Raw genomic sequence first — 273,280 nt, forward strand, 5'->3', positions numbered from 1 at the left:
GAGGTTTGGGTGCATACACACATTAAGCTATAAAAACCCTCACTGGCATCATATAATATGCTAAATCACAATCCAACCAACCATATTTTGGCCTAGCAAAATATTGGCATGGTTGGGTTTCAAGTGTTCAGGGTGCTTAATGCACCTTGTATTGATCTTTACAACAAGCCTGCAAGGTAGACTTATTCTTCCCTGGCTTTAAAAAAAATGAGAAAGAACTTGAGAAATTAAAGTTGGTATCTAAAGGAGGGGCTTAAGCAAAATTTCAATTTTCCAACTTATTCCCCTGTCTATCAGTCACTAACATCCATCTAAACAGTTAATTCATTAATTTATATAGTTGCCCTCTCAAAAATGATGCTGGGTGGTATACAATTAAATAAACAGCTAAAAGTAGACCATCATAAAAATATAATAAAACATGTAGAACAAATTCTGCCAAGGCAATTCAGCAATTGAAAGAATCATATCGGATGGGAACACAAATCCTCCTGACCCAATGCCATGCCTTTAAGGCCTTCTGAAAGGCAGGCAGGATTGAGGCCATACAGATCTTGAGGGGAATGGTTTTCCATAGGGCAGTCACAGTGACAGAGAAGTCATGTCTCCTGAGTCCCATAAGATAACATTGCTTAAGAGATGGGACCTAGAGCACACCAACCCTGTCAGATCTTATTGGATAGGCAAAAATGATCGGAAACAGGCAGTTCTGCAAATAACCTGGTCTTATAACACTAGCTCCGTCAATATAATTCTAATTTATCTAATCCTTTGCATCCTTACTTATGTTATTTAAAATATTTATAGTCTGCCCACTATCCGGCAGATCTCTTCTGTAAACACTTTGAGTTATTCAACATACACTAGGGAAATCCTATCATAATCCTCTCTTACATGGGAGAAAGTACAACTGAAATCAACAGAGGAAACTTCAAAATAAACAAACCATTATGCTAATGTGGCTGCCAGCCTGCAAAAGGTTGGTCAGTATCTCCAAAAAATAATATCAATTACTGTACATTTAGAGAAAGGGGGAGTCCTTAGTCTTCTGGGGAGACTGAACATTTTTCTGGAAAATTAAAATGATGGTGAAAATTCAGGAGCAGCAAACTTTTTTTAAAACCACATACACACACTCACAAAGATATAAAGGAGCTTTTCCCAATCTTTTCCTCAGAGATCTGTATGTATCCCTGAGGATGTTCCACAAGGCACTGAAAACCTGGAGTAAGGTGGTTGGTGAGCGGCTGCAAAATTTTGTTCTGTTTGTATGTTTTTTTCTTCTTTTTCTAGATGCATCTCCCTTTGTTGTTTTTATTGTATTATTCAACATTTTCAGAACCTAAAACATCCAGAGTCACTGGGAATTAGGTGATCTTTAAATTTATGTAAATAAATAAATGAAATCTGGAGCCCTCCTTCAGATATTTTGGGACATAGCGTGACCATACTGGATGGGAATTATGGGAGTCAAAGCCCAACATCTCTGGAGGGCACTGGGTGGGGAAGGCTGTTATATATGGTTAAAACTTACAGAATGTGTTTTGCCTGTGTCTCTTTTATTAATTTATTGATTATAGTTTGATTGATTGTACCTATAATTTACTGAACTCTTCCTTGGAACGTTTCCTTATACATCAAAGACTAATTGCTAGTACATTTGTGTGTGCCCAGCTGGATTGCAAATATATTTGTGTATGGGTGTATTGCTCCTAATGTGTTAAAATAAGAATACACGTTAGAACTGTCTCATGATTGCACTTCCTGAGAAGAGTCAGCTGCACGTGCAGTTTTATACAGCACACCACCAACTAGAGGCCCTCCAGATATGCAGGGTTACAACTCACATCATTTATAGCCAGCAAGGAAGGCAACCCCTTGGAAGAGGTTGGTAGAGCATATTTATGCCACTTCTAATGATACCCTGGGGACACTATGTCATCAGTGATACCTTGGGGGCGCTAAGTCTGATATGTCAATCATTTGTCAGATTATAAACTAAAACATTTCAGCTGGTTGCTGGAGCTGTATGATTGTATGTGTGTTTTTATGAAAATATCTTTGTGCCACAGGTTTTTATGAGTCTGTAGACTGGCTCATATAGATATGTGTACTGTTTGCTTTTCCTATTTTTGTATGCTGTTTGCTCTTGTCTTATCCATATATGCCTATTACTGGAATGTCATAAAATTATAGGGTTGGAAGGGAGGTCTTCTAATCCAATCCTGCCCAGGGTAGGAATCCTCATATCATCCCAAATGGCTATCCAATCTTTGGTTGAAAACCTCCAGTGTTGGAGCCCCCATAACTCCAGGAGGAAGGCTGTTTCATTGTTTGGTGGTTCTCACAGTCAGGAAAGTCCTCCTTATTTTGAGTTTGGATCTCCCTCTTAAAACTTCCACCCACTGTCCTACCTTTCTTATCCTACCCTTAGGCAGTATAGAGAATAAATCCATACTCTGTTTCCTGTGACAGCCCTTCAAATATTGGGAAACTGTTTTTATGTTTCCCCTTATCTTTCTCTTCTTTAGGCTAAACATCAACAGGAAAAAGCTCCCGCAAACAGACCATCTACATGCCACAGCCAGAACTTGTTAAAAAGCTTAAACCTTGCGGGAAATCAGACATGCTGGCTTGAATTCACACCATACATGAAACCCCAAATCTAGATTAACAAACCATAAATATTGTACTCACATAAAATACTACAGGTAGTCCCTGGATTAAGAACACCCAGTTTAAGGATGACCCATAGTTAACAACGGAGCCTATTGTAGCAAAATTCAAATTAAATACACAATAGTTCAAGTTAATTACACAATACTACTTATACAATAATACTGTTCTGGCTTGCATACAAATTTGACTTAAGGACAGATCTTGGGAACAGAACTCATTCTTAAACTGGGGACCACCAGTATTTCAAAACAAATTAAAATGATGCCCTGATTCACATACAACATTCTAGGATAATGGCTGGATCCCTACGATTTGCAGAACTACAAACGATAACCCTCTTCTGCAGATGGAAAAATGTCAGATGCTGCTCTCATGTGGAACAAAAGCCAAGATTTTTAAGCTATGGTATGATAAGGTATCATGGCATGGTTCACACATAACTGTAATGGTATGTGGGAATGACCTTGGGGGATGGGGGAAGAGACGCTGCCTAGGGAATGACCAGATAAGTGGGGGCATAGCCCGCAGCTGCATCACAGGCAGAGAAAGAAACTCAGAAAGGAACCTCCCTAACTTATCAGACTGTAAAAAAGACAGTGGGAGAATTGTACTTTCAGACTTGCAAGATTCTGTTAATGTAGCCTTACAATAAAGTAGAATTAGTTCATCTGGTCGTGTTTCCTGTCTGGTCTACCTGGGAAGGCTGACAGTAACAAAACTGGGAGCCAGTTTAGTGTAGTGGCTAAGGTGCTGGTCTAGAAACCAGGAGACAGTGAGTTCTAGGCCTCCCTTAGGCATGAAAGCCGGCTGGGTGGCTTTGGGCTGGTCCCTCTCTCTCGGCCTAACCCTTCTCACAGGGTTGTTCTTGAGGGGAAATAGGAGGCAGGAATATTAGGTATATTCACCACCTAGAGTTGAGATAGATAGATAGATAGATAGATAGATAGATAGATAGATAGATAGATAGATAGATAGATAGATAGATAATAACATTCACTTACCAACCAAGGTAAGCTATGATAAATAAATCCCATTGTGGCTTAGCACACATCTGTGAACCGAGGGAAGAGTGGCTTGTCCATACAGTGAAAGAAATTTTGAAGGCACATTGTCTCTCAGATCCATGAAACTCTCAAGGCTAAAGATACACAGTGAAGGAAGTCTCCTTCCCTCACTGTCAAGACTGATTTGTTCAGGTTGTACCCTCCTTCTTGTGATCACAGCTTCTTACTAACCAAACAGGTTATCAAGAGCTGGTTGCCAATACATTTAGGTCAAAGATTGGTCAATAGCAAGGTTGACCACACTTTCCCAGTTACCCAAGATACAACTCTGGTCACACCTAATGATGGGTCACCTGCCCTCTCCTCCCATCTTGTCTTTGTGGCAGGACTCTGTTGGCTTAAGGAGGAAAAACTAGTTGCCTTCAGGAAGATAAAGGACTGGCCAAAAAAAGCTTAAATTGGTGGCTGGGGACAAGGGCAGTGCTGTGTGAATAAAAGGGTTGGCAAGAGGTCTGGCGCAGACAGACACTGCATTGGAGAAAAGAGCCACAGACTTTCCAGATAAAACTGCCTAAGGAGCAGATTTCTACAAATATTTAATAATGATTGGATTGTGTCCCTTTTAAAAACAACGGCGACAGTTCCCAGCGTGGTCGAAACTAAAGGGAGAGTGCCTCTGAGCATATGCAGTATGCCCGCTTTTCTCCTCCGCTTGTCCTCTCCGGTTCCACCCGCGCTTATGTGAGACGAAGACGACGGCGTCTTCCAGGTGAAAGACGGCGCGTGGAGCCTTCCAAGGAGGAGGACGGAGTCTCGACACTTCGCTCCTCTTTCCCAAACGCGCTTCCTTTGAAAGAAAGGAGCCCCCTCCGCCACGCACACCCGGCACAGCACGGATGTATGCGGATCTCCTTCCAGCCGCCGAAGGGTTAAGGCAGACCTCGGGGAGAATAACGCGCGCGCGCTCACACACTCACACACCGAGACACCACACCATACGCTGGAGGTGTGCAGCCGACAGCCACACTACGCTACCGCCGGCCTCTGCGCGTATGTGTTTGTGTGAAAGCGGGAGACATAACACAGACAGACACGCACCACGGCGAGGGGATGAGGACCCATCAGGGGCAGGACGCGAGGAGGTAAACAAACAATAACCGCACCCCAACCCCCGCCGCCTTCAGTCTCCGTCCGCCTGTGTCCTCGCCTCCCCGGTCCCCCGCCTCATTTCGGTTGCCTGATCGAAACCCGGGAAGGGTGGATTTTCCGCGGCCGGCGACCACCCAGCTCTCTCAAGATGAGGTCGAAGAAAGCTCCCTTCTCCGCTTGGAGATGGGGTCGGTGCTGGGAGTGAAGACCCTCGGCCGCCCTCGCGCAGCCCCAGCTACACACCTCTCCTCCTCGCCTGCCCAGCCGATAGCGGGTTTGTGTGCATGGCAGAAAAATAAAACTCAACTCGGTTATCAAGAGGAAATCAGGACCGCCTTGTGGAAAAGAAAATGGTAAGGATCCTGCCCGGGATTTGGGTAGAGAGAACCAGGACTCTGACAGTGGAAGGGTGACTGCTTCTATTGTAGTTTCCAGCCCTCCCACCTTAAAAGTTTGCAGGGGGGAGGCAAAACCACTTATCATCCCTTGAGCCCAGGGAGGGGGGGGGTGCCTTTTAGCACTGGGCCGGTCCTACATCAGTGCTTTGGGGGCTGGGAAGAGGGGGAGGAGACTGAAACTACACAAAGGGGCAGAAGTGGGCTGGGAAACCTTTGGCCTCCATGGGAATTTGCCGGCTTTGAGCCAAGCTATGAAGGAGTGGGGTGGGGGGAAGGTCAGGGCACAGGAAATGGTTTGGATTAAGAGCCTCTCCTTAATTTTAAAAGAAGGTAATCACGGTTTGCATGGCTTATTTCTGTAAAGCACCTTTTGCCAACGTTGTTCCCATTTTACAGATGAGACATGGGCAAAGAAAGACAGGAACTTGCTCTGGGATCCACAGCAAGATTGTGGGCCTCACAGCGGCCTATGTCAACGCAGCCCTGAGCATAAGAGAAAGTCCAGGGGGTGGGAAAGGGGCAGGATGTAGACTCTGATGGAGTGGAGTATTTATCTTTTCCTTCCTCTGCAAGGCAGCCCTTCCAAATTGTGCTCCAGCACTTTCCAGTCTTTTGCGGGGCAGACCAGCAGGCCTGTCTGGATCCCATTTCCCAATGACCTGTGTGGGAGATATTTGTGAGCTTCTGAATGAATATGATTGGAGGACAGGTTGGCTGTGTCTTCCCACAGGGAAGGACCTGCAAAGAACAGAGGATTTACCCCTTGGAATCCACAGAGGCTTCATTAGAGAGACAGATGACATTTGAGTGACTTTGAGGGATCTCTAGGTAGATTAACCTCCTTCCTGCCTCCTCCCACACTGAGTCCAGAGGTGGGTATGACTTGGTTTAGGCTAACGGCTCTCTGGCATGAGCCATCCCTGAGTCCCGGAGCTTGAGTGAAGGAGCATGCCATAAATAGCTTTCCACTACTGTATCACTCAGAAACAATTGTATTTCCATGCTGGGGCAAGAAACCCCATCAATAAACAAATGCTCACGTTTCCTTTATCCAAGATGTGTCTGCCTCACTCCGGCAAAGGCAGAATGGGAATGTCTACTTTTTGGGTGCTATTTAGAAGAGGAAATCCCTTTAGGAACGAAGTTTGATGATCAATGCAGTTTGTTCATTGGAGACATTGAATCTAAATGTGTTCCTGTCTTTGTGGCCTTGTGTGAGAGACTGTTTAGATCCGTGTTTCTCAACCTTGGCAGCTTGAAGATGTGTGGACTTCAGTTCCCAGAATTCTCCAGCTAGCCTTGCTGGCTGGGGAATTCTGGGAACTGAAGTCCACACATCTTCAAGTCGCCAAGGTTGAGAAACACTGGTTTAGATGATAATGCATATTATTTTACTTCAAATTATCCTAGGAGGAAGCTCTTTCGATTATTACAGGTATTCACTTTATTCAGTTCAAAATAAGAACCATGTGCTGTGTCTGGGAGACTGTTCTACCCATTTCGCTGAAAAGGCCCTGAACATCTGTCCCAAAGGAAGTGCCGCTGACCCTGATGCCAAATCTGTGACACATGCATACACAGAGAGACAAAACCCATCTCCTATTGCAGTATAAACAGGAACCAATTAAATACTGAATGATTGAAATGGAACAGAAAAAAGAAGGAAAGGTATTCCAGCCTAATCAGGGGGGAAACAGTGGGACGCTATGGGTCCAAAGCTTACATACCAGAAGGGTGACAAGCCTGGGTGAGAACTAGGTCTCCTTGTCTTTGCTTCCTGCTAGTTTGATGACTGGCAAGATTAATGCTGTCACTGCTGGAAATTCAAACTTCTGAGATTTCTTCCTAATCGCAAAGCAATAGCTGGCGTAGTGCAGGCAAACAAGGAATAGTTCTTGCCAGACTGACCTAGTTTGGTGTATCCTACCCACTCTTCCTTATACCTCCCCCCCAAGTGACTTAATCAGAAAAGCAATGGGAACTGGAAAGCAAACATCAGAGCAATTGTTGTTTCAACCTGTTCTGTCAAATCAAACAAGGATTCTTGTGCGTTTTGTAGAAAGACGAATATATCATAGCACAACTTGAGTCCTCAGCTGAGAGCGGCCTCCATGCCAAACTAGGTTCTCCAACATCCAAAGGAGATTAGAAGCAGTGATGTTCTCAGGGTAACTCTTTGAGTAGAAGTATAGGTTCTGCTCAGTGTAATGAGTAAGTGAGGCCCCAGCAGGGCTGCCTGATCACTTGGCAGCAACACACACCACTGTGTTAAAAAAAAAGTGGAGGGATGGATGGAGAATCCATAAGATCATTCTTAAAATTATTAATTGTCCCACCGAATGGAAGAGACTTCAAAATAGGAGTTCCAGATTGAAACAAAGCAGGTGGCCTGTTTTTGCTAGTATAGCCAATTCCGTACAGGACTGCTCTGTTCCTCTAAAGAAGTCAGAGGAGGAGGAAGTAATTTGTGATAGCTTAGTAACTACTGTATCTGATATTTATATGCTTGGAGGAGGGGGCTGTGAGATTGGGATAGGGTTCAAATCAAAGGATGCTGCAGTCAACCTGCCATCTGGCACCTTAAACTTTTTGGTTGAAAGTATATTAACAGGGAGTTTAAAAAGTGTACCCCCCCCCCCAAATAAAAGCAAGGAGAGGAATTGAACAGAGAATATCCCCTACAATCACAGAGGTGATTTTTGTTTCTTGCACGGGGGGAAGTGTGTTACAGGAATCAGGCATTTGACAGTCTCTGAGTTTTCAGGGGCAGTCCTGATCCGTGTAGGAGCACTGCATCCCACAGCGTACTTATTGTGCAAAGTGGACATTTCTCTACTCTAGATCCACATTCCTTCACCCACCCTTCCCTTCCCTTCCCTTCCCTTCCCTTCCCTTCCCTTCCCTTCCCTTCCCTTCCCTTCCCTTCCCTTCCCAAGATCTCCTGAGTTACAGCAGGGCTGGGTGGGGTTGGGAGCCAGGAATCCTGGGCTCTTGAAAGAGGAAGGAGACCTGGTTGTTGAGTAGAGGAGAACTGGAAGCTGCAAGGCTGGACTTTTGCCTTGCTGTGAGAAAGGATTTAAAGAGTTAAGCCCTCCAACTCTGTCAGCAGGAGCTTAGCCCCGCTCAGTCCAGCTCTTGGGAGGGCCCAAGGCAGATTATCCTGGGAGGGTCAGGTGCTGCTCTTTCTCTTGCCAACTTTCTAATCCCACCTTTGGGGGAGGGATGAGTGGGAAGCAGGCCCATGGCAAGGAGGTGGAGGAGCCTTCAACTGTTTCATCTCTTCTCCCCTCCAGGAACAGAGAGGGCAGAAATCTAATATCCCAAATGTTCTGCTGCAAGAATCCTCAGACCCACACGCAGGTGTGGGGAGAGATGGGCTCCCTTTTTTGGCACTGTTCCTTACTCTCCTGCATAATTGCTAATAATTAAATCAGGCCTGGGCATCCCAAAGGGGAGGGAGGGCCGATGTTGGCTTTATCTGCCAATGGTTGGGCGGACGATATAGCTGGGGTGGGGGCTGTTAATGGGGCTCTATATCTCTGCAGACTAGATTCTGGTAGGTCTTTATTTTGGTCAGTGTAGTCCACTTTCCCTTAAGAGATATGGATGTTACATGATGTCATATCCTCACGTACAAGGTTTTATATGACTTCCACCCCTTTGGGAGGGAAAGGGGAGATTTCTGTTTTTATACAGGGTATATATCCTGTGTGGTGTTTTTACTTAGATGTTTACAATAAAGCTAAATATAATTTATATATTTATAAATTTTATAAACAATATGTGATATATTATGTATGTATATGTATTATGTATTATGTATGTATATATAATATATAATATTAATATATTATGACACACATAATATACATTTTTGCCATATAAGTATATTCCAGTATAAGGAATAGGAAAAGGGCCTTTGCTTTTAGATTCTGCTAGGAAGCTTTCATTTGATAGACAGTGATTGGGTTAAAAAAGCTAGATGATCTGGCAAGCTTTTTTTCTTAACTTCTCTAGTCAAGATAGTGTTAATTTCTTACAATAGCACAGGTATTTTACTTTTCTTGGGCCCTAAGTATATGGCCAACTTTATTAGTGCAATTAAGTGTTTTTGGAGTAGAGTGATCAACATTTTTTACTCTTCATTGGGAAAGTTTGGATTGGTTGAAGGACAGAATGGAATTTGTATACATGTTTAGCAAGACTTACGGGATTTATTTCATTCCTTAAAAACAACCAGCCCGCTGAAAAATGGGGCCAGTGTTCAAGTTAAATTATAATAACGTCATTGAATACCTTGAAAAAAATATTTTTTCTACTTTTGGGAAGAACGTAAGGGGCTCATGGCAAACATTTTGCTCCTTTAAACCTCCTGAAACATTGCTCCTTTCCATTCCTGTTATTCATTCATTTGGTTTCTGAGGGCCAAAAATGAGGCATCCTGTGACTCTTGGAAACAACTGAGAGCATGGCCCAAGCTGCAAGAATTTGCCAAATTGCAAGGTAGGCACATTTGTTTTGCCTGTACTTTGCTTTGAACAGCGAAGTTTGACTGATAATCTTACAGGTGTACAGATTGAGACTTATCAATATTGGTATACCACCATGTTCAGGATAGGGCAAATGATCAGTTTTGGGTTCATACATTTTTCACACCTTAAATTTATTTCATCCTGCTTCTGCATTGATTTTCATTTTTTTCTTAAAAAGTCATTACCCAAATTTAAACATGTAATTCTAATATATGGCTTTTTGTATGCAATTTTGTTTGATAATGTATTTTTGCGTGCAATTTCCCTGGAATGAATTTTGACCACAATCGCCACTGTGATACATCCTCTTCCATATTATAGGCATATTTGGAAATACTGTTTTATTGGAGAATAATAGAATTCAGAATGGTGCAAATGTCGAAGTGTAGCTGGGATATGGCCTGCATTATTTATTTCGAAGTATTGAATCAGCTATGTTCACCAAACTAAGTTTTTTACAAGGTGACAGCATTTTTATAAAAAATAAAGCATAGGGAAATTAAAATAAAATAAAACATAGTGAAATAAGATTAGAACAGTTAACTATATCCATAATTACCTCATCTGTGTAGCTAATTCCTTTTTTGTGATGGGCATATGTCTTTGAACATGGATGAAATGCAAAGCCTTAATTAATGAAGTTTCCTACTGGCAAAAAGACATAACCTTGTGGACTTCCTAATTAATTATCTACAAATTTTCCTGGGGTGCTTTTGCCTTTAGACAAAAGCCTCCTGATTACAGTTGTTGATATAAGACTATAATGGCAGAAGGTATGTAGAAGGCTCTAAGATGACAACTGACCAGTTTGCAAGAGGAATTAGCTCAAAAAGTACATGTAATTTTTTGGTAGATATTTTCCTTTTGAGTGAGGTTGAAATGTGAATGAAAATCCATCCTGTACTACTGGAAGAGAAAGCTGATGGTCTGGAGGTGCAATAGCATGTTGAGCTAGGTAGGAGGAAAGATAGAGATAGTCTTCATTTAGTGACTGCAGTTTTGTTGGTGATAAAAAAGTAACTATGACCAATCCTCGCATTTATGACCTTCACAGATCTGTAAACCAAGCTGAATTAGGATCATAAGCACAGTCGTGGTTTCACTTAGTGACTGCCTCGCTTAACAACTGAGTTGCCAGTCCCAATTATTGTAGCTTGGGTTATGATGGCAATTGGGATCGGAATTTCTGTCACTAAGCAATGCGGTCATAGAGTGTGACATCACGTGACTGCATCACTTAGCGACAGCAATCTCAGCAGTCCTGGTTGGCATTGTAACCCTAGAATTGCACTGGTCATTAAATGGGAAGAGGTGGGAGTCTCAGGCAAGGAGTGTGGGGATGGGTATTGCAGGCAGGCACTATGGAGTGTGGGAAGGTCAGCAGGGGCCACGGGTGGGCCAGTGGGGGCTGTGGGTGAGCTGGCGGGGCTGTGGGTGGATGCTACAGAGCATGGGTGGGCTAGCAGGAGCCATGGATGGGTGGCGAGTGCACTGGGTAGGTGCGTGCTACGGAGCATGGGTGAGTAGGAGGTGCTGCGGTCTGGTGCGCCCTGGAGAGTGCAGAAGGCTGGGGGTGCTACAGAGTATGAGATCCATGGGATCTCGTACTTCGTAGCAAGCTCCTTGGGAGAAAAAGCGTCAGGAGCAACTTACACGAGTGACTTGCAACTTTCCCTGCCAGCTTCCCCATTGACTTTGCTTGTGGGAAGCCAGCAGGGAAGGTCACAAATGGTGATCCGATGACTGCGAGACACTGCAACCATTGTTAGTGCAAGCTGGTTGCCAAGCGCCTGATTGCGATCATGTGACTGCGGGGGTGCTGGCATGGCTGTAACTTCGAGGACCAATCATAAGTACCACTCTTTCAGTGCGGTCATAAATCTGAACGGTCACCGAATGAATGGTCGTAACCCAAGGACTACCTGTGTGTAGACTTTAGATTGGTGGGCATCAGATGAGGCAGTCAGACATCAGCTTCGGTTCAGTTCGAAGGATCATGATCCAGAGTGTGCAGCTTTATAGGAGGGTTGGGTGAGCATTCTGAAGCTTTAGGCCCTCTGCCTATTTTGAAAATTCTCTTCAGGAGATTAACGTAGATCTCCTTTTAGTGGTACCCATTCCTTCCCTGCCACCTGTTGCTTACAAAAGAGGTAAGATGATGTTAAAAAAAAAAAAAGAAAAAAGTGGAAGAATAAAAAAGGGGTGTATCACAAGGAAAACAGAATGTCTGTCCCAATTACTTTGGCTCTGGCCCCGCTGCATCAGTTCTATTTAATATGAAGTACCCCTGTGGGATTCTAGTCCTCAACAGAAAACAAAGATTCTTGGCTTAAGAAGAAGAGATCCTGAAACCATTCTGCCCTTTGTTCCCCCTAGATAGCTACTGAGTCAGCAGCTGTAGTGTAGTCTTCTTGTATTGGCCGCCTGCGAGTTCCTTGCCTTGCTTTGACTTTACACAATGCTTGTCTTTGTACCCAAGACATGTAAGTGCACTGGGCCTGTATATCTGAAATTACGAAGCAGTGAATGTATAGAAGCATCGTTGAGTTGCAGCTGTTTCTGAGATGGGTGGACAAAGTTGATATTATTATTATTATTCCTCACCTAGACGAGATGATTCAAGATTAGAGAAATTTGAAATAGTACAATTTTTTTTTGTTTTGGTCTCTTCAGTGAGATCAGGGTAACATTAATGATCTTCCTGTCTCTAGAGAGAGAGTAACTGGTACAATGTCACTGGTGAGATTTATGATTAGGCATTTGTATCTGGATCTCCCCGGTCAGATCCAACAATATGACCCAGAGATTGACATCACAACTGCTGTGGGTGGCAGGGAGTCCACTGTAGCCCAAAATGGCATTCAAATCTCCCCCCCGGCCCGTGAATAAAATGGCTAAAATCTCACATCTCTACAAATCTTGTGAAAGTTGACATTCGTGCATGAGGTCTGCATGATTTGGACATTCTTGTATGATCTCCTGAGATTTTGGCCACTGTTTAATTAAAAAGAATACTGTATTGTGAGAGGATCCTCAGGCCATCATGTGATGGTATCCAAGACTTGAAAAGGTTATGAACCCCTGATCTGTTTCAGCTTTCCCAGCGTAATGTCTCTCCAGATGTGTTGGACGGGAAGCCCTAGCCCTCCCCCCCCATTCTGATTGGAGAGGGCCACTTTATGTACTGTGCTATAGGCATAGGAATGCATTCTCCAAAGGAGAGAGATGGCTGCTTCTGGAAGTTGTTTATACTCCAAGTGACCACCTCTGCATGTAGGAGATTGCTATTTATAACTCTGATCTCTCAATGGCTGCTGCGCTACCTCTCAAACAGGAGAACTAGGGAGCAGTGGCAAAAGAGCCACGTTCCCATTACTGACCGTGAAGGAAGAAGGTAGCATGGAGGATCCAGGATAGCTCTGTTTCTTTGCCTGCAGACAACGAAGCAAGTTTCCTGTGGCAGGAAACTCCAGGCACTGCACTGCAGTATTGTATAAAGAAAATTAGCCAGGAGAGACTTATTTTACATCAATACTTTTCCGGCTTTTTCTTTTCTTTTTGTTCGGAGTTGAAAGAGTTTCAAATGTGACTTTCTCACTCGTCTGGCATTAGTGTGGCTTCTGCACTGGGATTCTGTGTGATTCCATGTCATATATAGAATTCTGGGCCAGGATCTTTTTTCTTAGTCAGCTGGTGCTGATGACAGAACAACACATACTTCTGATTTACTCAGAGCTCTTAGTGTTGTGCTGTGGGAGTTCTGCGCAGCTGGAAAGTTTGCAAACTTTAGTCCATCCCCGTCATAAAACTGGCCATTTGGGTTTAGTGAGACCTACAAGGCAACAGCTTTCTGTGTTGGACAGTTACAGGACATGCTGGATTTATGTTATGTACAGTATGTGTTCTGAATATAGGGCCCAACAAAGGTGATCAGTGTGCTAACAGTCTCCCCCTTTCCACCTCTTTTCCAATTTGCCTAGCAATATAGTGGAATGCCAGATCTGTTATTAAGGAGCTGTATGTAATTATTTTCTGTATTCTGCCCCTGATAATGCCTGTGTGGTATTCACACAGGCTCTCCTTGCAAATTTGAGCCATCGCTTTGCTTTCTTATTGCTTGTCACTGTTCCATTTCAAAAACCACAGCAGTAATGGGCAGCAGTAAAGTGCATCTGAGATCACAACGTGGTTATCCTTCCGAATGGTGCAGTCCTAGACAAATCTCAGATTTGTCAGAAGTAGGAATGCTTCCAATATTTGAGCTCAGACCCTCCAGATGTCAAATAGATTCATCCTTCCCAGAAGTGTAAGTCCTTTCCATCCTGTTACCTTGTATGCTGGCTAGGAATTCTGGGACTTGTAGTTCCAACCCATCTGCAGAATGTCAGTGGGAAAGGCTGACGTAAAGGGGTCTGAATTCAATCCAGCAAACTTTAGTGCTTTTGTAACTCACACCAATAATGATTGCGCATGAATTTTAATTTCTGTGCTGTGTGGCCTGTGTGGCTGGGATGATTAAGCAACCAGCCTTCACTGTCTTCCCCTTGACAATAGCCGCCAAGCACTAAGTCTTCCAACTGGCAGGCATTTTTGTTGGTTCATCTGCTTGCAGCCAGTGTGGCTGTGACTCCACGTTGATCTACTGTTATAAAGTCTGAAACTGAACATATTGATTTGACTTACAAAGACTGAATATATTGATTTGATGCTAAGCTGTGGTTTCTTTAATCTGATTTACACCTGGGGCTAATCCATGGTTTCTTTAATCATGATTTACTGAATAAAGCACAGTTGGGTGGATTTGTGCAACACGTGATATCATAAACCCTGTTTTACAAACCAAAGTGGTTAAGTTCATACAATCCACTGAACTATGACTAGACAAAGCAAACTGTGGCCTAACGTGATATGTGAACCCACTATTTCTGATCTTGTAACATGCAGGACAGCTAAGAACGGCATGTCACGCACGCCATGTTCCTAAGGTGCATTGTGGTGATATGCGTGGGCAAAAAAAAGAGGTAACAGTAGAGAACCTTTATCTATTTTGAGCTATAACTCAGGAATCAAGTTACAAAATCTGAGAGGGCAAGTTCATTGTCCCAAAGTCCCCCAGTGTATTAGTAGGTGGAGCTCTCACTTTGTGGCAACAAACATTTTGAATAAAGGACCTGCAGGATTGGACAGCTTGATCGTGAGTACATCTGATGTCTTTATAGTAATTGTTTTATTGAGTTTTCAGAAACAGAAATCTAGTTTCCTACCTAAGGAGTTTACATCTGAGGTTTGAAAATGGAAGAGGCAACAGGGGAGTTCCCGGGGGAGGGGAGGCGGAGAGAAATCGAAGGGAGAGGAATGTAAGCAATTGCAGATCCACACAGGAAGCCTTGTCTAGTGCTGTTAAGAGGTAGACTCTTGGCGTGAAAAGTTTGCAGGTTTGCTGTTTTATGGGCATGCCAGGGAGTGCAAGGAAGTGTTTCGCTAAACATGTCACATTGCAGGTGAAGATCGGCCTGATTTATAAGCACTCAATATTATTAGGTGGGTTTTCTCCCTGCAAGAAGTACATTAGCCAGTAGGGGGCGCTGTGCTGCAAGTGCTGCTCCTCTTTTCCAACATCTGAGCCTACGTCCCTTTCTAGAAGCTGGGTTTGGTAAACATGTCCGGGGTGGGTAGGAATTCTGTATGTTTCAGAGTTACTTTCTTCTGCAGGCAAACTGCAGGTGCAAAGAAAACAGAGCCTTATCTATAGATTAAAGACTGTGAATTGTATATTCCAAATAAGATTCTTTATTTACTTCTCCATTCTGAATACATCAACTTAATTCAGGGATTATAATTTGCGCTCTGCAAAGCTGGAAGTGCGGTCCCTGGAGCCCCTCCAAAAGTTACTGCATTTAGGGCTTCCTAAACTCCAGACCCCCGTTAGACGGCAGCAAAGAGACACAGAAAACAAAGGCTTTGCCGCTGTCTAGCGGTCCAGATATTCGAAGCCCAAATCTGCTGGCCTAACTGCTGCATCTTAATTCTTAATGTGACAAAGATTAGAAATAATTAATGAGGAATAATATTAATTGCATGTAATTAGTTTGAATCACATTTGCATTTCATTAAAAATAATTTTTATCCTTGTCTTAACCACTTTCAGAACATGCCTCTCCCTCAAGTCTCAGCCCAGAAAAGGTGACGCAGCCAAGAACTAACTCATGATCTTTTGCACCAGACAGAGCGCTAACCCCAAGTAGTGCTAAAGAACAGCTTCCTTGTAAACTGAAACCGTTTCTTCTCCCAGAAACAAATTTAGAATGGCTTTCCAGAATAACTCTGTATTGAAATTTGCTGGCTGAGGGACCGATAAGATTCAGCATAAGCTCGACCGCACTAGCAGAAGATGAGATATTTCCTTCCATAATAGATTCACCAAGAAAGTACCCCAGATATACTAGAGATGGAATCTCTAAAGTGGGCAGAATTGTGGTTGGAGCAAAAGCCCACTCGTTTACTGTATTCAGTTTCTTCCAATCTTCAGTTGATAGGGATGCTGGGATATAGCTGCTGTTTTTACTGGTTTGGTCCTTTTCTGTTTATTTATGTGCCATTCCACTGATATAGCAGGAGCATGTATCTTCTCCCTGCTCCTAGCATAACTAGAATACAGAAGAATCTTTTTACAACCCAGGATGAAAAAGTGTGGATCGAAAGCTGGGTTGCTGCATTTGACAATCTTGTTCCTAACCAGGGCACTGTTTTGCAGCCATGCAAGCGAAGGATCCGACTATCCCATTTCTAGAGATCAGGAGTAACAAACTTGCCCATCCTGTGGTCGTCTTTGATGTAAATGACCTCAAGGCCACGCTGGGCAAAACATTCTGTTCCTCCAAACTGGGGAGTATCCTGTGGGAGTACATGGATTCTAATGGTATCCCTGCTCCAACCCAGCAAATGTGCTGGTATGTGAAATGTGCAGTGCAGCAAGAATCACAGATGTTTTCTATTTAACCTCTCCCCAGTGCTCCATATCAAGAACCACTCTGAGGATGCATTATTTGGAGGGAGAAGGGGAAAGAAGAACATTGCAGGAAATGAATTTCATAAAACCCACAAACAATTTGCTTGCTTGTGTCTGCTCATCCTATTATCTCCTCAGAGTAGCACAGTAGCAGCACTTTACCTTCAGAAGTTTTGCTCCTGGCAGGTTTTCATTGCATAGTTCTGCTGAGCCCTTAGTCATCCTGGGAGCTCCACTGAAAGGAACAAGGGCGAGGAAAGGAGGAGGAGGAGGAACGTAGCTGGTAGTTTAATAATCAAGGTGATGATTAAGACAGGATGCATTTGAGCCATGAACAGATGACAGAAATTGGGATAACATACAGAGGAAGAGGCTGTGTAGACAAACATCTGCCCTGTCACTGCAATTCAGTCTATGACGGCTGACAGTCCTGGACAGCTGTGATTCTGCTTTGGGGCATTTTCTCCTCTGGTTTTGCTTCATTCTTCATCCAACCTTCTTTTCCTGCCATCATTCTTTTGGATCACTCCATGTTCTAACGCTCCACTTGTGTGCTCCTGCTCTTGTTTCAAGCCCCTTCTTCTCCGTCTTTCCCCAGAAGAACCTTCCATTGTGGCGCTCACCTTGGTCCTCCTAGGGCTCAGCACTAGGAAGTTCAGTGACTCAGCCATTAGGAATTCACTTGACCCAAACCACTCAGTGTATCTTCCCCACCTCTGTGGCCTCCACATACCTTCATCTCCCGTTGGCCTTAAAAGTTGGCTTTGCTGTTTGAGGCTGCTGGGAGTTATAATCTAGAATAACAACATTTTCTAAAAGATTGCAAGAAGCCCTGTTGACTAAGAAGCAGGTTGGTATACGTAATCCAGAACTGAGGAATGAATCCTTATGCCAGATTCAGATTAGTAGACTAAATTCTTCCTTTTTGTCTTACCTACAAGAATGTGTGGGATTTCTAAATTACTTGATCTGAGAGTATATTCACATCAGTGAGTGCTGCTGAGTTTAAAACAAAACTCTTATCAGTTTTAAGTGCATTCAAGGCCAAGCCATTTTTTTTTGCCAGTGCTGAGAAAATTGACTGCATATGTTTGTGTCTGTATCACATATTTCTTCTGCATTCACACAACAGAGCCCTAAGTAGTTAGACAGGCTGGTTTGGACAACATGCGAGACTAAAATGTGGTTAGAGAAAACCAGAGACCAGCATGATAAGCAACATTTTTATGTATTACATTTCTTACCCTTAACTTCCTTGCAAGATGCTCAAGCTGGACTTCGTGGATTTCCTAGCTTGCATTTTATTCTCACCTGGGTGGCAGGTTGGGCAAAGGGGGACTGGCCCAGGTGTTGCTGGTAAATTTCATTTCCAAGTGGAGGATTGGAAGCTAAACCCCTCCCATCCCCATAATGCAACTCTGTGTTTTTTGGGTAATACTTCAGCCCTCTGAAGCATTATAGAGCCCAATAAGCTGAACCTGTGAACGGAGAGCAGAGTGAGAGGATAATCTCCAACTTTGTATGTTATAGGACAACTACCTGCAAACAGGATCCTGTGTGAACAGAAGTCCAGATTCTCTCTCTTCCCTCCCTCCCTCCCTCCCTCCCTCCCTCCCTCCCTCCCTCACACACACACACACACACACACTGACATTTTCCCTGTATGTTTGAACCCCAGGAGATGGGTATGCTACTGCATGTTCAATTTATTAGCAAACACAAGGCCCACGTTTGGCTTTTGTTTGTTTGTAAGACTGTGTGCTCATGACTCTTGTTACCACAAGTCTTCCCCAATGTGGTACCATCTGGTACACTGAACTACGTCTTCCAAAATCCCTGAGTTGGGAAATTCTAGAAGTGGTACTCCATCATGCCGTATTTGGGAAGGACCAGGTGGGGAAAGCTCCATGGCACTGTCTGCAAGGAACTTCCCTGTTCTTCTTCCTGCTAGGATGCCATTAGGTAGAGCCCGAGGCTGAAAGGGTAGGATGGTTGCTCTGGAGAGCTTCCAGGGCCACTTTTCCAACATGGGCTCTTTTCACTGTCGCTCTTGCTTTTTTTTTTTACCTGCAGGGCAGAAAGCCAAGAATGCATGGAATCTGATCTCATCCCAGGCTGAGGCAAACACACAGCATAGCAGTACCTTGTGCTGGGCCATACCATTGGCTTAGGATGGAGGGGGGTGAGGTTCGTGCATGGCAGGAAGCAGAGTGGAGCCTAATGGAATAAGCCACTTGGGGGGGTTTTGTAGAAAGAGAACGTAGTTGAATTTGTAAAGGAATTGCACCCTCGCTTTGTAAGTTACATGTTTGTATGGAGTAGCTATAGATATTTGAAAGATTTGTTCACACTCAATGCACTGATTTTGGCTTTGGTGTGGAAAGGTTTTTTATTTTTGTTATACTATGAAAGGATCCCCCTTCCCAGTTCTGTTGTTGGTGTTGCGAGCTGTACAACAGACAAGCATCCATTGTCCTGGTTTCTCTCTCTGCCTTCCCACAAATTCACTAGGAAATGTCTTGTCAGTTAAGTAATTTACTGTTACCTTTTACATATTTCCTAACGTGCTTGTTTTGTACTGTAGTTTGAAGGAATATCAGTGGGCAGGGAGAAGTTTATAGAGAGCTGCCCAGTGGAAGGGGAAATATGGCCTTGTCCTTGGTCTCCCCAGAGTTCCACCAATTTCTGATGGACTTCTGAGATTAATCTACCTTCTCCGGTCCCCTCCCCCCCCCCCCGCAAAGCATCTTGTCCATGAGCTGCAAGGTCTTTCGCCTGCTGATCTGCATCAAAGGACTTGGTGGCTTTCTGCCTCTGCAACTTGATGCCTTTGGCTCTGAGGGTGGGCCTCTAAAACAAGCCTTTCTGTCGGTTTGAGTCTCAGCGCCACTGATGTACGTGCCACATCTGCAGCAGAAACAAATGGTAGCATCCTAAACTGGCTGAATAGATTGTGTCACACCAGGAATGTGCAAAGCTAATAAACATCATTGTACAAGTCACATAATCAATAAACAGGGTGGAGGCCTGGCTGGAACAGTTGCTTATTTCTGCAAGATTTTTTTTTTTTTTTTAATGGAAGGCAGCATTCGGACAGGCATGCTTGTAACCCAAAGTTAATTCTTTGGCTTTAGAAGTCTGCCATTTTGATCAGTTGCCTCTGTGGCTTAGCCCATGTAATACAGAATAAACTGGTAGAATCCTGGATTGTAGGCTATAGTATCAGTGCATATTAAAAAACCTAAAATCAGTTCCGTGCATGTAGCAAATTCTTACAGCAGCCAAGCCTTCTCCAATAGATAGCTTTATTCAGTACAGGAATAGTAACTACATTATTTATTTCATCAACTTTTGTGTTCAGGGTTAGGGTTAGGGTTAGGGTTCAGTCGTGACTCCTGACAACTGCCTGGACTAGTCCCAACAGTTTTCTTGGCAAAATTTCAGAAGTGGCTTGCCCTTGCCTCCTTCCTAGGGATGATGGAGAATGACTGGCCCAGGGTCACCCAGCTGATTTTGTGCCTAAGGCAGGACTAGAACTCAGCGTCTCCTGGTCTCTAGCCTAGTGCCTTAACCACTACTACAGACTGGCTCTCCACTCAACCTATTAGCTGCCTCAATCACTGAAGCAACTCTAGACAGCATACAATAAAAGAACAATTTGAAAAACAGGCTAAACATAGTCAACAACAAGCAAATAAAAATCACCCATGTTGGCAAACAGCGATGCACATAACATAGACCAATGGAGTCATAAATTGCCTGCTCCAGGCCTGTTGAAAAAGCTAGGTTTTCTGGATTTGCAAAGGACCACTGGGTCCGGGCCATACAGACTTTGGCAGAATGCTGTTCCAAAGGACAGGGTTGGCCAGCAAGGAAGCATGGCTCTGGGCTTCCACAGGATGCATTGTTTTGTTAATGGGACCTGGAGCGTACCAACTCTGTCAAATCTTACTGGACGGGCAGACTCAACCGGAGAGAGGTGACTGTAGCCAGTCTTTAATTTGAACTAATCGAGGCATTCATAAGAATATTCACTGAAATCTCTTACCTCCAAGGTTCCATATTCATACATACATATATGATAGGAGAGAGTCAGCTCTTCAAAACCATTTGTTTTGTTTTGCTTTTCTCATTGCAGGAGATTTCAGATGCTTTAAAATGGGTATCTAAACACACGCGCACGCGCACCCTAAAAGCACCATCATCATAAAGCAGTAAGTTGGAGAAGCAATTAAAATGATGAAAATAGCCCTCAGACAGCCAAAATATGATTGCTTATAAGCTAATTGCAGCATAAATCAAGGGCCTGGAAAAATAGACTTCTGCCTCGTGTTGAAAAGTAGCCACCAGGCACGTGTCTCTGGGGTAGGTATTCCAGAGCTGGAGGGCCTCCACTAAGCAGTCCTGTGTCCAGGCACCTTAAAGCTTGTCTTAGGGCACAGGTAGGAAGACGCATTTGTGCCAGAAAGTAGCATGTGAACCTTCGGCTGGGCAGGGAGTTTAAATGTGTCAATCGAGAATTCTTGTTGGAAACTATTTTCAAGCTCATGGTTGCAGCAACTTCCCTGAACTAGTGATATACTAGATTTTTATCTATCCCTGCCCTCACCCAATCTCTGTGTTGGACACAGCTGGAGGGCACCAGGTTGGGAAAGGCAGGTGAAACCACTGGGAGGGGCAGGGAGTTGTCTTGGTCTTTGAGTACTGCAAGGGATTATAAGTGCGTTCCTGAATCTGGATCTGTGTGCCTGGGAACAAAGATGATATCTGATCAGGTTTCTGCCCTAATAAATATGCTGGCATTTAAGGAACCATCGCGCTTGTTGGTCTTAAACCTGTTATGCTTTTAGCGTGTGGCACGTTGGCATGTATTAATACAGAATAGCATTGCGTTTTACTGCCGTGCAGAACGATTTCATGGTTTCCCCATCCTTTGACCAGCCCCCCCTGTTAATAAGATGGGGATCCCTTCCCTGTGGGATGGTAGGTCGCTTAATTAGCTTCCTAGGCTCTGAGGCAGATCATTTTTTTTTTTTAATGGCTGAGGCTCTAGATCTGAAACAAATCAGTGGCAAGAGGCGCTCTCTGGGCATGTGAAGAGTGCTTTCCGGCACTCCAAGAGATCCCAGGCGTCCCTCCCTCCTGGAAGTAGCGAAGGGAGGTTTCCACGCCAAAGGGAGCCGCAGTAGCCGCTCCCGGCCTTTCGGGAACTCGGCCTCCGCTGGCGGGAGCCTCCGGGCAGCTCGTGGCAAGGCGAGGGTTAAAAGGTGCGGCCCCTCCCCCCTCGCTTGTTGCTCTGGAGGTTGGTTCGCCGCCTCCTCCGCAGCCACTTCGGTTTTGCCCAGTGCTGGAGCTGGGCAGTTTCGGGGAGCCGGTCTCCTCGTGATTTTCCGTCGTTTTACCGCCCGCCCCCTTCTCCCGATCCCATCGGCGGCTCTCGGCTCAAGAGCGACGGAGGTAAGTGGCCGTTCAGCTGCCCCAGGTGTCCGCTCGCGGGGGGCGCGATTTCTCTCGCCGGAGTTCGGCCAAGTTTGCCCGAAGTCGCTTACGTCTTCCTGGCGGGGCCGGCCAGCGGGGAGAGGGGCGGCCCGATCCCGTTCGGGAAGAAGAAGAGGAGCGTCTTAGTTTGAAACTTCCCGGAGTTTCCCCCTGGCGATGGCGGCAAACTCCCAGGGCGAAGAATCCGCAGTCCTCCTCGCCTCTTTCGCTGTTTCCTGGTGGAGGCGAGCCCGCCTGCCAGGGAGGCAGGTGGGTGGGTGGGAGGGAGGGGAGGCTGAGCCCCAGCGCGCTCGGGAGGCTTTGGTCCGGAGTCGCTCCCTCCTCCCGTTCCCGGAAGGCCAGTATTACTATTATCATTATCATTATTAAGTGGGCGCACTTGCAAACTTTTGAAGACGGGGGGGATGTTCTCGCCCGAGGCTGCTGAAGATGAAATGAAGTTCTCCGAGTTCGCGGGCCGCCCGTCCGTCCCTGAGCCCGCATGCCGCGTGAAGCTTGCCGTCCCCCGTGCTGATGGCTATCGGCTCTGTTTCAAGTCTCGGCGGTCACCTGACCCTCCTATGAGGGTTGTGGGTGACCAAACCCTAGAGAAGTTATGCACCTTGAGGCTGCCCTTGGGCGGTGTTACAATCAGTGGGAAATACTGCTTTAAAACCGATACAGCTAACAACGGCTTGAGCCTTTCCAGGGCTGGGACGCAAGGAAGGCAAGGTCACAGGAAGGCAGTAGAAAGGGGGTCATATTTATGCCCTGGTTGGTGCAGTGGGGTGGGGTGGGGTGAAGAGATTCACTGGAAAGGAAAATTGCATTTGATTTACTTCAAAAGTTGTCATCTCGAACAGGGGTGGGGGGAGTCCTGTATGCTTTGCCTTAGTTGTGATTTGGCCCAACCCTAGAGAATCTTGCAGGAAAATTGGGGAAAGGGGCCAGTATTTCAGCCTCTTTTATGGCAGAGGAAATATTCACATATACGTATTAAAGTTTATTTGTTCTTAGCTAAAGCCAACTAGAAGTAGACTCAAATGCCAGATTGCTGTAGATTAATTTTATATGTTCATTTTATATAAAGTGTACTTTGCCAGACATTAAACTATGAATCAGAGTCCCCAGTTTGAATCTAATCGTGTTTAGGCAAATCTTTCCTTCTCAGCTTTTGCCCCTTTACCTCATCTGTAGTGTAATTAGGCCTACTTAACAAGCAAAGATGGAAACTCCAAATGTTACTATACTTCAACTCCAGTTGCTCCTGGCCATTGGTCAAGTTAACTGGAGCTGATAAGACTCCCCTGGTGAAGCCACAATTATGCTGATCATGCAGAAACATTATGGTTGGAATCACATCTCAGGCTAAATATAGTTTAGTAGTGGATTGTTGTATACATCAAAATTACCTGGGTTCATAGAACATGTTAAGCAATGAAACCCTGATTTGCAGATCACGATAGTTGGATTCACCCAATACACTGTCAAAATCAATCAAATCCTGTTATGATTTAGTGCAATATGTGAATCCACACTTAGTACATGCTGGATATAACTACAGATGTGAGAAATGCATTCTGTTGTGCATCTCTCTCCCTCCCTAATTCTCCCAGAGTTGCCTGAAACAAGATTCAAGCCTTCCTATTTTAGCGGGGGGGGGGGGGGAACTGAAGACAAGGAAGAGTCCATTCTTCCAGACAGAGTCAATAGCATGTTTAACTCAGGGGCTGTGTACACAATACATTGAACTCAGCACTCTGGGCTTACCCAACCCACTAAATGACATGCACCCACAAAAATCCAAGCAAGCCACCAAACTAAACACATTTATCTATGCAGCCTTTGTGTTTTTCACCTGAGTTAAGTGGGTTATGTGAACGTACCAACCAAATTTGTTGCTAAAAAGGAGCATAAACTACAGATTTATCAAACTGCACTGGGCTGGCAAAGTTCATGACAGGAAGCCTGTGATTTGTTCTTTGTGCAGTATGAAAATCGGTATGAAGTGATGCAGCAGGCAAAGGAAAAGTGGGTTGCAATTCCCCTTGGTCATTAACTACACAGGGTCATCTTTGGCTGGGTGTAATCTCTTGGGCTCCCCAACCTTGCAGGGTTGAGATGAAAATAAGTGCAGTGAGGAAGAATTTCTGAGTTCCTTGCAGGAAAAGCAAGGATGAGAACATCATAAATCAAGAGGTTACCAGGCTCCTGATGGGAAGGTACTCAGAATATCTTTGGAAACTTTAGCTCTGTAGCATTTGCTACAAATCAAGGTCGAAAGAGTTCTTTTGAGCTACTCAGAGAATTGGGATGCCTATAATTGATCTTCGGCCTTCAAGAGGGTCAATCCCAGAGAGCTTAATTTCTAGTGTAAGTAATGCTGGGGCCTAAACCTGCTTGGATCTCTCTCCCTCCTTACCTTTTCAGTTCCCTTCTGCGTGTAATGCATAGAATCTGACTCCCGGGGCATAGGTGATGCCTCCACAATTGGATGCAATCTGGACAGCGACCACTGGATGGCAGTAAAGAGTGCATGATTTCTGTAAGTCACCAAAGGACTGTTTCACATTTCACTTTTCACATTCAGGGAGGAGCTGAAGTCTTGAAAATAGGCTCTGGGGCTCAAATGAAGGCCTGAGGGGAAATGAGGGCTTCTGTGAATTGTGTCTAGCACTCTGAGCTGGAAATTAATGGTTGCGGAGGCAGAACAGAGGGTGGGTGGAGGGGTTGAGGAAATGCTATCTTGCTGACTCTAAGAGGATATGTTCCTGCCTGCTCTGCTTGACTCTTGTCTGGGGATTAGGTGAACCTTCGCCGCAGGCTGCCAGCCAAGATGACGTGACCAGGTGTTGTAAGGGTTTCCGGGGAAGTACTCCACCTACTGAACTCTACGCCAGTGTTGTAGTTGTCATGCAGGAAATTCCTTCTCTTTGGCTGGGTCTCACATCACACACTGTCCTTTGTTGCTTTTGCCTTCAGGGGCTGTGAGAACCCAGCTGACTCTAGCTTATTCAGCAGACTGCGTTTAATTCAGTAAACTGGTTTAATGCAGAGTACAGATAAGTAAACTATGGCTTAATGCAGGCCTGTATTCAGATTCCACAGTGCTTATCTTAGTTCTCCCCACCCCCACTCTGTATGCACAATGGGGAGAAGAGCAATACTTCATGGGATGCTAAATAGGAATTAATTGGAAAGGGGGGATGATAACATGGGAGTGATAACCCATGTCTGGCTGATTAAATTCCACACGCCTAGATCATGTAAACAGAAGCTGGATTCAGGCATCACATTAAGCCACAATATAGTTTACTTGGTTTGGGATTAGGGGATTGTGTAAACCCAGGCAGTCATGGTTTGTTAAGCCAAAGTTAAGCTGTAGTTTAGAGCAATATATGAACTCAGCCGTGGGATCTGATCTTTCAGCTTATCAGCTCTTAAGAATCCTACTTGCGAGGTCAGAGTCCTTAAAATAAAGCTTGTCAAGGGTCCTCTGAAGGATGGGAAGACACGATAAGTGCTGGGCCAGGCATGGTGAATGCTTTCTAATTGTCTTGCGTGCTTGCCCTCCAGATGTGTTCAGCTCCCATCATCCTGAGCTAGCATGGTGGTAAAAAGAGTAGCCCAAGCTCCTGTTCATGGCAGGCAGATGTCTGTGCTGTTTGATTTTTCTTGGCTCAGCTTCTACTTCTGTTTATTTCTTTCTTAATAGAAGTGGAGCGTTATTTAATAGAGCAGCACTAACTTCTGTCCTGGCTCCCAGTAGCTACCTTCCTTATCCACTCCCTGAAAACAATCACTGGGAGGGGTAAGGAGGAAGGTGTTGACACTAAACAGTCATGGAAAAGGAATGGACTGTGCTAATCTCAAGGGCCTTGGAAGGAAGAAAAAAGCAAGTGGCAAGGCTGTTTCCCCCTTCCCTTTCTGTCCCATATAGTTTTGTGGAGGCACAGTAGGATGATCTGTTCACTAACATGTAGAAATAGCAAAGGTATGCTTATGTGTGTCTGCAACAGAGAGGGAGGTTTATGGCTGGCTGGATTTGTATTTGCTACACCTTGTTTTTAAGCCTTTTCTAGCCTGGCATCACAAGGAGTGCTGGATTACAGCTCCCACCCTCCATAGCAATTGTGGGTTGTGCTTGCAGTGGGTGATGGGAGTTGTGGCTGAGCACACTTGGGCAACTTGGTAGGGTGGAGAATGCTGGAACTTTAATGCTTCAGATATAAGGGCAAAATCTTGGCCTGAAAGATGGCATGTTCTACAGGTAGTCCTTGACTTATGATGGCATGACTTATGACCTAAAGCACAACTGCACTGCTTAGTGACGGCAATCCCTGCAGTCCAGGTCGCCATCGTTAATCAAATCCCATGGTCGTTAGTCGAGGCAACTTCCCTCCAGCTTCCTACAGCCAATGTTAGTGGAGAAGCCAGCAGGAAGTTGCAAGTCCCAGGTGGCTTGCAAGCAGGCCAGCAGGCAGGTAAGTGGCTGCTGCCAGGTGGGGGAGAACGCGAGGGATGGGTGCAAGGGAGGCATGGCAAGGCTCGGGGAGGGTGCAAGCGGATGCGCGAGGGTGTGAGGGAGGCACAGCAAGGGTCGGATATGGTGCAAGGGGGTGTGTGAGGGTGCAAGGGAGGTGCAGCGAGGCTCAGGGAGGGTGTGAGGGAGGCACGGAGAGGCTCAGGGAAGGTGTGTGAGGGAGGTGCAGTGAGGCTCGGGGAGAGCTACGGCCATTCATCCAGCGACTGTTCAAAGTTATGATGGCGCTGAACAAATGGTACTTATGATGGGTCCTTGTAGTTCCGGCCATTGCAGCGTCCCTGCAATTACAACGTTGCAGCAAGCTGTGGTCACATGATCGCGATTTCCAGTGTTCCCTGCCATCTTTCCACAAGCAAAGTCAATGGGGAAATGGGCAGGAAGTTGCGATCACATGAGATCCTTGCTTAACAACCCACATGGTCCTCACTTAATGAGGGCAACCAGGGCTGCCGGAATTGCTGTCTGTAAGCAATGAGGTCACGTGACATCATGCTTTACAACTGTCATTTAGCAATGGCAATTCCAGTCCCAGTTGCTGAGGGCTACTTGGCCATGCAAAAGCTCTCTTTAGGTCTCTCTTCCCCTGCAATTACCAGGGCTGTCCCCATCAAGGAAACTCATCAACGGGCTTGATGTATTGTTGATCACCTACAGTTTCTCTCTCTCCTTTTTCTGTAATGATTTGAATAGTGTTGAGCAAGTACCTTTAGTTTAAAGTTTAATAGGGATGTTTTACTTGGACAATGGATATGAAATGGCTTGTAGTATCATAAGCTATAATAATGTATTAGAATATATTTCAGATTTGTTGGCTATCCACCCATATTTCACTGCTTATACTTGTTCTTTATCTGTATTAACTATCCTTTATCTTCTTTTAAATTTGTACTCATATTTGAATTATCTATTATCTATTTAAAAACATATAATAAAGAAAGAGATGGCAATGGTAGGGCCGGGCTGTGCTGGATGGACACTTCCCACAACAGTTCTACCTGACTTGGATGTCGTTCTTGGTGTGCTTCACACCAAGAGCTGTGCTTGGCCTCAGCGGTGACTGGAATTAGTTATGTAACTTGGGTGGTTTCCTGGCCCTGCTCTTGCCCTGGACTCCCAGCTGGCTTGGCCTCAATCGGGTCTCATGGAAAAGCAGCTGCAGCCTTTATCCCTGTGTAAGGCAGGGGACCAGCTGTCTCACTGCCCCCAGACTTCCCATCATGCTTGTTTGTGGGTTGAGTTGGTGGCAAAGAGGCTCACTTGCCTTTTCTTCCTGTTGGGGGCTGCCCTCGGCTGGGAAGACAGGACAAGAGTGCCTCCCCGACTGGCCATGCAAAATCTCTCTTTAGGTCTCTCTTCCCCTGCAATTACCAGGGCTGTCCCCATCAAGGAAACTCATCAACGTAATAATATCAAAGAATATAATGCGTGCAAATGCCTATTTAAATTGAGAGCACTGCCCTGGGAGGGCTTGAGACTGGTGCGTTGTGCATTTGAAAGCGTCCCTGGCCGAGGGGAAGGGAATTAAAACGTGGATAATGTGTAGCTGCTGCGTGGAACCTCTTATTCAAGAGGCCCTGGGTCTGTGAGTTCTAGGTGCTGGAGGGTTGGGGCAAGTAAGAGAGAGGGAGCAACAGTGGACACCTTTTTTTCCTTTGCTCCTGGCCCCCTGCTGCTAAGATGCAAGACCAGTTTTATTATGCTGGCATCTGAGGTAGGACACCTCTTGTGCTCTTCTCCTTGGCAGGAAAAAGCATTCATGGCCATTTAAACTTTTCACAACACCCCAAATCTAAGAGGAACAACTCATTGCTCCCTGCACGTATGATTTCTGGGATGACTCACTGTGTTTAACATGTGGCGCATTATTTTGTACAGCCCCATCATGCTTGTTGGTTGTGTGGAACTGTTGGGAACAGGATCAATATCTCTGGAAGGACCCAAGTTGGGACAAGATGCATCCCTTCCTCCCTCTACAATTATAGGCATAACACCAGTGCCAATTAAAGTTAGTTAAAATGCTGCCTACAGTGCAGCCTTTCTTATTTAGTAATAAACGAACATTCTCCGGATGCCTGAGGCCTACAACTCCCAGAATTCCTAGGTTGGTTAAAGCTTCTACAGAATGTTCTCCTGCAGGCAGCTGCCCCCTCACACACCCCACAAAGGCCGCATGTCAGTGATTGTGTCCTTCTCCAGGCTCTTGAGTGCAAGAGTTTTGGGTGACTTGTTGTGGTAGTTGAACACCACCACTAACAGAAATCTCAGTTTGACAGATTTTGTTGTTGAGGGGAGTGTTAGCCCAAATTAAAGAGAATGTTACGATTCTACCATTGACACTATGGCTTGGAGAACAAATAGGCCCTGAGGCAACAGAACGCAGGTTTGGTGTTGCAGTTTTCCACCATTCACCCGGCACTTTGTGCTCCTGGGTGAAACAATGGAAACTGCAAGTCGTCTTAGGCTAGAGACTCTTCCCTAACCTTGCGCTCTCCAGTCTTCTGTGTTGGCTATGAGAGGTGAAGTCCAACATGTCTGGATGGTATCAGGTACTCTTAAGAAAACCTCTCCAGAGAAGCAGGGATCTTCCGTGGCCCGCTTGTTTTATCTGTAATCTCTGCTGCTTCCTCCTTGGGAAGCGAGCTCTTATGGGCACAAAATGCCTCTTCAGTCCCTGCCTATCTGCATGCCCGCTGCCAAAGTCTGGCAGACTTTCTTTTTTTGCAGCATCATGCTCTCCGCTGATGACTCACCTTGCCTGGACCGGCAGAAGCAGGCCCCTTTCTTACTCTTCCTTTTTCTCCTTTTGACAGTGACCGGCTGCAATCCTCCATCTAGGAATTCTCCATGGGTCTCAGAGCCAAGTGATTCCCCTTGGAGGCAAGAGACAAGGCAAAGTTTCCCAGACATGGAGGTGAAGGGGCAGCTGATAAACTCATCCAGCTACAGCTCTTCAGGTAACTCCCTTCCTCCCACCACCTGTTCAGCACCATTCCTCCCTGATGGCCGTCCTGTGACCTCGAGTGGATCTCAAGCCCCCCCTCATCCTTTGTTCTGTGCTCTGCCTTCACTTCTGCAGAAGCTTTGCAGCGAGAGCTCTGTCCCCGAATTCGGCTAGAGCGGGTGCAAGAACTCCTGGAAAAGCAGAAGTCCCTCCAGCAGGTGCTCAGCCTGCGCCTGAAGGAGCTGCGTCGGGTTTGCCTGCAGGAAGCGGTGCGTAATCATTGCAGGAGGAGGATGAGAAGCCACTTGGAGGGACTGAGGCAGTGGGTCTGCTGCTTTGAGAAGCTAGCCTTTCCCAACCTGGGGACCACCATATTTGTTAGACCACCATTCCCATCCCTGTCACTGATCACTGGCTAAACAGGATTTGTAGTCCAGGACATCTGGAAAACAGGTGGGGTAAGGCTGACGTGCACAGCCAACCCTGAATTTCAAAAGTTGTCTGGTCTTTGTCGGGGCTCAAACCCTTGAGGGTTTTAGTTTTAATCAGATAAATTGTGAGCAAATGCTCCCAGAAAGTAACAAGGAATGGGCAGCTGAAAGCTTAAGCTATGGAAGGCTTGGAACCCAATCTTCTGCTGAAACACAAGCAGGAAAAAAGCTGGCTGAGTTTCTTCAAGAAGAAATAACCTAGGGAGATACTGTATTTCAGAAAGGTGTAAATCAGGCCAACTCATGTAGAATAGTCTTCTCCTGCTTTCTGCTCTCCAAGTGTGTTGGAGTACAACTCACGTCATCCTCATTGGCCAGGCTGGCTGGATGTTAAGAATGGTTCCACATGGCTTAAGGACATCAGGTTCAGGAAGGCAAATGTATATTAGCCCATGGCTTCCACTGAGCCCAAAGTGGCTTCTCTTGGGCCGAGCTATGTTCTGCAGAGTTGAAGAGTTTCATATAAATAGTGTGAAGTTTGTCTCCTTGGGCAAAATTTAATGTCAAGTTCCAATGAGATTGACACACCCTCGTTTAAGCTCTGGATCTCGTACCTGTTTCATGCTGCTTGCTTCTCCTCTCAATGCCAGGAACTGACAGGAAAATTGCCACCGGAATATCCCCTGGAACCTGGAGAAAGGCTGTGGCCAGTGCGGAGGAGAACGACGGTGGCCTCCCGAATTGCCCCTGCCTTGAAGAATGAGGTGAGCAATCAGCCTTGCGCGTGAGAGAATGAGACAGCACACGTATCTCCGTTGGAGGAGGCCTGTGGGCTTTGGGGACGGCCCTGATGTCCATTCGTCCATCTTTTAGGAAGCCCCTTCACTGGAGGAGCTGACCCACGAGCTGTCACTGCAGCAGCAAGTGGCTGAGGCTGCCCGACGGCTAGCGGTTGCCCCCGACTTAACAGCTGAGCAGCGTCGTCGCCGGCGGCAGGTCCAGGCAGATGCTGCCCAGCGCCTGCGAGAGCTGGAGGTGCAGGTAGCAGAATGCCGGGCGCGGCTGGGCAAAGGACCTCTCCAGAGGGCTGGACCTGGTGAGTTACGGCTGATTCCTTAATCAATTTCTCAGCTGCCTCATTTGCCACAGCAATGCTAGGCGATGTACCGGAGTATAATAGGCATGGCTTAAGAACAAAAGCGGGGGGGGGGGAAAGGATCAGTAAGAATGATAGCGAACGATAAGCACCAAAAAACATTGGTCAGTCTCAAAAGCAGGCTCACCATCCAGGAAACAGGTCCTCGTGGCTTTCTTAAAATGCAGCAGGGCTGGGGCTGAGTGGACTTGAGGGGATGCTGTTCCACAGGGCTGAGGCAGCCCCCCGAGAAGGGCTGTCTCTCAGGCCCCATAAGATGGCATTGTTTTAACTATGGGACTTTTTAATCCCCCCTTGGTCCTTCATTCCTACCTCTCTGAACACCCCATGTGTTCCTAACTTTCCCCCTAGATACCTCATTACAAAGACTGGCCATTATTTTAGCTCAACAGGTAGAGTTGCTGCAGAGGGACTCCCAATTCTTTGGGGGAAAGTGGGGGGGGCAGTTCTCCAAGAAGGAGTCTGTGGGAGGTTGCATGACAGCAATTAGAGGCCTACAGCCCAATGCAGATGAGAATGGGACTGCTCCCTGGCGCCACGTGGGGAATTCCTTCAAACTGACAGCCACTATGGTGTCCCGTTCCAAAACCTTTAGGGACCTTTTTTGAAGTGTCTGAACATAAACACATTAGAAGGTGTTAGATTAGGGTTTGCCTGCAGGAAGCGGTGCATAATCTTTACAGGAGGAGTTAGACTAGGAGTCGGGAGACGCAGCCATTCAGTCTCTTGCTGCCTATCTCAAAGGGGTGTTGTTTAGAGGAGGGAGTGCTACGTATGCCACCTTGAACTCTTGACTGAAAGGTGGGATATAAAACAAATCAATCAAAAAGATCAACACACTCTACACATTAAAAGTCTTTAAAAGTCTAATGGCAACACAGAGAACAATTTGGAGGGGCACTGAGTATGCTGTGGAAGCATCATAAGGTGATATCCCCCTCATTTTTGGGATATAAAGATACTTGCTGAAGCCCTGATGCTTCCTCTTGTGCTGGAAAAGATATCGTCATTATCATCATCATCAGTTATATATGAATCACGTTGAATGGGTGGCATAGGATCCACCCCTGCTTAGCTGATATGTGACATCAGTGTTTCTCAACCTTGGCAACTTTATGATGTGTGAACCTTGGCTGGCTGGGGAATTCTGGGAGTTGAAGTCCACACAGCTTAAAGCGGCCAAGGCTGAGAAACACTGTATTATCTGATTCAATCATCACTTCCCACTTTCTCATTCATTTCTTTTTTATTCTCTCTTTTGAAGAAGAGTCATTTCACTCAGAGAGCAGCTCCCTCTCAGAATCAGCCAGCCATGAGAATGGTAAGCACGTCCTAGTTGTCATTCTCAGGTCAAGGAAGGGTGCTCGATGGTCTGAGTTGAGCAGACACAAACAACATATCTGACAAATAAAAAGGTCTAAAGGTTTAACATTCCCTAGAAATTCTTACCATCGAATTCTTGATGGGGATGGGATGATGAGGCAAAGATGCTCTGCATATCAGCAGAAAATGACTCTTACCAACCAACAGGCTGATATAAAAGCACACGGGCTCTGTGTGTGTGTGTGTGTGTGTGTGTGTGTGTGTGTGTGTATGGGGACGACTCATTTAATGCATGATTTGATATAAGGCTAGTATTTTGCCTTACCGTATAGTTACGACTGTACCTGGAGGGGAGACTTTGGAGACGGTTACTCATGCCCTTAGCACTAGCATGGATTACTGCAATGCGTTGCGTGTGGGGCTGCTTTTGAAGACTACCTGGACGCTACCATTGATACAAAATGCAGCAGCCCTCCTATTGGCAGCTGAAAACTACTGTAATTACATAGCACTGTTGCAGGCCCTGTATTGCCAGTGGTCTTCTGAATACCGTTCAAGGGGCTGGTTTTGAATGTTAAAGCCTGGTTTTGAATGTTAAAACTATACCGCTCAGTACCTAGGTAATTCTGGGACCATCTTTTCCAAGTGGAACCAACTGCTCAGTGTGTACATCTTTTTTTTAATAGTAATTTTACTAAATATTACAATTAAAAAGATAAGAGCTAATATAAACTAAAAGAAAAAGAAAAATAGAAAGTGCAGAAAAGGGAAAAATAGAAAAGAAAGAATAAATAAATACAGTAAAAAAAAGAAAAGAAATATACAAAGAAATTACTTTTCCCTTTATAACAACAAGTATAAACAATTTTAGTAACTTGTCTTAAAATACAGCAGATGATCTCTTCCTCCCATATCCCATCTCTTATCTATAATCAAATCCTTAAAGCCTCGTTGCTCAGTCCTGGTCAGCAAAGATCCATTAAGGGTTACCAGAGATAACAGCATATCTATTTTAACCTTGATCAAATAAACCAACTTTATATTCCTTCTTTTTACTTTTAGCAATCTTGATCTTTAATCCCTTCAAATATTGTATAATTTCTTTTCATTTTTTCTTTGTCCCTTCTCACAAAATCCTTCAAAACTGCTCTTTTGTAAATCCAATATAGAAAAGTTGTCCAGGCCACTCTTTCAGTTATTGAGACATCAGCCAGTTTCATTTGTATATCCAGCGTAGCATCTTTTTCCATATCGTTCTTGTAGACCGTCATTTTTTAATCCACTTTCAAATCAGTCTCAGTCTTGTCCAGTAAAACTTATTCCTCTTCCATAACATATTTTAAACACTGTCAGTCTATAATGGCAGATATTTTTAAAATTAATTTCTGGGTCCATTGTTCACAAATATTCTTCAATACGTCCGATGTTAAAGTATTTTGCTCCATTCTGTATTAGTAAGTCAAATTTGAGTGTTGTTCTCCTTTAATTGTAATCTTTAGTTCCCTCTGATTCCCTCTAGTGTCCAGTCTTCAAAGTCCCATCCTATCATGTTTTTTTTTTTAAGAATTCAAAACAACAGCATTTTCCCACAGGACAGATTCTTATAATTAATTTCAAAATCTTATTTCAAATCCATCTGGACCCTTAGTCGATTCGTAACTTTCCAAAATCAACGTTCTGATTACCCTTTTGCTGTTTGTTCCAAAAGAAAATATATATTTTTTAAATCCTTAAACCTGTTTTTAAAACTTCTTTTGTGATGGATTGAAGGAGGCTTACCCGGTGCTCTAAAATTGCCATTGCGAAGGTTCCTAATAGCTAAAAAGCAGTTAAAAAGCAATTTCTGAAAGTGATTAAGAAATGAGGCTCAGTGAACCTTATGTACATATAGGCTACATTATGGCTGTGAGCTTGGTTGAAAACCCTCAACTCCCAGCCACTTGACTCACAAGTCGACCACAAAAACTTCAATTCTTGCAGTCTACTTATGAGAAGCAGCTGTCCAGAGTACCTGTGCTCAATCTCATAATCTTTCCTTTTTCTGGAGAGAGTTCAGCAGCCAGAATTCACTGTCTGGCCATCGATCGCCGCCGCAATGCCATCTCCGTTCCTTCAGGGACATCTAGTTCTCCATGAATTCTCCCCAGAAATCTATTCAGTGCGTACATCTCAAGTTGAGATGTTGAAGTCCCCCCACCCACCCACATGAAGTTGTGGGTGGCAGGAGACAATATTTCTCAGTCTTTACTCAACCGCTTTTAATCTATAATGTTTCTGGGAGTTTGGATGCAAAGGAAGGATTGATGAATTTTTAATGGTTTTAATTGTCTGCTTTATATGAACATACTATAAACTGCCAGGTGTTTGGGTAGAAGTGCCAGGTCAGCAGGATATAAATATTGTAATAAGCATTCAAAACAGGATCTAGGAGTTAATTTAACCATCACATGGAGCCAGGATTCTTGAGCTTCATGATGGCTTAAGCATGGGAGACAAGAATTATCCTCAAAACTGGGAGGCAAGATCATGAGTCTGTAGAAGATAGATAGTTTAGAAACTCTCATACGTAACTTGGACAAAGCAGCTACTTACTTCCTATACAATGCTAAGTTGATAATTTAACTAGCACCATAGCTGTTTCTCCCATAATTTAGTTTTGTATATGCGTGTTGCATAGACATGTTTATGTCTAGGAGCCATTTCACCAGGTGATAGTTGGGCATCTAGAAAAAAAATCTAGAGTCTTGAGACTAATGGACTTTTTGTGGTGGTGGTTGTATTTTGGCCGAGGTAGGGATGTCCAGATGCTTCTATCCTATGTACTGTGCTCTGTCCTCAGATGACCCTCGCAGCTTCCATCCCTCCAAAATCTCCAACCATCAGGGAACTTTCCCAGACCGGTCCTCACCTCCCAAGGCCCGAGATCACCTACGTGCCATCTCCAGCAGTCCCGACCGCCGACCCGGCTGGCGAATTTTGCAGCCAGATCTGTACAGTGAGGCCAAGGACCGCAGGAACTCTGTCGCCAGCCCTACCAGGTTAGCAGAAGATGCCGCGAAGCTGGGCTGAGCAAGGAGGGGAAGCAGCTAGTGCTGAGCGGTTAACGTTGATTGAGCCTTGTGTGGCCTTAAGAGGCCTGATTCACATACACGGCAAAATGAGCTGATGGAACCAGCCCGACCCCTTCAGCTGAAATTGCGGGATGTACTTTTTTATTACTTCATTTATAAAATAATTCCTGCCCAGGTTTGCAGGTAATGGAGAAAAGAAGTGAAATAAGCTAGAATCTAAGTGCCTGTGGTCTATTTTGTTTGGGAGGGAGAGTTCTTTTTTTCTTTTCTTTTTTTTGACATAGGGAAGAATTCAGACATTTGCTACACAGCAGGACCGTCTGAAATAGCACTGTCTCAAGAATTTTCTGGCTTGCCCAGCTGCCTGTGTAAGCTTGGCCTGTTGTGTCTCGATTTCACTTGGGGTTAGGAACAAGAGTGGAAACGAGTGACTACAGATAACAAGGGAAGGAGTAGAAAATCCCATCCAGCTGATACCTCTTCGTCTCTCACTAGATCTTGCTTTGCGAGGATAAATGTGATTGAATCCTTCCTTCCCAGGAAAACAAAGAGAAAAAAAGGCAGCTTAGAGAGGGCATCTTTTAAGCTGCTTCTGCAAACCGAGCTGAGCTACTTGTCTTTGAGTGACCCGGCTCTTGGAGCACATTTCTTTGAAGCGGGGATCATCCTCTTGGTCTAAGGCGCAGTGTCCGTGCACGTGTGCGTGTGCAGTGTGGCTCTTGAAACATGAAGAGCTGAACTCACTCATTTGAAAGAACCCTTGTCTGTTTATACAGCCCCAGTCGCACCCTCCCCAGAAGCATGTCTAGCTTTGAGGGCCGGAGCGTCCCAGCAACTCCAGTGTTGGCAAGAAATGCTTGCAGTGGAAATCACCAGTTAAGGTAGCGTAATCCCCTTTCTTTCCTTTTCTCCTTAGTGGGTTGCTTGTAGATTTGTAGTCTGCAGGCCTACTGACAGGGCTTTGTTTTTGTTTTTACTATTTTTTGTCTGCAGTAACTAGCAATTTGAAGTACAGAAAATTGTTGCTATACTTTATGTCGAATTGTGCTAAGCCGAGGCTTTAAATTCAGGGGTGGGGTGGACAAGGAACCCAAAGGGATATTTGAGGGAACTGGCTGTGGGTAGCAAGAAAAGGACACGATCAGTTTTCAAAGAACTAGTCATCAAGACAGCAGTGCCTGTACTGTTTTAGTCAGCCTGTCTTATCCAGAATTTTGCAAACTTTTGATAGCTTTGCAATCTTTTTAACGTACGTACATTGAGGGAACACTTCGGTATTACTCCCCCAAAGAGGAATGTTTCTGCTTGAACTTCCTACTTTGGGCATTCCTCAAGTTTGGAAGGAGAAGACTTCACATAATAATTCATGCAGAGAATTGAGATATACCATCCTCTTCTTCAGAGGGTGGGTAATCTTGAATTGCCCCAGTCATACTTGATGCAGATTAACAGCAGAGTTCCTTAACTCAGTCCCACCCACCCACCCACCCAAAGAAAGTAAACTGAAAAGGAAGCAAGGCCACACCAGCTGATTTGCACACTGAGATGCAACAGGCAGACTCCTCTAAAGATGGATATTTGGATATACAGAAGACTCTTACCCCCGCCCCCCAAAATAATGCATATGATTGCAATCTTATTTCACAGATATCCAGTGTAACATTGAAAGCAGTAATTTATCCTCTGCTCTCTCCCAGGTCAGAGGCCCCATCTCTCCACTCCCGCCAGTGGTCAGGCAGCCACGATTCCCAGCTTGGCCCCCCGAGCCGGGACACCAGTGCTGATAGGGCTTCTCTCTTTGCTGCTCGGACCCGTCGAAGCAACAGCTCCGAGGCCTTGATTGAACGGGCCCCTTCGGAGGACCCCCTCCTGCCCTCTGCCCCCCCTTTTAAGAGTGCCGAGGCCCTGACCCCTTCCATCTCTGGCCGGAGCCCTCGCCCGCCTTACAACGATCTCCTGTTCGACTACTACCTGGAACGTCGGTGCGGTGGGGGTGGCGAGCATCTGTCTCGCAGGGATGGGCCCCCCCAGCTGGAGTGGGGAGCCTTTTCTGAAAGCCCGCTTCAGCGCCGAGCCCGGCCCGCCGCGCGCACTAAATCCTGTGGGCCGTTGCTGCCTCCACAGTCCCGTGAGGTTGGTTACGGACCCCCCTTACCCCCTCACCGTAACTTCCACAAAGCGCTTGCCCTGGAGGGGCTCCGGGACTGGTACTTACGCAACGCTGGAGTCACCCAACGAGGGGCACCCGAGAGACGGGGAACATCTCAGTCTGTACATCAGCACCTGCGTGGCTACTGTGATCCGGGACCCTCCAACCCCGATATGGGATATTACGGGGGGCCAGGGGGACTGCCTCACTCTATGAGCTATGCGGGGCAACCTCTCTATGGCAGGTATGGGGCCCGATTCCTTCCTTTGCCCTGACAGTCTCAGCACCCCCCACTTCCCATCCCTTCCCTTCCCTTGCTTGACTCAAGCCAACCCTGTGCCTCTTCCTTCCGCTCCCCCTCTTTCCCTGGCTCCACTCCTCCTTTTTCAGAACGACCTTGCGGTTCTCTGGCTGCAAATTTCACGCTGTTTGAAAGACCTGGGTGGGGAAGAGAAGGAAAGGAGGCGGGCATCCTTTTATAGCAGCCTTCCCTAACTCACCACCCCTTTGCTGGCTAGGAACAATGGGAATTGAGGTCTAAAGCCTCTGGAAGGCAGACGGTTGCAAGGCTGGTTCTTTTTGGCCCTTTGCGATGGCTGGAAAAGATTAATTTAATGAACCGAAGAGGGGAGAGGGGCTGGGATTGTGATTGCTGTGGGGTAAAAAGATCCAGAACTGGAGATAAACGCTTTCATTTATCGCATGATTCCTTTCTGCCCTTTTGTCTAATTCTTTCTTTCTCTTTCTCTCTCCCCTTTCTTTTTCTGCTCTGCTCTGCTCTGCTCTGCCCTGTCCAGACCTTTTGGGGACCTGCTTTATCTGGAAGATTCTTCTGGTCCTTACAGCTTGGATTCCACAGAGCACCCAACCCCAGGGACGTTGGTGTGACCCCCTCCCCTCTTTCCCCCAAGGGGATCTGGAGTGCTGTTTCTTTTTGTTCTCCTTTTTCGCACTGGTGCCTCTCTTTTGGGTGTGATGCACCATTGTGGGGATGGGGGCTCCCTGCTGGCAGGGTAGGTTTCCGCGTGTGTGAGGGTGGGCTATTGCATGTCACACACTGGACACACGACTCGGGCGGAGGAGTGTGTCCATAGTTCTTCCTACACATTGTTAATCTCCCCCATTTTAGACTTTGGGGGGGTGGGGGGATCCGTGTTTCCTGTACTGCTTCTCCATGATAGGGTTTTTCTGCTGTGGGTGGTGCCCTCTTGTGTTCGCTGGAGAGCGGTGCACTGTTAGTGCCCTGGTGCTCTGCGTTGGGGTATGGCATTATAAGCCCCAGACCCTGGAATGTATAAATGGAGAGGTGTGTGCAATGTGTGTTTCTTGTGAAATGTTATATAGCACAGACCTGTCATCTTGCTAACGAACATCAGTCCTGTAAGAAGTAGGGAAAAAACCCCCAGATCTACAGCACTCCTGTTGCCCCCACTGTGAGAAACTTTGCTTACCCTTCAATGTATTCTCCCTTCCTACTCACATCCTGCCCTTGCAAAGCCATGAGTGAGGAAAGGACATGTACTGCAGAAGGAACCAGGTCTGGGAAATGTTTGCAGGATCCGTTGGATGAGCCTATTTCATGGCCCAACCTTTCTCCTAGCAGGGGAACCTCACCAGAGGGCTGGACATAGGAATTACACTCATTCAATTCAATAATTGTCTCCCACAGGGGGAGGGGGGCAGGAGCTTCCAGCTGAAAGTGCAGAACAATCTGCCCCACGGGATTGGCTGTGGTAAATGCCAGCCATTTCCATGTGGTCCTCCCTGAAACTGCTGTGGGCGTACCTGCATGTATCAAAACCCAGCTCTCACAGGAAATGGGTTGCGACAGCTGTAATGAGCAGTGCAACCCTTCACTCTTCTAAAAGTATGGCTGCAAACCCTTTCCCACTCTCTTTGCTGGACAGTTTATTTTCTCCTGCATCCTTCATCTGACATGCTTTCTGCCCTCTCCCCCAATTTTACAGAAACGAAAGGAACGTCCTGCCGTTTTTTCTTTCGCTGTAATAATCCTCATCCTCATCCTCACTGTAATTGCAAAATGTGTGATGGTTTTCCCCTGCTCTCACAATTGCACATAAAAGGAATAGTCACTTTGTTTAAACTCTGTGCCAATGGAATCCAGGTCATTTTGGAGCAGAGGGAAGGAGGGAGGAGGGGAGAAACCAAGAGGGCTCCAGTTTCCTCCCTCTCCCATCCCTGGCTGAAGGAACAAGGGCCATATTGGAGTCACTGTCTTGTGTGTCTTTTTAATATACACTAATGTATAGATTATATATGGGGATCTAAATGTAAAACGAAGCACTGTGCATAAGGAGAAAAGGTTTCTATAATAAAGATTGTAAACGAGGCCGTGATGTGTGAAAGCTTCATGTCACCATCAGGATCTTGATGTAGACAGTGCAGGATAGCACTTAGACAACATCTGACCAAGGCTGGGAGTCTGTGTCCTAAAGCTTCACTTAGTAACAGGAACACTTTGTGGCTATTTTACTGTGACTTGCCTTGAGTAGATAAGAGAATAAAACAGATGGAAATGTGCCACAAATGCCTCAGACTTCCTCATGGAGGAAAAATGGGGTAAAAGAATCTATGCCTATTTCATTTGGTTAGGGTCATCAAGGGGTAATATTGAGGAGGGAGAACCTACACTGATTATAATTAGAAATGAGTAGAGATAGTCCTCACTTAACAACTGTTCATTTAGTGACCATTTGAAGTTATAACAGCACTAAAAGCTACTTATGACCAGCCCTCACACTTATGACCATCACAGTGCCCCTGCGATCACATGATCGCAATCTGGGAACTTGGCAACCAGCTTGCACTTATGATGGCTGCAATGTCCCAGGGTCACATGGTCACTATTTGCGACCTTCCCAGCCAGCTTCCAGCAAGCAAAATCAATGGGTAACTGTGATTCATTTAATGACCATGTGATTCGCTTAACAACCACTGCAAAAAATGTCATAAAATTGGGTGCAGTCATTTGATGTTTTGCTTAATGACCGCCCAACTTAACTGAATTTTCCAGTCCCTGTTGTGGTTGTTAAGCGAGGACTTTCTGTAATGCACACAACATCTGAAAGGAACGTGTTTTTAAGTTTCCAGCTCACAGAGCAGAGTATTGGGTATATTTGTGTAATCGTCTTATCTAAATGTCAGAGCTTTGCAAATCCTTTGACTGGTACTTTGGAACATGCAGGACTGTGTATGAAGCATCTTTCTTGAATCATTAAAGCAGCCCCCATCTTGTGCAGCTGCTTTGGAAGTTTGAAATTCTCCCTAATTGTCTCTGTTTCAGCAAAGGCACTACACCTGCAAAGTGCTTGTAGAGCAAAACAGACAAAATTTAAGGCTACATGTAAAACAGTGCCGTGAAAATCACAAGACTTTATTTCACATATGCAGAGAGTTAAAAATGGTACACTAAGTTGTAGAATACTTTTTGTTTTGTTCTGAGATAAATGTAACTCATGCTGTTCTTTGTCTCATATGCATCTGGATCTGAGCGTTCACTGTATACACTGGGGCAAATCAAAGATCTATGTACATTTTTGGAAAGCTTTAATCAAATTTGTTTGTGGATTTCCACATGAGGAGCAGTTTCCAAAACTTGACTCTTTTCCATAGTAAATCTGCATTTACATAAAAGTAAGACACAACACCATGAAAAGCTAAAGTAACATCTTAAACCCTTAATCTAAAATCAATTATCATGATTACAAACAACTGAAATCCATTCTGCAATTCTTTTGCTAGTTGCAAAGATGTCCCAGTGACTTTAGTAAGCATAAAAGCAGAACGAGCCTGCAGTTCAGCTCTGTAATGTCCAAGCTTAAAGCTTCAGAGACCTTTGGTTCTGCTGCTATGAAACCCACATTCCCCATCCTTCGACATACTGTTTGATGGAGGGACACTCTTCGCACAAGATTCATGGCTTCTTCCTGGCAAGCTTCTCAGGCCACCTCCAAGAGCTGAGCAAATGGAGAGGAAGTCACTTCCAGTATCAGATGTTTCCCTTCCAAGCCTGGACCTCTTTCACTAACATGGGAAGAAATCCCAAAATGAAAAGCAACAATTCCTTCAAACTGCAGTTGTACACATTTAACTCTGCACTTAGTTCCTTCAACTCCAATTAGATGGTTGGGTTTGCACATATATGTTCTACATGTGAGGAAGGCAGCCTCTAAAATGTAATTGAGAGAGAGTTCATAATCTACCAGTGAGGTTTTTGGATGCTGTTGGTATTTTGTAAATAGGCATTATAGCCTGTATGGCTTACAGAACCAAAAAAACAATACTTGCTACATAATTCTACTGGATTGTATGTGATGATAAAACCTTTCAGAAAAACTCAGAAAGTACAATTTCCTACTCGGGAATTGTGAATCTCTTCCCCCCTGTCCCCCACCAATCATCCAGTATAGCATGCAGGCCTACAAATGCTGGCGTGCAAGCTTTGCATCTTCTAGTAAGATTGTAAGAGGCTTGCCTCAGACCTCAACTGATTAATCTTAAGTATGACTTTGGGGAAAAAGCCTTTTCCATAATGGCCCATGACACTCAGAAGGATGTGGTGCTTATATTTTCTTACCTACTGCAAAGCAACTGTGTGGGCGGGAAGACAAGTGTACATATTTATGTCCTGAACAGAATATGTGTAACTTAATGACTAGTTTAAGAGTGGCAAACTATGTACCAGGAAGACCTCTGCTATGAGCTTGCTCAAGGGTGGTGCCTGTAGCAAACAAAGTGCAAACCAGGAAGTATAGAAGGACCCTTTTCTTGCTAAATTATCTTCTTAAAAGCCTTAGACAGAAAGTTCTTTTTAAGCAAAAGGATGTATTTAATTACTGCTTTGTCCCATCATTTTCAAAACAACACTTTATATAAAGAAAGGAATATGATCAGTATTAGAACACCTCAACTATACATTTGTATATATTGTATACTAATTAGAACTATGCACAATATCAGGTTTGGTCTGTTCTATTCAGTTTTGGATAAGAACCATCTGAATTTCAAATGACTTGAATATGGGGAACTGTTGTGGAATAAAATAGCTGCATTCACACATAACGCAAAGCCAGACTTAGCATTATGGTTTGTTAACAAATCATAATAGCCTGCTTTACACATCCTATCCTACTAAGTCATAATGGGTAGCTTTGCATGTCAAGCTAATCTAAAAGCAAACAAATTGCATTGCAGTTTATTGCTATGCACGAGCCAGGACAAGGTTTTGAAGTTGCTAACTGGAAAGAGACAAAAGTTCTTTTCTTGTTTAAATAAATTTAAAAGCGGGGACAGTTCCACACCTCTGAACCTGAATGTATAGTCTGCAATATCTCGTTAGGGCTACCAGATCTGGGCTGCAAAAATGCAGACAACCTCCAGATGCTAGTATAGAGATTAAAATAAACAAATTGCCATTTGATGACATTTTGTGATTGTCCAAATTTTTTGCATCGTAATATTGTACTTTTCCAGCACTTGGGAGTTAGCCTTCCCCTCTGCCCAAAAGCCTTCATGAAAAGAATCTTTACAAGATTAATGATTAGCCTCCATCATTCATTCGAAGGTTTAGCTAGATCTTCTTCAAACTGGCTTCCTCCCTTCTACTGCCAAACCCCATCCAAATTGCTTTACTTGGTGCCTCCATCTAAGCATCAAGAGCCCAGAAATTCTGCAGAAGAAGTGATGCAGTCCAAGACTAAGCAAGATGAAGAACCATCCAGAACTCCCCCATTTCAATCTCAGCTCTGCTGTGCACATATTGGGGGCCGGGGCAGTCTGCTCTCCAAACCCCCAGCCCTCCAGGTGTGATATAGTGATACATGATACTGACCTAAGCAATGGGGTTGCTACATAGATTAGTTTTAATACTGTTTCCGAAGCTCTTAGAGCAGTGGGGTTAGGTAAATATTGAATAATACTGTGTCTTAACAAGCCAGCCTCCCTGGAATAGCCGCCTGCAACCCAGGAAATTCCCAGCGAACTGGAGCATTTTGGAAGTTGCAGTCCCAACACATCTGGACCATACCTGGTTGGAGAAAATCGAATGAGAACAACACCGATTTCATTTGCTTCTGATCTCGATTCTTGTTCTTCTCTCAACCAGCAACTATGTAGTCCAGACCAGCATTTTACTATAAGGTTTTTTTAACTATAGCTTTCTTCCATTGTTATCCCTTCCTTTCTAGAGCAAAACAGGTACGGATTCCAATGGGGAATACTTAATGTTAAACTGTTAGGCTGTTTGTTAGGCTGATTTCAGTCCATTTCCTCTCCCTTTTTATTTTGCTGTTACCCGGTGGCTGGGAGTTCTGCTGATAGTTTGCGGTATGCTAGAAGCTACTGTATCTTCCACAGGAACTCACAGCCAGGTTGCTAGACAGGGGCAAGCAGAAAGATACGCACGTGGGCATCAGTTGGAAGGGAAACCGATGCTGAAGGTCTAGGATCCAGCTTCTTGCTCCTGTCCGACAGCTTCCAGTAGCAGCCCCATCGGCGTGCGCTTGAGTCCAATGTTCTCAATTTTGTTCTCAATCTTGTTTTTAAGGTTCCGCAGGCGCAGGGAGGCATGGATGAGGCTCACTGCAAGGGAATGGGGTGCTCATTGGTAACAGTGGAATAGGCAGAACGACCTTCTCCTGCTATGCGTCGGATCCTCATATTCCCTATTCTGCTAAAGGCAAGAGATCAGTCCTCCCAGGGGAAGTTTGGTCTGTGCAAATTCCACAGCTAGGAGATAATGCAGGATTGGGAATCTGTGCCTCTTCAGATCTCACTGAACTTCATTTTCCGGCTGAGAGCGTGGTGTACAGTAATTAGTTCAGTAACATCTGAAGCGCCACAGTTTCTTCACTCCTGCAGATCATGCAAGTTGTTTTAATGCTTGGAGCCTGAACAAAACATTGTCTTCTCTCTACCCAAACCTATGTGCAGCATATGGGTTGCAGCATCATAAGATGGGAGAACTAGAGCTGCTCCAGTATTCATCTCCTGAGTGCAGGAGTCTTTGGCAGCAACTGCCTCTGCGTTTTCATATTGATCCTTAGCCCACGAAAACTGAAATTTGCTCTTTCATGCTGAGTGAAATCTAATTCTCTTTGCCTGCATGTCATGACAAAGTCCACACTTGCAAAATTCTGCCCGCCATGTTCTGGGAATAAAGCATATGCTAAACAGAATGGGAGAGACACAAAAGAGGCAGGGAGCACTGGATGCACCCCTGCTGCGCACAGCTGGGAACTCACACATTATGGGCAGGGCGATGAAAATCAAGAAGGTGGCAGAGCCCTCAAAAAGAGACACCAGGAAGTACGCAGCGCTGAGGATGGCAAAGAAACACGTGCCAGGGTAATTCCGCCGGAAGCGTCGCACGGGAGCTTTGTTCTCAGCTGCCCAGATGAAGCCTCCAAACAGCAGACTGATAAGCAGGCAGCTTAGCAGAATCAGCATGGGTTGGAAGTACCTACAGGATGAGACCCAAAAGTCAATCTTCACTTCGGCTCAAATGGGAGTACAATATACAGTCAGGATGTGCATTCAATCCAGAAGACGTTTTGTGTGGCCCGCTCTGAGACCTTTCTGTAGTTGCTGATGGTTTGGGATCTCCTAAATGCCCGGAGTGAGGGAGATCGGTGAGAAACATAGTTAGGGCCTGAATATCTCTGAGATTGACTTCTCTGAGCTGAACTTGTCCCTCTAGTGCAATCTATTAGAGAGCAATTGCTGAGGATCTCCAATCTGAAGGAATGGCATCTATAGAGACCTCCCAATGGGAGGCCATTCCAAAGGGATAGCCCTACTACAGAAAAAATGCTCCCAGGCTTCGCCTCCCTTGACCACCTGAAAACAGGGAATAACCAGCTGCTTCTCCTGGCACAATCAAATCTGCAGGCCAACTCCAACAAAGAGAAGTGGTGCTGCAATTAACTTGGAGCCAAGCCATAAAGGGCTTTTATACATTAAAACCAGCAGTTTAAATTGCACTTGGAAGCTACTAGGAAGCCTATGCAGGGCCCCCAATACAGGGGTAATGACCCTACAACTGCTGTGAGCACCTGGGCCACTGCATTTGGTACCTATTGAAACTTCCGGATGGTCTTGAAAGGCAGCCCCATGTACAGCATGTTGCAGCAGTCTAAACAGGGTGATGAGGGCAATGAGGCACTGCAGCAAGGTTCTTACATCCCAGGAAGCTGGTACACAAGCTAAAGCTGTGCAAAGCCCCCCCAAGCCACAGCTTCCGCCGGCTGATCCAGTAGGAGCCACAAGTCCAGGAGGATCCCCCAGTTGCAGACCTGCTCCTTCCAGATTAATGCAACCCCATCCAGAATCAAAACTGGAACCACAGGAGAACCTTGATGTATAAACAGTAGCTCCATCTTGCTAGGGTTCAATTTACCTTATGTACTCACGGATAAACACATCTGCAGATAAGCCAACCTTACAATTTTTAACCCAAATACCTTGAAAAATGTGCCACCCACGGATAAGCCGATCTTCAGAATTTTCATGTTTTAATTTTCACAATTGGCTTACCCACAGTGGCGCATTTTTCATGGTATTTGGGTTAAAAATTTGAGGGTCGGCTTATCTGCGGATGCGATTATCCATGAGTATGTATGGGTACTTAAAAAAGTATTACCATATATACTCATGGGTAAGCCCATCTACAGATAAGCTGAACCCAATTTTTTAGGTGTATTGTGGCACCTAAAATTCTCGGCTTATCCATGAGTATATACAGTAAGTCTGTTTTCTCCAACCTCCGGACACCAAGACAAGACTTCAACATCTCCACTGCAGCCCAGGGTCGCAATATAGACCTAGGTGGGTACATCATCACACTGATGACAACGGACTCCAAACTACTGGATGACCTCCTTGATGGCTTCACATAGATATCAAATAACAGGGGAGAGAGAACTGAACCCTGTGGTACCACAAGGGAGCCACTACTATGCAATCTCCCCATCCCTACCACTACTGACTAGAAGCGCTGCTAAGGAAGGAGCAGAACCACCATAAAAATGCCTCCAATCCACTGCAGTTGGTCCAAAAGATATCAAAAGCCACTGAGAGGTCCAAAAGGGTCATGACAGATGCACTAGCCCTGTCTAGGGGACAGTGAGCAAAGCTGTTTCAGTTGTGTGCCTGGGCCGAAATTCTGACTGATAAGGGTCCACACAATTACATTTTTGATGAGCTGTGAAAACATGGCTTTTCAGAGGGGCATTTATGGATGCTTGAAGATTCTGCTGCCTGGGGACACAAAGATTTTCTTGTTATTATAGTTACGGTATTGATTTTCTGTGTTTTAATTTTAAATTAAGTGTAAGCCAAAGCTAAAGCAGTCAAAGAAAGAAAGGAAGAAATCTACCTGGGCTTGGTCCTACCACCAAGGAACACCTGCTATTAAATGCCCAGGGACAAAGTCCAAGGACAGAAAAGGAAGCAGCTGAATACAGCTAAATCGGATCAGTTCTTTATACATCACAGTAGTGAAAAAGGCAACAGAGCCTTTATAAAATGAAATGCTTAGAAAAACAAGCCACAGACCACCCACAATTACTTTACACGGGGACTAACAGTTGCTCCTAGATGTGCAAGAAAAGATTATGGACTTTTTACCATAATCTAATTAGTTTTACCAGAACTGAAGGGCATCCTAGTGTGGTGTCACCAGGCCTAGCCAGCACAGGCTACCTGGTTGGCCACATGGTCTAAATGTCTTAATCAGGTGGTGGCGGCTGCTCATTTAGGCAGGTTTTCTCTCTTTTTAATGGAATTGCACTAATCACAGAACACACCAACTCTCAGTTTAACAGCAGGGAAATTCAAGGTCCCCCAACACTTTGGGCAGAGGGATTTGTGATCCCGCTCACTGATATTAGGATTTTATCCTTGGTAGTCATAGGGTTTCCTTCCCCAATATCACACACACACACACACACACACACAATATATTTGATTACCGTGTTCTTATTTATTTGTTTTAACATGTTGTACATCACCTAACATTGCTTGGACTACTGAAGCAGCTTGCCTACACACACACACAGACACACACACACACACAGTCTATATAATATTTACACATGGAAATGCAATTCAGATGAAAATCATCCTCTAACTCCTGCCTGTCACACAAAAAATAGGAATACAAATGGGCAGGAAAAACCCAACAACCGTAGACTCAACTTAAGCACAAAACCTTCTGAGACTGAGCCGCAGTTTGCCCTCTTCCAGATGCGCTCTGACTACAACTCCCAGAACCCCCACTTGTTGGCCATGCCGGTTCCAGCGCCCGCATTTTTCTTTTTTTCCAGGGCCATTAAAGGCACAGACGCCCGATTCTCTTTCGCATTTGCCCATCGCTTGGGCGTTCAAAGTCGCAGGAGCAACTAAAAAAAAAAGTGTCATCTTTTCCCCCGCCCAAGTCTGAAGCGGAGATTGTCCTTGGCTTCCTTGGAAGACGAAATGTTGTCTCCTAAGGAGCTCAGATTTCAATAGTAATAAGGAAAATAATTCTTAAAAAACCCTTCCCCGTTTTACTTCCGCTCGTCGCCCGCACCGACTGAGCCTGCACGTCGTTCGATGACCGAATGTCCGCCGCGCGTTTCGCGCCTCGCGCCGACTTGGCATGACCGGACTCTCTTCTCAGCCGTGCCCTGCCAGCCGCCGTGGCACTCACCCGCCCAGCAGCAGCCCCGCGCCCAGCAGCAGCAGATAATTGCTCTGGTAGTACAGGAGGTTGTTAATCACGCGATTGTGCCAGCGCTGCAGGTCTCGCACGTCGGGGGCAGCCAAGCGAGTGGAGCCCAGAAGAAAATCATCCAGCGCCCGAACGGGGGGCAGCCGCACCTCGGACATCTTCGCTCGCTTGGGGCGGGAAGAACTACCGTCCCCATAATGCATCGCAGCGGTAGACCTGCCAGCAGGAAGATGTGGAAACTGGAGTCCGGCGGCCGCGGCGGCGGCGGAGGAGGAGGGTGTCGCCTTTAGCGGCCTCTGGAGTTGCTTTCTTTTCCTCGGCTTCTGTAACCCAGAAGTTTTATTGCTTCATAGTAACAAAAAGGATACGGCTCCTCTAAGGAAACCGTGGGACTTCTGCAAAGGCCTATAGGCAACGACAGGGGCTACTTATTGACACAATAGACTAAGCTACCTAAAAAGTCCGGAGTTGCTTTTGAAAGAAATTGGGATCCTTTTAATAGAAATGAAAGAAAAATGAGATGGCTTCTGTTGCTTCCTCTGCTATATTATCTTAAATATTAGGTATTGTAGAATGTATGGATTGGAAGAGATTTTGGAAATTGGTGACTCCAACCCCTTGCCAGATGCAAAATCCATTATTACCGCATCCCCATGAGGTGGCCATCCAGCTTCTATTTCAGTGCCTCCAGTAAAGCAAAGTCCGCCATTTCCTGATGGTCTGTTCCACTATTGGGTGCCATTAGGATTTTTCTGATTTTAAATCAAAACCTACTTGTTATTTAAACACACAGTTTCTTGTCCTGTTTTTTGGAACAAGTCTAAAAACCTCGCCTTTTCTACTTGACAGCGTTTCAGATACACGGAGACAGCCATTGTTTCTCTCCTCTCCATTGTCTTCTCTTTTCCAGCTAAGTGCCTCCAGTTGTCCTTCACAGGTTTTTCCTTCCAGGCCTCATATCATCTTGATTGCTTTCGTCTGGACATGCTTCAGTTTGTCAATCTTCTTCCTAAAATGCAGGGTCCAGAACTGGACATAAGTTTCTAGGTGTGCTCTGACCAATGCACAATAGAAAAGATGGCGGCTTGTTTCTCTTGATCCTGACGCTGTTCTTCGGTTGATGAAGCCTAGAACTGGATTTGCTGGGGGTTTTTGCCCCAGCTGCACCACAGCTACCTCTAGCTGAACTTGTGATCCACCAAGACCCCCCAGATCCTTTTTTGCATGTGCTGCTGCCCAGTATGGTCCTCCATCTTATACTCATACCTTTGATTTTTGCTATTCCAAATGTAAGCCTTTGCATTTGTCCCTGTTGAAATTCACCTTGTTGGTTTCCGCCTAATGTTCCAGCTTTTCGAGATTCTCCTGAATCTTGATGCTGTCTGCTAAGGTGTTGGTTCTCCTCTCTTTATGCCATCCACAGACCCTTGAGGGAAGGGAACAGGCATGAGAGAGAAACAACAGGCCAGGAACTAAATAGATGACAATGCTGGAATTGGAAGCACGTGTTTTCCCATTTCATCACTGCAGTCCCATTCCTGCCTGGTCCCTCTCCTCCCAGAAACATCATGCCATTTGTAAGGGGCTCAAGTTTAGCTTATATTGGAACCTGATCATGTCAACAATCACTCTCAGCTCCCATTATTTCTTACAGAGATTCTTGTTCTTTCCCCCCCCCCCCCCACAATTACTCTCCTACAGGTATGGCATCAAACCATAGGACAGTTTTAATGTAGCGTGATGTGCAAATGCATCCGAAGTTCTACGTCCCTCCAGTGCTAGGTCTTTACCTCTTTAGCCAGCGACCCTTTGAGACAATGAACAATGCGGTAAGATTTCTAGCGATGTAACAGAAATGAATTTTAAAAATATACAAATAAAATGCTAGGTTTTTTTGTAAAAAATGAAAAAGTCCGAAATCTCACCAGATCTCATTGGTTCTTACTCTTACAAAAATTCTCATAAGACAACATAGAACTCAGGAGATTTGGTGATCTCAAGAGATTCTGGCCACTATTTAGCAATGAGAATGGGGGGGCATCCTCAATGGTAGTTATGGGTACTATACTGTCTTCGGATAAATAAATACAACAGTATTTTTATATAGAAAGATCAGAAAGAAGGCAGCACTGAAAACAATTAGTAGAAAAGGGAAATAATTTAAAGCCACACAATTCACATGATGTATGAATGTTACCAGATTGTACGGTTCTGGTACTACAGAACTACAGGAAGAGAAGGAGCAAAAAATCTGTGGAATTGACTTTTCTGCTCTTGATCTTCCTGCTCTTACAGAAGTAGTAAGGAAGGAGTCTAGTCCACTCTAGCCATTTTTCTCCATGAGGATGGGTTGCTATCTGTCCTTCCCCAATGGATTACATAAAGAATGACACTTTCCACATACGCATAGACAAACAATTATTATGATTTCACATCAGAATTTCAGTTCTTCAGACTGTCCTCCACCCTTTATCGATCACAGAATGTCAATTAAACAACATAAACATCTGTTCTTGATTTTTAATGATAATTCTGCCGTTCCCTACTCCCCAGATGCTCATCAACATCGGGCAGCATCCAGACATGTACCTCCTGAGGTTCCAAGATATAGGAGGGACAGAGTTCTGACAAGTTCTTGCTCCCAAAATTCAACCGTCTGTGTGTATTTCTCAGTCCCACACGAATAGGACAGTTGAACTAAAGCAGCAGTAAGAACAGCACTTCTGGAAAGGTGGCATCAAGAAATAAAGAATCCAGCTGTTCTCAAGAATTCACCCCATCCTACACCAACATCCTGCAGGGTTTTTTCAGCCTTTCCCATCTCAACACTCATTCTTGGCTAAAAACCTTCATATTATATCTAATGATGGTCTTCTGCCAGCAGAATACCCACCCCCTGCAGCTTCCCCCCACACCTCCAAATTTGTTACGGAATATCAGGGAACCTTCTGGAGCATATGGGGGCACAGATGGAGGGGAAAGGAAACTCCTGTTGCTGCTTGCATAACGCTCGATTTCAATGCTTCAGCCTCACACGCTTTTGCCTGAACAAAGGGAGCAAAGCTACATTCAAAAGTCATCATCGTCGCATATATCCAAGTAGACATCAAAGGCCTCACGGTTGCAGTTTCCATCAGGAGTGAAGACATACTTATGGAAAGTACCATCCACACAGATAGCTGTAAGATTAGGAAACAGAACTGAATGTGGGTGAGAGACCAAGAATGGGATTCATGAGAATTCAATACATGAAGAGATCCTATGGCAGAAAATTTAAAATGATGCCACCAATGAATATAAGGAAAAACCAAAACAGGAAAGTGGGGAGGGGGTCTTTAACAGCATCTGGCATGTACCACCTAAAGCAGATTGCTTCATCATACTCAATGGCAGCACTGGCCCTGGGTCATGTATCTGACCCATGGATATACTTCAAGAGGCCCAACACATCTACTGCCTGTCATCAACACCACTCACCAATGACTGAGTTGACGTTCTTGGAAGTGTTCCTCCCAAATGCGCAGATGCAGGCAGACTCTGCTGGCACAGTAAAGCTGGCCAAGCTCCACTGAGAATCCACATACTGACCTATCATAGGCCCAACCTTTCCCACACGGGCCAATCTGCAACAGAACAGAAGAAAGAATGGGATTAAGGCATTACCAATTACCATCTTTTCCCATTCATAGCACCATCCTCCCTGCCCCCACTACATACGCTGAACGGCGGTTTAATCGGGTATCTTTCAGGGCAAAGATATGGACAGTTCCTTTGTCACTGGATGCACAGAGAAATGAAGAGTCATGGCTGAAGTTAATGCTGTAGGGAAGAAAGGAGTTTCATCTGACAATTCAAAGTTTGGAATGATTGTGTCTCTGTAATAGTAAATGCCCTGTATTCAGCAGTCTGTATGCTACTCCTAAATAGGAGTAAAATATCCCTTGACTCTGAGCCACCCTTTTCCAGAAATGTTGGGAATGCAACTCCCATAATTCCTAGCCTGCGTGGTTAGGGACTAGGAGTTATGGGCATTATTTATTACAGTAATACCCCACCACAATCAATTCAACCCTTGGTAGCTTACATAGTAGAAAACAAAACATCCACAAAACATAAAACAAATCTTTGTAACAGTGAAATAAGAACAAAACAAATGAAACAAAAGTTGGCCCCAAACAGTTTAAAATGATCTTGTGAACAGTTCTGTCTTCAACATCTTCCAGAACGTACTTGTAGTCCCAATCCAGGCTGAGCTAAATTGATCCGTATTAGGAATTCAGCAATTTCTAAGACTGTTAGGTTATTGCAGACTCCGCATCGTTGGGCCTCTGAGAGCACAACCAAGCCTTGAATAGGACCATCTCACTGACACCCAGAAACCGTAAGAAAAGGCCTACTGCAATGGGCCAAGAGCATGCTCATTTTACCAGCATCCAGGAAGAAACCTCTGAGTACACATTAACAAGAAATGGGAATGACACCTGTTTTGTAGGGTTGTTAAATTTGGAACAAGCCCCTTAGATGCTATCCTAGCAGATTATACACTCCATGCTTTGCTTGCTTGCTTGCTTGCTTGACTTGCTACACCATGTTACTGGTATAGGAGCAGCCCAGGTTCCCTCATATCTTTGCAAACTACTGGAGATCCACTGCTTTTCAGCTAGCAGAACAAACCAGTCTCTGTAACAAAGACTTTGTGATCCTGTAGTATTTGCACTTCCAGTAATAGTGCATTGATTGATTGATTGATTGGCTTTGATCTGCATGGCCCTTCCACATGACAAATGACTCTGGGTGGTAAGCTTAAAACAATGGCAAAAACAGCAAAACTGAAACACAACATGCCTGGGGCAGCACACATATCCACATAATAAACTTCTAAAAAGAGGCTCACCTAACTTCCTGCCCAGTACCCAGGGAAAAGACACATTTTGAAGTTTAAGAAGCAGGAAAGGTTTGTAACTTGAGTTGGAAGCTTTTTGTTTATTTCTCAAGGTACAAAATCAAACCAACCAGAACAGTGATTTCTATAAGAGTGGGGTTTGATCTGATCTCACCGTCTCAATTCAGAACTACCCTCAGATGTTAACAAGATTCATCCTAATTGTTTGGTGCCATTATCTGCCTCCGCTACAATCCGCTTGCGAGGTTTGCCTCTGTTAGGAATCTCACCATAGTACCTCATGAATCAGGGCCTGGCTTTTCCCCAGGAAGTGGCATTAACAAGACTATCAGCTTCTCACCCCAAGACCTGTAAATAATTCAACAATGCAGTTCATTCCTCTATCTATCCTCTCATTCACTTATCTCCAGCAGCTGTGACCAACAGAATACTATTTATTTCTCTACAGCAGGCCTGAACCACATGCCTGCCAATGTTTTTTTAAAAAGTAGTAAATTTACAGCTGCTGCCACTGCCCCCAAAAACATGCCGCTGAGTGCTTCCAAGCCTCACCACTTCAGTGCTTCAGCTTCAGTGCTTCTGCCGCTCCACTAGCAGCGGAATAGCTGATCAGCACTCCAGGTATTTCTTTGCGGTCCACAAGGATTTTTAATTTATCAATGTGGCCCTTTCCTCTTGATGAGTGGTACAAGCCTGCTCTACCAAGGGAAGGGTGGGGAGTTTAAGCAAGAGTTCAATGGAGGAATGGAATCTGATGGGCAATGCAGCCTTCCTCATGAGGGAGGACCTGTGTGAAGTGGGGACGGAGGGAATTCTCACCAATACAAAGTTGCTGGATCAGTCCCTCTCCTGAGCTCCACTAGCTTCTCCTTGGTCTGTGTGTCAAAGAGGCGGATCAGGGTCCCTTTCTTGGAGGCAGAGGCCACAACAGTGCCCTGCTGGTTGAGGGAGATACAGGCAATCTCGCTCTGATGGGCATTGATGGTGAATGGGGCAGATGAGGTCCCAGGCTTGGTGCTGGAAAGATCCTAAGGTGAGGAACAATCATAATTAAGAATAAACAAGATTTGATTCTGACTCCAACAGAATGTTTCCTGTTCATGGATTGCAAAAACACACTACATGCTTGCATATTCAGTCCAATGCAGTCCATTACCTCCCTTCACCAGCCATAATTCATGCGCAAGCCAGAATTAGAAAAGCAAGCTTTGAAGGTGGGTCTGATTCTGGTTTGCAGCAAATCACTGCTTACCAATTTAGGAATTTAAAGTCAAACTACATGAAAAGAGTCGTTTCAACGAGATAGGCGGTGACAAATTTGATATATAAAATATATATAAACAAAAGAAGGAGGAGGAGGCCCAAGCAAGACAGAGACTTAGGCATAAACACCTGAATTATAGTTTGCTTATTATTTGTAACTGTATGTCTAAGGCACCAATGGAATAAATTATATATTAGAAACATAAAATAATACAATATCAGAATCTAAAAGCACAACAGTAAAAACAATATAAAAAACTTAAAAACAAAGCTGGTAAAATACAAGCAAATGTGGAAGGAAGTAAAAAGTAAAGAATCCCCTGAGTTGAGCTTAGCTCTTGGTGCCTACATAGGCATATCCATGTTTCTTTCTTGCTAGTATGGGAATTAAATCCGTACTAAAATCAGAACTAATACCACCAACATACAAAAAGAATTGAAATAACAAACATTTCAAAAGCCTGGAAGAACAATCAAGTCTTAACCTGGCAATGGGATGAAAACAAAGTATGATCCAAATCTTTGGCAAGTTCTAACCTTTCTCACGCAGAATGAGAAAGACCTGTCTTATACTCAAGGTGATCGGCAAGCTGAGACTAGCCATTAAACGTATGGGAAAGGCTACCTCCTGGGCGACTCAAGCTTCTTTTTGTTTTTACCGAAAGCTACAAGAATACTGCAAGGACAGGCCTAATAATGAAGGACAGGCTTAGGGGAGCTGCAGAACCTTGTCTGAGTGTGTGTACTACAATCCTGGCTCTGGAATAAACAAGACTGAGCCATTCCCCAACACTAAGAGATGTTAGTGTTATATACAATAAATTAACAAAGAGGACTCGTTTGATTGGTATATGCAGGTTACTTTTTATGATAGCACAAGATTCTGAAGTATTTTAGAATCAAATGTGCACAACCCTGTTTATGACCTGCCTATGAAGAAATATTGTCATTCTCACTATCTTACATGAGATGAAATTGATTTGAAATTGAAAATATTCCCTTTGATACTGGGTGTGGTAAGATTTGTTTATAGGTACCATAACATACTGGCATTCCTTTAGTGGTCCTGACCAAGGAAGGAATTTACTAGGATTTGCTCATGTCTATCCCCTCATCCCACCATATAACACTCACCACAAGCTGTAAGCTGCCACATTTATGCCCAGGGAAAACCAGGAGTTGCTTTTCTAAACTGGGACAGAGATCACAAAGCCCTGAGGTGAGAGATAGACAAAAAAAGAGAGAGGCATCTGTCAGAGTTGATTCTTGTGATGGAGTTGTAGTTCCTTCATTTATATATGTGAAGGAAAACAGGAGTGAAATGAGGGAGTCACTGCATGAGCAAGCAGAGGTTCATTTTACCTTTGGGGTTATCCCTGGTGTCAAACTCAAAGAGCTTAGTGGGGTTGTCGGGGAAGGAATACACATAGATTCGATTCCGCAGCACAATTATTATTCTGCAAAGATAATACAGGGACATACAGTTATAATACAAGAATAGTAAGAAATATTGCTGCATTGACTAGGTTGCAGCATAGGCCACTGTATATGTTCTATATGTTTACAAACTTATATTTGTTTCCAGCTACTGGACCAATATGAAAATCCTTGATCCAAGAGTATAAACTGATACACGTTCTGCCAGATATAATTTCAAAAATCTAAAATTTCTAATTACTTTTTTCTAATATAGTATAAAACAGCTTTCACATCTTTAACTAGCAGGGAGAAAATCATTTAAACAAGCCACATTCCTACTCTCCACGGTTGCAATGAAAATAATGAACAAGTTTCAGGCAATCTTCAGGAATTAAATATCTGTGCTTCAAGTACCTACATTCTCATTAACTTACTTGGTCAGGATCTTCTGCCCATGCACTACTGCTACCCCTCATTTCCTATTTTTAAACAAAAGCTGACACCGTTTTAAAATTTTAACCAAAAATTAAACTATTACTGTATGGGAAAAGATGCCATGAAATTGATCTTTCTATTTCAATTGCTATCCAAAAAAGGGGAAATACTTATTGTGACAAGAGATATATATTGTGACAATCAAATTCAGATAAGCAGAAGGATATAGCACCCCACCCATGTTCTGGACCCAGGAGAAACAGAATGAACGCCAAACATACTTGTCATGCCTCATGCGAACAGCCAATGCTGGTTTGGTGAAGGTGAACTCCAACACCAGTTTGTCTTTGCCTTCCTTCCCTTCACGGGAATCATCCCAGATCAAGACTACAATGGAAGCATTAGGATACAGAAGTCACAGATCAACAAGGTCATAGAGAAACAGGGAGAAGATGACCTGTCCCTGTTAAGAGATAATGAGCGATCATATTTGCTTCTGTCTGTATCACTGATATAGCTGAAGTTTACAACTCATGACTTCTTTGCTTTGATCCCACTTCTTCCCTGGAGAATACCCACCTGAGATCTCAGAGAATTTGGGGTTGCCACCTCCTCCTACAATAGCAAGGAGATTAGATCTGTGTAGCATTTCAACCAGTCCCACGCTGCCCACCTGTTCGTGATCTAGTAAAAGGAGATTAACAAGAAGTGCTATTATAGGACTCACTAGACAGAAGTACTGTAGAGATATTCTACAGTCCTACATTTTCAGCCCTCTTTGCTCCTTACCGAGGTGCCCCTTCTCCATTAGAGGTTCCACATTATAGATCCGAACACCCGTCTCCATAGCACAGCAGAAGCAGCCTATTATGAGAGAGCGTAGAACAAATGTGTGGTATATAGGGAACATCATGACCCACTTGAGCCAAAATAAAGATTGTAATCTACTACTGACATTAGCCCGGCAGCCTAATAATATCTGAAATAAAAAGTACATTCCTAGCAATTAGGAAGCCTATTTCCATCAACAAGAAGGCTACCTTCAGATGTAGAGGTTACAGATCACCTTATGATCTGAAAATATCTCAAAGTTTTGTTTTTGAAGGACCTATGACTCTCAGGTCACAACTCCTTAATAAGAGTGCTAGATCTCCTGAGGAGCATATTCAGTAGAATTAGGTAACTTACTCTGATCTTGATTGAAGCGCAAGCTATTGACCCCACGTTGCTGTGCCATATGAGCTTGATGGGACCGCCTCAGCTGAGGCAGGCACACCGTGTTCTTGGTTCTTTTCTCTGTTACCCAATAAGGTAGCCATCACGGTGCAGAAAGACAAAATCAACACACAGATATGATGCCAGCGGAAGACCAAACAGCCCTGATGACATTTTTCAGCAGGTCCTGAGAACATGCTAGCTTTCCTATATATTTTGTCATGTTGGCTGAAGAGACCACACCGTGTGGGCACTGGGTTGCCAAAGGCTGCTTCTGTCACTCCTATCTGTCTCCGCTTAAGAACTTCTATCTCTGTTCAGTTGTTTCAGACTATCCTCAATTCCTTCACTTACCAACCCATTTGCCACTCTTTCTTCTTGGGTTGACTCCGGTGTTTGTTCTCAGGACCTCCTCTTACTCTCTGCAGCCCACCCGCTCTAAAAGGATCCACTTTCCTAACAGGGACCTGGTCATATCAATCCCATAGTTACAACCGCTGGGTTCCTCCCATCCTTTCTCTTCCCATACAAGCGCTCATACTCGCACGGTCTTTTCGAACAAGATGCCCCCGCTTCCCACCTCGGCAAGGCTGCAGCCACCCCGTCCTCCCCTCCCCAAATCCTTCACACCCCTCAACTCAGTCTGCCTTAATAACAGAGATCCAGGAACCTGCCACTTTGGTGTCTTTCCTAACCATCTGAAAAGGCCCCCCCACCCGTTTGCTCCCCCACTTTTCCTCCCTCTGCTTCACCTGCAAGACTCCTCGCCTTTCCCCACTTTATTTACATCGGCATCAGCACTCCGAGTGGTAAACAACAGCAAACACCCAAACTACTTCCGTCAGACCACAGAGACAAGGCACAGAGCGCTCACGTAATCTAGGAAGCACTAAAGTCTCGACGGCCATGTCGGAAACTGGCAGGGAGCCGTGAGCTGTGAACACCCAGGATTCTCCTCCTTGCTGCGGGGGAAACGGCCGGGCCTGTTTCCAAGGCGGCCATTTTTGAAACTGGTAAGGCAAGCCCTTTAGTCGTTCTATTGTGGGAGTTGAGCGGGACTAATGATAAAATATGATGACGTTTGTAAAGAGCCTAAACGTTTAAGCAGTTAAAACACAAAGCAGCAGCGCTGGTCCCAAGAATCATAACATAAAATAAAATAAAAAAAAAAGGCATGGATAAGGAAGAGGAAAGCAGCTGCTGCTTCACTGGCTAATGAAAAGATCTGATTTGTCTTCCCTTGCCCTGACGGATTTAGGAAAGTTCTCTGGGCCAGGGACAAAGGCCAAACTGCACCCTCCTTCTACCTCTCCAGTCCTAGAACAACTGGCGGTTGGAGCCAGTTTGTCACCCAGGCTAGATACTTTGGGACCCGTGATCTTAATCATCCTTGAACTGCTCAAAACTTAGGAGAATCCCACACACACATTAATTCAGTGGAACCCCTGCATTCAGGAATAAATACTGCTGGAGGCCCCAAATAAATATAACTTCCCTTTAGGCTTATTTGCATTTTTTTAAGAGCAGAGAACCTATAGTCCTCCGAAGATGTGGGCAAGGAGAGAGAAGCATTTCTTCCATTTCTACACCAGAGTAAAGAACTAAGGTTCTTCGACAATATTGGAGACCTTTTTCCTTCTCAATGGCTTCCTCCTATTCTTCAATTGTTTGCATATGTTTTTGTAAGTTTCAAGATAAGACAGTAGAAGACAGTAAAACCCAAGAGTGTTAAGTTGCTACAATACTGTCAAGTAAATTGAATTAAAACCATATGCTTTGGAAATTAAAGATCATCCTAGACACAGCAGCTTACTGATCGTAGTGGTAGTAACAAACATACAAAGAATAGGAAAAATATGGGCTTTACTTACTATCAGTGAAATCCAAGAAAGTTAAGTTACACACAGTAATTGGGGCTGTATTCATTTTTACAGAGGCAGCAGGAAAAATAGACAGTAACTTTACATGCCACTTTGAGAGGGAAATTTACACAAGATCTTACTCATTGTTAGCATAATCAGACACCCCCAAAAGATGACTCATCTGTGTTCACTTCTGATGCTTATTTACGTTTAGGTCTATCATGAAAACACACACCCCGGGACGATTTAAGATGAGTGTTATGGCCTTCTTTCAAGAATGTCTTGTGATTTTGTCTGTTTCTTCCGACAAAAGAACTTTTGCACAAACTTCTGTATAGTGTGGCAATTCTCTTTTCTGCCCACTAACTGCTTCAAGATTTTGTCCCGAGCACACAGAAGTGAACATAAGTTCATTTAAAAAAAAAAAAGACCATCCTGAAAAAAATCAGGAAAAATACATTGGTTCTAGGTTCCATCCTTGAATGCTTACAGAATTTTAGTTTATGAGAAAGTTATTTTTTACATACATTTTACCAGACTTCATCCCAAATTTTTAACAGGTGACACAAATTGCAATAGCTATTCTCTAGCACAGAACCCAGAGATTAAAACTCCACACCTCAAAGAATAATTTATAATGGAAGCCCATGGACTATTAGTTCTAAATCAGAAAGATACAGACTCTTTTTGTACTAGGGGTGGCTTAATTTTTACTCCTCTAGATCCAGAGTTGACCAGCAACTGGTTGATTATGCCACATAGTGCCTTTACTAGACAGCTCTTGCCTTTGGCAGTTCTGGAGCACCATCATTGGTTCAGAGATCTGTACATGTCCCTAGCAGAAAGTAACTGCACATCTAACTTTCATTAGAAAAAAAAACAGCCGAATAATTCTGAATTTGAATCATGGATTGCTGTGCATATGGAGGTCGCCAGCAGTGTCCTGTGTCATGCTTAATACTTCCAACACCACTCCACTAAGATGTCACATTATGGGCTGGACTCTTTTATCTTGAGCCTCAGAAGAGATTTCCTCTGTTCTGCAGATGTTCTCTCCTGAGGAGCTGCGGACCTCAATCATCCTCCAAGCTACCAACGTAGTGACAGATAGCATCATAATCCAGGGTCAGAAGCTTTTCTTCATCCTGCTGCAGTTGCACCACTGCACGACTCTGTTCCTTGTCTCGACGCAGAATGCGGCCCATCTAATTTAAGAGAGAAAGAGTATTAATGAGACTGCATTTCTTTCCCTGAAGAAAATAATGCATCTGAGAATACCAAGAGTAAGCAAGCTGTGGAGCTCCAGATATTGCGGTATTCCAGCAATCAACAACCATTACAAGTAGTGGGCACCACTACTCAATTTCAAAATTTGCCAAAAGAAAATAAAAATGTCCAAAACCTTATAAAATCTGTATTCTCACATGAAGTTCTGGGCATTTTAATTTGTAATTTTTTTAAAAAAAATACCATATAGTGGAAGTAAATGGGGTTTTTTATGGTATTGTGAGCAATATGTGCCTGTAGCCATTGCACTGTTGAGCTTCACTATTTTCCAACTACTAGCTGCCTAAATCTGCATGATAAATATTATAGGATGATGTAAGACGTAATTCAACATCTTGACCACAGCGAGAGCGAGACTAACTGCACCTTGGATCACCTGCATCTGAAATAACGATTTGTTCTCATATCTGCAACTAACCACTGGGAGTCAGGTGGCATACAAGTTTAATAATGAATATAAATAAACAAACAAACAAACAAACAAATAATCCCATGCCTCTGTAGCATGAAATTCAACAGTCTTAGAGAAATGAACCAGGTTCCATCTTATTGGATTAGTGACTTACCTTTCCAACATGCTCCCCTAGCACCACCATAACCCAGTCTGAATCATTCCGAGGAATCACAGTCTCCAGCATAGATTCATGGATTCCTGTAAAAGAGGTCAAAGCAAGAACCTGCAATCATCTACACCATTACCTGAAATATCACTCTTTTGACATCTACCTGAAAAACCATGTAAAAGAGAATTTCTCAAACATAGTTTCTCTAATTTCCAGTGAAACTGGAAATCTGCCATCATATGGGGATCCTCTTATCCTCCTATGGAGGGGTCCTTATGCAGCACTTTGCATCTCACTTCATTTTCTTCCCAATTATCCAGCTAGTAGATAGATTGGAAGCTTTGGGCCAATTCTTGATAGATGCTCCAATCCAGAACCAGGCTTCCAGAGGAGTGATGTAAAGTATTTTGTGCTAAAAAAATAATTTATACATGTTCTATCTTTACCTACCATGTTTTTTAAAAAGCATTCAGGATTATTCAAAATCAGCTGTCTAAGAATAGAACCAATACAATTATAACTGTAGTACCTAATTTGACTATCAACTGAAATTTGGGTGGGGGAGAATTTTAGTTCCATAACAGAAACATTTAAACAGGGGAAACTGTAAAATAATTGCTTATATTCATTACCACAGCTGGAACTGAAAAACTAGGTATTAAAGTAATTCTGTTACCAAAGAATAGCAAGCATTATAGAAATAGAAACATTGCAAATGCTCACATTCCTATCAATATCTCAAAAAAGCAGATATACTGAAGTTCTGGTAATAACAGTATATTTCATTAATTAACTTGTTGCTTAATTAGGCAAAATGCAGATGATCAATCAGTTCGCTGCCCTACTAAATAAAAAATATTTTGCTAAAAAAGTAAAAATATTATGCATTGAAGGTCTCTTTAAAAAAGCGGTACTATTTAATTATTAATACCTGTATCTGCATATGTCAATACACACAGCATTCTTTATTGTAAGATTTCAAAATGGCTTTAGGATTACAAACACATACTCAAAGAGTAACATTTATCCATAAAAGTATTAAAACAAACTGTTAAAAGCAGAAGAACCCTTAAGTATCCTGAGATCATGGGCAGAGCAGCAAAAGTAAGAGACAAATGCCTTCGCATCCCTCCACCTCTGAAAATAAGGAAGTCCACAGAAGAGTAGACAAACTTAGCATTTGGGCAGGTTGACCTGGGTGCAAATCTTCCTTCAGAAACCTGAGTTCCCACATCATGCATGACCTCCTAAGAAGCACTAGATCCTGCACTGAAGTTGGATGCTTCCCTTCCTAACCAGCAGCCCAAAAATGTTGTTCCCTAACTATCAAAGGACAAGTCTTGAGCTTCGTGAAACACCAGAGTTAAGCAGCAGCTCTAACACACTCACCATCCAGAATCTGTCCCTCTTCTATTTGGCAAACGCATGTGTCTGGCTTGAGGACATCTTCAATTACCATCTGGGGACAAAAACCAACACAGGATGTCATACCTACTGTGTCCAAAGAGCAGGGTCTGATGAGTATTTATACACAGTCTTGGCCTGGAATTGGTGCTCAGTTGCAAATACTCACAGCCTGAAAGGACATAGGCTTCTCCCTGAAAAAACAGGCCTTCAGCTTCTAATAGGGAGAGTCATTAGTTATTCATCTGAAAAATATTCTACCTTCTTATTCTGGCTAGTATTCAAATTTGGTGCCTCTTCCCCATTACCACATTACAATTAGGCTCCAAGAAAAAAAATGCAGCTCTTCAGAGATGGCTCCCTCTTCTCTGAGGGAAAAGGCTTTGGTGAATTCCCCCATTTCTATTGCTTTCAAACTTCCCAAGCAAAATACTGCAAAAGTACGACCTTGAGAGGGATCTTTACCACTGCAGGACAAAGCACTTTTGAGACCATTGCCAGTACATTCTGCACAGATTGTTATTCAGGATATGATGATGCCATGAGGCAAACTGAATGCAAACTGAATGCTGCTGTTCTGGCAAAGATGCAAAGTAACCCGCCATTTTTGCTGCTGCCTTATGAGAATTAGACTGAACAGACTTGACTTCATGGCTCCATCAATTGTCTACATAATAACTTCACTTCTCCTTCACAGCTAAGAAAAGCAGATTATTTTTTTAAAGGCATTTATGGTACAGTTTCAGAAAGTTTTTGAACGACAGAGTTTAAGAGTTGCTATATGTGGTCCTTCCTTATCTTCCCCCACCGGTCTAGATCTGCCTTCACCAATCTGGTGCTCTCCAGATGCAATGGGATTACAACACCCACAATTCCTAGGAAACAGCCATGCTGGATGGAAATTCTAGGAAGCCAGCATATCTGGAATAGGCCAGTTGAGACAGCTGGCTTACTGGCACAGCAATTTATCCTTGTCTTCACTTACACTGTAAAAAATAATTGCATTGCTATAAAATTAGATGTATAGCCTGTACGGTCTAGGTTATTTTCAGATAGTAATACTGTATTAATAGATGCTGAGAAGCAGACTTCTGCAATTACCTTAGTATTATAATATTTGCCCCCTTTGTAGAGCTTATCTATAAAACGGACTCGCAGATCTTGGCGCAACCAGTGAGAAGCTCTGGAAGAAGAACCATCAGCACACTTACTCTGCTTCCCAGTATGGTTGTCTCTGTGGGTACAAGAGAAATTATTTAAAAATTATTAGTTGGAAAGTCATTTAGGCAATCACCTAACTCCTACTCAGTGCAAAGAATTCAGATTAAAGCAACCTGAATGTACACAATCAGATAGTTGCCTATCCTCTGCTTGCCTATATCCAGTGAAGGGAAGCCCAGCACCCCTTTAGGTCAATGATTCTACTGTCAAACTGTCTCCATTGTCATGACGTTTCTTCTAATGTTCAACCAGAAACTGCCTCCTTGTAACTTAAATCCATTATTTCATGTCCTACTCTCTAGAGGGAGAAAAAATAGGTTTTATAATGTCCTTCCAGGGATTTGAAGAGGGCTACCTTATTTCCCAAGTCTAAAGAGACCCAGATCCTTCAAAATCAGTTTATACAGCTCAGTTTCTACTCCCCAATCATTGTTATCTTTTTCTGAAATTCTTCTCATTTTTCTGAATCCTTTTTAAAGTATGATGCCCAGAACTGTCTCTCATTCTACAATGTCTTCCTCCCTCCCTCCTTTTCCATGAACACTCAGAGGCTGTTTCATCTGCAGAGCCTGAAAATGGTTTCTGAGCTCCAATGATGTGATGCAAAGTATCTTCCGTGTCTCCTACTTGCAGCTGTTACTCTCATCCACTGGACTTCTCCATTTAACTGTCTTCCTTAGGGACCATTGCTTCCAATGTCAGTTATTGCAGTAGCACTTCCTTTCTTTGAATTGATAGATCCTGGTCCCTTCTCATTAGCTGAAGTGGGACTGTTTGCTTCTCCAACCCTATGGCTTTTTCTTCAAGGACTGCTATGAGGTTTCATCTGAAGCAAATATATGCCATGTTGTTTCCGGGCAGGAAGACTAATATGTCCTAAGCACTATAACTCACAATTGCAGATTTTTGTCCATTTACTTTCACATTTGCTTCTTAGGGCACCACCGGTTGAAAGGCTTTAATTTTTTTTACTGTTCCCTTTTTATGCTCTCAAGTTAATCAAGCACAAACTCTAGACTTAGAGGGAAACTAGGTTAAGGCTCCTCAACTGAACTGATTTCCTGATAATTCTCCCAGTTTGCTCACTCACTTGCAAGATCTCTCCTCTAAGCTACACCAGCTTACACTGAATCTAAAACAGAAACAAGTAGTGGGATGAGAAGAAATCAAATGGGATTTGCTTAAGAAATGGCAAATATATCTTTTGGAATCAGCATTCTGATCCCCAAAGAATAGGTACTCTTGCATTAATATATACTATATTTTAAATACAGTGATACCTCGGGATACGAACGCCTCTGCTTGCGAATTTTTCGGGTTACGACCAGCTCTGGCCCCAAAATTTTACCTCGGTTTGCGAACTCCGCCTCGGGGTACGAGCCATTTTCCGCCCGTGCCACGTGGTCCGCGGCCATTTTCTGCCCGTGCCATGTGGTCCGCGGCCATTTTTCCGCCCGTGCCACGAGGTCCGCGGCTGTTTTTCCGGCCCTGCCGCGTGGTCCGCAGCCGTTTTCGCGCCGCGCCGGGCTGTTTTCGCGCCGCGCCGGGCCGTTTTCGCGCCGCGCCGGGCCGTTTTCACGCCGCGCCGCGCTGCACCCGGCCATTTTCGCGCCGCACCACGCCGCGCCCGGCCGCTTTCCGTGTGGTCCGTGGACGCCAGAACGGATTAACGGTAATTACATTGAACCTTATGGGAAATTGCCTCGGGTTGCGACCAAATTCGGGCGGAGGGCGGAACGGATTAACCGGATTTACATTGAACCCTATGGGGAAATTTGCCTCGGGGTGCGACCAAATTCAGAGGGCGGAACGGATTAACCGGATTTACATTGAACCCTATGGGGAAATTTCCTTTGGGTTACGACCAACTCGGGATACGCCCAGAGTCACGGAACGAATTAAGTTCGTATCCCGAGGTACCACTGTAATTGTATACGAAGCCAAATGAAGTCTTTTCTCATTTTTCCCTTTACTACCATTAGAACTTGTATTCTGGCAGCAAACGCATAGCTATAGACTTTAAAATGTCACCAGCATTTGCCACAGCAGGACACATTACCTGTCCACACCTGCTGGGTGCTTCCTTTTTTTGTCCCAGCTCTCATTTTTGCCTTTGGAGGCCCTGTTATCAGAGCTGTCCTTGGTCCCATTCCTCTGTTCCTCCTCCTTTTCTTTGTGGGCCTTGCTGAGGCGACCTGTACTGGGGAGAAGCAAATAGTTAAAAGGATTCTCCAACTCATGAGGGGAGCAGACATTTACTGCAGATTTTCACCCCAAGTTCTGAAATCAAGATGACTTTGTTTTATTACCCCTTAACATTCCCCAAAGCAGAACAGATCTAGTGCCCATGTGGGAGCACTGGGGAAGTCTACTTTAACTTACTTAAGTCTTTAGCCAGCTTATCGTATTCTTTCTGGGTAACAGGCCGAACTCCATGCTGACTCACAGTGACCACTTTGCTGCCGATTGCCAGTTTCACCATGATGCGAGCATTATCTCCATCAACACCTTCAATCTACGGAAGACACAAGGCCAGGCCCAGTAATTAAGTGAGTGTGGTATAATCCTTCTGGTGCTGGACTGAGACTAGGAAGCCTTAATTTCAAGTCCCCAGTTGACCCTGGTATTCACTGGGAAAATCTGAGGTGTTAATTTCTTTCTCAATTCAGTCTATCTCACAGGGTCACCATTGGGAGGATAAAATAAGAGTAAAACTCCCCACGTTAACTACTGTGAACCCTTACCAGAAAAGTAAATGTAATAATACATGAATAAGAAGTGCTATGAGATATGGATGGCTGATAAAAGACAGATCGTATCCAGGGAAAATAAAGGCTATGTCTGCGTTGAAACTGATTCAAGCCCTGTTTTATCAGGGCTTCCTCATTTTTTTTTAATTAAAGTTCTCAGTAGTTTGCAAAGCAAAGACCCTACATTTACACAGCGATTTCACAAGGAAATGAGTCGTAATGAAATTGGTGGCACCCAAATTTGATAAATAAAAACATTTCTCCAGTATTGTCACAGCAAAATTCATCAACAGGACACAAACAGGCTGAGCCTGTCTACCTAAGGCAAAGGTCGAGAGGTTGCAGAGAAATGCTGAGCTCCTGTTCCAAGAGAAGAGCAAAGGATTTCATTTATGCGCTACTAGATGACAAAGAAAAAGACTTCAAGGAAGCAATAAAATATTGGAAATCTGGCTCTGCCAGCCCTCTTCAGCAGTGCAGGATGGGTCTGCGGGCAGGAGCCACTTTCTGTTTTCCCATTCAGTCAAACACAAACATTGGCTTAAGTGGAAGGAAAAGGGGGTGGCTGGTGCTTGCCAGTTGTTCATCTGCAACTTCTGCTCACTCCCCTTCTCAGGTGGGTGTTTCCACTCATCTCAGTTCAGAGTCAAAAAACGGAATAGCTCAAGAAAAGCGACAGTTCACCTTTCCATACAGCTCTTTATGAGGCCCACTTTCAATGAAGACGGTACCTCCTGGAACCAACCCCAAAGGCTCATCTTTACTCTTTGAAGGTTCCTCGCCTGGCTTTGGGGGTCGCCGGGATCTCGAGGGCTGCAAGTCCTGGGCTGCTGAGCGGTCTGCTCCAAGGCCCAAGCCCTTGGGGCGAAGACGGTTCTCTGGTGGCTTCACGTCCCTAATGCAGGCAACCAAGGCAGAACAATGGGATGGAAGGGAAGAAGCTGGGCTCAGTATTTGTACCTACAAGAATGCAAAATTATGTTGTCTAACAGAAAAAGCCCAGGACAGAGGTGGAAGCACCTGGTTCGAAGCTTAGCGCAGACCTGATGATACCTTGGAAGGAAGTTCTTATAGAGGAAATATGGGATTTATAAAAGTTGTCATGCTCCTCCTACAATGTTAACAGCTCAAAGGCTTATATGACATAATTTAATTGTAAGACTTTAAAATTGGTGGCAACAAACCCTGTATTGCTATACAATTTCATGTGGGGTAGAAAGGAAAGAATCCATGCATGCATCCAGGAACATGGCCCAACCACTTTTTTCCATGCCCAAAGCTTGCCCATTCTGTCAAATAACTTTTTTACAATCAAATGCTTTAAGTCCTCTACAATGACATGTTTGTTTTTTTCTCTTGCTTCTGCTACAACCTCATAGGAGTTCTTGTGGAATTCTTTGCTGAAATCAAGGTGCACTGTGGCTACCATTTTCCTGTGGTTAAATAAATTGGCTGCTCACTCTATCAAATAAGGAGAACAGACTGGTTTGGCATGATTCATTACAGGTAGTCCTTGCTTAATGACCACTCATTCGCAACTGTTCAAAGTTACGATGGTGCTGAACGAGTGGGACTTACGACCAGTCCTTGTACTTATAACCATTGCAATGTCCCGTGGTCATGTGATCGCCATTTGTGACCTTCACTGACAGCTTCCCATTAGCAAAGTCAATGGGGAAGCCAGCAGGAGGTTGCAAATAGAGACCACATGATATCGCACTTAATGACCATGCAGGATTCACTTAATGACAGCAACTGGAAGTGCTGGAACTGCCGTCATAAGACAGAGTGGTCATGTGATGTCGCACTTTATGACCGCATCACTTAGTGATGGAGTTGCTGGTCCCAATTACCATCATTAAGCAAGGACTACCTGTACTGATAAATCCATGCCAACTTCTGCCAAGCAATGCATTCTTTTCTAAATGTTCACAAACCAGCTGCCTAATATGTAACACCAGACTGACCAGTCTGTAGTTATCCAAGTACTCTTTTACCCCTTTCTGAAGACAGGAACACATTTGGTCTTCTCCAATCCTCTGACCTTCATGATTCCTCTTTTTCATTTTGAAAAGTTTCTTTGTATGTAAGTGGTGGCAAATATTATTGCTACAATTATATCTAATAATACTGCTTCCAACACTTCAGGACACTTACTATTTTTAAATTAGTTTTAATTGAGTTTTTAAAGTATTTCAATTAGATTTCCTTAAAAAAATATTACACATTAATAATGTAACAATAATGAGCATACATGTAAAGAACACTTACTGCTTGAATGTGCGCCCAATACCCTCTCCTGCCTTCCAGCCCATGCCCTTCAACATGGCGAGACCATAAGCTTCTACTGGTACCTCTTCATAATCTGCCTCAGTTGACTACCAATGATACGTGAGGGAGAGGGAGAGGGAGAGGGAGAGGGAGAGAGGGGGAGGGGGGGAGAGAGAGAGAGAGAGAGAATAGGAATTAAACTATCTGAACTGGGAATTCTTAGAATAATATGCTTTTATTTTATTATTATATTTTTATTAATTAAATTTATATGCTACCCATCTCCCCCAGAGATTCTTTTATTCTTACCGATTCTGGGCGAAGGCTGACATCCACTTTGTCCCCATCTTCAAAGCCATCAGGCACACGGTTCACCATGAAGAGGGGAATTACAAAGTTGGGATCTACCTTGCTTCCACTTTCCCATTGCTCCTGTGATTTCTTGGATTCTAAACAGCAAGACCGGTTAACCAAAGCAGAAGAGCTAAGTCCAGAAAACTCAGAGTCCAGTATTTGTTTCCTAGGTCCAGTGGGGAGAAACTAGAGCTACTCAAATCCAAGGTGACCTGGATGTTCATTACAAGAGATTTTCCAGGAAAGTAGCAGTGAAGTATCTATTTTAGCAAGTTGCATATCTCACAGCCCCTACAGTATCTAACAGATTTCCTGTTTGTGGTCTTGAAGCATTGGTAATAACTTAAAGGCATAATCAGCAATGGTACTCAGGAAAGTTAGCATCAAATGCAAGCACAAACTAAGGTATACAGTGCTATAGTTCAACTGCATACTTACAAGGAATACCTCTAAGCACAGTCAACTCTCTCGAAGCTTAATGTTTAAGTTATCTAAGCATTAGAGTGTTAATAATCTCTAGTCAATACTGTATAAATACCACTGTACCCAAATAATATAATGCACTACTTACGTTTTATAATAATGCAATAAAACAATAAAAACCTACCCCCAATTTGGGCATGCTCATAAAAGAAAAAAAAAGATGTGGAGTAAGAGAGGGATGTACAATGATATTACTATTAATGGGAGTTACTGCAAAGAAAAAGATGGCTGATCTGAGCTTTGGGGTTTTCAGAGGGGCTGGGATGCAAAAAAGGAACTAGAATAACAATGAAATGGAATGAAAAGGAAAGGAAAGGAAACGAAAACACATCTCAATAGAGATTTTTTTTTTTAAGTGAACAATTGTAAGAGAAAAAGAAAATAAAGCAGGAGACACTATGAGAACTTTTGAGCACAGGTCAACAAAAAACCAGTATGGTGTAGTGCTTAAGGTGATGAACTGAAAGCAGGGAAACTAATCAGCTCCATTCATGGAAGCTCAGTAGGTGACTTTGAGACAGACATTCTCTTTCTCTCTCTCTCTCTCTCTCTCTCTCTCCCTAACCTACCTCACAGATTTGTTGTGGAGAAAAACAGAAAGAGGGAGTGCTACGTGTGCTGTCTTGAGCTCCTGAAAAGCAGGATATAAGCTAATAAATAACAAACAGGTCGTGTGATGGCCTGGAATAAAATACCTTCATCAGATGATGGCCAGTGGTATTAATCTTAACTTCACCAAGTGGAGAGTCTCAGAACCTCCATGCTATGGATATACTGATCCTAGCAAGAAAACTGTAAATCATCACTTCCTCCCAATTATGGTAATTCATATTTGTAGTGGATGGGGGTGTGGAACACGTGCATGGAGAGGAAGCTCAGGTTAAAATTCTAAGATACTAGTGACCATTATGGTATCCCTGCTCCATGTTGTAACAGAGGTTAGGATTATTTTCCATCAACATCACTGACAAACATTCTATTGATTTGTATTGTCGAAGGCTTTCGATTGATTTCTATTGATTTCTCCATAACTTCAGAATTAGCCAATTAGAAGTTGCCATACCAGGTTCCTGAGATTATAAATTGAAAACAGAGCATCTCATGTTCTGGCTTTTACAGGAGGACAAAGTTGCAGTTCTACCATGAATGGAACAATTAGCAAATGTTCACCTTCAATGAGCTCTTTGACTGCTTGTGCATCAACACCATTAATCTCATCCTGCTCCTGATGAGTTGCAGAGACCTCTGGCTTCTTCCATTGGTTCTTCTGGATCAAGGGAATGACAAGCTCTTTTGGCTGAGGGGCTGGTCGAACACTGCAGAGAAAGAAAGAAGATCAATAAGAATTGTGGCTGGGGCTTTTCTGTTCACAACATTGGTGGAGAAGTTTCACAAGGGCAAAACTAGTCAAGCACTATCCTCTCATAGAACTACAGCCCTTCTTTATGCTGGCAGGAAAAAAAAATCAGATTTTAAAGAAACTACATCAAACAGAGTGTCAATATTCCATAACACTTAAAATATACATATTGTCATTTTGGGCATACAGTAAAAACTTTACAAATCTGCACCCTTTTTCATTGCTTCACACTGCAAGGAAGCCTAGGCATCAGACTTGGGAAGAAAGTAGTGATTACTTAATGTGCAAGAATGAATTACTAAAAGAATTGATGGAGAGGAGCTTCTATGGCTCTTGTTCCTTTTTTGCCCACCACTACACTTAAAATCTCATACCCAAAAAAATTTTGCCTGGCCACAGACATAACTGATTGGTGCAATATCCTTGTTGTGAATACAGCATGGGGTACATAAACTTGCAGAGGTGACTGTCAAGCATCAATTGATAACCCTAACCTGTTTGGCAGGAAAAAGAATGCAAGATGGCCAAAATAAGCAGACATTGATTAGCGTGTGAAATTCACTGGCTGGAAAAACTTTTTGGTAGGCAAAAAAGAAACAAGTACCACTTCTATTGGATTTGCTGAAATGACAAGGAGCTAATACCACTGCATTTACAGTAAAGTTCTTTTCCCACAGAAGACAAAAGATAACTTTTATCCGTGTTATGATCCTTTCCCTGTCCTGCACATTATTAAAGACGGCTATGGGCCTATCCCAGATTATTTGTGACCCAACTCGGGGCAGTGGCCTCACGCCGGACTTGGTTTTCTTGTCAGAGCAGTGGCAATGTGATCTGAAGGAGGAATTACATATGTCCCCCTTGTCATGGTCAGATCATGCTCTGGAGGCCTTGAGGTTCTCCTACACTACCCCCCTCCACAGGGAGGCAGGACCTATTCAACTGGTCCGCCCACAGTGACTGATGGACCCAACTGGGTTCCAAAGGGAGCTGGGGGTTATATCTGAGGGTCTGCTGCACAGTCCAGCGGAGGCCTTGGCTGCTGCCTGGAATAGGAAAGGGGCCGAGGCCTTGGACAAGATCACGTCCGAGTGACCTCTCCTAACCCATCAAGCCTGACATTCCCTGTGGTTCACGGAGGAGTTGAGGGTCTTGAAAAGGATTAAGAGTCACCCTCTGGGGGAGATGGGTGGCATATTAAATAAATAAATAAATAAATAAATAAATAAATAAATAAATAAATAAAAGGCATCTAGAGTGCCGCTGGAGGAAAATGAGAACTGAACACATGTTAGAGCCACAATTAAGGCCTACCCTGTGGCAGTAAGAGCAGCAAAACACCAACATTTCTCCACTCTTATTGCATCCGCAGAATGCCACCCAGCCGGCCCTGTTTAAGATCACCGGATCCCTTTTGGGAAAGGGGCCTGGTGGCTCATTTACAGGGCCGTGCAAAGGAGTTTTCTGGGATCTGGAGGATAAAATCACTCGCATCTGGTCCCAGTTGGATACCAAGCGTGCAACATGGTCTACAGAGATGCCCAGGGTACAGACTTTCCGTTATCTGAGAACAGTTTGATCCTGTTGAACCCAAGGAAGTGGACAGGGTCCTCCGAATGGTCAATGCCACCACTTGCCAACTAGACTCATGTCTCTCCTGGCTGGTTAAGGCTGCTTGGGAGGTGACATGTGGGTGGGTCCAGGTGATGGTGAATTCATCCTTGAGGGAGGGAGTGTTTCCAGCTGCCTTTAAAGAAGCATTGGTGCACCCCCTCCTCAAAAAGCCATCACTGGATCCCAACATACTGGACAATTTTCGTCCAGTCTCCCACTTCCCCTTTTTAGGGAAGGTGGTTGAGAAGGTGGTAGCGTTGCAGCTCCAGAGGATCCTGGAGGAATTGGATTATCTGGAGCCCTTCCAGTCAGGTTTCAGGCCTGGATTCGGGACGGAAACGGCATTGGTCGCACTCATTGATGATCTCTAGTGGGAGCGGGATGGAGGTAGTGTATCCATCCTTGCTCTTCTTGACCTCTCAGTGGCTTTCAATACCATCAACCATGGTATCCTTTTGGGTCAACTTAGGGAGTTGGGAGTGGGTGGTGCAGTTTTGTGCTGGTTCTTTTCCTTCCTCCAGGGTAGATCCCAATTGGTGTTGATTGGGAATGAGAGATCCAGTCCACGCCCCCTTCATTGTGGGGTGCCACAAGGTTCGGTACTCTCTCCACTCCTTTTTAACATCTACATGAAACCACTGTGTGAGATCATCTGCCACCATGGATGAGGTATCATCAATATGCCGATGATACCCAGTTATACATCTTCATCCCAGGTGACTTGAGTGATGCTGTGACCACCCTTTCGCAGTGCCTGGAGGCTGTGCGGGTCTGGATGGGGAACAACAGGCTTCAGCTGAACCCTGGTAAGATGGAGTGGCTGTGGATTGGAGGCCCTTCTGTACCCAAGAATTTACCATCTTTGATTTTGGATGGGGTGGCACTGCCCCAGACAGACCCGGTGCATAATCTGGGGGTCCTCTTGGACTCATGACTCCTGCTTGAGGAACAGCTGGCAGTCATGGGCAGGAAGGCCTTTGCCCACCTTCATGTGGTGTGCCAATTATCCCCCTTCTTCGATCAGGAGGCTCTCCGGTCAGTCACTCACGCCCTGGTCATCTCTCGGCTAGACTATTGCAATGTGCTCTACAAGGGGCTATCCTTGAAGAGTATCCAGAAGCTACAGCTGGTTCAAAATGCAGCCGTGCAGATATTAGGTGCCCCTAGGATGGCACGTGTAACACCTTTGCTGCGGGAGCTGCATTGGGTGCCAGTTTGCTTCTGGGTTCAATTCAAGGTGTTGGTTATCACCTTTAAAGCCCTACATGGCATGGGCCCAGGTTACCTGAGGGACCGTCTCATCCCCATTACATCAACTTGTCCCACCCCGTCAGGCAGAGAGGGCATGTTGCAGACCCCGTCAGTGAGAGAATGTTGGCTGGCTGGCAGGGCCCAGATGGAGAGCCTTCTCTGCTGTTGCCCCACCCTTTTGGAATATTCTCCCCTCAGAGGTGCGGCAGGCCCCTACCTCCCGGCCTTCTGGAAAGGATTAAAGACCTGGCTCTGCCAGTGTGCATGAGACAATATGGGCCCTAACCATCCTTGGGGGGTGGTTAGTGTCCTGACTTGGATTATCTGCCAATTCCCTATCTTTCTTGGAAGCTATTTATTTATTATTAGGACTGTTTTATATTGTGTTTTAATGAATTTTATCTTTGCTGTAAACCGCCCAGAGTCATTTCAATGAGATGGGCAGTGACAAATTTGATAAATAAAAATTTTAAAAAATAGATTGGAGGTTTATCTGAGCAACAGATAATAACAGATGTTTGGGCAGCTCAATCTGGCAGGAAGAAGTCCAGGCTATACAACGGGATGCAATTAAACCTATAGGATCTCTTAGGCAGCAGCTAAGTGATGCTCACTACAATAGTGACATCATATCTGGCCTACCTTCTCCCAACAGGAGCTCACACGATTGAATACTCTTTTCTAACATAAAACTGAAACAGTCCTCCACAACAGAGTGCCACTCCGGGAAGAATCCATCTTCTTGAGATGGCAGCTAACTATGTGCAGGGATTTCCGTACGAGGGGACATTCAACCCCACCAGCTTGCAAAAGAGTTAAGACACAGAGATCGCCAAGCCAGGACACGAAGCCGCCTCCACACCACAGATCTGTCTGTCTAATCCGAATCGAACAGCCCCCCGATGCTCTCGCCTCACCTTCGCAATTCTCTCCCTTCAATAGCGGAGAGGAAATCAGGTTCCTGTTTCGCTTCGCTGCCATCCTGCCCAGTTACATGGAGAAGCCGCTTCCGTCCGCTTAATCGAGAAAAACTGAACGACACCGGAACTGCTGGCACACCCGCTGGCTTCTCGGTCCCCTCCGCCATCTTCCATTCACTAACTTTAGTCCCGTCCCCGCTTCCGTCCACGTGGTTCTATAGCATCTTGGGAGACGAAGTCCTTTGGAACGTCTCCTTCTCATTGAGCGCTCGAAACCGAGAGGGTAATAAATTACAACTCCCAGAATGCAGCGCGATACAGTAACCCGTTACCGGGCAATGAAGCTGTAACGATTACGACTCTCATGGAGCTTTGCGGCATAGCGCGGGATGGAATGATTTCCGTGACGCCTGTTGTCTAAACTGCGCATATAGGAAATAGATTCAGAACGTTCGGACCGGTGTCCTTTTATAAGCGCGCGGCGCGAAGCATCCGGGTGCGCCCCGCGATCCTTCTTTGCTCCCCCTCCTTGCCAGTATTCGCAGTCCGAAGGTAATTTAAGAGTAAGCGCGGGCATCACGTTCACAAGTGAAGATGGGACGCTCCTCCAAAGACAAACGTGACATTTACTACCGTTTGGCCAAGGAAGAAGGGTGGCGAGCTCGTAGTGCATTCAAACTTCTGCAGCTGGATGAGGAATATCACTTGTTTCAAGGTAGGTGAGAAAATATGCTTGCAAATTACACCATGAGTTGGTCACCGACATATATTTATTGCTTTGTTAAAGCAGCATATTGTCCAGATGTATCGTACTATAATTGCTATCCACGACCGGAGTTTTGAAGGGGCTGCACCGGAAGATCTGCAGGAGCACTGAGGCCACAGACACATTTTTAGAGCCATGGTGTATCCCAGGAACCTGTGAAAGAGTTTTATTTACTTTTAGCTCTTACCTTCCTTCCAAGAACGTAAGGGATGTACATTATCTCTTCCATATTATCTTCACAATAGTCCTGGAGGTAGGCTGGACTGAGAGATAGTAACTGACCCAAAGTCATCCAGGAATGGTCAGGTGGGGATTTGAACCTGGATTTCCACACTTTTACCTAACACTATAATCGTTAGTGTTTTGCTTTGATACCTTCCATTAAAGGATGAATGTCTTTCCCCCATGTTGATCCTAATTTCATGGAGTGAAGATTGGTACAGAGGACAGAATATATATAGCTGATCAATCAGTCCTTCTGTTTCAAGGTTTAGGAGCTTGTGCCTCCAATCTCATATATTAGCTGTGATGATTGCCTTGAAATAAGCAAGCTAGCTAGGAAAGAAATATTACCACTGAACCTGTGCAGAATGCTGCTTGTTCACAGAAAAATTAATGATATTTGGGAGGCAGAGGTAAGATCTATGGAATGGACCCTTTTGACAAAGCTTACTTTGTGTCACTTTTAAGAGTAAACACCAGAAGCTCTGTTTTATGGTTCTCCTCCTGTCGGTTATATTGCAATAATGCAATTATTTCTTCTTCTTTTACCCTTTCCAGGTGTCTCCCGGGCTGTGGATCTCTGCGCAGCACCTGGGAGTTGGAGTCAGGTTCTGAGCCGAAAGCTCAAGTAAGCAAACAACTTGCCTCCAGTGTGGTGGTGGGTTATGGCCTCTGGAGAAAGCAACATCCTCCTACTTTCTCCTCTTTCTTTCCCTCCAGAGGAGAAGATCCTAAAAATGCAGATATCAAAATAGTGGCTGTAGATTTGCAAGCCATGGCTCCATTGCCAGGAGTCATTCAGATCCAAGGGGACATCACCAAGGTATGTGTTGTCTAATGAAACCATAGAGGAAGTAACCTCCATGTTCTCCCATCCTAGTCCAGGGCAGAATATGAGCGCTATTTTTTTAAAAAAAACCTCCCCATTGTTCCTCTTGCCCTCCTCTTCTCTTTCCAGGTTTCAACAGCTCAGGAAATCATTCGCCATTTTGAGGGGCAGCCAGCTGACTTGGTTGTGTGTGATGGAGCCCCTGATGGTAGGCCTGAACCCAATCTGATCAGGGATTGGTAACTTTGGCAGGCTGACATTAGTTTTCTTGGCGGGAAAACTGTATTTGTTAGCCTTAATGAATGTTTCCTTTGTTCTTGCAGTGACCGGACTCCATGATATAGATGAGTACATTCAGGCCCAGCTGTTGCTTGCTGTAGGTGTCTTCTACTGTACTTTTATTCCCATGTCTGATGACCAAAGTAAACCTCATGAGATGCTATGGGGGGGTTATCTGGTGGCTCCTCTCTGTGGCAAGTTGCCCAGACTGAGTGAAGACAGTAGATTAGGGAGTCTTACCTCAGAGATTGTGTGCACCTACTAGGGAGAGAGAGAGGGCTCGCAAGCAGTGCCACAAATGTCATGATAGCGTTGTGCAAATTTTATATAGTATATACTGTATGTCCTTTTCATCATGATGTGACTGGTGTAAATTACATAATCCATCTCATTTATGTAATGATATCACTATCTGTGTGACTTAATCATGGTTTTTACTCACTGTGTGAATCATAGAGATCCAGCTCCAATGTTGAGGGAAGAATGAGAGCAGGCAAGCAGGCTATGCCCAATAGTGAACTGGCCCCACATTACTGATTAAACTATTACCACCATCCCAGTGCCTACCTGGGCTTCTGGGATTGAGGGAGAAATACGCCTTATTTCCCACCAATTAAAAAAAAGGTTTCAGCAAAGTGGTAAACCAGCATCTCCAATACAGTATGCCATTTTACACTGAAGTTGAAGACTCAACCAATCGTATACAAAAACTTAAAATGCCTTGCATAGAAAGCTTGAGGCTAGGAAGATAGTTCTAGCTTGGTCTTCTCAGAGATATGCTATTTTCTTTGTGAAAGGATGTTTTTATAGATAGATGGATGGAGATGGAGATAGCCAGGGAAGCCCCCATCTGCAGAATTTGGTCTCCATAGGGATGGTAAGCAGTGCTTATTGTGAAGGAGAATGGGTACTCTAGGCAATCCCTTTCCATTTCCTTGACAAGTAATTTCTTGTTAATAGGAGGGAAAAAATAGAGGATAATAAGACCTTTTTTCCTAAATCCTTCCTCTTCCTTTCCGAAGCACTGCGGGGTAGTGTTGGTTCTATATTTCATTTGTCTTGCCACAGTAACACCAGCAGATCTTAGTTCTTAAAAATACTTCATCTTAATTAGCCACCCCACTGATGTTCTTTTTTCCTCTTTTTTCCAGGCCTTGAACATCACTACGCATGTCCTAAAGAAGGGGGGGACTTTTGTAGCTAAGGTGAGTTGTGCAGATGATCAGTGAAGAATCAATGGGTACAGCAAAGCACTTCTAAGTATCACCTATTCAAGGCTGCTTGTACCCAGCAGCACACCAACGTGATCACCTTACAGAAGTTTTCCAACACCAGTTCTCGCCTTAAGCTATTAATTTGCAGATAGTCCTCGACTTACGACCATTCGTTCAGCGACTGTTTGAAGTTATGGCAATGCTGAACAAAGGGACTTATGACTGGTCCCTGTAGTTATAGCCATTGCAATGCCCCTGAGGTCATGTAATCAAAATTTGGGCATTTGGCAGCCCACCTGCACTTATGACAGCAGGAGTGCTTCAACTCCCCCCACCCCATATCTCCTCCCGTGTCTATGCCCTTTTGGCCCCCTGCTGCCCTGCGCTCTGTTGCCCCAGCTTACCTTCACCATCTTGCTCCCGCTGCTGACCAAGTGAAGCCTTCTTCCCCAAGTCGCACACAGCAATTTCCTTGCAAGACCTGGGGAAGATGGCCTCACATGGGCAGCAGCTGCCTCACAAAGAACCAGGGTGGGCACACCTCGTCAGCAGCAGGAGCAAGAAGATGGTGAAGGTCAGCCGGGATGGCAGAGTGCAGGGTGGCAGGGGCCTTGGAGTGCAGGGCGATGAGGGCAACTGGGACTGGGCAGGGGCAGCTGCAGCTTCCCAGGGTGTGTCAAGCAGCTCCAGAGCCGCGTGGTTCTGGAGCTGATTGCTGCCCTGCAAGGCAGAATGCAAGGCAGCCAAAAGGGCAGAAAGGGGAGGAGATAGGTGAGTGGGGGGCGGGTTGGAGGCAGTACCTTACTTTACTGAGGCTCGGGGCTGGGAAGGACAAATCTGGAATGACTTGGATTGGGCTGGGTCCTTGGCTAATGACTGGTGGAATTTGCTTATTGACAGCAGTGGGGAGTACTGGGATTGCTGTCACTAAATGATGCAGTCACATGATGTCTCACTTTTCGACCGCGTGACTTCGCAACAGAAATTCTGGTCCCAATTGTGGTCATAAGTCGAGGACTACCTATATTCAGTGCTGGAGCAAATGTGGTGGGATTCAGTGGGCAAATGCGGGTCATGAATCTGATAAGATGTCAATCTAATCAAGGTGGATTTCACCTATTTCAGCAATGGTCTGGGAAACAGCAGGTGCTTCAAAACCTTGGCCAGTAAAGTAACTTTGTTAGGACTTCAGATCGTGCGCAAACTCAGTTGACCATGCTGGCTGGGGCTGCTGGGAGCTGTTGGTCAGCAGTATCCAGAGGGCTGCATCTGTATCACTTCTAAGTTCTGCCCCACAGTTGTTGGATGAAGATCTCTGAAAGTGTCAGTACTGTGTTTTGTAGCCTCCATTGTCAGTAATGGGTTGGTGATCTTGGACTCATAGGTCTCCAGATTGGGATTACTGCTAGTAGTAACTAAGTTACTGCACCCAGGTGAGAAGTTGAGTTTCTTCTGGGGTGTCCTGGATTTCTCCCTGTGCCTGTGATGCTTCTGGATTCATTGAGAACTCCTTGCTTCTCATTCAGTTTCTGCAGCTTCAGTGAGAGTGTAACAATGCAGCTAATCCAGGCATGATTTAGCATTTTGTTCCCCCACCTCAGATATTCCGAGGAAAGGATGTCACTCTCCTCTATTCCCAGTTGAGGATATTCTTCCCTGATGTGACATGTGCCAAACCCCGAAGTAGCCGCAACTCTAGCATTGGTGAGTAGGCAGTTTCTTGCATGCCTGTTATTGGGCATTTTTGGTTTTTTTCTTTAATTAAGAGCTTTATTACATTTCAACAAAAGATATAAGGAAACAGAAAAAAAGAATAGAAGGAAAAAAAGATCAGAGAAAGAACAAAATTTAAAGTGCAGAAAGGAAAAAAATAAAAGAAAAAGAAAGAAAGAAAAAGGTCACTTCTGACTTTCTTCGGTACAGGTACAAATATATAATACATTCACCTCTTACTCTACAATTTAAACTAATACAGAGTGTTTCTATAATCATAAACAGTATTAATCATTAAATCCCAAAATTAAAGTTTCATTTCTTTCAGTTTCAAGCAAAAAGTCCAAAAGCAGTTTCAAGTAGAAACAAAGTTAGTCGAAGTCTTTTCTTTAATTAAAATAGTCAGTTTCACCATCTCTGCCAACTCCATCAACTTCACCATCCATTCTTCAATTGTATGTATTTGTGGGTCCTTCCATTTCTGCACATGTAAGAGTCTCACTGGTGTTATCATATAAAGGAACAAAGTCCCATGTTTTCTTTCTATCTGTATCAACCATACCTAAAAGGAAGACCTCTGGTTTCAATTGTATATCCATTTTTAAAATTCTCTGAATTGAAGTACATATCAAATCCCAATATTTCTTAGAGTTCTTACAAGTCCACCAAAGATGATAAAAAGTACCTTCACATTGATTACATTTCCAACATACATTTGACATTCCCTTATACAGTACATCTTAGACAATTTATCAGGTGTTAAATATCAACGATACATCATCATATAAAAATTCTTTTAAATTATAATTAAGTGTAAACTTCAGTTCTTTATTCCACTTGTTCTCCCATTGATCCTACATTATATTATATCCAAAAAATTTTTGCCCAATTAATCATACAGTCTTTAAAATAATAATCTTCCATGTTCATTTTCAACAAAAATGTTATTGGCCATTTTCTGTTCATGGGGAATCATGCATCAAATCTGACCGAGTTGGAAAGCTTTAATAGAATCACTAAAATCCTTGTTTTCATCTAAAAATAAACAAAAATCCACCTATTTCCAGGCAAATAGTTGAAAGACTGAGCAATTCTAGAAAGCTTCCATTGCCTGGAGGATGTCAACTTGGTGCTGTGAATAATTTGTGAATTTTCTCGTAATCACATATTCATAGTACCCATAAGATGGCCATATTTTTGATGCCTCTTTGTTCTTATAAAATAAAAAAAGCAAAGTATTTTGTGGGTGTTGAATAAAGCATACATACTGAGAACTTAGATGCAAAAAAATTATATTGGCATTCAATTCTGAATGCGAAATATATAATTATTCTTTTGAGGCCTAATTGGTATATGTATTCCTTCTTTTCTGAATAGCTTTTTCTGGATTTAGTTTAGTGACTTTGGTGCAAGTTTTGTCTGGTTCAGTGCAACAAAACCCCACAAAACTTTACTTGTGATAGCTCCAGTATATTTCTCAGATGTATAATGTTTTAAATTAACTTTTACATATAAGTATAGAGTCACCATTTAGTGTTACCATCACATCTGTAGTCTCCCAGGTCTACTGTAAATAGTCTCACTGTAGTCTCACTCCTTGGCTAATTCCCAAGTGCCAAAGGATCTGAATTAAGAGGATAACCCATAGAAATGAAGGGGGTTGCCTATGGATGGGCTACTATTAGTGAGCCTCATATGCATTGCAACAGCAGCCAGATTCTCTGTTCTGCTGTACCTCCAGTCAGCCTATTCATTCTGAAAAATTCGACAGGAACAATTTCCAACAGAGCCCAATTTGCTTTGTACTCTTTCTTGGCCACTGTACTATCCAATGAGAGTTGGGTCTTTGAATGTACATGTACTGCTTCAATGCAGAGTGAATGAAGCCTTATTTTCAGCGGGTAGAGGTAGGGCGTTTGCCCTCTTTTGTGACTTAATTGAGGGAATTGCAGAGGACTGAGGCAGAGGTGTCCAAAGCTTTAACTTCCTTTTCATTTTCAGAAGCCTTTGTTGTTTGCCAAAACTACAGTCCCCCTGAAGGCTATGTGCCAAACATGTCCAATCCCCTGTTGGATCATTGTTATGGTAAGAAACCTTGAAGGGAAGAGGGTATTGATGATGATACGCTGTGAAATGTTGGAGAAGGATGCTCAAAAAAAAGGGGTGAATGGTTCAAGTTACTTGTAGGAACATTGTCAATGATGGGATTCTGGGAGAGATCAACACTATTGCCCTGAAAATGGCAGATTCTTGTTCTCTAAAGGCTTCTAAGCAGAAGTCAGATGGCCATCTATCTGACATGCTGTAATAATTGGTTTCCTACGTTGGCAAGAGGTTGGCCTAGATGACCTTGGGTGTGTGGAAATTAAGCAGGGGCTTGGACTTCATGCTTAGGCCACCATTTTTTTCCTCAGGGATCTGAGCAGCAGCTGCAGACAGAACTTGTTTGGTGCCTGCTGTTGAGATCAGTTGAAACATCTTGAGAAGCCAAGTGGGCCAAGGAGTGGGAGGAAAGAATCTTTGGTGATGGAAAGAACTTCCTGGGCTGTCTGTAATAAGCCTGGAGGAACCAGAAGGCGAATTATAATGGCTCCATTTTGCTGTTTCCAACTAAATAAGCTCTCCCAGCCTGGAGATCAACCTGGGCAATTGTTGCTTCCCAGACCTTAATTGTGAGCCTGGATTGTAACGCAATTTAATCTAAACTGACCTCAACTTTTAGGAAAAATGGTAAAGAGTTGAGGAGGAGGAAGAGGAGGAGAAGGAAGATTTGCTTACTGTTTCTTTGAACAAATATCAGAACATGAATAGCCACAAAAAGTAGTTTACTAGGCATCTAGAAGAGCAGAGTGTATGGCAGACCACAGCACATACCTCAGATGCTGCATATATGATCTGAATGGAGTCATAAAGATCAGTGTTCCAGTTCTGAATCTTCAGTGATGTCTGTTTAAAGATATATCCACATTATATAATCACAGGCATTTTGGGTAGTAAAGAAAACCTAACAAAATGTTTCATGGGCACTTGAATTGACTTTGTTATCAATGTTCATGGAGTCTACTTTCATAGATGTATTGAGTGTTGTCCTCATTAGACATGGAGGTAGACTCACTTTCCCCCATCTGGTACCTTTCAGTTAGGCCTGATTTCATCTTCCCAGCCAACTTCAAGGGTCAGTGACAATTAAATGTCCAAACCAGAGCTGCTGGCAATTAAGTCAAAGATTAAATGTATACAAAATAAGTATATTCATAATACAATTTTCAACCAGCTTAAATACAGATAGATATGTTCTGTCCAAAGAAAATAGATTTCTGTGGGTACTGGGAATTCTCTGCTATATTGGTGATGGCCAATGTTTTGGTACATATGCCAAAAATTAAATCTAAGATACAGTTGTGCCACTGGTATATCTAATAAAGCTAATGGCTAAGAATGGGAGTTGAACCTCAGGTACAATTTCTCTAACAATGCAAGAAAGCGTAGAGTCCTTAGTGCTCTCTGAGCTTGGTTGTTTGCTTGCAGACATTTCATTACTCGTCTAGGTAACATCATCAGTGCTAGTGAGTGTGGGTTTGCTCCCTGTTTATATACAGTAGCTTGCCTTGCCAGTGTTGATGGGGGTGTGGTTTTCTCCTTGGTAGTTCCTTGATTAGGATATTGTTTTCTGCTTGTTTGTCTGGTGTTAATCCCTGCTTATCTGGGTGTAGGCTGCTGGAGAGGATGTGTTCTGATCTTTTTGTTTCCTTCTTAGCTTTTTGATTGTCTCTTTTGAATGGTGTGTAAATGTGGTTTATCTCTTTGCGTCTATTGATGGCTGATTTGTCTGAATGTCAAGTTTCCAGGAATTCTATAGCATTTTTGGATTTAGCTTGGCCTAGGATGCTCACAGTCTCCCAGTTGAAACTATCGTTGAGTCTGTCCATGTGTTGTGAGATTAAGGAGTTTTCATCATTTCTTCTGACTGCTAGTTGGTGTTCATGGATGCTCCTGTCTGTCCTACATAATGGCTGTTATAGTCCTTACACTGTATGTTGTAGATGACTCCTGTTTTTTCTTCTTGGGCTACTGGGTCTTCTGGTTTACTTAAGATGTTTTGGAGGGCTTTAGTTGATTTGTGTGCTACGGTGATGCAGTGTGGTTGTAATAGTCTGTTGGTTGTTTCTGAGATGACAAATCAGCAATCAAGAGACAATAAAAAAGCTAAGAAGGAAACAAAAAGACTAGAACGCATCCTCTCCAGCAGCCTACATCCAGATAAGCAGGGATTAATACCAGACAAACAATCAAGCAGAGAACAATACCCTAATCAAGGAACTCCCAAGGAGAAAATTGGGTCACCAACACTGGCAGGGCAAACTACTGTATATAAACAGGGATTAAACCCCACACTCACTAGCATTGATGATGTTAAAAGTAATTTACATTAAATTTGATAGGCCTAGGTAAAATGTGGCTAGACTTGCTAATCTGGGTGTAAGCTCCACTGAACTTAAAGCTATTTAGCTTCTGCAGACATGTATAGGATTTTTTTTTATTAGTGCCCTGGGTGCTTATACATGCAAATCTTTTAGAGGTGTAGAAAACATTTTGAAGCTGAAATATCCCAAAACATCCCACACTGATCTCCCCAAAAGTTTTCTGATGCAGGAGGAGCCTGTTCTGGCCTTATCAAAAGCAGGCTGAATGGCCCATTTCCAGATTGAAATGTTTAAGGAAAATCATAACACTTCTGGTGAGGTTGGAACATCTTGGAACGAGAAGTTTCTTGAATGGGACTTTTCACTCTTAGCTTTATACAATTTCTGCTTTCTGCCCTTTTTTCCCTTACCAGTTCAGTCACCTCATTTGTTACCCTTAGTTTAAACCCTACATTTGTTCATCTATTTCCACCTCTTTGGTTCTGAATTTGTGAAATTGTTTTCTATTTCATAGCACCACACTGTTCTTGCTTTAAGAAGCACCAGAGACTGGACTTTGTTACTGAAACACCATTATAACTAGATAGGAAAATACCTGTGCCCTAAAAATGAAGCCTCCTAGGAATATTTTTGGATTGCAAGAAACTTCTTGAATTGTGGAAGAGAAGCACAAGTAAAACAAATCTGGGAGTATTTAGGCGGGGACAGCAATTAGAGGGAGGTCCTGTGGCAGGCAAGTGTGCAAGACAGCAGGAATTGTCTTCCTCTTGCCCTTATGAAATCTCTCCACTACAGATGTGGATTTTAATCAGCTGGAGGGTCCCAATCGGGTCATTGTTCCTTTCCTGGCTTGTGGAGATCTGAGTGCTTATGATTCTGATCGGACCTACCCGCTACAGGTAAGCTTGGTGATCTGGAAATAAAGAGAGACGGGTCATCCAAAAGTGTTTTAATATGTACCAGACTGGCTGGACTCTTAACTGGGAAAAATGTGAAGCCAGCAACTAAGCAGAAGGCTTGCTCTATTGTCTGAATAAGTACATGCAGTCCCATTCTTTGGTCAGAAGTAGTAGCATTGGCAACCCTTTCCTCCAGCAAGTGGCTGCACTTGGTGCAAAGTGTTGGAGTCCACTGGGAACTCCTAGGACAAGAGCCCTGGTGTCTTAGAACTGTTGGCAAGGAAACCTGACAGTAGGCAAAGAGAAAGTTGAAAAAGAAGAAGAGTTGGGGACCTGGTGTTCCAACTGGGGGCAGGTCTCTAGATAAGCTAATGTAAGCCTTTCTCTTTCTCCCATTGGGTCAGCTGGATCCTGAGAAGGAATATACCTACGTGCCTCCAACCCAGCCGCCCATCCGTCCTGCCTACGAAGAAGCCTGCTTCTTAAAGAAACACAACCTCCTTACCAAGGAACAAGTCCCCCACCCTCAGCTGTCAGAGCAGGGGGCCCAAAATTTTCCTCTACAGACTGAGGTTGTAAATGCCCTGGAGGAACTGTCAGTGTAACATGACCAGAGGACTGGGGAGAGAGAAATACGCATGTGCATTGCCCCCTGCCGGGTTGAAAGACTTTACATTGTATCTTCTGCAGAAGCAAAGGCGGGGATGATGGGCTTGTCTCCAGAGTTGGAACTTGTGGGGTGGGTCTCAGGGCCTATTGGTACCATAACAGGCCTTTGGAAGCACATCAAAATGCAAAAGAACTCCACTCCCCAATAGACACAATCGCAGGTTGCAGTCATAGGATACAGACAATCTGGCTATCTGTTCTTCCAGAGCAGACTCAGACTTCAGAAGCAGGCAGCACATGGCAGAGATTAGCCAGGGCTGACATGCAGGGCTGCTGTTTTAGTCCTCCTGGCTGTTATGAAGCAGCTGGAGAGGCTGTCTTTTCCTTCCCCACTTCCTGCCTTCTTTTCCCTTCCAAGGGGGAGAATTTGTGGTGGTTGAAACCAGGGTCATCACCTTACTCCCACCCTTCTCTGTCCCTTTTTCAGTTCTCCCCACCCCCAGATCTGCAAGAGGGTGAAAGCTGAAGCAGCCACAAAGATGGAGTATTTTTGCAGGGCTCCTCATCATAATCACAGATATTGAAAGTGAGATAGGGAAGGGGGTACAGTTTTGCCCTAGACCATATTAGGCCTGTTTGGGGTAAATGAAACATTGCTGGCTTAGGATTTAAGTGTGTTGTACACACAGAGCCATAGCATCCTCATCAGGTCTGTTCTGAAGTGAGATAACAGATAACCTGGATGTTCATATAATGTCAGTTCTAGGATAAAAACTGCATAGCTTGCTTCTGTTAGTTTAAAAGACATTTAACTTAATTCCTGGTTAGTTTGCAGCTTTTCCTATTTTATTGCTCAAAAAGCCTAGGAAAGTCCTCTGTGCTTAAACTGCAGCACTTATTTTAATAAAATCTTATCATTTTTTCAATGCTTTCTGCAGTACAGAACTGCCTAGATTTCTCCCCTCCCTCCCCCGCTCCCGAAAGTCTTGCATAGCTGTAAAGGGGACTTTCTTAGACTAACTAACTTAACAGGTTCCAAGAAGATATTTGGAGCGTCTTGTGGTGGAAACCTTTTAAGTCAGCAACATTCTTCATGAATTTATCAGATGTTCCTAATTTCTCTTGCTTAGCCTGTTTTAAGCACTCCCAGCTTAATTATACTGACCATGGACTGTTTGCTAATTTTTTTCTTAAACAAAGCAGATACAAAAGTACAGTTTTCAGATTAAATCTGAATTCCTGGGTTTTCCCATTGTGGGTTTGTACAGTGCATGAAGCCATGAAGTGCCAACCATTTTAGTCTGGTGAGTTCTGCAGAGTTGTAAAATTGAACAGGGGTGGTTTTCACCCTAATGTCCTGTGCCACCTGAAAGGTTCTCCACAAGAAAACAGGTTAGGCTTCCAGAAAGAGTAAGAGAAAAAGGAGAAGAATAAAGATGGGAGGGTGTTACAGGAAGAAGAAGAATGGTTCTGTTTTCCCCACATGTCCAACCTGCCTACCAGTAGTTCCTCAGTCTACCCCTGAGGCAGTTTAGCCATGGCTAGAACAAAGGTTCCCCACCTAATACAGAACCACTGAAATCTTCCACAAGATTATTTTTCTGGGCAGATCTTCACACAGGTGCACATTCTAGTCTAGTCATACCTGGAGTTCAGTGCCCCCCAGTCTATATGCCTTGATATCATGCATCCTTCTGAATCCAGCTGTTGCTGTGTTCTCCATTCTCTAAAGATGGTGGCTATACAGCAGAGGCTCCATTTGCATCCATTTTGCCAACCTGGGAATGAATTTGGATTTCACTTGATGCTTCAGTTCCAGTTTGTTGTAGGCTTAACTTAAGTTCCCCTGCCTTCAGGGCTCCCACTCTCTGGCAGCCAAGTCCCCAACTTTGCTGCTTTCTGTTCACAGGCTCCTTGACAGTGAAATCAAAGTGGTCCAGGGGAGAATGCTCAATTGTACAGAAAGCCTCATCACAGATGTAGCTGGGGTTTGTTCCCTCCACAGATATACCATCAGCAGGGCTACAACGACCAGATGGGCTCTCCTGGGTCTGGGAGGCTTGATGGTGGATGACCTGTTGAGCCTCCAAACAAGGTTCAACTCTTCGGAAAGAATGATGGGCAAATACACCAATAAAGAACATCTCAATGGCCAAAGCATAGTAGTAGATCACTGGAAAGGCAAAAGAGAAGTTTGAAAATAGGGTAGCCTACAGAAATGATGTTACATGTTGATCTTCCAGGTCCCTAGCAGTATAATCACAGCACTGGAGGAAACCAGGTTGAGGAAAACTGGTCTATATGTTTTGATTTTGCACAAATGCTGAAAATGGAGCAACAGGTGCAAAAGTCAGCTTCCTTTTTGTAAAATAGCTGCAAAAATACTTTTGAAAATGTGTGGGCAGTGCCTAAGGAAAACAGAAAAGACCAAGAGGGGCCCTATTGTCTTGCAGAACTTCTCTATTTGTAGAACAAATAAAACTAGAACAAATTCAGCAAAAAAGGTGATATACACAGTGTAACTTTGAAAGATTGAAGGCTTCAGCTGCACTCTTGAACTGTTAATCACGGGGCAGGCACCTACACAGTCTTTGGAATGAAACAGAATTGAACCTCCAGAGTCCTCTTCTGCAACTCCAGGTTACGAGGCAAGCTAACACAGAAGCTTGCACAAAGCAAAGTGGCTGAGAGAGTGCGCCTCCGTTTAGGCAAGGAAGTCATGCTTCACGGTTCCTGTGCTAACAAGCCAGACTCAACTATTGTTCACAAGCTCTTTTTCTTGCTCATGTGTCATGTCTAGGCTCCCCGTTTTGCAACTACTAAGAAAAAAAATAACCCTACACTGCAACCAGCCGTGCACAGAACACTCTGGCCGAAAGTCTGAATTGGCCAGTTGCAAAAGTCTCTGCAGGTTGTTTGCTGCGGTATTATGAGAAAGACATCTCTGTGTCCACCCGTTCCACTTCTAAAGCACGTGCCTTGTAAAGATGACTTACTTTGGGAGCGGGTGACAGGTGAAAGAGGTGGGCTGCAAGGAATGGCACCGACGGCCCCCATCGCTTCCAGGATTCCGCTCTGCAGCCCACAAAGGACTAGAACCAAAATGATGCAGACAAACTTGGAGCGCAGGCTGTAGCCCTCGAGGGATGGCTTGGTGGCCTTGTAAAAGAGCAAATAGCCATAGAAGGAGAGGAAGGTGGAGATGCCTATAATGGCATTGATGTATGAATTGGGATAGGTGTAGCCCACCTGGAAGAGAAAAAGTCATGAGATGCTAAGGCTCTTCTCAGACACGGCCCGCAGAAATGGGTAGGTTGGTTTCAACCCTCCTGAATTTGAAAGGCATGCTGAAAATCTCTTGGCTTAAGAAAGATCAAGTTCCTGAATGTTATCTCTCCAGAGCAACCCTAGGATATTGTGCGCAGTGATTCTGTAAGAAAAGACTTCTGCTTTTCCAACATTAGCCTGCTAAGACTATTAAAAGCATTGGTTATACAGAACTGTTTAATATATCTAAGCAGAAAATCGATCCTAAGGTTGGATTTGTTTTGTTTAGCTTTCTACTGGAGCTAAATACTGTTTGAACAATTGCAAAATCAGCCACTTGAGCCCGCGTGGGTCCGTCCTTCTTCACCGTCTTTGGATTGCTCTTTGGACTGCTCAACGTTTTTTATTGAAAAAGTTCAATAAGGGCTGAACATCCTTGGGATGACCTTAGGATGCAGATTTACTAATACAGGAAGGGATGCAATGGAGTAACTTGAAGAGGAGCTTTCGACACTGCAACATTTTGTTGCAATCCATACTTCTCAATTGTATACATTACTTTCAAAATGAGATATACATTACGCATAATATCAATAATATATATTTCCATTGCATAGAAGCGTAGCTGATCTCAGGTTGATTTGTTTAGCCAAGTTCATGCAGCCCTGGTGATAACCAAGATGAGCTTCATTGCTCCAGAAGAGGTACAGTGGTACCTCGGTTTACGAACTTAATTCGTTCCTTGACTCTGGTCGCACCCTGAATTGGTTGCAACCTGAAGCAAATTTTCCCATAAGGTTCACTGTAATTACCATTAATCCATTCTGGCGTGGAGGACAGGGAGGCGGCTATTGCTTGGAGGGAGAGTCCCTCTCCCTATGGCCATGTGTCAGGGCCGGAAAATGGCCACGGACCACGTGTCAGGAGCGGAAAAATGGCCGCGGACCACGTGTCAGGGGCGGAAAAATGGCCGCGGATCACGTGTTGGGTGGAAAATGGCCGTGGACCACATGTCAGGGGTGGAAAAATGGCCGCAGACCACGTGTCAGGGGCGGAAAATGGCCGTGGACCATGTGTCAGGGGCGGAAAAATGGCCGCGGACCATGTCACGGGAGGGAAAATGGCCGCGGATCCGGTTTGTAACCTGAGGCGGAGTTTGCAAACCGAGGTAAATTTTTGCGGCTGGAGCTGGTCATAACCCGAAAAGTTCGTTAACAGAGGCGTTCGTAACCCGAGGTACCACCATAATACCACATCCTTTCCAGTCACCTCAGTCCAATGGAAATGCCTATCGTCAGCCAAACATCTAAGATGAAGAAATGATTTCCAAGAAAACTATCCATGGAAATGCCGCTTGATCATTCTGTACTTAACGGGAATATATATTTTGTTCACTGACTATGAATTTCAGGGGCCCAATTACTCACATCGCCGTAGTCATATTCATCGTCAGTCCAGAGAATAAGGGTGATGAAGAAGAGGATGCTGCGGATGAGAGAGAGCTGGTACACTGCCACAGTCATACATCGTAAGCTTGCTCTGCCAGGGAGGGTGAGGGAGACAGTGAGAAGAAGGTCAAAGAGGGTTTGCTACACTATAAAGAGCAGAAAAACTAAAGAAGGTTAAAGTTGGCGCTTACCGGTTGACAGCAATCTCAGGAAGGCAGCAACAGCAGCAGCACGGAAAAGGATTTGGAGAAACCCGCTGCCCGGCCAGTTGCTGGACCATGCGTTCTGAGCCACCAAAGAAGTCTCGGATCAACGCGAGGAACTTCCAGAGGGTGATGGAGTGGTAGCTACAGCAACAGGAAGCGGAGATTACATAAAAACTACACTAGATAGGAGGGGGAGAAAAGCTGATCTGAGTGGCCTGTTTGGCTTCCCAGGGATACCAGCCGGAAATGTGGACTGCTTATTTCCAACACTTACTTCAATACACTGCTGCCCGTTTTGAAAGCAGAAAATATGATACCATTGACAAGCAGTATTTGTCACGAAGGTTGACATGGCAGGCTGAGGGTTGGAATGGAACTCTACAACTTCTGCTGCTGTGCCTATTTTCAAGGCTAAGAGAGACCCCACCCTATAATACACAGTTTCCAATGAAGACTAAAATACTGGGATGACTGACTGGTGGTGGGTCCATTTGAGACCCAATTACTAATTTCAAGTGAATATTGATCCACATGCACCTTTTTTCAGATAAAGTAAGAAAGACATTAATATGGAGAAGGGATTGGACTCTATCATCTAAATGGCCACTTCCAGCCATAAACTTTATTGTTATGTATGTTAAATAAAAATCAAAAGGATTGTTGTTCAGTTAGAGAGCAGATGCTTTCCATGCAGAACGTCTCAAGCTTCTTCAGCAAAATCAGCAGTAAACAACCTGTTTTGGCCGCAATGGGCTACATGTAAGCAGGGTTCATATTTACATGCACACAAGTTGGATGACTGCAGAGATATTAATGCATGGATAGCCACCTTTCCCACCCTGAGTGACCTTAACACAGCTGAGGTTGCTAGGGATAGAAAATTAAGCCCCATATCCCTTCTTCACTTGGAAAGGTAGCCTTTGCAGGTTCCTTGAAAGCCTCTTATCCCAAGACTCAGGGATCAGAGACTTCCCAGTAGATGCAGAGTCCCTCTGGAGACCCTGGCTTTTGCACTCAAAAGATTTGACAATTACTGAGTTTCAAATAGGGACTTGCAGAGAATCAGTTGCTGCAGCTGTAATGTCAGTAAATCAGCTGTCTGTCTTTTTGGAGACCCCGAAGAGCCCCTGTCAGTTAAAAGATACAAAATTTGTCCAAAATTGTGGACAAACAGTTGCCCTTCTCATAAAGCAGCTAGCTTTTCTTTCTGTTCTTGAGAGCAGTGGTTTTCAGCCTTCTCAGAGGCAGAACCACCTTTAACGCAAGCACGCAGTTGGAGGTGTTCTGTTGTGGGATAGAAACACACACAAGGCTTAGCCCAGATAAGCAATATCATGGTGAGTCACAACCCTCCAGTTGAAGGCCAATAGACAAGGGCAGCCCTTCTCAACATGGCACTCTCCAGATCTGATGAGCAATAACTATCAGGAGTAATATAGTTAAGGGTGATAGGAGCTGTAGTCCAACACATTAGGAAGGGCTAAGGTTGGGAAAGGGTACTCTTGACTAGGGTTGGAGAACCATTGGTTTCCAAGCCTAATCTGACCTGCCAGGTTGGCCAGGGGACTCATACCAAGCAAGTTTCCTCTTGCAGAAATCTGCTGCTTCCACCCCACGCCTCAAAGAAAGGCAAAGGATGAGTGGAGCCACTGAGAGACAATGATTGCAAGCATTGCACAGAGGTCAGCCTTTGAAAAACTGAGTACCTTCCAGAATTCTCACCAATAGTTTCTGGCTAGGGAATTCTAAGAGTTGAACCACACTTCTAGAGGGTGCCCAAGATAAGGGAGGGTGGCCTAAGAGCATTGACAAATGTTGGTTGTGCTTCAGTTGCCTGCATTGAAGGAGGCGGCATGGGACTCATGGAAGCTAGTTTGACTCTCAGAGTCAGAGTCTTTCTTATGGAGATGGCAGCTTCTATGTGCTGGACAATGGATGGGGCTTCAGGGAGAGGAAGAGGTCTTTCCATCCACATTTTCCAGTGTACAAAGGGTGCAGGGGAAATGAGTGGGAATCTAAGGCTTTGTTTGGATTCAGTTCCCTGCTCTTATTGTAAAGGATCGAGAGTGAAATTTGGAGCACACCATCACAAGGTCTAGCCCAGAAGCAACACAGCACAATTCAATGCCTGCAGTTAGAACGTCAGCGTTCTTTGCATCTGTTTTCAAGGGTGAAAGCTGTTAATACAGCATCTCCTTTGAGGAGTTGGAGCAGAAGTTGTGGCATAGCTCAAGTTTGTTGCATCATTTCTCCCCCTCCCCCTTCATTGTCCCCTGCAGAGAAACTCACATGGAGGCCACAAAGTTGCAGACAAAGGAAGCTCGAGGGATGAACAAGCTGATGAGGGAGGTGAGGCTGAATGCCTGTTGGAAGAGAAGATAGATAAGGACAGATTTGTACCTTGCTGAAACTGTAACTTGTCTCCAGCCAGCAAGACAACCTAATCTCCCACTCCCAAGATTACTCCTAAATATTAGATTCCACTCTTCTTTTACGATTGCCACTCTACCTAGCAAAAGAGATGAGCATCTAGGCTGAATTCACACATTCTGTTATGCCACAATGTGATATTTTCACCCTCCAGCTTGAGCAACTGGTATTCAGAGATATATTGCCCCAAGTCGAGGACTGTTACATTTAGCACTGAAAGAAAAGTCTGCCATGACGACTTTGTCACTATAAGCAAAGGCCATTATCCTATCTTCCGGCAGCAACTGGCGTAAGTTTGTAAAGAAGTGGCTGTTGATGAATGATCTTTCGCAAGAAGAGCTGGATCGTGGCCTGTATGTAAGGAAGTGCGTATGACATAGCAGTAATTTTTCTTGATTAAATTATGTGGAGTGATCTTGAGTTATGCTCTGGTGCAACCCTACCAAAAAGGAGCTTGCTTGTGACAGCTGCTGTCACAGATTTACTAAACCAACCTTTCCTGACTTTTAATCTCCAGATGTGCTGAGTTTAGAACTCTCAGGAGTCCTATTTTGGGAGCCAAGCTAACTTGGAATGCTGGGAGCTGTAGTCCTAACATATCTAAACAGCAGCAGGTTAGAAAAAGCTCAGCTAAACAGTATGATAGATTATAATTGGTTTAACTGCTTTTATTTAGCAATCATTTTTTTGTTTATGCATTATGCTCTCTCTACACTGATGATTGTGGATAGTGAAATGGGTTAAAGATGATGGAAAATTACAAGTAGCTTTGGGGATTTTAATAGCACTAATTTAAAAGGGTAAATTTTCCCCAACTTGATGCCCTCCACATAGGTTGGATTTCAATTCCTATAAGTCACAACCAGCATGTAGTTATTGGAGTTCCCACATCTCTGGAAAGAGCCAGAATGACTTAGCAGACACAGTAGATTTAATCAGGGCTTAAAGTGTTAACTTTCACTCTGTATACATACTTTAAGAGTAGAGATCTAGAGGAAAAAATACAATAAAATGTGAAAGTACAGTATGTGGCAAGTCAAGTTTATTTAGAGCAGTGTTTTTCAAATTAAGCAACTTTAAGATGTGTGGACTTCATGTTGGTTGGGGAATTCTGGGAGTTGAAGTCCACACATCTTAAAGTTGCCAAGGTTGAGAAACACTGATTTATAGGAAAAGATCTATGGTGAATTTCACAGCATTGTGATGTGTCCCAGTTGTATTAGAAGCCACTGCTGTTCTGTTAATGATCATAGTGCTTACTTTGCCTCCATTTAAGCTTGAACTGAATGGTCACAGTAAGAAAAAAAAGAAAAATACCAACCTCTTCATTGCCATTGAACCTCAGCATTTCTCATATATCCGTATATAAAATTAGGATCTCACTTTGTCTCTAATTAAATGAATTCTAGTGTGTGAAAATTAGATGCCATACTAAAGCTGCCTTCAAGATGTTATGTGACATTTTACTGCAACACATTGTGGAAACAGCTATAATAAGGCACTTTGTTACCAGAACAAAGGGACCTGTATGGTGAGTGCTTTGAATATGAACCAGAAACACGCTGCTGGCGTGGGGTGGGTGACACTGTGGTGCCCTCCGGATTTTCAAATGTAGGTACCAACAATTCTTGGATTGGCTCTCATGAAAGATTGTGGTGAGATTGGGAAAGTAATAGAAGGATTGTTAGACACAAATAGTCATGAGATAGAAGTGGAGTCTATTGGTAGCTTATCCCATAAATGGGGACTAAGTCCAGGTGGCAAGAAACATAGAAAGAAATTGTTCAAAAGGTCCTAAGAATCTCCACCTTAATGAAGTCAAGAGGATTGGAAATTCCTCTTGTAGTTTCCAAGATTCTGGGTTTATTCCTAATTCTAGCTTTAAAAACATCTTATGAAAGTCTGTGTCATTCTTGCTTTTTGATCTTAGCCAGCTGGGTGAGGCTTGATGGCCCTGAATATATTGAACATCTCAACTTAACGGCCTAATTCTAATCATACTTTTATGGAGTTCAGTGGGTTTTGTAAGCCTTACGTTCAAGGCTGCATGCTTAGTGGGGGAAGTTAAACCTAAGAGATTAAAATCACAGGATTTCTTCTCCTCATTCTTACCGGATAAACTCCCAAGATCCAAAGTAAGACGCTGTTGCGATGGGAACTCTTGCCATGACGCAAGAAGAAGCCTGTTTGTTCCAGAAAGAGGCCAACTTGCACAAGACCCAGGAACACTGGGATTAAGAAAATCCAGATCTGAGCATTGATAACTGTGGGAGACAGGCAGATGTAGTTCAGAGAGATAACGAGGGCAATTTCGAATCTCTGTTTCTAATTCCTGTTGTAAATCATATTGTCCTGAAGCCCTTCCTTCTAATCCAAAATAGAGCAGGCTTACTTGGGCATAACAAAAAGAGACTTTGCATTGATCAGAACTCTATTACTTGGCCATGATGGGCAAAACTGTATTTATGAGGCTAAACTGTGGGGAACTTTGGATGGTGTCTTTATTCTGCCTTCTGGCCATCTTTCACCATTCATTACCAGAACCTCAACTTGTCCAGGCTACAGCTTTCCACAAATTCCCCATCCTCACCTTGGAAGATCTCGGATGACAAAGGTAATTGATCGCTGACAAGGGAGCAGTTTGGGTCACGCGCCATTTTCTTCTCACTGGGACAGGTACCATCCCGCCCAGCCAATAACTTCCTCCTTTCCCATCATTAGTCACTGCATTAATCATTGACACAGGCTAAGATGGGTGTCTTGGCAACAGGGCCAAGTCCAACTTTCTTCACCTGCCACGAATTCCTGAATGCATCCGATAGATAAAAGAAATGGTTAGAGTCCCAATATTTCAACAGTATGGATCTGCTCTCAGGCTTGGGGTTTTCCTCTAGAGGGTGGACAGGTCTCATCTGTAGAGCAGATTTTTCCAGACAGGATTAAGCTATACACAATCCTAAAGAGCCTATTCCACAAACAGAATCCTAGATTGGTGTCAGCCCAACCAAGAGGACTTTGGGAAAGATGTGTTTTCCAGCACAGAGAATGACTTTTTGTGAGTATCAACCACAATAGTTGAATCTTGACTCATGGACTAATTTTTAAAAATGACACTTACGATGTCTAAACCTTGGGTTTGTTGCCCCCTTCTCCTTGTCTGCAAATAAACTAATGAATAGTTGGAATAGCCCTAAATTGAAACATAACAGCTAATAATAGCAGAAGAAATTACCTCCATTACACTGGTGGGGAGTGAGCTTGTTTGTGGGGTGGCCTTCTGGGGCTGCTAGAGTTGCCCTCTAGGATAGGGCTTGCCTTGTGATACCCCTAAATGCAGGAAAACTTCCTTGCGGAAGAAAGGGCCATCGAGAGGAGAGTTGGTTTAAAGTTCCTGCTCAGCCCTGGCGCTCACTTGGGGATGTTGGGCCTGTCTCAGAAACATCAGACCTCAAATGCAGCTAAGGAGGCCCACCCTGTCCCTTCCCAGCTAAGGCGGCAAACATCTGGGGAAACAGACGAGTGAAATGGAAGCAAGGGAGGAAAAGGGAAGATTTCGTTCTTTATCCCTACCTCCTCTTTTGCTCTGAAAACCAGAAGTCCAGCCTATTTGACACCTGGTTATACAACAGCATGGATTCAAACAAATAGCATCTGCCATAATCATGTCTAACTTCAGCTTATTCTAGCTTTTTACATCTCAGCAGGTATTGGCACTTGATTGTTCTTCTCTGTACTCAGAAACCAAGCAGCAGGAATTTTTTTAAAGGCTGACTATAAAAATACATACCTTTCCTAGCTTTTCAAGGAAATCAGGCTGCTTATAACCAACAGCACAATTTGGGCAGTCATGCTAGCATAATGGTTCTAGGCATGCCTATAACTGACATCTGTTATGAGAAAAATAAATATAGATCCTGTATTAATTTTCTTCAAGCCTAGTGGCAGAGTGCCGATAGCAACCTCTTTCAGTGATTGTTGTTCTTCTCGGCTGCTGTGTATCTTAATTTTTGTATTTAATTTTTGCATTCAGGATGTAATTGATTTTATTCTACTTGCTATTGTTCGCCGCCCAGAGTCACTTGTTGAGATGGGTGGCTTTACAAATTGATCAAATAAATAAATAAATAAATAAATAAATAAATAAATAAATAAGCATTGCATAACCTGGTGCAAAATAATGCTTTTTGAAGAGAAATTACTCGTTATTCATTGCTGGAATGGGGAAGCTATGTCCCGTAAAGCTGTACTTCCTGACCACCATTTATCTGAATATAATTGTTCTATTCCACTCACCCTTCTTTAATATCCACGCTCCATACCAACCCTTCTCAAAAGGAAAACATACAAATCTATAAACACATAAGGCACCAGAAAACTGCCCTTGTGTTTCCACAGAATATTTATTTCATAAACAAATCAAAGGCATTTTAAAAAGAACACCCTTTTTTTATACTCTACATACGGTACATGGCATCTTCTACCTCACCAAGGCAAGGGGCAGAAGATATATCCTGGGATTTAACAGTGTCATACTTTAGTCCATGGGGAGACTTGGAATGGAGCTAGATGATATTTCCACAGTCTTGATTCCTCCAAAACCAAAGGAGAATGAGCAGATAAACAAAAGCTACAAGGAATCTGGATCCAGGGCTTCTGGCAGCTGGATGGAAGAGAGAGGCTCAACATGAACCGATATTTAATGTCACACAAAACAAGCATGATCTGCTGAAATGTTCTCTTGGACTTTTTTTTTTTTTTTTGCATCTGGTTGCAAATTTACTCTGCTCCCTTACAAAGGCAAGGAAAAAGAGTAAGGTAAAGAGAAAGGAAAGAGGAAGATGGTCTAAACCCAGACCACAATACAAGCTTCCCTATTGTTGTATTGTATTTCGGCCAGGAGATTAATGTTGTGGGAGGAGATCTTTAGTCCAATGCTTCTGGGGGACATCCGGATAGGGAGGAAAAACTAATACTTCCATTTGTAGGTGGTGTGTGGATCAGTTGTTTTCATTCTAACCCCCCCCCTTTAAAAATGGCAACGCACATAATAAACTAGCACATTAGGGAAAAGTTGATAGTCAGCTTCTCACGAAACTCTTTACTTTCAATATGCCAGAACATATATTGTTGCCCAGTAATGAGTCAGATGCCTTAAGTGTCTCACCTGTCCTATCTGAACTCATTCTGCTGGTGACTCTACAAGACCTCCAGAACACGGCCCTCCAAACATACAAAAACTCAATAATTACTTTTTAAACTGGAGAAAACTCCACGTGGCGCCTTCTGTAGCACGTCTTCTCCATCTGGCTGGTCAGCATCAAGCCTTCCTAAGCCATCCGAAATCACGCAGCACCAGAAACCTATCTCCACCCGCTCGTTCTGCAGGCTAGATCTGCCTTATCGATGCCCCATGAGGTAGAAGAAGAAATTGCACTGCTCCAGGTTGCATTGGACGTGTACCCCACCACTTTAAAAGTACAGCTTATTCCCCCCTGGGCTCATTGCTATTTGCAGGTTTTAAAAAGTACACGCAGCTTAAAAAAGAAGAGTGGCATTTTCAAAAAGGACCCCTTTCCTCACCCCTGGAATGGTCCAGTGCCTTCTACCTCCTCCTTCTGCTGGGCCTGCAAACTGGGATAAGTGAATTCCATAGTACCACATTAAAGGCTTGTCTGTATTTAGCTTTCCTTTCCAGGAGAAGTGAGTTAGAGAATTGTTCCAATGTTCCAACTTTCCATTATTAGGCACTGACCATGTTGAATGTTCTGATCCTATTGTTCCCAGTCTTGATCTTGCCTCCTCTTGACAAAAGCAGGTGAAAGGCTAATGCTTTGCTGCAATGATGGGTGGTATTTCTAACAGGAAGTGTATCACCTAAACAGCTCATATGCGTTTCAGGGCAGATCCTGCCACGGGATTATTGGTGAGTTAGTGAAAGAGGAAACAATGCAATCCTTAGCTTGTAACTGCATGACAGAGATGGGGGGACCCCAACCCACTCAAATAACCTTTTGATCTATTCACAAAGAAGGGAAGGTAACATATGGCAAGAAGGCACAATGGTTCTCCTCTCCCTGCCCTCTTTGTTTTAAAAACACCTAGTGGGAGCTTTATCCACGATATATGCATGGAACCATGGAGCAAGGATTATTCCAGATTAATCAATCCAAAATAATTGTATGCTACAACTGGTGTAGTTTACGCTTCTGCGCAGAATTTGGCACTGAATTAAGTATCCTGAGCAGCTACACTCCGATTAAGAAAATGCCACCAGTTTCTGGTCCATATCATAGTGGAAAAGAATTGGAATGAACAGGAATTCCATAGATTCTGATCGTGAAAATTTCAGAAGGTTCAGCCCATTTAGAATTGCTTGCCCCCTTCCCAGTCTTTCCAGCCCTCTTCTCCATGGCCTCAACAACACTTCTGCTATGATTGTCTGAAAAATCCAAGGGCTTTAGAAGCAAAACAGAAAAAGCTACTACATCTACACAAACTGCCCTACTTTTAAAGATAATCAACTGGATCTTCAATGCAGTTTAAAGAATCGTGATTCCCGTCGGCTAATCATCAGACTTTACAGAAAAGACAGAACCCCATAAGGAGGAATAAGGGGTACCGCGGGAGCAGTGGGTGCAGCTCCCACCTGCAGCCACAAGAGAGCAAAAAGAGGCAAAACATGCACTGAGTGAGGCAATAAAAATCATTCAGAGGGGAGGGGAAAGCTGGTGCAGGTCCTTCAAATGGCCACTAGAGGGAGCACTAAAAAGGACCTGGCAGGAGCCGGCTATTTCTCAGAGAGCCAGGGACAGAGGTATTGTTACTGTACAAGATCTGAACTGGCAATCTGGTGCCCTCTGGATAACACCTCCCACAAGCCCCAGGCAGCCAATGGAAGAGTATTATGAATGCTGCAGTCCAGACCATGTGGGAAAAGGAAGAAGAGGTTTTTTTATAGGTATTCCGGAGACTATCTTGGCTCTCAACCATGGGATGTTGTACTGCATGTTCCTCCCCCCTCAGGGCAAAGTGGATCAGGACATGCCCACAGTATGGGGCACAACTGAACTGCTGGGGAGCCCCTTCCCTCCATCAGCATCCCAGAAGAAAAAGTAATCAGTCAGCGTCCAGGGCACTCAAGGCGATGGTGGGCATCCAATGTTCTTGAAGGTGAGGAGGCCCTCAGTTCTGCCTCTCCACCCATTCCCTGCTCCATCTCCTCAAGTCCACATGCAGGTCCTGCTTCAGCTGATGAGGCGGTAGAAGACCCAGCACCCGAAGGTCACCCAGTGGCTGGCCCAGCTCAGTTCAGACCATTTGTGGATGGTGTAAGACATGCCATAGCCCTGGAGGGAAAAGCAGCACATCAAGCCAAGTCAGACATCAAGTATAGACAACTCCTGATGGTGGAGAGGATTTCATTCAGGCAGGGAAGTGTTTAGGCAATCTCCTTCCAAATAAATAAGCAGGTCTATTCTTCTGACACAGGCAAGCTCCCCTAAGTCGGTTGTCAACCTGGTAATTTCCAGGCGTAACTGGGGATGATGGGCACTGAAGTCCAACCCACTGACGTTCAGAAAGGCTGAGCCTTTCTCAAGGGATTTTTTCTCTATTTCCATGATTGTGCTGTGGGATTTCCTTTTTCTGCCACTGCTATCGCTATTACTGTTCTTTAGTTTCTATCCCTCAGGACAATGAAGATAAACTTCAACAGGTACCAGCAATGCCCAGTGAGATCTTAAACAAGTAATAAACAAGGATCTGATTATCTCATTAACAGCAGCATCCTTGGTAGATGCTTGTTTCCCCATCGCTGGCTGCCACAAGCAAAATTAGGCAAAACAAGGGCATTACCTTATTCTAGCCTTCCATGAAAGAGAGTTGGCCTTGGGGGTGGGGGCTGCAGAACATTGACTTAATTTTACATAACTTATTTACATCTGAATAACAAACACTGTTCTTGGCTAAAGAGTGAGCAGTTGGAAAGTAAAAGGAGAAAGTGTCAGGAGGGAATAGTCTAAGCATGTAAAAGGAAACTAAGCATTAAGCACTGGGAATGAAATACACAATTGTTCATATAGATGGGACATTGGGGGAAGCAAGCTATCTAGTTTGCTTGCTTGCTTTATATGTGAACCATACAGAAAGGGAGCAACACTCAGCCCAAGTGGCTGTAATTTGTGCTCCAGTGTGGAGCATAAACAATGCTCTAAAATGAAAAGTTTTAACTCAGACAGGTGGCCTGGGTGGCAACAGAAAGCTTCACAAAAGCACTCCACTTCCTCCCCCCCACTTTTTTAATTACAGGTAGTCCTCATTGAACAACCACTCATTCAGCGACCATTTGAAGTTACAACGGCACTGAATGAGGGGGACTTAATGACGGGTCCTCATAGTTGTGGCCATTACAGCATCCCCACAGTCATATGATTGTGATTTGGGTGCTTGGCGCCCAGCTTGCAATTACAATGTTGCAGCATCCCGCAGTCAAAGGTTCGCCATTTGGAACCTTCACTGCAGGCTTCCAACAAGCAGTCAATGGGGAAGCCAGCAGGAGGTTGCAAATGGCAATCCCATGACTGCAGGATGGTGTGACCATGTGGGATTCGCCTAACAGCAACTGGGACTACTGGAACTGCCAATGTGAGTCAGTGTGGTCATGTGACATTGCACCTTACAGCTGTGTCGCTTAGCAATGGAGTTCCTGGTTCCAATTACCGTTGGTAAATGAGGACTACCTGTACCTGTCTGTGGTCTGGATCATGGTGATGATGCCCACCATAATTCAATACTGTCATTGTCTGTTCTACCAGAGCATGGCAAGGACGTATTGCCTTAGCTTTGATCTGGCTTCAGACGTCATGAGAAAGGCAGATCAGAGTTGATTCTGTTTTCCTCTGAATTTGCAGGGAAAGACCTGTTTCATTAAGCCCTGGTGGACAGTCCCTAAATCTGCTGTCATCCTCATGCAGATAGGAGATGAGATTAGCTGTTATATACCACATCCAAACAGTATTACATCAGGGACAGTTAGATTAAAATAAAGGAGTATGGGGTTTCTCAGGTAATACAGGTAGTCCTTGTTTAGCGACCACAATTGGGACCAGCAACTTGCTCGTTAAGCAAAGCAGCCGCTAAGTGAAACCAGGACTGTTCTTATGATCTTACTTCAGCTTTCCTTTGCTTTACAGACCTGCAAAGGTCATAAATGTGAGGATAGGCCGCAAAATTACTTTTTCATCACTGTATTACTCCATGAGGCAGTCGTTAAACAAAGACTACCTGTACTTTTTTTTTTTTTAGGACCGCTCCTAAAAATATGGCCAGCACAGGTATCACATAAAACTGCTATTCTGCCATTCACCCCCATCCTGGATACCTCACCTGTTCTTCCACAGAGTCATCTGCATCCATGTCAAACAATGAGCCTAGGTAGGCCAAGTGGAAGATGGCAAGAGCCCCAAAAAGCAGGTTGAGGAGACGAACCCCGAGATTCTGTAGCAGCAGAAGAAGCATCAGAAGTTCAGTCCACACAAGCAGGATTCTGCCCCCCCACACACACACATACACACAAACAGCCTAGTTGGGAGGCTTCACTGTAAGAAGCCACAAGTCGTCTTGTTGCATCAGGCTTCCATGGTCTCCAGACCTGAGAGTTAAAAGGGATTTTGGGAACAGGAAGGCCGAGTATTGTTGCTAGACCCAAAGGATGGCAGAAGGCAAACCTTGGCACAATCGGTTGAAGGCTGCGGGGCACAGGGCTGAAGCAGGGAGTGGGCGGGGCCAGAGTTGAACAGGGGTGGGAATATTTACTCTTACACTGCTTTTCCTCTCTGCTGGATTGGAAGGAGAGACAACGAGCAATCGAAGTCTGAATGGATCTCTTGCAGACGAGTTGTAAAATGAAGCCAAGGGCCATAGGCAGCCCTATAACCCAAAGATTCCCACCTCATCCTAGAACAATGTTTCTCAACCTTGGCAACTTTAAGATGGGTGGACTTCAACCCCCATGGCTGGCTGGGGAATTCTGGGAGCTGAAGTCCACCCATCTTCAAGTTGCCAAGGTTGAGAAACAGGGTGCTAGAACATTGCTCTGGAGGTAAAAAAAGGGGACTTTGCCCCCTTGGGGTTTAAGCACAAACTTACCGTGCTGTGGCGATGTGAACATCCTGGCTGGCACTTCTTGGAGAGTATGCAGGCATCGAAGATGATAGACAACCTCTTTCTGAGAACTAGATGGAAACCAGCATGTATAAGGCAAGCAAAGTTGTGCTCAGAGCTGTCCAAGATTTGGCTCTTATATCTTGGTTTGATTAACTAAGGAATGTTTGTACCAAACAGCTTTCCTACATTAGGATTCAATGCAGCGTTCCAATTTGTTACTTGCTGCGACAGGAGCAGTGAATATCCTTTCCCTCCCAAATGGAGGGAAAAATGCAGAAACCCAAGGTTTGCCACAGATTGTACACAGAACTGCAAAGTGACATTTGTCATTCATGTCATTTCAGGATAGTTAGGTATAGACCCGGTTGGTCAATGAGCCAGTTTGGTGTAGTGGTGAAGGTGCTGGTCTAGAAAGAAGGAGATGGTGAGTCTAGGCCTCCCTTAGGCATGAAAGCCGGCTGGGTGACTTTGGGCCATTCCCTCTCTCTCAGCCCATCCCAACTCAGTGTTGTCGTTGTGGGGAAAATAGGAGGAGGACGGAGTATTAGATGATAAAGATACAGATATGTGTGTGTGTGTGTGTGTGTGTGTGTGAGAGAGAGAGAGAGAGAGAGAGAAGGGTGGGATAAAAATCTAATAATAATCAAAGGGAGGTCCTGCTACAGACACCAAAAGGTGCTACATTAAATCTGGTAACTACCCACAGACAAGTTTTTGTGGTGGTGGTGCCCACACTCTGGAATGCTCTTCCCACTGAAATTGTGGGGAAGGGGAGGAGTGGGGCATTATCATCACATCTTTTAGGTGCTGGTTGAAAACTCACCTATTGACCCAAGCCTTGCTAGTATGAATATTAGAAGAATGCTTTTCCCCATCTTTTTAAGGAATATGTTTCATTGGATGCTATCTTAATTCTTTTTTAAGAATGAAGAATTTTTCTTTCTTAGCAGCAGTAATTAAAGATATAAAATAGTATTTGATTTGACTTGCTTTGGCACAGAAATCAGAATATGGGCAGGGCAGGGCAGGGCAGGGCAGGGGAACATCTCAGCAGGAGAGAAGCAGCTGTGAATTACTCACCATGTTCAATGTAAGTGATGAAGCCGAGTGACAACAGCACAGCAGCCAAATGGAAGCTCAGCCCCTAGAAGAAATGGATATGTAGTCAGAACAGCCACATCTAACCCTCTTTGCGCCAGGTCACCTTTAAAGGTAGAATGCACAGAACAGCCACCAAGAAGACTATTCCTAAACATACTGCTTTTCAAGGATGCCCCATGGAAACTGGACAGCAACTCTTCATATACGAGCAGGTCTCCCCACGAGGAAATTGCCAGGAAAAACAGGATGGAAGAACAAGTTGAGGCCAGCCAGACTATACAAGCAGTAGCCTATTTCGCTCCTTTGGCTTGTTACAATCTGCCATTCCTTTGGTTTATTGTTTTTGTTTTCTCCATCTGGTTGATTAATAAATGATACAAAAAGATGCAAAGGCAACTGGAGCCACTCTGAGCACCCAATGTGGTATCAGGGAGGTGGGGCAGAATTGCTTTTAAATCAATCAAAGCACCAATAAAGAAAGGAGACCCGCTGAACAGAATCCATACAGAGAGCTCCTCACTTTTGGTGGGCAGGACTAGTTTAGGTCTAGTTTCCAAACAACCTATGCAATGTTTCTCTGGGAGTTTCCCCTAGAAGAAGCTTTAAAATGCAAGGGGAGGCCATAATTTTCCTAATTAGCATCCCCCCTCCACCAATTCTTGCTAATCGCAGGAAGTTTTACTTCACCGCACAGAACTGAATAGGAATCCTATGAATGAAAGCCATTCATATCTAGGTAGATCCAGACTTTTAGCTTCCCCCTGTCAAGCTCCCCCCTCCAAAAAACCCAAACCAAACCAAAACAGTCCTATCTCACTAAGTCTACAAGTGACAGCAATCTGTTCCCAGGCAGTCAATCTTTGGTTATTTTCACCACACCACTAACTAACTCAGTTAATGAATACGTGTGCATCACCATGCTATACCCCTATTATGCATAAGTATAAATCTTTTTTTTTTTATAATGTTTTTTTTTATTTTTACAACAAACACAAAACAAACATGAACAAACAAAAACATAAAAAGGCATAAAAAAGCATCTTCCATTTTATACCGTGTGTCAACCAGTTAAACTCGTTGGTGCCCCTTTCATAATCTTAAATTCTCATATCATCTATTCAAAATATACTTGTATACTTATCAATTAACAATTATTAATCATTCATAGCTAATCTATAAAATCATATATTACAAAAAATTTTAACTTTCAATAGGATTAGTAATACATTTCCATCTATCTATTATATGTGTATATATATAATAATTAATATCAAATTTCTATTATAAAATTTCCTAATCTATTAGATTACTATATTTTCTCATCTAATCATTAATAAAAGCAAATCCCGTGTCAAATAAAATTACTTATCTTCTTACTCTAGTTTCAAATCTCAGTTTAACTCATCTCTGCACATTCCATAATTTTCAATAACTTCCTCCTGCATAGGTACTTTTTAATTTTTCCAGTTCTTAAAAGTTACAGTTCTAACCAATATCAGTTACAGTATCAATTACAGTTCTAACCAGGTTACAGTTCTAACCAGATTCTTCACTACATGTTATACAATTTTTAACTATATATCTCAGATTTATACTTTATTCTAGCGCTTGCATAATTTTGAGTTCACCCTTTTCATTCAATATGCCAAGATATCTAACTGTTCATTCCTTTTTCTATATTATTGGATAAGAGAAAGCAATAATAAATGTCCTTTTGAACATTCTGCTTTTGGAAGCTTCTATCAGTTCCATCATTGTTGTATTCCCCTGATTTTTTCTTTAAACATCTCCAGTAGTTTCTTTCAATATTGTTTTACTTCTTCTTTTTGTGCATTCTCTTAGTACAATTTTCCATTATGATCTTGTATAATCTTTTTCTCACCCTCAGTGCCAAGAACAAATCTGTCTCTCTTCATTTATCAATTGATTAACCCTTTTAATTCTCAGATTATAGGCCTCACAATAATTCTGTTTAATGTTTCTGATTTCTTGTACTATTTCTTCCTTTTCCAATGATCCCGGTTTATATTTAATTAAGTCCATTTTAGCTTTAATATCTTTTTTTCTTTTTCTTTTTTTTTTTTTTTGAGAATTTCTGCAGCTCTTCTTCCAATTTTTTATAGTCATCCTCAATAGTTTAAAGATCTTTTTCTGCATTGTGTTTCTCGTATAGTCTGTTATCTTGATAAACCTTCATTGAGTCAAAGGATTCTTTATCTTTGTTCTTGCCAAAAATAAGAGAAAAAAAGAAGCAAAAGGAGAAAAAAAAAAAAAGAAAAATAAAAAGAAAAGGAAAAGAAGGGAAAGGCTAAGCCTCTTTAAAAAAAAAAAAATCCATCTGGGGGGGGAATAGAGAGCAAAGCAGAGCTTCTAGCAGAAAAAAGAGCTACTGCCACTAATCAAGGCTCTTGTGACTAGCTCAAACTTTCCATCTTAATATTTTCAAAATCGCTTTCAACTCACTTTCTTGTTTATAGTTACGGATGGCACCTGTATAAACATGCACATCCCACTATCTTTTTAGAAAGCACAGAGTCCTTGAGCGTGCGTCACAATGAAAAAAGAAAGCACTAAATCGAGCCTCTAGATGGCAGTGCAACTTTCTTTCATTTACTTTCTCTTAACTCCACTTTCCCCATTTCAAAGTCAAAAAAAAAAATATAAATTTCTTATAACAATAAAGAAATCTTAGTAAAAAAAAAAAGGCTTAAAATAAAGAGTTATTGAATATTAAAAAGAGAAAGCCAATCCAGTTAAAAATATTTTTTTTTTAAAAGAAAAACATCTTATCAATTCCACTAAAAAGGGAAAGTTGAAAAGAAAAATTTTCTCCCCCTTCTTTTTTTTTAATAGGGCTCAATCTCGCCGCTTAATCCACTTTTCTTCACTTTTAAAAATCTCTTTAAGTTACTTAAGGTGTTCTCTAAGAATAGTTGCATAGTAAAAGTCCATCTCACCCAGTTGACACCCCTCTCTTCCATCTTCCTTTGGAGCTGTCCCGGCTTTCGCAGCCATTTTTGGCTGCCTCTCCTCCGTCGGCTTCAAGAGCTTCTCCTGGGATCGATCTGGGACTTGCGGCGTCCCTGAGATCCGCGGGACGCGCCCTTTGCATTCGCCATCTCTACGGGACGGCTTAGGTCCGTCGGGACCGTCCGGGGGAGGAGATATCAGCTGCGATCCTGGGAGCCCAGGATCGCCCGCCGTATCGCCGCGACGCCAGCTCCGCCCTCCCGCATAAGTATAAATCTTGATGTCAGCAATAAATCTTGATGTCAGCAATAAGTATAAATCTTGATGTCAGCAATTCATTGTGTTTTGTGAATCCAAAACAGCAACCATCTCGGATATCTGGAAGCCAGACTTCCTAAACTCTGGCAATTTGGGTTACGCAATCCAGTTTACGGACAGCCAACACAGCAGCACAGGAGATGTTTCAGGAAAGCAAGGCTATGTGGACAATGGTATCTTGGTCAACTGGAATGGCCATCCTCAGAAGCAGTTAAATAGCTGAATCCAGAGTTGTGTCACCAATCAGCATGGAGTTGGGTTTGCTGAGAAAACTGAAATATAAGGGCCAGCATCTGATGGGGCTTCAAGGAGTAGATCACCAGGGAGATTTACTCAGTAGACTTGGAGAAAGAAGAAACAGGCAGGAAGTGGAGGTCCTGGGAGAACTGTTAGAGGTGAAATCCATGCTGATACCAAGAGCCCAGTGCAAAGCAATATGGTCTGAGGAAAGGTGAAGACCCACCACAGTGAGCCAGGCCAGAACACTGAGGAGATGGTGCAGAGAGACCTCCTCTGGCAATTGTGAGGCAGGGAGGAAATTTTAGTGGACTTACACTATTGTTCCTCTGAGGAAATAAATCTGTTGTGCCCAGAAGCTCCCATAAATCCAGCCTTCACATAGTTGGCATGTACAAATGGGGTGAAGGCTAGGTTAGAAGGAAACAATTTGCCTTTAAGGAAATAATTTGGTTAAAAATTCCAGAGAGTAAAAGAAATAGTGGTTTCATTTTAAAAAGGGATTTGCATATTTCTAATCATTCTGTCTTGCTCAATTTCTCCTAAATACTGTAACACCTGACCTTATTTCTTACTGCATGTACGAGGAGATGGGATGAGTAACTAGATGATGGAATAGAACAAATTGAATTAATTAAATAAATAAAACAGGGATCTCTATCATCCCCAGAATGTGTAGGTCATTATATACATGGTGCACTGAGATCTCTTCACAGTACTAATTGGCAACATTTAAGGATTGGCACTCAGAAGTTGAGTTTAAAGATTTGTTCATGCTACAAAAGATGCAGAGATGGAACCTGGGAATGGGTTTATAAAAGGTATACTCACATGTAAGAGGGCACTAGCTGCATAGGTTACAATGATTGCTGAGAAGGTCCCCAATTTCAGGGAGTTCTTAAAGACATCTGAAACAGATGGAATTTGTCAGTTGAGTAGTTTCTCTTGTTCTCTTCAAAAACTCCTGGCCACCATTCCAACCATGTAAGAAATTATATATCCAGCTCCTATATGAGAGTGAACTAGCCAGCATCTTTCTGGAAGCTACTGCTATCTCAAACCACCAGGTATTCATAAAAATACTACCTCTGAATATAGAGTTCTAATAGTTGTTTGTAGACATGGCCTTCATGACCTTGTTCAAGCTGTTTAAAAGCATCTATGCTGATGGCCATCACATTTCATGGTAATGAATCCTCAAGGTTAATTATGCCTTGTAAGAATTATTGCCTGTCTCTGGCCTGAAGCTGTTGCTATCAAAGACCAGACTTAACAGGAGGCCCTGTGTCTCTTGACACAAATTAGTAAGACAGGCAATATTACTTGGGATTTGTCAACAATTATTACTTTTAGGCTGTATGTTATTTACCAGCTATGTGGTTAGAATCACATAACCAGGGATGTGTGTGTGGGGGGGTGCTCTGTCATGCAATTTCATGGCTCCACACGCTGGAACAGAGACACTGCCCTACAGAAGCAGGCTTCCCAGAAGCAATTCTAAATCACGTGTGACATCTAGGAAAAGCAGCCCCATAGCTTCAAACCATGTGAGGGAGGGCAAATCCAATGACCACAACACATCAGTAGGGGCAGGGCTAGCAAGCCCAGCCCACTTTCCCTCTTCTGTTAGACAAATCAAGATTTTTTATCCATTCCATAATTCACAACTCCAAAATTGTCACTGCTCAAAGACAGGGCTCTCCTGTTGCACTGAGATACAATGTCCTTTGTTTAGTTTTGGTTTAACGTGTTATTAACTCAGCCATTTATAAACCATAGTGATAGCAGAGAGTATATGATCCTGGCCAAACCATGGGTGAGCAAACCATCATAGTGCAATTCACTTAGAAGCATGTGAAAATCTAGACCTTTAAGTTAAAACAACCCGCAGTCTACCTCTGTGCCTACAAAAAGACACATAAAGAATAGTAAGCATCTAGCTTAGCTTTTCTCCATCTTGGTTTTTTTTAGGTGTATTCCCACTACCCTCAGCCAATGTAACCAGTTATGGGTACATATCTGGGGAACAACTGGGAAAAGACTGATCTGAAATCTTCTCTTAGTAATAAGAGGGGGGATAAAAATAAAGAAGAGCCAGAAATTTCAAGGGAAATAGGACACCCTTCTTGAGGAGTCATTGATGGGCATTTAGGCACAAGCACTTAAAGCTAAGAGCTCCACCCAGAACACCTTGAGGGTTCTACAGAGTGTTCTAAAGACAAGACAGATCTCAGTATTCTCACAGGAGTTTAGCCATCGTGACATGGGCAGGTTCCAGCTGGTTACCACCTCCACCATAGAACGTGGCAGCTCCACCCTCAGAGGATGAGACACTGTCAGGTCCCTGGAAAGGAAAAATGAATACATATTTACTTGGGGCAGGATGCAGGAAGGGTCTCTCTGATATCAAGGATCCATTGAGCTAGAAGTGTAGAATTGTCCAGCTGGCAAATTTGGAAACACTTGAAGCCCCTGGGGTCTTTTCTACCTCAGCAGGAACTCCAGAAATTGTCTGACGATAGCCATCCCAGGAAAGTGGGTTCAATATAAAAAGTAATATGCTACCGAATCTGGAGCAATAAGACGTTTATCTTAAAAATAGGAGTGAAAGAACCCAGCTTTCTGGTCCCCATGGAGATTGCCCCCAAACTTCATCAAGAACAGACGGCAGATAGGGGTGGACAGCCTTTTTCAGGTCATGGACTATGGTCAGTCTTCTGAAACCACTGAGTAGCAATGCTTATATAAGCGAGTGCACCGGGGTCAATTCAGTGCTGTTTCTCCCACTATATTGCAGTTAACTTTATATTCAATTCATTTACAATTTATGAAATACCACTAATGTATTATTCATAATTAATTACATATGCATTAAAGAACAATAATATTTTTATAACTAACCAGGCAATATTATTTATATTATTATAATACTTCTTCCCTCTCTCTCTTAAAATTAAGTTTTTACTGTCAGTCATTGCCTGGCTGATTTTCCCAATTTAATTAACATGGCAGAACTTTTCAGTAGCTTCCTGGAGAGTAATGATGCTGGTGGGAGCAGGTGTTCTCGGTAGTTTCACTTTTGCTGGTAAGATCAAAAGGGAAGAGATGAAGGTACACGTATTCTCTTAGAAGGTTTTAAATTTACTTCACTGGGCTTTCAACCCCAGCAAGGTTTTGCTGGTGTCCATGCTGGGGGAGGGTTGATTTATTATTGTTCATTTATTACTGCTGTTTTGTTTGATAGTTTTGATTTATTCTATTGTTGCACTTATCATTTTAACTCGCTGTAATCCCCTTGTCCCCCAGTCTTTTGAGTTGGGCAGACTGTAAAATAAATACAGTAAACCACAGTGGAGATAAAGGGAGGCGGGGCTCTATCAGGTGGCCTTTCCAAGCGCATGGTAGCAGAATGCCAGCCGCACATTCCCAGTGCCACCCCAAATTGGCAGAAGTTTCTCCTGAAGTGCACAAATGCCTTCTGAAGGGGCATCACAAATGTCTGCAGGGGTTCAAGAGTCTTCACCTCTGCAGACATCTGTGATGCCCCTTCAGAAGGCATTTGTGAACTTCAGGAGAAACTTCTGCCAATTTGGGGTGGCACAGGATCCTTTACATCCACTGTAAAGGATGAGGCTGCTCTCCTTGTCCAATTCCAAGACGCCCACTGTGACCTCAAAATTCTCACCATTTGGATATGATGCACCACTTTTGCTGCTCTAACTTCTGCTGTTACATAGGTGCCACTTTTCTCCCTTCATAACCAATCTTTTACGAAGGTTTTGGCTTTACCTCAGCAGTTCTCTCTGTCCAGCCAAAAGCAACAAGAATGCATTGTATTTCATTCCTGTTTATCTCTGCTTCTTCCATCCTTCCCAATGTCTTATCCCTGCCATAATATAGATAAGTCCGTGCCACAGCACGCTTGCTTATCTGTGAAAATGTTTTATTGAATTTATGTGATTTACTTCTGAGGGGACATGTAAAGAATTGCTCTGTTTCTCCATAAAATACCATGCACATTGATCACGTGCTCTTTTTAATCTAGCTTACAATATTATTTTGCATATAGAATGGTGCCCAGAGGAGCCATGCACACCACCCTGAGCTCCTTGGAGAACAGCTGAGAGAGATATCAAAACAAAGACTAGGAATAATAACAGTAACAAATGTAAGAGGAATATTGAAATCTGAAGGAAAAATGATCCTTTACTTCATCCCTAAAATATATAATATTAAAAGCCTCTGCAGGAGACCAGGTTATGCACATACATTTTAATAATATGTTTCCAATTTGCCTAGTTTGTTCCCAACTGGGCTTTGGGAATTTAAAAAATTTAAGCAAAGGATTCCAGGCACCATCTTCCACACCACTCACCATTTCAAATTCTCCTTTTCCTCTGTAAAACCTGATCCTGCCAAGGTGGCTGTAGTCTCAGACAGAAAGCCCACAAAGAAATTGCTGAAATGGAAGGAGCTGGCACTCTCGTAAGCCCGGAGCCACCTGCACGCAACAAGAGACGAGAATTGAGAAAGCAGTGAAACATTTGCACACCCACTTTTCCAAGAGAAGACGTTTAAAGCCCCATGTAGACTTACCTCATCAAAGTACTTCTGGCATGCACAAGAAAGGAAAGAAAAGGAGAGTGTCAAACAGAAAATAACAGAAATAAATCAATACACTGGGTAGACTCTTCCACATAATTACAGTAGGCTAATATGCCTAAGTGCAGAATTTAGAAAGGAAGAAAAGCAAGGTTCTGGTTGCAACCTCCCCCCCCAAAATACTGTATTTTGAAATAATGGATGATGCAATTTCTCAGGAAAAACAGGTGGATTTGAGCATAAGTTTGAGAGCCCCAGATTTTCCCTTCGTATGCAACATAGCATGAAAGATTAGAACAAATTTGCACACTGATGCTCATTTTGTCTAAGTCATATAGGTCTCTAAAAATGTAGCCCTATTCTATAAATAGGCCAATTCTTCAACATGCAGAATTGCTTGCAAAAGTTTAGTTACCCCTGGTCAAATGGTATGTTTTAACAAATCTCTCAGTGAACAGAAACTGCGCACCCTCTACATGGAACAAAGTTAAAGATAACAGCTTTCTCCAAATTTGAATGCAAACTTACTATTTATATGCCATTGTTTACAGGTACAAAATAAGAAAAAAGCAAACATGGTAGGTGCAAAAATTGCATTCAGAATTTGTAATATCTCCTTTGGCTGAAATAACAGTTTCCAAATATTCCCTATAGCCAGCTAAGAATCTTTCCATTCTTGCTACTGGAATTTTCCCCACTGTTTCTTGCAGAACTCTTCTAGCCCAGAAATATTCCTACATGTCCTTTCATTCATTGCATGTTTGAGATCTCCCCGCAGAGTCTCTCTGTAAATGGTTAATGATTCGCGTATACTTGTTTCTGGTAGCTCTGCCTTTATAGATTTCACTCAGGAATGCCACACTGATAGACAGTGAAGCATTGCTGTTGTTGTGGGAGGCTGAAGTTCAGTTGGTGGGAAAGGTGGTTCAAGGCACTTAAAGCAAGAGGATCTTGGGAGGCTTGCAACTGACTTAATCCAGAAGAGCTTGTGCAATGTTCTCAGCCAATCAGGGCTCTGAACTTCAACTTTTCTCAAATTTCTCCTCTGACTGAATAGTTCAAATACTTCAGAAATGTAGAACTGAGTCCTCTGGGATAATCTCACCTTCCCTAGCAACTCATCCTATGCAGCTTGAGATATGCTAGAAATTCCCTGGTCTGAGTTTCTATTACACTTTTCAAGGATTGTTTAGACCCAAGACTCATCTCCTGATTCACTGCAAGCCTGGTAAAAACCTCCTGCTCTCACCTAAACTAGGATTTTTCTGGTGATCAGGTAACACGATCCTTCCTGTTTAACTCACCTTCCATTTTTTGTTTTCATTCTGATTACCCTTGCCTTTCTTTCCTACGCTTCCTTAACCAAAAAGCAACTGCTTTTTCTCCCTCCTGGTAAGCTATCCTTCGATTAAATCCTGTAGAAAACACTGCATTTGAGGCACTTCCTCCTATCTCTGCTACGCCTGATGGATTTGGGGGTTCTCTGCTAATTTTAAAAGAATAAATCCTGCCAGGAAGAAAATCAAAAGGCTCATTCCAGGCTTTCCGAATGCTTTGCACTGCACCTCCAACAGTTTCTCAGCCAGCATGGGGCATGATGGCTATTGCAGCCAAATGCACCTGGAGGTACAAAGTTGAGGAATACAACTTAGATTTTTCTATATGCGATTGCCCTTTTCACTATAATATAATGTTCTTCGCTGTGACTGTTTTCTCAATAACTCAAATTGTACAGATTTTTCCAGTTATTCAGATATGAATATGAGCAGAGATGGACTAACACTACATGCTAATCCACTAGTGCAAACTATCGAAGTAATGACTCCTAACTAATGTTTGGAGAAAGCAGAATGCCCCTGTGGCATGGAAAGTCACCTGGGTTTAAAATGATGTTATTATGTATCTTCACAGCAAAGTAGTTGCTGTTAAAGCACTGACCTCTTAAATATAAAGCAACACACATCTTGCCCTACAGATCCCAAAGTTAGGTTCCAATATCTTATCTCCAGCACTCGTGAAGTGGCATTTCCTGCTCAGGAGACTAGGGAACCAATGAAGTTCCATCTGGATCTAGAAAAAGTCCATTCTGGAGTGTGTGCTTCCAGTTGATTTCTAGTGAGGAAGCCTCCTGGCCAGACTGACCATCTGCTTTTCTGCTTTCTAACAATAGCTGCTGCATTAAGAATATGCCTATTTCTTTCGTTAAGGGCTGACCTTACCATTAGGTGGATGAAGCATAAAGTCACCTGAGTATCCTGTCTGCTGCTGAAACCTGTTGCCCTTTCATAGCCCTTCTTCTCTAAAACTAGTGGTGTTCCAAAAATTTGTCTAACAACTTCTCAGCAGTTTTCTTCTGCTAAAGAGACATCTGTTTTTTCAGCCATCTTCTCTGTAAGAAAGTCTTTCAAATTTCTCTAATGTCAGAGGAAGTGTGATAACACACTAAGAGTAATTTTTTGTGTCCACTGATTGTACCTCAGATCTTTGTCACCCCACTATCCAACATGACAAATTGTCAAAATTGGCTGTTGTGTAATTTAGATAACACCTCTGCAATGGAGAAATAGAGCCCCCATATGACTCCAAGGTAATAAGGCAGAACTATACATGCTGATGGAGCAAAGCTACCACAGGAGGTGCTAATGCAGCAATACATGACTACAGGCCACAAGGCAAGTTTAGAGACCTCTGCAGACGTATTGTGTCATATGATGAGCCATAATGGGTTGATGCCAATGAGCTACACGATTGCAGTTGCTGGGCCACAAACAGCTCTGACATAAGGCTGAAGGCTTGAAAGAAATCCCGTATCACAATGTGCCCAATACAGTGACATGTGGACAAATGGTCTGGCAGTGAGATGTAGACAACTGTCATGTAGATGTAAGGAACTGTGAATGAGATGTCTGACTGGAGCAACAAGAACCCAAATGCGATCACCTAAGTCATATTACCTGCTTCTGCGCTTCCTGTCGGGAGGGATGTGATCCCAATGAGAGAAAGCAAGGGAGAAGAGAGGAAGGATTAAAGGAAGTAGAAGTTGGCAGAGAAAGAGAAAAAAGAAGTTCATTAAATTATGGTACATTCTGAATTGTGTTTTAAAATACCTGTTCTGAAAAAGCACCTCCTGAGAAAGTTAAGTACGTGAGAGAAAAGTATGACATGCACAACATCTCCCAGTGCTGTTGGAAGATGCCACAACTGTTGAGCTTCTCTTGACCTCTCAGCTGTTAAATTCAAAATGTGAAGTCACCAAACCAGAGGCCTATGGCGGTGGATGAGCTACAACTTCCAGAATCTCTCCCTGTTGCTGGCCAGCACTGATGGGAGTTGAAGTTCAGCCACTTCTGAACAGCCACAGATTCGTTACTCCTGCATTAAAATGTTTTGGTATTTCTTGGATTTTCTGCTCTGTGCACTATATGATTACACAACATTCAAGTAATAAAATCTAAGCCCTACAATTTAATTGGAGGAAATTCCAGGTGGATTTGCTGCAGTCCAGGTGTTAACACAGACAAATGCTCAGCTCTCTACTACAGAACTATATTCAGTCTGATGACAAAAGTACAATATAAGCTGTTTAGTGTAAGGACCCACAGCAGGAGACAAAGATTTTCTCTGTCCTAATCAACTTAATGTCTTTTTTTGCCCGAGAAAGAGCAATGGTAAATGGTGTTTCCCTCAAGTCATTTTTGACTTCTGAGACACAAAATCCTGCAAGGACCTCTACCTGATGGCAAAGAGAAATGGTAAATGAAACAGCTAACAATTGCTGTTTTCTTTTTTCAGACCCAACATCAGCTGCCTAAGGCACCACCCCAATGTGTCTAATGACAGGTTTTGCAATCATCTTCAAGTCCATGACAGACACCCTATTAAAAACATTCTGACAGTCAGATGTCTTTCAGAACATACTTGGATAACCACAATACTTGTTAAACAGTACTTTTTAGAATGGAAGACTGAAACAGGGATCAAAGGTGTCATTGCCTCCAAACTAGCCATGTATGGATACTGATCTGCATTAAAAAAAAGCTGAAGTTTGTTTCCATAGTTGTAAGTTCATTCTACTCTACTTCCTTTTACCCTGTGCTGATGGCATTGTAAGGCAAACCCAAAGGTAAGTCAAGGGAATACTAAAAGTCCTTTTAAAAATATTAAACCCAAGATGTTTCTTGCAATAGCTAAAGATCCAGAGGTATGGCCAGAAGAGGACTGATGGAGGCGTTAGCTTAGGCAAAGAACAAGGAACTTTAAAACATCTCATTTTTATATTTCTCAATTTCTTCTTAAACTTCTACTTGAGTTTTAATTCAGCTTGTGTTAGAAAACTCCTTTAGCTCTGCCTTAACAAACTCATTTCCAGCTGTGGGAATGTTTGGGAATTTGAGCCTTAGAGCATCAATTCAAAGCAAAGCACTTACTTTCTCAGTAGCTTGTAGCTGTAGAGGGGTATGAAGTAAGAGAAGAGATAGGGAGCCACGCAAGTGGACATGATGAGGCACACCAGGCAGAGGAAGAAGCTCAGACAGACCTTCTGAAACCAGGAGAAACTCTATATGGAAAGAAAGAGTCAAAACCAAGCATTATGTTAGGAGCGTCCTCTGCATGGATTCCAGTCACAATCCAAATAGAAAGCCAGGAGAAGGGTTCTTCATTCACACACATCTCCATCAGCTGTAAAGCAGGCCCCACGGTTGTATGTACAACCCCACACCCATGCACCCATACAAAAATCTTGATCTGATTCATAGAATCCCTCCCAAAATTAAGCTTTGGCAGAAGGGGGATATGACTGAACACATGGGAGGACCATATTAATTGTTTTCAAGTTAAACTTAAATATAATTGCAAAATTATATAAACCAGTTATATACATTAAATTAAAATTGAGTACTGCCTAGAGCTACTGTAGTGGTGGAGGCGGCATATAAATAAATATGTAAATAAGATTTAATTACATTTTAATTAAGTTGCTTACATTTGCGCATGTCCCTACTTTGCCCAGCCTACCTGGTTTTTGGAACGGGTCCTTAGCATGTCACTCAAAGGCCAAGTGATCCCTTATCCCTCCCCACCCCTCAAAGGTGGCACAATCCTGTCTTAAAGGAACGGGGGACATCAAGTTAGTAGAGGATAAGTTAGAGCAGGGTTCATCAACCTCAGCAACTTTAAGATGGGTGTACTTCAACTCCCAGAATTCGCCAGCCAGCCATGCTGGCTGGGGAATTCTGGGAGTTGAAGTCCACCCATCTTAAAGCTGCTGAGGTTGAGGAACCCTGAGTTAGAGGATGGTTGCGTTGTAGAGAGATACTTAATGAATGTAGCTTTGGAGTTTGGAATATTGCTCAACATTCCACTTTACTTTAGGTAAAAAAGAGCGTCTCTCCCCTACATCTCTGTAACAAAGGCTGAAATATGTAGGCAGAATGCTATCCAACCTACTTCCTGTATTCTGGCCAGTGAAAGAAAACAAATGATCAATTCATTCATAATAATTATTTTAAAATGCTTTAATGTAAACATAAATGTAGTATGATTTTGGAAAGAAGTAGAGGGCCTTCATTCTCCATGGCTCCAGAGCTTTCCGGCTATGAGTCTGAGTGGAAAAAACTCTGCTATGGCTTGATCATTTGCAACTGTAGGAAGCCTGGAGAAAAATTCCCAAGTTCCATTAAAGGTGTCATTTTTAATGGATCATTGAAATCCCTATCCCTTCCCCACCAACCAGAACTTGCCTGCCAAGCTTTGCCAATAATAGACATTAGAGGGCACTCACTATTTTCCTGCTCTCTACAGCCTGCAGATAGGTACGAAAGCGGAACCAGGGTCCAAATATAACCGTTCCAACGAAGTAGATATACCCCATGAATTCAACTGGGGATGGAATGGTTGGCACCTCACCCCTGTCCAGATCAAAGCCCAATGACACAGCCTTCATTGCCACAATCATCTGGGCACCTAGTGATAGTAGACAGAAATGTGAGAGAGGATCAGTGCTTACGTTCTTAACAAGTAACTTTAGCTGCCTCAAAGTAGGTTTACTGACACAGATTACTTTTCTTTGGTCCAGCAAAGATATTCAGATCCAAGGGGATTTATGAATGGAACCTCCATATATAGGAAGAGTATCATTCCTTCTAATAGCAACTCAGTTTATAAGCCTTGATAGAATGTCAGGCAAAGCAGAATCCCTCAGAAACAAGGGAAAAGGATGGGGGAATCCCAACATTTGCAGAAGACAAATTTGTTAAGAGGCGTATCTTAAAAAGTTCCACGCACCACGGATCAGCAGATTTGCTCTATAGGTACAGAAGGCTGAGTGATGGGAGGAAAGGGAAAGTGACCACGAGGAGGAAAGGGGGGCCTGTCTGGAGGTTATGGCTGGCCAGTGTCTGTGCCTCTTTAGAAAGAAAAAGAGGGAGAAGAAATACTGCAACATGTTGTTACAGTTCCCCTGTAAATTTGAATTGCAGAGGATTGAGGCAAATGCCAGGAGAAAGATGCCAATTGAATGCCCTGTTTGAGACTTCCCCTAAGGCATCTGGTAAATAATTATTGAAAAAAAGAAATGGAGGGGCACCTGGACCTGGTCTTTTATTTATTTAATGCACACAGTTAACAAAACAATCTTTAAACTTTTTAAAAAATAGAAAAGAGATAATTCCAAACAAACTAAAAATGCAAACTAAAAAAGAGAAAAATAAATCTACCTTATATTTTATATTATCAATAGTCACCAATGTCTTCCATAATACAAACAATACAAAATATTAGTGTAAAATTTCACAAAATCTCTGCCATAGTAACACATTATTGCTGCATCCTTTGATTAGTAGAAAATATTGCCTTTCCAAAACAGATAGATCACAATGTTTCCACAACCATTCCTTGACATCTGGAATAATACCACATTTCCAATTTCTCAGTACAATTCTTTTAGCTATTCCCCATGCTCAATACAACCACAGGACCTGGGCTTTTCATATGTCCTGAGGTCTAGACTTAGTGGCCCCGACATTTAGCTTAGCCCACCGTTCCTCAACCGTGGCAACTTTAAGAGGTGTGTTTTTTTGCCTTTCACTTAATTTGTAACATGAACCTAGCCAATTGGGATTTATTTAATAAAACACAGCTAAGAAACCATTGTTTAGTCTGATGTATAAATCCAGTCGTAGGCATCCTGGATCCAAACTCCGTAGGTCTGTCTTGCTTCCTAGCAGCAAAGCAGTGAATGCTGCACCCTCTAAGTAGTAGTACGTTCTCCTTTTGGAAAGGCAGTGCTTTCTTCCAAGCATAGATTTTCTGATACATCTTGCCACACTAAAACCAGGAGACCTGTGCAGAAGGAGATTTGTGACTTACCTCTCATCTTATGCCAACTCACAGTGTCTACCATATGCATCTCTCTATAATCCAGGAGGGGGAAGCAGAAAACAAAAATAACCATTATCTTTGTGTATCGGTTCTTTGTTTGCTATCTTTCTCCTTCCTTGGATCCAGACATGTTTCAAGATCCCCTTCTTGCTGGGCTTTCCAATAAAAAGGAACACATTTATGTCAAAAGGTTGGGTGGCTAGAAATGCACCTAACCCCAGGCATTCTGCCATTACATCCTGTTAGTCTGCTTTCCCTGATCTCTGGCTGTTCTTCCTAGTGATATAACTGCTCCACTCCAAAATTTATGGAATCTTCCAGTGATCCATTCTTGTCTCCAAATGTTGACCCAGATGCCCTCCTTCCTGCACTTCTCACTGGCCTACTCCTTCGTAGCAATTTGTCAGATTTCTTAGCCCATAGGTTTAACCTCTCCCTGGCTCCATTTCCACAATACAAGCCAAAAACCTTCAGCAACAAGGGCACAAGTACACATATACTGACATATTTTGAATTATAATTCCGTAATTCCCAGAGAGCATAAGTTTAACACATCTGGAGGACACTAGCTGGCACAGGGACAGACAACTTAACCTACAATTCTCATCAGCCTGACCATCAAAGGAATGATAAACCTAAATATCTGAAAAGCAACATATTCAGCTCTGCCCCACCTCTGGAAATCACCATTTTGGGGACTGATTTGAGACCATTTTGTGATTTGGATAAATTAAATTTGCAAATGTGACTCTCAGTTTTGAATTTAAAAAAATTAAAATATGTTGTTAAAACCTAAGGATTTTTCAACTTATTTTTATTGGGACAAACTTGGGTGGCTTGGGGAGGCTTCCACCCATGAACTAAGCCTCAGACAATGGTTGCAGGGCTGGCTAGAACAGGATTAATACAGCATAGCAACATATGCATTCTTGTAACCAGCCTCCAATGTATCTATACTGTACACCTGCTTCTTTACTTTTATGCTCCCTTATGAAAGGTGTCCCCCTCATTGACTTGGCTTTCTGTTGGGGCAACATGCTATTAACTGATCCTTTCCCTATAAGATTACTCATGGCTGTAGCAGCCCCTTAATTAAGCCTCCCACATTCCTCACTTACCCCATGAGCAAATAGATGAGGATGGTGATGGAGAGCAGAACTCCACGCTGGGTTGAGTGGCGACACAAGAACAAAACCAGGTAGCACAAGAGGCTGAGGAGCACAACCCACACCATCTGCAGCTGGAAAAAGTGGTAGAGGGCATAGAAGCCACTAGCGACGGTGCTCAGGTGCTTAGCATAGGATGGCAGAGCTGAAAAGAAGAGGCAGGGGGTTTAGACGACAGAAAGAGAAGTTAGCCATGGCTGGGCTCACTCAACACACCTAGCCATAATATGGATTGTGCGTGGGTGGGTATTAGCATGCCATACAGTCTCAGCCATTGTAGTTTGTAAACCGTAGCTTATGGCAGGGGTGGGCAACTTCTCCAGGGTTGGAGGCTCTCCAACCGGCTGGAGGCCACAGAAGGTCTTCTGATGGTGGCAAAATGCTGTCACTGGAAATGTTTGTTCATCTCTCTTTGTGCTGTTTTGGGAAGGGTGGAAAGAGGAGGTGAAGGGTCTTTGAGAGGCAAACAACTTATGTTTCCACCTTAAATGATCCCTCAGATCTTGGAAAAAAGCCTCCCAATTATGCCACTGAAATTCAGCAATTTCAAGTCACTAGGGCAATTAGAAATGGAAATGGAAGTATCTTCTCCGTGAGGCCTCTTGCTGTCATTCCCACTCCTGCTGGGAAAGGGTGGGGGTTGGAAAAATAGTTCAGTTGAAAATCAGTCAATTGGATTTCAGCGGGGGGGGGAACAGAACCCAGTTTATCATTTAATGTGTTATGTGAACCCAGCCAATTATAACTTATTCAATAAACCAGTTTATTGTGACACCCAGACCCCTCCTGAGAGAGTGGACGTTAAGCCAAGCAAATGAGGCCGTAGAACCTTCTCTTTCCCCACTCACTCTCTGCCCTCATTTTATCCCTAATTTATCAAGAACCTCTTCAGCCTCACTGGATTGTGGGAAAGCCACCATAACTTCACAGCAGAAGGCAAGACAGGCTGAGGGAACAAGAACACCAGGAATAAACTGGAAATTGACAACTGCCCCAAGTCCCTGGGAGCATTTCTGAAGTATTGCAAATGGTAGCTTTTTTTAGCTTGGATTATTTCCTTCATATCATCTACAACAAGGACCGCAAGAGCCACTATGTAGGACAGGCAGGCAGAAACTAGCAGGGTGTATCCCCAAACACTAACTAGTAGTCAGAAAACTTGATGAAAAGTCCTGGAAAATTATTAGCATTTTAGATCAAGTGAAATCCAAAAATGCTAGGGAATTACTGGAAGCTTGGCATTCAGGTGAATCAGCTATCAGCAGACACACCAAGATAAATCACATTTACACACCATTCAAAAGAGACAATAAAAAACCTAGGGAGGAAACAAAAGACTAGAACACATCCCCTCTAGCAGCCAACATTCAGATAAGCAGGGATCTGAATCAGATAACACCAGACAAACAATCAAGCAGAAAATAATCTAATCAAGGAACCACCAAAGAGGAAACCACATTCCCACCAAAGCTCGCGGAGCAAACTACTGTATATAAACAGGCAGCAAACCCCCACACTCACTTGCACTGATGATGTTACCTAGTTGGGTAATGAAACATCTGCAAGCAAACAACACTGTGACTGGAAACTAGCTAATTTACTTTTACCTCACATGTGTGCAAACTCAGTCTCTACTTACCTAACCTCCATAGGAGACGACAAGCTAGGCACAAGAGCAGCAGAGTCCAAACCTGTTCAAAACCCTGCTGAGCAGTTGGCAACACACAGCTGCTCAAGAGCTGCTGGTAGAACTCCTCCCGTGTAAAGGTGGCCATGGCCCCAGCCTGGAAGAGGAGAGAAAGAGATGTGAAGCAAGCCCACAAGGTTAGCTCTGGAGGCAAGGCAGGATCCTTCTGTATTCTGAATCATATATAAACCCAGAGAATTCAATAAACTCTGGAATCATAAGCTACACCCAGCCCTGCTCTGAAGCTGGGGTTATTCTAGTTGAAAGAACCTCCTCCAACTAGGAGAAAGACTGTAGTTCCAGGGCATGCTTACCCAAAGATATTAGTTGTGTTTATACAACACTTATTCATGTTTTATTTAACCATAATTTCCTTAAACCCCCACTTTCCTGGGCTCATAAAACACAATGAATTGTAAATCAACCAACCACACAAGCTAGATTGACACAACTTACTACCTACAGCATGGTGAGCCCAGTTATAGCTGGGCATGCCAAAGTCAGCCAGTCCACAGGCCCAGTAGCCATTGACATAGATCCCATGTCCATATTCATCATCTCACAGACACACCTACCACCCCAGTATTCCCTTTTGTAATTATTACTTCCCTTTGGTTTTAGAGCTATAGATTTGAAATAGCAGCATGGAAAGCCAGTCTAAGCATTATCTTGGTCTGAAAGCATCTAGTGTAGCTTAGCAGATATGAGTCTGGAAACCATATAAGTACAGCAGGATTGTGCTTCTCATGATTAACTTAACTATGGTTTGTTCAATCAGCCCCATTTTGTGGGTACATAAAACATGCTGAACCATTACTATGCAAGTATGAAATTGCAGAACATACTGGGCTAAAATGTGATTGGCAAGTTCAGGGTATTGCAGGAATACAGTCCATCCATACTGCCTCAAGTCCTATGGAGGAAGAGACGCAAGTATAAATCTTCTAAATAAATCCACAAACATTACTGTATGGAAGTGAATTCTGCTAAAACCCACAGAATTTGATTGTTTCTACAGTACAGCTGAGCAAACCAAAGCTTCTACCTTGACACAACTCTTTCTTTACCTTGTTACCTGGAAGTAATTCTCAATTACTATTTGCAGGGCAGATTTAGGAATAAAAATAACACTATATCTTATTCTAAAACAGCTCCTTCAAGAAAAAAAATTAACTGAAGACCAGTTACCAGTCCCACAATTATAGCATAAATTCTGATTCTACTTTAGTTTTCTGAGAATGAACGAACACTAAGCCATCTGAAAAGATGGAGGGGCACTGACAGAAGACTAGGTAAATGTTTGGTTACATATAATGGTAGAGAAACGGCTGGGGGTGAGTAATACACAGCTGATGAATTGATGAAGTATTGCACAGGGAGGAAGACATGGCTGGAACAGCACGCTGCACTAAACCAGTTTATTTCGCCATGATTTGGTACACCATAGTAGTCCAGGGTCACCCAATACAGGAAGCCAAACCCAATCACAGCATATTATGGCTTAACACGAAGTGGGAACCGTTTAGGTGCCTGCGGATTTGCTGGTCTGTGGCATAACAGGCAGGAAACGCTGGAGACAGAGTGGAGGAGGGGAACCTGGCTTTAGACAAAAGGATCCGAAAGGAAAATCAAACCAGCGCCGTTCTGCAGAGCCAAGTAACCTCCGCTTCTCGTTTCCTGTCTGGAATAACCGCCGCCCCCCCAAGCTAATTTCTCTTCCTCACTGCACCCCACGGGAGACTAGCCCGTTTTCCTGGCAGCGCTATTCTTAAAAGGGAAAGAGCTAATGATGGGAATCCCACGGAAACGGCGGTGACCGCGTCATTCCGGAGAAAGAAAAGGGAAATCCCGCCATTCGGAGACGTGGATCTAAGAGAGCCTTTCCCTCACGCTGCATTGCGGGAGAGGCGAGAACTCGGCGCCCCCTTGCTCTGCTCTGCTTCTCCCCCGCCGAACTTGCCTTAATGCCTCTTATCCATCCCCAACACCGGCCCTCTAGCTCCGTTTAGGCCAGCTGTTCCAGCGGCATGCCTTAAAGAGACAGGCGCAGCGTTATTGCTAACTCACCGATGCGTCTGTATTCGCGCCACCCTATTTTCCCCAGCTCTCCGGGGCTGCGTGGGTACCGGTCTTCTCCGTCCCCTCCCCCCCTCCAACAGCTGGATAACTGAGAAAGAAAGGAGAGGTAGGCGGGGGGGAAGGGGTGCAATAATCTTGTTTAAAGTTGGAGGTGGATCGACTGGAAATACCAATGAGAAGGCCGGAGAGGAATAGTTAAAACTGCTGAACGGCCAATCGGATGGAAAAGATTGGGGGGTAGGCGCAGAAGGGCAGCCAATGAGAAAGGGCGGGGCGAGAGAAGAACGAAATCGGGTCGAGTCTCCCCTTTTGTGCAACCGGCGGCTCCTTTTGTCCCCCAGGAAAAGCTTCAGTTACAGAGGTCATGACGCGCAAAAATCCGTGGAAAAGGCAACCGCGAGAGCGGCCAGCAAAAAAAGCTGCTATTTCCAGACTTTTATTCTGAAAACATTCTTCGCTAGAAGGAGGGTGAGCGTTACAGAAAATTGCCATGTAGCATCCTCTGGAGAAACCTTGACGGGTAGACTTTTTCCCCCCAGAAATATGGATGCTGTGGTGTGAGAGAGCAGTTTGGCAGAGATTGGGTAGGGAAACTCCAGTCAGTTCTTCCAGTTAGGACAGTGTTCCTCAACCTTGGCCACTTTAAGACAGGTGGACTTCAACTCCCAGAATTCCCCAGCCAGCATGGCTGGCTGGGGAATTCTGGGAGTTGAAGTCCACCTATCTTAAAGTGGCCACGGTTGAGGAGCACCGAGGTAAGGGGTAGCACATAGATAGGCCTGTGTTGTTGGCAGAGAGTCTCCAGTACTTTAGATTGGCAAGGGGTCTGATTCCTAGTTGCTTAATAAGAGCAAGCTGGTCAGTCACTTTGTGCACATTTATTTAGCACTTTTTCATTTCTGATCCTGTCTCTTCTTGTTTTACTGTGGTGCGCACGCTTAAGTCATCTGTTCTCCTGACATTCCTCATCTTTTTCAATTTCTCTTGACGTACCCAGCTCTCTCTCTTCCCCATAAACAAATTGAACAGCCTGCTGCTATACAGCCATTTTTGGTTTTTTCAATTTTCATCCCTCATAACAGATCATCTACTGTTGCCTTCCAACATTTGTATGTCTTAAAATTTCTCTAGCTCTTTTTCCATCTCTATTCAATGACCAGTATATGTGCATTCATCTATTTACTCTACTTTTAATCATTTATGTAGAACTTGCAGTTATTTGCCCAAATGTCCCTAACAGATACAACTACCTTAGTCTTTGATACATTAATTTTCAGATCCATACGCCTTGATGCATCATACACTGAGCCTATTACTTGCGGCAAACCATTCAGGTTTTGTGCATACAAAATTATGCATACATTCGCATCGCCAACCAACAAACCTTTAATATCACTGCAAACATTTCTTATACATATATCAAAAATATGTTAAAAAACCAAAGGGAAAGACATCACTTGTCTGCTACCTGTTCAATGCTGAACCATTCACAAAACGTTCTCATACATGTTTTGCTTCCATCATACGCTACTTTTACTGCATTTAGCAGTTAACCTCCATGTTTATGCAAAGCCTTCCATAATTTGAGCCTATTCAGTTTATCATACACTTCCTCTAAACAAACATACAATAAATTGTTTCACATTCGCACATTTCTCAGTGGCCTGCTGAAAACTAAAAAAAATCTGCTTTCCCCCACCCCTGGAATAAAGGGACACCCAAATTTTGCTCATTATCACTTGCATCAAGAGCCCTGCTCGGTTACAGGGAGCGTCCACCTCTCGGGCAACACTGTCTACTTCCGCCTGAGTCATCATCCAAGCCAACAATAAACCTTCCATCGTTCTCGCCTTTTTCTATCCGTGGCTTTGCGCTTGCGCCTCCACCCAACCCAGCCGAGGGCCACTGTCGTGACCCGGGCGATAATGGTATAAAATGACAAAAGTTGGGTGTGATTAGCACCCACGTAGATCTCTAGTGCCTCGCCTCTAATTTGCTAGCTAGGTCAGGATGTAAGAAGTGGAAGGTTTTGCTCAATTGGACAGAGGCAACACTCAGCTTCCCCAGAGCAGCTGGCTTATATTTATCCTCTACTGTATTCTTTAAAATGAGCCTACTGTACACAGGAGAGGAAGAGAAAGGAGGAGAAGCAAAGCAGACCTATCTATCAACTTCCAAGCAGAGGCCCATATGATCTCTTTTCAGTAAGCCTCTCTGAAATGCCTTGTGTTTTGGGCACAAGCTTTGTTAAATTTTGTCATTCAAGTCCTGGAGAGGAAAATCTAAAGCATCTTCTTTTCTATTTTTTTCCAGAATTGGGCTGAAGGGAGAAGTCCTTAGCAGAAGGGTTAAAAACTCCAGATGGACAGAAAGATTGCCATCATTCAAGACACCAACCTGACTGATGTCATAAATATGTCTATCATAAATATCTTTTACCAGAGAATCCTTGGGAGAAAGGGTTAGCCAATGCGATTTAAAGTACCCTCCCCTCTCCTCCACCCCCTAATTTCTAAGAAGCAGTTAACCTAAAATCCTGAGGTAGCTACATGGTAAAATGTGGAACTATTTGAGAAGGGTGGTTTGGTTTTTTTCCTTCCAGTTTTAGGTCACTGAGGGTTTTTTGTTGTTGTTGTTGTTGACCTCAGCTTTCTTTCTGCTTTTTGCCAGGTGGGACGGACATTGTCCTCCATATATAGGAAGAGTATCATTCCTTCTAATAGCAACTCAAGTTTATAAGCCTTGATAGAATGACAGGCAAAGCAGTATCCTTCAGAAACAAGGATGGGGGAATCCCAACATTTGCAGAAGACAAATTTGTTAAGAGGCGTTATCTTAAAAAGTTCCACACACCAAGGATCAACAGATTTGCTCTATAGGTACAGGAGGAAAGGGGTTGTTTCACATTCACCCATTTCTCAGTGGCCTGCTGAAAAATAAAAAAAATCTGGTTTCCCCCACCCCTGGAATAAAGTGACATGTCTTGTACCCATTTAGAATTTGGCCCAACCCCTTTTCTATTCGTTTTTAGATTAAAAAACTCATCCCTCTGTTTTTTTCTGCATTCACTGTTGCTACCCTTTCCCCTAATCATCGAGCACAGATATATTCCTCACACACGTTAAACAAGTTACACCATTCCCATCCCATTTTTAACATTTCTCCAGTTATACTGTCTAATCCTTGAGCCTTGCTATTTTTTAACATTTTCACAGGATTTTTTACTTCCTTTTCATCATTTTTTTCTTGGACACTAACATTTACAACATTTCAGTTCTACTGATTGACATATCACTGTAATTCCCGTACAAATCTCTGAACTATCCTTTCCAGCATTCCTTTCCTTTAGTTTCATTCCAAATCCTTTCCTCGCTTTCATTTTAGATTCTGTTCACTCTGGCAGGAGCTCTTTGTTTAGATCTCTTCCCCACTTTGATTTTTTTTTATTTCAATCAAAACTGCTTGCATTTTTTCTGCCTCCTATATGCCTAACTATTCTTGCTCTTTACATTCTTTGCAAGTATCTTTTTCCTCTCTGTTCACATTATAGAAGTTATTTCTCTGATCCTTGTTTTTCAGTAATCATTCTTGAACGTGCCTTTTTTTTCTTACCCACAGTCTATTTCCCATCATTCTACCAAGCATCTTTTTTCATACTTCTCATTGGCATAACTCCACACGCTTATGGGCATTCCCTACCATAATCTGTTTTTGCTCTGTTCCAAGCAATTTCTACGTCCTCTTTCTCTACATCTATTTGTCATTCAGTCTGCTGGGATATTACTTTATCATCTAATACTTTTCACACAGGGCACATAATTTGTCTTTGTGATTTACTTTCACAAATGATAGCAGCCACTAATCATGGTTTAAACTATAAATCTTATCTTAGGTTCTATTTGCCCAGGCAAACATTTGCGCAGTTTCCCTCTTCCCTCATCTTCTCCCCAAATCCCCAGATGCTATCCCAAATTGTGCTTTGGTTCTTTTTTTTTTTTGGTAAGGGGAATAATGTCCCAACCAGTTTTGGGGTTGGATATTACATAACCCGTGGCTGGCCAACTGACTTAATGATAGTAATCCATACCTTGCTTATGTTCCATCTTGACTGCTGCCGCACGCTTTCCATGGGGCCTGCCCTTGCAGAATAATTGGAAATTGCAGTTGGTGCAAAATATGGCAGCTAGGTACATATAGCAATCGCCTGCACTGAAAACTCCCTGTTGGGCACAGTTTAAGGTGCTGGCTTTAGCCTTTAAAACCCTGAATGGCTTTGGGTTTGGCTGTCTCTCCTGCTGTGATCCTGTCTAGTGATTTAGATCGGCAATCGTTTGGACATGGGTCCTGCTACTGCAAGCTTGCCTTTTGAATATGTTAGAGAGGATCTTTTCTTGTAAGCTCTCACGCCATGGAATACACTCCTCAGGGAGGGGCACTGTGCCCCCGCTTTTCCAGTATTTTGGAAAACAGCAAAATCCATTGCTTCGACACAGGTGTGAATTGTTAGTTAAAGTGGCTTTGGATTTTAATGCTATTGATTTAAATTTCTCATTATTTTGATTGTTTTGTGTGTGTGGGGGTGTTGTGTGCATGTTTTGTATCTTGTATTTTGAATTGCTGTGTCAGATGGCCAGGAAGGAAGAAAATAAATTTAATAAATAATATATCTAAAACATCACACACTGCTCAGCTCCAGGAGGCAGGGCAGCCCAGTACTGCAAGTCCTGAGATGTTCATTATGTGACTGTATTCACATTCTATTCCCACTTCAGACTCAGGCATGATAGGGTTTGTGGGCTTTGGCAAGGATGAATCCAACCAATGGTTAACCAAATTGTGGTTTAGAAAATAGTCTTAATTTGTAGGACATGTCTTGCAGGTGGAACTCAGAAGCAGTCTAGATGGGCCTAGGGAAAAACCTTGACACTTGAAATATTTAAAACCTGCTGTAAATGAAAATATGCCTTGATATACAGAATTATAAGTACCCTTCATGAGGGTTTTCTTTCTTTCATGGTGAGGCTTGAGTTCTTTGATAGACTGTTAAGAGTTAAGATATAAAAAGTTGAGATCTACAGCCTTACTGGAATGTGTGAACCTGGCCACTGTGCAAATGACACCAGGATAACTATGGGTTCTTCAAATCTTCATTATTTGAATGTTCATGCAAATTTGATGGCACTTTGTCAGGCTTTGCTGACAACAGAAAAAGCTAAGGAAGGTTGAACTCCTAAGACGAGGGTTTGCCAAAAAGTGCTAGGGCTGTAGACTCCACTGAGAAGTTGAACGGAGAAACCATTTTTTTTTTTTTTTTTACTGTTGCCAAGAAAGCAGCACAGATGTATCCATTTATTTCCCAGAGTCAAGCTTGACTTGAGGGAGATCTTACATTTAATATTCAGATCACCCCAATTCATCATCAATTCACTACAGTACTTTTATCTTCATCCATAGACCGTGCTGTTAAAAATAATAAATGCAGTACAGTACTTGATAACTTTCCCCCTCCTTTTAAAGATGTGATACACCAGTTACCTTTTAGGAAACTAAAATAAATATTGAATGAGCTCTGGGGACACAAATAGCTCTTATCTCTTTGCTCTCCTTTGCTGAGTGCCAACTATTTATATAAGCTTGAGCTAGCTCTGTGCGGCTGCTAGTCCTGGATTATCCCCTGGCCTGGGGAACCCCACACCTCTTCCTAGTGATCTCAGGACTACCGAGTCTCTTGAAGAAGGTGATTTAACACCCCATCTGCCCCACCTCAGCCTCTTAGAGTAAAGGTTAGCTGCTAAATCACTGTTTTTCAAACTTGGCAACTTGAAGCTGTGGACTTCATGCTGGCTGGGGAATTCTGGGAGTTGAAGTCCACCCATCTTCAAGTTGCCAAGTTTGAAAAACACTGCTAAATGAATGATGAAACCATTATGAGCAGAGAAGTACTTTCTGCTTGAAGCTACTAAATATGAAGAAGTGCTTGAAAAAGATCTCCTGAGCTGCACAAGGATTTTCCTCTCATCTTTTCTTTTTTAATTGCTTCTTCCAGTCCTAAACTGTTAAGCTCTAATGATTACAACTGTGTAAGAAGTGGTCTGATTCTCTGCTTGCCGGGGGGTAGAGTGGAGACTACTCTATCACACTGGCTGGAGGCACGCAAGATGCTAAGCCATGGTTTAGTTAGACCCAACGTTTATATATGCTGCAACAAAATTTGTTGTGATTCAGCACGTTGTGTAAATGCAGGCGGGTGATGATTTAATGTATTTTGTACCTGGTCCCGGTGGCTTATTTAATAAACCATAGCTACTCAAACCATGACTTATTATAATTCCTTGGGTAGATGGCCGATTACATAAAATTGTTGGATAAAAAATAAGTAAATGACGTACAAAAATAAGAAGGCGGTGGAGGTTACGGGTGAACCCACATCGCCTCAGCCACCTTCCACCAATCGGTTTGCCAGAATACTTTGTGACGTCAGATTTTATTTTCCCATTAGTTGTGCTGGTAAAGCAAAAGCTCCTATGAGAGCCCCGCCTTTATCTTAGCGAACGTTGATTGGCTGACGTATCTGTCCGTTTTCTATACTGGCCGAGGGCTGCGCGAGATTTGCTAGGATTTACGGAACAGGTGAGGGGCTTTTGGTGAGAACCTTTTGCAAGTGAAACGCTGAGTAAGGCTCGAGGTAAGTGTAAGATTTCTTTTAGAGGCACGGATCTGTTATAGTGCATTTCTCATGACAGCGCAGGATGTTAGGGATTTCTGCGCAAGGTCCTGGTAACCCCGTCCCGCTGATTTGCTTTTGTGTCCAAAATCCAGGGCGCTCTCCCGTACGGGGAGTAATGGGTGCAATTTGAGTCTCTGAGTTTCGGAGCGGAGAAAGCGGCAGCAAGAATCTTCCGCAGACCATTGCATTTGTTTTATTAGTTGAGGAAAAAAACGTTCAAATTGCGGGCAGCGAGGACGGAAGATTGGCGAAGTGAAAGTTACTCACCATTTTCCTTCTTCAAATTGGAACAGAAGGATAACTCCGAAAAAATTGTTTGTCGGTTGATAAGGGATAAGTAACAAAAAGTAACTTCCAGCTTGTAGTAGTAACTGCTAGGTTTCTAACAGTGAGAGAGAGAACTCATTGTGAATTGTCTGTGGATGTCAACAGGCAGGTTGCTCCCAGCTCTGAATAAGAGTTATGAAGGCCCTCAGAAAAGGTCCACTTTGGGTGCACGGATGGTACTGAATATTGGGAGGCATTGCTTCGAAGCTCTTTGGAGGCTGGAAGTCAGGTAACCCTCCCTCGGAGCTGAACTGTGGCATTTTATGATGGTAGACATGAGAAGCCTCTGCTCGGAGCCCATTCCTTGCTTTCTTAAGGAACATGCTTGTTCTAGGAATCAATGATGCGCCGGAATCAGCTCATCCATCGTAGTCATTTGTGTGCAAGGAGCAGCTGTATAGGTTATATAAACAAATGAGCAAAAAAACTTTGAAGGGGAAAATACTCTGATGTAAGAAAATAGAGTCTAGGTGCAAATGTATTTAAAACCAGTGGGAAGCAAGCTTTTATAAGGATACTTATAAAAGCTTAAAACCACACTAAATCTTTGGGATGCTCTCTATATATGTTTGGATTTTAGGATAAGTTCTGTTTTTATTTTGTGGGCTGCCAGGCCAAATGAATCTGACAACAGGTTGTGTTTAACCAGTTCTCTGTCTTTAATGCAGGTGGATCATTTTCTTCCACAAGAAGCCCTTGCCTTTTTCAGTGGCTCAGCTCACACTTTCTCAACCGCTATGGGTCTGGAAGCAAAGCCCGTTGTTGTCCACCACCCATACTGGCCTCGGGATTTGGAGCTCCAAAACTATGTCCCAAATGATCGACCCTTATGGCAGATCCTGGCATTCTTATTCTCTGCTTCAGGAATTCTCCTGATATTGGCTTGGTTCGTGGCAGGCTGGCAGAGCAAGACATCGGGCCCTCTTGGAACCTGGCGCTCCTTGATCATTGGCTGGTTTACTGTCTGTGGTTTTATTCATATTGTCATCGAAGGCTGGTTTAGCCTCTACTACATGGAAATCCCAGGGGATCTATCCTTTCTCTCACAGCTCTGTAAGATGTCTGTCTATCTGGGTTCTGTCTCTGAGTTTGGAAAAAACGATGCAGCAGGTTGATATGGGGGAAAATGGGGCAGGAGCATCTGCAGGAGGCCCAAATAGGGGCAAACGACACAGTCTGTCAATACTGTCAAGGCCTTTATTACGTACTTGGGTCAGACTTCAGGACACAAGTATGTGATAGTGGTGTTTGCATGACAGCATCCTTGCACAGGTAGTCTTTGCTTATGTATTTAGAAAGTTTTATTGGTATGACAGCATTCATGTCTTCACTTAATTATTTGTTCTGTCTTCTGGGATAGGAAGTACTTGGAAGAAAAGATGTATGTGGTTTAGGGAATTGCAGACAGGTGTCATTTTTGCACCTTTGGGTGCTCCAAAGCACCCATTTGGCTTTGTATCTAAAGTGCTGGGCAACCCTGTTAGTTTATATCCAGTATAATTAATGAATATCTAAGAAAAATACAGGGAAATACACAAACCCTCCCCACCACAGTTCCTATGGAATTCTTCATTTCTCTACTCAGTAATGTTTCTCCTTTTTTTTTATGTCTTCTTGCTGCTTTCCAGGGAAGGAATATGGCAAAGGTGACAGCAGATATGTCATGTAAGTATCAGCTTTGAAATGACAGACAAGGGTCATTGGTCTTTGTCATATGGACGAGTAAGGACATATTTCTGCAAAGGTCCAGCATTAAGCAATTTTGAACACAAGTACCTGGCCTGAGTGTGGGGGGAGGGAAGGGATGACTTAATTAATATAAGCATAAATATAGCTGAGATGTTCAAAATCTTTGCATGAGTTCTCTATACAGCACAACAAAATTATAGGAATCCCTGCATTTCTTTTTAAGGATTCTAGTCTTTTGGGGGGAAAAATGGTTTGAATTCTACTCATGCACTAAAAGAGGGATGAAATTTGTTTTTAAATGTTTGAGATGAATATTATCAGTGGGGTTCCCCCATCACAGTGGAAGATCTGGTTGGAGAGCATAGCTATACTATTGGCAAGGCTGACTAAATCCTGCATTTTTTTCCTTCCCCCCCCCCTTTTTTTTCACTCATTTTTTTTCTCCTTCCTGCTCAGCCATAGTAAATGAGCCTGGGGAAATAAAATGGCCAAGGCTTGAACAGGAAAAACTTGCATCAGCTCACTTTCCTATCCCGAGCAGATTCTGCGGTTTGGCCTGGGATGTCTTTATTGCCTTTGTGTAGTTTCATGCATCAGGGTAACCAGAATGTCACTCACTTGGTTTAGCTCAGCATGATGTACCATTTGTAAGCTTTGATTCATGGCTTAACATAATGTGCATTCCATTGCCTACTTCGTCAAATAAAATGAAGTATTCTCCTAAATTGGCCAGTAGTGCTCTCTCTCTCTCTCCCCTGGTGCTCCCTCCCTCCAGGTTTGAAGACAATTGGGATGTTTTGGGACTTCCAAGTGACTTTTGTTTCATTTTTGTGTCTGCAGAGCAGATAATTTCACAGTTTGCATGGAGACCATCACTGCCTATTTTTGCGGTCCCCTCAGTCTTTGGACTGCAGTAGCGTTTCTTTCAGGCCAGTCCCATCGATATGTGCTGCAGCTAGTGGTGTCAGTAGGTAGGTATGCAAGGCAAATGCAAGTCCAAATGCTCAAGTATTCTGACTCTTAGTTACCTCTCGGTATGCTCTAGTGATAAGCCTGTGGTTCTCTTGGGTGTCTGTGAGGAGGCGAGGAGAAGCAAAGGAAGATGCATGTGATGGAAGTCATCATGCAAATGCTGCTTCTTGTGTCACAGTTTGGTGTAAGAAGAGCATGGATGACAATCAGTTCTATGATTATATTGTTTTTCCTGCTAAGACGCTCTCTTTTGTGGGAGAATATGTCAGGGTATGTAAATGTTCATGCAATCTTTCAAAAGCAATGAATTTAATATGTTTATCCTCTGTTAACTTTCCATGCATGTGACTGCATTTGCTATTTGGCTTGGTTAATTCTGATGTTTTCTTTTCATCCTACTTTAATCAGTCATCTTGTCTCTCTATCTTTAACCACAGGTCATCTATATGGAGACATTCTGTACTTCTACACTGAATACCGCGATGGCTTTAGCCATAGTGAGATGTGGCACCCAATGTACTTCTGGTTTTATTTTGTCTTCATGAATAGTCTGTGGGTTATCATTCCCTCTATTCTCATCTGGGATGCCTGGAAGCACCTCAGCACTTGCCAAAGAGTGGTGGATGCTAGCAAATCTAAGCAACATTGATCTCTTGCAGAGGAGGTCATACTGGACGGTACTTCCAGCCATTCGGAGATTGATCTCCTACTTTATGCTCCTCCTCCTGTCCCTCTGCACTTGTTTAAATATTTTCTGTGGTTTCTCTCCCTTTTCAGATTTTATGTTGAATTGATGGACAAACACCACCATTGATGGTGGCCATTCTCTTCCCCTTCTTTAAGTGTTCGTAGGTCTAAGGTTAAGACTGCAATTTTATCTTCGTATGACTAAGCTCCTTTGTGGTCAGGAGGCTTTACTTCTAAATAAATGTCATTCGGGTTAGGTGACTCAGCTAATGCTGCCTTCGTAGTACAAATCAGTGTTGAAGAGAGCACTGCTACAGACCACATAGGTAACTTTGTGTCCCTTGATACCTGGAGCTATAATCACATAAGTCTGCAGGGAGAGCCCCACATTTAGTATTCATAAAACTGGAATATGGAGGCTATGCAGGAAACGTTCAGTCTCTTCCCTATTCTCGGTTTAGGGCCAAGCAGAAGGTAGCTTTATAGGAGTTCACAATTTGTTTCTGTCCATATAAAGAGATTCCACAGCTTGCCTTGAAGCTTTTTTTCTTCCCATGTGGAATAAATAGCCGGTGACTGGCTTGAACTGGGAAATATTATCTGGCAGCTGCCACCCAAGAATTATAAATGCTTTGAGGTAGAGCAAAGAAGAAGCTATCAGATCTCCATACCTAAGCTCTATTCCTAAGGAACTGCTGGAGTAGGTTCTTAAGAGTGTAGTGGAAGCATAGGAGAAAATACTTTGACATCACCGCTTATTTTTATTCATTCTTTTCTTAACTCAACTGCTTTGACATGTTCAGACATCAGCGTGTGTCTGCAGCAGAAAATCCAGCCTCAAGATTGATATAGAAGTAGACCTGTTGCTGTAGGGGCAAATATTTGCTAAACAATGTTCCAGTTTATCACTGTATCCCAAACTCCACCTCCTTGAGTACCTCTGTACAGTGCTCAACTCTTATTTGTAAACTGAGGCGTGACATTTGAATAAACAATCTCTATACTGTATGGGTTGGGTGAGGCTTCAAAGAAGACAAGAACATCTTGATGGAAATTTTCTCTCCAGATATATTGTGTTTCCTCTGAACTGTTTAAAAGATATGTTAAATGGGTAAATATCTTTTGAAAAATGTAATCAAACTGTAATACTAGGATGTGATTTTAACCATAGAGTTTAATCGTATTATCATACAAAGAACTTTCAATCTTCTTGTGAAAGAGAAGCAGTGACGTATGAGCCACAGTAGACCAATTAGGGAACTCCTTTTTGGCTGGAGTAGAGATGTCTAAAGAACTAAATTTTGGGTTTGCATTTTGCTGTAGTGACTGTAATATTTCAGGGTCTTCCTTGTGTTATGCCTGTTGGCACTGGCTTGCCAGAATAGAAGGCAACTCTGCAGATGCTGAAAGTATTAGAAGACAAATTTATAGTATCTGAGACTATAACGTAGGCTGAGTAGATGTCGTTGGAATGATCAGGAGAAGAGTGCTTCCTTTCTAAAAATGTAATTATACGTACTGTACAAAACAACTGGGCTTAAGTAAAAGCCTTGGATTTTTAAAATTTCCTTTATCCTTCTGGAAAAGAGCACTGAAGAGGTGATAAGGTCACTTTGTCTAAGCTCTAAGAATTAAAAGATGTACTTTATGAAAAAAAAAAAATCCACACTTTCTAAATTAATGTTAAATTGTTCCTTCTGGAAAAGGAAAGAACGACCCTAAACTTGTTTTTATGTATTGCTGAATACCTAGGCATGACAAGCATGCTTCTCAGAAGAGACCTGGCCATCAGTCTTTTCAGTTATCCTGACCGTGTGCTAATCCATGAGCTTTATAGCTGTGATGTGGGGTGCCTCAGGGCTCTCCCACTGTCAGGATCTACGCAAGCTAGAAATCTTAATTGTTTTTCACTTAGTATAGCGATGCATATTAAATGGTTAATGGTAAAAATGTTAATTGCAGGCAGCTTGCTTGACCTGCCATTGAAGTTAGGAGAAAGGGAGGGAGAGGATGCCAGGTGCTGTTATCTCTACAGAGGTGTCTACAAGATCAAGCACTGTGAAAGCCAGTGAAGAATTTCAAGCAGGAAAAGAAAGGAGAAGGGGGGGGAAATTGGGCTTAAAAAGGTTTTGCTTTGTAGAATTAAGACTCAACAAACTATAGCTGCTGTGCATTTCTCCCAATAAAGAAATCTTTTTAGACTCCAGCGGATTTACTGAACTTTGGGAACGAGTGTGCAGACTCTGACACCCACTCCTCTTTAATGTCTACATGAAACCGCTGGGTGAGGTCATTTGACAGCACATGGTGCGGCAACATCAATACTGACTAGGCAGGCGATGCTTTTTTGATGCTGACCCAATGCCTGGAAGCTGTGAGGGTCTGGATGGGGAGGAACAGGCTCCAACTCCGTAGCTACCTTCTGCTCCAAAACACACTGTCTCTTGTCTGAAGGACCAAGCAGGGCTGCTGGGACAGAACAGAGGGGAAGTTTCTGAAGGGCTACACTGTACACACGCTACATGCATGTTCTAGTGAGGTCCTAGCCAAGGGAGGGCAGGACAAGGATCCCAGAGCTTCAGTCATCTTTTGAGCCCTCTATTACTTCGAGGCCTGTGGTCCACCCATCTTAAAGTTGCTGAGGTTGAGGAACCCTGATCTAGATAGTTGCACTGAACCCTGATCTAGATAGTTGAGCCCACTATTACTTTGAGGCCTGTGCTCCCTAGCTATTCTCTAGATCAGAATTCCTCAGCAACTTTAAGATGGGTGGACTTCAACTCCCAGAAGTCCCCTCCAGCATGAGGAACCTTGATCTAGATAGTTGCAAGAGGACCTTTAGAAAAGGTTAAAAGGCAATCTGAACCCTCTGGGAAGGATGGCAACAGAGCAGCATCTCCTCTGCAAGTATGAGAAACAGAATAAGAAATAGCCCAGATGATAATACGCATTTGAGATCAAATAATATATGTATGCCACCCAATTCTCAACGACTATGGGGGCTCACAACAGTCAAATTACAATAAAATGTTTTTTTAAAAAAAGATGGCAAGCCCAACGAAGAGAGGGATTTCACTCTCCCTTGCTGAAGGCTTCCAAAAAGAAAAAAGGAAAGGAAAAAAAAAGCTTCCAGTGCAACCCAAGATTGACAAGTACATTCACTTCAATGTTCTTGGAGTGCGTGCGTCTGCTTGTTTTTTCTGCTTTTAATTTTGCATGCTACTCTTACTTTGACTCATTACATTCCCAGAGCTAATGTGATTAAAATGTGTTGTATTTTTGTTATTCCCTAAATAAATAATTTCAATACTCTGTGTGTCAGTAAAAATTACTAATTGGGAAAGATTGTTATATGTGTGGTGTCCAGTTTGCTCAAACACGTTTTTGGCTGTTGTTTAAAGAATTCTGCAGATCGGTGGTATTAAGTGGTTTGTCCCACGCTCTTGGGTATGGCGATAGCGTGTTGAAGACAGGGATGTTGTTTATCATTTGCAAATAACCTGTATGCCAGTCTTCCCCATCCAGATTTGCTGAGCCTTCAATTCCAAGAGTTCACAGCCACTAGTGATCCCAAAGACCTGGAGGGTGCCAGGCTGGAGAAGGCCTCTCAGAAGCAAACGCTTCCGGATCCGACCTGACCCGTCAGCGAGAGCCTTGCCGCAGAAAACGGATGCGCTGTCATCGCTACTGCTCGTGAGGACCGCATAATTTGGCATCGTGACATCAGGAAAAAAAGGCTTGGCTTGGTAAAGGGTCTGTTAGCCCAAACACCTTGTTATCATATGATTGTGATGGCCCGAAAACATAACCTGTCTCTCTTCCCCTTCCCGCCGCGACGGGGATGGATCAAGAGCCCCGCTCGGTTACAGGGAGCGTCCACCTCTCGGGCAACACTGTCTACTTCCGCCTGAGTCATCATCCAAGCCAACAATAAACCTTCCATCGTTCTCGCCCTTTTCTATCCGTGGCTTTGCGTTCGCGCCTCCGCCCAACCCAGCCGAGGGCCACTGTCGTGACCCGGGCGATAATGGTATAAAACGACAAAAGCTGGGCGTGATTAGCACCCACGTATAGCTCTAGTGCCTCGCCTCGTAAGCAACTGGTTCTCCCACTGACCACTTAAGATGCCTCTGAGAAGCCTGGAAGAGCACTCATCTCCCCCGGCAGGTGGTGTTCAGAAGGAAGGCTACCAGATCTGGGCTGCAAATACCCGGGCTTCCGCTAGAGAGCAACACAGTTTTCTGCCCCTTTTTGTGACCATTTGATTGTCTGCCCCCCCCCCCCCGGATAATCCGGTTACAAATTTCCGCTTTTTTCCCATTGTGACTATATTATGGCAATATAGGGAGGTCGTGACGTCAAAGGGAATACTACCTCTCATGTTTAGGTATCATGGAGGGGCAACACCCGATCACCCTTTTACTGGGCTCAATTCTCGTTATTTTGCCGATTATTTCCGACTAAGTCGGAAGTGTTTTTTTTTTTTAAAGACTGCTGATCGTCACTTTCCCCGCCCTTTATGCCATCCTACAAAGCCTGCCGCTTAACCCATGAGCTGCCGGGAGCTTTGGCTTGCACTCTAGGCACCATACAGCGCTTCCACTTTTCTGCTCTGCGCCTTTAAGATTAAGTTGATGAGCTCAGCGCAGAGGCGACACGCCGGCGAAAGCGGAAGTCGTGGGCGGGGGAACGTGATGGAAACGGTGCTCTCTCCCCCCTCCTTCCCCTTGCGCGAGAGCACCCGCGAACTGGGTGGGTGACGGCACGAGAGGCGCCCCCGGGCTGGGTGACGTAACGGGGGCGGGGGCTGTAACTGCCCCGGCGCGCGGTGCCTCCGCCCCAGAGCGAAGGTGGAGGGGTCGGGATGGCAGGGGTGGCGGCCCCGGGGGGAGCAGAGGCATCCCCGCTGCCAGCTCCCGGAGGGGGTGGGGCCGGCGCCGGACCAGGGCCACGGCTGCAGCCCCAAGAAGAGGAAGAACACGAAGTGGTTCGCGTGCGGGTCAAGGTGAGTGGCCCGGAGGCGAAGAGGCCAGAGATGGCGGGGTTCTGGCTGGGGAAGGAGGGAAAAAGCCACAGGTGGAGGTGCGTCCCAGGTGTCTCCCAAGGAGGGTGGGTCTAGTCACCTTTCCTCGTGGTGATGTCACAGGGCATCCTTCCCTAACCTGGGCTCTCCAGCTTGCTGAGGCTAGGATGCTGCCTGGAAAATGGGCTTGATGGGTAACCGTATGATGGTTGGAGCTGAACTTTTAGCAGGATGGAATGTGGATGGATGATAATTTGGTAAGAAATTACTGAATGATGGAACAACGGAGGAAAGCAGAGCAAGGAAGCATGCTTCAAAAATTAGTCTTCAGCAGCTTGTGCACAGTAGATTTGATTGTACAGAGTAGTGGACTGTGAAATTGGCCATGAAGAATCTGTTTATTCCCAAGGTAACCTTGCAAAATATCTAGCTTATTGTGGTGGCTGGGGCATTGCTCTTTTATTCAGGAAAGCACAGACTTAAATTCTCACTGCCCTATAAATGTGCTAACAAGGCACTGTCTGTTCAGACATCATGCTAAACTTTGGCTTGTATTAACTGTAGCTTGGAATCAAGACTATATTTGAACTTCTAGTTTAGTATGATGTGCTTTTGTTTTCCAATTCTAAATTTTTCTAAATGTAACTAATCCTCAATTTAGAGTTGTTATTCTGGCATTCTGATTTTAAATAATTTAGAAATAAGTCCAGCTATGTTGTGGTTGTTGTTATTATTTATTAGATTTAATATAGCTGCCCATTCCAGTAGATTCTTCCATGTTATATGGAACTGTTTAAAAAAATATGGACTGGCAATACAATCTTCCTTATTTAGAAATGTGTGTATTGAGTTGGTGGGATTTGTGTGCTTGGTTTTTGAATTGGACACTATTGTTCTGATTCATGTTGGAATCATGACTTTGATCACAAAGCTTCAATAAATATAACCTGGACCATATTCTACACCCATTAAGACATAGCAGTTATATTGTTATATGAAGCCAAAAGCCATTTTGTCCTCCTTAGTTCTACCCTCTGTTGAAGCTTTTTTGCCATACTTTTAGATACATGTGAGGAACACAAGCTTAAGTAATAGTTACTTACATCTGAGCATATATAAGCCTGGCCCTCAATATTTATAGTGGTGTTTCATAATCTCATTTCTTCTAAATGTACTGGCTGTCAGTTCCCAGAATTCTTAACCAGTGCGGTTAATGACAGAAGTTTGATTTGTTGATTTAGAACATGTATAGAATCCTATTTGTTCACTTATCACTCAGTTGGTTAGAGTCAGATCAATAGCAAGCCATTTCTAATTAATTTCCTCTTCCCTTTCCCACAGTGATTCTTCTTCTTCAGAAGACATACCTGTAAGCAGGGAGAAGAAATGAATTAGTAATAATGTAGTGTAATGTAGTCTTTGTTGACAGATATGGGATTGAATCAAGTGTGGTCATAATCTTGTATATTAAAACAGTAAGCATTGGAATAAGATTTCTTTATACTCCCCAGGAAATGCTGAGACTGCTACATACAGGTTATGCAGGCTATCTAGTTAACACTGTTTTTTAAATCCTACCTACTCTATGTAATTTCTGCAGAAGTGTGAAGGATTCTTGCAACCCGAATTCCGTACTTTTGCTGTGGACCCACAGATCACTTCACTGGATGTATTGCAGCACATTCTTATCAGAGCTTTTGACCTCAGTGGGTGAGTTCTGGGACGCGAGTGCACTGAGGGAGGATGGAAATGGGTGGTCCCGTCTTGCAGCTCCCATTGTGATTTTTCTAATTAATGAAAGCAAATTTTGAAGGACGTCATTTACAGTGAGGCTGAAAGCTAGGGCTTTCTGTTTTCAGATGTTGGAAGGAGAGTGAGAACTCAGAACATGAATTGTGAGCAAAGACACTTTGTAGCCTTTCCCTCATTGTGACATCAGATCTTGCATTAACTATGAAGCTAATCTTTTATTCAAAGAAGAATGTCCCATACGAAGGGGGAGATTGCTAATGTTGTATGGAGGGGCCTATAGAAACTGGGAGTATGGATCCTCAATCTTTTGACTTGTTTGAATAAAGTGGGACAGTATGTTTCACTTTAACAAAAATTAACAAAACTTGCCAATTATTGTTTTCAGACACATTAGACACATAATTTACTGCTACCTTCTCATGTAATAAGGAAGAAGTATAGTGAAGGAAAACAGTGCTGTTCCTTTTTTTTTTTAATTTATACGATTGGGTATCCTACAAACTCTATGCGCCCCACTCCCAATAATCAGCTGTGGCTTCCCCATATCCCAAATGGCATGGAATTCAGCAAGACACTGAGCAAATGTTGGTATTGCAATGTTTTTGTTTTCAAAATTAATGGTAGGATGATCCTAAGAGGCATTCTCACCTAACCCATTCTCTTCCTGACTACTCACTAGCCTCCCAAATCAACCTCCTAAGTAGTGAATATTTTTCAGGTTTTGGTTATTTTTAATCATGAGATGGGGGCATCCTAGAGGCTTCCTCTCCAATGTTTTATCTCCAGAAAAAAATGAATATAATTGGCTGAAAAAAAATCAGCCCTTTCTCCTTCCTTTGGATGATCTTCTGCAGCCCTTGCAATGTTGTCTAATCTCATATTATTCTCTGATGAGAATTTGGTCTGGCTGGAACTCTGTCCTGAAGACCTACTTAAAACCGGACCTTATTTCACAGTACACATATGGGAATTTGCTTACTACATGTTGTGTGATTTCATGCATCATTTTCTACATAAATATCTATTTATGTGCCATGCTGCAAAAGAAGTATTCAGCTTCAGTGAAAAGAACTCTAAATGCTTTGCCTACATCAGGAAGAAGAATTTTACCATCAGCTATTTAAGCCGCGATAAGCAAAACCAAGAAATGTACTTGTCATTGATGTCAGACTGGGATCTAGGGATGGCCTTTGCTGGAGCCTCTAAGCCTTTTTTACAGCTAAAGATAGACATCAAGCCCTTGGAAGACAGTGAGTAATTTGTACTTGTCATTAACTAGAGAGCAAACAATAATGGTTCTATTCCCTCACACCTTGTTCTCATTCTATACACTTTACTGCAGGGGCCATGTTCCGTCCACATAATTCCTTACCTTTAGCTTCTCTATTAATATTCTTGTGGGGATGGTGGCTGGTGGCTTTGTAGAAGAGAAGGTATGAATCACAGTACTGACAGATACAGCACTGTTAGGCATAGTCAAGGATGGGGGGAACAGTGATAGGGTTGAAGAGGTAAAACTCTGTGTTTTTCTGGTACATCTCACCCATTGTTTGACTCACCTGAAAGCAATCTGTTATCGGGCCCTTTGTGTAGAGTGTAGTTTATTAGCACCTCTTTCCAGTTTGTAGCACGCAAAAATTTAAAAAGTTTAGAACACTGTGCGTTCTAATTGCCAAAAACAAGTTCAGAATGGGGTGAAGAGTAAGCTGACTTAGAATGCACTTAGAAGGTTAGACTGAAATGTAAGCTTGAAAATGTCAGCAGTGATTTCCTGTTGCTTATCCTCCCTTACAGTATATTATTTTTTTCAGAAGAACCAAAGTAAATGAATGCATGATTTGGTAAATCATAGTAGTTGCACTAACTTTGTTCTAATTTCTTTTCTTCTTATAATGAGATATATGCACTGTAGTTTGCCTCCTTTTGGTAGCACTTCTCAACATCTTTGTCCCTGTGAAAGTGTGAACAGAGAATGGGGAAAGGGATTGGCAGAACTGGTTTGAGCAAGGTGCTCACGGTGTCATATTCTTTCAGGCCCCTTGCTAGAAGATTGGGATATTATCAGTCCTAAGGATGTTATCAGTACGGACTTGCTGCTAGTGGAGAAGAGGTCTCTGGCGGCTGCAGCCCTGCCTTTCACCCAGTCCATCATTTCCCAGGTGGGCCTTCAGGGAGTGGAAGAATTTTGCTACCTTAAATGTTCATTTGGTGGTATTTGCAAGTTCTAATAATGCAAAATGTGGTAGCCTGCATTCTTGTGAATCATTCTCAATATTGCTATATTATACTCTTACTGTGGGGGCAGTATGTTTCTGTGCACAAGATGCTGGTTGCTTTCTTTAAAGCCCTCAATGGCTTGGGGCCTGGGTATCTAAGAGATTGCCTTTCTCTGGTAAAATCTGCCTACCTGCCCTGAACAGTTAAAGAAAGTCTGCTCAGAGTCCTAATCTACTAGGAGATGCAGTGGGAAGGGGCCTGACAACAGCATTCTCTGTAGGACTCTTGTCCTTTGGAACAGCTTATGCTCTAAGGCGAGGATGGACCCCACTGTCATGGCCTTCTGGAGAATTGTAAAGGAGCTGTCTTTTCCAGAGAGCCTTTCAGAATTGATTCTGAAGCCATCAATATAAGCTTTATTTATGAAAATATTGTTTTCTACTTTTCTATTACTGCGTTATTATTCTATGTTACTATATTAACTGCTTAGAGTACAGCTAGATTGAGGAAGTGTATAAATGTCATAAATAAGAATTTAGGTTCTAGGATAGAAAGGAAAGGGTAGAGGAGAAAAATCAATTGTAGCCCTGTTATCCTCCAATTTAACTGTATGCATAAACCACAACAATAATAGTAATAATAATAATAATAATAATAATAATTTATTTATTATGCTACTCTGGGTGGTTTACAAATTGTTAAAAACATTTAAAAGCAAGTAACAGTCCAAGAAACACAAAACAAAGGAAAAAATATGGTAGAGAAAACAAACCCAGATGGAAACAAGAGAAAGGAAGAAAAGGGGCGTCAATTGTCCTCACCAAAGGCCTGGGCAAAGACCCATGTCTTTTGTGCCCTTCGAAATAGCAGTAAGGTGGGGACTGTTCAAATCTTGGGGGGAATCTCATTCCAGAAGGCAGGCACTACTATAGAAGGTCCTGAAAGATGGCATTGTTTAATGATAGAACCCCGAGTGCGCCAACTCTGCCAGGTCAAACTGGCCAGACAGATACTATGGGAGATGATAAGGGTCTATTTGTTTCCAGATGTTTATAAACTCTGAAGACTAGTTTATTTTCCTAGGCTATTGTTTCTAACAGTGTGACAAGAACCAAGTTATTGGTATGACACAGTAGTGCCCCCTCAAGCATCTTATAAATTGATGCCATGCTAGGAGGCTTGAATAGATGGAATTCAGCTCTTTTTTTGTTTTAGCTTTTCATGTAATCCTATTTATGCAGTGGGACCCAGTTGAAAACTAAACTGCACCTTTATGATTTCAACACTGGTCCCTAGGAGGGTGTGCATAGCCAGTAGTAATTTCTAATTTGCTAGCTAGGTCAGGATGTAAAAAGTGGAAGGTTTTGCTTGATTGGCCAGAGGCAACACTCAGCTTCCCCAGAGCAGCTGGCTTATATTTATCCTCTGTATTGTATTATATAAAATGGGCCTACTGTACAAAGGAGAGGAAGAGAAAGAAGGAGAAGCAAAGCAGACCTATCTATCAACTTCCAAGCAGAGACCCATATGATTTCTTTTCAGTAAGCCTCTCTGAAATGCCTTGTGTTTTGGGCACAAGTTTTGTTAAATTTTGTCATTCAAGTCCTGGAGAGGAAAATCTAAAGCATCTTCTTTTCTATTTTTTTCCAGAACTGGGCTGAAGGGAGAAGTCCTTAGCAGAAGGGTTAAAAACTCCAGATGGACAGAAAGATTGCCATCATTCAAGACACCAACCTGACTGATGGCAGTCTGTCATAAATATCTTTTACCAGAGAACCCTTGGGAGAAAGGGTTAGCCAATTGCGATTTAAAGTATCCTCCCCTCACCTCCACCCCCTAATTTCTAAGGAGCAGTTAACCTAAAATCTTGAGGTAGCTACATGGTAAAATGTGGAACTATTTGAGAAGGGTGGCTTGGTTTTTTTCCTTCCAGTTTTAAGTCACTGAGGGTTTTTTGTTGTTGACCTCAGCTTTCTTTCTGCTTCTTGTCAGGTGGGACGGACGTTGTCAAAGGTCCAGCAGGCACTCAGCTGGTCCTATGGGGAGGATGTCAAACCTTTCAAACCCCCATTGAGTGACTCGGAATTCCATACATATCTGAATCATGAAGGCCAGTTGACAAGACCAGCAGAACTGCGCCTCCGGATCTTCCATGGTGGAGTTGAGCCCTCTTTGCGCAAGGTGAGAATGGGCATTTGGGGAGCCAAAATTCTGTCTTGAGAGAGGGATGTGAGATTTAATGAGTAAGAGGGGAACCTTCTTTTCCTTTGCTTTTACGCTGAAGCAATAGTCTCTTGGCCTTCCTAAGTGCTAGTAGTGATGGGAATCCTATCACATAGTTGTCTGCCCCTTCTTATAGGGGAAGGACTTATTCTTGTAGCTGATCCATCAGCTAGTCACTATTGATGAAGAAAGTTGCTTTTAAAGCTGAATCCACCCAATCTCTGCAGGTTGTTTGGAGATACTTGCTAAATGTCTATCCTGATGGGTTGACTGGACAGGAACGTATGGATTACATGAAGCAGAAGACACGTGAGTATGAGCAACTGAAGGGGGAATGGGAAACACGGACCAACCCTGAAGACCTGGATTTCATCCGTAGTAATGTGCTGAAGGATGTTCTGCGAACAGATCGCACCCATCCCTACTATGCTGGTTCAGATGATAATCCTCACCTGACAGCCCTGCACGATCTGCTGACCACATATGCTGTGACCCACCCACAGATTTCCTACTGTCAGGGTATGAGTGACATCGCCTCTCCCATCCTGGCTGTAATGGACAGTGAGGCACATGCCTTCATCTGTTTCTGTGGCATCATGAAACGCCTGGAAGGTAATTTCCAGGTAGATGGTGAGGTCATGTCAGTTAAATTTACCCATCTCAAGCTTCTCCTCCGCCATTCAGATCCAGATTTCTACTCCTACCTCCTGTCTCGGGGCGCTGATGACCTCTTCTTTTGCTATCGTTGGCTACTGTTGGAGCTGAAACGAGAGTTTGCATTTGAGGATGCCTTGCGCATGCTGGAGATCACATGGAGCTCCTTTCCTCCTGATCCTCCGGAGAAGGAAGTGGAATTGGTGGGCCCACCAGCCAGGCCTGGAGACAGCAGCCAGTCTGTCCGAAGGAGACACATGCTACGCCCAACTTGTAGTTTTGAGGCAGCTGGGGATCAGCCATGCCAGGGGGCAGTTGCTGAAGAGAAGGTATTAGTCAAACAGTCTAGTTTTGGAGAATTCAAGTATTACATTACTCATAATGAGGACAGTTCAGAGGATGACCCATCACCCAGATCTCAGCACTCAGTGGATGATGAGGAGGATTGCAGCAGTGAGCAAGATCCATTGATTCAGACAACTAACATGGCTAAATCCTTCTCTGCTCCATCTCTTCGAGCCTTGACACCACCCTCTCGAGACTCTGTCTCCTCCTCAACTAATGGCAATGAGGAAAGTCAATCAGAGGAGGAGAAGGGAGACTCGGTAGTTAATACCCCTTCTTCTCCCTCCCATGGACCTCCTGCTTCTCCTACTCCTCCTGCTCTAGTCAGCCTCCCACCTCCGCAGGAATTTGGCAAAGGCAACCCCTTTGTGCTCTTCCTATGCCTTGCCATTCTCTTGGAGCATCGAGACCATATAATCAAAAACAATATGGACTACAATGAGTTAGCCATGCATTTTGATCGCTTGGTCCGCCGGCACAACCTTAACAAGATCCTTCACCGTGCCAAGGCCCTCTTTGCTAACTACTTGCAGTCAGAAGTCTGGGATTCTGAAGAGGGGGATGAAGCTGCAGCTGAATCTCCTGCCGTCTCATGATTCCCCTTTTGTCTTGATGTGTGGGGACAGGTTCCCTGCAATCATTATGGTGCAAGCATCGATGTGGAAGAGTGGTCAGTGGAGTAATCCAATTTAGGCTCAGTCATTCAGCAGTCCTTTTGGAAGATGGTCTGGAGCAACTAAGTTGGATTGCCACACTCAATACACCTTCTGTATCCAATGTACTCTGTTTTTAACTAACTCTTTGTGCAAATATCCCATCCATTTCGGTGCCCCCTTCCCTTCCAAGTGCTAATAATCTTTCTAGGAAGATCTACCCTGGAGGAGCCAGGTTCAGCCCATTTCCCTTCCCTAATCAATATTTCCCAGGTATCTATCTACCTGCCCACTTCATTTCTGAGGATGTTGGTTGCTAAGAGATCCAGATTGATTTCTGATCCTTCTGGAACCAGGATCTTTTCTTTTACATAGTCTTGCCAAAAACATTTTAATGCTCCATCATGGTGTATTTTTATTTTCTGCAGAATGTGGCAGTTTGAGCTTGTCAGAAGTTCTACAAAGATGCTTTGGCTTAAAAACTTGCCTCTTATGCTGAGTTTTTCCAGTGCTTTTTGGCCTAAGTTTGAGTTTTTTTAAAAGCACTTTATTTTCTCTGGGGCTTTTGTTCCACTTGTACAGCTTTTTTTGATCATTTAAAAAAGCCCTAATACCTATAAGCTTGTAAAAACACACTGGATGTGTTGAAAAACAAACTGGCAACTTCCCATTGCCCTCATAGGCAGATTTTTCTTTTAAAATAGATTCTCTTTTCCAACAAGGCCATCTCAAAAAAAACAAAAACAAAACAAAACTGAACAAACTACCTGAGGGGGAATCAACAGTTTAATGAGAGGTTTGGGCAGAGAGAAGAAATGGAGACCTGATGCCAAAGTGCCCTTACAGAACAAATTTGAGGTGTGCAGTACTTTACACTGTACTTGCACGTGCCTTTTAATTAGTTGTCTTCCCAATGATACGTTATCCAAGATTGACTCTCTGTAAATATAGCCATGTCTGGATAGGTGAGTTCCATTTTCAGGCTCTTTAGCTGGCCTTCCTATTTAAATCCAGATCCTTGCTCAAAGTGGCAGGTTGTCATAATAGCTGTAAAATATGTAGCAGGACATTCTGTATCATACAGCTAGAGAGAGAAATAATTTCTAGTGTTATTTGTTAACCTGACACCAAGGAGGAACACATAATACTGTGTGTCATTTGATTTCCTGCCAGAGAGAAAAAGCGGTTTTGAATCCTTGAATCTCCTCTCTGGTTATTTTAGGGTTAGGCTAAAAATAGATACCTGCTCTTGTGCTTTGTCTAGGGACAAATTAGATGAGAGAGGTCATAAGAGATTGAAGTTAGACTATGCTGAATGATGTCAAATCAGAGATGTTGATTGTATCCCTTCTTTTTAGGTCCAAAGTCATCTTGCCTAGAACACTTATTTCCCATTCTGTTCTAATCAGTTGAACAAAAAGGGGAAATTCTCTGGTATTAACCATCTGTGTTCCTTAAGGCCAGTTTTCTACCTGTAACATCATCAGGCAGTTTGAATCTACATGTTTGTTCAGTTCTCATTTTGAGTTAGGCACTTTCTGGATCTGTTAATACATTATTTTGAGACACAGGGAGAAGGAATTGTCTCCCTTTAGTAAAGTTGGATATGCGAGCACATAGCTGTTTGCTTCTTCCCTTGGTCTCAGCCTTTGTTTATAGATTAGGTAAAGCTAGCATGCAATTTTTAAAAAAATCCATTTTAATTAAATGGCCACTAGAAGGAGCTGTAACTTAGTTTAAGCTAAACTATGAAGCAACAGTGAACCAGGTCTGTAAAGCAGGGACAGGCAACCTGTCGTCTTCCAGATATTCTGTGTCACATCCATAATCCCTTGCCATCAGCCTTCCTAGCCAAAGGAAATGAGATTTTGTAACATCTGGAAGACTTCAGCCCTTTTTGCAGAGTATTCTTTACCTGTTTTGATTGATAGCATTTATGAAGTTGGAGTAATTGCAGAGATAATGACATTTAAGCAAAAGATTTAAGCTCCAAGACTTTTGGAAAGCAGAGGCCAAGAAAAGGGCATTTGAGTTCCCCATACTGACAGTTAAAGTGTGCTATTACCACCTCATGGCCTGTAAATGGTGCCTTAAGACCTTTGAGATATTAATGAGATGCATCCCCACAATGTAGAAAACAGCATCTCTTGCTTTAAAGGCAATCATGTTCTTGATTTACTAAGCTGTTTCCTTGATGAACAATATGAGTTATGGATACAACATTTGGAGGTCATAAGTGAATCAGATATTATGGACTGCAATTAGCATTCCTAATTATGAGTTTCTCACCACTTTCCCTTTTCTTTTGTGTAATAGTATGATCTGGAACCATCACATTGCACACATTTCTTATATCCTATTTTTCTATAGGGTTCTATGTCTTTTGCCAACCAAACTTCTCTCTTGCATTGGTTTTAGTGGTCTTGAAACCTCAGATCTTCTGAGACCACTAATTCAAGTCCCATGATGTAAGTTGCCCTGCATTCTGATTCATGTTGATGGTACTCCAACTTGTGTAACAATAGCTAGTGAAGTTGAAGGGCAACCAGGTTGACTGTGGGAATACCAAAATATCAAGGCCACCTCTAATTTTCCCTGTGTTCCATGTTACCTAATCTAGCTTCCTATCTAGTGGATAAAGTTTATAACTGCTTCTCCGTGAGAATTTTTGTTTCTTCTGGAAAAGACTTCTCCCTAAGAATCAATTGCTATTTCCATAATATGATTTGCCATTAGGAAAGCAGTAAGAGTTGCATTACCATGAGTTTACATGAAAACATTCATGTAATAACCTATAATTAGTTGAGGCTGGAATTTGAAGCCATGTGTTAACCTTCTCACATGACATCCAAGAATATAAGAGCAGTCAAATGATATGATAATATTGTGCTAGTCCTTAGATGGTCCAGACTGTCTTGAGACCAGATATGAAGTCTCTAGCCATATTTATCTGCATGTTTCAAAGTATCACTGAGAGGTAGGTACATCTTACTGCTTCCCTAACCATAAAAATGTCATATGCTGCAGGTGATACTAAATGGTGTAGAGTATTGAATATGAGTAGAATACTTTTATGTAGACAAATGTCATGGATTTCCTCAAAAGATCCAAGGCAGTAAGATGACATGGAGCAATAGTAGCTATCACATCAGACCTCCAATGTGTGAGATTAATTTTCTATTTTAATTTGGCTTGGGCATACATTTTAATCAACACAAATACTGAGGCATTTTAGTTGAGTTTATTCGACCCAAGCCAACCTTTTCACTTTTGATTCTTGATTTGTAGGTAAGGGGCTAATATTGTTGTGTTCAAGCCTGTATAATTTTTTTCAGATAGGAACCCCTTTTCTTACTAGCCCACCCCTTTCTAATCGGTTAAGTTGAAATTGCGGACAGGGCTGTCAGTGCAAACAGTTACTATTGGAACCACATCTATTGCATTAATTTTAAGCGTCTGATTTTCAACAAATTGCAGGCAACATATAGAACCTTTTGTCTGACTTGTGGAGGGTGGATCACAGACCCCCCTTGGTGATTTGCTTCCTCCATGGTGCTATTGGAGTCGCTGTGTCTCAGCCAGGTTCTCTTGGTTATTTGTTTAACTTCCTGACAGCTGGTATACAATCAGGATAGTTTTTTAAGTGTTTCCCCTCCTTAGGAGGACAGGATGGGCTTGACCTCTGCCTTTTCCCATGCTCAGAAAACTTTCTTTAGGGTTAAATCTGGACCTGCCACCAAGTTTGAATACAGAGGTAAGATGCAATCATAATAGCCTGTGTGTGTATACTTGCTTTAAACATTGGTTATAATGGACTGATTGGGAGGTAGAGGTATCCATTTTTTCTCAGATGTCAGTTAAATCACAAATTATATATTACACTGGGATTTATCACTTATGAGGTAAATCACTGTGAGTTATGTAAAATTAACCTGAATTTACGTTCCTCCTCCAGACTACTCCAGATGCAATAGACTTGTCTCTTATTTCAGAGGGATGTCCAGGTTGAAATTTGGTCTCTTGCATCCAAAGTCTGCTAAATGGGAGTCTGTGAAATTGCGGATTCACCATACTGTTTTTGATCAAAGAAATCTTTGCTTTACTTCAAAATTATGCAAGACTTTCTTGACCAGAAATGATTAGGAACAGAACAAACTTCCATGCAACCAGCAGTGATGCTGTGTTTGTATAATTTTCAGCTCTTTCTAAATGATTGCTGACTTCAGTGATCATCTAAAGTTTAAGCCTAAAATATATTGCTTCTCCAAATCTCTATATAATTCCACTTGCTTATTCCTCACTGACACTTCCTTTAATTATTGTGCTGAACTAGTTTTCTGAAGCAAATAATGGAATTGGCTAATACTATATTGCAAAAATAATTGGTTTTATCAGTGGGAGGAGAAGAAGAAACCTTAATAGCCCCTCTCTGTACTGCTGAGATGCTGCTGAACTTTCTTTGCCTTGTAATCCCTTGTCTGCTACTCTGGGTTTCCTTCTCTTTCTACTGTTACCACCACCAACAATTTTTTAAAATCCAGATTCCCCATTCGTTTCTCAGGCAGAGAATTTGACTATCAGGCAGCTACCACATCCAGATGGATCTGATCTAGTTATTAAAGTTCATTGAAACAGCCGGCAGTTTGAGTGAAATGAACAAGAATTTTTTGTGTTCTTTGTTGGTTTCGGTGAGGTTTGCATAAGAGAGTTTTCTCATGACTCTTTAATAGCAGAAATAGTGGGGATAATATGGAAGCTATCTGGCCTTATTTCTGCTTCTAGATATCCACCAAGAGGGAGTCCTGCTTGGCACAACTTAGGGGTTTATTACATGGCTCCAACTTCTTTTCCCCCCCATTTGGTAACTTTGAGGACTATGTTACAACTGGTATCAGAAGTCAGCCAATCCCTATGTACATACACTATAATATAAACTCTATTTTTCATGACTCCATCTTTGGAGCCTCCTATGGTACTTGAAAGCTGCTGGCCAAATTCTGTTGGATTTCCTTCCTCTGCTTTTGTTCCCATGCCTGAGAGAAGACTTTTAATTTATTAAAGTTTGTTATTCTGCTGTTATATTTATATCTATATATTTTTACCCTGCCTTTGTATTCTTTTTGTGCTATTTATTTACACAAGATTTTTTTTTTCTTTCTGTTGTGGTGCTTTTCATTTGTAACAGGGACTTGTGGACAGCACCGAGGCTTTAAAGGAAGGCTGTGTGAGCTTGGAACTGGTGGTGCCAGAATCCCAGTGCTCACATACTTGGCCTAATATCTTTACAGCATTACATAGAGTCTTAAAAGGTAGTGAGCTTATTCAAAATAGAGAAGTTGAAGAAAACCGTTCTGAAAATTAGGTTCCCAGTGAAAAGACAGAAGGGAGCCGAATAAAGTGTGCAGCCAAAGGTATATAAAGGATGGCCAGCTCAGACAGAGGTGCTTCAGTGCCATTAAGAGATGGGGGAAACAACTGACCCATTGTACCTAAAGCTTTGGGAAGTTCCCCTATTCAGGCACCTATGAAATGAATGGGAGTACAAGAGGAACTCCTCTATAGTCAGTTCAGTCCTTTGAAGTCTGCACAAGAGTATTCCCAGTGCATTCTTCCCTCTATAAATGAGTAGAAGGATGATACATATTGTTCGTGCCTCAGGCATCCAAATATTTTGGCTGTATATAGCCCTGGAGTTTTAGTAATGTTCAGATTTAAAATGGTTTTGATGGGCTGAGAAAATGGAAACCTCTAACCTATATTCTTGATAACTTAGTCACCTAGATTCATTCCACTGGGATTGGTTGATTTCACAGTTTCTGAGGTTCAGTGGATCAAGGATTGGTCATCACTAGCAGGCCTAAAGAAGGAGCCAAAAAGGAAGTGACCAGAGAAACGCTGTATGACCTTTAGAGTTAATTTTCTTTTCTAGCCGTCACCCCACCTCCTCAGGACAAGGCATTTATACTGTTGCATGCTTGACAGTACCCTTCTCGTGTAAACTTTTTTTTTGTTTTTTGGCTCATGTACTTATGTAACTATTTCCCAATTTTACCTCCTCTTAATGTATTATCATTAAACTCAGATGGCCTTTTTTCCTTCTGGTCCACAAGACACTTTTGTCTCTCTCGCTTAAAAGCCAATATGATAAAGGTATGAAAGTCTTAATAAAGAACTGTTGCTTGTTGGTTTGGTTTGTGAATTACAGGAGTGAGCCAGCCCAGCCTTGTTCTTTGTAACATTTCCTCTCTTATCAAATTCTAATGTCAGCCTACATGGCCAATGATTTAAGTTGCTGGGAACTGAAAGAGAGACACAGAATCCTTACCTTACATTACAGCAGTGGCTTCAAGGCAAAGGGGGAAGAATAGCTACTTAAATGGTACAGATATAGACTTGTTAATATTATAATGGGAAATATTCTGGTTTTAAAAATAAAATCCTATGGCAAGCCCAATTCCGTGATTTTGCCAATTAAAAAGTTATTGGTTTACATCAATGAACATTTGCCATATAGAGCTTTAAAAAACTTAGACAAACCCGATCCTGCAATATGACACACTCTGCCTCAGACAGCACTATGGAGTGAATCTCTGTATATAGGGTAGATGGGAGGAAAAAAAAGAATTAGTGCCCAAATAATACAGCCAAACCTCTGAAATGCTACCCATAGTATCTTGGGCTAGCACTGAAAAACATAACACTTGCAAGGAGAAAATTATGGCAACCCAATCTGGAAGGAATGTAATAATGCCAGCACTAGAGGAGTGGATGGGATGGTAATCAATGCTGACTCATACCAGACACCCAACTTGCAAAAAAATATGTCAGTGGGTGATTTAAAAAACAATCACATTAAAAATCTGCTGTAGGATGGGACTGAAACAGTGATTGAACATTATTAGGAATGCCACGCCAGTACAGCTTTATTCTTTGCTATTTTTTTTAAATTGTTTTCAAAAAGTTAAAAATCAGTTTATGCTTCAAACTGGTTTTTAATTTTGGTGTTAATGAATATATCAGTGTTTTTCAACCTTGGGAACTTTAAGAGGTGTGGACTTCAACTCCCAGAATTCCCCAGCCAGCCATGCTGGCTGGGGAATTCTGGGAGTTGAAGTCCACACCTCTTAAAGTTCCCAAGGTTGAAAAACACTGGAATATATTTTTATGGCACTATAGCACAGAAGAAATAACACGTAGAGTACTGCTACAGTCAGCAAGCAAAGCACATGCTGGAGCCCACAAGAGAAAAGAAACAATTGTACATGCTGAGAGCTCAGTCATGAAAAATTAAACAGACTCCACACAGCACAGAAGAAAAAGAGCAGAGCTGGCTCACCAACAGTCCCAAAGCAATATCAGTTCTTCAGTTTGGGCATTTTAAAATGACTTCTGGAAACTCACCAGGACTGAAGAACATTTGCACCTTCCATAGCTCAACAAACTACCCAAAATAATACTATAGGCAACATTTGTATGTGAAGCACAATACTGCACATACATGCACAGATCTTTACATTAAGGTAAAGACTCAAACTCAACCTGTGACTACTGAAACAACAGTTTTCTTAGCAGCAATGTGGAATGATTTAACTATTGCCTCCTGTTAATATATTGTTTTAACTTCCCAGTCTAGCTTACCACCCTTGAGTTTCTCACACCTAAGCACTAACCAGGTTTGATTTTGTGTCATTTGGGGGTGGGGGGATTAGCCAGGTTTGGCTATCTGCCTACAAAATACAGCATAACACAATCCATTCACCTTCTCTGTATGAACTTTACCAAATTATTTTTTTAAACAGCAGTGTTTACTTGGCCAGCTGGTAGGATAGGTTTCTCTCTGATTCTTGCTGTTTTAGTGGCTAGTCTAGAAAAGTTTGGAAGAAAGCAATCTGATTACAAGCTAAAAAAAAAAACACCTAATCATTGCATAGCACTAAAAGCCAGGTTTTGTTTTTCAGTTCAATTCATTCCCTCTAATATTAACAGCACTATCTGTCAACATCTGCTTTCCTAACTTCCTTGCAGCCGTTGCAAACAATGCAATTTGTTTTGTTACATGTATATTTTATTTTAATCTCTGAACAAAATTATCAAAAGTCACTTCTTTTAAATTGAACTCAGAACACTCAGAAAAGACCTGTTTTTAGGTTGGAATGTTTCAAAGTGACAGTGTTACACATCCATGCCATTTGACATTTTTCAAGTATTGTGAAAGTATATCAGGAAAGAGTGAAATTCAGTATTATGGATCTCCACAATATTTCTATTTTTCTCTCTTTAAGTCTTTAACAATCTGTTCTCAAAGGTTGGGGGCTTTCAGGTTTGGACAGGGGGATTTGCCTCTTTTACATCATGCATGAAAACTCTTTTTGTTTATGCAAATACACCATTGGATTCTGTCTCAAGTATTTCATAAAGGCTCTGATCCAGAAAGTCTTGTTCTTGTGGAACAGCAACTTTTGAGTAGCAAAATCCTAAAACAATACAGGAACTATCAAATTGTATCCCAACAGCAGGTAATGCAGAATTAACAGTTTCTCACCGCGTGTTATGGGGTGTGACTGTTTTTGCCAGAGCGTATGAACACGTGTGTTGACCAAATGGACCTGCAGCAATTATGAGGATAATCTGTGCAAATACTGAAAATCTGTGAGTCCAGTGAGGATCTGGAATACTTTGTTTTAAAGGAAAAGAGACATAAATCTAGTGTAACAGAGATAATCAAAGGGATATAGGTATCTCTGTATACAAAATATATTGCAACAATCAGGAGAGACTTGCTGGATCATCACTCTGTAGGCTGAAGAGGGAACATCAGCAAAGAGAGTAGTGTTTCCCAGGAGTGCTGTGAAGGACAACACCAAGCCTCCAAATTAATTTGAAGCTGAGAAAATCCAATACCTATAATCTCCTAGTACAAATTCTTGAGGTGATTTTTGTGAGGTATTCAAAGGAAAAAGTGTAATTGTAGATATTACTGTAAAACCTGATCCTTTGGAAGCAAATATTCCCATTAAGGGGCCACTTCAAATAGCATCAGAAAGTCCATATACAAATTTATGTTCCTATAACCATGAAGTAACTTTTCAGTATACCCCAGCTGGCTGAATTTGGTGTTTCTTGTTGCAGACATTATAGGAGGAGGGCCTTGTTAGTGTATGGTGGCAAAAATCAGGAGTCTGATAGCATCTTTTCTGATTAACCCATTTTATTAAAAGACTCACAAAAGCTTCTGCCTCTTTTGGAAAAGGTGGTACCAGACTCCTGATTTTTTTGCCAGTACATACCCCAAATGGCTTTGTGCTAACTGACCTTATAATCCTAAATGAAGATGATAGGATAAAGTATTTAGATTTATTAGGCACTGAAAAACATTTTGACACAATTCAAACCTGTGCAAAAAACTGTTCATACAGCATGTTTGGTGCTTAATGTTAAAAAAAGAAAAGGGTCACAGAACAAGGTAGGACAAAACAAGATACAGAATTGAGAATATGACCAAATTTCATAGCAAATGTACAGAAGAAAGGATAGCCTTCTTCCGTTAGTGTTTTCCAGATGACAGTTTGCATTATTTGGGAATTCTGGGTGTGACAATCCATTCCTGGGGGGTACAAGGTCAGAGAAGGCAGGCTTAAAGGGTTCCACAAGACCAGTGGGCAGAACTGCTGCACAAAGGCTGGGCAGGGGGGTGGATGTATTCCTTGGATCATTCACACGGTTGAACTATGAACTCCAAACACAACTTTGAGATTTATTGATTTGATTTACATCCCTCCTTTATTTTGCACAATTCAACCCAGCGTAGATCATAACCCCGCTCCCCATTTTCCCCACAACAACCCTGTGAGGTGGGTTGGGCTGAGAGAGAGTGACTGGCCCAAAGTACCCCAGCCAGCTTTCATGTCTAAGGCAGGACTAGAACTCACAGTCCACCAGTGTCTGTTCCAGCACCTCATTCACTACGCAAACTGGCTCTCTCTTGATGTCGCTTACAGGACTCGTTATTCAAATGGAAAGAGTACATTCAATGGCCTGGATCCTGGCAGGGTTTAGTCATTCGTCTTCGGTTTGATTTCTTTGGTTTACTTTCTGAAAGAGCAGACAAACGACAAGCAAGTTGAAAAGTTGTACTGCCATCCCAACTCCAGCGGAGGTCAGTTGGGACAGGGATCTTACATTCTCTGACTATTTGTTGTTTCCCAGCTCAACACAAGATGGAGCAAGAAGAAAAGCACAGTCTAAGATTGCAAATATAGGCAGGCTACACATCCTGGAGTTGTGACTGGCTTCCTTTCTCTTTTTATATCATGGCAATGTTGTCTTGAGTATTGTACAAACATTTGAATATCTGAATTTTAGCTTGAACTGTTGGCTTGACACTCTAATCTTATTTCTGTTGAATGCAAGGAGAAGGGTTCAACTTCATGATGATCACGTGGGTTAATCATATAATGCATCGAAAACAGAACGTGTGCAGTCACTTCTCTGCAACTAAGTAACTTGAAGCAGAGTGCACACTGCCAATTAAGAGCAGGTTTTTAATTGAAGAAGGTGAAACTTCTAGACAGAGGTAAGCATTGGCACCTTCCTTTTCAGAAATCAACCATAAAAACTGGAAAAAAAAAAAAACCAATAGAGGTGTTGCCAAATATAGAAGGGCATAGAACTCTTCTATTTCTGACCTTAATGTTGTAATACTTAAAGCAAACAAGCAAAGAATTCAAAGGACAGTTAAACGCGAGAAGTGACAGAACTGAAATTTCCATCAATAAATTAAATGGTTATTACATTCTTTTCGTGTTTATCCCTTGAGCCATAAGGATGAGTTTTCCCCTTCAAACCTTCTGTTTCTAGTTTTCATGCTGTTGCTTGTCAGTTCCAAGCAGGCAAAATGACCTGGCTGCAGCTTGATAAGTGGAACATTTGCCCCAGCCAGACACCAGTAAGAAGTTCACAGAGCTGAAAGTACCCCAAGTCTCACTGGATAGAAGCAGAATTTATCTCCTCCCTATCCTTGACTTTTTTGTATGGAGAGGTTATGGCTCAAGAATGCTCAGCAATTAAAAAATAATAACTCCTGGAAGAGTGAGGGCAAGCTCAACTCTTGAGATAGAATAGGATCCTGCCTGTGACTAATTCAAACATTTTCTGATTTGATAATTGTTGCACGCTCCCTCCACAGCCAAGTAGCAGAAAGTGCAAAGGAATTGGTTTTGTTTGGATTAGACAGCAACAAGCGATCAGTCAATCGTGTATTTGCAGTATCTGCCAGACAAGTCATGTATAGGAAGCTAATAGGCATTCCCAAGGAGAGAGCAAATCCCTGAAGACTTAGGATAGGCAGAAGAGCAACCAGTTAACGTCTCCTGATACTATGTGTTGACATTTCAGGGAAACCAAACCTGTTAAAAATGCGGAGATTTATTGTATTTATTTCTTCACTCTTCCTTGGGTGGCTTACAAACGACACTGCATTGCAATGCTGCGACTGTTTCTTGTGAGCACTACAGTACTGAGTTGTTAGGATTGCCATGTGAATGTTCACTTGGGCCTGAACGTTAATCAAGGATTGTCAGCACTGCTTAATATAAAAGCACATGACCCAAAACCAATGGTGTTTTTGTTTTGCAAACCTGTCCTTTTAGCATTGCCCAGAGAGCTTGGCTGTCTCGGGTAGCATAGAGCACGCAAGGAGCTCTGAAGCTGGGGCAGGAGGTCTGTATGCCTTGTGTCTTCCAAGATAACAAGCTCTCCAGGGAGGGCCTTGCCCCCGGATCCAAGGATCCTTATGCCTCCTCTTACGACAGCTTCCCTTGACTGAATGGCATTGGGCCACCATTCTAAGTGGAACTGCATGACTGTGGATGGGTCAGGAAGTAAATTTAATCAAAGTGGCATGATGGCTCTCTAGCTAGAATAACCTCATGATATGAATGAGACAGGGCACCTGAATGCTGCTTACAGCTCCTTCTCCAACCTCAGCTTTGGGAATCCCTGGGGATTGAGATCTAGTACAATCATAATTAGGTCAGTAGAATCCATTTTAGTGCAAATACGGCCCTTCCTTCCTTCCTTCCTTCCTTCCTTCCTTCCTTCCTTCCTTCCTTCCTTCCTTCCTTCCTTCCTTCCTTCCTCCCTCCCTCCCTCCCTCCCTCCCACTAAAGGCCAATTCAAGAGGAAGAAAAGGAAAAGGAAACCTTATTAAGATCAATGAGATGTTCTCTCAGGTAAGTATATACATATACGTATAGGCTTTCAAGCTAAATACGCAGATTTGTTTATTTGCTTGTTTGCAAATGTTGGCAAGATATGTTTATGCTGTTTCAATCCAAATGACTCTAAGCAGTGTATTTATACCTGCCCATAAAAAAGTAGTTGCTGATCATATTAGTATTCAAGATAACTGTGCAAGCAAATTAAAATAAAAATAAAACAAGGACCAGAGAGATCCCATTTGTATTTCAGAACTGGGATCTCACACTCCTCCTTTGAATTCTCCATAGCATGGAGATCCCTGAATTGCCTTCCAGTATCTAACCCTCCTTTTGTTTGAGAGTTCCCCAAAGGGAGATACTGTTTAAGGCTAGGAGCCTTCAGAATCTGTCATACTCAGAGTCCCATTTTTAAAAAGAATCTGGGAAAAAAAACAACAACCCAGCCTTAATGGGCTTTCTCCAGCCCTGATTCACCTTAAATAACACTTCTGTCTCATCCAGGGAAAGGACTGGATGAGCTTTTCTGAACCATTAATTTCTCTCCACAGACTGGGATACAGAAAATTGGACCTGCCTCCTCCAGCACACAATTCTCACTGCTCAGTTTTCTTTGAGCTTTAGTTGATTCCAGCCTTCACCTAAATTCAGCCCCCCCCCCCCAGTTTAAAGACAAGGCTTAGGCCACATCCTTGTAAAGAAGACTGTGTGATTGTCATCACAGAGAAAAGGGGAGGGGGGCTCTAAGCCTGGGCTGTATGTAGTTCTTCGCTCACGTCACTGAACAGCCACAGGCCTTGTCCTCAAGCATCTGGCCTCTCCCCAAAAGGGAGGAGGGCTGGACTCCGGAGGCAAGCGTCAACTTTAGCATTTTCCACTTTGGAAAGGAGCTGCTTATTTGGAGGCCTCATATCCTTTTTGCCTTAGAAGCTGAGTGTCTAGACTGATTCTTCCCCATTGTCCCATTCTTTTGTACTGTATCCGTCCCAGGAAGAAAAACTCAGATGGCTTTCCCCAACGTGGCAACTTTCAGATGTGCCGGGATGGGACTGTTGCTCCTGGATTTCCCAGATATGTTATTCTAACACTTGGCAGGCTGCTCTGGATAAACTCACTACACTTTATGAGCCTTGCTGGATTCACATCTCTCTGCTAAGGCCAACGTGTTGGTTTCGTATGTTCTGGGAACCCAAGCCACTGTGATTTATTCAAGAAATCTCAATGAAGCAAACCATGGCTTGGTGTGGTGTGAAGGGGGTTTGTATGGCTTGGGAAGGAGCCTTGATTTGCCAAATATTAACTGCCTGCCAGGTGGGGCAGAATGGGAGTGGAGCTTAACCAGGTTTCAGCTCTAGGAACTGACTAACAAGGCCTCAGCCCTGAAAGGTGGGCACAATAAAGAACTGTGTTCTTCAACCTTCCGGATCTGAACCTACACTCAACTAGCAGCTTGAGAAAGGATCAGCCAGAAATCCTTCTGGCTCTGAAAGACTTTCCCTGGAAATTTTCCAATTCACAGAAAACTGGAAGCTTAAGAGCTGATTGTTCCAAGAGAGCAAGTGAGGACAGCTGGGCCAGCAAACTTGGGCTAATCAAAATCAGTGTTACACTTTTCCAGTTCACCTTGGCCTGGTGAATCAGGCTGGTTTTGGGGGAAGACTTTGGGGTTCACTTGCCAAAGGAAAGGTGGTGGATCTTCTGTGGGCCTGAAAGCTTTGGGGCAGGATGTAAGGGTGGACTGCGGTACCCGAATGTCATTAAATACACTCTGGCTATGCTCAGAGGAATTCTAAGATTCTTCTCTCTTTCCACATGCCCTAGTAAATCTAAGCCCATTTCGATCATGATCCTGCATACGCCACTCTTGAGCCAAGAGCACTTGAATCTGTCCAAGGAAGCTCCTCATATGGTGTCTTCCAGGATCAGGATTTCCTGTAAGGGCAGTGTGGAAAGATGAAGCAGCATCAGGCCATTGATGCATGCAGAGCCGAAGGGTCCTGTGCCCCCGTCAGGCCCTTGGCAGAACAATGAGAGGCCTGATCTCCTGTGGATGGCAGGAGCTCCTGGAATTTGGAATTAGGAAATGGTTGTATACGCGGCGGCAGCAAGAGAGGAAGTAGGAGTGGAGCTGCTGCGGGGTAAGAACATGTCTGAGGTTGGCTGATTTTGTTATCTCCATGCTCTCCTTCATGGGAAAGGCCCTGTGGGCAGCAGCTGCAAAAAGAAAGTGAGCCTTGGTTTGCCAAATATTAACTGTCTGCTAGGTGGGGCATAAGAGGAGTTGAGCCTAGAGAAACGAAATGCACTGAGGCTTCAGCCTACAAAGGCAGGCATGGTAAAAATGAGTGTCCCAGACCATGTACAGAACGCTTTGAATCATCCCAGCCCACCCTCAGCACCCTAGGATTAGGGAATAATAGCTTCCAGACATTACCAAAGTTCAGCATACTTATATATCATTTTAATGTTGGAGAGTATTATAGACAAGAGAAGCCAACAGGATAAAATTCACCATTAAGTAGGTCCAAGCAGAACATAGCATCTCTAGTGGATGTCGAAGGACGGGGTGCAGTCATGATCAAAGATCCCTGGTATTTATGGCAGATCTTGAGGCCTTCTCCCAATTTTACCAAGATACAACTCCTAGGACTGCTGGGAGTTGTAGTTCAGCAGCTCCTGGAAGGGCTTAAGACTTGCCTGTTTATGGGCTTCCGATTGAGAGGTCTCATCAATATTGGGAAGTTATTTCTGGGAAAAAGGGAAGTTGTTCTTTGAAGGGAGACTAAAAATTCACTCATCATTTATCCCTGTTTGGATGCAAATGTATAGGGAAATAACAGTTAATAGTTTTGCCAGCTGATCACCAAATCTAATACACATCACAAAAGTAAGAAATCAAGTTAACAACAGTTGCAGAAGTATTGCTTAAATGAAAGAATGAACAGAACAGGACAGCATTTACTGTATAACTTAAAAGACCTATGAGGGCCAAACCAAATATAGTGTATTACATCAAACAAAATGCATTATAATCAACAGAAGCAAAGGGGGAAAGTGCAAAGGAGTGAAATGGGAAGGGAGAGAGTTACATGCAACGAAATACATCTAAAAATGTACTCAGGTCTCTACTTGTCCAAACGTTCATCTAAATGACTGAATGACTGTAAATCGGTTGGGCGGCCTTCAGGAATCATGTTAACAAAGCAACAGAAACTCTTAAGCCCGGGCCGTTTTTCTCCTTGATTATTTGAAGTATCAACACGGGGCCAGCAATGTTGGGAATGGGAAAGGCCCCTTGCAGAAACTCTGGTGGCTCAGTAGGTTCTCTTGCCCTTTCTTCCATTGGAACCAAATCTAGCCACATGAAACTGGGAACAAACTTTGCCAGCCCCTGATAATACTATTCAGGTGGTTTGTAGCTCTTCTGAGTGCATCAGGCTGCTATGGAGACAAGTGGGAAAATCCTTGACAATCAGGCAATGTACCTTCTGTAAGCCAGCTTTCCCAGGTAGTTGTTAATGGACAAGATGGATAGTGAAAGACGACATAGGAGAGGTATGGGAGGAAAATGAAGGTGAAATGGTGCTACCCAGTAATACTTTTGAACAAAACTTCCAACTTTTTGCATGCATTTTTTAATCTTTTCCAACATTCAAATCCCAAGTTCAGGACTGTTACCTCAGTTAAAATCTTTAAGCATGTTTCTACCCCTAGTGATACAAAGATTCTCCTGAAAGCAAGTCATGCAAGTATTTCAGAGGCCAGTAAAAAAAAAAAAAAAAAAGTGGTGGTGGTGGTGGTGGTGGTGATCAGTACAGCTACTGAGGGCAGGGTTTCATCACCTTGCGCAACACTATGTTCTTTCCATGAGGGCAAAAGCAGAATAAATTATGCAAAGTAGTTAACCAATAGAAGCAATGTTTGCATAATGTGTTTCCCTGCAAAATTCAGGTGCTCATGGTGACAAGTTTTGAAATGCAGCATTCAGACAGTTCTAGCCATCAGTGCATGAAGCACCCAGCCTTATCATGCGCAGCCTTCCCTGAGCATTAAATGTTGCAAAGAGATGATGGGGTTAACTGTATCGCATGACCAGAGATCACAGTTGACAACTTCTCCATGGCATTAGATCTGCCTGTGTTAGACTGTCTGGCCTGGAAAGGAAATGGCACAGGATGGGTACAGCTGGCCAGAACTTTTTGACAGCACCTGACATTCAAGCCCCTTTGGTAATAATTCTTCACCCTCTGGAATCCCAAGCTGCTTTAACCAATCATTTATAATTATGCCTAATTGGTGAGGCAGCATAACTGTTACCAGTGTCAGGCACCAGCCTGTTTAAAGGCCTGTGCCTGGAGGAAAATGGAAATTCAAAGCAGGTTTCTTCTGAGACTTGGCTAAAGCTGAGCCGAGAAACAGGTCCTTATACAGCCATAGAGATTCTGGATTTATATACAGGCTGGCATACAGTATAAACACCAGAGAAAGAAACCGGTTGCACCAAATTGCCCACTTTGAGCAAAACTCTTGACCATCCTTGTTGCAATTCTAGTCCTAGCAGGCTCAGCCCAAGATCTTTTGTTGTCTGAAGCAAAGGACAAGATGCTGCTTCTTCCCAGGCCATCTGCAGAAATGGATGGAACTGAACCAGCAAGAGGCATGGAGTCATATCCTAGGTCATACACAGCCAGGAGGCTAGGAGAAAGTCTAGGAAAGGTGGGGAAGCTACAGAACTTTGTCCAACGATAGAAGGAAGTAGCTGGGGAGTCCAGGAGGAGCAGCAAAGAGGGTGTCCCTGCTGCCTCTCCTCCCTCCAGTACTCACTGCCTGCAGTGATAATCTCCTTCTGGTGCCTAATGGTAGGTCTGGCTCAGGAAGCAGTAAAATTGCAGTTTCTTACAGGGCAATTTGTAGGAAATTGGGAGTGGGAGTTATTCCAAGCAGCCTAACTGGGAAGAGAATGATTGATCTGAATTGACCATCAAAATGGTGTAACATCAGAAACAATATGAGATTCTTCTTCTACATCATTGTTAATGCACATTTTTTAGACCAGTGTTTCTCAGCCTCAACAACTTTAAAATGTGTGGATGTGCTGGCTGGGGGATTCTGGGAGCTGAAGTCCACACATCTTAAAGTTGCTGAGGCTGAGAAATGCTGTTTTAGACAACTGTGCGATCATTAACCTCTACTGTGAATCTCCTGATGCCCTAAAATCTTGCTCTGGCTCCTGAAATAGCTGAAATAGTTTTCTGAAATAGCTTCCTGATATTTGGAATATTCTGAGAGATTAACTGGTTCCCAATAAACATTTTGCATGCAGTTGGAAATGGGCCCAGTGACCCATCAGCTGCAAGCTTGGTCTTCATTGAATTAAAGGAAGGCATTCCAGCCCTCTTTGTAATTTGGCAGGAATCAAAGCAATAATCAGGTTTTTCAGAGGGCCATCTTGTGATTTTGTGCTACAATCATTTCTTTTATTTCTGCCAACTATACAGGAGGAGGCACAGGGGGTTATGTTGATTAGCTAGCTGGACTGGAAGGGAATGAATGAAAATTCTGGGGTGGAGTGGGGTGGGGTAGAGTGGGGTGGGAGAATACGATGAAGTGGTCAAAACCTCTTATTGTTACTATCTGTCCTGTAGCTTAGACTTTGATATATGTTGCACAAAGTGGATTGACTTTCTCTGTTAATTTATTTGAATACTTATTTTGTATCCTGTGTTTGTCATCTCCTGGGAGCTTCAGTTCTGTGGGACAGTAGCATCTTCTCTGCTTTTTAAAGATCACTGCCATACAATCATTCGTGCACTTTTCATAATGTCTGTTTTATTACATGCAAGAAATTGGCAGCCAGTGATCTTTGAAAGATGCTGTGTACATGGTACACAGCAAAATTATGCATGATCTTCACGTGTCTGTATATGAATTTTTGTTTTTACCCATACAGAGAAAACATCACAGACCATTGCCCCTATGTTGATGTTGGTGCAACATCTAATAATGATCTTCATGTAAAAATGAGTCATCTCATATGCTGCAAATGCTGCATGCAAATTTTCATATAACCTTTCAAAATTATTTGCCAAAGAGCTGGTTTACATATTTAACTGTAATAACAACTGGTTCACTCTACGCAAATAGCTCTTGACTTTGCAACTTATTTGCTGCATTCTGGACACTCACTGCAAATTACTGCATCCGTAGAAAAGCATGGTGGTGGCATAAGCTGATGTTGAGTTTACAGACTACTAGATCTGTAGTGTCTCATTAACACAGCAGGTGCTGACATCAAGTGACAGGAAACGCACGTCTGAACCATTGGCGAGTACAATCAATTGCAAAGAAATAAAGCTCTGCACACTTGTGTGCCAACCAGGCCCAACTGCAGCCCCCAGAAGGCATGCTACATTCATGTGCGGGGGTGCATTACACTTTGGTAGCAACCAGACGATGAAACCCGACCACGGAATCTTTCGCACAGGTTTTTCAGTCCGCTGGAATTTTCCTAGGCTCTGGAATCCGCAGAAGACCGCCGAAGCTTCCGATGGATTGAGAGAAAGAAAGAGGGAGCCCGTGCCTCACCTGCTCCCGTTCCCACGTGGGCCCCTAGCCCGCATTCTTCTGAAGTCTACTTCCTCGGGGTGTGATTGGCTGAGAGGCTGGCACGCACTCGCCTGTCTGTCTGTGCGTGTGTCTATGTTGCTCTCCGTGTATATGTTTGTGCGCGCGGGGAGAGCTGCCCCCTCTATCCCCAGCACCTTCGCTGCGGGCCACTTCACTTCTCTCTTCGGAGAAGAACATCTCTAAGGCTCCGATTCTCCCCCAAGAAAGGCAGAACGTGAGTGCATTGTTCAGAAAGGGACGGCGCGGGGAGAGAGGCTTGCGCGGTCGAAACAAGGCGCGAGTTTTTTCTCCTCTTGCAACTCGCTCGGGCTGTTGCATCAGATGCCCGTTGGAGCGGCCGCAGACTTGAAGGAAAGTTGGGGGGGGGGGTCGTCGGGCTTAGGAGGGGAAGCCGGAAGAAGAGAAGGAGGTTCCCCTTGCCTTCTCCCTCCAAATCTGTCTGCACCCCTGCAGAGGGGCCCTTTGGGGACGGAGAACCCGCTTTTTTCCTGCAGTCCACAGGAGACTTAAGCGGACCTCAAGGAAACTTGGGCCGAAGGCGCGGGGTCACCAAGGGGTGAGGAGTTGTGGGGGGTGCCTCTCGGCGACCATGGGGAGGCGGCTGGGTCCCGAGGTCGCTCGTCGGTGGGCTCGGCCGGGAAGGCTGCTGCGTACAAGCGAGAGGCAGACCCCTTTTAGCGGGGCCTCTGCGGGGAAGAGGGGGCGCGGAGGGGCGGTTCATGCTAGGGCTGAGGAAGGTGGAGGGAGAAACCAGGGTCTTCGGTCGAGACGGCGTGTAGCTCGCCCTCTCGGCAAGCCAGTGGCGTGAAAAGGATGAGTGTTTTATTTTGAGTGATTAGTTGTTGCCACGTGGGCTCTCTCGAAATATATATAGAGATATGTATGTGTATACACACACACACACACACATTCCAAGCACACACGCAAAATGGAACTTCCCTGGAGCTGAGAACAGCCTAACAGCGGGTTAAATAAAGGTACTAACGCAAATATTTATTGGTTTTTATAGTAGGCAATTAATCTACAGGAGCTTTAGCTAAAATGAGCAGTGGATACACATCTAGACTTGGGTGCACTTTGGGGCGGATCCTGCCAAAATGGTCCCGTGTTCAAAGAGAATTAAGACTGTCAAAGATCTTGATCATTGATCCGAAGTTGCAGGAGATCTCTCAGGGGAACCAACGAGGTCTTGTTGGAGAAGCAGATGGCAATATTTAGCATGGCAGGGATTGGGAATACAGTACTGTATTGTATATACTTCTTCCTGTTAAGTAGTTATCTAGCTCATAAGATGGCCTAAAATCGATTTATTAACATTTAGCCTCTTGAGCTATCAAGGTGGTTCATACAATTAGTCTTACGGTAAAATGTATTTTTGAATCCATTTAGTGCTGCCATAATTTTAGCATTACTGTATAAAGTGGCCTATCACAGATAATGGGAGGATGATTGAAAAAGTAATATTTCCCTCTAGTCAAGCATGGCTCCTTTAAAAGGCAATAAATTGTCAGTGATTTCATTAACTCTATTTGTACTTTCTGCTAGAGGCACCAAATATCTCAGTCTACCTTAAAGGGTGCATTTAAATTCTGGATTGTTGATTTGAGTACTCAACTAGGGAAGGAGTGTTATTCTGGGCTGTTTAGGGCAGCTCCCCCAACCTGGTGTCCTCTGCATATGTTGGACTTCAGGACGAATTCCCAGCCAGTAAAGCCAAAGGAATTCTGGGAATTGCAGTCCCAACATATCTGAAAGGTGGATTAGCAGAGAGTACAGTGCCTTTGTGCATGGAATACTAGGGAATGTGTGCAAGATTGCAACATAACTTTCCTAATAACATTCCATGTGAATTATGTAATTTGCATCAGTTGTATCATTTGCACAGTGAAATCATGGCACATGTGATGTCAGTTCCCCCAACGCCGTCCCCCCAGACAGCCATGATTCCAACTGAAGTACATTCAGCACCTCTTTTTTTATTCTTGCTCATTTTACTCACTTAGCATGTCTCAGACTGGTTACTCTGTTTCCTGCCTTGTGGGCATTGTAGGCTGGTTTAAAATGTATTGAAGGATAGTAATTAATCTATATTTAGTGATCCTTCGTAGATAGTCTTTGAATTCGCTATATTTGATTGCATCATATAAAGTTTAATTACCATTTAAGCACTTAATGCTAATGTATTAGTTACCAAACTAGGAAAGAGATTTAAAACGGTGTGTGTGTGTGTGTGTGTGTATGTATATTTTTCTCTGCCCTCACTAATTTGTGTGCAAGAGACAGTTTTGATGCCTTCCAAATCCAGCAATAGTTCTGGATTGAATCATAGGAAAAAGATTGGCATATTTGTGCCTTGTTTGCTGATAGGCCTCTTTTGGTATACATAAAATAATGGCAGATTTATCTGACATCCTTCCTCCCACCAGCACAATTAATAGGGCAAACCTAAACCCTCTTTTGTACCCTTTGCAGATAGAGTACCTGGTCATTTAGATCTGTTTCCCACATCATTTATATGAGGCACCTTTTTTACACCTTTGCCTACTTTATTAGGCAACAGTGATTGTGTTTGGAGCTCCTACAAGTGCAACACTTCTCTGCTCTTCACTGAAGTGGTTCAGCTTTTTTAGGATTCCAAGTGAGCTTGAAATAAAAAGTTGCTGCTTCTTGCTGCTGGAAGAAATCCACTAGTTACTTTTTTTTCCAGCTACCCTGAATCTTGTGATAGGGCGGTATAGACATGTGCTAAATAAATAAGTAAAACTTAATACAGAAGTCTGAAAAATGTCCAGGTTTCCAAATATGTAACAGAGTTTTGTAAAGGCTGAAGCATTTTTTCAGAATCAACTTTCAAAGCCTGCACAGCCCTAGAAATCTGTTTTTGCGTATACATTTGCCACACATGTATATTTCTTTATGCTGTTAAAAAGTCGTACTGTGTAATTAACTATATTTTTTAAAAGATAAGAATTCATGTTTCCACCTCCACCACATAGTCATATCTTCTGCTTGGGCCCTATTATAGAACCTAGTCTAGTGAGCCATTCCTTCTCTCTTCTTCCCATTTGGGTCTGGGTTCAAAGAATGTATTTATTTTTAAACCTGGATGGGCTTTAGCTCCTATGCTGGATCCAAATGGAAAAGTGCCAAGGCTCAAGTTTTCCTTGGAATTGACTCTGATTCACAAAGGGAGAATGTGTTTCTCTGCCCTTGGTAGTCAGCAGCAGACTTTGGAAAGATTACACCAGAAACAGCCCTAGCTGGGTTCATACATTTTGCACTAAACCATAATGTGGTTAGCTTGGTTTTGGTTTAGTGCAATGTGTGAACCTAGCCCACTGCATGTGTAAACCTTTGTTTATAGGTTTGCATTTATATTAAAATGAATGTATAGACCAAACCACAGCTTTGTAAAATGTGTGAACTCGTCTTGGTTGATACAGTATGAACTGATGGTGGACATTCTATCTGTGGCTTTTTGTCCGTGATAATACATTTGGACATGTAAGCGATCACTGGAAGTTGTACCCCTCAGAAGGTGTTTGTCTGAACCAGTTTTGGAGGACTGATGCTAATAAGCATTGTACGGGAGGCAACGTGAACATCATAGCTGAGGGGGTTAGGTCTTTGTAACTCATATGCCTAAACTAGTGGAAAATTTGAGTCATCAAATGATGTGTAAACAGCCCTGAGATGTCATATAGGCTTGGAAGCATTTTTCTTTGTTTTATTTTGGGCTTGGTTTCAGCCTTGGATACTCTGGGAGGGTTAAGCAGTTGAGCTGCATCTAGATTGCAACCAGGGTCCTTTAGGGTCAAGCTGTGTTCCTGCTCCTTTCAACAAGCTAAGAAGATCAACCAAACAGAAATTGCGTACGGCTCAGTTACTCTCCCAAACCCTAGCCAGTAGGTTGATTTCATTCATAAATCAAGGCCTTGTCATCTTCTGGCCTTTGCAGTTTTTTTCATTGGCCTGGAGTACCCATTTTGTGTCTAGACAATAACGCTCAGCTCTTCTCTGGCAAATTGAGAGGTGGGCTTTCCAGCTAACGCAGGAAGCAAAATGTGCTTCTTGGAGGGAGAACTCATTCACAGCTCACAACAAAACCTTTATCCTGCAACTTCAGAAAGGGACTGGCTGCAGAGTCTGTCTTCTTCCAGTTTCCATCCTCAGCACCTCCAGTTTAAGCTGGGGAAGGCACATATTTGTCTGGCTGCCTTCACGCGCCTACAGTTGCGTGGGGGAAAACAGAAGAACGAAGCAGGCTGCATATGGATACAGCTGGAAGCAATTTCAGCACTTTTTCCAACCGAAGCAAGAACGACAAGAATAGCTGCAGTTGTCTTTGGGCATGGCCTGGCTCATGCTAATGTTTGTCAGCATCTGGATCCTGGAGAAAATCACATGGGGGTGAGGTGGGGGCAAGATATAGACTCTGCTTTGGGAGATCCTTTAAACAGCAAGGCTGGGAAAAATGCTGGTTTTAAATCTTGATCTGCTTCTGCCAATTGATGGCTGTCGTCAGGATGGTGTGTGTTTTTTGTTTAAAGTGGGTGTGTGCTGTACATATCTCTGCTGCTGTGTGTTGCTCTCCCCAGTGTTGTCACCTAATTTGAAGCTAGCACATGAAGCTTATTTCAGAGTATCTATGCATTGGAGAGGGGAAGCTGGCAGTCTTGTCAGAGAAGTTACTTGCTTTGGGGGTGATGGCCGTGGAGCTTTTAAATCGTCTTCTGGCTCCCAATTTCATTTTGCCTGTAGTGCTGTCCACAGTAAGGAAAGGCCACTCGCAGCTACAGATATCAGGTGAGTCTTCTAAGAAAGTCTGAAGGCCATGCTGAAAAGTCCTTCTCATACATAGAGCAGCTCGCCATAGCTTGGATTGCAAGGTTGTACACTGTTTTGCCCGCTGGGGAAAGCCACCAGACAACGTGATTAAGTTCTACTCCCACCCAGCGGATAGCTTATCTAGTCTCTTTGGTTGCAACTTTTTCACATTTACGGAAAGCATCCCCGCACTTCTTGAACAGCTCTGCAGAATCAGGCCATCTGATGATAAGGCCCTTCCTGTACACAGTGTACATTGATTTGGAAAGAGGGAGGGGTGGCAGGCCTGAATTGTGTCACCAATACCTAGTAGGAGGGTCAGAAAAGCCTCAGCATCCCTCTCACTCTAAGGCTCTAAATCAGTGTTTCTCGACCTTGGCAACTTTAAGATGTCTGGACTTTAACTCCCAAAATCCCCAGAATTTAATGCTGGCTAGGGAATTCTGGGAGTTGAAGTCCAGACATCTTAAAGTTGCCAAGGTTGAGAAACACTGCCCTAAATGCTAGATAGGTTAGTGGTAATCAGCTCTTGCTGGCTTAAGTCCATAGTCCTCTGACTTTGGCATTTCTTTATCAATTTCAATATTTGTTTGGAAATAAGGTTGGATATTTTCTTTGGTAGATTAACCAAGCCCAAATTTAGGAAGCAAATTTGTGCATATTTTCCTGAAGTTGAAACTCAGTGGGATTTACTTCCAAGTAAATATTAGCAAGGTTGTATTTTTTATTATTAAGCAGCATGGACGACTTTTATGTAGAGGAGCTGAGTATGATGGCCGTATCTTCCCTGGGTAAGTTAAGGCTTCACTTGTAAGCAAGCTTATACTTCTTCAGCATCTACAGAAATACACCCATATCTCTGTCATTATCATTAGATCTGATATTTGGAGCAGGTGCCGGGAATTGGAATCTACTTTTGGTATCTTCCCTGATTTTCCATAATGTTGTGGTTTTACCTTGCCCAGGACTCAAATGTCTTATTCCCCTAAATACACAGATTCAAAATTCTCACACTTTCCTGGCCCTGGTTAGCTTGGGTCCATATAAGCAGCCCAGATTAGTGTGAAATGTACAGATTTTTGTAATAATAGTGTGTAAACTTACAGAAGTTCAGTGAGGTCAGTGCTAATGTGGCATAGTGACGAGTGTTTGGACTTGAACTGGGGAGTCTCTGCTCGACCTTGAAACCCACTGGGTGAATTTGCCCCAATCATTTGTTCTCAACACAATCTATGTCATAGGGTTGTTTTTGTGTAAATAAAGGAAAGGTGACCCCCCACATACACACACCTGGGGCTCCCTAGAGGAATGATGGAATATAAACAAAATCTCTTATACTCCAAGAGTTTACTTGATGATACCATCTCACCATTTTTTATGTTTTAAGGGTAGAGAACCTCTGGCCTTCAGATGTTGATGCATTCCCAGCAACCTATGCTGTAGGCCATGCCAGCTGTCAGTGTGTTAAGGGCCCATTACCTGGTTGCACTGTTGATTTTTATGTAATTTTTATGATAACTGTCGGCTGCCTATATGTATAACTTGTAATTCTTTTAATGGTTTTAATTATTGAAATTGTTCGCTGCCCAGAGTCACTTGGCTTGAGATGGGTGGCTTATAGACATTGCATAAATAAATAAATAAATTATAAATGAATAAAATGCTAGGAGTTGTAGTTCAACAACATCTAGAGGGTCTTATGTTCCCTGCACCTGATTCTCCTTTCACACTTGCTTACTCCTAACTACAGTTATAAATGGGAAGGCAGAATAATTCAGAAAAACAGTTTCTCTTCAGTAAGAGACAACTACTTCACTTGATTTCATAACATTGGCTCTTGGGTAAAAGCACAAAGACTGACCTCTGACTAGGCAATGACCATCCTCTTTCAGCAGAATGGAGCCCAGGAGTGAATATGGGACATCTCCCTATTTATGACTAACACAAACCTGGTGCCCTCCAGATGTGTTTAGGGTACAGCTCATCATCCCCAGCTACTATGGGCCAAGACAGTAGACTAAATGAGGTATGGGAAAATAGCCTATAACCACATGTGAGTCTTCTTTTGCATTACTTTGCTGCATTCTGTGTGTATTTCTTGAAACTTCCACATAATGTCCACACATTAACTTCTGTTTGGGTTTATTGCAAAGAAACCTGCTGGATCCCACCCAAATCACTGAGCAAAGAATGGATTGTATTAAGACTGCCACACATTCTTCCTGCCTCCTTCAGCCTCCCACCTTTTCCATGGTGTTTCTCTTGAATGCATTAGTTCTTGTGAGTGTGTGTGCAGGTGTTTCCCTTGGCTTTGTGTGCATCTCCTTTTAATTTTTTGTACTAGAACTTCAGAACCAGAAATGTTTTTCACTTGCTCCAACCTTTGCTGAGTCCTGGTATTGTGAAGGTTTTGTATTTTATAATGTTGAAAGAAACTCTCTTACAATTGTACAAGCTTGGTGATCCAATCTGCTGCAACAGTGAAAGAACTTGTAATTTACAACATGCTTGTAATAACAGGATTCTTGAGGTTAGCTAATACAGGTTGTTGTGAAAATAACTCATTCTAGAGATTAGAGGTCTGGACATTATCTGCTAAAAGGTTTGTGGTTACTTTGCACACCTATCTCCTTTCCGCAGAATTAGTGTCATCATACTGGCATTTAGCAATAATTGTTTGTTTAATAATACTTTTTTAAAAAAAAAATCTGAACATGCACAGGAATATTTTACTCAGAGAATAAAGAGTAGAGCTTGCTGTAAAATGTACACTGGTAGTTTGAATTCTAGTGTCTGAAGAAACTCAGTGTGATGATTAAAATGTTGGACTTGGACCAGAAAGTCTCTGGTTCACATCCCCACTTGACTACAGGCCTCTCTCAGCCCAACCCTTAGAGGATTGTTGTGGGGCTAAAATTAAGGGATGCCCTCATGTAAACTGACTTGTGTTCTCCAAGAAATAGTAGGATATGAATGTCGCAAAGAAGAAGATGGATGTAGGGGTGTACAAAAAGTTTCCGAATAACAGGAGAGGGAGAAATGGTTTTTGCTGTTGCTGAAATCACACAAACATATACACTTATTGCAGACAAAACCAGAGGACTAAAGTGCTATGGAAAAACCACCTTTCTGGAGATTAGTGATTCTATTCCTGTTTTTTCTCACTAAACTATTTATTCTAGTTAAGAGGAAAAAATAGCAAAAAAGGTCAGAAGATCTCATAGTGATGAATGATGATGTGGGTTGACTTGGTAAAATTAATGTACAAAACATTACATTATGAAGAGGTGTGGGTGAATGCAGGCAGTGCTTTTTACCTACTCCAGTTGTGACTTCAGCTATAAATTTGCTGCCTAATAAGCTTCATGTACCTTTTAACTGAAGAAATATAACTGTTAAACCAGTTATTTTAGAGTTACTTATACAGCTTTTAAAGTACAGGTCAGGAGCCATAACCCATCTGACCTCTGCCTACTCTTCTTCCTACATTTTCCCCAACTTTGCAACCCCTAAATTCATTAGACTATAAATCCCTTCATTTTAGTTGTCCTGGAAGGAAGTGATAGTCCAACCTATTTTCAGAGGGCTTAGTTGCAGAATGCTGGGCTATACTTAAAAAGTTGCTTGTTGTATTCTTCAGGGAGAAAATAATTATCTTTAATTTCCATTTATCTTATTCCAATTTTGTTGTATTGTGTATAGAAATGTAACAAATAAATAAATTAAATTGATTCTGAGGTAAATTACCTGAAATGCACTCAGTGGTTGGAAATGTCATCTTTAGGAGGACATTTCAGGAATTTGATATCAGTTGTTTAATTGTTCCAAAGTCATGATTGTGTCCAAGGCTGTTTTGAGGGAGGTGGCTCCTATCTACGCCCAATCATTGCTCTCCTGTTATAAGTTAGAGGTGGAATTGTAACTCAATTTCCACACTGGCAGGAATATTGCGTATTTTATTTTCTTTATGTTTGTTTAGAATATCTCTAACTTGCTTTTTCATTATTAAAAACTATTCCAGTTTGGTCTGGGCAGGTCATTTGAAACATGCCATACATTTATTATACCTAGTCTGGTGGGTTTTCAGTTCATCGACCAATGTAGTTATTTGAAATCACTCTTTTGCCATAATTTTGTATGTATGCTTACATCTGTCTTTTTAAGGATCTTGGCTGAGATCACTGAGAAAGACCCATGATTTTCTTGATCGTTCTTGGCCTATTCACTCTTCATATATTTGTTTTGCAATTTGATCCTCATTCACTTTCTCTACTGTATGTGTCATACTCTGGTTTCTCTTCAGAATGTATAAATCTTTCAGCTATATAGTTATGCCATTTCACATTACTATTTTCATACTGGACACTTACCTTTGTATACAATTTACAGTAATTCATCATCCATTTATTTTTGATTCTGCCTTGTTATCACACAAGTAACCCATTGCCACTGCATTCAATTGACTTCTGTATTTCCCCTGACACACCTAACTCTTACTTCCATATGGCAAAGTAGCAGAAACATGCTCCTTTATACAGCAAATTTTGCTTTTTAAACATTGATTTCTCACTACAGAACATATACTACCTTTCTACTAGTGCTGTATATCTTAACATTTCCCTATCTATTTCCCATGTTTTGTAAATATTCTGCCAGTGTACAGAAATTCATCTCCTTGTTCTAATTTTTCTTTATGTATAACTTGACATTGTTCACTTCTTTCCCTCTGTCAAACATAGCTACCATGATCTTTGATCATTTATTTTTTAGATCTGTACTCTGTGTTGCATCATACAATCTACTGAACATTCCCTGTAAATCATTCAGGTTCTCAGCCAACAACAGGACATTATCTGTATATAAAAGTACACATGCATTCATATTCCCAGCCAAGATACTTGTAATGTTACCATAAAATTCCTTGGAAACACGCAATCCTTGGAGACAGAATTGCCAACTCACCAGAAAATCATCCAGCTTGCTTTTATGTCATTAATAAGATCTAGTTATATTGAATAAATTGGCGGGAGACTGAGTTTATCTCCTTTTTTCCTTTTGTACTTCAGTTAGTGGGGGTAGAGGCTCCTTGAAAAGCTTAATATTCTGCATTGGCAAATTTTCATGGTGACCGTGACGTATAGAAGGGCAGGGTTACATCAGTACCCTTCCCCAAAAGTCTTCTCTTGTGATCAGAAAAGAGTTAATTGATATCAGTGGACGGAAAGTAAAAAAGTGAGAAAAAAAGTGAGAAGAGAAGAAAATGCAAGTGTTTCATATGTGTATGTTTATGAGACAAAAAGGAAATGACCCTTCTGCTATTGGGTACAGCCATTTTTGGTTGTTTTCCTATCACTGCTGACCTCGTCTCTTGGGGGGTTTCATTGAGGGATTGGGGCCCATAGGCTGAACAAGTTTCCCATGCCCAGCATAGAGATAAGCCCTCATCACTGCAAATCAAGCTGATATTTCATACCTAGAAATGAGATGATGATTGTTGGGGTCACAGTGCTTGTGCTGTGGTGAAATGACATCTTAGTCATGTTTGGCCCCTGATTATGAGTGCCCAGTTGTGTGCACAGTGAGTCTGTTGTTTGTGAATGGTTTAGATGTATATAATTTCAATCCAGTTTATTGATCTTTAGAAAAGGACTGAAGTATTTCCTCGGTAATAAGATCTGGATTCATGGTTTGCTTAATTGAGGTTTATTAAACAAGCCATGACTGGATGCATTCACTCATACTAAGCCCCAAACCATGATTTGCAAATTATACTATTGTCACAAGATAGGTTTAGACTATCTATAGCAAGATCAGAACCATATTATGGTTTTGTGCAATGTGTAAACCCATTGTTATCATTGTTATTAACTACAATTAATATAAATCACAGTGTTTAACCAGATGTTTAAAAACCCTGGGTAAAACTCTTAAAACCTCTAGGTAAAGGCAGTCCTTCATACGAGATACTGTTAAACTTAATGACATCATTCTTTTACTGTCATCTCATGCACATTTCTCTGGGAAGAAGCCACTTTATAAACATATTTAATTAGTACTGTCAGTCATAGTTGTGCTCGTGAGAAAAGTTCACCAGTAGGAAGGATTAAAGAAGTCCACAAACCAGTAGCCCACTGGTGCTTCATTTCTATGGCCAAAGGATGGACAATTAACTATTATATTTCATATTGCAGAAAGGAAGCACCATAAAGCCTGGCTAAGGCTGATATTAAATTCTTGATTTTTCTTTCCCGCCCTCTTTTTTTCTTTTTCTTCCCACCCCTTTTACTTTAGGAGTGTCCTGGGAACAAGTTCTTGTGGGTTGTCTGCCTTTCCTAGTTCAACCACATCAGGCCAGACTTTCCTTTTGCCCAGATCCCAACTCCTGTGTTTGCACCTGTTTAGCACCCTAGGTGTGTTTCTGGAAGGTCATCTACAACAGGGTTTCCCAAACTGTGATGTGTACCTCCCTTGGGGAGGTGCAGGCAGAGTCCAGGGGAGGTATGAAGAACCTTTTAGTTAATAAATCCACCTTTCCCAAAGTTTCATTGTACTGTTTTAATTTTGATGTTTGGATTTTTAGGAGAAGTGTATACATTAAGATAACACTAAAGGGAGATGTGATGGCAGAAAGTTTAGGAACCCCTGACCTAGAATCACAAGTGACATGACCAAATGGAAACACCAGGCCAAGGCTGGGACATCAGTCAGCTGTGTTTGCAGGACAGTTACCCTTGGTTACTTAACCATGGTTAACCCCATTGCCTGGATTAATGAACGAGTAACCCAACACACTGAATAGCAAGCTAAATCACGGGGATGGGTTTCACACAATACATTGAGCCTCAAATCACTCAGCCATGTTTTGGCTTAGCATGTTTCAGGAGCCTAGTCACCCTTTGTTTTGGAAAGGACATATAGCCGCAAACTTTATGCAGCTTTTGCATTCACCCCCTTACATGCCATAGGGACAGCGAGCCTCCCAATGTTGCTGCATTGGACAAGCTGTCTGGAACGGCTGTAGTTTCACAGTATTTAGAGGACAAGGATTCTCTATAGTAGCTGTTTTATACCTCCCACAGCCTGAAAGAGGAACTTTCACAGTTACGGTTATTATTCCCAAGCCTGGTGGAACCCATTGGCCCATCCCAGCCAGTATAAAAAGCACTTGTTCTATGTTTTCTGTGGGAATATACCTCCGAGGGAAGGATGCGGTTAAAGATCAAGGCACCAACCAGACATCCCTATTTGCATTTCTGCCCCACCCAGCCTCAGAGCTTTTTCCCAGGTGGCACAGTTAACCCTTGGGTTCCTGGGTCCCAGAGGCTGTGTGTCTCTTGAGTCTGTAGTTATATTTTCGTAACCTGTTCCCATTGTGATTGATGGGAGCTCTCTTCCAGACAGCTAGAAGTTGGGAGGGATTAATTAGACTACTGTGGAATGGGATAAAAGTTAAAGGTCTCATTTACCTGACGCCTCTGGTTTGGGTAGAAATGTGAAAATGCAAACATGCATTTAACATAACATGATGTTTGATTGAGGAATGAGGAATTTTGCCTTCCCCCCTCCCCTCAGGATTTCTCTTCTATTAAATTTATAGTATGGTGTGGGTTAGAAACCTAACTGCCCTTCCAGAAAATACTGTACTGCAGAAACTTGTTACTATCTTCAGTGTTTGGGAGGCTCAGAGACCTGGGGCCTCTGCACAATTTGCCTGGCAAACATGCACTGTAATTTTTCTAATTTACAGAGATGGGTAAAAGCTTTAACTCTTGAATTCAGTTTGTAATGTAAGTAAAGGACCTAAGAAGCAGACTGCTGGTTGGGGTGGTGGGAACAACACAGCCTTTTATGTTAATTAGGCTTACCTTATTAGGTAGAGAATGTCTTAGTGTATGGTGCCTGCTTATTCAGACCTGCCAGACCCACCTTTCTGCATCCTAAATAGAGTTTAAAATCTTACCATCTTCAAGCATCCCTTTTGCTTCATCTTTTGGTCAGACTGCCTGAACTGAACTCCAACATCAGTTTCTCCAGGTTACCGCCCTCCAACTGAGTTTTGGACTACAGCTTCCATCAGTGAGTTTGATTCCCCTCACTTTGCCTAAATTATCCCATACAACCACTATGCATTCACTCAAGGATATAGAGGAGTGCCCATAGTGTCCACTATATGCTGGAAACTGTTCACTGAAATCGTGGCTGTAGTGGGTCTATAGACCATAATGGTCAGAATGAACAACTCTTTTTGCCCCCAAGGCAGCACTGTTATTGAAGATAATGCAATTATTGTGTGGGGCAACGATGCCCAATATTGCTGAAGTGAGCAGGGTTAGTAGCAAAAAAAACAAAAAAACCCAACCCCCCCCCAAAAAACCCACAAAGACTGAAACAAAGCCCCCTTCCAAAAACTTTGACAAATATAAAGCCTAAAACAAACTCTTAAGTGGAATAAATTGGCTGTTTCAGGTCAGAAAGTGTAGGCTGAGGGATCTCTTGCAGCCCACTGGCTTTAATGGAGCATTGAGCAGATGAATCACTTGAAGCTACAAGAGTGAATGAGAGTGGATGTTAATCGGCACGTGTGCGTGTTGTATCCTCAACACATCTGGAGGGTACCAGGTTGAGAAAAGTAGAAAAGAGTCTGGATGAAATGCACTAACCGCTAACTGAGGAAGAAGGTAGCTCTGCAAATTTGAGGTTTATTCTTTCTGTGTGTTTAGGAGTGAGATTTCTTTCCCAGTTATGGCTGGGTCCATGAAATTTGCTTAACTAGTTCAGTTTAAGAGCTAAAGGCTGCATTCAGACAATGGGCTGGTTGGTTTTAACCTTGGCTCGTTTTATGGTGGCTTAGCCTGTTAGGTGAACCCTGCAGGTTTGGTGAATGTGGATTCATTGTACTCCATAGAAATGAGACAGAAATGAATTGATTCAACAGAAACGAGTTAATTCAGTAATCCTGTGGTGTGAATGCAACCACTGTATTCATTCCACATGCTTCCTACACAGCTTCTGTGTCTTCCTTTTCAAAGACTCCCTCCCTTCCTCACACAAAGCTACAACAAAAGGCATCCTCTCTCAAGCCAGGATCTTTGAGAAATGCAGGAGAAAGTAACACAAATGGCTAATGTGCCTTCCCCCATGAGTGTAGCGTTTTGTCTTACCTTAATGTATAATAGTTATTGTTAGGGGAGGAGGGCTGATAGAGCGGTTTGCACACCACTAAGTACGTGCCATCTTTCTCAGCAGTAGCGTACAGATGTGTGAAAATGCTTAGTGAAGCAGCCTGCCAACTCATGCTTAAAGGTGTGGGTGGGAGAGGGAACAGGCTGACATCCTTCCTCACCTACCCTCTGTCAGGACAGACTCTCCCCCAGGCATGGGGTTGGAATCTCTGTATGTTTCCTGGCATGCACTACCTTTTCATTATAGTGGCAAAGCTATTCTGGCAGCGCCTCCCTTCCCTTCCCTTCCCTTCCCTTCCCTTCCCTTCCCTTCCCTTCCCTTCCCTTCCCTTCCTCTCCCCCCCCCCCACACCCTTCCTGTGGCTGGGAGTAGAATATTTAGTATTTGGATTCTCAGTACCACCCTATTCCAGCCTCCCCCCACCCAATATCATTGAATGCTGTTTGCTGAAGTCTTCTCCATGTCCTCAGGTGTCCTGCTGAACTCAATTCATTGTTCTTGCTGCTGTTGGCGGTTGACTGAAGACGTTATCCACATCTGTGTGCAAACGCCCCACTGACTGCAAAGATGGAACTGCAAAAGATGGGAAGTGAGATCGGCACTGAAAGACTGAACGGTACCATACTTGATAGTGACAAAGCAGCTGTCCTGGAGGATGGGTGAGTCTTTGGTAGAGAAATTGGTTTGTAACACACCCTGTGTAGTGTAAGATGTTCGACTGGGACCAGGAGATCCAGATCAAGTTCCCGCTTGATTGTGAAACTGACAACTGACTTTAGACCAGTCATACTCTCAGTCCTGCCTACCTCACACTTATGGGGATAAAATAAGGGGGAGACTCTGTATGTACACCACATTGAACTCCCAGAGAAAAGGTGAGATATAAACACAATAAACAAATGTACAGGTAGTCCTCACTTAACTATGGTAATTGGGACTGGTAACTCCGTCACTAAGCAACACCGTTGTAAAGCACAGTGTCACGTGACCATGCTGACTTATGACAGCAGTTGCGGCAGTCCCAGTTGCTGCTGTTAGGTGACTCCCACATGGTTGCAATGTCTCATGGTCGCATGATCGCCATTTGTGACCTCCTGTTGGCTTCCCCATTGACTTGGCTTGTTGGAAGCCGGCAGTGAAGGTCACAAATGGTGATTATGTGATTGCAGGATGCTGCAACATCATAATTGCGAGATGGTTGCCAAGCACCCACATAGTGACCACATGACCACAGGGACGCTGCAACAGCCACAACTATGAGAACCTCATTCAGCACCATAATAATGATCACTGAACAAGTAGTTGTTCAGCAAGAACTACATTTAAATGAAAATTAACTGAATTCACAATTCCTGAAGTTTTGCAATCTGGAACATACATTTATGTTCCCACAATATCTGCACTTTGCAGATGTGGGTCACAGCTCAGAAAGCACAAAATGCAAAGATTATTGAATGATTATTGCAAGGAAAGATGAGTAGCTTACAATTGAAAGGGGAACAAGAAACAACCTAAAATATTAAATTACAATTAATAAACCCCACACTTTTGGAACTTGTATCTATATATTAGGAAAATGTGTATATAAATTGTGAATTTTAGGAGAAATGTGCATAATAATTGTATATAAACTTTTGTGCAGCCTTCAAAACAAGCACAAATAAGTATAGAAATGGAACAGAAAGAAATTAAGACTGGGGAAATGGGGAAGGGAGTGGAATTGACAATTCACATATTCTTAGTTAGGAAGCTAGGAAGAAGAGAGGGCTGGGCATGCAGAATTGGGCAGCATGGGAGAAAGATAAAAATTAACTGAGGCAGGCAGGATGGAAGCCAGAAAAGCAGGAATTCAGGTTAGGCAAAGAGCCATCAGAGTAGTTCCCCACATGGGGGAAAAAATCCTGTAACACAAAGAGCCCTGGAGGCAACGCCATTGGTAATTTAGAAAGATACAGGTTGAGAAGCAATACTGGCAAAACTAGTACACCGATCATCAGTCTAAGCACCAAAGTTTTAGAAAGTGCTGTGCCAGCAGAAAAAACCCTCTTAGTTGTGTGTTCTGCCAAGCTTCCAATTCAGGCCTTTTTTCTCTTTTTTATTTTCACTGAAATTACCCAAAAACTGTTTGGGTTCGCACCCTGTGGTGAAGATGTGTCATTCCTTCCAGGTGCTAGGTAGGAATACTATCAGAGGTCATTGGCTTGATTTGGCACTCTCACATGTTCCTTCTTTGCACTGACAACAGGAAGCACCATTTTGCATAATCAACAGGCACCTTCAGTAGCAAGGGTATCAAATTTCCAGTTGTTTATGTGGTCCAGAAATTAATGGCAGATGCCTCCTTAAGCTACATTTGAATAACCATTTTTCATGCTCCAGATTTGGCATTGGATCACTAAATGGCAAGAGAAAGTAACCATGGCAGGACCGTTTACAAGGCCTGATCTCAGGTTTGACATATGGAAATTCTGTTCTCAGGAAGAATTTCCTGCTGTGAGACTTGGTGATAGTGAATAGCTGACATCTGTTTAGGTAGATTCATATAGAGGGCAGCACTGCTAGCTGTGATGGCTAAACAGAGCCTGCAGTTTGAGAAGAAGTAGGTCTTCTCTGTGGAACCTCGTTGTAGAATTGCACAGACTCTTTGCCTCATCGGTTGAGAATGCTCTGAGAGGAAGAGCAGAGAGTAGAAGCTGGTCGGTTAGCTGACAGAGCCTAGGCTGATACAGGACATATTGGAGGACTCACCATTTGAATAGCTCAGATTCTATATCCCTTCTATATATGAAACCATTTTGGGACAAATGGATTTACTGCAAGTATATTCCTACTGCAGCCCTCTGTGATTTCTTAAAATCTGTTTCTGCCCACCCCGGAGGAATATGATATGATACGAGAGGCTATGGAGGGATTGGGCAGAAGTTTCCTTTTGTGAATGGAAGTTCAGCTTAGGCTCCAAACCCTGACTGCCCAGTCTGGCATAATGATGAATCAGAATGATTGAGAATGTTGTTGTTTTGTTCCTTCATAGTCACGCACATCCCTGTCCAGCCTCTCCATTAAGCAAGAGTAAGGGAACTTGTGCCACTAAGAGGTTTTGGACTACTTTCCATCTCATGCCACTGGCTCTGTTGTTAGGGATTCTGGGAATTGGTCCAACAGATCTGGATTGGCCCAAGAGGGTACCAGATTGGGGAAGGTTGGTCTAGCTGTTCCCAATTCAGGATAATTGTTACAACCCGACACGGTAATTATCTCTAAATACATGAAGCAAAGGCAAAGCTTACTAGTAATTTAATTCATTAACATTAATGCACTGGTTTCATTGTACAGTTGCATCAGAATTTGGCAAGAGAGTCAAGATTGCCAAATATATATTTTTAAAAATTAACACTTTCATTTTATTAGAACAACCAAAACAATATGTAAATCAAATTAATAGTTCAATACTTATGTTAATTACAAAAACACATGATGGTTTCATCTACTTTCTGTTTCCTCTCCTTCCATTCCTTTCCATTGTCTCTCTTTTTTTAATTTAATTTTTATGATTCAGAAGAGAAAACACATAGAAAGTGCTTTAACAAAAAAGTGAAAGAAATACAACAAAGAAATAAAAGTTGATATGTCATTGTAACAGTAAACAATTACAATTCTATAGTAAATACTTATCTAATGCAAATGTTATTCAAGTATGTATTTATTTCTAATACATTTATATGACTGTCATTTTTTTTAACCCAGTGTATTTTATATAAATGAGTCCCATATTTCATTATACTTGTCCATACAAAGTCTACATCTCTAGGCAATCCGCTGGCAAGTAGCAAGTGCAATCAGGTCTTCAATCCATTGACTAAATGGGGCCATACATTTATCTTTCCAATGCTGCGATATCAGTCATTTGGGCATAGTAAGGGCAAGGAGAATCCGTTTACATTGTCTGGTTCCTTTCCATCATCTCTAAAGATTCAGATATTCGAATTAGAACAGAGCATGCCTTGAGTTTATAATACTTAGCTTGAGCCATTGATTTGTGATGCTAAACAGGTACAGCTCTGGTGTAGGACTGTACTGACCCTTCCTGTTTTTCCTTCCATTTCAGGTATGAGGAGGAGGAACGTGTTTCAGCAGAACAAGATGGGTTCTTGCCTCACACTGCCAGCAAGAAACTGAGCCAATTCACTGATGTAGGTGATGATGTCACTCCGATATCTCCAACTCAGCTGGGTCCACAGGGAGTGCAGAATGACGAAAGTAGAGCTGTGATGCAAGGCCTGCCCTTCTTATATGTGCAACGTGGCACTCATTGCCTGCACATACGATAGGGCAGAGCTTGCAGTGGGGTGCCGTGGCACTACTTCCGTCATTGTGATGAAAGCAGCGAGCTCCTGCTGATTCCCAATCCCCTGCAAAGCAATTCCCCTTGGTAGTAAAATTCAAATCTGTCAGCTGTCTCTTAATGCAGTTTGCAAACATCTATCAATCCAGCATGCCCTAATGAAACAGGATTGAAGTATTTTCCTTGCACGTCATTTATTTTTTTACATGGGGGAAAAATGTCATTGCACAACTGTTGCAAGTGAAACATAGTTTATGGTTCCAAGAATATCTCAGGCTTCTACTGGATGTTGCCCATGGATATTATGTGGGTTTTTTTAGAAGTATTACCTCATTATGTTTTATTATCTATTTATATCATGGCTCTGGAGTAGTATAGCACCCACCCATGTTTTCACTTGACTGCCATAGCTTCATTCTGTTCATGCTGGAACCATCTCTTCTTCTGAGAACCATCTTTTGTTGTGTCTTAGAAGTCTTAATTCGGGTATGTTTCCACAGGCTGAATAAAATGAAACATTTCAGGGCAAATGCTCCTCCTTTTATGGCTTGCTGTGAGTGGGTCTTATGTACTCTATTTTTCATACACGTCCATTCAGACATTCACAAATATATGGCATAAGAAATAGATGTATAAGAATCAGACTGGCACAGTGCAATATATCGGACACTACATAATAACACTGGTAACAATATAGGGACATTCATGCAGGCCAGATGTTTTGCCATTTCAAGTTTCTTTTCTGGATGACCCTTGGACATATAATGGCACTGTTGGTATCATTTTTTTTCACTTCATCATCATGTATTATATTTATATTAGGGTTAGTGCTTTGTTCTCCACATGCCCCAAAGGCTTCTTTCCACCCAATTTCTGAAACTTGGTTTTTGTTTCTTTTCTTAAATCTTGGCTGCAGTTTGAGGGAAAGACTTCGTTTGGGATGTCAGTCTTTAATCTGAGCAACGCCATCATGGGGAGTGGCATCTTGGGCCTGGCCTATGCCATGAGGAATACAGGAATCATCCTCTTTGTGTGAGTGTAACTCCCACAGCATGGTACCCAGGAAAAGTTCACAACCCAAGGTGGAGGAAGCAGGTAGAAACTCAGCCATAGTTTCTACCTGTGGGACTGCTGCTGAATGGATTGTAAGAACTAAACCCCAAGCAGGGATTGGATAGAACTTGTGAAAGTTCAGGTAGGTTTTGGCTAGAACTTGCAGTCCAGACGAGGATGGAAAGAATTCTCTTTGTCTCCAGAGAAGAGGCATTCCAGAGTAGGGCCATTTCTGTGGGAGGAGGGCTGGGTTGACATCTACTTTTGTCGTTCTCCCAGGGTCCTTTTGGTCTGCATTGCTTTGCTCTCCTCCTATTCCATTCACCTGCTGCTGAAGTGTGCTGGAGTTGTCGGTAAGTCATAGTTCAGGAGACTCCATAATAGTTATCATGCGGCACAGTGTAAGATACTGAACATAGGTATAGTGCCCATTGGGAGTAGAAATAGAATTTTATTGCAGGGGGTTGTGTTTAGGGGAGTTCAGAGTGGTGTTCAGAAGTTTTTGCTGTTCTTAGAATTCATGCCTTCTGTCAATTTGCATCATTAAACATCTAGTATCCCCAAGGACTGTGGCTTAACAGGAATTAGTGCAGGCTGCAGATTCCTTGAAACATGGTTTTGACATTGGTTGAGAGGGCCGTGCGGGAAGATGGATTGGCATTCAAAGATGGGCCTTTCTGTTGCACAGGCAGATTGTGGCTGAAGAGCACAATTTGTCCTCAGGCCACCATTATTACCAAAGTGCTGCATGCTTTTCTAACTCGATATGTTGAGGAATATGTCAGTTCCTGCTGCAGCTGGATTGATGAGTATGTCGACTGCTAGTGTGAAAGGAGCATAGTCTGAACAATGGTAAGATGAATGGACTGGTGGTGTTATCACCCCAGAATTACAAACCAACCAATCCAAACCCTTTCTCTCTTTCTCTCTCATATCTAGGAATTAGAGCATATGAACAGTTGGGATTGAAGGCCTTTGGCCATGGGGGCAAAGTGGTGGCTGCTGTCATAATCTCAATACACAACATAGGAGGTAAGGGCTTCCCACTTCTCCATTGGTTCAGAAAGGGAAAACAAAGTGTTGTATATTTACATACATTTGCTTCTGGTAGTTGGGGATGGAGTTCAAGGAGGAGGTCTGAGTAAAGGACTCTGTGGGGCATTGTAATCTACTACTACTACTATGACTACTACAAACTGATTTGGAGATTATGATTTGTGACCAATATCCAGTTTCCAGCGTGAGGGTGAGGGTGCACAACCAAATGCCAATCTTATTGTTTCTCTCTTCCCCAAAAAGGGTATTCAGGGGATCCTGACAGCTTTCTCTTTTCACAGCCATGTCCAGTTACTTGTTCATTGTTAAATCTGAGCTGCCGCTTGTGATCCAAACCTTCTTAGGGCTGACAGCGAACAACGGGTAAGCGAAATGCCATCCAGTTCAATTCCCAGCTCTTCGTCCTCCTAACTTCATTCTATTTGAAATTACACAGGACAGATGAACATGCAGCAGCTCCTCAGTGAAAGAGGAGAGGAGAGGAGAGGAGAGGAGAGGAAAGGCTGAATTACACCAATCTTCTCCAACTTGACGCTCTTTACTTGTTGGAGTATAACTCCCATCATCTCAAGTCAACATGGATAGTGCTGATGGAAGTTGTAATCCACACTAGGAGAGGTTAAATTAAATGCTTGCCTCCAAATCTATTACAAAAAGGAAAACAAAGAGACCTGCAGATACTCTCTATTGCTTTGGTATTTCCCAGGATTAAGTGGTTAATTAGCTATTGCTGCTACCCCTTGGGCATTTTTCAGCCATTGCATCCTAAGTCTGGGGTGATTCCCAGTTGAAAGCATTCAGTATATTGACAATATCCAGCAGAGTTTTAATTATATATTGACTGTGTTCACCAAACATGCTTAATCTGTTTACTGAATCGATCCATTCTCTTGTTTGCAATATGCATTGAACATAAACTATTTAAATAGGTTGGGTTCACACAGCATGCTAAGCCACCAGAAAACCTAACCAAGGTTAATTCTAATCAAGCTTAGCATATTGGATGAATGCCTCTACTACAGTATCTGATCTGGTTAAGTGAGTTGTGTGATCTCCAGGGTCCCTTTGGAGGTACAACCCAGCCAGATCCATGATTATTTAAGGACTTGAACACTTAATGACCTTTCCTTGCAGAGCCAGTTTATGGCCATTGTGACCTGAAATGAAATTAGAGATGGTATGTCCATGTGAGGACCACGCCTCTTTCCCTCCTCCTCTTTCACTCTGCTGCAGCTTTTCCTCCAGAGCTGCTCTAAGGGGTTTCTGAGTAGTTTTATGGAAGGAAGCAGCTGGTCTTTTTGGCTAATTTTTCCTTCTATAAATGGATCCTCTGGGGCTTGCTGCCCTATTCGCATTCCTCCCCTGATCAGGAGAGTCTGGGACCAAGCCACAATGCTCTGTTGCTTGGAGGACTTAAGTCCCACCCCATGAAACAAGATGGGAGAAGGAGACAGAGATTATTCCCTCGTGAATCATAAACTGTCCCGAGTTAGGGGTAGAAAAGGATTTCACCACGAATTCTGCTGAAATGCCATTGGTTGTCACAGTGGGGCAAATGTTAGCATTTGTAGTGGACAGATCCACTAGTATCTGTCTTTCTCCCTTACACAATTGACAACCATGTCTGAAAAAACTATGCTGTTGAAAGTTGGAAGGAAATAGAGGCAACTGTATTTAAAGGAGAGTTTACATTGTGGGAATGTCCATTTAAAAAGCCTGTATCTAAGGTCATTTATGTGTCATAGAACAGAAGGAGGGTTTTTTTTGCAATTTAAAAAAGGTTATTAGGCAGTATGTGTTCACAAGTTATGTAAAGTAGGGGAAGATGTTTAAAAAGGTATTCCTATGCTACAAGATGTTGCAAAAGTAAACAGTTATGACATTTTTTATGCGTACTATTTTAAAAATCTGTAGAAAAAGCTGTTGAACTGGAATATTGCCATATTACCACAGACAATAAAATGGACAGGATTTCTAGAGCACATTTATGAATGTCAAAATACAACCATGTTATACGTGATGCTATCTTGTTTTTTTCAGTTCTAAATCAGATAAATGTGGAACTGAAGCCACATTTCATCTTTACCATATGTCTAAAAAAATCCTGTTGTTCATATGGACTGGGGTAAAGATGGAAGAGAAAAAGGTCTGTGAAGTAGTCTTCAAACTTATGTTAGGTTATGTCAGTTCCTTTGCACTCCAGGGACAGTTCTTTGCATGTTAATCTACCTTAATTGATCTCATAAATTCTTGTCATTAAAAGTTCTGTTATGAATAACAGATTACTTCTTTATTACAGAGTATTACAATCTCAACATTAGGATATTATACTGGGACTCAGGGCAGTGAATGATTACAGCATCTGGAAATTCTTAAATTATTTTATTATTTTATTTTTAATAATAAGTGCCTGCACAGGTGCATCAAGCATCTACATCCATGCTTATAGCTAGCATTGTGATCCGGGGAGTAAAGAGAGGATAGTTAAGAGGGAAGAAGGTCTGAGGCGGGTGGGACTGCCTCTAGGAACAGAGAAGAGTTCATTTCCTTGTAATAAAATACTTAACAAACCAACTAGCTGGGCACTGCTGCAACTCTGCAAGCAGCAAACAAAGAAAAAGAGACGGCATAATGCAAGAGAAGTCTCGGGTCACTTTGGTCACTCACTGCTCGCTTATTTACATACTGGCATGCATATGCACGCCTTCTGAATTTCTGCTTAATCCAGTGAAGGCTAACTGTAAACAGATGTAAATTGAGCTCCTGCCCTGAATGCGGTGGTCATCCGTAGACAAGTATTACTTCTACCCCAGCAGTTCCTCTTAAGCCTTCCCTAACCTTGGTGCCCTGCAGATGTGTGGACATCAGCTGTAAGAATTCTCAGCAGTGGCTGTGTTAGCTGGAGAGTTTTGGGGTTTGAAGTCCACATACCTGGAGAGAATCCAGGTTGGGGAAAGTGGTCTTTTGGTGTCTTTTATGTACTCTTTTATAAGTGACTCCTCTGTCCTTGATTCCTTTGGATGACTGTCAGATGTTGTCCTTGGTAACAATGGGCTATCGGGGCGGATGCCTGCCTCTTGCCTCTGACAGGGGCACAGTGCTTTTCCATGTACAAAGTACACACAGTATCTGTGGAGTTCTCTTGAGCTTTCCCTCTGAAAAAAATGGGATGGGTGGTATTTGGCTGGTTATACTTGCTAATTAAAATAAATACAGATTTAAATGTGGAAGGGAAAAGGTCAGGTATCCAGACGCAAAAATGTATCCATGCTCCATGCTTTTTGGTCCATACGAAAAAGAAGGATTTGTGCTTTAGATAAAAGGATGAGAAAATATGACACATGCCCAGATTCTCTCTTTAAACACACAGGAGCCCTGGTTTCTTTTGCTACTGTTCACTGTGTGTGTGTGTGAGAGAGAGAGAGAGAGAGAGAGAGAAATATAACTATACTGTTCATGGATTCATCTTATTGTGATGCTTTATTTTCAGCGAGTGGTACATGAATGGGCAAATTTTAATAATTGTCGTCAGCGCTAGTGTCATCCTGCCCCTGGCTCTGATGAAACATTTAGGTAAGTGACAGAAAGTGTTTGCTTTGTGTTCTGCTTGTGCATGCTTGGATAAACATTGCCCGAATGCGTGTGTGTACTTTTTTGCGTCACTGCTGGTCTTCTACCTTAGAGTTCAAGGCAAGATTGTGTCATATCAGCCTATGGGTTGATGCACGTATATCAGTGCTACCCCCAACTGGAGGGAATCAGCATTGCTTCCTATGAGGATCTTGTACTAACAGTGATCTCGTAATCTACTGTTGCAGAGAATTATTTGGGACACAGAAGAATAGAGCAGAAAAGCTGTATTTCAGAGTTTTTCCAGTATGTGCATTCCCAAATTCAATTGTATTGACTTTCCAAATTGGATTTTTGATTGAATTTAAACTGTGCGCTCAAATCAGGTACATCTGAATCCACTCAATTCATTTGGGCTGACAGATGATTTTCACCTCTGTGCACTTGTATTTTTATAATCTGATTAAATACATTAATGGAATCAGAATATAAGGGTTGGAAAAGCTCTTTGGAGATCCTCTAATCCAGTCTCCCACTCAGTGTAGTAATCCAGTACTGTGGCATTGAATTGGTCCAATATGAATTTAATTAATCAGCCATTCTCATAAACTTAACAATCCAAATCAAATCAACCATTGTATACCCAATCAATAATTAGAAATCTTGTGCAATAAATAAATGTGAATTGAACGAAGCCCAATTTGAACACAATTATGCCAGTTTGAGAAACATATGCCAAACAAGTGCAATTTTTCTGGTTGCTTTGTTGTTTTGGTCAGCGGTACATGTTGTACCAGGCCACAAACTTTTCGTTTTCTACAATGGAATTAGTTGTTAAACGTCCTCTAAGGCTGTACTCGTGGCACTCTTTCTCCCAAATTTTCCCTATAGTATAGATGTTGAATTTGATAAGGCCATTATATCAATTTAGTACTAAGGAAGCTATCCAAGTTGCACTATTTTGAGAGCAGATATATCTAATTAGTGATGGTTTTCTTGTCTGTATTTAACTTTCTTTTGCTGTAAAATGTTTTGAAAGGCTTTATATCAAGATCCTCTATATAAGATTGATGCAGTCTCTTTGTTCTTCTATTCACAGGTTATCTTGGTTATACCAGTGGACTCTCACTCACCTGCATGTTTTTCTTTCTTATCTCGGTGAGTTACATAATTCCCAGAAACTCTGGCTTCTCCTGGGAAGAAAAGGTGTCAGATTTAAATAGGAAATATGTATCATGGTCCTTTAAGATTTGTCCAGTTGCTGCTTGTTTTGCTGATTTATCTGTCATTCACTCCATACTCCTTCCTGATGCTCACCATCCATTTTCCATTCCCACCACAAAGGTAATTTACAAGAAATTCCAGATCCCCTGTCCCTTCAATGATACTGTGGGGAACAATAGCACCATGGAGTCCAGTCATGATGCCTGTAGTGCTGAAGTCTTTCCTCTGAATTCTCAGGTTAGTATGAAGGTCTCTGAATCTAGTGAAATTGAAAAGATTAAGAGTCACAATAGGGCAGGGAGATGCAACTTGGTTGTATGAAGCCCTTGGAATCTGCTGACGCAAGTGAATGAGTGATCCTTTGCCTCCTGCCCTGTTCTAATCACCCAGTAAGCTTTGTGGCTAAAGGTGGGCTTGAAGCTTGATCTCCATGGGTTTAGTCCAGCATCTTAATCTCTGCAGCCCATTGCTTCTTTTCCTTTCTTTCAGTGAAGCACAGCCATTACTTAGGTCACTGGGATTGGGATTGGGATTGAGGTGCAGTAGGATTCCCAGACCATTCCTAATAACCATACCTAGAATTACAGGTTTTCTTCGGGGAGAGGGAGAACAATATTCTGCAAGTAGATTATTTGGGGATGAGGATGGGCTACAATCTGAGTATGTGCATGTGTGAGAAAATGGACTATACATTTTCTGTGAAAAAAAAAAAAGATCAATAACATGAATGTTGAAAATATTGGATGTTATATGTTAGTATGGATGCAGAATTTGTAAATTACAAAACATAATATTTAAACTGTAAAGATGTATTCAGTATACAAGGCTGAATAAATACTTGGACTTGATGAGCTTCCTCAAGAGTCCTGTAACACCATAGAAGAATTAACTAATCTTTTCATTGAACATTAATGTAAATATCAGATAACAGCATCCTGAAATAAAGATGGGATAGCTCTTTCTCAGTTTCAAGATTATATAGACCTATATCATAACTGTAAACTTCAGGAATGAACTTCATAGTGGCAAGGAGGCTATCAAACTGTTTAAAAAATCAGGGGTGTACATCCTTTGAGTGGCATACTAGAAGCCACACAGCAAAAAATAAGCAGAACCAGGGCAAATGTTGTATATGATTTAATTAAATTAACAAGATTACTCATCTTCTTTCACACAAAAAAAATTATTGGTAACTTTTGGAGGAGCTCTCTGGGCTATACCCAGAATTTTCAGGGGTGCATATAGCTCTAAGACCTCAGGTTATGTACCTGTGCTATAAATCAGGAAGCAACTGTGAAGGTTATAGAGGTAGAAAAAGCAATTGATAGAGTAGAATGGCTTTTTTGTTCCTATTGTTTTTCCTGTAAAAATATATACTGTAATATACTTATAATACAATGAAAATTATAATATACAATTATAAAAATTGTATATTTACCATCTAACTTTACTAATAAGATTTTCAGTAAAACAGCCCTACTGCCATTTTCATTATCTACTCATAGCAACTTCAATATATATATATTTGAGAAAGACAGCAATCTAGAAGTTCTTTTATTCCTTCTCCTTTTCTAGACAGCATATGCAATCCCCATCTTGGCATTTGCCTTTGTTTGCCATCCAGAAGTGCTTCCTATTTACACCGAGCTACGCAGGTGAGAAAACTGACAGCATAAATGGAAAGGTTCTGAATTTTCTAAAAGAATATAAGGAATGGAAACATCAGAAGGGCAATATGCAAAAGAATTTGAATTGTCTGGAGAAAAAAAATGCTAAAAAAATAGGTTCACTTAGTTATGTTCCCAATGAAAAGTGGGAAGGGCAGTGCTGGATAGGGAAGGAACAGACGCATTTAGTAGCACCCTACCCAAAGAGGCTCATCATACCTAGTTCTCCAGTGCATACCTTCCAGAATTGTGGGCTATAATGTCCATTATCCCTAATCAATGCTACTAGGGGTTATGGGAATTGTTGGTATAGCAGATGTGAGGGTAACACATTGGAAAAGGCTCAAATGAATATGTTCCTTTGGGACCCTTTCAGCTATATGAGGGAGGAAACTGGAGGATAGAATGGAAGAAACATAATATAGGAGAGCAAAAAACACTTTCTTAAGCTTGGGAGGTTATTGGGGGTTAGGATTTCTGTACCCAGAGTTTGACATCATCACAGCAAACCCCACCCATCTGTCTCAAGCATTTAGTGGGTGGCCAGGTCTTGCGGGGAAGTTGCCATGATTCTCTGCGAAAGGTAGCCCTGATCCCTGACTAGTTGTGCTCAGAGACAAGCACTTGACCAAGCGTGAGAGAATTGTTCAGGATGTGAAGTTTTTGTATAACATCTACCAAAGGGTCTCTTACACTAAAAAATTAAACTAGGGCGGTCTTTGTCAGGTAAGCAGCAGCTCCATGCCTCATGTGCAACTTATTGCTGGGAGACACAGCAAGACCTGAAAAATGCAGAGTTGGGGCCAGATGGAACATGCTCAAGGTTGGGTAATGCACAGAAATAGGCCAGCAAAGAATGCACTGGTGATAGAAAGGGTAATAAAACGGAGGCTATTCCCCCTGCTCTTTCAGGGTAAATGTACATAACTTCCAATAACAGTTGGGGGGTTTCCAGACAGTGATGTCTTAGTGCTACCAGTCCAAAAACAACTATTTCATTTTTCCTGCTTCATGGGTTTTTTTATAAATGGAAAAAGAAAAAAATAAAGACACAGCTTGGCAAAGCCCAGATAGGCAACAGCAGCTATTGAACAATGTCATTTGGATCTTCCTTTCCTCCCTGGCTGAATTCCAAGGACAAGTAGAGGGATTGTTAATGGGATTTTTGATTGTGTATCTTTTTTCACTGAAACATTGATGTAAAGGGCAGGCAGTTTGAACAGCCAGACATCACATTTTAGGGCTGTGCAGCATTTTGGATTGTATGGCTCCCTTACACAGCTGCCAGGAAAATGTATTCCTGCTTTTGAGGACAGACGTGTTAATAATATCCTGCGCACTCTGCGGACTTTTTTGGAATCCAGTCTAAAGGGCTGCACCACCATACAAAATAGTACGGATAATACACCTGAATGAACTACCCAGCCTTTCTCTGTTACTAGAACCAACAGCGCTTTCCACATACAAGATATTAGGAGAATGAAGCTATGGGGTAGGGCTGTGGCTTCTAGGACATTTTTTAAAAAATTTACAATTGAAATTGTAGATCGTGTCAGTATCAGCATTCTCCTTCACAATGTGGTTGCCAAATTGCAACTTGGAGATGTTGCGTTTTCTTCTGAATATTATTTGGCTTCTCCTGGTTTGGACTACCTACTCACTCATCCCGTCTGTGAAGGAATTGGAGACCTAATAAGTTTTAATGGAGTCTGAAATTTGTGTCTTCCTTAGGGCTTCAAAGCGTCGAATGCAGAATGTAGCCAATATCTCCATCCTGGCCATGTTTTCCATGTATCTGATGACAGCTATCTTTGGTTACCTCACCTTTTATGGTAAGGGACATTCTTCCCAGGAGGTACTATTGAGGGTGCCACTTAATTCTCTTTCATACACAGGAAAGGAAGAATTTCCCTCTCTGCTTCATCTCCATGGCTACCAGAGGTATGATGCTTCCCTTGGTCCTATGTTAACATGACATCTTTGTTTGTAGTCTTTCTTTTTATATATGCAGAAGACAGACTGGAAATATAAAAGCAAAGCATAAGCATAAGGCAATAAAGGACAGTTAACATCTCCTCTGATTAAAACATCTGATGGAACTGAGAGATATTCTTAAATCTTCCATGGAAATCTTGGAAGGAAAGGTTATTTGCTGCCTTTGCTTCACCTTTCTTCAAGAAGCAAAAATATCATAAATGGCTCCTCTCCCCTCTCCAGTTTACTCCTTTTAGACTTAGTCCAACTCTAACCCTTGCAGCCACCCAAGAATGATATAGGACAGCTAAGTATAACTTGAGGCCCAAGGGCCAATTGTGGTCCAGTAGCAGTCCCTAAAGTAGGTACATTGGTTGAGTGTTGAACAAGTTGGTCTAGTTTTACTGGACCTCAATGTAACGGACTTCATATCACAGATCAAATTTCTGCTGTGATTTATACCATTTGTATGATGATGCCATTATGCCAATGAGATAAATTACATCCTTTGGGTCCATTTATGTCCTTTGCCTCATGAATTACATAAATCCTCATAATGCTCTACTCTGCAATTCAATGGACATTAATTCCTGAATAATTTAACCAATTCTGTCTCTCCAGTTAGCTCATGAACATGAGAGGCCTCACTTGTATTGTAATATAATTTTTAATGTCTCAGGAAACAAAATTACTGTACAAATAAGAAAAGATCGTGGTAACTGAATTCAGCCTAATTGAAAAAAATACTTCCTTTGTTCTGAGCCTGTCTTCTTTTTGGACTGCAGCTTCTGGCATATTACTCCAAACTTAACTGTGGCCCTCACTGGTAATTGGTAATTGCCTGTTTGCCTACCAGAAGAGTGTGCTTTGTGCCTTTCAGCCTAATTTCAAGAGCCCTCTGCAAAATAACAGTTTAGGCTTCTTGTATGAATTCTGAGCTCCTTCCTTGCAGCCTGCTGTTTGGGAGAAAGAAAAAGGAGTACTAAAATGGAAAATAATTATTCCCATCCACTTAGCCTTTGCTCCTACCCACTGGTTCTTACAGCCCTGTCCATCATATGTCCCCCTGAATAGATGTCTCTTGAGGGAAGTGGCTATTAGTTGAAAAAAGGTAGCCCTTTGCTGGCCTACTGTACCATGAGGGATAATGATTGGGATAGTGAATACCGTACCATGAGGGATAATGATTGGCTTGGGCAGTAGAGGTTGGGAGGGGGAACAATTGGATAGTCTCCTCAGTCAGTCCTCCTTACTTGCCCTAACTGCCCCTCTGTTGGAGGATGAAGCTGAGAGTGCTGTGCAGAATATCTTATGTCCTCAAAATAAAGTACTGTCACTTCTCTAGGTGGGGTGCCACCTTTTTTTCACCCCCAACAGCAGAATGCTTAAAGTTAAGCTTTTTTTTTTTATCATTTTACTCTTTAAAAACAAAACAAAACAAAACACCAACCTTGTCTAGGGATTAGGCTGAAGCAGGGGTGGGAGATATTTCTCAGCTAGCTTCTGTTTCAAACTCACAAAACTCTTTCGCGTCACCCTTGAGAGAAGAACGAATTCACATTTGCATTGGTTGACTCGGGGGTATTTCAGAACAGGCTCTGCTTCCTCTGATGGCTTCCACTTCCCTTCCCTTGTAGGAACTTATCTGGAAAGGAGATTAATATTTCAGAAGTATGTTTTCAGATTCATCTGTAGAGATGTGATAGAAGATGTTTCTTTTTATGTTGGATATGCAAAATATTTTCATATAAGTGGCTGTGCTTCCCCCATTGACATCTTTTTTCCATGCAAAAGCTGAGATGAAAGGAGTGCATATGCCACAGTTTTTGAACATGCAAGCAACAGGATAAAAATACCCTCTAGGAATGTGTGCATATCATAACTGTCAGATCCAGTGGCAACATGACCTGCTCCAGACTGTTGTTTGCAAGACATTTCTTGTTCTGGTTGTTTTCCATGCTGTTCCATCCTAGGACTAAAGGTGGCACACAGGCTGAATTTCTTTCTTGGGGATGTTTCCAGTTGAACCATTCCTCACTTTACCAATGACAATATATTGTCCTTTTAGAGGAGGACAAGAAACACACTGTAGATCACTCACATCCACTTTTCATAGACTTTGCAGTGGGACATTCATGAGCATTAAATGAAGTATACTGGTGTCTATCATTCCCCAACCAAAAGCACACACTTCTGAACCTTGCATAGCAAGAGCAGTAGTTGTGTTTTTAAAGCTTGTATCAAGAAAATTTACATTCAAAATGCCTTGCCTCTGGGGAATTAATAAAACAAAGAACAGCAAATTCAAACAGGACATTTGGATTTTAACAACATTCTTGAGCATAGATGAAGAACAGTTAGGGGAACATCCATATACAGCTACCATATATTAAGGCAGTTGGAGTTCTAAACCATTTACACATTTCATCAATATTTCTTTTTAATGCAGTGGACCAGCTGAAATGGGCCAAGCTTGCACTGATTTTCAGGGCTGGCAACTATATGATCTTAGTGAAGAAGTAAAAGACTAAAGAAGGGCAGAGTATGCAAGAGCTACAGTAGAAGATGTGGTTGTCTGCAGCTCTTGTAAAGATTCCATGATGTGATCTGAGCCTCATCTGGAAGTGCTGATGTCTGAAAATGCTCTTAAAGACCAGGTTTTATATAAAAATTACAGGAAAGTTAAAGATCTGGGAGTTTTGTTCTCTTTTAAAAAAATCTTATAGCAAGAGAGGAGTAGCCTTTTAGTGGTCAAGGATCGTAAGTAATATTGGGGTAATATTGAGGTTGAGGCAGAGAGCCACAAAGGGATTGGGGTAGCATCTCGTATGTCAACAAGGCTCAGTTTGGAGAGTTTCTTTCTTTCTTTGTTTAACAGTGATTGCATACTTCAGGGTTTGTGTGACAATCTGTTCCTCATCTCAAAAGAGTGGAAGCATGTGCTATCAGTTTTCAGTAGCTTGATCCAAAGGGGATTCCACAGACCCCCAAAAGGAAATTAAGGGAGCACCTGTAGCTCTGAGGCCACAAGTTTTCCACTCCTATTTTATAGTCGCCTCCTTTCTGATATCTAAATGCCTCCCTTCTGCTTTTGGCAGGGAATGTTGAAGCAGAGATGTTGCACACATACATCAGAGTTGACCCTCTAGACAAGCTTATCCTTTGTGTGCGATTGGCTGTACTCCTAGCTGTGACACTCACTGTGCCAGTGGTTCTGTTTCCGGTAAGATCTTTCTCTCCCCTTGTAGCACTGAGTGGCTTACCACCACTACCCCTTAATCCTAGGCCACGGAGCTCTGTGTGATCTCCCTCTTCTGCTCTTAATCCTACCCAGAGAACAGTGTCAGATTTGGAGCTGGCAAATTTAAGCCACCACTGATCAGAATGGACCAATGGAAAAGACTTTGCCTGAACCTTTATATTAAATTTTACTGTGCCTAAATTTTGGGACACAATAATTAAATATTCTTACCATGTTTACTCCTGCTTTCATTTCCCATCTTATTTCTACTCTGTAAGTTCTTTGGGGCAAGGACCTTTCCTCTTGCTCTTTGTCATGAGATTGACTTTATAGAAGTAGCCAAAAGGCTGAATGGCATTACATAACTAACAAAAAGCAAGTAACCATTATAGTTTATTACAGTGATACAAGCAGCTTTATATAGGTTATCTCCATGCAGTAATCCTTATGGTAGCTCTGCAGAATAGGCTAGCTTGTTACCTGCAATAAGAAATGTGGATGGAGAAGAAATAATGAAGCTTGACCAGCCCAAGTTAACTATGCTTCCTCTGAAGTGCCGTAGGTCTAGGGAAGGGATTGCCCAGGACTGTGTTTGGATAACATACTGAACCACCAACTAGTAAACCATAGCCTAGCCTATGAACTCAAGTTATCTGATTTGTGGTTTAGCCCAGAAAACTGGTATCCAGGTAGTCCTTGCTTTGTGACTGCCTCGTACAACGACCGCTTACAGTTACAACAGTAACTGTGACCAATCCTCGCATTTATGACCTTTGCAGGTCTGTAAAGCAAAGGAAAGCTGACGTGAGATCATAAGCACAGTCGTGGTTTCACTTAGCAACTGCTTCACTTGATGACTGACTTGCCAGTCCCAATTGTGGTCACTAAACAAGGACTACCTGTAATTGCGTTAACTACGGTTCAGTTAACCATGGGTAAGCATATTGTATGAACACAGTCAGTGTCTCAATAGTATGCTTCAGTCTCCATGTAGACAGTTGCCTATGTGCCCTGATGTAAAGCAGATACTTAAGTCTCTTTGCTAAAGTCATCCTTTACTCCTAGATCCGCAGGGCCATCCAGCAGTTGCTCTTCCCCAAGAAGGATTTCAGCTGGCTCCGTCACATCATCATTGCTTGCAGCCTGCTTTTTATTGTTAACCTCCTTGTCATTTTTGTGCCAAACATCAAGGATATTTTTGGAGTCATTGGTAAGCATGGGTACTTCTCTCCTGTGTGAGGCTGAACTGTAGCAGAGAATTTAGTGTAAATGCTATGCTGGGTTTCTTCATGGGCTGAAGGAGCAGAACACCCAGCAACCCAGTTCTAGGAACATGTGGACAGTCTTTTCCTTCTGAACTAGCACGATGCATGTAACAGTTGAGTTCACACATTGCATTGATTTTAACTATGGTTTGTCGAGTTTAAAAAAACACATTGAAAATCTTGTATATGTTGAATATAGAAGTCTTTGCCTAGCATTAAATGACAGTGAAGACAGTAACGAGGCGAGACAGGCAAGGTGTTACACAGTTATAAACAATGCAGTTAGTCCGTATTATACTCTTTCTTGCTACTATCTCTCATTTCCAAATTTTGCTTCCCCTGCTCACAAGTTTTCCCCCATTTTGGGATTTTGAAAGCATGTTTGCTAAGATAAGTACACATCTGGAATGTGGAGGGTAGGAGCAGCTGGTAAGGTGATGTTGAGTAGAAAAATGGGCAACAGGAAGTGAATTTAGGATTACTCCCCTGCCTCTTCTTCTCTTCTACTCAGCCCCATTCCCTAGAGACTTCTTTTCTTTTTAGTTACTCACACTAAGTAAATTGCTGAAGAACTGATTTGGCCAGCTGTTTTTTTCTTTTCTTTTTTTCCCCATTTGGAGTAGATCTGCAGAATTCAGAAAGTTTTGGAAGAGGGAAACAAGCATTGTCACCTGCAGATTCATGGAGGTTCAGGCCTACAACTACATGAGTTGCCTGACTTTGGCAACTTTGTTCCCTGTGCTCCTCCTACGTGCACCTGCTTAGCAAATAAACCAGCATTTCTGTCCACTTGAGTTGTATAATCTTTTCATATCCATTAGACAGTTGTCTCCTGCGAACAGGAAATCTCCTTCCTGCATTTAGATGCTGAAAGTTAAATGTAGGTAAATTGTATATATGTTTACTAAAGCTGCCCAGGTGTAATTATGGAACTTGGATTTTTAAAACATAGTTCAGACTATTTCAACAAGGCCCAAAACAAAAAGTAACCCAAGAAGTGAATGGGAATCCCAGTAGCAGTTGAGGACTTAGTGCCCCTGCCCTGGAAGTCATCCTGGCTCCTCCCCGCTTCCCCTCCCAATATAGGAAATGGGGCTTTGGAGTTGGTAGCCTTTGCCTCCGGAGGAGATTCAGCTTTTAAAAATAGCTGTGTGCTGGAGAAATCTGTCTCATTTCATTTTATGGCTCTGAGCTATAACATTTCACCCAGAAAAGTATTAGGATCAGATGGATCCAAATACTTGCTGATTGAAGACAGGTAAAACATTTCAACAGGTATGAAAAGATACTATCCTACTGTACAGGAAGCTTACCAAATCCATCCATTGGTTCTTTGAGTCAGTATGATTTATAATGGCTGGGTTCATGCATCACGTCAAACCAAAACTAAGCGAACCACATAATGGCTTGGTAAAATGTTTGCCCTTAGTTATTGTGGTTTGTAAACAGTGGCTGATGGCAGCATCAAGAGCCTTTCAGGCTTCACTGGTGATTTTCAGTTGTGTGTCATTTTGAGGCTGTAAAAACTCAAAAACTGTAGTATATGTGTAAAATACACTTAACACTGTTTAAAAACAAACAAACTACAAATCCTATGCTCAATCTGAAACAGGAAAAAAAAATTGAAAATTCAATCCCTGTCCACTGACAAGTTGTATGTATTCCGTACAGTACTGTCATCCCCTACAGACAGCAACCCTGAGCTTCCTCATTAAGTCTAGCCTCCTGTCTTTCTGATTTATGGTATAGTGCTGACTGAGGAAAAAAAAGGAGTTGTATATTGATTTATGGTATAGCATTATTATATATAGTATAAGAGGTACAGTGTTGCAGTTGTCCTTTATGGCTAATTTGTAAACCATGATTTAAAAATCTTGGCTTAGTAGTTGACTGGCAGCATTTCTCCAGGGCTTCAGACAGACCAAAGTTTGTCAGTAATACCTGGAAATGCAAGATTGAAACATCTGCATGCAAAGCTTGCCCTCTACCTCTCTGCTGCTACCTCTTCCCTAAAAAGAAGCAGTTGCACTCCTGTATATTTATTTATTTATTACATTTATATTCTGCCATTCATTTAGATGCTCAGCACTTTGTAGATAGTACATAGCACTCCCTCCTTTACTTTTCTCCATAATAACAACTCTGTGAGGTGGGTTGGGTTGACAGAGAGCGTGATTGGCTCAAAGTGACTGAGGATGGACTTGAACCTGAGTCTCCTTGGTTATAGTCTAACATCTAAACCACCACACTACATTGGCTCATTGTTATATTTTATTATAATCATTTACTTACTAGACTTATAAAGCTGCTCAACTCAAGCAATTTGACTCTGGATGTCATGTAACAGAAAAAACAAAGAATAAACTAAGGAAAAAAACCCCAAATAACATAAACACATTATATAAATATAAAATGGCAACCAAGTATAATAATAAAAACAACCAAAAGGAGTTTTTAGTCAACTGGACTAAAAACTCATGAGGAAAAAGCCAGGTCTTCTTATGATATGATACGATATGATAATTTATGTAATGCAGCAGCAGACTATCTCTTATAAAATCCAAATGAAGAAGGAGGGGAAGGAAGGAGGAAGTAGAAACCATGGGGAGCACATGGTACAAGATATAACCCTTCCTGATTTTACCCCAGCAAGCTGTTCTCCATTTTACGGTCTTTTTTTCTCCCATGGCTCAAAGTTTAGGATAGCTATTTATCCAAGAAGATGCCATGATATCTGCAATAGTATGGAGGAGCCAATTCAGTGGAAATCTCTCCCTGAAGCCCTCTGTATTTCACGCCCTACCTCCTACCCCTTGGAGTAGCAGCTTGTACTCATTGCCATCACCTGACTTCTAGGGAGCACCTTGCCTGGTGTCCTCCCCTCCTAACCCCAGCATGTGAGAGAGAGAGGGCTTTTACATTCTGTGTTGTTCTCTGGCAATTACAGGGTAAAAGTGGAAAACGCTATTGTGCCATCTCTTGGCCAAATAGCACTGAAGTGTGTGACTAGAGATACCAGTCCTTTCCCCTTGGGAGATAAATCCAATCTCACAGAGAATAAGCAAAATTAAACTTTATTTTTGAAAAAAGATAAAATACTTAAGCTTTTAAGATCCTTTTAAGTCTAGATTTTTAGGTGCTTTTTGGTTAAATATTAAAATACAGATAATCACAATAGACTACAGAGCTGTTCTAGTCTAGGAATCCAGTAACTGCAATTGATTGAATAGGAAAAAGTATCTAACCGAATATATAAAAGTAAAAAAAGAATTCCATCAGACCACAAGATGGCACTGATCTACTACCAACAAGAAAAATCTTGCTTTTAAGAGGCCAGTAATACAGAACCTCTGAATGTTTGGCTCAAGGTGACAGAAAAGACCATGCCTTTAAATTGTGCAGAGATGTAAAAAATATTGCAAGACACATAAGACAAAGGTTAAGGTTGCTAGTGCAATTCTAACCAGGCATTTATTTCTAGCCAAGAAACAGACCCTCATATCAGATTTCCCCACTTATGATTCAATTTACTTGATTTACATTTCAATTCAATTTCTGACTTTTTTGATTTTCTGAAAGTTCCAAGCTTTAATTGGGAGCTGAAGGAGAATGATCTCTGCTTTTTCCTCTCCTTTGTGGAACACTGTTTCTTGGTTGTCTTCCTTGTCCCAACAACAAACCCACTCCTCCTGGAGAGGGGGGATAAGGGCAAATTTGCTTTTGCGTAGTGCCAAAGCCCACGGCTAAGGGAAGATGTGTATTGGGTATGTCTGATGTTAGGGTTGGGAAGAGAGTTGAATGCTGGCTGGCTATTTTCATCATCTGTGTTCTTTCTCTCAGGAGCCACATCAGCCCCCAGCCTCATCTTCATCCTTCCCAGCATTTTCTATATCCGAATTATCCCCAACGAAAAAGAGCCACTACGTTCCAGACCCAAAATCCAGGTATTGGCTATTGGCAGGCAGATGGGCAGGGGCTATACAACATGGGAGTTATACTAGAGAACTGGGTGAAGAATTGGGTAAAGGCTTAGTGCAAGAGGCTAGCAGGTTGGAGTTCATTCAGGAATGTTGTTTTCTGAACTCTCCATTCCCCTTTGAGCTGAGGATTTTCTCAATCTTTAATCATCATAATGAGCTGGTAGTTCTGCACCCAGAAGTAGAATGAAGCAACGTTTGAGGAGAGGCATTTGGAAGCCAAGGTTGCTGAATCCAAGGTGATTGGGAAGTAGCAGGACAGGTGGGATAAGGGGATAAGGGATGTTCTATACTGATCGTATTTGGGTTGCTGGGGGCCGTGGAGTCCTCTTGTTCCCTCCTGAAAGTCCTGTGAAAAAAGAAAAGATGATTCTGAGGAACTATCTATCATTAATTTCTTTCTCCCTCCGCAGGCTGCGTGTTTTGCTGCCCTTGGTTTCATTTTCATGGTGATGAGCCTCACTTTTATCATCGTCGACTGGGTAACCACAGGGAAGAGTGCTGGAGTGAATCACTAACAAACCCCACTCCTGCCCCCAAGAGACAAGGTGGTTCTAACCAGGGAGACCATTCAGTGCCAGAGAAACTGCAGTGCCTTCTGCTGTTTATCCTCACTCATCCTGGAGACACCACAATTGCCTGCCCATCACTTTGGAGAAGTGTTGGAAGGCACCCCTTTGGTGCTGTGGCAATGCAAAGTAATTTGGAACAGCTCTGGGCTTCACTACGGTCCTTCTGAGGCCTAGGCCTCTAAAACAGCCTCTGAAAGAGCCTATCTGTTGCCACGAATAAGCTCCCTTCATTTGCTGGCTCCTATGGTAGCAGCATGATGCTCCTGGCCTTCGTTTTTTTTCTCCCTGGCAATACAGCACCATCACCAACAATTGCATGTCTCAACAAAACCATGTGGGGTTTGGTTTGGGGTTTTCTTTGCCCAGGATGATCGTGCTGCCTCTTGACAAGGTTTGGTTTGGTTTGCCTTTTTTCCATTCTCCTCCTCCTCCTCTTCTCCTCCCCCTTTGCCATTATGGAAGGAATTTCTGGCTGGTTTTTCCTCATTTGTCATTGTACCAAATGGTGCCTTGATGTCTCAACAACTGTGACTCCTTATCCTTTGTTATCCAACATGGAAGTGGGGTCCTGTTCCTGGTTACTATGGAGGCAGAGCCTCGCCTCCATCCACTTGCCTGATATCACTCAGTCTCCTGCCTGATATCACTTAAGACAGCAGCAATGATGCCAGCTGACAGTGAAGGGGATGCCACGCCTGGATGGGTGCGATCGAAGCAACGGACAATCTAATTTATTTACTCGTATTTAATTTGAACCTGGCTACCAGACCAAAGAATATAAATAACATAGCCATCCTGATGCCTATCTAATCCATGCCACGATTCCAGGTTTTTCAGACATAGAAGAGGTCTGGGAATCAAGGGAGGGAGGAGAAATAGGGAGCCTGGAATCCTGGACATCTTCTCCCAGCTCTGGAGGTAGAGTAGAATGGATCATATAGGTACAGTGGGAGACTCAAGGGCTCCCTGGTAGCGGGAGGGGAATGCAGCTCCCCCAAATTGTGGGAGAAGGTCGCTTGCTTTCTCCTATCTGAACAATGCTAGATTTTTTCCTGAGGCCATCCAGAAAAGTTAATACTACCTACACTACACCACCACCTGGTGATTTCCCTTTGATGCAACTCCCTGGGCCCCAGGGATTAAATTTATAAGTGCTACATCTGAATTCAGGATTCCATTACTTCCTATCTGAAAGTTCGGAAGTAGCTGAATCTGCTGCTACGGCTCAGTTAACTTCAAGTGGTGCTGATATGCAAAATGACAAAAGCGTTTACTAATACAATGGCTGTAGTTATACATCATACTTAACCAAGCCAGTTACAAATCTAACGGATGCATTTGCACAATATGCTACACGTGGCTAGTTTTTCATGGTTTAGTATGTTGTGTAAGCCCACCTGGTTAGTTTAGGGCTTGGCGTATGTGTGCAAATAAATTAATTCAGTGATCAGTTTAAGTGTGATACAAGCCAGCAAGGCGTTCCTAGGCATATCCCTTTGGAATTGCCACACCAGATTCTCTTTCCCCAGCATCTGTGCAATGACATCTTAAATCACTGTCCTCCAGTATGTTCCCTGTGTAATTTCTACCTTTTTCAATTCAGAGATACTGAGGTGGAAGTGAGAGAACAATGGTAGGCCAGTTTTACTAATCATGGATCGCCTTTCCTCTGCCCGAACAGGTGTAGTTTTGTTATGTGCAGTGAAGCTACTAAGGAATTTAACATGTAAGGATGCACCTGTATATCTTCACTGTTATCTTCATGGTCACTGACATGTGACCTCTTAATCTTTTAATTTGCACTTTTCAGGATCTTTTGAAATTCTTTTCTCTCTCTCCCTCTCCCTCTCTCCCTCTCCCACCACAATAGCACTTACATGTAAAGATGTTTTAACAAAACAAAATACTGCTATTCCAGCAGAACATGCCACTTTATTTTTATATTTTGAGACATTTATGTGCTATTCACCTTTTTCTATAATCGAATTAGTCATGTTAGAAGGTGTTGTAGTCAAAACTTTGAGAAGGGATGAAAGTCTTTTTTTTAAGTTGAAAGTTGATATGTTCATGTGAATAGTTAGTCCTTTGACTCTGAGGAGCTAAATATCCCCTGAATTGAGGACCTTTCATTGCAGTTTTGCATGTCCCTTGAGGGTGAAACAAAACAATGGTTGGAAACTAGATCTTTTGCTAGGAAGGTTCTGAGCCCAGTCTGACAAAGATATGTTTTCAGGATCACAACCTCTATTCCGTTATTCATCTGTATCCTCATTTTTTTTCATCTCTAATTATTTGGTATCTTTCTACCTTTTGCTCCCCTTCTGCCTGTTATCTAGCTTTTCCTTGTGCAGATGTCAAAAATTGTTCTTGATCTTGGCTGCACAAGTGCTAATACTGCCTAGTTGTATAATTGCTTGCTCACACTTAAAGATATCTTCTTAAATGCACTTATATGGCATCGCTGATAAAAACCATCTAATGAAAGAAAGTCAGTTAGCTTCTAAGGCAGCCTGCTCCACTGTCTGAACTTTCAGGAATGTTCCTCCTAACTTTTAGTGGAAATTATCTTGTAATTTGAACCTTTTAGCTTGGGCCATAGCCCCAGAAAGAGAAAACAAACTTGATCTGTCATCTGCATAAGACCTTTAATCTTGATTCTGTTGAACTGCAGACATAATGGTATCACAAATACCTAGGCTTGATTTTGGAAATGAAAGATGATGGAAGGGTTTCTTTGACCACCCTATCTCCAGTATACATAATGAGTTCTGCATTATGTACATTTATTCTTCTTCAGTTTTTTTTTAAGCTTTTATCTCTTGCTTCTTGTTTATCTGTCTCAATGTAAAGAACTGTTAGGAATTCAGTATTTCCTTTCCATTGAGAAGCTGAGACTCTTGATGGCTTAACTGAATGATACGGGTTCCTTTAGATAAAGTTTGTGCATTTCCCTCCAACCAACATGAATCACACATCACAGCTTTTCTCTGCTGATTAATCTATCTTATTTGAAAAGGAAAGACACTTAGAAATATGTCATTGTGGCACTTACTGCCCAGAATAATATCCATTATTTGTGCTGCACCATCCTTCTACAGTACACGGAGCAGCTGTCTGCCTTTAGAAGTCTACAAATGGAAAACTTAGATTAAACTGGAGGTGGCTTGTATCTTTACAAAAGGATCCATATGCTCAGCAAAAATGAGAGCACTGTTCCAGTGTAGTAATAGTATTAAGGCTGTGCCTGTCAAAATACTTCCCCCCCCACATCTGTAAAGTGTTCATGAATTGCAATGTTGAAAAGTGTGCTGTTTGCAGATTAACAACATAATCCTGTGCATATCTACTCAGAAGAAAGTTTCCATGGGATTTATTCACAAATAAGTCTGCTTAAGATAATAAGAATTATCCCAAGAATTTTAGCTATTTTATTTTATTTTATTTTATTTTATTTTATTTTATTTTTCGGTCATTCTAGGCGGTTCTAGATTTTTTTCAAAATAATCTGCCACATGATTCATCCTGTCTTTTCCTGTTAGAATGCTCATTAGCATGAGAAATTGTTATAAGACTTGGTTCAGATCATGCTTTCCAAAATGTGCTAGAGTTTCAGTTTCTCATATGATCACTGACCAGAATACTCAGTTTATGTAATTTGTATGGTTTATTAACAAGGTAAGCCCCATGTTTTGGTACCTTTATCTTCTGGTACATATCTGCGATCATACTAAGTTCATACATACATACTGAACTTTGGAATTCTAAACAGACTCATTACTTGGAGTGATATTCAATTAACCCTTCCTAATGGTGGAACAAATTTCATCCTTAGAACAAGCACAATGTCAGAATCTGTTTCTGAACATAGGGTAAAAGAGAGTAGAAGAATTCTGAAGTGGAAGTTGGCTTGGGCAGGGTAGGATACAGAAACACTCGAAGTGAAGTTTTCCGTAAAGGGGACATGCTTTGCTGAATCTGATTGTCATATTGCTGCTCATTCCTTATCTGATTCTGAGGAGAAGCAACTTCATGCAAGGTAATTGACCCGTGCTACTTCAAAACTAATGCCACTGATTGTCATGCTGCTCCCATTTAAATACTAAATGCCTGTGCTTTTCGCTCTCCTTGGCTTACCAGCTGTAGGGTGGTCAGATGCAAAAGGGGATGGTCCAAACAGCATATAAAAGAGAGAAATTCACTAGAAAAGAATTGTCATAGCAGCTGTGCTTGCTGACACCCCCTCTTCAGTGCAGCTGTTAAAGTGCAGGAGTCTTGGCCTCTCTTGCAGCCAGCTGCTGCACTAAACGTATGCTTTTAAACATTAGAGGAGAAACTCAGGTCATGTCCCTCAGCAACACCAAACCATAGTTGAAGTGATGGAAGGCCTGTTAGGGAACAATGGTTGATGACTCTAGTAGACATTCTAAGTCGCAAATGGTTGCCTAACAACTGCAGCCTCTTCTAGCCCAGCTGTCATTCAACGTAGTGGGAATGCAGAGTGGGGCATCTGGTTAGAAGCATTCACAACTGACCCCTTGACTTGGAAACCTGATACCTTGTGGGAGAGCTTGCTCTCTTTGCTGACCCATTGAAGTCCACACCTTTTCCTCATCCAAGTGGTTATGTACCTCACTGCAACACTACCCCACTAGGATCTGGATGGCCTCAGCTTTTTTACTTTTTTTCCATTATTTGGGGCTGGCTTTCTGCTTGGGGTAGTAATGGGATCCAGATTTAAGGGAGGAGGGAACACATTCAAAATGTGATATTGATGTAAGGACACAGTATTTGTATAATTTTGGTATTCAATAAAGAACTGTTGACCTTATACTGTGTATGCAATTTGTTTTTATTATTTAGAATAAACTCCTTTATCCCACTTTGAAATGATGGCTTTATGCGTATGCATATGCTCATTTATGTGTGAAAACATATTCCTTTCCATTGAGATACCTACTTCAAATAGTCCTTGTTTAGCAACCATGGTTGGGACTGGCAACTTGGTTATTATGTGAAGCATTCACTAAGTGAAACCACAACTGTGCTTATGTTCTTACTTCAGCTTTCCTTTGCTTTACAGACCTGCAAATATTGTAAATGCAAGGATTGGTCACAAAGTTACTTTTTCATCACATTGTAACTGTGAATGGTCACTAAATGAGGCAGTTGCTAAATGAGGACTGCCTATATAGAAATGGTTTTAAAAGGAGGGGGGACTCCGATTCAGTTGTATCTATTGGATTTCCTGTTCTTCAGCATATCCCACGTTACTGTCCAGTTGAGCACAGGTCTCATTTCTTATATTCTTGGTAAAATGTTTAAGAAATGTTTTGTCTCACCTGCACCCTGCTGTACCCTTCTCAATCCCATATCTTCCTGAAGCCTTTCTGTTGGTTTGTTGTGGTTAACAACAAAGCCATCCTTGGAACCATTCATGGTTCTGGAAAGTCTCCTTTTGCTAGTTGTGACATCACTTAGGTAGGGCAGTAAATTTTGTACCCTCAGACTTGAATTTTTTTTTTAGACAACAGAGACAACGGAGTCTTGAGACCAAATACTTCTTCCAAAAGTGTTTTCCTAGTTCTATCTTTGTAATGATATTTCTCTCCTAGTCTTCCTCACGTCCTTGCTTCATATCTTGGAGATTTGCTAGGCGCTGGCATATAATTTGGATATAGCTAAAGTTTCATCCCTAATGTGAGGGCCTCAGACAGGTTCCACCCAGCTCTGCTGCAGGATTTCCTCTTCATCTTCCCTACAGCATAAAAAACACCCAATTCCTGAGAAAGTATGGGATCATTCTACTAGAGCTGTGATAATGTATCATACTTAGAATCATTGACTGTAACAAAATACCTTGCTTGGAACTTCCTACATACTAAAGTGGTATCTCTTATGATTCCTAAGTTCTTGGTTAGAACCTGGGTCATCAGAAAATATCTAAAGACTGATGTGTATTGTTCATTGATGATGATGATGAGAAAGAAGAAGAAGAAGAAGAAGAAGAAGATTGCATGATACATAATCCCAACTTCCAACACCATCTTTATGTCCAGATAGGTTCCATAAAGCATTGTTAGAAAAAAACAAGAGTTGTACTTCATTGGAAGCATGTCCACTTGCACAGAAACAAGAAGAAAGGAAACTTAAGGATGATACAGCATGTCTTGGTTCTACAGAGGGTGGGGAAGCAGTCTCATTTCTCAACTGCTTGCCTCTGTTACATGAGTATGTGCCTGCTAATAAATCAGGATGATTAATAAATAGTTTCTTCTTTCATACACCTTGCAATTAGTCAGTTTGTCCATTTACTCAACCATGCATGCACTCTTCCTCTCTCTGCATTTTATCTCCTTCAGCCATGAGTTAGCTTCTCTAGGATTAGACATTCAAAAGTGGAATTCAAGCAGTGTTTGCCTCTTAGAGCAATCTTCCCCTAAACTCAAATACTAAGAAGTCACAGCGATGTATTTCACAAAATACATATGTATACTTTTCTGGATGGCTTTATAACCTTCCCCTCTCCCCACCCCCAGAGTATGAGGAACTGAATATGGTTTCATAATTCTTTTGCTTAGATTGCTGTTTGGTCACAGTGGAACAATACATTTTTAAAAATATTTATTTTTTGCAAGAAAACAATGTTTAATCTTAATTTAAAAAAATTAAAAGTACAAACTAAAAATACAAACTAAGAAGGAAAAGAAAAATCTATCTTACATTTTATACTTATCAGTCACTGGTTTACCAATGAATTCTCTAATATGAACAACACAAGATATTATTGTAAGATACTGTATCACAGAATCTCTGCCATAATAACATATTGTTGCATCCTTTGATTAATAGAAAATACTGCCTTTTCCAAAACAGATAGATCACATATTTCTAACAAAAATAATTGGACATAAGCATTCTGTTCTCTATCAGTATTGCTCAGGTGGGAAGCAATAAGCAATGTTGGGAAAGACCTTTGATTTCTCTACAGCCATTGATCATCAAATTCTGGGTTGCACCATGTCATCTGGTTCTTTATGGTCAGCCCTTCTATAATACACTGTCACATCTATGTTTCCTTAAAGAAACAGTAATTGCAGAAATGCCAATCTTCCTGCTACCACCCTGATGTCATGACATCAGCCACTCAGGATCCAGATGTCAGCCTAAGATTTTATTTTATTTTTATTAGGGTGCCATTTTCAAGCAAGAATATCCATCAAAAACCATTATTGTCCCAACAATTAGGACAATTGAAAAATAGAATACTTTCAGACTCCCTATGCCCCCACCTTGGCAGACATTTGGTATATGGGCAAGCTCCCTAATGTAAGAGAGAGTTGTACCAGGAACACACTGTTGATCTTTCCAATACCCCACCCCCCGCTGCAGAAGACTGGGACCCTTGCAATTGAGTGGTTGTAGCATTGACAGAAGAGGTAGGCAACCTGATGTCTTCCAGATGTTTTGGAGTACAGCTCCAATCAACCTCTCCACTAAGGATTGCTGAGAATTGAAGTTAAATCAGGAGGGCACCAATGCAGCCTATCCTTGATTTATGTCCTTTGTTCATGGGGTTACTAGGATGACCTCTTCTGTTATTCTTTCATCTGAGGTTCAAGCCAGTGCACACTCTTCTTCTGGAAGGGCTGTGCTCTGCTCACTGGCTGCTTTGTAACCCCACCACCACTACAGAGGCTTGTTATTCAATCTGAATGAGGAGGATACATGCCATTTTTTAGTAATTAGTAATTGTCTGCACAGTCCTACAGTACAAGCCATTGTCCTGTGCTACTGATACCTGGTCTTGAGAAGCAGAATTTCAATTGTTTTAATTATTTCATGGTGAAAGAAGTAGATCTGAAAACCCTCTTCTTGAGCTTCAAGAAGCTTAGGTCAACTGCAGAGCTGCAAGGCCCTTTATGTGATTGGATGGTCACTTTCTTTATCTGCCTTTCCTTTCCTTTTCTATCTTGCTAAGGGCTACCAAAACTCGGCTACAAACGTCCAGATGACTATTAGATGACAGCAAAGATCCAGAACAGAACTATCTCTTTGCTGCCTTCTGGCGGATGTCCAAATGTTTGCCACCCAGACCAGGGAGTGTTAACCTATCCCAAGGTTGCCAGTATGGATTAGCAGCAGTTCTTCAAAGTTTAAAACCAAATTTCCAGTCTTGGAGGTGTGAGGGTTGAAAGTACTGTAGAACCTTCTGAAGGCAAATTAAATGCTCTCCCCTGTCAAATTCTAATCAGAAAAAAATCACAACATTTATATTCTGTTTATGGGAAATAAATACATATATTCAGAAACTATAGAATTTGTGTGTGAGCAATCTGTATCTTTTAAGGGCAACATAGGCATTTTTGTGGACCAAATGCTTTTATTCCTTAGAGGGATGGGCATTTTCAGGATCCTTCATCCACCTAATCTGCTCTGGCTTCTCTTTGTACTTCAGTTTTGCTCAGCCTTCAGGGTTGCTGGGCATTTGAAGCAAGATAGAGAACCCAACTATCTCTGGGTGAGCCTGGTGGTTTTTTAACTTCCTGTTAAAAGAAGCCTTTACAACACGGAAGTTCACTCTGTAAGAGCCCTTCCCAACCTGACAGGGCTGAGATGAGCCGAAGAGCCAAGCCCGGAGGCCGAGGGCAGCAGGAAAATGTGCCTTCCTGCCTCCTTGAGGATCTTGAGAACCAGCAAGTATTCGATCTTTTGGGCAGGAAATGCACGGTAATTCTTGTTATTGTTCAAGGGAGGAAAGTCCATGGCAGAACGTAGAGTATTCCATGAATGGGGCAGAGGGAGGAGCTTGTCTTTGGGAAACTGGGTGATTAGATGCTGGAATTTCATTGATGAATTGGGCCAAGAGATATACATATTTCTGTCTCTTGGCCTGGGGTGGGGAGGGAATACTTCAAGCAGGGAGATGGCTAGCCCCATCCCAGCCCAATTTTCCATCTTCTTGGATTTTCCTTTTTTAGTATTGTTCTTAATTCTAGATGTATTGTGTATTTTATATATATTTATAGTTTTAATGTTTTTTGTAAGTCGCCCAGAGTCCCCCATTGGAGGGAGATGGGTGGGGGAGAAATCCAACAAACAAACAAATAAATAAATAAATATGCAATTTGGCTTGGAGGTGAGAAAGCCTGTAGCTGAGCCAATCCCTGATTTTCAACTTGATCTCCCTCCTAGAAAGTTGCTCAATAGATAATTGAGAAAATGCTAGAAAATTAGCATGATTAGCGAGATCAAGTAATAATTTGGGGCCGAGAGATAAAGAAGAGATTGGGTTGGGTTGGTTTTGGCTAGAGAAAGATTTGCCTTACAGCTTCCGTGGCATCTACAGAGTTCCAATAAGCACGTCTCCTAAAACTCAATTCCTGCTCATTACTTATTTCAGTGTGTTAATCAATCTGAACATTTGCATTTTGGTCTAGCAATTGGTAGAAATAAAAAGTGCCTTGATCAAGTTAGCTGACAACAAAGCAAATGGCAACTCTTGTGATATAGATTGCGGAACCATTGGGAAATTTTCTCTTCTCTTTGCTTTTTAAATCTCCCCCACACAGAAGCAAGTAGAGGTTTTTTAATGTTAAAACAATAGTTGATGTGTGAAGAGACAGCACACATGCAGCCGTGACGGCAGGAAGCGGGGAGAGAAAACCACTTCCTCAAAAGGCCTAGCAAACTGCTCTGGCCATTTAATGACACACTGCCAGCCCTCAGGTGGGGAGGCAAATCATACCCTCACTCCCCACCCCATGTCCTGCTGAAAAGAAGCCCAGTTCAGAAACAATGGGCCAGATAAACAGAAGAGGAAATATCCTTGGTCCTTGCAGAAGTTGTCAAATCATATTTCCTTTATTTTGAATTATTTGCCACATCAGGCACCATTTCAATTGCTGTAATTTCCTCGCAATGTATTTTGGGAATGGTAGTTTTGTGGGTATGACGAGAATTCTCATTTAGCTATTCAGTCAACTCTGTAATCTGAACTATCTGAACTGAGTATCAGCATATTAAACAACGTTAAGGAATAAATAAAAAGTATTATTGACATGTACACACACACATGCATGTACACACAATCAGGATTAAAAACCATGGCCAGGAATAAGAACAGTTCAGCTCACGCTTAAAATCAAAGCAAAATCGTTCTGTTAGCCTACTTTCTGGTTCAAAGCACTGTTTCTTCTGGATTCAAATATCATTTGATTCCAAAATACCACAAAAAAATAACTTGGATCCTAAGATAAGGTGTAGAGATATTTTCTGCCTAGACTGCTCCAAGAGAAGCCTGGTTTAGTTTAGCCTGGCATTCCCAGGTATATAAGTTTGCTTCTCAGTGCTCATACATGCCCTTTGGAGAACGAGAGTCTTCCCAAACATTGCAAAATGGAAAGAATGGGAGTTGGGAGTTGGAAGAAAGAAGCATTTCTCCAATAAAAGGTATTTGGATTATTCCATTCACCTCCAGAAACCATTCGTCCCATCCCAGTTAAATCATAGGTGGAGCACTAATGTCTATGGGAAAGAAGAGAGGGTGGGAAACTTTCATTCTGGTTTAGATCCTAAAACCATTTAATTTGATGAACTTGCTTATTTATTGATTGATTGATTGATTGATTTGATTTGATTTGATTTGTACCCTGCTGTAAGCAAAAAAGACTCTTGGTGTGTGGTGAATTGGCTTTTGTATCCAAGCCAACCAGTGTCTCTTATTTTGCCATTGGTGTACAGCAGTTTTTCTCATCCTTGGCAACTTTAAGATGTGTTACCTTCAACTCCCAGAATTCCCCAGACAGAATGCTGGCTGGGGAATTCTGGGAGTTGAAGTTGATACATTTTAAAGTTGCTAAGGTTGAGAAACATTGGTATAGAGCAGTTATTTTCTGCGCTTTTCTTAAACTTCCCTGTGTATTATTCCCTTGTTAACTTACATCGGCATACATTTTAGAATTTCTGTTATGCGAAATCCATCACATTTGTGACAGGGTAATGTTTTCCCATTAACATTTCCTTGACAGTTACATCTTTGAAAAGACAAAAACCCTATAGGTATGTGTCATTTTTGACCCAACTGGATGATTCACTTGTAGCCTTTCCTCTCCTGATAGACCATGGTCACGACTGTGGTGCAGCTCTTCCTGGCTTTGCCTCCGAGCATCAGAAACTGGTCCAAACAGAGTTCTGGCGTGCTGTGTTTCGTAAAGGATGTCCCTAAACGATCTTACTTCATCCGCTTATATGACCTTAAGGTATCAATTTGTTTACTTCGTTGTGACACTTCCCTGCACCGCACTCTCACCAAAGGCACATATCTATTGTTCATTCATTGGAATGGTGACATTTAACCTCTCAACATCTATCCTCCAGATGTTTTATTACTAGAATTCTCAACCAGCATCTTGTTCTTGTTCAGAAAGCAGAGAATCAAAAGCCAGGCTTTAATGTGTATTCTTCACTCTCTATTTTCCGCTAGTCCTCAGATTTAAACTAAATTAAGTAGTATCCTGTAGGAGTTATTAGAAAGCGATTGAAGCAAATCTGAAGGATGTTTCTAAGTCAGGCAACAGCATGTATTTTCCTTTGCCATTCTGAGCAGGTAGCTAAAGCAACTTCATGACAAGCCACCATACAGGGATGGTGTGTTTCATTCAGCTTACTAGTTGACAAATTATTCTGGGAATGCTTAATTAAAAGGGAGACAAAAGAGAACACCTGGCTGAATAACTAATACATGTGCTAATGAATGTATTTAGGTATCCACTTAGAAAGAATTAGTACAGCAATGCAGTGCAGTGTAATATAATACAATGCATCTCTTCATAGCGGGAAAGACCTAGACCATCTAACCTATTCTCCTGCTCAGTCTGCTATGCTGATGGACAATTATTGTGAATGGGCAAAAACAAAACAGTTGCTCTCTCTTTCTTTGGCTCATTCTCTTAAGAGATTTGAACAGGACATTTCACATACACCTTGACCCAGACTTGTGTCTGGTGTAAGCACATGCCCCCAGTGTTTTGAAATCTCCTGAGATTCAGCAACATCAGATCACTGAAATCTTGCAAACCTCAGGAACTTGCATGAGAGTGCTGAAGCTTCATGAGTTATAAAGAAAGTTTAAATGTTAATTTTGAGGATTTGGGGAGCATCTCTTGGAGAAAGTCTGGTGAATGCTGTAACACCCACAAGAGCCATGTACTTTCATATCTCAAATATGTGGATTAATTTATGCATTTGGGTAAGGAATCTGATTCATCCCCACTTCTTCATTGTGTTGAAACGTAAAGCATCTAACACCATCCCCAGTGATGGTGATACCCCATTCGGGTATCAGAGCTCAGGTAGATACAGGGCACAAAATGGGGACACAAAAAAACTGAATTCTCCTCATCTATTAATTTTTTGTACATACTCCTCTAGACATCTGAAGACCAAGTGTAATTACCCACCTTAGGTCTTATTTCATATTCAGAAGTAGGGCAAGACTGAAAATCATTGTATGGTTGGACATTATGCCCCTGCATTCACCAACTTCTCAGAAAAATATATCAAGATTTAAAATATTTGTACTCAACCCTGGTTAGTACTTAGATGGGAAATCACCAGGGAATTCCAGAGCTGTAGTCTAAGTGGAATGGGAAAAAAATCCCAATGAAAGGACATGGCAAAGCAATCCATACTATTGCCAGAAAAACTTAAGGGTTGTTTCCTTGTTGGCTGTGACCTGGAGTTTAGCTTGACTGGAAGGAGACTTCATTTTTTTGGCATGGTCTTAGGTGGGAAAAGCAGCCCATGAATTAATAAGCATCTCTACCTATTGTTTTGTTTTGATGCAGGAGAGGAAGATGACCTGGGAGCAAGAGCTGTACAACCAGATGGTTTATGTTGCTCCCACCAGCTTTTTCCATACCTTTTTAGGAGATGTGAGTACTTGGATATGGGTGGGTGAATTACTATGTACATAGGTAGAGTGGTCAGACTGACATATGACTCTGGGGAAGAGAAAAATCTAGAAGGGAAGCACCTACACTTTCAGAAACTAGTCTGCTTTTGCAGTTCCAAAGGTGTTACATACAAAAATAAAAGGGGGGGGGTGTATTTTGTTAAAACTTTATTAATTTCATAAAACAGAACAAAGAAGACAAACAGAAAGCAACGAACAACAACAGCAACCGTAATTATATATAAGGGTTTTTCCTCCTCTAGGAAGAATGTTTTGTATGTGTGCGTGTGTGTGTGTGAATAGTTTTATATATAAAGGAAGCGTTAGCTAACAGTTTCAATAAAACATTACCATATTTCATTGTATTCATCCATACATATTCTACATCTATAAGCAACTCACTCATAACTTCAGGTCTTCAATCCACCGAGTAATTGGGGCCATAAATTTGTCTTTCCAGTGTTGGAAGACCAGTCTCCTAGCAACAAGAAGAGTACTTTGGTTTTGTTGCTCTTCACAACATTCACAATATACATTCTGCCAGTTGTCACTGTTTTTAAAATATATATGTTTTTAAACAGCATGTCTGGAATAACTGTCAACTGTCACAATAGTTTTCACGGCATTTCTGAATTTACATTGGCTATCATTAATTTTTGAAGGTGATATTAGCCTGTGTGAAGCCCTTCTCTGTTTATCACTGACCATTGCTGTTTGTGTGTTAATACTTCTAACTGCAGCTCATGTGGGATGTTATCTGCTTTGGGCTAATCCAAGATTTGGATGTTCTGACTGCTGGGCACCAACTTTATTGCTTTGTGTTGCCCTGCCTATCTTTACGTGGTTCTCCTATGTCCTGCTCCATGTTCCAGTGACCTATCAGTAGAATCTGGTTCAAAGCAGAAGGGGGTGTTCTGGTGAGCCTGGCGGGAGATGTTCTAAAACCACGGTATTCAAACTGTGTTCCCTGGAACCCCAGGGCTCTGTGAGAATCATCCAGGGGTTCAACATGACAGTTTCTGATTTCATTATACGTAACGTATGACTGCAACGTCAATTGTAACATTTTGTTCAGATGAAATGTATTACATGAATTTATTAACAGCTTCCGCGCTGATTTTCCACATTGAGAAGGCTTCTCAGGTATCTGAAGTTTGAAGACCGCTGCTCTTAAAGGATGAAGGCAGTGAACTGGCCCCATTCAATTTCAGTACCGCTGAAAGCTCACAAAGGAATGCAACAGATCTTTGTTACTAGACATGGGGCAGCCTTTGAAAAATATATAGCAGTAAAATTTGATGAGGATGATGTGGATATCCCTTGAATGGTCTTGCACTTGTAAAATATTTTGATGAGAGGATATTAATATTATAGTTCTTCTCTTCCTCTTGATTATTATTCTTGCATCAATGTGCACAGTCTTTACAGGATACAAGGAGATAGAACCCTGTTCTAAAGAATTTAATATTTGGCACCTGTAAAATGATAAAGATAATGGTAAGGCCTCTTTCATTCTTAATGGATATATCAATATAATTTTCTCAATAGCAATCTGGAAGTGCTTTCCCACTGCCTTCTTCCAGATGATTTTTTTTTCAATTTCCGAGTCTACTTTACAGTCCTAGTATTTCCTAGTGTTTTCTCGTCCAAGTACTAATTGGCCCACCTTGCTTAGCTTTTGGAGATCAGGCTCACAAGAAATCCAAGAACTTCAGAGAAGGAAAGTTTATTGAAGAAAGTTATAAGCCAAACCAAAGAATTTCAGCAACTGTTATGATTCAAGAACAAATCATACACATATACAGTACAGGCAGTCCCTGGGTTACGAACGAGATCCATTCCTAAGTCTGTCTTTAAGTGGAATTTGTAGGTAAGTTGGAACAGGTACTATCCTTCAATGCCAAATACAAAGTTACATACTCAGCACAGTGTTAATGGCAATGCGATCAGACTTAAAATGGCAGATGGCGTTCTCCTTCCTCAAGCCAACGCACATTGCAGCTGAAGCAGTGCAATGTTTTCATGAGCTTCACAAAATACTCTGTGTGTTCATTATTATGAACCATTGTATTTAACTCAATTTTTTAATATAATAAGCTTTATGGCAGTCTGTTCATAAGTACGAGTTGTCTGTAAGTTGGACGTTCTTAACCCGGAGACTACCTGATTATACAATATACACAATACACATGCTGTACATTGGCCTTTTGAATGGGCTGGTCTGTCTCCATCTATCTTTTCCTTTCATTACAATCAGATTTGCTATCTTTTTTAAAAATTGACAATGTGAGAATTATCACAGCAAGGATATATTGGGTTACAAGAATGAAGGGCAAAGTGAGAATATGAAGTGACAGGTTGTACTGCTTCTAGGAGCTGTTACTGGATCCAGGAATGAACAGAAGTAAGGATGGGCAATTGTTTTCTCTTGAGGACCAGGGCAAATTTGTTGGGGTCACATACAGAAGTAAGCAGTAGGTGACATTTGAACCAAATATTAGCCATATTTTCCTCTTTCCTTTTTTCCTGGATTTTAATCATCTTGTCTGATTAAGAATTTTTAAAAAGGTGAACGCTTGTAGTGGTTTTGTAAAACCCTCAGCTGGCCTATTAAAAGAATTCTCTGTATGAGTTGGGGACTGAATCCTAAGTCATTGATTCCTAAAGTACTGATCCTAAAATATTTTTGGGAGGGCAAAAATAATGGTTTAATAGTAATGTTTTAATTATTTCTTCATATATATGTTTGTGTGTGGATACACACACACACACACACACATTTTTGACCACTACATGTAATTTTATATATAGATATATAGTACCAATAGAAGAGAATATATGTAGCTCAGGGTTGAACTGTGAAGTCCTTGGGGTTCTCTGAGCTTGGTTGTTTTCTAGCAGACATTTCGTTACCCATCTAGGTAACATCTTCAGTACTAGAAGGGAGTGGGGTTTGCCCTCTGTTTAAATACAGTACTGGTGGGGGAGTTGTTTTTTCCTTGGTAGTTCCTTGATTAGGGTATTGTTTACTGCTTGATTGTATGTCTGGTGTGAATCCTGGTGTTAATCCCTGGATGTTGATTGCTGGTGAGGAAGTGTTCTGGAATAGTGTGTAAATGTTATTTATCTCTATGTGCCTGTTGATGGCTGACTTGTCTGAATACCAAGCTTCCAGGAATTCCGTCACATTTTTGGATTTGGCTTGGTCTAAGACGCTGACAGTTTCCCAGTTGAAATTATGGTTAAGTCTGTCCATGTGTTGTGAAATTAAGGAGTTTTAATTGTGTCTTCCAACTGCTAGTTGGTGTTCATGGATGCGCTCTGGTAGCCTTCTGCTTGTCTGTCCTACATAGTGGTTGTTACAGTCCTTACACTGTATATTGTAGATGACTCCTGTTTTTTTGTTCAAGGGCTACTGGGTCTTTTGGTTTGCTTAAGGTGTTTTGGAGGGCTTTCGTTGGTTTGTGTGCTACAGTGATGCCATGTGGTTATTATAGTCTGTTGGTTGTTTCTGAGATGTTTTTGATCTATGGCAGTGTTGTCCTTTTCACAGCTTGTGTTGGTTGTGCTGTAGTGGGTTGAGTGGTCACTTTTTGATAACCCACACAACTTTATAAAGGGTCTCTATAAAGCTGTTGTAAAATTAAATCCTTTTTACGCTTGCTTTAAACAGTAGTGACCTGGAAAGTTGTTTTTTTGTTTTTTCATATTTGTTTAAAAATGTATGTCCCTATCTGGAAATGTCTCAGTGAGCATTATGGAAAATGAAAGGTGTGGATGAGTATGACTCCTTATCCCAGGGTTCCTCCTCTTTCACAGATACCTTGCTGGCTGGGGAATTCTGGGTGTTGGTCCACCCATCTTAAAGTTGTCAAGGTTGAGGAACCCTGCCTTATCCCATCAATGTTGTGCTGGGTTTGCTTGCAGGAGTGCAGCGTGGGACTAAACTTTGCTGATGAGGGAGAGGCACATGCTTTTCAACAAATGGTGGAAGAGAAGATTCAGAAGAGGAACCAGAGAGGTACGTGGGAGTTCCATACCCGGAGTTGTAACTCCGAGGGATGCTTTTCCTTCAGGAAATGTTTGTCCCCTTAAAAAGATTATTTCGCTTGGCCCCTGAGAGGGCCAGCTGCACCTTAGAAACTGATGCAAGTAAGGAGTTGAGCTTTCTGGAAAAATATGACTTTGGGAAAGGGTCTTTTCAGAATTTACAGAAGGGAGATACATCATTAGCTATTATTCCATTAAAAATGAAAGCCTAGCTGCTTTTTGCCCTGTGGAGTTCCAAAGGCATGTTTTTTTAAAAGGAAAGTGGAAAGAAATTGCAATAAAAAATATGCTTCCCTTTATTGAGAATGCAAATGCAATGTAGGCTGTTCATAGCCCCCAGCTGTTTTCTGCAGAAGAATTCTGAGGTTTAGACTAATTTTTAATTAGCCTACAGAAATATACTTGTTTTGCCTTTAGAAAAATACACATTTGGACTCTTTACCCCACATGGTTGTTCCATAAAGTTATGATTCATATTATATTTAATCATAAATTTAAGATTAAGAAGAAAGTTAGACACCCCCCCCCCAATCGGCCTCCATTTTTTACACTCTTGGCAAATTTAAGACCACTCTCCTCTTTCACAGATACCTTACTTGGGGCATAGGGTGGGGGTAGGGGTAGAACATGGTGTGGCTTCCATGTGGGCAAGAAATGAATCGAGCCCCTTACTAATCAGATGATGCTGTTGGGAGCTTTCCATCCATCCGATCTTAGGTTCCTCCTGCTGTGATGGTGGTTGCCTGAAATGCTTGAGAGCTGCTGCTAATTGCTGTGGATGACGCTGAGCTAGATGAACAAAGGGCCTCACTTAGTCTAAAGATGCTTCTGACTTCGAGGACTGGGCAGACGTCACTGAAAATATCTTTATATTGTCTCTGAATTCCTGTGTGATGAGCTGAGGGTCATCCAAGCGCTTAGGCAGCAAAGATCTTGATAATGTCTTGTGACAAAATTCTCATGGTTTTCTTCAAGGAAATCCAACTGTGCCCAAACTAAATTGAACAAATCCTGTACTGTATCTTGATTCAAACAGCTAAATCATTCTAGAAACCTGAGAAAAAGAGCATGAAACATATTACTGTTAATTTCCTAAACCTCTTTCTATTTACAGATAACAGACAACTACCACCCCCACCCCCTCCAGTGAATGGGGGTATGTATCCCTTGTATTTTCTCACAATCTTGTTCATTATTTGCTTTTTGCAATCAAACTCCTTCCTGATGTGTAGCAGCTAGAAATGCTGGGAGTGGTAGCCCTTCATTTCAGTAGGAAGGCTGGATGGAATTTCTGATAATAGCAGTTTAGCTGTAAGTCGTACTTACTCTGAGCTGACTCTTATTGGCAGAGAGAGTGGAAAATTATTGCTGTAAAGACCGTGGAATCCTAGAAGGATTGATTTAGAGCACATGGACAGCAGTGCTGGTTATGAGAAGTTCTCAGCCAGTCCAGTTTTAGAAAGGACTATTCCAATGCAAATAATTGGCCGGAAACAGTTGACACTGAACTATTACTGACCATCAGTCTTTTTGCTTTTATTAGATAGAAGAGCAACTTTCTCACGGTCCCCACTTTCTGGAGTTGATATGAATGGTAAGCATCCTTGTAAAAGCTGGGTTACAGACTTCTAAAGACATCTATACTTTTCGTCTTAGAGTTTATAAGCATAAAACCATGGAACAGCTTTCCCTAACTTTGTGTTCTTAAACCGTGTTGAAACTATGGGAGTTGAATTTAACATATCTGGAGGATATCAGGCTGGGAAAAGTTGATATAGAAAGTAACAATAAACTCAAAAGTATACAATAAGAAAAATAGTCATTTAAAACATTTCTAGTAAAAGATCTCTTAGCACTTTCTGTTACTCGAGATATTATTGGATTCCCAGCATCCCTAGGAAGAACGGCCAGTAGTGAAGGGGCTGAAGGTTCAGCAAGGTTTAATGAGTTGGCAGATGTTGTGATGCTATTTGCAAGGAAGCTGATACCTGTCTCATCCTTGTCTTGTGTTTCCCAAAGGACCTTGCTTGCAGCCAAATTCCCCTTCCACTCCACTGTCTCTGGCAACTGTTGATATACAGAATCCTGACATCACTTTTTCCCGCTATCGTGGTCTCCCAGTCCCAACTGCAGTAGATAAGAAGAAGGGGAAAAAGAAGATTTCTAAGGCTGACATTGGTGCTCCTAGTGGATTTAAGTGAGTGCCTCTGGAAGCTATGCTGATCTCTCAGTTCTCAGAAGATTATGACTTTCCAATATTGGCAAAGAGCCAACTGCGCCATTCTCACTTAGCATGGAGCACCTAAAAACTCTGTGCATCTCTCTCCATCTCCGAGTTTAGATGGCCAACTAAGAGTATCTTGTCTGCCAATCATTCAAGTGGCTATGATAGCGGTCAAATCCAGCTCTGTGATGGAATAAGGTTGATGGTCTTCACCTAATTGGATGTCTTCTGTGATTCCTTTCTAGGCACATCCAGCACATTGGATGGGATCCCAACAGTGGATTTGATGTACGTAGCCTTGGCAATTCAACTTGAAAGCGTCTATTTTTATGAGGTCTCTTGGGTGTGAAATTAGACTTTTGAGTTATTGCAGCCCAATTAAATTGTTTTATGTGTGAGTTGCCCATTTACCCCATGCCTGAGTGGAAGTCATGAAGTGCTCTCTCGTAGTATTTGCATGTATGTTTAGTTTTAAGGAGTCATCAGATCCAACTGCTGTGCAGATATGATAGAGTAATGCCAAAAAGAAGAAAAAGAAGAGGAAGTAAGACCGCTCTGCAATCTAACAGGAACAAGTGCTGTCCTAAATACTCAGTTCAGTAGGCAAGTGCGAACCAGACATTTCTTTAGCAGTGAAGGAATTTCCCTTGATCTGTTTGGTCTGTTGACTGGTGCAGCTGGACTTCTTCATTCCTTTAGCCACACATGGATGCTGAAACAAAAACTGTACCTACAAGGGAAGAAAGAACGGACACAACCCATTCATTTCTTCCCCCAGCTAACTTCCATGTTGATTTCTCCCTTCTATGAGCCATTTATTATTTTCCTTGCAGGAATTAGCATTCTTTTTCACCCTGGCAAAAACAAAAAACAAAAAAAAACCCTATCAGGAACTCTGCATCGCAGAATGTGTGTGTGTGTGTGTGTGTGTGTGTATGTGTATGTTGGGAGTGGTGATGGTAAGGGGAGGCACTGTTGCAAACTAAGTCCAAGTAAAGGTTAAAAGCACCTTTTTAACTACCACCCTTTATACACACACACACACACACACACACACACACTAATAAAAACTGATATAAATAAGAAGAAAAGAAAAAGAATAAATCATAAAGAAAGCTAAAAGTGCAAGAAAAGAAAAAGAAAAATAGAAAAGAAAGAAAAAAGATACAAAGAAGTGGCTTCCAATCTTCTTTACAGCAGTTACAAGTAAAATTATAATTTACTCTCTTCTTTCTATAATCTATCCTGTCTAATCATCAAAACTATAAATCATACGTTCATTTTTTTTTCTGTTTTACACAAAAAGTCCATAAGGAGTTTCCAGTCAGCAGTAAGTGTAGGTATTGTCTGTTCTCTAATCAAAGAAGTCAATTTGGCCATCTCAGCAAGGTCCATCATCTTCACCATACCCATTGTGGGTAATGCCAAATCTTTCCATCTTTGTGCATACAATAATCTTGCTACAGTTATCACATACAACAACAAAGTTCCATGACTTTTCCCAACTGTCCATCAATCCCAAGAGAAAGACCTCTGGTCTCAATTGCATATTAATCTTTAAAATCCTCTGAATCAGCGTACATTTTTAGCTTTTTTACATGTCCACCAAGTATGATAAAATGTCTGTAAGACTGTACTCAGTCTTACAATTTCAAAACCATAAACTCTTTTGTCTACTTTAAATCTTTCTAATAACTGTAAATAAGAAAATCATTGGCAATTATATCCCTCTGCCACCAGTTCTTCTCTTGATTTTATTTTGTATTCCCCTTGACAAAATTCTAATATCTCGCAATCAGTTAACTATTTGTATTTCCCTATTATTTCTCATCTATAAAATGCTTTTTGTGCTGAGAGCCACAAAGGTGTTTTCTGGAACAACCTGGTTTTGTATCTATTCCATATTCTCAATATGGCACACCTAACATCATGACTTTTAAAATTTACATTAACCTTGACTTTATTGTGCCACAAATATCCATGCCACCCAAATCTCAGGCCATGTCCTCCTAACCCCAAGAGCCTTCTGTTTCTCAGCAGCACCCACTCTATCATCCAAACCAAACAGCAAGCTGCAAAATACAATTTCAAACCCAATCCTCCTCTTTCCTTTGCATCTTGTAACACCTTATATTTAACTCATGATTTTTCCCTTGCCACACAAATTTAGATATACCCTTTTGCCACTGTTTAAATAGTGCATCAGTTGTCAAAACAGGTATTATCTGAAACAAAAACATCATTCTAGGCAAGACATTCATTTTTATTCCAGAAATTCTCACCAGCAATGACAATTGTAGCTTCTCCCATCTTAGCATGTCTTTTTTAACTTCATTCCATGTCTTAACATAATTATTCTGAAATAACATGCAGTTTATATTTGTCATAGTAATACCCAAATATTTTACTTCCTTCTCACCACCCTTCTTTATACCAAATCATGCTCACTTCACTTGCACAAGCTGCCTGCCTTTCATTATTCAGGATGCAGAACAGGGACCTCTCAGGAGACTGATATACTGAACCTGTTTGCATGTATCACTGAATTCTTCTTAGTTGCCAGAAGGAGCTCGATAGGATTTTACGTGGCTGGGGACGAACCTCATTGCTCTATCATCCTTTGTTTTGGTTGAGTCCACACATCATGCTAAAAATGGGTTGAGTACTTTGAGTATTTTATGGTTCAGCATATTGTGGGACTCTTGTCATTGTTACAGCACATTGTGTAAATCAGGCCATTCCACTAAGCCATAAAATAGTTTGTTTGGGTGCAGCCTACATTATGTTTTATTACTCTGGACTCAGGGTTTAACATGCTCTGTGAAGCTAACTTTTCCTTCCCACATGGTTAGCAGAAGCCACATACATTATGCAAAAAAAGGGAGATAAAAGAAAACGGTATTTAATTTACATCACTAATTTATTATTAATTACGCTATATGGTTTTGCTGTGATACAAAATATGTATTTATTTTGTTTGGGGGGAAATGTTCCCACTCTTTTGAATAATGGTATGGATGTGCTAAACATAGCTCAGGTTTTAGGACCATTTGGCTATGAAGGTTTGAGATAATAATTGCTTGGGCTCCTGGCAGGGTGCAAAATTTGGACTGTGATTTCCTAACCCCTCCTCGCCATAATAAATAGTTGTCCTTGTACTAGCTTAAAAAAGGCTGTTGTTAAAATATCACACAGACAAATGCATTTTGACATATTTTTATTTCAGTTGAACAGTTTAGACCCTGATTTGAAGACATTATTCTCTAAGGCGGGAATCAGTGACGCGCAATTGACTGATGCTAAGACCTCAAAGATTATCTATGATTTCATTGAAGGTCAAGGAGGGTTGGAAGCCGTCAAGGAAGAACTGAGACGACAAGGTGAGTTGCTGGAGCAGAAAAATATGTTTGATTCACAGGTGATGTTGACCCTGTTCTTTACTTGATTTGAACCAATCAGTGGTTCCATATCCTGATACTTATTACAGTTATGTCAGCTACTGAAAGATGTGCGTATTGAATGCACTGATTTAAGTTCCAGAGAAGTTATGTCAATCTCTTTACTAAAAATAAAGAGGAATCTTGTGATACTTTAGAGAGCAATTTATTTATTTGTTGAATATATATAGCCACCCATCTCTCAATCTGGGCAACTCCCCCAGTTAAAAATGGAATAGGTTATTACTACTCTAATTTATTCATGAACTGTTATTCTAAATTAATAGTAATACATGAATTCACCTTATAGAGTCGGACCAATGATCCACCCAGCACGGTCAGCTGTGAGTCGTAGCTAAGGGTAAAGATGCTTTTGAGCTTGATTCCTGGTGTCTACATGGATACAACCATGCAGTTTTCTTGGAACAGTATGGAAAATTTTATATAGAATGGTCACAATCTGTACTTTTTGTATTTCCTTGGCATTTGGAATTCATCATTTTCTTATTTATCTGCAATGACATGTTATGCATCTAATGCAGTTTGTGTCCAATAAAGGCATGCTGTAACCAATCATTTTGTCCTTACACAAGACAAGAATATTTGTTGTTCTTTCTGATATTTGTGCGATTTTACACTTTGGTATCATAAGTATGAATTTGAATGTTCATATTTATTTATTTTTTCAGGTCCAAGTCATCCCCCACCCCCACCTCCACATCGTGCAAGCCTCCATCTCCCAACTACTGGGCAAGGCCGAAGTGGTCCCTTACCACCTCTCCCAGGTGCTCCTATGATATCAAATAGGGGAGATGTCCCCTCCCCACCACAATCTTCTAGGCGACCTCCCTGCCCGCAATGGGGACCGCCTCCACCCACTTCACGTTCTGGATCACAACCTCCTCCCCCACCCCCATTTGTGTCAGGCCCACCGCCACCACCGCCACCACCACCACCACCTCCTTCATTCCAGGGTTCTGCACCATGTCCCCCTCCTCCTCTTCCTTCTGGAGGGCTTGGATCTCTGGGGACCCAGCCACCTGCTGTCTCTTCAGGGCGCGGTGCATTGCTGGACCAGATACGCCAAGGAATACAGCTCAACAAGGTGAGACGGGCTTGTTTTAAAATTGATTTTATTACTTTTATTATTATAGTAATTTATACCTTCGTTTTCTGGTTATTTCAATCCTTAAGGCAGCTTACAAACAATGTAAAATTACAGAGTATAAAACAACAAAATAAATACAATAAAACTAAACCAAAACTAAAATCACCCATTAAAAGTATATCTAAAGGCTGATTGTTGTATATGTGTTTGGAAAACTAGCAAATCAAAGGAAAAACTGGTCAAATCTTCTTCACTTAATACTTAGATTTCTAGATAGAGGGAATGTTTATAACTGGAATTGTATTCAATCATGATAGTCTCTCTGTGGTTTGCAATCTGAGTTTACACAAATTTAGCATGTATTTGAGATAGGCCTAAAACTCTGAGATTACCACTTTTATCTACTATGTTACACCAGTGTATACCAGGGTTCTAGAGATCTTCACTATAAGAAGCCTTACTTAATATCACTCATAACTGCTCCATGCATTTTAGACACCTGATGTTGTGGATTCTTCACCATCCACGCAGAGCCCTGAAGGCTTGGTAGGGGCTCTTATGCACGTGATGCAGAAGAGGAGCAAAGTCATCCACTCTTCAGGTGAGTTTCATATACATCTGTATGATATTTCTTAGCTTCAGGCTCATACGCTTACAAATACTTTCTCAAGTTCCCAAAAGTTCAGAGCTTTGTGATTATTTGGAACTATGAGAACAAAGAAAGCTCTGAGGGAGACCTGATGCCATTTTGTGAGAAGTGCAACTTCAAGTCATGCTGTGTTGTCCTGGTGTTGGACAAAAAGACATGGGGGTCAGGTCAACTGAAATGAGTGTCGGAGAGAGATCTATATATGTATATCCATATACCGTACAGCTCTGAGAAGCTGTTGTGCTGACATTCTTGAAATGCTATCCAGCTTTGGGTACCACACAGTATTTTCCTGTTCTTCTGCACTCATAGATGAAGATGAAGACAATGGCGATGAAGATGACGACGATGAATGGGATGACTGAGTCTAGAGATACATCTGACACCAAGTCTGATCCTTCTTTCAGCCTGTTGCCGTAGGCATTTAATCAGATGGTGACTTTGTAATTATTCCCCCCACAGCCTCTGCAGATATTTCTGGAATCCCACTAGGGCAGAGGCAGCTCTGCTTTAATGTAGGCAGCAAAGGGTTGTTATTTTCCCATCCTCCTGTTCAGCATCACTTAGGCCTAAGCATATTCTCCTCCCTTACCCATGCACCTGGATGCCTTTGACAGTTTTAGAAAGTAAGGTTGTAATCCTATCTTTTTGAACCCCCCAATTTTGACAATACCATTCATAATCTCCTGCATCTATTTTTCTAAGAGTTGTATCATCTTTCAGCCAACCCTCTCATTTTGCCTACCTAATTGCATTTCCCCCCGCCCACCAAAGTTTTGAAGCCAAAATGCAGGCATGACGATGACAAGAATGTAAGCAACTTCTCTTTATTTTTTTGAAATAAAATCCCTTGTACGTTGCTAAATCACACTGAAACTTTAGTTATCTAAATTGTTTGCACACCTTTCAAAATAATGTTTTCTCTTGCTTTAGCGTTTGGAAGGGGGAATTGACTTCTATACTTTATGACAAACATATGCCTATTTACATTTTACCAGAGTGAACTACCCTTATAATATATATACATATATATCAGACACATTTGTACTGGAAATTATAGTATTTTCAATGGATTTGATTCTGAGTTGTTCTTCTATTCCCAAAGAGGGAGTAATTTCTGTCATTTCTCTCCTTAAACCAGCATTCCCAGATCATATTAATCTTAGTGGTTTTCCAGCCACTTGGTTCAAATTGTTAAAGAGTACAGAAGAATTTTGCTGTGCTACCTGCGTTTATAGAAACTGTTTTCTGGATGGCAGCAGGTTTGGAATGGTGGCTGTCGACTGACACAAAGGGAAGATGGGAAACTCCCATTTCATAAACTGTTCAGGGAAAGGAAATGTATTTTTATCTGAATGTGGTTATTGACTAAAAATAAAAACTAAACCTAAACTTAATTTGAGTCATCAACTACTTTTTTAATATTGGCAGAAATTAATCATAAAATTTCTTTTTTATATAAGAACTTTATTAAGTATAAAAAGCATACAGGTCAAAGCAAACAAGAACTAATAGTCAGAAAGAATAGTAGAGAACAAAAGAGTTAAAGATAAAGAAGAAATACAGAAGTGATGAAAATTAAAGAAAAAGGAACAAAAGAAAAATTACAAAAAGAATGACTTCTGATTTCTTATACAGCAGATATAAATGAATCATATAGTGACCTCTTACGCTTAAACTACATTTCAACATACATATTTTGTATAACCTATTATTTTAACTAATCGTCAAATCCATAAATCATGATTTCATTTTTTTCTGTCTCCTGCAAAAAGTCCAAGAGGGGCTTCCAACTGGCAATAAAATTAATCAATGTTTTTCTCTAAACAAAGCTGTCAATTTTGCCATCTCAGCTAACTCCATCATCTTCACAATCCATTCTTCCATTGTAGGTAATATTGAGTCTTTCCATCTTTGAGCATATAAAAGTCTAGCTGCAGTTATCATATATAGAAACAAAAGTCCATGAGCTTTTTCCAATTGTTTGTCCATCAGTCCCAGAAGGAAAACCTCTGGTTTTAACTATATATTAACTTTCAAGATCTTCTGAATTAATATATGGATTTGAGTCCAAATTTTTTTAGCCTTATTACATGTCCACCAAAGATGCTAAAAAGTCCCTAATCATAAAATTTCTTGAGTTTTCAGTTATCTCAACTACAGGATCTTATATATTCTCTTCTGACATCTCACAAAATTTTGGCCATTTAAAAATAGTTTAATTTTAGAGATGTGTGGATATTATTTAAGGGCATTGGGGACACTCTGTTGCTGAACCCTTGTCTAGCTCCTCACAGGAAATTCTGGTTCAAATCTTGGTATTTTGTCATTGTGGAGACTAGGCAATCTAAACAACCATCACAAGATCCTTTTCAGTTCAAACACACCACAATTTTAATCTTTGGGGAGATATATTACACTTTTTAAGTTGTAAGGAAATGCCTCTTTTCAACCTAATATAATAAAATCCTTTGAAGACTCTAATTTACTACAGGGTTCCATTTTTTTTTCTGTGCATCACATGATGGGAGTCTCAGAGTGCTGACTTCTCCCAGATAGCTGTTGAGAATATAGCAATTTATTCATAAATTTTAGAGATCATGCAACTCTTAACATTGTATGGTAACGATAACAACATCTATCCAACTTTACAGTGTGTAGAGTCAGATTAGGGAGGTAAAGAAACACAAGTACTTAGAAATAAAGATACAGAGATCAAAAGACAACAAAGGAATGTAGTAAGGTTGGCCTGACCAATTGAAAATGAATCACTAGCAAATATTTCACTGCCAGCCAGTTCAGCGTCAGTTAAGACATTTTAAAAATGGATCTTGGCATTCATGAGGCCACGCTGGGAGGAGCAAATTAAAATTTCATAATTATTTGAAGAGGTGGTTAAAGGATGGGGAAATCAGACTGTACTATTTCACAAACTCTTATACCAGCAACAAACATGGGATTGTCATGCAGACATTTAAATAACTGTGGTGGTGACTTGGTTCTCTGAATCCTTATGTATCTATAGGATTCTGCCACTACTATCTGCCCCAAAACTGGTAAAGCAACTGATTGGCTGTATTTCTTCTATAAGATTAAAAACAAACAAACAAACAAACAAAAAATAATAAAAATAAAAATTATATATATATATATATATATATATATAGAGAGAGAGAGAGAGAGAGAGAGAGAGAGGGAGGGAGGGAGGGAGGGAGGGAGGAAGCAGCATTTCTCCAGAGTAGACTTCCCCAGCCTGGTGTCCTCTGTATGTATTGGATTATAATTTTAATCATTCTCAATCCATTAGAATCTTTAACTGTGTAATTTGAGGGAACAGTACAAGTTATATGTCAATACAGTTTGATGGAATAAAACTGCTTTACATGACATGAGTTTATTTTTGATTTGAGGGCAAAAGAGGAAATAGCAGAGGTACAAATAGGAAAGGCCAGATTTAATGGTTTAATGGTTTGAGCAGCGCTCTTTAGATTTATTACTAATTACTGCAATTTACATCTGCTATTTCAGGAGACCCTCAGCAGCTTCCAGAATTAATAAGATAAAAACAAAAATCAATTAGTATATCTATAATCAAGTGATGCACCATTCGATGATGCTTGATCTTACTTGTCCCAAAAGCCTTTCTTGAAAAACTATGTTTCTCATATAGTTGAGAAATACTCAGACTAATGAAGTAAGTACATGTGAATACACAGATGCATGGAAATGCAACAGCATGCTATGGTGGACTAAACAACGATGTACTAAAGAAATATTAAAGTATAATACCAATATAATAAAATACTGTACCAAGAATCAGGACATGAACTTCCATGATCAAAAACTGCCCAAGAACAATTAGATACACCTTCCTCATTATCTTCAAAATTGTAACAATATTCCATGAAAAGATTGATGATAACCAGCTGGTCAAAATCCAACCTTTTTAGATTATAAAATAGAAGACTAAGGAAGCCCTGGGAGTATGAATCTGAAGTGAGTAAGGGTGTGCATATATAGTGTAAACGTTTTTCTATTCTATAGGTTGCTATTTTTGCTGCTTTCTCTACACTGAGGAATCTTTCTGGAATCAAGGAGCTACAAGACAACTTCTGGTAACTATGTGAGTACTAATTTAGATAACCTCTCTGCTTACAATTATTTAGGAAAATTGTGTTGATAAGTGATGCGTACCTCTGATTAGTTGTGCTGGAACTGAAAAAATGTACTAAAGAGTCAATGGTAACTATTAAGAATAGATGGATGTTAGAAAACATTTAATGATTGCAAAGAATGAAAAAAAAAGTAGGCAACCACAGCCAACAATGTAGCCTGCAGCCCCTAACAGTCCCCAGTGAAATTCAGCAGAACAATGCAATACAAATTAATAAATGAGGTCTCTAGCTGCAAAGAGTTGCTTTCTCCTGCCCCAATTGTTGAGTTAGTCTTTTATAATGGCAGCTAATTTAATGATTTTTCCTTGGCTCTGTGACAGAATGGAAATACAGAGTCAGGACAAGGGTCGGCAATTAAACACATCCAAAGGCTTTCTCATGAACGATTAGGATCAATAACGTGACACAGTCATTTCCCCCCCTATTTCCTTATTACAGCATAAATTGTTTTGTTTGTTCTACTTCTCTTAGGTAACCCCGTGCTCAGTGCAACTTTCTCATAAGACAAAAGAAGCTGTCAATTGAATGTGTCTTCGTACCCTATTTCTCTTCCTTCACGTCTCCTCCAACCACGAGTAAGAATAGGAAAAAGATCAAGAGACCGACGTTTTTAAAAAGGCCAAGCCACCACACGTTCCACCTTTGAGCAGCGCCGGGAGGCGGTGCCAAGTTTTACTTTTAGTTCGCGCCGAGCAGCAACCAGAGTCCGCCGCCCGGCGGGAGGAAACGAAACGAGTCAGCAAGGGAGCCCGGGAAGGCGTGGGGTGGGGCTTAAGCGGGCTTCCGCGCTTCCTATTGGGCTGAGGGCCCGTTACTCAAAAGGCGAAGCTTCGGAGGTTGCCTGGCCCCGCCCCCAGCTCCCTTCTGTGAGATGAAAACTTTCTGGCAGCCTCAGTGGGTGGAGGGAAATAAAAAAAAAAAAAGTTCAAGATGGCGGAAAATTTAAAAGGTGAGCGAAACAAGCAAGAGCGCGCCGGTTGTTGCGGCGCGAGGCGGCAAGGGTTGGGTCGAACGGGAAGAGGGAGTTGCCGCGAGGGAAGCAGCCAGTTGCCGCCTCCGCCGGGTTCTCACAGGCGCGTGGCGGAGGCGGCATTCGGCGACGACCGTTATGGCGGGGGGAGGAGGAGGAAGAGCGCGCGAGCCGGCGTACGTGGCGCGGCCATCGGTTGCCTCGCGCCGCGAGCGAGAAGGTAATAGGCACGCGGGGAGCAGGGAAAGAGAAAAGGACAACGAGAGAGAAGCGTGGATTCCACTGACTCACGCGACGAAAGTGGCTCCCTCCACAAAGCTAACCCACGTTGATTCTCTACAGTGATTTCTGTGTTGTATCCCCAGCAATGTTTCCTTGCTTCTTTTTCAGAGGAGGCCCCCTTTGACCCGTTTTGTCTCCTTCGTTGACCCCCCTCACCTTGTGTAGCGCCCGTGCAAACTTTCATCATGTGCTTCCCGTTCCCAGAACAATCTTGTCACGCATAGTTTTTCCTTTCCGTCGAAGAGCACTTCGCTTTGCGGGAGAAAACCTTGTGTGACTCAGTTCTGGCATAAGTTTTCCTCAGAGAACAAATTTACTGAAGGCAATAATAATTACAGGTTTCTGGCTTGTCAGTCTTGATGCTCTTTCCCTAAAGCATATTTAGGCTGCTTTTCAGCTGAAAAAGCTTCCAGAGTGACTTTCAGATCTGTAATGAACAAGACAGACTTATCGTCGAAAAATCTAATTTTTATATGAAATGCAGGCTTTAGAAATTAATATAGTACTAGTGCTGCATAAACAACTGTACTTTAGATAAAACGTATGGATGTGTTGGTTTGAAGATCCACACATTTCAATATCTATCTTGAGAAGAATTGGGACTGAAATCACATGGAGATGTTAACCAGCGATTGATAATAATTATTTTTCCTGTTACACTATTTTATTAAGTTTATATTCATGCATTTTTGGTAGAAAAAAAATAAATGTGATAGTATTGTATGCACCTCTTCCTGATAAACTGATTCAGTCTATAATTTTAGTTTAGGAATTCTGAAAACGCCATCTGACAGTAACTAGGAAATAAGTTTTTTTTTTTTTATCATTCTTATATTTTGGAACTCCCTTCCTATGGAGATTCAGCCTGTCTCTTCACTCCCTTAAGAAGAGCACTTAAGACTTGGCTTTTCCGTCTAGCCCAGGATGAAGACATGATTTGACTGCTGGAATGAATTGGCAGATACATAACTTCATCTTTTTTTTTTTAATCCCTTATGATGCTGTTGAGCTTTTTAAAATTATTTTGTTCAGTGGGTTTATTTTTATTGAAGGTTTTTTCTTACGATGTTTCTGATAGCTGTTCAAAGTCTATGGGAATGAGTAGCACAAACATATGTTAAATAAATGTAATAACATATATATAAAAAGAAAACTGTACACATGCTAAAGTACTCTAGTTACAGTGTTAATGTGAGTCGAGTTCTGTTGATGAGGCATCTCTTACTACATGTGGAAGTGGTTGAATGAAATGACCCTATCGCTGCTTACATTTTAATGTACGTATCTTATTCTTGCCTCTGGCACAAAATTAATATGTTTACAATTTGTTCTTTAAAATGCAGTTGTCACTACCAAGCTTAGATATGTTGTATTTTATAGCTTGTCGAAGAGTTTGGAGTAGATGACGGTGTGCTAATTGTAATAACCCCATATCTTTATTCATCTGAAGTCGGTGTTAGCTCTTCATCTAGTGTTATTAGCCTTGTAAAAAGAATTAGGATTCTGTAAGTGAAAAACAAACTATTTGAATAGACCAGATTGCTGGTGTTCTAAATTTCTTAGGACTTGGTTATTCTAATTCTAGAGTGCTGAATTTGAGCTAGAGTGCTGGAAAGTAATTTCACTAAAATTATATAAGCTTTGACAATCTTTCCAGGATCTTAGACCATTTTGGAAATTCCAGGGGGTTCTGAAAACAAAGTTATGTTTTGTACAGTACAAAGAATAACCCTTGAAAGAGGCTCCCTGGAAAGATGTTTTCAGTTTTGGTTCTCTTTTTATAAAATGAGGAATAATTCTTTTTCTAGTTTTTAAGTATAATTTTAGGCTCTGAACAAAAAAAAAAAATGCCTTGGACATCTAAAGTTAAGCAGTTATTATTCATCAGGGGAATGTCTGTTCACAGATTATAAGGGGATGGTCCTGAGAGTAAGAATGACAGCTATGAAAATGTATGTATAGGTAAATACAACTTTTGGTGTGAATTCAAAGGCAAATAATCAAATGGAGTGATCTGCAAACATAAAACTAGCAAGATTTACTTTGCTTAACAAAACTCAGATCTGGAAACTGAACAGTACAAAATCTAGGTATATTTAAATTCTTAGATTCAATTCTTGAATTTATTTAATTCTTAGTATCAGAATTGAACACAGCTCATATTCCTTTTATGTCAAAATCTACTCCTGTCTTATTTGGGGAATCATTTTGTTGTTACCCTAAACAACCAATTTACTTCATTACATCAATGATGCAACATTACCAATAAATCCAGATGTTTCTTGTGCCCATCTCTGTTTTAAAAATTGTGGTGTCCTGAAAAATTCCCTTCGTGTGGCTATTTTGAAATATTCTTCCTGCTATTCTCTGTGTCTCAAAAATGTGTGTCAGACTTAATATAAAGGAGGATTCTTTCCCCTAATTATTTTGGTTAGCATGCTTTGCAGGGCTATCCAGGTAACCTCTTAGTATTTTTTTTTAAGTAAACTGTATATTTTAAGAGTGAATGTCTACTTTTATCCTCCATAGAGTGTACTGTTTGCTGCAAGTCAACCTGGTCCCATCTCCAGGATCTGTGTCGACTGGAGAAAGTGTGTTGCCCTAACTTGGGCATTACTAAAAAAAACCTCAGTGATTTTGAAGTAGAATATCTATGTGATTATAAGAAAATCCGGGTGAGTTTCTTTGATTTTCTCATAGCTTTAGTCTTGTTTCCTTTTATATGACCTTGCATTAGTCTTCTCCAGTTCTCTGTTGACAGAGTATGTGTATTGATATTTTTCATAATTTATACTTTCCCTCTTTCTACTCTCCCCCTTTTAACCAGTGTTCTTTTCCTTAAGGAATCGGGGTGATAGGATGGGCTGGTGAAAATGCTATGTAATATACCTGGATTATATCCTTGGATTTTGTTTTAGTGAACAAATGCTAAGAAATGTCATTTTCTGAAGTTTGTTCTAGGAAGAAAATTGTAATGTTGTAGACTTACAATCTGTTATTTTACTCAGGATGAGGAATTCTACCTGGTGAAGTGGCGGGGCTATCCTGATTCAGAGAACACCTGGGAGCCCCGAAAGAATTTGCGCTGTATCAGCATACTCAAACAATTCCACAGGGACCTAGAACAGGCATTGATCCGGCGTGGTGGCAAGCTCAAAAAGAATATGCGCTTACTTGACCAAGGAATTTCCAACTATCTGGTTCAGAAGGCCAAACAGAGGCGAGCTTTGCAGCATTGGGAATATGAGCTCAATGCCAAGCGCAACCACAAGGGACGAATTGTGGTAGAAAATGAGGTGGACTTGGATGGGCCTCCCCGGGACTTTGTCTACATCAATGAGTATAAAGTTGGGGAGGGTATCACTCTCAACCAGGTGGCTGTGGGCTGTGAATGCTCAGACTGTCTGTCAGAAGCAGCAGGAGGTTGCTGTCCTGGTGCCTCACATCATAAATTTGCCTATAATGAGTTGGGTCAAGTGAAGATCAAGGCTGGCATGCCCATCTATGAGTGCAATTCTCGTTGCAGCTGTGGCATTGATTGCCCAAATCGTGTAGTACAGAAGGGCATTCGTTATGATCTTTGCATTTTCCGGACAGATAATGGACGTGGCTGGGGTGTACGTACATTGGAGAAGATCCGCAAGCACAGCTTTGTCATGGAATATGTTGGAGAGGTAAGGCTGAGCCAGTGTGATACATAAGCTTCGTTATGATTCAGGACGCAGATGGAACCTGCTCCAAGTTATACCAGATGAAATAGGTAACAGCTGTATAGTTATAATTCTATATCCAAAGCAGACTGGATTCACACATTTGTTTAACAAGCCATAGTGGCCTGGTTCACATATAAGGATAACCTTTTAATTTCAGTTTCACATACATCTGGGGAAAGCTGTCCAATCTCCTTGTAATTTATATGGTTCAGCTAACTGGAAAGAAAAGAAAAATTAATATACAGATCTTGTGTTTGATACTTGTGACCCAGACATTGATTTGGTATACCTACTAGTAAAGTTTCCCCCTAAAGTCTTAGTTCTCTTTCCCATTTTGTGTCACATTATTGCTGTCCATCTGAAAACTGTTGGATCTAAGTCAAGAGAGGGTTTTTCTATTGTCAGGTGTATATATAGAATTTATGTTTCCTTTGTCCATTAGATTGTTGGGTTATGTGCATTTTGTATTTGTATTAGTATAAACTCTTGTAAAATAGTTTAAGGAACATGTCACTGAATGGCATGGTTTTTTTTAATAGGTAAGCTATTACCAACAAAGAAGGCAATATTGAATAAATGTCAACTACTAATCTCAGATATGTTAGCAGTGGAAAGCACACCTGATCATGGTGAGTGCTTCAGTGGTAGTTGGGAGATATTTTGGAGCCTCCTGCTGGACATTTGTGGCATGGAGGAGCTTGAATGGATGAAGCTAGCACAATAAGCCTGGCCAACACAATTGCGTGATAAGTGAATAAATTAATTTCACTTATCACAAAATACAGCTCAAATGAATTCATTCAGTTCATTTGAACTGTAACAATTTGATGATGAAGGTAGAGAATTTATATTCTGTGGGAATTTTGGAGTATTTTCAAGTCTTTGCATTAATCAAAGTGATGACTGAACACAGAACTAAACATTTAGAGTATGTGAGTAGGGCATACTCAGCACAGCAACTGAAGAAAAAATGGAAATCCAAAAATGCAGAGAGGAATAGTCTATGATAAGACTCACAAGCAAAAATAGACTTTTTCCTGTGATTTTTATTTCTTCCACATCATTCCCAGATTATCACATCAGAGGAAGCTGAGCGACGGGGTCAGATCTATGACCGACAAGGTGCCACTTATCTGTTTGACCTGGACTACGTAGAAGATGTATACACAGTAGATGCTGCCTATTACGGCAACATTTCACATTTTGTTAATCACAGTGTAAGTGCAATAAATTATGAGGAGGGAGCCATGTACTCAGTAATGTTCAGTGAAAGATTTGTTTCACTTTCCACTCAACCTGGCATTCTCTGCTTCCAGTGCAATCCCAACCTTCAGGTGTACAATGTTTTTATTGAAAATTTGGATGAACGGCTGCCGCGCATTGCTTTCTTTGCTACTCGATCTATCCGAGTTGGTGAAGAGCTCACCTTTGACTATAATATGCAAGGTAAGAAAGGGCATGCTGGACAAATTTGGTGAGAATTTGAGATAGCTTGTGATTTGCTGTGGTGGACTCGGGGGACAGGGTTTAGACTGAAATTCCTATTTTTAACTATTCTAAATTCTAGTTGGACTTTTTCTTTGCTCTAAAAGATTGTTGCTATGTTACGTGCAAGTTTATTCTGGTTTTGTCTCTTCTTAAAGTGTTGCGTTAAGAGTTAAAGGAACATAATTATTTCAAGTTTAGTCAATGAGCAAATAAGTAGCTTTGTTGTCAAATGAAGGAACATCTCTTGTGAAATTTGATGCTAGATAAATCTCTTCCACAGTGGATCCGGTAAATGCAGAAAGCACAAGGATGGACTCTAATTTTGGCCTAGTTGGAAGCCTGGCTGGCTCACCGAAGAAGCGGATGCGAATTGAGTGTAAATGTGGCACAGAGTCTTGTCGGAAATATCTTTTCTAGTTCCTTGCTAGTTTTTCTTGGACGATGTCTGGTGAAGCCTGGATTGGAAGCCCAAGCTGACTGTTGTTAAAAGATTGCCGGCAGAGGGTAAGAGTCAGGAACTTACCTGCTTGAAAAACAAATGAAAAAGACTAGAACTGCAAGAGGGCAGTTATCCACATTTCTTGTGCTATACAGCACCGACCTGGCTGCTTCTGACTGCCTGACAGAGTATTCTTATGAAAACATGGGTGGAGGGTGGTCTCTTCAGTAGGTGGACAGGTTGCTTGACTTTCAAACTTGCTGCTGAGATGCTGGCTGGAAAAACTACAGCATAGAACAGAACTCCCCTCATAAGTCTGTGCATATCTTATTTGAACCTCAGCGTACTATTTTAAAGCCTTAAGTGCAAGGACAAAGAACTGGCTAATTTTTCAAAGTTTTTTTTCCTGGAGGACAGAAATCTTGATTTTCTATAAGAAGCACTTCCTAACCACCTTACTGGTAGGTGGGGAAACAAAGCCGTTTTCTTCTCCCTGTGCACAGACTTTTTATTACCTCAGTGTGCCATATGACTGCTGTCCATCTTTACATAATTTCTACTTGAAGTCGCACTTAAAAACCATCATGGAGTTAAGCTCTATGCAACCTGAAAAGCCACAATGTCGTCTTTTTTAACTGATGCATTTGTTTTTAAAGAAAATGTTTTTAATTTTTTTTAATGGGTTGGGGCAAAAACTAGCTTCTGGAGATAGCTGTATTTTGAAAGATGTTATGAAGTTCTTGAATTATGACTGATGAACTGAATTAGCTGCCTGGATTCTTTGTGTTTTATAACTTACTCTTTTTTTTTTTTTTTTTACATTTCTTCACTGCAGTAATGTGAAGAGAATGGGGTTTGGAAGCAACTTTAACAGATAAGGGAGATAAATGTAATCAGAGTTTCAGATTCGATTCATTTGCTTTTGGACTTCTTCAGGAGCTTTTATAACTACAAAAGGTAGTATTAATTGTAGAGCAGGAACATTTGTGTGTGGCACAAGGAAGTGAGACTTTAATTTCTCTTGTTATTATAATAAATTATAATAATAGAATGGGAAAGGAAGATTTAGGCCATTGAGTCCAAGGCCCTGCTCAGCCCCAGATCAAAATGAAAGCATCCCTGACAAATATCTAGCCAACCACTGCTTGCATGTATCCAGTGAAAGGGAGTCCGCCATCTCCATTGCGGACATTTCAACTGGAAGATGTATTCAGTAACTTTAGAGCAATTATTTCAGGTCCTTTTCTCTGAGACAACAGAGAACAGGTTACGACCTCCTGTTAGCACACTCCAAATACCAGAAGGGATAACCGTCATAACCCCCTCTCACTTTTCCAAAGCTAAACATACTCGTTCTTTAATCTCTCCATGTATGACTTCATTTCTACTGCCCTGATCATCCTCTTGTCCTTTTTTGCACTTGTTCCAGTTTATCTAAATCCTTTTAAGTGTTGTGCACAGAACAGCACTATTATTTGTGTGATTTGAAAATTATATTCTACTGAAGCAGTTTAAAATTGGTTTGCCTTTTGCAGCCACATTACTGATTGATATCAGGTCCCGTTCCAAGATCCTTTTTGTGCATACTAGTACTAAGCCAGGTATTCCTCATCCTGCTCTTGTGAAAGTTTTCTTAAATAAAGAAATGTTTTTGTATTCTAGAATATTAGCTATCCCACCCAATTTATTATCATTTGCAAACGTGGTGAATGTTCAATCTATCTCTTTGTTCAAAATCATTAACAAAAATGTTAAAAGTGTACTTGGCTCAGGACTTAACTCTGCAGCCCTCTTTGTACTTTACTTCTCATTTCTGGACTAGTTTTTAGGCCCACTGTCAGCCTCCTTAAACATTACACCTAGCCCATACTTAACTAGCTTACTAATGAGAATGTTATATGATAGTTTAAATGCTTTACTGAAATCAAGGTATATGAAATCTTTACCATTCCCATAATCTATAAAGGTATTACTGGATCAAAAAAAAAAAAGTTTAGTCTGACAAGATTTCTTGAAAAATCTGTTCTGCCCTTTGCTGATTACATTAATGTCTAAATTGCTTTTAGGGTTTTGAGGGTTGGTGTTGGCGCTGTTTTTGTTTAAAACCATAGTAAGCTATAGAACTTATGCTTCTTCACCCTGTTAGGAAAAAATTGATGAGCAAATAAAATAGGCTTAAAACTGCTCAAGGTGTATTCCCCTTACAGAAGTAAGGGAAAATAAGAATACTAGGTCTCAATGTTCTTTTGAAACATTTCCATTCAGCATAAAAAGTATGCAAAGAAAAACATTTCAGGGGTACGTATGTACCTTTTTTTCAAACTGAGGGCTGGACTTAGCCTTTTGAGTGGCATGCCAGCTGCATTCCAAAAAGAGTAGCAGAATGTGATTTAAGTATATTTTAATAGTATTTTTTTTACAATTATTAAATATTCAGGTATCATTGTACTATCTGTATCTGAATATACTCATTTTGGTAAGCAGGAGTGGACATCTTTCCTTATTGGGGACCATATTTTTTACTTTAAAAAATATACCTCTGAGGATCATAGTGATGTAGAAATTTCAGCAGAGAAATCAAGGCTGAAATTCTGCACTTCTTGGAGGCAGAGGGAACTGCTTCAAGTAGATGCATTAAGCCTAGAAGAGGTTCAATATATTTGTTTTACAGCTTTAATTCATTAAAAGGAGAAATGCTGAGAAAAACTGATTTTTGTACTGCTGAAATCCAACAACAGTTTTAGAGCTTGGAGACTGCAACAATTAGTCTGGGCAGGCATACCCCCACTTGCCTTGATTATAGCAGCATCATAGTCATTAACACATTTTTGTAGTATATCCAAATTCACAGAAAATAACTATCCTTTTCAAAAAGTGATTCGACCTTACTTAAAATAAACATAGATTTCTATTATCTTGAAAAGTGCATATTAACAGTTGAAGATGATGTACAAAAAGGTAACCAAATAATTAGGAAGTTGGGTACCTCTATTAAAGGAAGGCTAAAGGATATGTAGTGTTTTAAATCTGGGAAAAGTGCAAAACTAGTGCTCTGCAAACATTTTGAATTTGAAATGTTTCATACTTGAGATAGCTATTTGATAGTATTCTGATTGTTCTGCAAATGTTCCAATTTTGAAACACTTCCAGGTTGTTGGAGCAGTGTCAAAAGACTTCTGGTAAGATTGGGATTACCCGTTTAAAATCTGAAATGTTTTGCACACCTGTAATTAGAACTAATAACATTCTGTATGGAATAAAGACACTTGAATAGACAGCCCCCTCTCAGAACTAGAACCATGGGAATCCAGTTAGGACATTTAGGGCAGGTGGTTGGGTTTGTATAACACATAAAATTCTCTTTTCTAGAGTTGTACAATACACTGAATTATAAACTAACCAAATAGGCCGGTTTGGTTAAATATAATTAAGCTTAGCATGTTGTGTGAATGCAGTCATTAGATTTTTACACATATTAAGAATTTACTTCTGCAAGAAGATATGTGAGAGCTACCACCTTATACTACTTTGAATAGGAATTGGGCTCATTGTTGAAGATAAATCACCTTTGGTTATAGCAACGTATGCTATCAACAGACCTTGAGACATTGTTCCTCTGAATACATCCTCTCCAGCAACTAGTGAGATCACTGATTTCATGTTGTCCTTATGGTTTTCTAGGATATATTAAGTACAAAGGATGTTGTACTAATCTGATCCGTTAAGACTGATAAAGTATAGAGTGACTGTCATGGGCTGAACAGTAACTATTCAATACTTCTGAAGCAGTACACCAGACATCTTGATGACCCCCCCCTCCCCAAAAAGCCCCTGTGAAAGATACCAGCTTTTTGTTTAAATAGCGATTTAAATGGTAGACTGCAGTTACAATTTATTAGAAATACAGTTGTATTATGTGTTAGAAAAACATACCTTTACCTAAACATACTTAAGATTTCTGTTTGAAGGTCCCATGCTATTTTACATTCTGTTAACTTTATATTTTTTTCAGCCTAACATAAATTACTTGCTTCTAGAGCTAAACTGTTTTATATATTTCAAACACCATTACCACATAATCTCTTAATCCTCTCAACTGTACTTGCAAATCTTTCAACTCCGCATAATGCTCTGCAACTTCCTTGCTACAAAGATATGACTGGGTTGCATGTCCATGGATACGATCTGCCTAGCTCAATTCATGCTTCTTGATAATATTACCTAATTGTACTACTGTATCTCTCAGTCTGTTCTTCTCTGCCAGGTATCTGTCTGAAAAACTTATTTGGCTAAATACCACCTATTTTTTTCCACTGACAGTGAATTTAGAAAGAATTTCTTCTTGTGCACAGGAGAGAGAACAAAGCCAAAGAAAAATTGTAACAGCCACAATACAAAAAGTTCAATACAACTACCCTCCCTCTTGTATCCCAGTTTCATGCATGCTATGAAAGATGTGACAAAAATGCATTTTGCAATTTAAGTAGACCCGTTTCAGAACTTCATTTCTAAGAAAACGTGTTTCTGCAGCTAGGCATCAGGAATACGCTAACTATTTTGGTAGACTCCAGGCACGTTACTAGTAATGTGGAAATAAATGTGAAATTAAATACTCTGTTCATATCTGTGGCTTTCATACACTAATGCTGTATTAGGAAGATACTTAGTCAACTTGCTCTTGAGAAACATGCTAAAGCAAATATCCTACTATATAAATGAACAAGTCATTCTAATATATTAAAGAGCAGTCTGTGCACAAATTTAAAGCTGCAGAAGTTCACAAATTCAATTAACAACATAGGTTGATCCTTCTTAATAGAGGCAGGAGGTATTTTTCCTCATCTTTGATGTCCTGTGTGTTACATTATAGTGAGCATGGTATTGTAACCCATGCTGTGTAAAATATATTTCCGGAAGGGAATGGATCACTGTTCATATACCAAAGCAGTTTCATGCTATCTAGGAAAAGGCTGGTATTAAATGGGACAAACGAAATTAGGTTTCATATTCTTGAATTAGAAAAGAACCCTTGAAGTCCTAAACCTTATTATACCAATTGATAAGCAGTTCCTGTAGCACAGTTGGCCACATTCGCTTTCAGCAAATGGTCCTGGCAAAAGAATAGTGTAATCTGGATGGTAAAAGTCCATTAAGCCACATTTCACAGGATAAGTGGAATCCTTTGCATGCTATACAAAATCTCACCAACTGAAAAGGACAAAAGCAGTGGTCCCACTGTATTATGAAAGTATGTTCAGTATGTTCCAGACTGAAGAAGATATAAACCAACAATCGGAAGAAAAATGGGATCTTTTAATCCTCCTTCAGGACTCCCATCCTCATAGCTGTGTCTTGTACGTATTCTTCCTTGCACTTGTCACAGGAAAATACGCTATTTCTGTTCTCTTTTCCAGACAATAACCATGCCTTTGGCATCACTGGATGCCAAGAGACTCTCATCACAGTTAAAGCTGACATCCAAGACTGCAGCGCTATGACCTTGAAGTTTGTTAACGATAGCCTTGGTGGCACGTTCCACATCAAAGAAATACACACACATATCTTCACTTCCAGTCACTGAAATGCACAAAAATAAATTATTAGAACAAAACCATTATTAAATATAGGTCCTTAATAAAGGAGGGGTCTGCAATTCTATTTTATTCCTTCTAACCCTGTGTTAGTTATAGGGGAAATCATGTGAAATGGGAAAATTAAAAGCACGGAACTATACAACATTGCAGAGAACTGGCTCTGCTACATTCTTTTTCCAATTACAGAATGGCCCTACCAACACATACCAACACAAGCGCCTTGACGGAAAGACATTAGGGGGCAGAAAATGCTGTGGACAGGATGTGAGCTCTGCTGTATTTGGAAACTTCTCTTAAGTTGCAGTGTTCCTTCATTATCCACTACCCTGTCAGGAAGAGTAAAAGGAACCATGTAAGCATAAATATATATCACCGTCAAATGGGAGGTCATTAATATTCTGCATATGCAAATAAAGTGCATGTCTTTTGGTGCAACAGCATCATACCTATATAATAATAGCTTGTTAATACATGCATTGATGAGCAGAGAGGGATCCCGTGCTTCTCTGCTGATCCAGGAACGGGCTGAGATACTGGTGATAGAACTTCCCTCATTAACCACTAGGCGTTTGGCTTTGGTCAACTTTCCTGCAAAAAATGACATGGAGCAGAAGCTGTGTCTGATAAACTGGGCTGCAGCTAATCTCTGTAAGCAACTCTTGGAAACTCACCTGTTGCCATGTCAAAGAGGAATGAGAATATGCTGCCTTTGTCATCCCCTGCCCAAAGGATACGCCCAGGAGAATCAAAGGAGAGAGAGAGCACTCGGCCTGTTAGTTTGCTTGAGCCACCCTTTGCTTTTTTCCCTGTTGAGATGTTCATCACATGAAGGTTGTGTTTTCCATTCCCCACCTCATGGACAGATAGAGAGATTATTTCTATAACTATTCCACTAAGCAAAATATGAGAAACCAGCAACATAATGAGAATTGGAGTTATCTCACAATCCCCCCTCCCTTCACAAGGGAGCTGGAATAACTCAGGAGAGGGGGAACTTAATGGTTATACTTCTTATAACTAGACTCCTTTCCTCTTCTGCCCCCCCCCCCGCCATTAGAGAAGAACAAGAGCATCAATGCTTTTAAATCCTTCAATGCATTCCTTGCTTGCATCATGGGAATAAGGTGAGTAATAAACTCCAGTCCGACATAAGCTAGTGTTTCTTGGATGACAAAGGCCCAATATCTCAGCGTGCTTACTCAGGAGTAGAAAAGAATAGCATATCCTTGTCACTGCGCTTCACTTACCACTGTGAGATTATTGTTCATTGGCTGAAAAGTACAGCAAAGTAGCTCAGAAGCATCTGGATCTGGGATTTCCCGGATACACTTGCCATCTTCTGTAGCCCAAATGCGCATTGTGGCATCAAGTGAAGTGGAAACAATAACATCATTGGAGAGAGACCAAGCAAAGTCAGATACACCACGGCTGTGTCCTTTCAGCACTCGAAGTACCACAGGGGGAGTGGGTACTAACTGACATACTGAAATGGTGCCATCTAGAGAGCAGCAGGCTAGTAGGTGTTTGTCGTCATTGGCAAACTGAACTTTAGGCACTGGGGGAACGGAGATGGGGGAGAGAAAAAAATAGTTAGATTGATATTGGACTCACCTCAGTCTTGTACATTATTCTGGATTATTTTTCTATGCTCTAGCTATAGATGTCCCTCCATTATTCCTCTTTGCATCAACACAATTATCAAACTGAGTATTTTGGGTAGTGCGGTGAGACAAAGAGGGCACTCTGCTAAGTTACCAGACTTCAATATCTTAAATATGCAGTTACCAGTATTGATCGCAACCTTGGTATTAGCCTTCCTCAACTAATGCAGCCATCACTGAGAATTCTGGACAGCAGTGAAAATTTGGGGACAACTGCTGTAAAGTCTTTCCCAAGGCAGGAATCATAATAACCTCTTTTCTTGGAAAAAGCACTTGATCGATCCTTAGTATATATCTTTTTTTGGAAATGATGTGGTTCATGATATACACGCCTGCTAATCTGTTGACAACAGACAAGAGGGAGATGCTTAGCAATGCGTTTCTGTAATTGATTACTATATTTTTCCTCTACTCACCAGCTTCATCCACGTGCTGGTCAAAGATATGGTACATGCCAGCAAAGGCATAGTTCTCACTTAGTGTAGTATCCCCAGCCATAGCACGACTGGCTTCTGCCACTGAAGTGGGGACAACGCTACCTGGAGATCTGAGGAACACATAAGAACAATACAAATTGATATATCATGAACTTAATTTTCAACAGAAATGGGGCAAAGGCAAGACAAAACCAAAGAATCTTTGTTCTTTGATAAAATGTACTGGAGTCTCAACATTATCCAAAGTCTTGACTATCACCAGCCTTTCCTGATTAAAACTTGCAAACAAAGTAACTGGCATGCAGCATGTGAGCAGACTGAGAGGAACACAGGACCTTTATCTCCAGTCAATCCTCTGTTGGCTTTATACCTTTCATCATAGACAGCTCGATTCATTTGAGCCTGCAGCTGGTAGGAACCTCGGCTGACAGAGCGGCGGTGGCCTCGGGCACCCAGTGCTCTCGGGTCGTCATCAAAATCCTATTGTTACAACACATAATTTTTACATTTTAACACAGGAAGGAGCTAGAGGACACATTGCAGAGGAACACTGTGTGTAGGGAAGAAATGACAACGCTTGTCCCTAGGGATTCTGGACAGGAAGCGATAGCAATGAAATTTCAGTGCTGTAGTAGGTAACAGGGTGTTGACAAAGTTCTGTCTCCCCCTTCCATCCCCCCAATTCCTGTTTGGACATTTTCAAGCCCTTGTGACTAGAAAGGTGTGAATAATTTCAAAGAAACAAGACCCTACTTCCTTAATCCTTTCAATTGGTCTACGATTACCCTTTTTTTGTCATATCCCAAGCCTCTTTGAAACATGGAATCAGAATTATGCAAGAGTGACTAAATGCAATTAAGTTTTCCAAGCTTCAATTTTTAGAAAACTGCATTCTCCCTATCTAATACACTAGACTGATTAACATCTGGCTGTTTTTAAGTTACAAAACCCTTAGCACCTCCATGCGATCAAGCGTAGTGCGACTGCTTCGGACGATGCTGTTGCTGTAGGCTCGAAAGCTGCTCTGTTCTGAGAGGGGGCCGTAGCGCTGGGCCAAAAGCTGACTGCGTAGCCGCAGGTATTGCTTACGAAGCAAGGGGTCGAAGCCTGCTTTAGCGTTGTCCCGCAGCAGCTGGCTTCGTCGGCGGATGTATTGTGTACGGAACTGAGGGAAGTTTGGGGTGCGGTATGCGTTGTACCTGCAAGACAGGATGATGCATTAGCTGCCTGAAACCTCAGCCAACAGTATCCTTGCTGAGGTTAACCTTTTCTTTCGCTTAGCATCATTCTGGGTTTTCGCTAACTGAGAGAGTATAAGGTTCTCTGCAGCACAAAGCCCCACACTCATCTCAATACAGTAGGGTAATCACGTGTCAGTATGTGTTTAAGTCCACTAAATGAAAAACATTTAAAGATTTAGAATAAAATTCCTTCATTACTCAGTCCCACAGTAAGAACCAACCAATAAACATTCTCTCTCTCAAATGATAACACTATCTTTCTTCTCAAAAATCAAGATGGCAATGTACTAATTATGTTAAACTCAAACGACAGATCGCAACAGATTTGACAAAATGGGAGAACTTACAATTATCAATGATTAGGAGGATATCCACCATTAAGATGAATATATTGCCTAGAATATTATACTTATTCCAGACAATTCCTATTCGTCTAGGGAAAGAGTTCTTTGACGACTTAAATAAAATTGTATTGAAATACATTTGGCAGGGTAAAAAAGCAAGAATAAAGCTTAAATTACTACAAGATGCAAGAGTAAGAGGTGGGTTTGCCTTGCCTAACTGGGAATTATATTACCAGGCGACAAATTTGATGTGGGTAAAGGATTGGATAACTTTAAGAAATAATAGATTATTGACGTTAGAGGGACATGACTTGTTGTTGGGCTGGCATGCTTTCCTATGGTATAAGGGAACGAAAACACAGGGCTATTTTAGAAGGCATTATATTCGAGAGGCATTGTTTTTAAACTGGGAGAAGACAAGAAGACAATATTATTTAAAAGTTCCACGATGGATATCCACTACTGAAGCCTTCTCTTATCCAATAACATATAAAAAGGAACAAACAGTTAGATATACTGAGATATTGAATGAAAAGGGTGAACTTAAAACTATGCAAGCGTTGGAAGAACAAGGTATAAAAATGAATTGGTTTTCATATTTGCAAATACAATCTAGATTTGATAAAGATTTTAAAGCAGAAGGTATTTATGATAAGCAGACTGTTTTAGATAAAATTTTGATGGGTACTGATGAAAAGGTGATTAAAAAACTTTATGGACATTTACTAGAATTTAAAATGGAGGAAGAACAGGTTAAAGAAACAATGATTGCATGGGGGAAAAATTTTGGATATGGAATTGATTTAGAGAAGTGGCAAAAACTATGGTCTCAAAACTATAAAATGACAATGTCAACTGCATATAAAGAAAACCTGTATAAGATGTTTTACAGGTGGCATTTACCCCCAGCGAGGATCACGAGAATGTGTAAGAACAAGTCCGATAAATGTTGGAAGTGTCATCAGATACCCGGCTCATACTACCATATGTGGTGGACATGTTCAGAAGCCAAAAGATATTGGATTAAAATCCACACATGGTTGGAAAAAATGACAAAACAACACATAGACTTTAAACCAGAGACATTTTTACTGGGAATTATACCGGAAACATACACTAAAGAATTGAAATATCTGATTGTAAATGTTTTGACAGCGGCTAGAATTGTATTTGCTAAGAATTGGAAGAATGAAAAAGTACCTATGCAGGAGGAAGTTATTAAGAAAATTATGGAATGTGCTGAGATGAGTAAATTGACATTTGAAATTAGAGAGCAAGAAGACAAACAATTTTATATGATATGGGATTTGTTTTATCAATGGTTGGATGAAAAGATACAGTAATGTAATAGATTAGGAAATTTTATAATAGAAACTCGATAAACTGATATAAATTACTATATATATATATATATATAATCAATGGACAAAAATGATACAAATCTTATAATGAAAGCTATAATTTCTCGTAATAAATGGTGTTATAGACTAGTCACAAATGATTAATAATTGATAACTGATAAATATATAAATATACGTTGGATAGATAACATGAGAATCTATATAAATGGTGAGTGAAGACTATGAAAGGATGGCACAAATGATTGGTAACTGGCTGACACACGGTTTAAGATGGAAGACGGTTTTTATGTTTTTTATTTTCTTGTTTGTTTATGTATGTTTGTGTTTGCTGTAAAAAAATAAAAAACTTAAAAAAAAAATCAAGATGGCAGAGAGCTTCTTTTCCCATCTCTCAGGTCATGTCCTCAATGCTGATTTAATTCCTAAACTCATAGTATAGTAGTAAACAATAATCAGTTCATAGGAATAAAATCTCAAGACCAATTTATGAAGTTGTGTTCTCAATAATGTACTTTCCTGAACAGCAACTAAGAACAACCTGTCCCATATCTTGACTTATTTATTTGTATGCATGTATGCTAGATTTATATCTTGCATTTTTTGTTCAGGAGCTCAAGGCAATATACATAGTTTTCTCCCCATTTCTCCCTAGAATAACAATCCTGTGAGTTAGGTTGGGCTGAGAGAGAACAACCAGCCCAATGGGAGGTTTCACGGCTAAGGACATGTGAGCCTGGGTCTCGCTTGATGCCAGGCCAGCACCTTAACCACTACACCACATTGGTGTATTTCCTTTTCCATGTTGCTCAAGCCACTTGTGCGTCCTGCATAGGAACCTCACCGTGCATCTACAGCCAACACTTGCTGCCACACTGCTGCCATGCCCCACACCGCCACTGGCCGCTCAGGGGAGCTGGTAACTGGGTGCCTGCAGTCAGAAGGTTACAAAGAGCTTAGGGTGAGAGATGAATTTAAAATGGGAAACAATGTAATATAGTTCCATTTTCCAACATGCAAGTTTCAGCTCTACAAATAGCTAGGACCAAATCATTTATTTAGGATGACCAGTTTTAAATTTGTTAAATTTGAGTAAAAGCAACAGCTAGAGAAAACAGAAAATGTACATCCCACTGCATTACAAGAATTCTGTGACTGGCTTTGACAAACCAATTTCAACAAACAACCTCACCATCCTTAATGGCATTTTTTTAGTGGTATATAATTTTTTGCAGAATATCAACTGTAAATCTCAGACTTACCATCATTGTACATTCTCACTCCCACCTCCACCCCAGAGGAAAGAAAGGTTAGATTTTAAACTGAGGACCCAGGATGTTCCTTTCACATACTGGCAACTACAACATAGGAGTAGATGAAGGCCTGATATTTTTGCATGGTTCTAGATCAGCAATAATGAAACTGATTCAGGTCTGCCCTATCTCTTCTGCATTTATGAGTGTTGGTCTAACACATCTGGAGGAATCAAGTTTGGAAGACTGCATAAAAGAATCTACACTTCAGTGTAAAGATAACCTTCATACCACCGTTGGGCAAAAGGGAGGGGGTTCAACCTCCAAATTTAGGAACTTAGCCATGCTTACAAGAGCATATCTAAATTAGTCAAATCCAGGCCTCTGTAGGGCCTTATGTGAGCTCTACCATTTCCTCACCTCTCCACAAACAGCATCCTATTTTTGTTAGAAAGGTTGCCTAAAGGAGCCCAAATGACAGAGGGGGCAAAAGGGCCGATACTCTAATGTGTTATTATTCTATCAATGAGAAGTAATGCTCTAGTCTACTGGGGGAGCGGGAGAAAGATGGAATAATGCTCAAAGGATTTTATGGGAAGGCAATCATGGCGATCCTATTACATGGAAGAGGAAGGAAGGAGCGATGTTTTTTCATGGTAGTTTAGAACGGGGTTGATTTTTTTTTTCCTGGCGCCATGAGGGAGAGAAGCGAGGAGGCTTCTGTTGTGTGGAGTCGGGAGGGAGCAGGGAAGAGACCTTCCAAGGGTGGCAAAAACACCGGGTCTCCATGGTGACCACATCATTAGAAAGGAGAGGCCAAAAGACGGTGGAGAAGCATCAGGACTAGCTTGTTTCCATGGCGACAGGCCCCGGAGTGGCTATTATGGGGTGCCTGCGAAGCAGCAGCCCGGGCAGGGCTGCGACCTGAAAGGTTTGAGGAAAGTTGCATCAGGACCGTACCTGGCGCGGCTCCCGGTTTCTCAAACCCGGCGGCGGCGACAGCAGCGGCGAGAACATCGGAAGGGAAAAAGAGCAGGGAGGGAGGCGGAGCGCCGACGGCTTCAGCCCGGCAGCGGTGGCGGCGCCGGCGCATGCGGGGCGCCTCCATCCCCTCCCTCTGGGCGCGCCAAGGAAGAGCGGAGTCTCCGCGGGAGGGAGGGAGCAGAGAGGAGGACCGGGAAGTGGAAGTTGGGGGTTAGGCGCACCTCCGCGAAGAAGATCCTGGGAGGGACTGGAATGATTCGCGCGGCTAGAAATCAAGCAAATCCCTCTTAAAATTATTTTTAACATTAACCTTTTGGGTGAATGGCAGCCCTCAAATAGCAAGGAAGCGCAATTTACACGGATGGCCGTTACCCGCTCTACGAAGTAGAGCAGTCATAGCCGTCTGAATCTGATCTGAGAAATGCCGGGCTTTACATACATACGTACGCACGTATCACATAGCGGATATCGAAGAAACAGGAACCGACATTTTTCAGTATAATATGGGAATTCTGCACCCTGCCTCTTGAGGGATCTCGTTACAGATTCTACCTCAAATGATGTGGGAAAGTAGCAGAAGACGGGTCTTTTCTAGTAAAAAAGCAAGGAAAAAGGTGGATCCTCATTTGTTCAGGGAACGAACTGTGTCTACAACTAACAGCAGTAAAATACTTCTGCAAAGCTTGGCATTAAGGAGGCCGCATAATCTCATAGCGAATTTACTGGAATTTCCTCCAGCCTCCAGTGTCACAGCTACCGCCACTCAGATTACTCTTCTGCTTCTTGAATGTCCCAGCCATGCCTGATTCAGATTCCAGGGAAGGCCACTATACCTGCTAGGCTGCAATCTGGGCCTTTATAGAGAGGGTGGAGTTGTTTTCAAAACCCGCCAATAAAAAGGAACAGGGCCAACTTCATTCCTGATGTGTTTTCTCCGTGGACTAGAGCACCTGATATTAGACTAGCTGTATTAATCTCCTACGGCTCTACCTGTCCCCCGTGTCTAGTGAATCACTCCCATCCTACAGTCTCATTGGTTTTCAATATTTATCCACAAGCATCCAGATCCTTAGAAAGGCAAAGGCATAGCTGAAGTTTACACATTAGTTGTACCCCTCTCCCCCAACAATGTCTTAGAGACAAAACCAGAGTTCAGTACCTTTCACTCAATTTATTTTCCAGCATGGAGAGAAATGGGGAACCAGTAATTCCATACCCTCTTGACTGGGAGTAAGCCAGATTTTTTCAAATTTGTGTCCTCCAGAGGGATTGGACTACAGTGCCAATTGCCCCCACCCAGCCACAATAGGAGTTGTAGTCCAAAGTATATAGAGAACACCTGGTTGGGGAAGTCTGAATCTTTTAAAAAATATCCTAAGGATATACAATCTGGAACTTTAAAAATATCCATTGAGTTGAGTGGTAAGTAAAATGCGACTTAGACATACGAAAGTAAGTGAAGTTCTCTTGGCCACCTATGAAAGTGGTTTGCCATTACCTTCTTCTTCTATAGATGTTTTTCTACAGTGGGTCAGAATAAAAATGCTTGCCTCTTGCATAGGTCCAAGCTGTCTAAATGCCCTTGTCGGAACATTCCCCACTCGAAAACGCTGCTTCTTTCACCTTCCAAGAGGAACCAGGCTCTCACATTTGTTGCAACTTTTACTCTTAATTTTGTTCCCAAACCGGCTTCTCTCCCCTCCGAAGGTACAAATAATATCATGCCTCCTCGCAATATTCTTTGGGTTTCTGTTTCCCAGCTGAACATATAATGTACGCAATCCCATGTCGTTGCGCTAAATCTCTTTTTCTGCACGCTCCCATGTATTTTGGAGAAATACAAATCACCCGCCTCTTTCCGACCTTCTCAAGATGGAGGAACCGGCCGACCGGTCGCACATTTCAGACTTATTTCGACCGAGACGCTCCCCCCGTCCAATCACACTGCACTTCGAATCTTCTGGGCTGGGCTTATTAGCCTTTTCGAGCTCGGATTGGTGAATTCGACGGACGCCTTGAGAAGGAGAGTTATTGAATGCAAGGGCGGGAAGAAGTTCCAAGAATGGACCGACCGTCCTTGGATGGTGGGGTTGGAGGAACGATGAAGGCGGAAGCGACAGCCGTGGAGTGAGTGTAAATACCGGTTTTGCGTGGAGATAGAATGACAGTCCCCTACTTTCCTATGTAGCAGGGATGGCATTTTACCCGAAGTAGAAAATCAGAAGGTGCCAAGAGCAGTGTTTCTCAACCTTGGCAACTTCAAGATATGTGGACTTCAACTCCCAGAATTCCCCAGCCAGGAATTCTGGGAGTTGAAGTCCACACATCCTGAAGTTGCCAGGATTGAGAAACACTGGCCTAGAGGATACGCTGCAGAAGAGAGGCCAAAAGAGTTAGGCAACTTTAGGTTGTGGGCTTAAAGGTCTTCCATGCTCCTATGTCTGATTTTCACTTACTCCTGCTGCATTTGGGAGTCCTGCTCAGTGAGACTCTGGAGTTTGGCCCCAAAATATAATTGCGATCCCCTCCCTTAGATAAAGGGATATTGAGACTCCTGGCACCAGTGTATAAATCTCGGTTTTAATAACTTTTTGTTTGTTGCTTGATTGGACTTTTTCCTTAAAAAAAAAAACACTTCCTGTAGAAAAAGTAAAATCCCTTGGTGTCTTGTGAATAACAGTTCCTCCTCTTTGTTAGAATAGGAAGTATTCTTTAATAAGAAGAATAAGTATTCTTCTCTCCTTTAAGGTAATCATGTTCCAGAAGCAAAATAGCTTCACAACCAACACCTTCATTAAAATCTTTATAAAAACTCTTGCAGAAACTGCGTACTTTTTTTCTGCTTGAGCATCGATCACAATGTTAGATTTATTTTGTTTCATCGCACTCATCTAATCAAGATAGTATGATGGTCCTTCCGTTCCTCACCCTCTTACAGTCACAGCTTTAATATTTGGTGTTCTCTTCTACTTGCAGCAACTTTAGGATTGTTGACTCTGTTCTTTCCAGTTATATGGACAAAGATATACGCGTAGCATTTTGTAACAAGTACAGCAATAGAAATGGGTTTTCATGTGACTAGAAAACTGCAGCAAAAGAGAACCCTGCAATGATAGATAAAAGAAAAGAATATATGGAAACCATTGTTATACCTGGGCCCTCCCTTTGGTATTTTTGCACTTGTGCGTAAAACAGTTTCAGCTACTGCATTTTTTAGAAAATATTTTAACCCAGTTTTTTTAATAGAGTGGGGTTGTCACAGTGACAACCCCACTCTATTAAAACACTGGGAGTTTCACAGTGACATTGGGAGTAAGGGCAGGCAAGTTAGAATAATGTGCAGTCACTGGAGAGCATTAGTTGCATTCTGGATTTGGCTTTCAGTTAGAATGTAGCAACAGTGACATCTGATGCATGAGAACAGTAGTGGACAACCTGCATCGTTTTCCCCGACTCCCTTTTTGAGTTCCTCAGAGGTCCCTCTGACCATAATTACTGAAAACTAACAGCACATTTTCCTGCTATAATAAAATGGAAATGCACAAAAACATATACAGTTTTAAGCCCTCAAGTAGATAAATCACAGAAATCCTACCCTACAAACATATGTGATGAGGCCCCATACACTTTATGGCTTTCATCTCCAAATGTTAAGGGTGATGGTTGGCTACCAAAACTTTAGTTGATATGAAGAATCCCCACAGCAGATAAGTCATGTAGACATGTTTCTTAAGAAATTTAAAGACTTGAAAGTTACTGTTTTCTTTATATCATGGTTGTTTATGTCCTCTTCAGGCTTCTAGCTCAGATCAAGGATGTGTTAACGTATGAGGGCCAAACCACAAGTGAAATGAAATTTGAATTACCAGCCCAGGTCTTGGCTGAGCATGCAGTGGTGAGTGGTAGCCGCCTTTTCCTTCAAGATGTTGTCTTCAGTTCTGGATGAATGACCCTGCCCACGTTTCTAAGAGCTAGTTCCATTCTCATGTTTGGTACATGTTTTCCAGAACACCAGGAAGACGCAGAAATTGATGTACACCCAACTGCAAGTGCTTAAATTCCTTCTGGATTTTCTTGACTCTGCCCCTTGCGTCCAGGATGCCTCTGATTCTGCTGTTCGTGAGTATCAGTGCTCAGCAGATTGTATGCAGTTGTGTGATGCAGATGTACTCTGGGTAAGAGTGCTTCTGCTTAATAATATTTTAAAAATGAAGTAGCCTTACAGAATGGATTACTCAATCTTTGTTCCATCTTCTGGCACTCCTACCTAGGATCAAAGAGAAAGTCTGTTTTCTGTTGGGCTTTCTTCTGTGGTAAGCTCTGACTGCCTCAGTGCTGTGCAACATCTAAGCACTATTTTCAGAGACAAAACAGGAGGACTAGAAAAGGTTTTGAGCAAGCCATGTGTACTTTGATTCAACTGGTGTGGGTTGACGTATTGTGCATGCTGATTTAACCCTGACTAAATGAACATCCATATTTCCTGGAGGATTGGAAGCTTGTCCATGAGAAGATCCATGTTGGATCAGACCAAAGGCCTCTCTAGTTCAGCATTTTGTTCCTCCACTGGCCAGCCAGATCCTTTTGTGAAGTCCCAGGCAGGATAAGAGAGCAGTAGTGTCCTGCACAGCAAACATTACTGAGAAGTTTACTACTTCTGTTACTAGAAGTAATATAGAACTATCATGACAGGCCTTAATAGTTCCATCTTATTAAAAGTGTTATCCTCCACCAATGTCTCTCTTGGTTATGGGTAGTTTGAAAATCCCAGCTGATGTCTGGATTCTCCTGTGCTACTTCAGGTTCAAGAACAGATTGTGGTCTCTTGCAGGAAAAGAAATGGAAGAAGCCAAAAAGCAATGGAAGGCCCTCAAAGCAGATTACCAGCAACAGGTGGAGGCTATCAAGGGGGCTGTGCCTCAGATATTAGCCAAACAGGAGGAAGTACGGAGCCGGGCTCTGCTTTTGGAGGAGGCTCTACAGCGCTACCAAGCGAAGGTTCTTCTGACTTGGGAATGATAATGGGGATGGACAGTTGGGGTTCAGAGGTCCCTTGCTTGCTGGTCAAACATTTGCCAGCACCCAAGATATCAAGAAGTACTAATATTTAAGCACTGTATAGCTGTATCATAAATAGATACCCTGTTCATCTGTTTTAGATCAGTGTTTTTCAATCTCAGCTGCTTTAAGGTGTGTGGACTTCAACTCCCAGAATTCCCTAGACAGCATGCTGAGGATTGAGAAACACAGGTTTATATAAATACTTAGATTTAAGTTTCAAAGGAATGCTTTAATTAAAAGCAGCAGTCCTTAAAACTGAGAGCAAAGCTGAACATGACAAACCTGCCTGTCAATCTAATTCTATTGAAGTCTGTGGTCCATTAACTTGAGCTTATACCCCACTGAAATCCATGGAACATCCTTCTGGAGAAGCATATCTAGGATTCCATTGTAGAGTCTCAATGGAAATTGTTTACTTGTTACCAGTAGGCTAGCATTCTCAGAAAGGCTGGCTTACATTTTATGCAGTCATACTAGGTTTGGATAGTCAGAGCAAAAAGGTGAATAATCTGTGTGTCTTTCTTGCCAGAAGCAGGAATAGAATTGTGTGGGCATATCAGATTACAGACAAGCTCTGTATGAATGGATGAATGAAGGGTCTTTCTGTGTCTGGAGAACAATCGGCATAATGGATTTGTCCCAGCTGACCTCCTACAACTCTACTTATTCTATGGAGTCCTTGGTGCTCTCTGAGCTTGGTTGTTTGCTTGCAGACGTTTCATTACCTGACTAGGTAACATCATCAGTACTGATGATATAGCACTGATGATGTTACCTAGTTGGGTAATGAAATGTCTGCAAGCAAACAGCCAACCTCAGAGAGCACCAAGGACTCCACAGTTCAACCCTGAACTACAGATATTCTCTTCTATGGGATCTACTTATTCTAATTCTGCATTTCCTTGATAGAAAGAAGAAGTAGAGGAAAAAGCAAGGAGTGCCCAGAAGAGGCACCTGAAAGAACAGGTAGGGCCTTTCAAATCGACTAATTGCATCTCAACTCTTTCAGAGCAGCCAATGGAACCCTTTGGCTTGATTTCGTTTCCCGTTGCCCTTGCAGGAGCTCTTGAGAGAGCGGCAGCAGCAGCTAGAGAGACAGGTTGCCGAACTGCAGGACAGGTTGCAGGAGCAGAGGAAGGAGTTGGAATGCTTGCAAGGAGAGGTTGGGGAACAAGAGAGCCAAGCCAGGATTTGGCGGGAGAAAATGCAGAGGTGAGGAGGGAAATGGGAAAGTTGCTGTTGAAAGGGCATCTGTAATTGCAGATGTAAAACTTCCAGAGACTGCGAAGCAACAGGGGGGAAAAAAGAGGGTTTCTTTTTTTTTTCTTTCTGGGAGAAAAATGGAAATCTGGCAGAAAGGCAAATACATGCATTGTGTAATTGTTCAGTCTTTACAGCTCTAAAGTTATTTTAGAAAACATTGCATACAATTTGATTTGCAGATAAAAGTGATAAGTGCTTGAAATTGTGGGAGTGTTATCTGCTTTCATCCCAGAAGCTAGAGGAGTTACCAAATAAGGGTATCAGCTGTATTCTTGTAGTTATTTGCCAACTACCCAATGGTACAGCAGATTGCGAAACTTGGATTGAAATTTCTATCTGTTTTTTAAAAGAGTTTTAAAAGGAATCCACTCAAGCCCTCCAAAGTGGATGATCTTGAAAATTGGCTGTAAGGGCCATTCTTTTTCTCCCTTGCCTATTCTGGACTCTTCATTATTTCCAGAGTCTCTGATTTCCGGGGCCTCTTGGAGACTTTGCAAGGTGTAAAGGTGATCTGTGTCTCAGAGAATGACATGGAGGTGGAGCTGACTTCTCATCCCCAGCCTGGGATTTCTGTTCCTCATTGCCTGAAGCTGCATTTACACTGGGGAGAGGATGGCAATGTCACTTTGCAGGTAAAAAAAGTGGGAGGTGAGTTCTACTGGACTTGGTGTGCTCAGAACACCAACCTGATCTTTCTCTCTTCTCCGTGTAGAGTGACAGCCCCTCTTTCCTTCTCCCTGTTGTACTTCCCCTGGGTACCTGCAGCACCATCAAAGGGGTCCTCTTGGAGTTGCAGCACAGCTACTCCCATCAAGCACAGCTTCTGGCTGAAATTGAGCTGCTGAAGAACTGGTGAGCATCTTTTGTTTGCGATGCTGTGTTGCTCCATAGAGCCTAAGGTGATCAGGAGAAGTTTCTGAGCATTGTATGTTGGGAAAGGGGAAAGAGAGAGCTCAGCCCTTGAGAATTTGCTTGGCTTGTAGTACGTTCTGGCATTATCCCCAGCTTGGCTTGTACCAGGTTCTAGCTTCATCCCCAGAGGTACTCCATTTAAAAGGTGCTGGGGTGCAAGGTTGAGAGAGAAGCTCTGCCTTTGCCATTCTAGCAATGCTGTTGTTTATGGCAAACGGTCCTAGGTACATAAAAATGTATATCCTGCCTTTTTTTTTTTTTTTTTTGACAAAATGACCCCAGAGAAATTCACTGATCCTCACCTCTCATAAACACAGACAGTTCAAATGACAAGTTAATACTTTTGCTTTGCCTAAAAACAAAGTGGGGAACAAAATGATTAGGTTTCAAAGCAGGGATACAGAACTTTAATCCATACTAAGCTCTGCCTAAAAAGAGCTTAACTGCTGGGGGAGTGGGGACTGAATTTCTCCAGAGCAGGAATAACCCATCTTGGTTCTTGCAGTAGGAAGTGGGAGGGAGGAAAAGAGAGTGTGGCTGAAGCCAACACTTTATTTTCCAGTGTACCTACCTGCTAAAAAAAACTTGTGCCAGTGTTCTCGCAAACCCCCTCTTGATGTTCACTAGGCTTGAAAATACCTTCTGTTTTTAAAAAGTAGGAGGTTGGCAAATCACCTAGCGCTGGACTCCAGCATCATCTTTATTTACAAGAATATCTCTGGGCCCAAAATGAGCCCAGAAGCTTTCTTTGAAAATACAAGGATGGGTGACTGAGACCTAATACTTTGTTTGGAAATAACCCTACCTGCTCAAAAAAAGGACGAAAAGAAACAAGAGCAACAAGAGAGGATGGCAGGCAGCATTCTGGTAAATCGGGGCCTTGTAACTGCTTACATTTCCATTAGCAACAATTTGGGGAGAGTGGCTATAGCATGTGCCCAAAATTCCATAAGTGCCCACAAGTCCAGAAAGCTTGGGGAGTCTTGTCTTAAAATATGGAAAAAGAGATTCTGCCATGGCTTCTTAAACTTGGGAAGCCACAAAAGTTCTCTGTGTGTGATAAGCATGCTCTGCAGATTTCTCTAAGCATCACTTCTCCTTTCACGAAAATGGTGCTTAGTTGTAGCATAGAACAAGGTTCTGGCTCACAACTGCCTTGTCCTCTGTTTCAAGGTAAGTGTCTTATTCTTCGTGATTCTTCAGGCCCCTACGGCAGTTGTTGTGCTGCCTCATATTTTCAGATGGGTTTGAAAGATTTGGGAGAGCCAGTTTTGTGTAGTGATTAAGGTACTGGGCTAGAAACCAAGAGATTGTGAGTTCTAGTCCCACCTTAGGCACAAAGCTAGCTGGGGGACCTTGGCCCAGTCACTCTCTGTCAGCCCTGGGAAGGAGGCAATGGCAAACCACTTCTGAAATCTTGTCAAAAAAACTGTAGGGACTAATCCAGGCAGTTGCCAGGAGTCAACATTGACTTGGAAGGCATATAATATGTAATGTAATGTAATGTAATTGAGGACTCCTGGCATAGGCCCAGCCGCCCAACCTCATACTTTGAGAATTGCAGTCATGTATGTGGTGATTTGCCATTTTCAAGAGATGTGCTACAATATGCAGAGGCCCACTTTCCTTTCCTCATTCTCTCTGATATTTTAACCTTTCCTCCTCTCTCTTCCCAGTTTTGCAATTGATTGGCAGCCAGAGAAGAGACTGCTCAGTTACTTGAAGCCTTCATCAACTTGCAGCCTCTATGTGGAATCAGGATATCCAACCAGTGGGCAGGTTCGCCTTCTCTCGATAAAGACTCAACATGGCACAACTGACGTGACTTCCTATAAGGTTGGTACACAGTTGTCACTGCTTTACCTTCTGGCAAAAAATCAAGGCCTTAACTGGGCCTGGAAATAGATTTCAACTGGCACAGCACTTCCCGAAAGTTAGAGATATTTTGAAAATGGAATGGTGATGTTGAATCCCATATGACCTCACCCATTCAAGATTCTTTTGCTTCTGTCTCTGTTCTGGATGATTGTCTTTGTCTCTTAGTTGCTAGACATTCAGAAGAAACAAATCAAGCCCTGAAACCAAGGAAGGAATTGGCATAATAGCTATTAGTGTTCTTAAGGTGCTGAGGATTTTTGAAGATAATGATAGTCCACTGTGCCAGGGATGAAGAGCCCATAATACTCTCCATCTTGCTGAACTTAAAAAGTCGTAGCAGCCTTTGGCTGCGTTGTCTGGGTCTGTTAGTATTTCCCAGTATTTCCCCAACATCTGGAGGGCCACCAGTTTCCCACTCCTGCTTTAGGCAATTCCATTTCCATTTTCTAGCTGTATGTCTAGATCTTGCCTTAGCACTTTTAGAAGGAGGCAGCAGATGACAGAGCTGTGAGATATTGCTATATGAGAGCCCAAGGAGGGCTATACGTTTTCTGTTTAAGCAGTAACAACACGCTGTTAATAGTCCATCCTGCGGAAAATAGAACAGTTCATATTTATTCATATGCCCAGGCATAAAACTCCAGTTTTAGGATTTCCTCTGTTCTTTTGACCCTCGCCATAACTTCTGAACCTCTTCTTTCCTGCAGCCCCCACAGGAAAAGCCTTCACTACAGAATTGGTTGGTATATCTGAGCACCATGGACTTCAATACCCCTTTCCTGGCCTGAAAAGCTGCTCTTGCCTGTGTATGTGTTACGTGGTGAGGATCAAGGCCAACTTCTCTGGGTTAGGCCACCTTCTTGTATCTTTGGAAGAAGAAGGAACTGGAATTTAACTGGGACAGCTCTATTGTGTGTGTGCATGTGTGTGTGTTTGGGACCATTTCAGCCTCTACTTCCCTCCCCTTTCACACTTGATTGTCTTGAATTGAGCTTCCAGTTCTCCTCTTTGGATTCTCCTCTTTTCCTGTTACTCTTGCTACTCTTCCTGTTACTGTTATGGCTGGATGAGTGTTGCCCATCTGTAGTCTGTGTCCAGTACTTAGCTTCTCCACATTGTTGAACTTTTTAAATGTTTTGATCAATAAAACAAATTTAATAGTAAATAAATAAAAAAATTAAAAAAAATACTCCTTGGAGGTTTCTAGCTCTCACTTGTCTGATTGACTTGATTATAAGAGAAAGTTTGTTTCATCTTTTAATTCCCTTCTCTTTTTTCCAGACAGTTACTCACATTTTTTTTCACCCATCTAGGCTATATTTTTGCTGAGCACATTACAAGCTTGGTGAATGTGAAGTCCCAAATGGATTTTTAAAGTATATCTGATACATTAATACACAAATAAACTGTAACTTTCAATATTGGTCAAATACTTAATTTGACCAATGTAAATACTCATACTATCCTTTTTTAATAATATCACTGTATAGGTCATTGCTTCATTCAGAGCAGCTTGTTGGAAGCGGAATTCAGCCTGTAGCCATGTGGGGGTAGTGTTGTACCACACTTTTTCATGAAACCAATCCTCTCGAGTGGCTTGTGATGTCACTCAAAAAGGATCTCTGAGCTACTGATGCAGAGTTGGGTTTTCCTTTGTGCCCCTGTTCTCTGCATTCGGAAGGCTGAGCAAACAGGAAAGGGTACCCAGGGAATGACATTGCTTGGACAGTGTGTCCCCTGAGATCAGGTTTGCCCCCACTTGCTTTGCGTTTGGAAAACTGGAGAAGATAGCTCTCTTTTGAAGAGGCTTGAGTCGGGACAGTGTTCAGTTAGATCGCAACTGTTTTTGTGTTAACTATTTTCTTTAATGGTTGATTTTAGATTGAATACTGTAAGCCACCTAGAATCGCTCAAATAGGCAGCAGGGTTACATAAATAACCACCTTTCTTCTGGTCAGAAGGCAGGGCTTTGACTTTTGTCATCTGATGAAGTCTTCCCACCTTTCCAGTTGTAGCTGAGCATTACATCTCCCAGTGATAAAAGGGCTGACAGTTATCAAAACGGCGACCAGATGCAGACTGCCCATCTTCACAAAAGAGGCAAGCTACCAGCTTCTTGTGTCTGAAAAAGCAAGAGGAAATGGAAAAGAGTCCAGTGGCCCTAAATTGCCGACATATAGGTGCCTCAGTTGAAAGGATATTTGGTAGTAGTAACATCAGTCCTTCTAAGGCATAATATTAAGCAGAGCGTTTAGGTTCTTGTTCCTCAGATTAACTGTTTGCAGTCTTGAGTGCAAGAGGGAAGACAGATGCTTGCTCTGCCTTTGGTACTCCAGCAGTGGGTTCTTTGTGGGTGACTTCTAGATGTGTCTGAGTCCCACTGGAGGCTTCTCATCTGCTGCTCCTTAAGGAGATTCCATCACAAATGCTGCGTTTGAAGTCGGGCACTGGGCACTGGGCTAGTGGCTTCCACGAGTTCCCTCACTTTTATTCGGCCAGATGACAGATGTTCTCTCCCCAGTTAGGGCTATAGGGGCACCTGGCAACTTTATCTGTATTTTGTAAAGTTTTGCGATGGAAGAAATTTAGCTATCAATCTGCTAAAATGACCCAGACCTACTTGTTTTAAAAAACATTAGATTTCATTGCATTTGATGTAAATCTTGAATGTCTTCTGGCAGAAAGCGTTTTGGATAGAAAAGGGGGTGGATTTCATTTATTTAGGATATTCATATGGCCATCCCTCTTAAGCCAATAACTCCGGGCAGCTAACAATACCAACCAATAAAAACAACAAAAATACAGTTAAAAACAGACATCATAAATACAGAATACGAAATAGAAAAGCCAATTCTGATTGATAGGCAACCACTTCGAAAGATCCGAGTGCAAGTTGCCTGTCTGCATTTTTTTAACCATTCCTGATGGGCAGAAGGTCTTTTACTCTCCCCTTCCCTCCCTCCCTCCCTCCCTCCCTCTCTGGAAGGGTTCTTTGTGGTTCCACTTTCCGCTGGAGGCTAGCCCTGAGTCTCTGTTTTGTGGTTCTTTCAACTCCTGTTAACAGCCTTCTAGAACAGGCCCAGGCTGTTAATATTTGAGTCTTTTCTGTAATAACAAAAGGCCATCCTCCAGAGCTGCTTTCACGTCCTCAGGGTTTCTACAGTTCGTTCCTCCACTCATCATTTTATACCTCCTCATAATGGCCAAAGCTTTTATTTTAGAACATGCTTGCGTAGTTTAGGAGTAATTTTAGCGTTAAAAGGAGATTGGCAGGCGCTTGAGGAATCCTTATGCCTTTTATATATGGCACTTTCCCTAGTAACTGGGGTTGAGCAGAAATATAATTAATTTTACAATGTGTGAGGAGTGGGAGTATTTTACAATCAAGTTCGCATTCATCTGAAAGAACACCTATGTAGCTATTTCTAACCATGAAATGCTTGGGTTTTTTTTTAATGCTCATGTCAAAAATGCTCAAAGAGGATATCAGCTAAGATGGCCACAGGAAACTTCCATGTACCAAGGCTGTATAGCTTCATGTCTACCTAAAACAGTGTTTCTCAACAGCAACTTTAAGATGTCTGGACTTCAACTCCCAGAATTCCCCAGCCAGCATGCTGGCTGGGGAATTCTGGGAGTTGGAAGTCCAGACATCTTAAAATTCCTAAGGCTGAGAAACACTGGTCTAAAGAGCCACAAAGAGTTGACTCTTACAGTTATGCTTCTTGACCATTATTCATGTGGGATGCATGGGATTTAGAGCATCACCTGGAAGGCAACCATAAAGGCAATCCTTTGCATTTGCAGGCTGTTTTCATGCACAGAAGCATCTGCTTGCTCACCAGAATGCAGGTTTTGATGGACCTTTTAAGCCACTCCATCAGCTTAAGGCAATTGGTCTGTTGAAGAACTAAACGTGCAAGTGACTACCATCCATATTATGGAGATTGCCAGGGATTGCTGGGTGACGTATGGCTGGGCACAAGGTGTGAAGATCGGATGAGGGTGATGCGGAACCCTGGACAAAGATCACGATGGGGTTGTAATATGGGAAGAGAGATCCTTTTCCTCTCTTTTTTCAGTTGAGGTTGATGGTCCTACTGATTTTCAGGGGAGAAGACCTGGATCTTCTTCCTGCAGATACATCTGCCCTGTTCCACCCAAGACATTTTTGGTTCACATTATCTTAGGTTGCTAGAATAAAAATCTGTCTCAGCCATTTGCCCCTCACAAGACAATGTTAGGCTAGAGGCTCAGTCTAAGCCTGTGATATAATAGAGTTTTCCTCTATTTATGTTGCTTTTTCTTGGCAATTTACTTCACATTGTTATTGTGGGGAAAAACTGGAGGAGGGAAAACTGTGTACATCACCTTGAGCTCCTGGAGGAGAAGAGAGGTGGGACATAAATCAAATCCAGTAAGTAATCATTTAGTTTCGGGAGATTCAAGTTGAAGGAGTGCCCTTTGTTTTCTTTCTTCATTCCTCTGACAACAAAGAATATATTCCTCATGACCTTCCTTCCAAATGATAAAATAGTTGTTGTTTAGTCGTTAAGTCGTGTCCGACTCTTCGTGACCCCATGAACCATATTGCGCCAGGCCTTCCTGTCCTTCACTGCCTCCTGAGTTTGCTCAGTTTCATGCTCATTGCTTCAGTGATGCTATCTAACCATCTCATCCTCTGCTGTCCTCTTCTCCTTTTGCCTTCAATCTTTCCCAGCATCAGGTTCTTCTCCAAAGAGATCTCTCTTCGCATTAGGTGACCAAAGTATCTGAGCTTGAGCTTCATTATCGATCCTTCCAATGAGCAATCAGGGTTGATTTCCTTTAAGATTGACTGGTTTGACCTCCTAGCAGTCTCCAGCACCACAGTTCAAAGGCATCAATTCTTCGGCGCTCAGCCTTTTTTATGGTCCAGCTCTCACAGCCATACATTACTACTGGAAAAACCACAGCTTTGACTATGCGGATCTTTGTTGGCAAGGTGACGTCTCTGCTTTTTAATATGCTATCTAGGCTTGCCATAGCTTTCCTTCCAAGGAGCAAGCGTCTTTTAATTTCATGGCTGCAGTCTCCGTCTGCGGTGATCTTGGAGCCCAAATAAATGAAGTCTGTTACTGCTTCCATTTCTACCCCTTCTATTTGCCAGGAATTGATGGGTCCAGATGCCATGATCTTAGTTTTTTTAATGTTGAGTTTCAAGCCAGCTTTTGCACTCTCCTCTTTCACCCTCATCAAGAGGCTCTTTAGTTCTTCTTCACTTTCTGCCATTAGGGTGGTATCGTCCGCATATCTGAGGTTGTTGATGATTCTCCCTGCAATCTTAATTCCGACTTGTGATTCTTCCAGCCTGGCATTTCTCATGATGTACTCTGCATATAGGTTAAATAAGCAGGGTGACAGTATACAGCCTTGTTGTACACCTTTCCCTATTTTGAACCAATTGGTTGTTCCATGACCGGTTCTAACTGTTGCTTCTTGGCCCGCATACAGATTTCTCAGGAGACAGGTAAGGTGTTCTGGTACTCCCATCTCTTTAAGAATTTGCCACAGTTTGTTGTGATCCACACAATCAAAGGCTTTTGCATAGTCAATGAAGCAGAAGTAGATATTTTTCTGGAACTCTCGTGCTTTCTCCATGATCCAGCGAATGTTGGCGATTTGATCTCTAGTTCCTCTGCCTCTTCGAAACCCAGCTTGTACATCCGGTAGTTCTCGGTTCACGTATTGCTGAAGCCTAGCTTGTAGGATTTTGAGCATAACCTTGCTAGCATGTGAAATGAGTGCAATTGTGCGATAGTTTGAGCATTCTTTGGCATTGCCCTTCTTTGGAATTGGAACGTAAACTGACCTTTTCCAATCCCGTGGCCACTGTTGCGTTTTCCAAACTTGCTGGCATATTGAGTGCAGCACTTTAACACCATCGTCTTTTAGTATTTTAAATAACTCAGCTGGAATACTGTCATCTCCACTAGCTTTGTTGTTAGCAATGCTTCCTAAGGCCCACTTGACTTCACTCTCTAGGATGTCTGGCTCAAGGTCAGCGATCACACCAGCGTGGACATCAGGGACATTAAGATCTTTCTTGTATAGTTCTTCTGTGTATTCTTGCCACCTCTTCTTAATCTCTTCTGCTTCTGTTAGGTCCCTGCCTTTTTTGTCCTTTATCATGCCCATCTTTGCACTAAACGTTCCTTTCATATCTCCAATTTTCTTGAAGAGATCTCTAGTCTTCCCCATTCTATTGTTTTCCTCAATTTCTTTGCATTGTTCATTTAAGAAGGCTTTCTTATCTCTCCTTGCTATTCTCTGGAAATCTGCATTCAGTTGCTTATATCTTTCCCTTTCACCCTTGCTTTTCGCATTCCTTCTTTCCACAGCTATTTGTAAAGCCTCATCAGACAGCCATTTTGCTTTCTTGCATTTCTTTTTCTTTGGGATGGTTTTAGTTGCTGCCTCCTGTACAATGTTACGGACCTCCGTCCATAGTTCTTCAGGCACTCTGTCTACCAAATCTAATCCTCTAAATCTATTCATCACCTTCACTGTGTACTCACAAGGAATATGATCTAAGTCATACCTGAGTGGTCTAGTGGTTTTCCCTATATTCTTCAATTTAAGCCTAAATTTTGCAGTAAGAAGCTCATGATCTGAGCCACAGTCAGCTCCTGGTCTTGTTTTTGCTGTCTGTATAGAGCTTCTCCATCTTTGGCTGCAAAGTATATAATCAATCTGGTTTCGGTATTGACCATCTGGTGATGTCCATGTGTAGAGTCGTCTCTTGTGTTGTTGGAAAAGAGTGTTTGCTATGACTAGCTTGTTCTCTTGACAGAATTCTATTAGCCTTTGCCCTGCTTCATTTTGTACTCCAAGGCCAAACTTGCCTGTTATTCCGATTACTCCTTGACCTCCTACTTTAGCATTCCAATCCCCTATGATGAAAAGGACATCTTTTTTTGGTGCTAGTTCTAGAAGGTGTTGTAGGTCTTCATAGAAGCGGTCAACTTCAGCTTCTTCAGCATCAGTAGTTGGGGCATAGACTTGGATGACTGTGATATTGAATGGTTTGCCTTGGATATGCACTGAGATCATTCTGTCGTTTTTGAGATTGTACCCCATTACTGCCTTTCCCACTCTCTTATTGACTATGAATGCAACTCCATTTCTTCTAAGGGTTTCTTGCCCACAGTAGTAGATATAATGGTCACCCGAATTAAATTCACCCATTCCCATCCATTTCAGTTCGCTGATTTCCAAGATGTCGATGTTCACTCTTGTCATCTCATGTTTGACCACATCCAGCTTGCCTTGGTTCATAGATCTTACATTCCAGGTACCTATACAATATTGTTCTTTACAGCATCGGACCTTCTTTTCGCTTCCAGATACATCCACAGCTGAACGTCCTTTCGGCTTTGGCCCAGCCGCTTCACTCTTTCTGGAGCTACTTGGAATTGCCCTCCGCTCTTCCCCAGTAGCATATTGGACACCTTCCGACCTGAGGGGCTCATCTTCCGGCGTCATATCTTTTAGCCTTTTAACATTGTCCATGGGGTTTTCTTGGCAAGGACACTGGAGTGGGTTGCCATTTCCTTCTCCAGTGGACCACATTTTGTCAGAACTCTCTGTCATGACCTGTCCATCTTGGGTGGCCCTGCACGGTATAGCTCATGGCTTCACTGAGTTACGCAAGCCCCTTCGCCACGACAAAGCAGTGATCCATGAAGGGGGATAAAATAGTAATGGATGCTAAATTATGAATACCTCACAGTCCAGTTCCTCTAATGAGGTTTTGATAATGTGCAACCTTTAGAAGAGTAACCGAACCATTAAGCAGATAAAATGGGGTGATTAAAATAATAAAATAAAACATAAAACATAAAATAAAATAACACATAAAATAAATGGCTGAACTGGTTTTCAGCCCTAAATTTGTGATTTGGTTTTTCTCAGAATTAATTGGAAGAGTTGAGGTGGGGGTGTAACTCTCTTGCATGTTTACAGGAGGAAGGAGGCAATATTGATCCAGGAACTGCTGGAAGCCCAACACATAGAGGGAGAGGTGGCATTCTTCCAGTCCAGGGGAGATTTCTCCAGGATTCCTTCCATTTTAGTCTGATGACACTGCAGATTTTGTCAAAAGAGAGGCTGTTCCTTGATCTGCAAAGACAGAGACTACACCCTTGGCTGCACCCATGAGATTCTGCACATGCAAACCTTAGCAGAGAGATGTGGGATTCAGCGGTGGAGAGAGCATCCACCACCACACTCCAGGCCTATTTGAAGTGGTCACTGGGCAATACATAATAGGAGGCACATGAGTAAAAAGAAAAGTGGCTAAGGAATAATGTGGCAAGCCCAAATCTTATCTTTGTGATGCTGTTTGCAGATCCAAAAACACCATGCTCACTGAAGAGCGTTCAAGTCTGCATTACATTTTTAAAAAACAAAAGGACACTCTGTCAACTTGAATCTCCCCAAATTCCCACATCTGAAGGAAACTGTTTAATCCACTGTGGCCTCAGTGATCTTGTCCCACGTTCTAAGTTTGGAATATTTAGAACTCCTGGTGTAAAAGGTACATCCTTGTAAAATTCTTCGCAACAGGTTGGAAGTGGGCTCACCACGACTTCCTTCCAAAACGTTTCTGACTTTTCAGGCTAGCCCACAGCCCTGGTAATTCCTGGGGGTCTCCCATCTTTATGTTATTTATTTGAACTTTCCTTAACTGTCCAAGAGCAGTCAAGATGGGGTCAGTGCTTATTCTAGAACTAGACTGAAATGACCATGTTCTATGAAAGGATAGGAGAAATTTTCTTCAGCTATCATTTCAGTCACATGCTGTTAACCTAGGCTACCATATCAAGAATGTTGTGAAGCTAAAAACCATAGATAGGAGGAACAGTATGTTTTATCCCAGGGTTCTTAACAGAAAGGTGAGATTTAAGGATAGTAAAATGACCAAAGAGCAAGAAAATATAGTGCTTTTATAGCATTTCTTTTGGTCTGCTATGTTGTGAGTCTGCATCAGTTTAGGTTGGGTGTAAGATCAGCTGTTGAAAATGAACCATGTTCCTAGCTGGATTTTTTTTTTCAATGGGAGTAGGACCAAGGAGATGCAAAATGGTTTAGTGTCAGATTAGGGCTACATCTTACTCTCCATTCCCAAAATGAGGAATTCTATAGAGCCAGCTGTTTTCCATGCAGGCCTGCCTAGTCACAGCATATTTAATTTATGATGTATGTGCCACCTACTTGCCAGCCTGTTTATCAGATTTAATCCTTTCCTGTGCCCCAATGTGCAGGTCACATGTATCTGCATAGATCTGTTCATTTTACCAAATAGATTCTACTTCTGTTATGTGCATGCTCAGCCTTTTTTAGGACCTGGGGCAAAGGCTGGGGGAATATGGAAGAAAAGCATGAGGATTATAAACACAGGAGTAGCTGGAAAAGAGTCTTATGCGGGGATTTGTTTAGGGCTCTGAACCCATCTCTCTCTGGCCAGTGGAAGTCCTCTCCCGCCATTGATACCTGAACTAACATGGGACATGTGCCCCATGGTTTCTAGGTGTTCTCTGCCATAAAAAAGACTACACGCTTGCTTAGAAAACAATTAGGAAAGCAGAGATGGGATGCTGAACTATGGCCATAGATTCTAGAAGGAGCATGAAGCTCATTAGCCAACTTCGGGCTGGTCTCTCCCTCTCTTGGCCCAACCTACTTCACAGGATTGTTGTGGAGAAAAATGGAGAGGCAATGCTATGTACACTGTTGTGATCTCCTGGAGAAAAGGACTGATATAAAACTAACTAACAAGCAAATAAGGAGATCTGCAATAACAATTTGCATTTGATATACATGAGCCTTAAGATAAAAATAACATGCTTCAAAAAACAGCTGCCATCTTGGTTTTCAGGATCTGATGTTGGCTATTTAGTTATGTGCCTGTACAGTAAATTGATCCAGCTCCATTCTTCCCACGCAAAGACAGATTGCCAGTTAAATGATCTGCTTTAAATGGCACCATGATAAAGATAGGTCTTGGTTTGAGAAGTGTTGATCTCAGGAGGAAAGAATAGCAAAAAAAAAAAAAAAGTATCTTGAAGCAGGGACAGTTTGCATGAGATGATGCCACAGGGAATTATTGGCACATTCATTCATTCATTCATTCATTCATTCATTCATTCATTCACTCACTCACTCACTCACTCACTCACTCACTCACTCATTCATGGAATGTCCCAGCACAGATTCAAATCCACTTGTCTCCTTGGCCCCAGGTGTCAGAACATAGGATTAAATTATTTGGTCCAACAGTATTGTTTTGCTTCTTTGTTATAAATAAACCTTAACTACTAAGGTTTAGGTGTAACAGGGCACTACATATGTGTAGCTCTATTTCCATTTTTGCAATAAGGAGGCGGGAAAAGAGATGGCAAGACCTCTCTGCCAATATCTGGACCTTCTAGATATATTGCTCTGAAGTGACTGCTGCAGTAAACCTCTGCAGTTTGACACAGCAATATCTATCCCAGTGACAAATTGGACAATGGTTTATTCCA

General features: G+C 42.1%; 14 protein-coding genes across 33 annotated transcripts; 8 read left to right on the plus strand and 6 right to left on the minus strand.

The window, feature by feature from the left end:
• Positions 1–4,661: 4,661 nt before the first annotated feature.
• On the plus strand, positions 4,662–39,876 carry CCDC120 (coiled-coil domain containing 120). Of its 4 annotated transcripts, XM_088137833.1 has the most exons (12): positions 21,965–22,228; positions 24,680–24,794; positions 26,520–26,733; positions 29,606–29,749; positions 29,872–30,005; positions 30,818–30,931; positions 31,041–31,263; positions 32,588–32,644; positions 35,486–35,684; positions 36,494–36,598; positions 37,415–38,110; positions 38,664–39,876. In XM_088137833.1, the coding sequence occupies exons 4-12, from the start codon at positions 29,701–29,703 to the stop codon at positions 38,752–38,754; spliced, it is 1,668 nt and encodes a 555-aa protein (XP_087993959.1). In that variant the 5' UTR covers positions 21,965–22,228; positions 24,680–24,794; positions 26,520–26,733; positions 29,606–29,700; the 3' UTR covers positions 38,755–39,876. The 4 variants fall into 4 exon arrangements, with proteins under 4 accessions (XP_087993960.1, XP_087993959.1, XP_087993958.1 ...); XM_088137832.1 differs by lacking the exon at positions 26,520–26,733; XM_088137834.1 differs by lacking the exons at positions 21,965–22,228; positions 24,680–24,794; positions 26,520–26,733 and adding an exon at positions 4,662–5,185.
• Positions 39,877–41,215: 1,339 nt separating this feature from the next.
• On the minus strand, positions 41,216–48,973 carry PRAF2 (PRA1 domain family member 2). Of its 2 annotated transcripts, XM_088137836.1 has the most exons (4): positions 48,575–48,973; positions 45,129–45,346; positions 44,290–44,466; positions 41,217–41,910 (listed from the first exon to the last, which is right to left on the minus strand). In XM_088137836.1, exons 1-3 carry the CDS (start codon positions 48,796–48,798, stop codon positions 44,327–44,329), a joined length of 582 nt encoding a protein of 193 aa, XP_087993962.1. In that variant the 5' UTR covers positions 48,799–48,973; the 3' UTR covers positions 41,217–41,910; positions 44,290–44,326. The 2 variants fall into 2 exon arrangements, with proteins under 2 accessions (XP_025022710.2, XP_087993962.1); XM_025166942.2 differs by having other exon boundaries at positions 41,216–44,466; positions 48,575–48,971.
• Positions 48,974–51,101: 2,128 nt separating this feature from the next.
• On the minus strand, positions 51,102–58,742 carry WDR45 (WD repeat domain 45). Of its 2 annotated transcripts, none has more exons than XM_025166941.2 (11): positions 58,618–58,742; positions 57,804–57,911; positions 57,405–57,479; positions 57,195–57,299; positions 56,897–57,002; positions 56,124–56,218; positions 55,896–55,975; positions 54,318–54,526; positions 52,313–52,414; positions 52,073–52,218; positions 51,102–51,774 (listed from the first exon to the last, which is right to left on the minus strand). In XM_025166941.2, exons 2-11 carry the CDS (start codon positions 57,850–57,852, stop codon positions 51,665–51,667), a joined length of 1,077 nt encoding a protein of 358 aa, XP_025022709.1. In that variant the 5' UTR covers positions 57,853–57,911; positions 58,618–58,742; the 3' UTR covers positions 51,102–51,664. The 2 variants fall into 2 exon arrangements, with proteins under 2 accessions (XP_025022709.1, XP_007428766.1); XM_007428704.4 differs by having other exon boundaries at positions 58,583–58,738.
• A 940-nt stretch (positions 58,743–59,682) lies between these two features.
• On the minus strand, positions 59,683–75,357 carry GPKOW (G-patch domain and KOW motifs). Its single transcript, XM_007428708.4, has 11 exons — positions 75,168–75,357; positions 71,196–71,341; positions 69,498–69,637; positions 69,189–69,295; positions 67,602–67,812; positions 66,550–66,682; positions 66,227–66,362; positions 64,048–64,180; positions 62,932–63,001; positions 61,546–61,631; positions 59,683–60,897 (listed from the first exon to the last, which is right to left on the minus strand). Exons 1-11 carry the CDS (start codon positions 75,335–75,337, stop codon positions 60,766–60,768), a joined length of 1,464 nt encoding a protein of 487 aa, XP_007428770.1. The 5' UTR covers positions 75,338–75,357; the 3' UTR covers positions 59,683–60,765.
• Positions 75,358–75,520: 163 nt separating this feature from the next.
• On the plus strand, positions 75,521–87,051 carry FTSJ1 (FtsJ RNA 2'-O-methyltransferase 1). Its single transcript, XM_007428709.4, has 10 exons — positions 75,521–75,885; positions 76,717–76,786; positions 76,879–76,981; positions 77,117–77,195; positions 77,311–77,363; positions 78,418–78,471; positions 80,082–80,184; positions 82,195–82,278; positions 85,413–85,516; positions 85,921–87,051. The coding sequence occupies exons 1-10, from the start codon at positions 75,765–75,767 to the stop codon at positions 86,119–86,121; spliced, it is 972 nt and encodes a 323-aa protein (XP_007428771.1). The 5' UTR covers positions 75,521–75,764; the 3' UTR covers positions 86,122–87,051.
• Positions 87,052–87,202: 151 nt separating this feature from the next.
• LOC103050218 (organic solute transporter subunit alpha-like) lies at positions 87,203–96,745 on the minus strand. The gene is made up of 7 exons (XM_015888157.3): positions 96,067–96,745; positions 95,589–95,740; positions 93,336–93,409; positions 91,032–91,187; positions 90,820–90,931; positions 89,122–89,374; positions 87,203–88,298 (listed from the first exon to the last, which is right to left on the minus strand). The coding sequence occupies exons 1-7, from the start codon at positions 96,131–96,133 to the stop codon at positions 87,865–87,867; spliced, it is 1,248 nt and encodes a 415-aa protein (XP_015743643.2). The 5' UTR covers positions 96,134–96,745; the 3' UTR covers positions 87,203–87,864.
• A 139-nt stretch (positions 96,746–96,884) lies between these two features.
• Positions 96,885–125,308, minus strand: PORCN (porcupine O-acyltransferase). 6 transcript variants are annotated; one of them, XM_088137837.1, is made up of 16 exons: positions 125,169–125,308; positions 123,947–124,014; positions 123,054–123,198; positions 121,367–121,559; positions 120,237–120,280; positions 118,651–118,832; positions 117,296–117,426; positions 115,823–115,837; positions 112,863–112,877; positions 112,642–112,767; positions 110,510–110,610; positions 109,098–109,174; positions 104,721–104,784; positions 103,623–103,708; positions 102,861–102,971; positions 96,885–100,822 (listed from the first exon to the last, which is right to left on the minus strand). In XM_088137837.1, exons 3-16 carry the CDS (start codon positions 123,187–123,189, stop codon positions 100,721–100,723), a joined length of 1,383 nt encoding a protein of 460 aa, XP_087993963.1. In that variant the 5' UTR covers positions 123,190–123,198; positions 123,947–124,014; positions 125,169–125,308; the 3' UTR covers positions 96,885–100,720. The 6 variants fall into 6 exon arrangements, with proteins under 6 accessions (XP_087993963.1, XP_087993969.1, XP_087993966.1 ...); XM_088137840.1 differs by lacking the exon at positions 115,823–115,837 and having other exon boundaries at positions 96,886–100,822; XM_088137839.1 differs by lacking the exon at positions 112,863–112,877 and having other exon boundaries at positions 96,886–100,822.
• A 132-nt stretch (positions 125,309–125,440) lies between these two features.
• EBP (EBP cholestenol delta-isomerase) lies at positions 125,441–138,894 on the plus strand. 4 transcript variants are annotated; one of them, XM_025171282.2, is made up of 6 exons: positions 131,114–131,865; positions 132,340–132,463; positions 132,903–133,287; positions 133,863–133,899; positions 134,764–134,894; positions 135,333–138,894. In XM_025171282.2, exons 3-6 carry the CDS (start codon positions 132,972–132,974, stop codon positions 135,542–135,544), a joined length of 696 nt encoding a protein of 231 aa, XP_025027050.1. In that variant the 5' UTR covers positions 131,114–131,865; positions 132,340–132,463; positions 132,903–132,971; the 3' UTR covers positions 135,545–138,894. The 4 variants fall into 4 exon arrangements, with proteins under 4 accessions (XP_025027049.2, XP_025027050.1, XP_007435431.1 ...); XM_025171281.2 differs by lacking the exons at positions 131,114–131,865; positions 132,340–132,463 and adding an exon at positions 125,441–125,648; XM_007435369.4 differs by lacking the exon at positions 132,340–132,463 and having other exon boundaries at positions 131,119–131,865.
• Positions 138,895–140,270: 1,376 nt separating this feature from the next.
• On the plus strand, positions 140,271–164,021 carry TBC1D25 (TBC1 domain family member 25). Of its 3 annotated transcripts, none has more exons than XR_015795653.1 (7): positions 140,271–140,587; positions 142,206–142,315; positions 143,453–143,607; positions 144,392–144,516; positions 146,567–146,755; positions 147,025–151,426; positions 158,448–164,021. XR_015795653.1 is itself a non-coding variant. In XM_088137846.1 (7 exons), exons 1-7 carry the CDS (start codon positions 140,447–140,449, stop codon positions 148,390–148,392), a joined length of 1,713 nt encoding a protein of 570 aa, XP_087993972.1. In that variant the 5' UTR covers positions 140,271–140,446; the 3' UTR covers positions 148,393–154,541. The 3 variants fall into 3 exon arrangements, 2 of the variants coding, with proteins under 2 accessions (XP_087993972.1, XP_087993971.1); XM_088137846.1 differs by lacking the exon at positions 158,448–164,021 and having other exon boundaries at positions 147,025–147,106; positions 147,482–154,541; XM_088137845.1 differs by lacking the exon at positions 158,448–164,021 and having other exon boundaries at positions 147,025–154,541.
• Positions 164,022–167,344: 3,323 nt separating this feature from the next.
• Positions 167,345–210,070, plus strand: SLC38A5 (solute carrier family 38 member 5). Of its 3 annotated transcripts, none has more exons than XM_007435372.3 (16): positions 167,345–167,505; positions 181,772–181,960; positions 185,407–185,491; positions 186,560–186,675; positions 186,976–187,049; positions 187,636–187,728; positions 188,034–188,115; positions 191,243–191,325; positions 192,422–192,480; positions 192,667–192,783; positions 194,122–194,201; positions 195,945–196,045; positions 199,286–199,410; positions 200,494–200,638; positions 204,534–204,637; positions 205,084–210,070. In XM_007435372.3, exons 2-16 carry the CDS (start codon positions 181,869–181,871, stop codon positions 205,186–205,188), a joined length of 1,461 nt encoding a protein of 486 aa, XP_007435434.1. In that variant the 5' UTR covers positions 167,345–167,505; positions 181,772–181,868; the 3' UTR covers positions 205,189–210,070. The 3 variants fall into 3 exon arrangements, with proteins under 3 accessions (XP_007435434.1, XP_087993974.1, XP_025027053.1); XM_088137848.1 differs by lacking the exon at positions 167,345–167,505 and adding an exon at positions 167,829–167,847; XM_025171285.2 differs by lacking the exon at positions 167,345–167,505 and adding an exon at positions 168,216–168,268.
• Positions 210,071–213,820: 3,750 nt separating this feature from the next.
• On the plus strand, positions 213,821–231,059 carry WAS (WASP actin nucleation promoting factor). Its single transcript, XM_007435373.4, has 12 exons — positions 213,821–213,969; positions 216,360–216,500; positions 218,088–218,174; positions 222,122–222,215; positions 223,359–223,400; positions 223,788–223,838; positions 224,264–224,441; positions 224,714–224,756; positions 227,695–227,848; positions 228,595–229,010; positions 229,509–229,614; positions 229,975–231,059. The coding sequence occupies exons 1-12, from the start codon at positions 213,856–213,858 to the stop codon at positions 230,025–230,027; spliced, it is 1,479 nt and encodes a 492-aa protein (XP_007435435.1). The 5' UTR covers positions 213,821–213,855; the 3' UTR covers positions 230,028–231,059.
• A 3,576-nt stretch (positions 231,060–234,635) lies between these two features.
• Positions 234,636–245,014, plus strand: SUV39H1 (SUV39H1 histone lysine methyltransferase). 3 transcript variants are annotated; one of them, XR_015795654.1, is made up of 6 exons: positions 234,636–234,786; positions 237,619–237,764; positions 238,098–238,763; positions 239,873–240,248; positions 240,571–240,794; positions 241,565–245,014. XR_015795654.1 is itself a non-coding variant. In XM_007435376.3 (6 exons), the coding sequence occupies exons 1-6, from the start codon at positions 234,768–234,770 to the stop codon at positions 240,705–240,707; spliced, it is 1,245 nt and encodes a 414-aa protein (XP_007435438.1). In that variant the 5' UTR covers positions 234,644–234,767; the 3' UTR covers positions 240,708–241,558. The 3 variants fall into 3 exon arrangements, 2 of the variants coding, with proteins under 2 accessions (XP_087993975.1, XP_007435438.1); XM_007435376.3 differs by lacking the exon at positions 241,565–245,014 and having other exon boundaries at positions 234,644–234,786; positions 239,873–240,019; positions 240,119–240,248; positions 240,571–241,558; XM_088137849.1 differs by lacking the exon at positions 241,565–245,014 and having other exon boundaries at positions 240,571–241,558.
• WDR13 (WD repeat domain 13) lies at positions 244,625–253,746 on the minus strand. Its single transcript, XM_007435374.4, has 10 exons — positions 253,578–253,746; positions 252,209–252,295; positions 249,380–249,620; positions 248,792–248,901; positions 248,401–248,531; positions 247,571–247,878; positions 246,995–247,175; positions 246,770–246,911; positions 246,531–246,649; positions 244,625–246,306 (listed from the first exon to the last, which is right to left on the minus strand). The coding sequence occupies exons 2-10, from the start codon at positions 252,247–252,249 to the stop codon at positions 246,122–246,124; spliced, it is 1,458 nt and encodes a 485-aa protein (XP_007435436.1). The 5' UTR covers positions 252,250–252,295; positions 253,578–253,746; the 3' UTR covers positions 244,625–246,121.
• Positions 253,747–255,616: 1,870 nt separating this feature from the next.
• On the plus strand, positions 255,617–263,831 carry ZWINT (ZW10 interacting kinetochore protein). Its single transcript, XM_007435377.4, has 10 exons — positions 255,617–255,728; positions 257,397–257,496; positions 257,609–257,720; positions 258,433–258,599; positions 259,572–259,628; positions 259,723–259,874; positions 260,386–260,557; positions 260,638–260,777; positions 262,514–262,673; positions 263,423–263,831. The coding sequence occupies exons 1-10, from the start codon at positions 255,637–255,639 to the stop codon at positions 263,501–263,503; spliced, it is 1,233 nt and encodes a 410-aa protein (XP_007435439.2). The 5' UTR covers positions 255,617–255,636; the 3' UTR covers positions 263,504–263,831.
• Positions 263,832–273,280: the final 9,449 nt, after the last annotated feature.

The sequence above is a fragment of the Python bivittatus genome, unplaced genomic scaffold, assembly GCF_059951505.1.
Source record: "Python bivittatus isolate LINGU-HERP-01145 unplaced genomic scaffold, Pbiv_v1 ctg000220_np1212, whole genome shotgun sequence".
NCBI lineage: Eukaryota > Metazoa > Chordata > Lepidosauria > Squamata > Pythonidae > Python > Python bivittatus.

Bases quoted from the DNA above. Each gene is read 5' to 3' on its own strand.
- CCDC120 (XM_088137834.1), top strand. From the start codon at position 29,701: ATGGAGGTGAAGGGGCAGCTGATAAACTCATCCAGCTACAGCTCTTCA. The intron at 30,932-31,040 runs GTGAGCAATCAG...TCCATCTTTTAG, and splicing joins CCCCTGCCTTGAAGAATGAG to GAAGCCCCTTCACTGGAGGA. The intron at 38,111-38,663 runs GTATGGGGCCCG...TGCCCTGTCCAG, and splicing joins GGGCAACCTCTCTATGGCAG to ACCTTTTGGGGACCTGCTTT.
- PRAF2 (XM_025166942.2), bottom strand. From the start codon at position 48,798: ATGCATTATGGGGACGGTAGTTCTTCCCGCCCCAAGCGAGCGAAGATG. The intron at 45,347-48,574 runs GTGAGTGCCACG...CTCATCCTGTAG, and splicing joins GCGGGGCTGCTGCTGGGCGG to GTACTTCCAACCCATGCTGA. The intron at 44,467-45,128 runs GTGAGTTCCCAG...ATTCCCTTGCAG, and splicing joins CATCGCCCTGCCCATAATGT to TGAGCCTCATCCATGCCTCC.
- WDR45 (XM_025166941.2), bottom strand. From the start codon at position 57,852: ATGGCACAGCAACGTGGGGTCAATAGCTTGCGCTTCAATCAAGATCAG. The intron at 57,300-57,404 runs GTAAGGAGCAAA...TCCTTTTACTAG, and splicing joins AATGGAGAAGGGGCACCTCG to ATCACGAACAGGTGGGCAGC. The intron at 52,415-54,317 runs GTGAGAATTCCC...TCTTCCCTACAG, and splicing joins GATCCAGCAACTTTGTATTG to CATTAACTTCAGCCATGACT.
- GPKOW (XM_007428708.4), bottom strand. From the start codon at position 75,337: ATGGCGGAGGGGACCGAGAAGCCAGCGGGTGTGCCAGCAGTTCCGGTG. The intron at 67,813-69,188 runs GTAAGTGTTCTT...TGCCTGCATTAG, and splicing joins ATTGGGCGCACATTCAAGCA to GGACGTGAAGCCACCAGAGA. The intron at 61,632-62,931 runs GTGAGTGTGTTA...CCTCTTTTACAG, and splicing joins AGAGGGACAGATTCTGGATG to GAATCCATGAATCTATGCTG.
- FTSJ1 (XM_007428709.4), top strand. From the start codon at position 75,765: ATGGGACGCTCCTCCAAAGACAAACGTGACATTTACTACCGTTTGGCC. The intron at 75,886-76,716 runs GTAGGTGAGAAA...TACCCTTTCCAG, and splicing joins GGAATATCACTTGTTTCAAG to GTGTCTCCCGGGCTGTGGAT. The intron at 80,185-82,194 runs GTGAGTAGGCAG...TTTCATTTTCAG, and splicing joins TAGCCGCAACTCTAGCATTG to AAGCCTTTGTTGTTTGCCAA.
- LOC103050218 (XM_015888157.3), bottom strand. From the start codon at position 96,133: ATGGCGCGTGACCCAAACTGCTCCCTTGTCAGCGATCAATTACCTTTG. The intron at 90,932-91,031 runs GTAAGCGCCAAC...CCTCCCTGGCAG, and splicing joins CCTGAGATTGCTGTCAACCG to AGCAAGCTTACGATGTATGA. The intron at 88,299-89,121 runs GTAAGTCATCTT...TTGCCTTTCCAG, and splicing joins ACCTGTCACCCGCTCCCAAA to TGATCTACTACTATGCTTTG.
- PORCN (XM_088137837.1), bottom strand. From the start codon at position 123,189: ATGGCCACCTTTACACGGGAGGAGTTCTACCAGCAGCTCTTGAGCAGC. The intron at 110,611-112,641 runs GTGAGTGGTGTG...TTTCCTTTCCAG, and splicing joins GAAAAGGAGAATTTGAAATG to GGACCTGACAGTGTCTCATC. The intron at 102,972-103,622 runs GTAAGTTTGTGC...CTGCTGCTACAG, and splicing joins GTTCACATCGCCACAGCACG to AATCTCGGGGTTCGTCTCCT.
- EBP (XM_025171281.2), top strand. From the start codon at position 132,972: ATGGGTCTGGAAGCAAAGCCCGTTGTTGTCCACCACCCATACTGGCCT. The intron at 133,288-133,862 runs GTAAGATGTCTG...GCTGCTTTCCAG, and splicing joins ATCCTTTCTCTCACAGCTCT to GGAAGGAATATGGCAAAGGT. The intron at 133,900-134,763 runs GTAAGTATCAGC...TTGTGTCTGCAG, and splicing joins GGTGACAGCAGATATGTCAT to AGCAGATAATTTCACAGTTT.
- TBC1D25 (XM_088137845.1), top strand. From the start codon at position 140,447: ATGGCAGGGGTGGCGGCCCCGGGGGGAGCAGAGGCATCCCCGCTGCCA. The intron at 143,608-144,391 runs GTGAGTAATTTG...ATATTCTTTCAG, and splicing joins CATCAAGCCCTTGGAAGACA to GCCCCTTGCTAGAAGATTGG. The intron at 144,517-146,566 runs GTGGGCCTTCAG...GCTTCTTGTCAG, and splicing joins CCCAGTCCATCATTTCCCAG to GTGGGACGGACGTTGTCAAA.
- SLC38A5 (XM_007435372.3), top strand. From the start codon at position 181,869: ATGGAACTGCAAAAGATGGGAAGTGAGATCGGCACTGAAAGACTGAAC. The intron at 181,961-185,406 runs GTGAGTCTTTGG...CTTCCATTTCAG, and splicing joins GCAGCTGTCCTGGAGGATGG to GTATGAGGAGGAGGAACGTG. The intron at 185,492-186,559 runs GTAGGTGATGAT...TCTTGGCTGCAG, and splicing joins AACTGAGCCAATTCACTGAT to TTTGAGGGAAAGACTTCGTT.
- WAS (XM_007435373.4), top strand. From the start codon at position 213,856: ATGAGCCGAAGAGCCAAGCCCGGAGGCCGAGGGCAGCAGGAAAATGTG. The intron at 213,970-216,359 runs GTAATTCTTGTT...CTCTCCTGATAG, and splicing joins TTTTGGGCAGGAAATGCACG to ACCATGGTCACGACTGTGGT. The intron at 223,401-223,787 runs GTATGTATCCCT...TGCTTTTATTAG, and splicing joins ACCCCCTCCAGTGAATGGGG to ATAGAAGAGCAACTTTCTCA.
- SUV39H1 (XM_088137849.1), top strand. The intron at 238,764-239,872 runs GTAAGGCTGAGC...CATCATTCCCAG, and splicing joins TCATGGAATATGTTGGAGAG to ATTATCACATCAGAGGAAGC. The intron at 240,249-240,570 runs GTAAGAAAGGGC...TCTCTTCCACAG, and splicing joins CTTTGACTATAATATGCAAG to TGGATCCGGTAAATGCAGAA.
- WDR13 (XM_007435374.4), bottom strand. From the start codon at position 252,249: ATGGCAGCAGTGTGGCAGCAAGTGTTGGCTGTAGATGCACG. The intron at 247,176-247,570 runs GTAAGTGAAGCG...TCTGTCCATGAG, and splicing joins TGAACAATAATCTCACAGTG to GTGGGGAATGGAAAACACAA. The intron at 246,650-246,769 runs GTATGATGCTGT...TCTTCCTGACAG, and splicing joins AACAAGCTATTATTATATAG to GGTAGTGGATAATGAAGGAA.
- ZWINT (XM_007435377.4), top strand. From the start codon at position 255,637: ATGCAAGGGCGGGAAGAAGTTCCAAGAATGGACCGACCGTCCTTGGAT. The intron at 260,558-260,637 runs GTAAAAAAAGTG...TTCTCCGTGTAG, and splicing joins ATGGCAATGTCACTTTGCAG to AGTGACAGCCCCTCTTTCCT. The intron at 260,778-262,513 runs GTGAGCATCTTT...CTCTCTTCCCAG, and splicing joins ATTGAGCTGCTGAAGAACTG to TTTTGCAATTGATTGGCAGC.